The sequence below is a fragment of the Pholcus phalangioides genome, unplaced genomic scaffold, assembly GCF_987345545.1.
Source record: "Pholcus phalangioides strain wild (caught in Gottingen) unplaced genomic scaffold, Ppha-v1.0 ptg000008l_1, whole genome shotgun sequence".
In the NCBI taxonomy this organism is placed as follows: Eukaryota; Metazoa; Arthropoda; class Arachnida; order Araneae; family Pholcidae; genus Pholcus; species Pholcus phalangioides.
Genome location: NW_028301601.1, coordinates 17,496,073 through 17,784,430, shown reverse-complemented (window position 1 = coordinate 17,784,430; position 288,358 = coordinate 17,496,073). Strand labels below are relative to the sequence as shown.

The 288,358-nt window shown below is 36.8% G+C and overlaps 1 protein-coding gene across 1 annotated transcript; it reads left to right on the top strand.

The window, feature by feature from the left end:
* Positions 1 to 161,681: 161,681 nt before the first annotated feature.
* Positions 161,682 to 271,733, top strand: LOC149083923 (uncharacterized). Its single transcript, XM_089234302.1, has 2 exons — positions 161,682 to 163,249; positions 270,113 to 271,733. The coding sequence occupies exons 1-2, from the start codon at positions 162,574 to 162,576 to the stop codon at positions 270,475 to 270,477; spliced, it is 1,041 nt and encodes a 346-aa protein (XP_089090428.1). The 5' UTR covers positions 161,682 to 162,573; the 3' UTR covers positions 270,478 to 271,733.
* Positions 271,734 to 288,358: the final 16,625 nt, after the last annotated feature.

The window sequence follows — 288,358 nt, the reverse complement described above, 5'->3', positions numbered from 1 at the left end:
TATATGTATACGGCCCATCTGAGGAGAGTTTTTGCCGGGAGTTGTAAATGACAGGCGATGTATCCACACAGCCTCCGCATGTCGACTCCCTCGAGCCCGGAACGTTAATCTATTAAGAGACTGACTCTCGGAAGCCCGGGCTATTCTTCCCTGGCCCCCCACACCGAGCCTCTCTACCACTAACTCTTCCGCTCGCTTTAACCTACACTGGATTCAGTGCCGCTGACATCGCGTCGCTTTAATGCATTTGCGGTGAGGCTTTAAATCGTTTTCTCGTTGACGTAACATCCAACCATTTTACCGCCGTCTCTTTTCACACAAGAGGCCCAACAGCATCATCATCGTTTTCGAAACGGTCGAAGGCTTCGCTAATCCCTCGTAATTTGTCCCGAAAATCGCTAGGATTTTCTCCAACACCTCTCTGTCCCGTATTTTCCCCCCATCCCTTCAACTGAAATACTGAATTGAGGCAGAGAAGTAATTGTTATGTAATGTCCACATATACGTGTAATTGCACTTAATACGCGAAAAAACTTCGAAATTCCGTCGTGAATAAATAGAGTTTTGTAAAAATAATTTATATATCAACAAAAAATTATTCATATGTTAAATTTTCTTGATGTATCAGATTAATGCAAGTTTTGGATGTTTTTCATTTGAATTTTGGGATTAATTTCTGCATGCCATGTGTCCGAATTCTTAATATTTTTCTGTAATGGGAAGTTAAGTTGCCTACAGGCAACTTAATTTAACTGGTGAGCTACTTTGTTCTCTTTGCAATGTTCGACTTTAATGTATGGCAGAGCCCTTGAAATTTCGCATTTCTTAACACCTCTCATCTCTGTCCCGTATTTTCCATCCCTTCGAATGAATACTGAATTGAGACAGGGAAGTGATTGTTATGTAATATCCACATATACGGGTAACTTACTTCATATAATGCAGTACTTTTTTCAAGAAAAATTCGAAATTTCCATCGTGCACATTAATAAAATTCACTAAAATATTTTTCCTAGATTTATAAAAAAATTACTCACGGATTAAATTTCTGGAATATATCACATGATAAATGCTTTTCTTTTTAAATTTGGGATTGATTTCTGCAGACCATGTGTCCGAATTCTTTAATTTTTTGCAATGGAAAATAAATTTCAGTGCCTATAGACCAGTTTCCCAACATTTTTTGTCCCATCACTCCCTTCTTCAGAAATTCTTTATCCCATCGCCCCCAACGCAATCTAACCAATAGGATCCTATGTTATACCCGTAGTTTCTACCTCCCCCCTGGAAAATTCCATCGCCGCCCGGGGGCGTTAACGCACACGTTGGGAATCAATGCTATAGACCAGCGGTTCTCAAAATTTTTTGACTCGCGGAGCCCTTTTCAGTACATAATTTTTATATCGAAGCCCTGTTTGACTCGAGGAGCCCTTTTTGTATAAAATTTTTATGGTGGAACTTCATTGGCAGGCCTTTTTTTTTCATTTATCTATCAAATTTACCTATTTATTTTATTTTCCTTAAGTCACCGCGGAGCCTCAGGGAAGTGCACACGGAGCACCGGTTGAGAACCGATGCTATAGACCTTTAGTGCTATGCTGGGGAACGACATTCATCTGGAACCAGTACCGAAATTCTAGACCCCCCCCCCCCCTCCTTCCATCTAGTTTAACAGAAATGCATAAGCATTGCTCGTGAGGTTCTGCAGGGAGAAATGTCCTTTCTCCAGTTTTCCTCGGCTACGTAACAGACCTTGCTGAAATGTTGGGGGAATCTGATATCAATTCTATAATTGTCTCATATAATGACAATGGTTCTTAGCTAGGTGTCCACATTTGGGGGTTCTCGGGGAGACTTTAGTGAGGGGGGAATACGCTTTGATGAGAAAACAATTAAATTATTGTCTTTGCATCATCATTATATTATATTATATTTATATCCAGTATATAAGTGCATTGCAAGCCTACTGGATTGTTGTATTTAAATAAGATAAATATGCTGAGTATTATTCAATAAAGGGGTTCATTTTATTGGCACAAAGATCCGTAGAACACAAAGGGGCAAGAGCTTCAGACCGAAAGGTTTTCGTTCATTGTCAATTTAACGATTTTGTCATCCTAGAAATAATTCGAGTCCGCGCATATGCACAAATGGCAATGTTCAGATGTCAAAACGATATTTAGAATTTTAATTGCTCGCAGCTTTTTTTCTCCCCCTTATACCAATGTATCACCTCGATTTTAGGTGTCAAAATGACCCCAATCAAATATGGCAACTGTGAACCCCCTTTACCCCAATGAGATTTTACTCATCAAAAAACAGCAGCCGCCGCTTATAAGAATCACTGGTTATATGAATCAACCGCTGGTAAGAATCACGTCGGCAAAACAAAACTTTGTTTTAACGGTGAAAGATCATCAGTGATAAGAATCAACCGCTTATAAGGATCGAATGGGCGAACAAAACGTGATTCTTATAAGCGGTGGCCACTGTATCTGACTTCATTGCGGAGCTTTGATTAGATACGCGCGAAGTCATCGATTAATTTCTGAATCTGTCTCCGTCAATGGGAAAACATCATTGAAGCTCTATAGGTAAGAACGGTATCATTGGATATATATATATATATGTATCCTGTCTCTTTCTGTGTAGCAGACCAAACCTGTAATCAGACATCAACTCCGTCGGCGCGATTTAAACACTACCTCGTTGCGAGGGAGTACCTAAGAGAAAATTATATGTTGTGAGAAAGAGTCAGACTAACTTCGAGAACATTCAGAAAAGAGCATTGTCAAGATGGGAACAAGTGCAAAAGTTACACGGCTAGTAATTTCTTCTTCTAACCTGCTCATTTTGATTTTCTTCCTAAATGTTAGTTTTACGATAGTAATTTGAACGAGCAAAAATCGTAAAGATAGGTGATTTTGAAGGTTCAAGCCTTACGCCTTCTGGTTATCAACCAAATAACTCGAATATTGACTCCTTGTACAAATTTGGGTTACAGTGGCTCCTGAGACGGATCGCGGGACTCGGTTTTTTATACACTTGGCGCACCATGGTTCCCATATCTCAGATCTGGGGGATCATATCCCCCTCTATAATGAATTTATAGAGTAGAAAAAAAAATTGTCCCGGGCTTTGGAGAGCTGTCGGCCCTGCTCTTGTGAGGGGCCCATGTATTGCATCACTAGTTTCAGAGGCGTCTCAAAGATTTCGGCGGCCTGGGCTCGGGCCCACTCGAGCCATTGTTTTATGTACAGTAGTTTTTGGCAGTTTCTGCATCGAACATGGCATGATATTATTACAGAATACACAGGGATTCTGAAAATTACCTATGAAAAATTATGGCGTTAAACAGACCGTAACTAGAGGGAGGCGGGGGTGGCAGTTTTAGGTGGGAACGAAAAACAGCATTACAAAATTATCGAGTTTTAAAGTTGTGGGGGCGGCAAATATTCTAGTTACGGCAATGCGTTAAACACAACTGCTGTTTGAAATTCAGGTGTGATGAGAATTCGAAACGTTAGAATAGCGTAATTCCGGAAATAATGAAAAATTATTTTAGAATTTTAATGAAAAATAATTCTAAAATGAATGAAAAATAATTCTAAAATGAATGAAAAATAATTCTAAAATGAATGAAAAACAATTCTAAAATGAATGAAAAATAATTCTAAAATGAATGAAAAATAATTCTAAAATGAATGAAAAATAATTCTAAAATGAATGAAAAACAATTCTAAAATGAATGAAAAATAATTCTAAAATGAATGAAAAATAATTCTAAAATGAATGAAAAATAATTCTAAAATGAATGAAAAATAATCGGAAATTATAGCGAGAGAAAAAAATTCTAGAATCCTATATAAAAGAAATAACCGGAATTCATAACAACTTTCAACAATTTGGGGCACCCCTCGCTTGATTCAGGTCCTGCTGGCCCACTTAGTTAAAACACAACGAATTGGCTTCACTTACTACTTCATCCAATACAAACTCAAGCCATATCGCTATTTTCTGCCATTTATGAGTTGGGTTGGAAATGGAGATGCCATCTATCTGTAGTCGCCTCAAGCGACCTAGTTGATTTTTTTATTACAATTATTTTTGAAAAATTATAGCGCAAAATATGAGAAAAGTTTTGGTGATTTTTGAAAAATTTGCATGTTGTTGAAGTTCGAGAAAAAAATAACGAAAAATTAAAATCCTATTAATGCTCATGTTAAATTGTATAAAAGTGAGTATGAGGGGGAAAAATTGAGTGACTAAAGTGAATAGAAAATTTTTATATCATCCTTAAAGGAAGAAAATATTTTTCCCATAGGAATTCAAGATGCTCATTTGAAGCACAAGCTTATTTTGTCCGCAACAATCTCAATAATGCACTTTATGCATGTATATGTTAGCGCCAAAGCCCAAAGTGCGGCCAATTCGTGACGGGGCCAGCCACGTCGCGAATTATCCAAGAGTTTTGGCCAAAGTCCGAATTGCACAAATGATTTGGATTTTGGCCGGCCATTTCGTGAAGTGCACGGAGATCCTTAGACAAAGCTCGATGTGCTGATGTAAGATGACCCGGTAGGAGAGCAAACTACATTTTTTTCTAATCGCCAATGTATGCTACATGTCTATATATAGCAGCTGTATTGGATTGGATCCGTGTGACGAGAGAAGAAAATTTGAATTTTAAAGAAAAAAACGATAAAAATGATTATATAAAATCATATAGTTTTTTTGCCAAATTTTGGAGAAAACAATTATTACCACATCGTAACAGCGGTAGCCATAACTAACGTGGATATAATTATCACGATAAAATACACCAACTTGACGATGATCCCTAATCATGCCTTTTATTTCGGACTTTGACCACGAATCACTGGCCACTTCGCGAACTGACCGGCCAATGTTTATCGAAATCGGTCAATTCATGAAGTGGCCGGCCCAGTTGCAAATTGGCCAATTTTGGGCTTTGACAGTAGCATATACAACTTTGACCTTTGAAAACCAAACACACCCCGCTTCCCATCTCATTGAGATATCGAAGCGTTCCCGGAGGATGGGTGTGTCTGGATATTTTATTAAATATCTTCAGAATAATAAATAAAAATATTACATATAGATTGCAAATATAAATTCACATATAATCAATGTTCGTCAATGGACGATCATAATATACGGAGGAAGAAATTAAAAAATCAACTGTAAAATCTAAATCATAATCTTCCGAAAGTTCTTGATTCCATCCGAAGATGAACATTCTAGCGTCTACGGATGGTAAATAAAATTGTGGAATCGCGACTTTGACGTGATGAATTATCGCTAATATATATGATCTCAATTTGTCGGTGGTTTATACGTCCTTGCGTACTGATCTTTGATTCGGATCTGAAAGGTATAATTGTTAGATCACTCTCATCCTATAGTAAAGAGTTGATTTGAATAGTAACATATACAACTGCTATATAAGCTAATTTCAAGACCTCGCTTATAACATACGCTTCTGGAATCACCAAGGGAGGTATAACCGAACTCGACTGTACATGCAAAGTATGGGAAATCACTGCTTTACATAGGCGTACGCAAAATTTTCTCAAGAGGGGTTACGTTTTTTCCTGCAAAATAACACTGTAATCTCGGCTTTTGTGGGGGGGGGGGGGCGTTAGAACCTTAAAACCAACTCTTTACTTACGCCAATGTTGCTTTATATGATACTAATGCTTCATCTCAAATGATGATGTAGCCAAAAACAAAGCGGATACAGTCTATCTTTTCGAAACCGTGGCTGATGTAAGAAGGTTTCGGTGGCGCCTTCAAGACCGAATTGCAAAGACAAGGCGTAAATTTACTTATCAGTGACAAGTTGGAGTGATAGGAACACATACAATCACAACTGACACTAACTGCTCTTTTAAAGCCGCTCCCCTCCTTTAAAAACTCAATGGAGGTTGGCAAAAAGAAAAGAAGAGAAGCCTTTCATTAGCGTTTTACCGTTCGCCGAGAGAACCGCCAAGGGCAAAAAACAAACCTTAAAAGAAAAAGGTCCAATTCTCACCGAACTGTTTCTTTTCTTTCGTTTACCTTCATAAAAAGAAAGAAACAGGTAGGTGGTCATCACACAGCCACAGACTACTAGAGAGAGAGCGACCAGTTGTTTGAAGACAGGTAGGTACATGTGGTTGTAACGCCCAAAAACACTTCTTTTTTTTCTCGCAATAGTCATTACATCCCTTCGAAGACATCACAAATTGCTTGTTATTGTCCAATTTCCGCGTGGATATTCGCAAAATGTATACAGGGTGTCCCGGTAATTCCTAACTCGTTCTAATACATAATAAAGGAAAAACGTTTCTGAAAAAATTACGGAATTTAATTTCACTCTGTGCGCTGTCTCTGAGTTATTTGAAATATATTATAAATACAGTATACAGCAAGCATCTTCAATCCGTTGCACGCGAGCACCATGGTGCTCCCTGAAGCACTCATAGTGCTCGTGTCTCCGATTTCGTGCTCTTGAGCGCTTCATTAACGTCCCAATTAAACAGCTCGTACAAATTGCACTGAAAGATTAAAATGATATCGATTTCAGGCATACGCGTACGTCTAACATGCCGACAAGTGGATACTGGCAGTGCTCGAGACTAGAAAAAAGTTGAAGACCTCTGGTATGCAGGGTATCTTGTAACTCCTAATGCGGCTTTTATCTCATCAAGCGTTTGTTTTAGGGGGTATTGTTCCAATTCAAAGAAATGTTCAAAATGTGTGTTCAGGAATCACTCTGTACTAGTTTCGAGAGTGGCAATGCAGTGAGTGTGCCATGAAATAAGGAATATAAATTTTTATACGGACCCGTTGTCCTCTAACTTCCAATCAAAAGTTGTTGACCTGTTACTCCTGAAGCCAAAAAGAAAAAAAAAATCCATGTTTCTAAGTGCAATATTAGCTGAGATATTTGAACTGATACAACGGAGAGAAGTCTAAATGCTGGAAAGAAGCGCTATCCGTCAGTTTGGATTGTTTCCCGTCCCCCTTTTCTCAGATTTTCGAGCTCAAATATATCAGCGAATATTGACATTAAAAACATGGGATTTTTTTGTTGGTTGACAGGGCAACAACTTTCAAATTGGAAGTTAGAGGACCGTGGGACCGCATAAAAATTTAGATTTTTTTTATTTTATGACACACTGTATTTTTACTCTTGAAACTGGTAGAAAATGATTCCTAAACCTGTTTTGAGCATTTTTTTTTAATTGGAACCACACCTCTACAACGAACGGTTCATGAGATAAAGGCCGCATTAGGACTTACAGGACACCCCGTATATGGAAGTGTTTTTTATTGTCCTCAGCTTTTCCGAACCCAAGGGCTGGTAAAATATCTGAAATAACTCGAGTAGCATTATGATGGGCCTAATGCAGTGGCTCTCAAACTTCGGCCACCCTAGGCTCCCTTGCCCTTGTAAACGTCAGCCGCATCTCCCTAGAACTGTCGGAAAAGAACCACTTCAAAGCATAAAAAAAAGCACATACAAAAAACACCGATTGCTCGTGGGACACCCCTGACAAGCGTAAGGGACGCCCCCTCACCCCACTAAAAGTCCCGACGCATACTTTAAGAACTCCTGATGTAATCTTTTATTCGAACGTACGTGAATATTACCAGTATTTTTTGTATGAAAGTCAATTTCTATTTGTTTACAATAAACTCTTCTCTCGTGGACCACCTGCCCCATCTTCGCGGACCATAAGTCGAGAAACACTATTTTTTTATATATATTACGGTACATAAAACATAAAAATAACATTTATACATGAAACTTACGTTGGGCTCTAAAAAATATTCTAATCGAAAATACTAACATGTGACGAAGAACAAAACAACAACATTGTTTTACGACCAAAACAGACCGAGCTATAGCTGGCTAATTAAACTTTAAGCACCTTTACGCCTAGAAATGGGAGTTATCCACAAAATTATTACAGAAACAAATAGTTTTTTCACCAATTCAACAGGAGCACTCTAACAGCTCAACAGTTCCGGGTCGTGAGCGGTCATTAATCAATCCTAATAACAGCTAACAAGGAAAGGGCTCTAAGGTGTCGCAAAAAAATTATTTAAAAAGATCAAGTACGTTCATCTCTCACCCAGGAACAGATAAAAACTTAAACAAAAAATTTGCGGCGTAATTCAATTTTTAAATCCGCAAAAAATTAATTACTAAAATTTACAACGTTTGGCTACTCATCGCGTCTTGCCGATTATCTATGAAAACTTATTTTCACTTTCTTTCCTTTAGCTTCCTGTCTCTAGAAAAACTAGTAATGTTTTTCTTTCTTTCTTTGTCTGTAATGTACACGTTCGTGTGTCGTTTCAATGACGACACTCTAGGCAGGGCCGTCTTACGAGCATCATGGGCCCCCGGGCCAAGTGATTTTTCTGAGGCCCTTCTAGGAAAATTCTCAGAAATCTCAACCAGATCTCATTTTTGTGAGGCGCCTTTTCTCTTGAGGTCCCCGGGGCAAGTGATTTTTCTGAGGCCCTTCTATGAAAATTCTCAGAAATCTCAACCAGATCTCATTTTTGTGAGGCCCCTTTTCTCTTGAGGCCCCCGGGGCCAAGTGATTTTTCTGAGGCCCTTCTAGGAAAATTCTCAGAAATCTCAACCAGATCTCATTTTTGTGAGGCCCCTTTTCTCTTGAGGCCCCCGGGGCCAAGTGATTTTTCTGAGGCCCTTCTAGGAAAATTCTCAGAAATCTCAACCAGATCTCATTTTTGTGAGGCCCCTTTTCTCTTGAGGCCCCCGGGGCCAAGTGATTTTTCTGAGGCCCTTCTAGGAAAATTCTCAGAAATCTCAACCAGATCTCATTTTTGTGAGGCTCCCGGGGCCAAGTGATTTTTCTGAGGCCCTTCTAGGAAAATTCTCAGAAATCTCAACCAGATCTCATTTTTGTGAGGCCCCTTTTCTCTTGAGGCCCCCGGGGCCAAGTGATTTTTCTGAGGCCCTTCTAGGAAAATTCTCAGAAATCTCAACCAGATCTCATTTTTGTGAGGCCCCTTTTCTCTTGAGGCCCCCGGGGCCAAGTGATTTTTCTGAGGCCCTTCTAGGAAAATTCTCAGAAATCTCAACCAGATCTCATTTTTGTGAGGCTCCCGGGGCCAAGTGATTTTTCTGAGGCCCTTCTAGGAAAATTCTCAGAAATCTCAACCAGATCTCATTTTTGTGAGGCCTCTTTTCTCTTGAGGCCCCCGGGCCAAGTGATTTTTCTGAGGCCCTTCTAGGAAAATTCTCAGAAATCTCAACCAGACAGATCTCATTTTTGTGCAACCAGATCTCCCCTTTTCTCTTGAGGCCCCCGGGCCCATGCCGTCTTAAGGCATGGGCCTGGGATTTAATTTGGGATTCCGTGGCAGCTTTTTTTTTTTTTTTTTTGGTTACACTTGATCAGACGCCACGGCACGAAACCCTTAAAAATCCCGAATGCCTTTCTTGTTGCTGATATTCGCAAAGCTGTTCCCTGTTTTGGATTTTAACGAGACAGTGTCGAGTTTAAAAGAAATTCCAGACCACTTGGATGGCTATCCTAGAGAATGTGGAAGCATGTGAGTGAGAAAAAAAATGACTTGGTGAGTAGATAAGTAGTAGTAAGGGACGAAAACAGTGACCTAGAGGGTGTGAAACCATGTGAATGACTGAAAGATAGAGTCACAGAAACATATTTTCGGTATGGGGGGGGGGGCAAACAGGATATATTCCGGGGTGGCTAATTTTGATAAATGAGTAATCAAGAAAACTAGACTAGAATTGGTGAATGAATGAAGGCAAAATAATTTGTATAGTCCACAGGCCACAAATCTGCATCCGGAGGAGGAGCGGGATGGGGCAAAGCCCGCATTGCTTAAATTTCATGGAATGAAATGAAGCTGAAATGAGAAAAAAAAATCTTGCTGAGTTGAATGAAATTTTATTTCATTCCGGTGGTACCAAGGACCCTTTTCACTTTCCAGACAATGCGCGCACTCTCTTCAATTTCGCCAGCACAGATCTGTTGTTTCTCTGGTCACAGAATTTCGATGTCTGCGTGTGTGTGCAATGAAACAATATCATTCTGCCTCGTATGCAATATAGAGAATTTTTTTTCACCATGCACACGGAAGTACTCTCATTCTTAGTCATTCTGAGACTCTAAACGTTCATTCATATTTTGTAAACTTATTTACCACGAAAAAAAAGGTGTCTGTCTTAGTTATTTTTGTCTGTGACCAACAAATGGGTAAAAAGAAAATTTTATATCAGCCAAAAAAAATATCCCTTTAAGAAAATAAACTATACAGTACAGGATGTATATTATATTGTATTGAGAAACATTGTTCAACTAGAACTCTTTTCTGCCATCTATCAACTAATAAATACAACTTTTAATGATCCTTCAAATTAGAATTAATAAAATTGATATACTGCATAAAAAAAGATATAATGTGACTTCAATTTCTTCGGTCTATTTCTGCGATTAGTAAGAAATGCGTATAAACTTGAAAAAAAGCAGTTTAATTCCAGTATTATACGCTTTCCGATTATAAACAGAAGTTGGTAAATGTTGCAAATAAATATTTTAATGTATACGAATTTCAATGTAAAAATTTAATTATTATTGCTTACAAATTTTTGCCAACATCATCACATTCTATCGTTTTATTTCATGTTAGAATAAATTTTTTCCTTTTTCTGCTAGCATTTCTGTGCTCATCATGACTCCTATCCAGAAGCCAGACTCTCCCCCCCCCCCTTATTAGTGGGACCTCATTGATAGTGAATTTATAGTGTAAAAAAAACTCAAATAAACACCCTATAGAACGAAACGATTAACCTCTCCGCTAATTGTACGCGAAGTACAGATGACTGGGTACCAAGCAAAGATAATTGGAAAGAATCGGACCACGCACCACGAAAGTGCGAGGTCGGCGGTTCGATTCCTCACAGTGGAATGTGACTTTTCTTTCCAATTATCTTCGCTTGACAACTAGTCATCAGTACTTCGTAAAATACCCTATAGCCCCGTTTACATGGGAAATAGAAATAGCGGGTTTAAAACGGTCCAAGAATTTTCACCAATGACTGCTCGACATTTCTTTCCTTGCGAAGGAAAAAGTCGTCAAGAGGGTGCTAGACATCCCAACGCTACCGCAATATTTGCACATATTAACGGGGCTTATGATTCAATGATTACCATCATGATTATTTCAAGCATTTTCATGATTATTTAAAGCACATACCAGAGTTCTTGTACGGGAGCTCTGGTGATGGTTATAATCAAAACTGTTGATTCGTGAATATGTCTCCCAATAGTTGACGGGGCTCCACCCTCTTGAGTCCCAACTATCAGTTCAATCAGGCACGGCACGGAGATCCATGCTTCCTCCCCCCCATCCTGCAGTAGGACCCCTAAGCTGAAATCTTTAGTGGAATCCCAGGTAAGACTCTTAAGGCCTTCCCCCCGCCCACATTATGAGCTTATAGTGTGAAAAACAGAGATGACGAGAATAATCTCTGGTCCCGTGGTGGAACACTACCTGCCCCGCCACCTTATAGGGGACATGCGGGAACCTCAGCTGAATAAGGGTTCCACGATAAGATCTGGCACAATGATTTATGACAATAAATATGTATATTAGGAGCAGAGACCTCTACGCATGAGATGATTAGTTGGCTGCCCCCCTCCCAAGCCGACCAAAAATTTAAAAAAAGTCAATATTTCGGTTAAAAAAATTAAAATGATTTTTAAATTGGAATCATAAATCTACGACAGATAGTTGATGATTCAGCAGCCCTTACAGGACACCCTGTATAGTCATAATTATCATAGTTATCTTCATTTACCATTTCATAAGTAAAGATTACAAATCCGAATCCACTTCGTGTTGTAAAAAAACGGAAGAATTTATAAAATTTCTGAACAGACAAAAGTGCATGGGTCTCCCGTAAAATACGGGACACACGGTCACTCATGCTGCAAGTTAGAGGTCCGTGGAATCATCTCGGATATTTCACTGGTCATTTGGTTCAGAAAGGTTGAGAAACGCCGCTATAGGAGAAAAAACCTCTCAAGTTTCTCGTATTTTATGAGAATTTAGTGAAAATTTCGAGCAAATTGTACAAGATTTTTTCTTCAAGAAGAGGGAGAAAAAAGCATAGTGACATCTTGCAGTTACTTTTTTGGTTCCATTCGGTTTTTATCTTTGGTTCGTGATAAGGACTCAACGTGCTCAGCGTGGTTACGGTCCTATTTTCGCTTCAGACGCACCAATTCGACGTGATTTTAGGAGGCAGTGATTTAAACTGTTTGATAAGTCCGATGATTGTGAATGTGACTTTTACTAAGCTCCTTTTTCATTGAAATTGGTCATCTCCCTCCGTTTACTTAGATAATGATAAAAAATAACACCACGGTTGATTTAATGGTCGATGGCGCCTTTAACACATCTCTTTCTCTAGAGTCTCTTTCCTTAAGTTCTCGTTGTTGACGTTAATCGTTGGAAAGGAAAGCTCTATTCACAGCTTAAACCGAGAGAACTTTATGGACTTCTCACCATTGAGTTTTTATGGACGTCACGATTCAACGACACTATTCAACGGTCCAAAAATTTTTGTCAAATTTTGTCAAGTTCGACAAATTTTGCATCAATCCAATAAAGCATGTACAGTTTCGTAATCACGGAAAAACCTCAAAAAAAAAATTATCAATAAATAATTTCAGAATTTTATCACATGCTTATGTGGTCGAAATATACGGTATACTTTGCGGTAAGTGTGATAAATTGGTTATTTGCATACCTACCAATCGTCTTGTCAAGTTTGATAAATTTATCACTTTCACCGGCGAATACTCATAAAACCCAAGCGTCGTTGGTAAATATGATAAATACATAAAAAACGATCACTTTCACCGAATATTATGCATAATCACCACAATTTGATAATTACTTCAAATTTGTCGCCTTTATCTGCGATTATGCATAATACCCTAGTGCAGCGGTTCTCAACCGGGGCTCCGCGGCAGCTCGAGAAAAATACAAAAAAACAGTAAATTCGGAAAAAAATAATTATAAGTATTTTTGAATAATGCTATTAAATCAGTAACTTTGATGAATGCATGAAAAATAGGCCTACGGGGCTCCTCTACAGAAATTATATACCAGAAAGGGCTCCGCGAGTCAAAAAAACGTTGAGAACCCCTGAATTGGTGAATTGTATAAATATGAAATGAAAATTCCGAATGAGTGTAATATCAGTGATGAATATAGTCGGACAGTTATAATGATAACAAATTTTACGATCGGATCCCGATTGAATGATACAATACATAAATTAATTAGATACAATACATCAATTAATTACCATGTAGTATACATCATATACAGTCGAATCCCGTTATAACGAACTCCAAGAGACCGGAGAAATCACTTCGTTATAACGAAATTTCGTTATAAATTCAAGTTTTTTTTTTTCATTGTTCCCATGCAAACTTATCTGGAGGATTAGAAACGTGTTCGTTAAAACGAGATTTTCGCTATATCGGTATTCGTCAAAACGGGATTCAACTGTAGTACGATTCGTCATGTTTACCGACGGCGCGCGTTTGAGTATTAGGCATAATACTCAAAAAACGCTTCGGCACTATGCATAAGCTCCGGTAAAAGTGGTATAATGGTAAAGTGGTTTTGATAAATTTCGGAAAATTTATCAAATTTACCATCGACGCTTGGGTTCTTTTCATAATCGCCGGTAAAAGTGATATATTTATCAAACTTACCAAAATGCTCTGTGATTATTCACAATAGCCGGCAGCCGGCTACTATGAATAATAACCGCATTTATCACATTCTCATCTACATTATTTCTTTGAGGTGAAATAATCCTTCCATTACACCTTGTTTATATTCTTAAAAATCTCATCAGTTTAAGATACCCCGAGCACAACGACACTATTCAACGCTCTAAACTTCACATCAAACTTACAAACCCTGTACAATTTCCAATACCCATTAATCACAGAAAACTCCTCGAAAAAAATTACCATTAAATAATTTCAGAAATTTTTATCACGCTCTCATGTAGTCAGAATATATACACACACATACATTTATTCAGTATTAACTCGAAAGAGCAATGAAATGAAAAATCCCTCGCTTATTTTTCCAGGGGCTACTCCGGGTAAGACGACCGTTTATTACTTGACGGGAAATCGGAAATAAGGCTTTGGAAATTTAATTCCAAATAGGAGGGAACTATAATAAAGAAAGGCAACAGAAAAATGCCGGTACTCTTTTAATTGGAAAGCATTAGCGCGCGCGTTTTCGCTGGCCCCTGTATTTTCCGTCAATTTAGATTAAATCGAATTTTGTTCACTTCATTTGCGCGGGGGATTAACCCTTAATCCCCCAGGAAGTCCGCGAATGAAAACCGTCCTCCTCATATTTTCACGCTAAAATTCCAATAAAGCCCTCCCCCTCTCGCCTTTTTGGGGGCAGGGAGGACGAGGTGGATTTTTCTAACGTTATACAAAAGTTACCGAAGCAATAAGTCCTTTTTTTATCCTATTCCTGTTACTCTCTTCTAGATACCTGAAGAAAGTAATAAGAAGAAAATGAAGAAAGAGCAAAATAAAAAGTAAAGTAAGGTGAAAGGAGAGAGAAAATTGTATACTTCATTGTAATAATTTGTGGAAGCGGCTTTTGGGTTGAGGCGAAGATTGGAACAATTTATTTTGTAGAACTTTTCAGGTTCTTTTTTGGCTTTAGCTTTTAATGGAAGTTCTCTCTCTCCTCTACTTCTGCTCTATCACTTCGCTTTCATCTTTTCGATGCTCTGCCGCACGTTTTGTTAAAGGATGGAGCGATGCCGATGCGAGGAAAAATGCTCGTTGGGGAGGGATTGATCACAAATTTTATCGCGATTATTCGGACGGTCGATCGGTACGTGGGTGTGAGGAGAGTTCGACGTCAATGTGCACCGGAAGGGAAATTCGCCGCTGGGGAAATTTACCTCCACATACATGCGCGCGATACACCGACAGGCTATTTACTCATTGACAAACTGACATAGTGAGTTGAGCGAGCAAGTGAGTGATTGATCGAGCGAGTCAGGGCGTGCGAGCAGGTGCTGGGAAAATGAGCGAGTAAATGAGCAGGTGAGCAAATGAGCGAGTAAATGAGCAGGTGAGAAAATGAGCGAGTAAATGAGCAGGTGAGCAAATGAGCGAGTAAATGAGCAGGTGAGCAAATGAGCGAGTAAATGAGCAGGTGAGAAAATGATCGATCGCTCTCTCAGTCAGCAATTTACCCACTCAATCGCTAATTCACCCACTTAATCGGTACCTCTTCCACTCACTTGAGCACTCATATGGTCACTCACTCAATCACTAATTCGCTATGTCATTCTTATGGTCATACATACGGTTATACGGTTATTCGCTCGGTCATACATACGGTTATTCGTTCGGTCATACATACGGTTATTCGCTCGGTCATACATACGGTTATTCGCTCGGTAATTCATACGGTCATACATACGGTTGCTCACTCGGTCATTCATACGGTTACTCACACGCTCACTCAGTCGGTAACCCATCCACTTGGCCGTTCAATCACTGAATCGCTAATTCACTCGGTCATTCATACGATTTTTATACATACAGTTACTCACTCACTCATTCACTCACTGGTGACGAACTAATGTCAGTAAATTTTCCCAGCGAGGATATTTCCGTCGTTGAATTGTTTGTCAGGGAATTTTCCTATCGGTGAACTGCTCGACAGTTAATCGCTGTCGGTGAATTTTCCGTGGCGATGATGAAACCTGCCCGATGGAGTTTATTTGCTCCGTATTTTTGTGCGTATAATTCGGCGATTATAGTCCACGTTAAAAAAATATCGAAATTTTTTACTGCGTATGCGTACTTTTATCTACAAATTTGTTTTCTGAGTTGTTTGGAGTATACAAATCAGGATTGTTGATTTTTTACATTTTGTTATAGATTTTTTTTGATTTAAATCAGATTTTTTTGTTTGTTTTATACTGATTTTTTAACAAAATATATATTTAAATTCATATATTACTAACACACTAGTTATTAATCTATATTTTCTTAGAATATACAATTAAAAAAATTAATTTATAAAAGTAACGACTATTTAAAAAATATTTACACACTAAAGAATCATATAGCCTACGTGTGAGATATATCAACATTTTAAGAAAAAGAGAAAAAAACAGCTAACATTTCTTCTATAGATATCTCGTATATCGTATATTGAATAATTTTACCCTCAATAATTGTTCATTTGCTTCGTTAGAAACACTAGTTTTGATGCTTTGCCTGCTCCTAATCTGTTTCGCTAACTGGAATGAACTGCACCAAATGTTGAAAAAATCTCTTCAGCACAAGCAGTCGGTTCTTTGGCTGTGGTTAGCAGGTTCAAAAATTGCATATATCACTCTCTCTCTCTCTCTCTCTATAATTACATCTCTACCCAAAACATTATAAAAACTATTCGACCACTCAAAATCAAACATTGTATCAACAGAACAGCAAAACATTTTTAGCATGAAATGGTTCCAAATTCCCCAAAAATTTAAATTTAATTTCCTTGGACCTAGAGCCACAGTTTCGTTTGATAAATTCAAGACCTTTATTCCTCTCTTCTTTACTGACATTAATTCCCATATTCGAAATTAACACTGATTAGCTTAGAATAAATGCAGCAAAGTGTGCATCCGTTAATATGATTGTTCATATCTATTTTTTATATGTTGAAGACTAGATCTTTTTATTGTTTGATGTTGACGCTTCTTTTATCCTCAATTGCAGCTTTTTCCATGCTAGTTGGGAGTACCAATTAAGCTAGGGAGCAGTTGCTCCATTGTACAAAATCAATAGTTTTGGCTATCGATTTCAGAATCGCAATCATGTCCTAGACATTTCTTTTTTAAACCAATATTTACGATTTCCCTGGAGATATCACTATCTATTTGAAATCTGTGGTCTTCACAAACTTTTGTAACAACTGACCAATTTTAACATAAGATTCCAAGATAATGACAATAAGTGTCACTTTACTTCCACCTTCAGTATGATATGCTCCAATCATCATGTATCAATAAATAATTTTGGTTTTACCGGAGATGCCCTGTTTCCCCTCCGGGGGGGGGGGCGAAGTGCTTACGTTGCTTCTTGCGACAGAGCCTGGGCGTCTCGCGGTTTCTCCAGTTCTCCAGTATGATATGCTCCATGCTTTCAAGAGATGATGACTTTGAAAATATTTAAATATACTGTATTTATAGCATGCTTTGTTACATCAGCTTTAACCAGATCTTTGGCTAGCATGTTTAAAATATGGGCACTGCATAAGTTAGTCCCGAAAAGCCAAGCTCTTCACCCACAGTCTTTCTGGAAGAAATCATAATTGCAGTTATTGTCTATAAAAAAAACTTGATATTTTACATTTGAAGTTTTCTTCTGTTGATTTCACTGAATTAAAAACGAAATTAGCTAAATAATTTCCAGCATGTGATGAGCCAGATGTGTCAAAAGTATCAACACGGATGACTTTACCATACTGTTTGATAACACACACACACGATTGGTTCATCTTGGATATTCATCCATCCATCGATTGCCATGCAAACTGTGTGATTTTGTAAGTCAGCTTTACACATCCCATAACTTTATCACTGTAAATCTTGAGCAACCATTTGTCAGCTAAATCAGTACGACTATGGCATCTCTGATATTTAATATACATGTTAATATATATTATAATACTATAAATAAAATATTTAAAAATATTATAATAATAATGAAAATAATTTAATGAAAAACATTAAATCACTTTTTAAAGCTGCACGAATAATTTTATTTGTGATTAAAACAGAGATATTTTCTCATATCTGATATAAGTCGATTTAAATCAGTGATTTAAAAAAAAATCAGTTGATTTAAATCACTACGACCCTGAGACAAATATTTCCAAAATTATGAAGAGATGGTATTTTTTCGGCCTGAAAAATATACTGAGAAATCGAATTTTCTGGATGTTGATGCCGAAACTGATGTTTGGAAAGAAAAGTGATTTGTCTCCTCCGGGAATCGAACCCGGGTCGCCTTGCATACCGGCAACTGCGCTAACCGAAATTAATTTGTGAAAACAATTTTTTAAAGATTTATTGATGACATATGGATGCGAGTAGAAAAATTGACTTCCCCCGCCCCCACAAAATCGTAACAAAATACCACCTCAGTTCCGTAAGCTTTCATTACTACTACCACTACTAAACCACACATGCACCTCGTCCATATTCCTCTGCGGAACTTCTAACGAATTGGTACATGTTGGAATGCGCGTGTACATGCAGCGAACCTGACGTGAAGCTTGTTATCTGTGTAGTGCTGCCATCTGTCATCAACTTTTCTCACTATGACTGAAGTGTAATGATTGAATAATTTTATCGTTGTATAGGGCTTTCTTTTCTATCTTTCTTTCAAACCGAGCACTATTCAGGTCTATCACCTGATGATATGTGGGTGATTTACTACATAATGAGTTGTGCCGGAAGTGTAACTGTGTGTGTACCTAACAGTCTGAGTGCGTATGTAGTGTTGTGTTTGATTTTTCAGTGCTGTCATCTATATTCATATCTTTCATTACTGATGAATATAATTTTCGCGTGCGGAACATACGACTTTGCTTACTATACGATGATATTATTTTCCAAAAAGCAAAATTTGCATCTGCAAATTATCTTTTAGATGTTTGGGCACTCTCTGAACTCTCAGATGGTCAGTCATTTGAATCAAAAAGGGAAATTAGGATCTGATTTCAAACCGATCATTTCGAAACTTATTGGTCCATTTTCAAAAATTAAGCAAATTACAATTGATTTTGTAATTAATTGATAGAGCCTAGAAGTTCAAACCCAATGTGCTACAAATGTCTTTTTTGCCTATTTTCAAATTTCTTTTCGTTTGGAATGTCTTTTTCGTTAATTTTGAATTTCGTTGTTGTTTATACCAATTTCGACACCTTTTCAGAAGTTTATCCGTGGGGCCATAGTCTGTTAGATTGGAATATTTGACACTTACCGTGAATCTTAGACAGGGCCAGAGGCGTCGGTGAACAGATTTTATGTATTGCGAGAGAGGGGGGAGTCAACATCTAAAAATTTATGCATTGACAATTAGGAAATTAATTGACGAAGATAATTCCATCACCCCCTAAAAATTCAGAATTCCAGAACGGACTAAAATTTATAAATTTATGAAAGCAATAATTGCAGAACTATTTCTTTGTAGATAAAAATGCAGAATTTAAAAGTTATTTCTTTCTAGATAAAAATGCATTCCTGTGTCATAAAAATTTTCTGGGTCTCCCAAGTTGGGGGGGGGGGCTTAGCGGGTTCCTTGCGGAGATGGGGGGGGGTGGGGGGAGTTACCTCGTTTTGGTTAGGTATTGTGAAAGTTGCACTAATTCTTGAGTTGGATCTTAAGTTTAAATCCATCTTATCCAGCTGGGCCGGATTGCGTTCCGGCGTCTGATCTACAGATATATGGCGCATGTCCCTAGGGTCACGTAGATTGTTGAGCTTACCATATTTTACGTAGATTGTTGAGCTTACCATTCAGTTAGCTTTTAGTATTGAAATTATTTTGGTTTCCAGTTACTTTCCGGTTTGCAAATCATCCCGTATTTCAGTCATTTTTGGTGTATTGGAATAATTTTTTACTTCACTAATATGTTTTTCGTATTGAAATGATTTACATTTTCTTTTTTCGCACTAAAATGATTTTCGATTCAATATATATATTTTTTGATAGTGCTGAAGTGGGTTCGAGCGTTTGAGTAATTTTCGTATCAGAATTAACTTTCACAGATTCAATTCCGCATTTTGTTGATAAACCCCTAGAAAAATATCGAACGGACAACGTTGAATTTCGCATCCACGTTCTCGGGAGAAAATAATAGTTGTGATCTCTTAGTTCCGTTATTTTTTTACGTTTTTGCATATCTTATTTACATGTTCTATCTCTCCGACTCGAGAATATTTCATTACGGAAGAGCCGCGATTTTCGAGGAGATCAAATTTGTCTGAACATGGATTAACATTTGATGACTCCGTCTTTCCCGTTTTATTTTTATTTCCTGGGGTTTTAGCCGCTGAAGCTTTAACTCTTATCGCGCTCGAGATGTCACTTCAAATTAAGACGAAATTTTTCATGAGGCTAAAGCAACTCGGGGGGCTGGGTCTGGGGGCGAAGGAACGTATGATGAGGTTCATGCTTTGAGTCATACAACATTAAACACGTGCCCCTTGAAGGGGGAGCAAAAAATCGAACATTCAGGATAAATGCAAAAGTTTTCCTCCTCAATGTAAAAAAGCTTACGCAAAAAAAATGCAGAAAATGTATTTATAATAAACTGGTTCAAAATGATGATTAAATTTCAGTGAAAATAAATGAAATAGGTACTTTACTCGGAGGAATTCCTAAGAATTTAAACTCCGTATTTTAAAATTGGGGAAATACATGATTTATTAATAATGCCAAAAAAAAAAGTGTAATTAAAATTTTTGCTCGTTATAAATTATACTAAAATTTCCATGACGAATAAAATCAGAATATGAATAAGTTAATAGTAATATTACAATAAAGGTTTCTTATGATTCATAGTAGACATGAAGGAATTTTAAAGGATGACTGTGTCATAAATTAGTTTTTAGTTTGTTTTTGAGATTTTGATTTGATCAGTTTCTATCTCATTGAATAAATTAATTGAATTATTTTTGTACCTTAATCTCTTTTAGTTCTGATATCTTTGGCTTAGGAAATTCTGTATTGCTTTTTTTTGTGTGTGTTTAATGGATTTGTTTTTCAATATTCTGGAAATTTATCTTTCGATCTTCTTTTGCATCCGTATAGATTTTGTTTAGTTAAATATTTTTGTGTCCCATCAATTTCTTTTTATCCAGGTAAGTATTAGATACTACTTCGCCAAACACCAACTCTGACCATATCGCTATTTACTGCCATTAGTGAGATGGTTTAGAAGTGAAGTCGCTGTCTATCGGTGGTCGCCTCGAGTTCGTCAGGGAAAAAAACTTATCTATATCCTCCCTTGGGTTCGAACCCGGGACCCTGACAACAACCTTCACGATGGCAGACGAGCATCCTACCACCATGCCACTCGGGCACAGAGATCTAGATACTGGTAATTTTAGGTTTGATTAAATTTTGTTTTGTATCCTGCTGAATTGCTGTTCCGTTAGTTCTTTTTGTATTCTAGCCTACCACTACTATACCTCCACTACTTTTTTTTGTATCCAAGTAATTTGGTGTTTCATCAATTGTTTTTTGCATCCTACAGAATTACTAGGATACAAAACTGATTTTTATTCTATTTACTTCTTCTTTGGTATGTGATAACAATGTTTTTCGTTTTTTTTCGTATCCTGATAACCATATTAATTTTTTCCCTATTCTCATAATTAATTTCCAATTGAATTTTTTTTGACCCCATATAATTATGTTTCCTTGATATTTTTGAGCTCCAAAAATCTAGTTTCAACAAATTGTTTTATGTTAAGAAAACAATGTTTTCACACATAATTTAGAATTTCATTAAATTTTCATAAAATACTCATTAACGGTGAGAATCCCTTTTTTTTTTTTCACATACCGACAGTGTTAATGTGTCAATACATTTATTTATTCCAATAATATTGCATTTAATTAAATATTCATGCATCAAAAATTTTCACCGACTTAATCATTCCGATGATTTCTAAGCAACAAAATTCTTTCTTCTCCAATTTCGATTATTCCTATTCCGGTTTTGTGTATATAAATAAAAATTCAAATGAATTTTAAAGAAATTACGATAAAATTTCATCGAAGAATGGATTTAATTCAGATTTTTATTAGCCTTTTAACTAATATGTATTCCCATATTTATTTTTCTCAATTTTATTTCCATATAAATTCTGCCAAAACAAAAAACAATTTTATAATTAGACTATTTTTTTTAATTGAGGTTTGTTGAGGTGTAATAAGGATTTCACCTAGTTATTTTCGATCTGAAACGAATGAAACAGTATAGGTAACTCTTTTTACTCAGGTGATTGTAAAAATTACCTTTTCCTCTTTTATGGAATGTCTCTCTGTGGTACCCAGAGATGACGTTGTGGGCCGGGGGGGGGGGCGGCGACAGATGACTGAAGGGCGCACAGAGACGTCTCATTTCATAACAACCTCCTCAAAAATTTAATTCCCCCAGAACATCGTACAGTTCGAATTGCGGTGATGTTCGGCTTCTATCTTATACAGAAATATAAAACTCAGATAACCGACTCGTTTTAGATGGACTGGGCCCCGGGGAAAAATGGCGAATGTGTTCCCCTCAGCTTTATGATCTTCGTTTTTAATTACGGCCTTTTATGTTCGCTCTTGATTGCCGCTGTTGGGATGGGAGACCCATGGGAAATATACTGGATGGGCCTAGCATGACGTAGGCATGGTAACTGAAAAGGTCGCAAAACACAATGAGCCTACCCACCATACACCTCCGTTCGCCCTCTACTTACCTTCGGCTATTATATCTAATTTTTTTTTCCGCCCTCCCTTCCATCCTTTACTAAAAATCAGTGGAGTCTACAACAACTCGGTAGCCATAGATTGATGCGCTGCGGAATTCAGCGTAACATGGTTACCAGAGACCCATTAGAGATAAAGACGCCATTATATAGACAACATTGGCTATTCCGGCTCCTTAATGAATAATTTTTTTCATGGTTTTTTATTTTGGTCATTTTGTTTAATGATGACTGGTAATTGGTTATTATGGCCGTTAAGAAATATTGCTGTAAGAGATATTTTCTGACTAGAGATCATGAACCTTGGCGCTATCTTGAAGATTTCCGAATGAAATTTTTCCAATTTAGCTCTACATCAGAAAATGCGTGATGGAAATTCATCCAAAACATTATCTTCTATAATAATTTTCGGATAAATTTGTTTGTATATTTCTTACTTAACCTTTTAAAAGCCGAATTAAGATTTGAATTGATTTTCTTAATTTTCTTCAATTATTTTCCCTTCTGAATTTTTAGTTTAGAGATGGCAATCATAAAATTCATGGGGAAAAAAGAATTCATGTATGATTTCTGAACATGCCCGTGTCTACAGAAACAACATTAAAATTAGAAACGAAACAATTAAATTTTATTCTTCCTTTAAAATAGGTAATAGGTAATTTAAAAAATATTAAATTTATGGCATAAGTGCTGAAATGAATGATTTTTTTGTAAATTATGTTCGAAATTTCACAAGTTCAGGAAAACAAAATGTTCTTTTATGTAAGGAAAATATTTTCCACCAATTAACAAAACCGATGTTTGGAAGAATAAAAAACTTTTCCTAATAATATTGTTAGGAAAATTATGTAAATAGTCATTATTTATCAACTATTATGTCATTTTTTACCAGTAAATAACAATTAATGAATTTCTCTGCAAATCTCGCCAAATTGACGACAAACTTGGCAAGTCTGGCGACAGTTCCGATGATTTGGCGATGTCATAGTGCCAAGACAAGTGTGAAGATCCCACGAGAATCGTTGAGATTGTTCTGGAAGGTTTCTTTTGCCCATATAGTGGCGCCACTAGAGGAGAAGAACTATGAGTAGTTTGGTTGGCATGTTTCGTTAAAATCTCTGCTCGTAAATACGTGTAAATAGATGTTTTGTGAAATAAATCTGTGTTGTCCTTGGAATTGTTTCGTGCTTTGCTATCTCGAGTGCTTGTGAGAGACATTATCCAGAACAATGCTAACACAAATTACCGACGGATAAGGCGATTTTTTGAGTAAACCCAGTGTTTTTTCAATTGGGAACATTTGCCGTTAAATGGTTAAGTTATCCGACTACGTTTAAAATATCATTTTGGAAGAAAATATTGATGTTTTTTCATTTTTTTAAGAAAGTGCCATTTCTAATTATTCCAAAACAAGCCTTGTTTTGTTCAAATGACGCTTAGAACAGAAGTTACGACCACTTTAGAGTGTTGCGTCTTTTGCGTCGAGTAATCTGTTAATAAAAATTTTTATATTGTTTTGCGCAGAATGCTGTTTTTCACATTTAACTTGAGTCTGAAACATGATTTCGAGAAATATATTGATTGTATCATTTCAAAATTTCAATATGATATTCTGTCATATGTTGCTATAAGGGTTATAAATCAATATCTAAGGTCCATCACACATATATAGGCGTACGCAGAATTTTTTCGGGGGGGGGGGGTTCAATTTTTTTTTTCTTCTCAAGGGGGGGGTTTACGTTTTTTCCTGCAAAATAATTTGCAGGAAAAAACGTAAACCTTCCCTATAATCTCGGCTTGGGGGGCTTATAACCCCAAAACCGCCCTTTTGCGTACGCCAATGTACCACACAATCTTTTAAATTTTAGTTCATAGCCTGCACCATATATCACTAGCTGAATGTACTGTGAAAATAACAAAGTATATTCTAGATCTTTTTGCAATCATGTTTCGAATATTACATGAATTTTGCCATAAAAATGACTTTCTGATAGACAATGGCATTAAATTTATTATTGCTTTAACTATTTTTTGAGACACTTCCTTTCAAAAAAATTAATTAAAGTTCACTCTAGTACCATTTCATAGGAAAGTGACAAGAAAGGTATTCTCTCGGATACCTTAAATCTGCATCTTCAAAAATTTTTCATAAAATGCCATAATTTGACTTTTATGCCACTTTTTGCCCTGAAAGGACCTCAAATGACTTGAAAATAGTTCATATTTGCTCTGCAAGATTGCTCATGTATGTGTCGTTATGTAAATGCATGTGCTTATAACAAAGAAATTAAGATAATCACTGAAATGCAAATTAATTTCATTTCGAAAAAAAAATATTAAAACACTAAATTTTTTTTACACATAAAAATCACTAAAATACGAAATAATTTCAATATAAAAAATTACTGAGACACGGAATTATTTCAATAGAAAAAATACCTGAATATTAAATCATTCAGGGAATATTCCTCTGGGGAATTTCAAACGAATTTGTACATGCCGGAACGTGTGTTGTTAGTGTGTATGTGAAATTACTGGAATACCGAAAAAATAAAGAATTATCAAAAAATTATTGAAATACGAAATAATTTCAATGCGAAAAATCCCTGAAATGCGAAATAACTTTGATTTACGAAAATTAGGAATACTATGTATAGATTATTTGTAAATGGTGTTTATTGAATAAAGATAATCTATAATTTAATTAAACTTTTTTCTATTACAGAAAAGTGAAGAAAAGAACAAAAAATTGTGTGTTGATAAGTAAATAAATTAAATTATTTATTTGCGCAATGTAATTGATAATAAAAAAAATTATTTCTAATTAATTGAAATTTATTTTTGCTCTTCTGAATATGCATTAAGACAGGGACCCGATGGTCAGAATTTATGATACATCTCCCATCCAAAGCCGCCCTTAGGGGGTGTGCAACAGGTGTGGCAGCACCGGGCTCCTAGGGTTTGGTGGGGGGAGGGAAATGAAAAAAAAATACATATATGAAATATATTTTCAATACTGAGATTTTTTCTTCCAACAAATTCTGAAATTTCATTGATTTTGGGATATTTTCTCTCATTAATTCTGAACTTTCATCAATTACGGGAATTTTTCCGTTCATTCATTACAAATTTCCATCAATTCTGGGCATTTTTTCGTTCATTCATTCCAAATTTCCATCAATTCTGGGAAATTTTTCGTTCATTCATTACAAATTTCCATCAATTCTGGGCATTTTTTCGTTCATTCATTCCAAATTTCCTCAATTCTAGGAATTTTTTCGTTCATTCATTCCAAATTTCTATCAATTCTGGGAATTTTTTCGTTCATTCATTCCTAATTTCCATCAATTCTGGACATTTTTTCGTTCATTCATTCCAAATTTCCATCAATTCTGGACATTTTTTCGTTCATTCATTCCAAATTTCCATCAATGCTGGGATTTTTACCCTCATTAATTCCGAATTTCCATGAATTCTTGGATTTCTTCTGTCGTTAATACTGAATTTTTTTCAGGAAATTTTTTTTTTCCTCCCCTCAAACAAGACTTCAAGTTCTAGGAAATATATGGCTCAAAATATCAAAGATGAAAAGCATTAACTACCGGCGTTTTAGGCCAAAGCCCTGTCAGAATGTTATACATATAGATATTAAGCGGGCCGCAAAATTCTAGAGCCCCTGCCCTGATTGTGAGTTTCGGACAGTTCTAGATATTTGAAATAGTTTTTATTTTGCTTTTAATTATGAGAGATTCCACTTGTTTAATTTGACCCCTGGAACCTTCATCCATTGATCGTAATAGACCAGCCATCTCCAACCTGTTGCTCGCGAGCACCCTGGTGCTCAATGAGTGTTCAATGTACATGTCCGATTTCATGCCCCCTTAACACTTGATCAATACTGTACTTCAAATAAACACCCAGTGAAAATTGTATTCATCAATTAAGATTGTGCAGATTTCAGGCATATGTACGTCGACGTTAACGTAAAGGTGCTCTTTATTTGATGATAAGCGTAAGCAGGGCTCGCAACTCGAGAAAGGTTACCCCTGTTATAGACGGACAGTCAAATTCAACAGTTTGCTCGCGAGCACCCCACGATGTTCACTGAATCACCCAAAGGTGCTCAATACTACTGATTTCAAGCTCCACAGTAATTGCCATACGGGTGCTCTTCCTCAAAAGCTGGATGTAAGCGGTGCTCATTACCATGCACCCCCCCCCCAAGTGGGGTAGGGCTGACTGGTCCTTGGGAGGATTTTCGTAAATTTTTTCTTCCATACTTACGTTCACTACAGAAGGGGAGGGGGGGCATGAAAAGTCTGGCCTGGGAACCGCCAAAGATCCTAGACTAGGGGTTCCTATGCATCATAACTCAAGAAAACGAAGGGACCCACGTCCCCGCAATAATGTGCAAAATACTGTAATTAGTGCGCGTTATTGTTGGTTAAAAAAAATCTCTCAAAGCATTATTGATTACATTTGTGTTTGTAACTTTCCACAGTAGATGGCAGCACTACCGATAAAAGTCAATATTATTTCCACATTACTGAACTGACCATATTTCTTCGAGAAAAATACGGTATTGCAATCCCAAGTACTTGATCACCAGCAGTAAGTACAGATAATCACCAGTTTTTGTCCAAAACTGTGCCGAGGTAGCCAAAATGCCAATTGTAGCTAAAGATTGAGATACCAATTGTAGCTAAAATCGCTGAAAATTTTCCAGTTTTCAAGAAACAAAGCATTATTTAGCACAAATCACAGGAAAAATGAATCCTATAAAATATTGTTTTTCTATATGACAAATATGTGTCATGATTATTCATATTTGTCATGATTATCATAATTATTATAATTTATAATTGCGATAAATAATTTCAATCCTTTATTTCACAAAAGAAAAAAACAGGCGTCGCTGAAAATTAAGGGAAAAACGGGACATTTTTATTTTTTCTTAAAGTCCGGAAACACCTGAATTACTGCAAAATGCGATTCATATGGTCATCCGATCTGCATTCAGTTTCCTCATAGTGTATCCGAGAGTGTTCAACCTTTAGGAGATTGTGGGCAACTTGACTGGTTTGAAAACGAGTCGCGGGCCACTTAAATGATCTATAAATGTGCCGCGGATCACTTAAATGATTTTCAGTGATGCGGAACTATCCCAAGCCCTTAACTGCTCTGGAACTGTCCCACGTGTCACTCGGTTCTTTGTTCCAAAACTGTGTCATGGGTCACTCAATGATCTATAAATGTGCCATTAGCCGCTTAAGTGTTCTGAACCTTCACCGCGGATCACTCAAAATATCTGTAATTATGCCACGGATCACTCAAAATATCTGTAATTATGCCACGGATCACTCAAAATATCTGTAATTATGCCACGGATCACTCAAAATATCTGTAATTATGCCACGGATCACTTAATTGACCTAGAAATTCACCGTGTGTGACTTGAGTGGTGCTTAACTGAACTACAGACCATTCATTTACTTGTTCTGAACTATGTCGAGGATACTCAATGATCTGCAAATGTGTCACGGGTCACTTAAGTGATGTGGAATTGTACCGCGGGTCACTCAATGATCTGCAAATATGTCACGGGCCGTTAAGTGCTCTCGAATTGTGCCGCAACTCCCTCAAGTGCCCTGTAAATATTCCACTAAATTCATTTCCACAAAATTGTGTTAGAATTCGAGGCCACATCAGATGTCTCCGCAGGGCCACATTTGGCCCACGGGCCATGAGTTGAGCCCCTGTGGTGTATACTGCATTTCGAAAATTAAAATGTGGGACGAATATTGTTATTTTCAACCCGTTTTTTTTTCGTCTTCACCGACATCTAGCCCTGGATCTGCATATGCTGAAATGGAAGCCCTGAGTTTAGCAGTGGCGGCGGAGCCGGTGTGGGGGTTCTCAAGCACCACAGTATTTGGGACTACAGGTCTCAACCCTGCCATCCCCCCCCCCCCACAATGGGTGGTGTTGGCAGGGCTCCAGCCCTGGACGATTTTCATTTTTTTTGTTTTTTCACGCTATAAATCCATCATAAAGGGGCCCGCAAAAGATTTCAGTCTAGGGGCCCTACTCAAGGTGCCTCTGGCGTAAGCCTTTTGTACAGGCGGTCAGCCCTGATTGTTCCAACCGCCTAGCCAGTTTCAGTTATTCATAGGAGCAACATAAGCAATAAAAATACTTTTTTTGGTTGTTTAAGTACCATATTACAATTTTTAAATAACTATTAATTATTAAATTTCTTAATAATTCATTTGCGATTATTTGTTAATGATTAGATATTCGTTGGAAACTTTGAAATGAAGGCACATGCTCAGGTTTTCTTGGAAACCCACTCACTCACCTCTGTTTACAAAAGATGGCGTCACTATACTAAGAAGTATGAATAGTTCTCCTAACTAAAAGAAATCTGCTAATTTAATTTTGATTCCGTCTTTGATCATTAGACCTACCCAGTGCCGTCTTAACTCATGCCCCCCCCCCCCAGGCACGGCCTGGAGCCTCAAGCCGAGAAGGGGCCTCACAAAATGAGATATGATTGAATTATTCGAGAATTTACCAGGTAGGGCCTCGTAAAAATCACTTGGCCCCGGGGGGGCCCCATGATGGTCTTGAGATGGCCCGGGACCAACCAGCCACACCGTTTTCAATACTTTTGATGTACCTGTTACGGTGAATGCGATAAATCCGACTATTATGCATAACAAACCAGTAATTATGCATAATCGCAGAGAATTTTCAGAAAGTTTGTTAAATTTCCCTAAATTCATCACTTTTACCGGCTACTATGCATAGCACCCACTATTGTTGGTAAATTTAATATGTACTAAAAAAAAATTATCACTTTTACCGGTGATTATGCACCCAAGCGTCGCGTCGTAGATAAGCATAATAACCTCATTGGTACACCCCTGACCCACCTGAAGGTATACAACAGAGATCTTCAAACTTTTTGCAGTCGCGAGCACTGCCTCTACCTATCATCAAAAGAGCACCGTCACGGCAAGTTTGACATACGAATGCATGAAATCTGGATGATTTGAGTCCTTGAATTACAATTTGTGCAAGGTGTTTAATTGGAACGTTAACCAAGTGCTCGCGAACACGAAATCGGATACCATCTTCGAGAACTATGTGTACTTCAAGGAGCACCATGGTGCTCGCGAACAACGGGTTGAAGATGCCTGGTACACAGGATTCTTACGTAAATCAGACGCTGCAGTCCTGCCCAGTGTGGTACTTGGCAGGACGGAAAGGGAATAGTTCCCGAAGCGACTGCCAATGCGGTCAGATTTGAGGGGGCGAGGGAAGGAGGGGGGTTGCCACCCCTCTTAATGTCCGTCATGTGGTTTTAGCTATAGATAAAGATCTATAACCTTCAACAGCAGGGCTTAGCGCTACAAAACGGCAGTGCCAAGCCCCACTCTACACGCAAGGGCAAAAAACCCAATAGTAGGGTAAAACTAACCTATCTCACGACGGTCTGATAAACACGATAAATCCTACTATACTATATACAGCCGATGATCTCGTTCTAACGAATACCGTTACAGCGAAAAGCTCGTTATAACGAAAACTTTTCTGATCTTCCCCCCCCCCCCCAGATAATTGTAGTTAGGAACAATCCAAAAATCTGGAATTCCTTTATCACAAAATTTCGTTATTGCGAAGTGATTCCTCCAATGGAGTTCGTTATAGCGGGATTCGACTGTAATATACATGATAATTCATACATGTATTGTTTTATTATATCGATGAACGATCTTAAAATTTGTTGTCGTTATATCGGGGTCCAACTTTATTCATCTGGACTCGTGTGGAATTTTTTTTTTTGCTATTTATCAAATTCACCGATTCTTTCCGAAAACGAGGACCAGTGAAATGTCCTAAACAATTTGATGGATCACTGTCTGTCCCGTATTACGGGACATTTCTGTAATTTTCTTGTTGTTTCGATTTTTTTCATGCATTTGTCCCGTTTCTTCAACGATACTTATTTGAATTTGCAATAATTAATAAAGTCGTAATACACAACGTTTTCGTAATATATGATAATTATGGTTATGATAATTAATCATGTTATGATAATTATGACAAAATTTGCAAATATCCGTCTCACATATTCATCAGGTTTAACGTTTAGTCCTCAATTTTTTTTGGAATTTCAAATTACGATTAGGGTGCTTGTGTTTACTTCTGACTATGTTTCTAATGGAAATTGCCGGTGTCCCGTATTTTACGGATTATTATCATTCAGGATCGCAGTTTGCCGTATTTTTCTTCAACGAAATATGGTCATTAGATAATTCGAAGTTCTTTTTTTCGTTAAATACATTTTTGTTCACAGTGATCTTTATTTTTCCCACACCCTTCAGCAATTTTAGCAGTAATTAGCGAATTGCATTTAAAGCTGTAAAATGCAATTTTTGGCAAATATTTTGTGATATCCCATATTTTGTTTGGACAGCCGCATTCTTCTCGTTGATGTATGCGTATCCCAAGTATATGAAGGCATAATCTCAGTTGAACCCATAGGGATATTATTAATATCAATTACAACGGGTGAATAATTTTATCAAGTCTGCCTGTGACATCGTCGCTGACCACTTCCAGTTCGCGGACCGTAGTTTGAGAAACGCTGCACTTGGGTATTATGCATAATCACTGATAGAGGCGATAAATTTCAAGCATTTATCACATTTACCAACCACACTTGGTTGTTACCCATAATCACCGGCAAAATTGATAGATTCATCTAACTCAACATGACGATTGCTAAGTATACATAATAACCGGTTATTATGTATAACGTTGAAACGTCTCGCCACAGGCCTCACAACGATACAATTATATTCAATCATTACACACACTTTATTATTACATTTCACTTAATGACGGCATGACGAAAACATTGACGGCAGATGGCAGCACTGCACATAACAAGCGTCACGGACACAGCAACAGATTAAACTTTAGGTTCAGAACACGCTCATGCACAGCCTCCAGCATGATCCAGGCCATTTTTCGACCACCTGCTAAAATCTCTTCGTTAAGGCAGAGCAGCGAACCATGATCTGGTTAGGAGGAGGAGGAGTAGGCTGACCATATTCACTCAGGGAAAGAATACGGGAAATTGGGCTTCAAAATACGGGAAATTGGGCTTCAAAATACGGGAAATTAGGCTTCGAAATACGGGAAAATACGGGACATTGCTAATTATTGCCAAAACTTAACAAAGTCACCAACTCATGCTAAAACACCGAAAAGTCACCAATCGCGAGAAACGAAGAACCACTTCAAATCAGGAGCGGCTTGAGCGAGGGTGCAAGCAGTGCCGTCTTAAGGCATGGGCCCACCCGGGCACGGCTCGGGGGCCTTAAGAGAAAAGGGGCCCTCACAAAAATGAGATTTGGTTGAGATTCTCAAAAATTTCCCTGGTAGCGCCTCAGAAAAATCATTTGACCCGGAAGCCCATGATGCTCTCTTAAGACGGCTCTGGGTGCAAGGGATGCGGTGCACCCGGGCGGCCGGTTGTAAGGGGCGGAAGCACAGTCTAAGCTTTTGTTTAGATACAAAAATATTTAAAAATTTGGATTAATGAAAATTAAAAGACACCACGTGCTGTCACTCTTTTGAGCTATACCTTGATAACGGAAATGTTGAGGAAAAACTTGGGGGAACAGATAGGGCCTGGGGGCCGTAATACCAAAAACAAGAATATGGACTCCATAACATGGGGCGGGAAATTGTACACCAAAAAAAGGACTGTTTTTCAAAAGCGGGACGTATGGTCAAGTACATTTTAGCTGAACATTGGTGTACGGCTTGGGAGGGGGTAAAAAATCAGGTTTATCCCAGAGTCCCCTTTGCTAAAGCCCTTTCACCCACGAGTATCTTTGGGGGCGGCACATGAGGTTTTGCACCCGGGCGGCAGGTCAACTAGAGAAGCGCCCCCTGCTTCAAATCACAGGGAATTAAAATAAAAAACAGGAAAGTATGCGAGATGAATATTCTTATATGTAGTCCTAATTGTCGCAATATAATTTCTGAGCATGGGCGGAGATACGGGGGGCGTGGGGGGCATTGTCCCCCCCCCCCCCACAACGTCAAAGGTGGAATCGACTGTTCTAATGTATATATGAAATGACATCATCATCATCGTGCCCCCCAGACTTCCAAGTCTATTTCCGCCTATGTTTCTGAGTTGGGAACAGGGTCGCAATTGGGGGGGGGGGGGAGCAGGTGGGTCTCGTGCCCCGGGCGCTGGACCAGAGAAGGCGCAAATTTTATTCTCGAACCAACATTACAAGGGGGCGCCAAAATACGCAGTTGCCCCGGGTGACCAAGAATCTAGTTGCGTCCCTGGTTGGGAAGATAACTTTATTCTTCGGTTTGGCTTAGCCGTTGGCAAAGCCATTTGCGGTCCCGTTCAACGCACACGGGCCACCTTTTCAATGATTATTATCAACAGGGGCGGCTTCGGACAAAAACCTATTATTTTGCGCGTTGATTACTAACTTATTTCTAAAAAATACACAGACGCCCTAATACATACGGACGTCTGGTAACCTTATGCTGCCACGACTTTTGACCTTTTATTGCCCCTTCGTTTGATTGTGTACCATGTAAAAAATTAGTTTGTGAAAGTACAAAGCTGTAAAAATATGGTTTCATTATTCAGGTATGAGAAGGAAATAGCGATATATAATGAGATTACACTCATTAAAGAGATTTATTGGTGATGTGCTGCCATCTCTTATTATATTTTGTAAATTTAGAAATTCTTGGTTTACATCTTGGCTACTAGAGAGCAGCACAATGAGAGAAGGAATAATAAATCCACTCTAAATGTAATAATAGTAAATAATTAATAATAACAAATTTGAGTTTTATATTTAGAGGCGTGCGCAGGAGAGGGTGGGGGGCGGCGGAGATAGACTTGGAAGTCTGTCATTATTGCTGGGGGGCACGATGATGATGATGTCAATTCATATATACATTAGGGCAGTCGACTCCACCTTCGACGCTCGGGGGCAATGCCCACCACGGCCGCCGTATTTCCGCCAATGGTCTAGGGGGGGGGGGGGGCTTTCTCCCTCCCTCTTCCCGACTATTCAAAATAATTATGTTTTGGTGGGAAAAAAAATAAGAATATATATCGAAAGACTGAAGAACCCTTGCATGTTGTTACGTTATTTAATTTCTGTTAATTCAAAATACAGTTGGATCCCGTCATACCGAACTCCAAGAGATACCGGACAAATCACTTCGTTATAAATGAATTCCAGGTTTTCGCATTGTCCCTATGTAAACTTATATCTGGGGGGGGGGGGAATTAGAAAAATTCATCGTTAAAACGAGATTTCCGGTGTAACGATATCCGTCAAAACGGGATTCGACTGTACTATATGGATGCTATCAACTCAAAATTTATCTGGAAGACATCTGCAGTGCCTCTCCCCCCCCACCTCCAAAGCCGGTGAGCTCTCCTCAAAAGGGAATTCATATTGAACGTACATACATTACATAGTGGAACATCGGTTAACGAGCGGTTCGTTTAGCGAGCAAAGCTCCTTCCCTACAGTGTGCGGTCAGCGTTCCTCACTGGAAAAATTGAGTGTGACTGATATACGAAACTAGATTGTTGTAATCGCGCGTATGTGCGCTTCTTTTTTATATAAGTTCTGCTTGGCCAGGAGTTGACCGTAGACGAACTGATGGACCTCCATTGCATGCAACAGCGAGAGCTTATATAGAAGGTATCTTTTTCTGAGGAAGAGAGAAGTCCCCCACTTTTCAAATGTGATTAGAGCGATGTGTAAAATGTGGGAATCCGTGCAAAATTCTGTAGAAAAGTACCAATGAAGGAGAAGCACAGTAAAGCAAACAATAAATTGTCCAACGACAATGCAATTTCCCATCTCTGAGAAATCTGAAAAAGGAGGGAAAAAAAAGCAAGTGCCAACGTTCTTTTTAAAATCACACAAAAATAATAAGAATGCAAAACAACAGTTAGTACGTAAATCGCCCTCTTCTCTATCGTTGTTTAGAGCAGTAGTTCTCAACCTTTGAAAGCCCGCGGCCCGGTTGATTTCATTTTCGTGAGTGAAAGGCCCGGCCATATATACGATTAATGAGAAATAAATGCGTAAAAATGGAACAATGAACCACTCACGGCCCAGTTTGACTGATGTCAGGGCCCGGCGGTTGAGAGACAGAGTAAGTTGATTTGTATACATTATCGTATCGCATGTTTGTTTATGGCGTTATTACATTATATGTACTGCACATATTTCATTTGAAAGCTATTATTCACCTCTCTTTCTGTGTGTGTGGCCCTCTTTTAAAGTATCCCAGGGCCACAAATGGCATCAGATTGTGAACTACTGCAGTATTATAATATAATATTATAATACTGCAGAGTTCGCAACCTTTATATTATAACATGCAAAGAAAAATCATTTCACTGGAACTTTTCCTGTGACCTATAATTTTCCGATTGAAGTTGCTGACAGGCTGTTGAATATTGTAATAGAGTGATAAAACTATCGTATCATATAAATGATGATTTAAAAAGCAATAATATATATAAAATTATTAAATTCACTGAAAATTTTTACTAGTTGACGTTTGTAAACAGTAATATTATATTTGTTAATTTCGTCGAGTTGGCCGTCTATGAATTTAATGAATGATTGCCATGAAAGAGGACATGAATTAAAACCAAACAGTGTCCTCACAAAGCCAAGGCTTTACTTTGCAAAATTTATTCATATTATTTTACTTCACAAAATAATCAACCATTAAAATTTTTCTCAAATTTCATAGTTTAATAAATATTATTGTTTATAAAAATATTTTATCATACCATATTATATTATTTTTTTAATATGATACACCAATTGGAAAACTTTTTATCAATGTTAATTGAAAAATCATAATTTTATTCGGTAGATGGCAGCAGATATTTAATCTCAATTATTTATGCTATTAACATTTTTAGATTGCAGTGGTTCTTAACATGGCGCCATATGGCCCCTCTAGCGTCTCTAGGATATTCTGGGGGAGCACAGGTTAAAATCAGATGAAAGGGGGAACCACGTCAAGTGCTGAAGAGGTGCCCTCAGAGAGAGATGATAGATTTCAAGTGAATTATGTTGAGAGAAAATGTTAATACTTTCTGAATCTAGCATAGCAAGGAACCAGAAGCATCTAAATCCGCGGGCCCATATGGGTAGAGCCCGGGCCCTCATATCCATGGGGAGCACATGATGAGATCTGGTACTACAATTTCTGGATGTAATTAATATGTAAGCTATTACATCAAGTACGGGTGACCCCAGAACGCTTTGTCAGTGGCGTCTTGATACGTGGGCCCACCCTGGAACGGCCTGGGGGCCTCAAGTTTGAAAAGGATGCTCATGATAACGATATTTGGTCAAAATTTTCGGAAGCTTCAATATGTGAATAACATACTAGACAGGCATTTCTATCCAAGTACGGGACCTTAGAAAACTTACTGTATCCAAGAGGGGGGAGGGAAGCCAGTGGGGCTTTTAAGACGACCCTGCACTCTTTCTAGGCCCCAGAATGTTGAGGCGCCCACCCCGCAGAGGGAAGTTCACTGATTTCTAACCCAGGATAGGCTCGACCCAAGGTCAATATCTCTGAAAACTCATTGGCTCGTCCAATGTATGTATTTTATTGTATTATACATAATTATTATTACATTGTATTATTGATTAAATGTCGTTCTTATTGTCATTTTCATGTGAATGAATAAGTGGAACGAATTATCCGTGTTTCCATTATATCCTTAGGGACAGTTTGATTCGGATAACGAGCACGTTCGCGGAACGAATTAAGCTCGTTAACCGAAGTTCCACTGTATTTCCAAAAGTCTGTGTTCTTTTTGGAGTTTAGACGTTTTCTCCAATTTAGAGAAAAGTGTTGAGCAAAGAGTTCTGAAATTTCAACCACATGAACCCCTGTGCGTGCTTTTATTGAGAATTTGACAATTTTCAGTGTAAATTTAATCACGAGTGCATTTAGGGGACCGACAAGAAAACTTAAATAAGGAAAAAAAAAGATTTTTGATCAACCCTAGTATGATAATAAACTGCAAATGATTTGTAACTTTTACAAAATAATTTATTAACTTTGTGCAATGCTTGTGTGCATTTTCGTGATAATAGAACTTATATTCACGAAGATACAAATGTTTTCTGTAAAAATTCCAAATTTCTTCTTAATATCTTACTTAATATCTCATTAATCACTTAATATTGATCCGTGGTAATATCGGTAATCCTCCGGATTCCGTGGCGTTTGAGCAAGGGGGGCAGCAAGGAGGTTGCCATGGAACCACAGGGTTCAGCGGGACACCAGAAACCCATGGTATAGATGCAGGCATCTTCAGGCTGCGAGTGAAGCCGGGGCAGGATATCTTTAGTTGACAATGTAGTGAAGGTAGACTTCTTCAGCTCCGAACAGAGCGGATGCAGTCATCTTCACCTGTGAATGGACTGGAGGCAAACATCTTCAGCTGCGAAAAAAGCCGAGGCTGGCATATTCAGCTGCTGAGAAATCCGATGCTGGCATATTCAGCTGCTGAGAAATCCGATGCTGGCATATTCAGCTGCTGAGAAATCCGATGCTGGCATATTCAGCTGCGAAGAAGGCCGAGGCTGACATTCTCAGCAGTGGATGGAGCGAAGGTAGACTTCTTCAGCTCCAAATAGAGCGAATGCAGTCATCTTCACCTGTGAATGGACTGGAGGCAAACATCTTCAGCTGTGAAAGAAGCCGAGGCTGGCACATTCAGGTGTGAAGGAAGCCGAGGCTGGCACATTCAGCTGTGAAAGAAGCCGAGGATGACATATTCAGCTGCTGAGAAATCCGGAGCTGACATATTCAGCTGCTGAGAAATCCGGAGCTGACATATTCAGCTGCTGAGAAGACCGAGCCAGACATTCTCAGCAGTGGATGAAGCGAGGGCAGACGAGGATCTAGGGCAGAGGTCTTCAACCTTTCTCTAGCAGCGAGCACTGCCTTTACCCATCACCACAAGAAGAGTACCCTTAAGACAAGTTTGACCATACGAATGCATGGAATCAAGGTGATTTCGATCCTTTAATGCAATTTGTACAAGGTATTTAATTGGGACGTGGATCTAGAGTGCTCGCGAGCACGAAATCGGGCACGAGCGTCGAGCACTCTGGGTGCTTCAGGGAGCACCCCGGTGCTCGCGAGCAACGGATTGAAGATGCCTGATGTAGGGTGAGATGATGTGTCGCGAGGAGCGACTTTGTGTAGCTTCGTTCGTTCATCCGTCCCGTTTTTACAGGACTAACAACACTATTAACACAATGCATTTTTGCTCATACTGTTCTGATCTTGGGCCGACCCCTCCCCCCCCCCCGGATCCACACCCGCCAGGGACATCTTTTTACCGTTTTCCTTTCAGTTTCTTTCAGATTTCCCTATTCAATTTAATTCTTTGAGTCGTATTGTAGTTGCCTGCGAGAATTCCTGGCCGGACTGATGCTGAAAAAAAATTCTCCCAGCACGGTCTATCCAGCAGCTTAAGTCCCCTTGGGGGGGAAATAGCGGGGCGATGTTCTGGTCTGGTGGTATCAAGGGCAGCGCCCGGGAAAACACATTCGTGAGACGGTCCTGCTAATCATACATTATGTCATGATTACAAGAATCTTTTTAAGTATAAAATATTGTTTACCGAGGCTGTAGGTGCGTACGGGAACGCACATGAAGAGGGTGCAGGCAATAGTTTCGAGAATTTTCTAGACAAATTTGGAGTTATTAACCTTCAAGAATAACTTTAATCTAACACAAATTGATTAATATAGCGTATAAAGGCTTTTATGTATCATTTTTTTGATTTTTTTCACAAAAAATTCAGAAATACTTTTCGAGAGATTCAGAAATATTTTTAGAAAGATTCACAAAACAAAACGAAAAATACAATTTTGAAACTTTCAAAAATTGTCGTTAATTTTTTTTAAATTATTAATTAATACAATTTTTTTTTTTTAATTTCACAAATACAAACATGTAATACACAAAAAACAAAACAAAAAAACGAATGCATACATATTACAAACAAATACTTTGTAGCCTCAATTGACTGAAAAGTCCTTTTTTTGATAATTAAGTTTTAAATACAATTTTTTCTAAATTAATTGGAAAAAAAATTATATTTTGAAAAGAAATTTTCGAGCGCCTGATACCATGGAATTTTCTGTCAGTAGTAATTAAATGTGTTCCTATTTCGCGTGAGATCGCCGATATTTACGTGAAAATAGCGGATTTATAAGCCTAGTTTGATTTTCGCGTCATGTATAATTTCATTATTACAATAAATTAAATTATAACAAATTCATTGTGTAAGAATCTTATATATAAATGTGAAAGTATGTATGTATGCTCTTTATACAAATCTACAGTTTTAGACCGATCGTCGCCAGATTTTGCATATATACCAAACAGGTCCGGGAGTGAAAGGTAGGCTACTTTAAAAGTTCGTCAGAGCTGGGCAAATGCCCCAAATGGGCGAAAAACTGTCGGGCAACAATGGTTTCAAACAATGCGTTTCAGACGTGTATATATGCCTTCACAATGGTTTGTCACACCTTTAATTCTGCCATTATAACAGTTTATGCCTTTATAACGGTTTGTAACTTTTCCAATCCTCCCAGTAATTGAAGAAAACTTGGGAAGAGCGCCGGGTATTTCTGCTAGCCTATATACAGGGCACAGAATAAGAATAATATAGAGAGCGCGCGAGGGGTTACAATGTGAAGCAAAGATCCGGAGTCACGTGACTCCGGTCAAAAGGCCGGTCAGGGAATCTCGCTTTCAATGCTTCCCTTATGGCTATTCGTATGACGATCTACACGCGCTGTCTTATTTTTGATTAGAATGGACAACACTTCCGCAGCTTTCGGATGTTCTGAACGGTTTAGGAAAGGGGGAACTGAGTATCCTTTCACAAGGGAATACTTTTTTGCTAATTCCCCTTCTTATAAATTAAAAATTGGAATATTAAATTGACGATTCAATGAATTTCTGACGTAGTCTCAGGTTTTAATGATTCCATTTTGGATTTAATTCAATTAAAGTTCCAAGTTTTGGTAAAATTCAAATGTCATGAGCCATTATTAAATGTTTTAATAGAATTTTTGGCAATAAATGATTGAAGTAATGAGTTTTATTAACTTTTAACTGAAATATACGTCTCCGCAAGATTTGGCGAGATTTGGCGAGCTAGTGAGTTTATTCGAGTTTCGCTCAACTTGAAGAAAATATGCTTTTCAGAATGAGGAATTTATGGCAAATATTTTATTTAAATAGAATGTAATGAAAACGCGCCCTCTAGACAATGGCAGTTTTGCAATGGCATGTATAACTACCTCTAAAAATAGTATTTTTACCTCTCTTCACGCCTGAGACAAAACTATTACAGAAAAGAAATTTTTTTATTGATTAATTTGTTTTTGTTGTATGTGAAATTGCCCTCAAATAACAAAAATCAATTAATTTATTTATTAACTTATTTTCAGTCAATATCTTCATTAGGACCATCTGAGTTAAGATCTGAAGTCACTGTGTAACTCAGATGTTAACTGAATGAAAGAACCATTCTAAAAACTACTTAATGCCTAAAAAAAATGAAGATTCACATATGTGTACTTCTAGAACGAAGAGGTTACACATATGTCACATGTAACATACATTTACGTACTCTAAATTATTACATATACACGCTACACGAAATTTCATTTCTTATAATTTAGAAAAGTACTGACGATGAGGTATTGCAATTTTCTTGAAAAATTCATTTTATTCCTGAAATATTATGTAAGTGTTTACATTTTTGTGTGATAAGGTTATAAAAGGTTTTTCAAGAAAATGTTGGAAATGAAACTTTTACTTATTATTTAAATATTTCATGACTGAATATGGTACGAGTGCGAATGTGTTACATTACATAACATAATATAATGCATTATAATTATATACTCAAAATAAATGCATGATTAAAGTAATTTCAATGTTCTTGGAAGATAATTTTTATGTTTAAATAAACCCTAGTTAAAATAAATTTTCGAAATTAAACGTGACAAAGTGAATGAGAAGAGAATATTTAAAAATATAAATGAAATAGGCTGTATATATAAGAGATAGCTAATATATATAATAAGATTTAAAAACTCAAAAGTCTTAAATTATTAGGAATTATCCCTTTTGGAAAATAAAACAATTTCGTTTTTCAATATTTGTTTATATTATATAGAATTGATTTATTTTTTTCGAATCCCTCATTCCCTAAATATTTTACAAAAGAATGAATGAAATTCATTGAAGAAATGAAGGAAAGTTTTCATCAACTCGATCGAGTCAAATTTCGTTACAACAACATCCTAGCATTAACACGAAATCACCATGTCCTGCGAAAACGAGCCAAATGTAATAGCGCAGAACCTATTCTTTCCCCGACAATACTGCTCATCTTTTTTTCACGTTCGACAAGTTTTATGAATAGCGTGCGCGGTCTATTATATCTTTAGTCGATGATACAGGGTATCCTGTAAGTGCTAATGCGGCCTTTATCTCATTAACCGCCCATCGTAGAGGTATAGTTTCAAACTAAAAAATGCTTAAAAGGCGTTTGAATAATGTTCGTTGCACAAGCTGGACATATGGCGTCACTAACAACAGAGAACAATAACTAGGACAACAAAACTGGGAATAAAAATGTTCAACGCCAGCTGATGAACTCAATGCTTACCTCAAATCATCAACACTCTGGCACGAAGTTAAAAAATTATCATTACCCACCAACATACGAGTACAACTGCAAAATGACTCAGCACTGCGATCATTTTCACGTCAGTTGATCAAACTTGGCAATGGAAGAATTCCCGTAGAGACCCAAGCACTGGACTCATTACGTTCCCAAATGGATTTTGCCAGTTGTTAAACCTCAGTTCAAGAACTTGCAGACAAAGTCTTCCCAAACATTCAACACAAATCACCGAAACCATGAGTGCCTTTGTGAGAGAGCGATTCTTGCACTGAAAAATGACAGCGTGAACAAGATCAACGAAAAAATCCTACAAATTATTCCAGGAGACTCCACATCTTACAAATCGGTTGACACTGTCACAGACACAGAGCAGACAGTTCTGTATCCTGCAGAATTTCTGAACTCTTTGGATATTCCGAGTGTGCCACCACACAACTTGACCCTCAAAGTCGGAGCAACTATAATGCTTTTAAGAAATTTGGAGACAGTGAGACTCTGCAATGGCACCAGACTCTAGTGAAAAAATTTCACAATTACATCATCGAAGCAACGATTCTAATTGGATGTGCCAAAGGAGAAGACGTCTTCATTCCACGCATCCCAATTATCACTGAAGAAATGTCATTCACTTTCAAGCGATTACAGTTCCCGATTCGTTTAGCTTTTGCCATGACAATCAACAAAGCGCAAGGCCAGCCGTTAGCAGTGGCAGGTATCAGCCTACTTGAGCCCTGTTTTTCACACGGACAGCTTTACGTCGCGTGTTCGCGTGTTGCTAATCCTAAAAATTTGTACATATGCACACCAGATGGAAAAACAAAAAATATTGTGCATTCACAAGCGATTGCCTCAAGTTTTTAATTAAAATATTTAAAAATAAAAGTAATTTTTTCTTACTTGATGCGGATTTTTTTTTGATTAAGAAATAATTAATAAGCTATACGTGTATATAAATTTTTTACGGGGCGGGCAACGTCGCCGGGTATCAGTTGTAAATAAATAAACACCGGCAGTAATTTACTTGAAAGAGGCCGTGGAAAAATTCTGGTCTGAGAGCCGCTAGGTTTCTCGCGGTTTCTCTAGTTCTCCAGCCGCTAGGAAATATCGTATCTTGCAGCTCGGAATTACAGTCGGGTCCCACTTAAACGGGTGTAAAAGGCTGCCGCGCAGAACATCAGATTCAACGTTGTATTCGTTTATGCGGGGTGGGGAACAATTCAATTGCTGTTTCACTCCGTTTGTATAATTTGTATATTGAAAACTCTGACGTTAAAAAGGTCAATATATTAATGAAATCTCTAAAATAAATCAAACTGTAGGCTGTGTCATATATACATGTACAACAAGGCCGTAAGTTCTGGCGGTAATACGTTCTTTGGGTCCACCTTAGCGGTGTAGGTACTGGTATAAATGAAATTGGTATCATCGGATTTGTACTTGAAATGCCTAGCTGACGATACCAATGTTGTCTATTTGAGTTGCGAACTTCTTGAAATATAGCGTAAAACATTTTCATTACGAATTGGACTATTCGCTTGGTTAACGTTACTGTCAAGTGTAATCAAGGTATAAGGTGACACTATTCAGACGTATGTAGCGTAGTATAGTTAAAGTGGCACTTCTCAGCTTGATTACATTGACACTACTCCGACCTATGCAGCGCCTGTTTTGATGGACGTATTTCGGTGAGACTAGGGTATATACGTTATTTGGACCATGGGTAACGCTGGTAAAACAGGCCACTTTTTTACCTGGTGGTCAAAAGTTTTGGATTTTTTATTGAATTTTCCTTTTTCACATGGTCTATATATATTCTTTCTATATGCCAGTAGCTCTCAAACTTTTTTCACCCGCGGCCTTCCTAATCAAAGCTTTTATCCGCGGCTCCCCAGAGCAGTGTAAAAAAATCACTTCGAAGAACCTTTGTTAGCGTGACCACTCCGCGGTACCCTTGATACAGGTTGGTGGTGCACCAGTAGTACACTCCCTATACGTTAGCGCCCCACGCCATCCCGCTCGATGGGCCAGGGCTGGAGCCATGGATGGGCCAAACTTAAAGGCAGCGAATGAAGTCGTGGCGTTTATGTGCAGATTTTTCAAAATTTTTTTTTTTACTTCCATCAAAAATTCTAGCGTCCTCTATCAGCTCAACAAGGAACGAAAATTAATTAAAATAATTGATTGTACTGAAAATAACTTTTACATTACGAAGACCCAAGTCTTAACTAGCAACATATTTACCATAATTTCGAAATGTTTCATTTAATAAAAATATCATGTACATAGTGGTCATTATGTAGGGTGTCCTGTAAGCCCTAATTCGGCCTTTATCTCATCAACCGTTCGTCGTAGACGTGTGGTTCTATTCAAAAGATGCTCAGAATGTGTTTAGGAATCACTCTGTACCAGCTCCGAGAGAGAAAATACAATGTATCATAACATACAAAATCTAAATTTTTAAACGGTCCCCGTTTTACAACTTCAAATTAGAAAGTTGTCGTCTTACATCTACTGAGGTCAACAGAAAAAATTCTGTCTCTAAGTGCAATACTCGCTGAGACATTTCGAAAAGTTGAGAAATAACAGCATAAATGAGGGAAAGAAGTGTTGTGTCCGTAAGTTTAAGCTGTTTCCTCGCAACCTTTATCCGATTTTTTAATTCAAATATCTCAGCGAATATTGCACTGAGAAACATAGTTTTTTTTTTTTTTTTTTTTTGTTGGCCTCAGAAGGAATAGGGCAACTACTTTCTAATTGGAAGTTAGAGAACGGGGGGGAGGAGAGTATAAAAATTTAGATCTTTTTATTTTATGCTACAATTTCTTCTTTTCTTTCAAAAGGAGCACAACTCAGGTTTATCGACCTGGGTAAATTATTACATAGCAGGCCAGTAGCCAGAAATTTCATTCTGGGGGTGGGGGGGACACTTTCATTTCGGGAGAGGGGGACCAAAGTAGTAGACCAATAGATTTGGCCATCTTTTTCCGGTTATTTTGTCACATCTCGAGGGGGGGGGGACCAAACCTCCAAGTGAACCCCCCCCCCCCCCTCCAGCTACGGCCTTGCTACCCAGTGAGTTGTGCCAGAAGTTTAAGTGTGTATACCTAACAGTATGAGTGCGTATCTAGTGTCATGTGTCTGATTTTTCAGTGCTGCCATCACAAGTGAAGTGAACAAAGTGTAATGATTCAATATTTGTACCTTTTCAGGCCTGTTGCTCTCGGTGGCAAGACTTTTTAACGAGGACATCGGCTCGCATTGGCGCCTCGTAGTTCGGAGCCATAGAAAATCAATTTCTGTGGCACCGGTGGAGTTCGAACCCGCGACCTGCGATGCGTGAGTCCGTCACTATGACCACTCGACCACCACAGCGGCTTTATGGCACACTATTATTTTCACTCTCGAAGCTAATACGGTGTGATTCTTGAAGACATTTTGCGCATTTTTTTTAAAATTAGAACCATACTTCTATACGGCAAACGGATAATGAGATGAAGAACTTACAGGACACCCTGTATATATACAGTTGTCGTGTGACAATAATCGACTAACAATAATTCAATTTGGCGGAAAAAAGTTTAATTTATCCTATATTCAGCGGGGAATTTTAACATTGTCTCAATTGGGAGAAATTTCGGTTCCAAAGGATTTTATCCGTTCAGCCGGGTATCCATTTATCCGTTACCCGATTAAGCGGGGCCGACTGTTTGTTTCGGAAGCAGTCTTTTTTGAATAATATTTCAAGCAGACGTCGCGCGATGTCAAAACAAATGAATTCTTCTCATCATATTAATCAACAAAAACCCTCAACCGATCGGTAGAGCAAAAATATCATTCGAATCAATTAATTAATCTATATCAATGCAACCGACAACATTGCCGTATTAGCTTCAGTTACAGCAGCGTGTCAATATCATCACACATCTCTGCCGCCGCGTATTATCAACTGAATATTAAATTACAATGCACATGCACGACGGTACTCGGAATCGATTGGTGACAAAAACACACACTGGCGACCTCGTAAACAACCGGAACCCTATTATTTACCTAAAAGATAGGAAAAAAAAAAAGTAAGGAGAGGAAAATTATGCATCTCTCGGTTGTGTGTGGTACCGGGCCACTCCCACGCCATTAAAGTTATTATTTTTTCCACGTTTAAACCCCCGTCTTCGGGACTCGAAGCCATTCATTAACACAGGAAATTGGACCTGAATGACAAAACTCTGGACCGTATCATTGCCACGCGGCTGTTAATAATTAAATTTATTGCGGAGATCCCCCCAGAAGCCCCTCCAATATATATTTTTTTCTTTCATGGCAGATTACATATTTCTCACGGATTCCTCAACAGCCCAGGTGTTGATTTAAAAATAGGGGTTACCTTCGCGTAGGCGTTTTGAAAACATGTTGTATGTTGAAAAAGGCGTCAGGGTTCTGTTATCTTTCATGTTTGGTGGTGCCGCGGTGGCTTGATGGAAACATTAACGTCTCCTTGGTAACGAATAATTTGAATAATTTCATTATTAATGAACTGGAAAGGGGCGGGTGTGAAATACGTGTATCGAGAAAATGCACCGATAATTTATTTTGGAATTTCTTGCGCTGGTGCTATCTACAGTATCTATCCTTTGAATTGAAAAATTGATTTTTTGCCTTTTTTCCATCGTGGTGAAAAAAAAAAAATTGTATTGTCATTTTTCTTGAATATTTAATTTCGATTTCTATGGTTCTTCACATTTTTTTTTCATTTTATCTGTTTTTAAATTTCATAACATTTTCCCATTTCATAACATTTTTCCATTTCGCAATATTTTTCCATTTCATAACATTTTTCCATTTCATAACATTTTTCCATTTCATAATATTTTTCGATTTCATAACATTTTTCCATTTCATAACATTTCATAATATTTTTCCATTTCATAACATTTCATAATATTTTTCCATTTCATAATATTTTTCCATTTCATAATATTTTTCCATTTCATAATATTTTTCCATTTCATAATATTTTTCCATTTCATAATATTTCATAATATTTTTCCATTTCATAATATTTTTCCATTTCATAATATTTCATAATATTTTTCCATTTCATAATATTTCATAATATTTTTCCATTTCATAATATTTCATAATATTTTTCCATTTCATAATATTTCATAATATTTTTCCATTTCATAATATTTCATAATATTTTTCCATTTCATAATATTTCATAATATTTTTCCATTTCATAATATTTTTCCATTTCATAACATTTCATAATGTTTTTCCATTTCATAACATTTCATAACATTTTTCGATTTCATAACATTTCATAATATTTTTCGATTTCATAACATTTCATAATATTTTTCCATTTCATAACATTTCATAATATTTTTCCATTTCATAACATTTCATAATATTTTTCCATTTCATAACATTTTTCCATTTCATTACATTTTTCCATTTCATTTTCACAGATTTTTTAACTTTCATTTTACTTTTCATCATCACTGCATTATTTTTTGCAGCAGATTTTTTATTTCGATTTCGCATTTTTTGCTTTTACCTCTATATTTTATTCTTATTTTCTTTACATTTTTCGTTTCGTTCATTTTCATCTATGCTTGTACCTCTCCAATTTCATTTTAATCGCATTTTTCTTTTGTATTTTCAAAAATTACCACAAAATTTTAATTGTTATTTCATTGCACTCACACACAATTGATATTTTAATTTCAATTGAATTTCTTCATTTTTGTTCTCATAACATTCGTTCTTTTATTTTATTCATTACATTTCTCCTTTTTATATTTCATTGGCATTTTTCGTGTTTTTTTTTTTACTTTTACCCTTTATTTTTAATTTTAACAATTTTCATTTTTATTTTCATCACTTTTTATACAGCAGCCCAGGTGTTGATTTAAAAATAGGGGTTACCTTCGCGTAGGCGTTTTGAAAACATGTTGTATGTTGAAAAAGGCGTCAGGGTTCTGTTATCTTTCATGTTTGGTGGTGCCGCGGTGGCTTGATGGAAACATTAACGTCTCCTTGGTAACGAATAATTTGAATAATTTCATTATTAATGAACTGGAAAGGGGCGGGTGTGAAATACGTGTATCGAGAAAATGCACCGATAATTTATTTTGGAATTTCTTGCGCTGGTGCTATCTACAGTATCTATCCTTTGAATTGAAAAATTGATTTTTTGCCTTTTTTCCATCGTGGTGAAAAAAAAAAAATTGTATTGTCATTTTTCTTGAATATTTAATTTCGATTTCTATGGTTCTTCACATTTTTTTTTCATTTTATCTGTTTTTAAATTTCATAACATTTTCCCATTTCATAACATTTTTCCATTTCGCAATATTTTTCCATTTCATAACATTTTTCCATTTCATAACATTTTTCCATTTCATAATATTTTTCGATTTCATAACATTTTTCCATTTCATAACATTTCATAATATTTTTCCATTTCATAACATTTCATAATATTTTTCCATTTCATAATATTTTTCCATTTCATAATATTTTTCCATTTCATAATATTTTTCCATTTCATAATATTTTTCCATTTCATAATATTTTTCCATTTCATAATATTTCATAATATTTTTCCATTTCATAATATTTTTCCATTTCATAATATTTCATAATATTTTTCCATTTCATAATATTTCATAATATTTTTCCATTTCATAATATTTCATAATATTTTTCCATTTCATAATATTTCATAATATTTTTCCATTTCATAATATTTCATAATATTTTTCCATTTCATAATATTTCATAATATTTTTCCATTTCATAATATTTCATAATATTTTTCCATTTCATAATATTTCATAATATTTTTCCATTTCATAATATTTTTCCATTTCATAACATTTCATAATGTTTTTCCATTTCATAACATTTCATAACATTTTTCGATTTCATAACATTTCATAATATTTTTCGATTTCATAACATTTCATAATATTTTTCCATTTCATAACATTTCATAATATTTTTCCATTTCATAACATTTCATAATATTTTTCCATTTCATAACATTTTTCCATTTCATTACATTTTTCCATTTCATTTTCACAGATTTTTTAACTTTCATTTTACTTTTCATCATCACTGCATTATTTTTTGCAGCAGATTTTTTATTTCGATTTCGCATTTTTTGCTTTTACCTCTATATTTTATTCTTATTTTCTTTACATTTTTCGTTTCGTTCATTTTCATCTATGCTTGTACCTCTCCAATTTCATTTTAATCGCATTTTTCTTTTGTATTTTCAAAAATTACCACAAAATTTTAATTGTTATTTCATTGCACTCACACACAATTGATATTTTAATTTCAATTGAATTTCTTCATTTTTGTTCTCATAACATTCGTTCTTTTATTTTATTCATTACATTTCTCCTTTTTATATTTCATTGGCATTTTTCGTGTTTTTTTTTTTACTTTTACCCTTTATTTTTAATTTTAACAATTTTCATTTTTATTTTCATCACTTTTTATATTTTCAATTTCATCACTTTTTACATTTTCAATTTCATCACTTTTTACATTTTCAATTTCATTGCATTTTACATTTACATTGCATTTTACATTTACATTGCATTTTACATTCTTATTCTGTGTGCGTGTGTGATTACACTTCTTCTTTTCAATTTTAATCACATTTATTCCTTTTTATTTTGATTATCTTAATTTTTATTTACTTCTAATCTTCATTTTTATTTACTTCTAATCTTCATTTTTATTGCCACACCATTTTTTAACTTTCATTTTTTAGTTCCAATGTCATGAAATTTTCAATTTTTTAATCTTTTTCTTATCTAATTTTTCATTTTTATTCATATTTCACTTTTCATTTTTTTTCTTTTAATATTCCTTATTATTTGATTTTTAATTCTTATTTTACTTTTCATTATTCCAATTCTTATTTTACTTTTCATTCCAATTCTTATTTTACTTTTCATTCCAATTCTTATTTTACTTTTCATTCCTATTCTTATTTTACTTTTCATTCTAATTCTTATTTTACTTTTCATTCCTATTCTTATTTTACTTTTCATTCTAATTCTTATTTTACTTTTCATTCCAATTCTTATTTTACTTTTCATCCTAATTCTTATTTTACTTTTCATTCCAATTCTTATTTTACTTTTCATTCCAATTCTTATTTTACTTTTCAGTCCTATTCTTAGTTTACTTTTCATTCCAATTCTTATTTTACTTTTCATTCCTATTCTTATTTTACTTTTCATTCTAATTCTTATTTTACTTTTCATTCCAATTCTTATTTTACTTTTCATCCTAATTCTTATTTTACTTTTCATTCCAATTCTTATTTTACTTTTCATTCCAATTCTTATTTTACTTTTCATTCCTATTCTTATTTTACTTTTCATTCTAATTCTTATTTTACTTTTCATTCCAATTCTTATTTTACTTTTCATCCTAATTCTTATTTTACTTTTCATTCCAATTCTTATTTTACTTTTCATTCCAATTCTTATTTTACTTTTCATTCCTATTCTTAGTTTACTTTTCATTCTAATTCTTATTTTACTTTTCATTCCAATTCTTATTTTACTTTTCATCCTAATTCTTATTTTACTTTTCATTCCAATTCTTATTCCATTTTTCATTCCAATTCTTATTTTACTTTTCATTCTAATTCTTATTTCATTTTTCATTTTATTTCTTAATTCATTTTAATTTTCATTTTCCACTACTTATTCCATTTTCTTGCATTTTATATTTTTTAGAACATTTTCTCATTCTCCATTATATTTTCCAATTCCTTATTTCCAATTCTTATTCTCGGTCTCATGCCACTAAATATTCCATCACTTACATCTTTTTTTACTTACACCAAATATTCATTTGCATAATATTCTTCAGTACTATTTTCATCGTACTTCTCATTTTCATTTTACTTATGCATATTCATTGCGCATTTCATACGTTAAATGACGATTACTCATATTTTTAAATGCGTAAATAAGCTCAAAATTTAGACAATTCCAATTCAGTTTCCAATCGAAATATGGACACTTTTTGATGAATTATGTCTAAATACTGAAAAACACATCAACATTTCTACGAAAAAATGTAATAATAATTTACCCTATACTGTATTGTCCCATTAATACACGATATAACTTTACGGTGATATAATTTTCGATATTTCATAATTAATTTAGTAATTTTTATATAAATATTCATTTTAAGGAAAATGTTATCAAACAAGCAATTTTCAATAGAGTTTGATAATATATATAGCAATATTAAATGTATTAATTATTTAATTGCGTTCGACATCAAATAAATTGTTTTCAACATTACTGGTGCCAAACTTTGCTAACAATCGGCAATTTCTCAGTGTATTCTCTCCCCTCTTTCGTTGTGACACAACAATGCAGTTTTATGCAGGTTTCGTTTTCTGCTCCCTATTATTTCATTCCCATTTTATTTTATTTTATTTTTTTATTTTTTTTGCCCCACCCCCACGTCTTGCCACCACGCGTTGCCATCGGTTACGGTTTACGAACCAATCGCATCGCTAGGAAATGAAGTTATTTATTTTTAATTAGACCTCACAGGTGGAGCTATTCTTACGATTTGCTGTCGGCGCAGATGAAAAGGTGACGGCGGTCCTATAATTTACGGGTATCAAATCCAAGGGGCTGGTATTCACGGGAAAAATTATTCTCCGACCCGGATATACAGTACCACAGGGGTAAAAAAAAAATATATATCATTCTTATAGGGCGGAAAAATAGATCTTTCTCGAACTTTCTTTTTATGTGTGTATAACAACCACATTGGTCATATTATTTTCATTTCCTTTCTAGTAAAAAACCTCTTTCTTATAATTTTTCTTCCTTTTTTTTCATTTCCTTTCCGACATTTGCTTGTATTCGGCTCAGCATGACCATTTATTGTGTTTGAGATGGGTTAATAACCTTCCATTTCCAGTGATTATGTGGTTGGGAATTATCACTGAAGATTAATTTACCCCTTTTTTTTGTATTTGTGTTTTTATTAGGGCTGGGATTCGATTGTATTTTTCAACTGGTTAAGGGTTGTTCACGATTTTTTAAAAATGACTTTAATTGCAAATCAAATGCCTAAAATTTCTTATCAATTTATTTGCGTTTTCAAAGTAAAAGAAAATGTAATGGATTGCAGCGTAAAGGTACTGTTACAGTGAATGTGATAAATTCGGTTATTGTACGTAATTACCATTACAAACATTTTGACTTGATAAATTTATCTGAATTTATCACTTTTACCGGCTATTAAGCATAGTACCCAAGCGTGGGTGGTAAATTTGATAAATTTTTCTGAATTAATAACTTTTACCGGTGATTATGCATAGTTACCCAAGCGTCGCGTCGTTAGTAAACATACCTTTATGTCGATCCCTATACACCCCTATATATGGGTCACTAAGATATCGATATTCAGATTCCTCTGATCATTATTGTTGCCACAGTTAACCATAATAATTATGGTTATGGCTGATTGATTATAAGTGGCAATAATTATCACAGAAAAATACGCGAATGTATCGACGAATCTTACTATAAGATATACTATAGCCTACATGATAATTCATATATGTATTGTGTGTCATTATATCAGGGCAAGATCGTAAAATTTGTTATCATTATACTATCAGGGTCTGTCTATACAGTCGAATTCCGTTATAACGAACTCCAAGAGACCGGAGAAATCACTTCGTTATAACAAAATTTCGTTATAAAGGAATTCCAGATTTTTTTTATTTTCTATGTGAACTTATCTGGTGGATTAGAAAAGTGTTCGTTATAACTAGATTTTCTCTATAACGGTATTCAACTGTATCCATCACACATACTAGACTTATTAGGGTTTTTTTTTCACTAAGATATTATGCATAATCACAGATAAAGGTGATGAATTTCAAGTACAGTAAAAGTGATATACAGCCGAATCCCGTTATAACGAATGCCATTAAAGCGAAAATCTCGTTGTATATCGAATATCGAAATATTTTCCAATCCTTCAAATCAATTTACATAGCAAGAATGTATTGCGCAATTCCGGTATAACGAAATGAAAAATCCGTTGTAACGAACTCTAAAACAAGTGTACGAAAAACACAAGAGCCAATCTCCATCTACTCTTTCAACGTTTTTGTAAAAAAATCGGTCGAAATTGAAATTGTAAATTCAAACATTAGTTATAGGATCTCCTACGAAAAAGATCTAACTTTTGAATTTACAAGATATGTGGATGCAACTGTCTTACCGGTTTGGTTACCGGCCAGTACCGGTCCACTCATAAAAGAAAAGGTTTTGGAATTCACACGTGCTGTTGGATGCGAAAACTTTCAAGCAAGTGTCGGCTGGTTGAATCGTTTCAAAGGACAAATGAACGATATTCATCAGATCAAGAGAACCTTCCAGACCATTTGTTTGAGCATGCGTATACTTCACAGCAGCGGTTCTCAACCTTTTTTGGACTCCCATTTTCAGTATATAATTTCTATGGCGGAGGCATGTTTGACTAAACGAGCCCTTCTTGTATATCATTTTTACAGCGGACCCCTGTAGGTCTCCTTTTTTTATTTATCTATCAAATTTACTGATTTATTTTATTTTCCTCGAGTCGCCGCGGAGACCCTGGGAAGTGTACACGGAGCCCCGGTTGAGAACCGCTGCTTTAGAGGAATTTGTTGTTTCCTTGGCTTCCACAATACTTATGCAAATAATAATGATAATATAATTACGGATTATTTGCCTCTAAAATGTTAATTAAGTAAACCAATGCTTAATTGATTGGAGTTGCTCTGTGTTATTTTTTCAAATTCAACTTCATTCGATCTTTTTATTAGCTAAAACTGACAACTCATTAGAATTTTATGGAATTTTCAAAGTTTGAAAAGATTTGTAAATTTCAAAAACACCGGAAAATTCAAAATTTTTTAAAAAATACTTCTCATTAGGAGGCTGAAGTTGGCCACTTCGCGAATTGGCCGGCCCAGTTGATCCAGCCAAAGTGTGAAATTCGGGCTTTCGCTGGCCCTTACATATCGATCCCTATATATGGATCACTTAGATATCAATATTCAGATTCCTCTGATCGTTATTGTTACCACAGTTAACCATAATAATTATGATTAGTTATGGCTAATTATAAGAGGCCGTAATTATCACAGAGAAACATACCAATGCTTCGATGACCCCGAATCATAGGGATCGATATACAGGGTGTTTTGTAAATGCTAGTACGTCGTTTATCTCATCAACCGTCCCACGTACAGGTATGAATCCAGTGTAAAAAATACTCAATGGAAGTTCAAAAATTACCTAGTTTTGAGATTAAAAATACAGTGTGTAACAAAATAAAAAAATCCCAATTTTTATATTCCCCTGTGCTCTAACTTTGAATGAGAAAGTTATTGCCCTGCCTCTCCTGATGCCCCAAAAAAAATCAAGGTTTTCAAATGCAATATTCCCAGAGATATTCGAATTCGAAAAATGGAATGAATTAGGGAAAGAACAGCTTTAAAATTAGAGTAAAACGGTTTTTCCGCATTTAACGCTGTTCTCTCCAAAATTTCCTCCGTTTTTCGAATTTGAATATCTCTGTGAATATTGCACTTAGAAAAGTGGATTTTTTTATTATGCAATCACGAGAGATACGGCAACAACTTTGTAATTGGGTGGTTGAGCACACGAGAGTACAATATAAAAATTTAGATTTTTTTTTTGTTTTATGACACACACACTGCAGGGTAATTTTTGAACGCCTTTTGAGCATTTTATATTAAGTGGAATCATACCTCTACGACGGACGGTTAATGAGATAAAGGCCGTGCTAGCACTTACAGGACACCCTGTATAGTTACCACAAGGGTGGGGGCTGAAAGGGCTCTAGCCCTGGGACTTTGTATCATCACTATAAATTCCTGAATATTTTGTAATAATGCTCGAATTTTTTGGACACGACATCTGGCTGATGCAAAGCTAGATCCAGGAGAGAAAATTCAACTTCCCTTGCCGGGTGAGACCACTACACTACAAAGGCAACGAATCCTCTCTCGTTTGAGCTGAACGGGGCCGTACATGGACAGCCAGTCCCAACTCCGGAGAATGCTCACTTTACTGACACTGCCACCAGATGGCGACTTATCCGAAGATGATGTCACGCTTCACTGTTACCACGAGGGTTTTAAAAAGTGAGAGGACGAGGGTTCGATTCCCCGGAAGGGCATTTGAATTTGATTTCTTGAATCTGTATTCGCATCAGCCCTCGTAGAAATAACGAAGAGTGACATCATCATCTTCGAACGATTCCCCTTCTCTAAAAATGTATAATATCTAAAATCCCAAACGTTTCTGGGTCCCCGAAAGTATCAAGACGTTCCTGGCCCTATTTTTTTTTTTTTTTTTGGCATCGAGCCCCACGTCTAGTAAGAACCGCCCTGATGATGATTACCAAACACATTCCAACGTATTCACATTTTTCTAATAACATATCTATATTCGACTTTTCAGATAATTAACATACGTGACTCGAAACACGTTCGAAACCTGTCCAACTGAACACGCACGTCCACTCTTTATCTTCCGTAGACGACGAATTTGACAATCATTTTCTCATCTGTCTGACATTGAAATTATATAATTATCAAACATTTTCCATCAACAAAAATTCAATCAATAACACACACACACACACACACACACACACACACACATATTTCTCTCCCATTGCGCTGTGTTTTTGAATAACAAGATATCCGATAGGTGCCAATAGTACCAAAAATGATAATAATACAACTCATCTTTGTTTTGTTTTTTTTACTTTCCTCTGGTCGAGACATGGTAGCCGCCAATACTACTACTACTACTACTACATACTTGGCCATCCGATCAAAATTATAGATTTCGTAAGACTGGATGATTCAATTTGGCGACGGGTTTTCGCTGGCAAAATAGACAAACAGCAAGACCAGACGGGACAGTGGTATATAAGAGTAAAGGAAAAGTAGAGAAAACAATTATCCACACGACGAGATGGCATCGAAACCTGCTATAAGAGAATTACTTAACACCAACCAACACATTTCATCATTTTTTTTTTTTCTATTTTCCTTTCTTAAAAGAAGCGTCAATTTTTTTCTCTTATTTTTAATGCTTTACACTTCTTATATTAGAGACGAGCTCGTGCCGCCGCTCACGCCTACAGCAAAGCAATTCGCGCCCCGTATTATAGTGGCCAGGTTTCGAAGCCTCTAATTTCGGAGCCGGCACCGGTTCTTATTCGCAGGCATCGCCCGTGCGATGGCTGTTGTAACGTGTATAGCAAAGAAAATATATATACTAGTATAATACGACTTTTTTTTCTCTCAGAGAGAGACAGAATGAACCATTATTAATACTAAAATTGGAAAAGAAATATCACAAGATCATGTCTCAACATTTCAGATGGATCGTCAGCTATGTCTGCTAACACACGTTACTATGTATTTTTTTTTATTGTTGTGTAATATATTGATTGCTATAACATATCAAAAATCCCAAAAGCTACAAAATTTTTTGAAAAAAAAATCAATGGTCCAGTTTTGAAACTTTAAAATTTGACACCTTCTCATCCTTAGAAGAAGATATTACTGTAGTACACCAGGCATCTTCAACCCGTTGCTCGCAAGCACCGGGAGTGCTCGATGCTCGCAACCGATTTGCGTGATCGCAAGCACTTGATCAATGTTCCAATTAAATTCCTTGTATAAATTGCGTTCTTGGATGGAGACCATCTCGACTTCATGTATCCGTATGTCGAACTTGCCGGAAACGGGTGCTTCTTCTATTGATGATGGATACAGTCGGTGCTCGCGACTAGAAAAAAAAAAGGTTGAAGACCTCTGCTTTATACCATAGTTCTCCAAACTTTTTGTTCCATCGCCTCCCTTCTTCAGAAATGTTTTTCTCTCTCATCGCCCCCTGACTCAAGCGAACTCATTGGATCCAATGTTATACTCGTAGATTCTATCGCCCTCTTGAACCATTCCATCGCCTACCTGGGGACGGTATTGCCCACTTTAGGAAACACTGCTGCATACTAACGAATACTCCGCGTTTGATTTACAAGTATACAAATACAAATACCACGCCACAACAGGCAAATTGCCCAACGAGGTGGCTGACTTAAGAACATCATGGATCCCCGAACCATTTTTTTTGGAGGCCCTACCTACTACTGCTAGCCCCCTCCCCCCGCCCGCCGAACCCCCAGACCTGATCGGAAGCAAACTTTCAAATCCAATTGCTAATGGTTATGCTTCTTTGCCTCTCACGAAGATGGAACGTAGACCTGTAAAACTGAACACTTTTGCACTCTAGATTCCAACACAATCCCAACATCCAAAAAAATCCCAGCAGCCTGAGATGCCGACTTAACGGAACCTATAGAAGCCGAAATCCCTATAGCCACGATTCCCTTAGTTCCGAATCTTTATAGCCGTAATCGGAAGAGCGGAAATTCCAATAAGTTCGAATTCCGACAATCCGAAATCACAACCAGTCAAAATACCGACAATATATCGAAATCCTTACTGGCAAAATCTCTCTACAGCCGACATTCAGACACCCCTAAAAAATAGATCCTGACAAGCCAGTACCGAAAACTCAAACAAGCATCACTACAGCTGAAATCTTAGCGCCCCTGGGTGGCGATAGAATGTTCCAGGAAGGCGGTAGAAGCTACGGGTATAACATAGGTTCCTATGGGTTAGATTGCGTTGGGGGGAGGGGGCGATGGAAGAAAAAAATTCTGAAGAAGGGGCTGTGGGACAAAAAAAGTTAGGAAACTATGTACGCTGTAGGCCAGTGTTTCCCAAAGTGGGCAATATCGCCCCATGGTGGGCGATGAAATGGTTCGGGGGGGGGGGGAAGGGCGATTGAAGCTACGGATTTAACATAAGATCCTATGGATCCACTTGACTTGGGGGGGGGGGGGAATGATGAGAAAAAAAAAGATTCTGAAGCAGGAGGTGATGGAATAAAAAGTATGAGAAACTATACACTAGGTCAGTGATTCCCAACGTGAGCGTTTACGCCCCCTTGGGGGCGATGGAATGCTCCAAGGTGGGGAGTGCGGTAGAAGCTACGGGTATAACATAGAATACTATGGGTTAGATTGCGTTGGGGGGCGATGGGAGAAAAAAGGTTGGGAAACTATGCTCCAGGCCAGCAGTTCTCAACCGGTGATTCGTGGAGCCCTTGGGGCTCCTAGAGCACTTTCCAGGGGCTCCGCGGCCACTTGAAGAAAATTAAAAAAAAAGTAAAATTTAACACAATAATTGTAAAAATATTTTTAAATAGTAAAAATAAATCAGTGACTTTGATGAATAATTAAAAAATTGACCTACGGGGCTCCGCCGTAGCATTTTTTAACTTAAATGGGCTCCGCGAGTCAAAAAAGGTTCAGAACCGCTGCTCTAGGCCAATGGACGTGCTGAGCGTGGGCCGGTTAACGGATTGAAGTGATTTTCAGGACGTAATCCATGCACAGTATTGAGTGTATAAATATAATTAATTAGAGAAAAAACATCCCCTTATCTCGCTTATTCATGTACTATATTATATTGTTTCTACCTTTCAATTGTATTTACTCCCTTATTTTGAAATGTCATCAATATATGTAGTTGTATTTTTTGTTCTTTATCATTTTTATCAACAAGCAAGTAATGTATCAAATTCATGTAATATGGCAATTTGTGTAATTACAATACAGTGTATTTTATGTCTTCATTATAACTTTTTTTTCTTACACTCTTGAATATAGTGATATGACTGATGCTAGTCCCACAGTATGCCAACGGCCATACCATGCTGAAAACACCGGTTCTCGTCTGCCGGAGTCCCACAGTATCTGTAGTACCGACTGAACTTAATCACAACAAATTTCGGCATGAACTCATATCATGAATATATCGATTAAATACCTCTGATTGGTGTTACATTTTATAATGTTTGGGATTTCGGGGTAGCCTAACATCAGCTACTTCTTTTCCCCCTTTTATCACTTATAATTTTTTCGACTGTGTTGTTTTGTGTTTTATCTCGATGAGCGCTTCCTTTTGCAAAGATATGTAAACAATCCTCTCCTGCCTCTTCATTCTCTACACATATACTACACAACACACGCACATGCACAAACTTGCCATTCCTCTTCACATACCACCCTTGGGGATATGTAAGGACTGGGCTGCGACAGAAACGTTTTTATGTAAGACACAAAAGAGTGCAATGTGGTAAACTAAATTGAAGAGCCAAAAAAACTGGTACAGGCATGCGTATGCAAATAAAGAGATATGGAACCAATCAGAGTACGGCGCTGCGGTCGGCAACGCCTATATGACACAACAAGTGTCTGGCATAGTTGTTAGATCGGTTATTGCTGCTACAATGGCAGGTTATCGAGATTTAAGTGAGTTTGAACGTGGTGTTATAGTCGGCGCACGAGAGATGGGACATAGCATATCCGAGGTAGCGATGAAATCACGTACGACCATTGCACGAGTGTACCGTGAATATCGGGAATCCAGTAAAAAATTAAATCTACGACATCGCTGCGGCGGAAAAAGATCATGCAAGAACGGGACTGACGAGAATCGTTAAACGTGACAGACGTGCAACCCTTCCGAAAATTGCTGCAGATTTCAATGCTGGGCCATCAACAAGTGCCAGCGTGCGAACCATTCAACGAAACATCATCGATATGGGCTTTCGGAGCCGAAGGCCCACTCGTGTACCGTTGATGACTGCACGACACAAAGCTTTACGCCTCGCCTGGGCCCGACAACACCGACATTGGACTGTTGAGGACTGGAAACACGATGCCTGGTCTGACGAGTCTCGGTTCCAATTGCTTCGAGCTGATGGACGGGTATGGAGACAACCTCATGAATCCATGGACCCTACATGTCAACAGGGGACTGTTCAAGCTGGTGGAGACTCCTTGATGGTATGGGGCGTGCGTAGTTGGCGTGATATGGGACCCCCTGATACGTCTAGATACGACTCTGACAGGTGACAGGTACGTAAGCATCCTGTCTGATCACCTGCACCCATTCCTGTCCATTGCACATTCCGACGGACTTGGACAATTTCAGCAGGACAATGCGACACCCCACACGTCCAGAATTGCTACAAAGTGGCTCCAGGAACACTCTTCTGACTTTAGACACTTCCGCTGGCCACCTAAATCCCCAGACATGAACATTATTGAACATATCTGGGATGCCTTGCAACGTGCTGTTCAGAAGAGATCGCCACCCCCCCCTCTTACTCCTACGGATTTATGGACAGCCCTGCATGGTGTCAATTAGCTCCAGCCTTCAGACATTAGTCGAGTCCATGCCACGTTGTGTTGCGGCACTTCTGCGGGTTCGCGGGGGCCCTACACGATATTAGGCAGGTGTACCAGTTTTTTTTGGCTCTTCAGTGTACTTTAATGGGGCAATGCACCTAAGTGAATTTTATTAATAAAATAATCCCTTAAAAGTTTTTGCGGCGAATAAATGCATAAAAGTGCTATTTCTGGTGGCAGGGACACCGGAACATATGTGCTCATGTTGCGAAAGCAACACCAATTATTTGAATGGTATTGCTCAGCAACACCAATAATCATTGAAATATAGCTCATTCCCCCCCCCCCCCACCAGTTCGGTCGATGGGATAGTTAACAAAAACGGGACATTTTTGTTGAATGTGTGACGTATGGTCTTCATACATATACAAGTGAACATTATGTTCATTATTCGAGCAATACCAAACATTTTTGACTTCCGGCGTCCCTGTCTGGTGGTATTAACAATGCCGATGTAGAAAAAAAATGGTACCTACAGCATAAATTTGATCACGGGTAAGGATAATGATGCCTCTCGATATAACGATAGACCCTCCACAACGATATTTTTTTTTCCTCTTGGTCCACCGAATGTCGTTATACTGAGGTTTCTCTGTATTACACGCAGCCGGATTCAATTTATAATGCAAAAAGGGGACTTGAGAAAACCTCACATGTACGTCACGTGCATTTGATCTCATCTCATATTTCTTTTCTGTCCGTATGTTTCCTTCTGTCCCAACCAAATCGAAAGAGACTTGTAGTACAAGCATTAGTCACATTTGACTCGCTTCTTTAGTACCGACACATCGGGGGACAAATCTTAAAAATTGCTAATCATATTTGACGTTGACAGAGTACTTCCTTTTGGCTAGTGAATGGGATCTTACATGGGGAAGCAGCCAACATAAAGAAAAAAGAGAGCGAGGCAAAGTATCAGATCTCGAGACTTTGTTTTTTTTTTGCTTCTGTTCACCAACTGAAAGTCTTGTAAACGTAATGAGAGATAATTACGAACTTGTGTGTTGGCTACAAATGGCTTGGGAATGGCTCCAAATAATCACCGACGTTATTTTTTTTTCTTCTATGATATCTGTGATGCCAGTTAAGATTAGTATCACATGTTGCATGTCCAAGTGTGACAAATATATTTGAATCGTGTTCAAGAAACTCAGAGATTCCAGTTGTAAAAAATGCGGTAGAATATTATTTATACGAGAAGAGAGAGGATATCATACATTTGCATGTACGTATCAATTACCACTCAGTGTACCTGCGGAGAAAATAAAGAATATAATATTAATGAACGGACATTATGCAGATTGAGAATAAGTTGTAGAATACCATATATAATAAACTCGTCATTTGCCAATTGCGAATGAAATTAAAGCAAATATATTTCTTAATTAGTACGTGTTAGAGCAGTGGTTCTCAACCGGTGCTCCGTGTGCACTTTCCAGGGGCTCCACGGCGACTAGAGGAAAATAAAATAAATCAGTAAATTTGATAGATAAATGCAAAAAGAGGCCTACAGGGCTCAGCCATAAAAATTATATATAAAAAGGGCTCCTCCAGTCAAACAGGGCTCCGCCATAAAAAGTATATACTGAAAAGGACTCTGCAAGTCAAAAAGGTTGAGAACCGCTGTGTTAGAGGATCAGCTGGAGCAGGAGTCTTGAATATTCTACTCTGGATATTTAAGCCTCGATGACTATTTGCACAATAAAGGAACACTAAGTGAGAAAACGTTTCCCGTCGATGTAGGGTCGAATAGGAGGCCCATCTGAACACCATAGGCCCTCGGGCAAAATTATGTTGTGGGGCTCCGTGTATAGCTAGACGTAACCGCCTATATGTACCTATTCACTTTCGAAAAACATGGCACCATATCTCAGCATATAGGCACCAGGCCATATCTTGATGGGGGCCATGGATGACCTGCATAGAACCAAGGCTATGTTAAACACCTGGGAAGCCCTACCTAGCAGGAAGAACTAGGGAAAAAAAAATATCGAATCTCATCATCATCAGCTCCTCCCCCCCCCCCTCCGAATTATAGGTCTCGGAACCAGGGCCCGCAACTAGAAATAAAAATTTACTCCGTTGCCCAGGGATAATATTCATTTTGCCACCATTCCCCGTAATTCTGAACGAGCAGAACTAAACGTGCACTTTTCCTCGTCCAGTGCTCAGTTCACCAGACTCTCCTGCTTTTCCCTTGAGTTATTACCCCTGATGAGCCCATGCGTCAAGACTGCCCTTGTTCTACGGGCAGCTCTGCTGGATTCTAGAAAGAGTCACACTTTTCCACCATATTTAACTTGAAAGTTTTATTTCTTCACATCTGATTTTTTTTAGCTGCCTCTCAGGGCCACATATGGCCCCTTAGATTTTCTCAGGACCACAAGGTTGTTATGTGGCCCCAGGCTGAGAAACGCTCATGTAGCCTACACGTTCTGCATAATTCTGTATAACCTGCGAACATTATGTTTCTGGTGTAACTCTTTGGCACAAAGAAAGCCCGAAGAAGCTTCTATTTCAGAAGGAGATGATATTTTAGCAAAACAACATCTGGTCTCTTAATCAAGGAGGCTTCTACTCTTCATGTTCTTCTTAAGCTCCTCTATGATCTCTCAAGAACACCCCCCCCCCTCTCGTTTACTTAGTGATTATCCTCATAACATTCCTACCTCCCTTCTTCCGCATATTATCACTAATGACTTGCGGTCGCTTGATGGAACACATCTCTGGAGAGAGATCACACTTCTTGATTGTAGTTACGTAGGGGGTTTTTCGCGAAAAACGAGATGTTTTGTTGGCTTTTGGAGAAGGTGGGAAAAGAGGAAGCGGTTCTGCTTGGCTGAGGGCCCCAAGGAAGGATTTGGATCCTTAAGGAATGTCACCATCTCCTCTCCTTCCTACCTTCATCATCATCCTCTTTTTTTCTAAGAGAGTAAGGCTGTTTTCCGAAAAATTTTTCCTACCGCATGGAAAATATATCCGTAATTACAAGAAACAAAACGCCATCGTGACACTATTTGGGTGGAAAACACCACAGTTTAAAATAAGTTTTCCTTTGATAAATGAACACGGTCGAAACATTACACTGGTATTTACATAAGAGATATCATTATACACATGCTTCAAAAGTGCTTGGAAGTATTAGAGAATAGCAAAAGCGTAAAAAAATACTAGAAGCAAGGGGATTCTATTTCAAAATGTAGCTTCAATGGATCTTGATTTGAAATTGTGAGATTGAATCAATGTCTTTAACATTGAAAAATGAAGATATTGTGAAAACGCTTTGGAGTAGTAGGTAGGGCCTCCAAAAAATGGCTCGGGGATCCATGATGTTAAAGTCAGCCACCTCGTTGGGCAATTTGCCTGTTGTGGCGTTGTATTTGTATTTGTATTAAAGGGATCCAACAACATTGGAAACGTCCGGCCTTCCTTGGTTTGTTTACATGACACTCAGAACCGAAGTTACGTTGACTTTAGTGTTCCGTTTTTGCATACAAGTAATCCGTGAATAAAAACTTTAAGCGCGCGTTTAACAAAAAATGATATCTTCGACATTTCGATTGAGTTTGAAGTATGATTTCTAAAAATCTATTCATTGTACCATTACGAAATTCTAATATCGTATTCAGCTATATATTTCCGAGGTTATATGAACTAAAATCTATGGTATATCACACACATTTGTCTAATTACAGTGTTCTATAGATGAAATGCGGAATGAAATTTCCAAAAATTCACACGTACAACAGATTTGATTGTAACTTATGAGCATGTCATACAATCCTTTAAATTTTAGTTCATAACCTGCATTATTACTAGCCGAATGTGCTGCGAAAATAACAAGACATTCATGTATAGAATTTTTTACAATCGGTGTTTGGAATATCACATGAGTTTTGCTTAAAATTTGACTTTATCATATAAAATGGCATAGGTAGTCCAAAATGAATAATTGTCTCCATTATATCGGGACACTTTCTATCAGATTATTAATGTTAGCATAAAGTTCATACTAAATAAAAATGACAAGAAAGGTAGTCACTTCTACCATCAGTATCCATAACGAAATTTGTGACTAATATTCGAATTACTTCAGAAATTTAAAAACATAATTCTTTTTTAAGGAAAACTATTTTGATTAGCATTTAGTTATTATGTAACTCCCACACGCACGAAATGAATAAAATTCTTTTCAGCTCCAAAAAAAGGCTAAAGAGAATTTAGTCTGGTGATTCGAGACAAGGTCTCTATGCCTAATCTGAAAAAATAACTTGATAACATCGAAATTGTTTCATTATGAATTCATTAATAGGCGAAAAATCTCCGAAAAATCACAAAATAATCGATTCAATCATATGCTTTTAAGCATATTGAATTATCGGCATAAAATATTTCTTATAACCATAATGAAGGGAAAAAATTGGGTGATTTAATTTATGAATTATTGATTAAAAATGTTAAATATATATAATTATATAAACTTTATGAACTGACAATCGTATTCATGAGAACAATCGATTAGTCGATCTCGTTAAAGTTTCGATTCATAATCATTTCACCTCTAGATTTTTCTACTTCTTTTCCCAATCACTATTATAGTTTTTTGTTCACTATAAATTTTTATTATTTTAAATTCTTTTTAACTTTCTTCAGCTCTTACTTATCACAAATGTATTTATATTTATTCATTTTATTCTCATTTATTTCTTTGCTTATTTATTTTATTCATTTTATTTTCATTTATCTTTTTGCTTGTTTATTTTATTCATTTTATTCTCATTTATTTATTTGCTTATATATTTTATTCATTTTTTTTAATTTGGTTTGTTCATTTTTAATTCAGTTTAATTATTTCTCATTCGCTTTAACAATTTTTGTTTTTCATTAACTTCACTAATTTTTGTTTTTCATTAACTTCACTAATTTTTATTACATTTTTGGTTCATTTTATATTCCTTTTATTAATTTTATCTATCTTCCCCTTCCTTTTTATCTATAATACATTAATTTTATTCGTTTTCAGTTGTGTGTTCATTTTTTGATCGTTTCATTCATTTTCCTCCATTTTTTGAATTTTTCATTAACTTTATCCTTTTTATTTATTTCATCCCTTTTTCGCTAATTTTTATCTGAGTTACCCATTTCATTTATTTCATTCGTTTCCAGTTGTTTTATTCGTTTCATTGATTAACATTTAATCTTAGTCTGATTTCATTCATTTTTCAACCGTTTTATTCATTCAATCATTTTCAAACCGTTTTATTCATTCAATCATTTTCAAACCATTTTATTCATTTTAAGAATTTTTCAAACCATTTTATTCATTTCAAGCATTTTTCAAACCCTTTTACTCATTTTTCAAGCAATTTTCAAACCCTTTTATTCATTTTTCAAACCATTTTATTCATTTCACTAATTTTTCAGCTACCGTTACACTTATTCATTTCATTTATTGAATTGAAAAGCAATGAAAATTGATATAGATAAATTTTCATTTCTTCTCAATTTATACATTTCGTTTATTTAATCAATTTTCATTCATATTTATCTAGTTCATTCACTTTAGGCATTTCTCTATCAAATAGTAATAGTTAATTTTATCACTCATTTATTTGATAATAATTTATTTTTTCATATTTTTGGTTCTTTTTTTCGTTGATAATTTAGTTTTTCGTTCGTTTTCACGTCTGTGCATCTTTTATTAATTTTCCCATTATTGCATAGCAGATCAAACACAGTAGAACGCCGATGTAACGCCACCATTTGTCTCGCAGATTTGCGGCGCTATAACGAGTTTGGCGTTATATCGAATTACAAATTAACGTGTGTAATCCCTATATATGGAAGATCTGTTCACTGAAAAATTGTGGCGCTAAATCGGGGGGGGGGGTGCTACAACCGCTTTTTACTGTACTAGTATTATACTAGTGTACTAGTATTACTAGATTTTATATATCTCTCTAAAGATGCTCTTTTTCCAATCGTAACTTTTTTAATTTATTTTATACGTTTTCATGAAACTATAAAATTCAATTTTTTACAGAATTTTGAATTTTAAGCCTCGTTGGCAGTGGTGTTCGGCAGAGAAAGAATGAAAATAATTATTTATAATTATAACTTTACATGGCGTTTAATAAAAATACTCATACATACATTTTATGCCAAAAAAGTGAAATACAGCCGACGCTCGTTATAACGGTCCCCCTTCCTCCCACGGAAAATGAATATTATATCGGGAGGTCTTTATATATCGGAAGGGAAAACATATAGCACAGTCGTTATATGGAAACCATTTGGGACTTTTCGTTGTAATGGAATGGTCGCTATAACGGGGAATTCTTATAACGAGCATCGATTGCGTTAATTTTTGTGTTTGGTAGAAGATGACTTCGTATACACGTGTATATTTATACAAATCCCTGGATTTTTGAGTTGGCTCTTCACCCAACAAGATTGAGATCCTCACTGATTTGCTTCACACATTTAGTGTTAAGAAAGTTAAAAAATATATATATAAATAAAATAAATTCGCTTCCTGCGTTTTTTCTCGTTGAGTGCATTCCGACTGATTACAGTAGTTCTCATTGACAAAGTTTCGGGGTCGGGGCTACTATTTTTTGCTGGTTGCGTCACATTTGCCAACTAGTGCTAAAAGTGTTTCCCAGCCGTGAGTGCTGCGTCAGCTAGCTCTTTCTCTCTCTCTCTCCCTCTCTCTCGCAGAGATAGTGACAACAGTACAACGTTGTTCTACGGCAGTGGCGGAGGATATGCTGGCGATGAAAATCATAACGCGACAAAATAAACCGACCTCCTACGTGCGGACTAGGTGAATTCGAGTGAAATTGGATTATGCTGTTACGCGTTGATGACCATGAGTGATTCTTGGTGAACGCCAACAAACAAAAACTGACTGCAAAATGAAAAAAAGAATTGCAAAAACATGTTTTTATTAATATTTCAACGTTTTTCGGATATGCAAGTTACTTTCAAAAATATATATAAATTATAGGATTTTCGATATGAAGTTTAGAATTTCCATTCTAGAAAAATCCAAATTTCTCAGTACTTCTATAATTTGCATTTCTGTCTTTTCAAGGATGCTTTTATTCGGCATATCCTAGTGGGCCCACATAGGCCTACAGTGATCGGATTCCCAAAAATGTCATAAAGATCTCATATTACGTCTCTAATAAAATTTTCGTGCATATGTTAATTGATATCTAGTTAATTCATTCTTCTTGGCAGCAGTAGTTCAATAAGCAGGACCGGATCTTGAATCGTGCAAACTACGCTGCCGTGGAAGGCATCAACATAAGGGGTTCTGATTTTTTAGGGGACCAACTGAAGGGGTGGGGGGATTTTTTTATCACGAAAATGTAAATATTTTTATCACGCTTACACTTGAAAAATATCCAGAACCAGCCTTGTTAATAAGTAACAGTAGTTCAATTAGTTCATAAAGTTCAATTAGCACAGCATAGTATGTACCTGTAGAGGCCTATTCTATGCATATTATTCGGATTTGCTGAATGAGATTTTCCTGACATAGGCTACAGTAAGACCCCTCTGCAACGGATAACTCTCAGATGATGTCACCCCTCTTTTACGGCCAAATAATAATTTATCCTTGTATAATAAAAGTATGCATTTCAAATCCCTGATTAACGTCACCTCTTTTAACGGACAAATTTTTTTGTCCCACCGGTGTCCGCAAAAAAGAGGTTTTACCGGGCTTATTGATTGCACATTCCTCAGTAAATATTTTCTTTAAAAGACTCAAAGGAGGGAACTCGCAATTCTCTTTTAGTTTAAATTTCTATATAAACATAAAGTTCTAATTGTTCACCCAAAGTACTGTATTAAGAATTACGAGACGCATCTATGTGCAATCTTCACAGAAAATCAATATTTCCCAATATCTAGAGGAACTTTGGCTTGAAGTAGCAGAGCATATTGTATCGTAAAACGGTGTAACGTAAACAAATTCATGATCGTGAAAAGATGAATATAATATGGTAATCAAAATTTATTGCTTACTATATTATATTCAAACAAGAATTATCTACATCAAAAAATATAAACCAAGTGAGAGGTAACTGAGTTTTCTTATGATTACTCGTATTCATCATCTCCACAGACTGGAATAGCGCTAAAAATTTCTGTGAGCTACCAAAAAGCGGAAAATATGAGTGACTAACCTTCTTTAACACTCTGCTTGTAATAGTTCGGAATCGGTCTTAAAAGGTAAATTTGATAAAAGTAGTGCATTAAAGTGCATAAAATGTATGGCCACTGATTTGCTTTCACCGTAAAGAATAGCATCCACCTTTGAAATAACTTCAGACTGCTAAGTTTTTACAACTCCATACGAAACCCATGCGTTATTCTGAATAGCGTTTAAACTACACACATTCTACTGATCCATTGAACCATTGGGTTGAACCATTCTTTATACCGCGGACTCGTCTTCTCAACCCATACACGTGAACTTCATTTATTCAATAGTTTCAAGTCGTTACCTTTATAGTTTTGTTGAAAAACTCTCACCATATCGGTCATGAATTCGTTTTCTGACTAGCAACTCTATGCAAATTTTCACTTATTTTTGAAAGATCGTTCAGAACTAATTACCGGTTCTTATGGACACGAAATGTGATGATTTGATGCCATTTTGGCTGCAAAAAAATGATGCAGACGAAGAAATTCTGGATGTCAATGTCAAAGTAAGTGACGAAGTGGTTTTCAACGACAATGACACTGTGCCACAGTTTACAATGTGACAGAGCTGAAGGAAGAAGAATCTGATTTTTGAGAGGACGAGTCCATCTTTAAGGAATAGGGGTTTGTTGGGTAGTGCACTGAAGGTTAAATTTATAGAAGAGCGTTATGTCACTACTTTCGCTTCTAACATTGTGAAAGATCTACTTCAGATCTGACTGATTGTATTTTAGCAAGATTTCATTAATTTACTGCTGTTAATGCTACTTAGTTGGTTTTATTTTGTTTTTGCTTCTCCATCCTACTTCGACTAGATGCCAATTTCAACGCGTTCCGGTAGTGAAGAAAGATGGAGAAGGAGTTAAGGAGAGAGAAGAGAAACAACACGTTGAGAAACGTCTGCATTTACTGCATTGGATGGAGAAGTGACAGGAAAAAGAAAAACTTCTCGTCGTGGTTTCTAAATTTAAAACATGCTAACCAACGATTTCTTTTTACGAAACAACACCCTTGAGTGTTAAGCGAATAACTCGAGTCGTTGCGCACCGACACTTTTGCTGTTCCTGTGAATCGCTGGAAACAGCCAGAAATCTGTCTCTATGTGTCTGTGTCTTTTATACACATAAATATGTGTCTCTCTTCTAACTTTTTTTTTTTTTTTGTTCATTATAGAAAGAGCGTATTCTTTTCTACACGAGTGTATATACGCGTACACATGTGTGTGCAAATTGCGAACAAGAATCTCTTTGTCCTGTCTCGGTTGCTAATCTCGTTATGCGCGCTGCTAAATGTGATGAAAGCATTTTCTGGGAAATGAGGTAAAAATAAAGAAGAAGAGAGAGAGCTTTTCAACGTCAAATTGATGTTTCTGGTGTACGCCTTCTAGTGGGTAGATCCCTTTGTTTCTTTATTCGAGATTCGCATCCGGAAACGACATTTTTCTCTTTCATTTTGGCTTGACACTATGGTGCTTCGAGCTCATGATCTTTTACTGACGGATCGCAATGAAGTCTTCTCCGTTCAGTTAAAGCTTTGGTTTTCTCAGTTATTACGTTCCGATGGTTGGGTAAATTTTAAAAATTATTACAGGTTATGAATTTCTAGTTTATACCTAAAATGTTGATGCAAGTAAAAAGCAGACAAGCTAACGCTAAGGGACAATAGTAGCTGAAAGCCTCCCACTGCATGTCGGCAGTAGTGAAATACAAAAGCGAAAAAAAGAAAAATCACAAAAAATAAGAACAATATTATAATTTATATCAATTAAAAGACTGAAATGTTACGATTTCTTGAACTTTCACAAAACATATATTCATTCTCAACTTTGTTTTTCCCCGAGCATCTTATAGTGATGAACGAAATCAAAAGAAAACTAAAATAATATAAATTAATCATAAAATTGGGTTAACTTGAACCAAATTCAAAATGTAGCCGTATCACAGCTATTTGTTCAATGTTTTTCTATGTCAAATGCTTTGGATAGATTCATCAATACCTCAAAAAACAAATGACTACAAATCATAGGCGGAGATAGACTTGAAAGTTTAAGGGGTTGCGGTTATTATTGCTGGGGGGGGGGGCATGATTATGATGATGTCAATTCACATATACGCATATACATTAGATCAGCCGACTCCACCTTTGACGCTGGTCGCCCCCCCCCCCCGTATCTCATGCTACAAATAGTTTTTTCGAACATTCTTCTAAAAGCAAATGAATTGCAGTTTCAGTAGGCACGATACTTATATCAACATAATAATAATTTTACTTAGAAAAAAAAAAAGAGTAAATTTTGAAATACAATATATATATATATATACATGCAATATTCTACTCAAGGGATCGCTTGATCCGTCCAGAGTATACAAGCAAATATTTCTGTGGTGGCAAACACTTTCATATAATAGCAAGTAGAAACAAGATATACAAACAGACACGAATATTACAGAGGCCTTGGTGTGACAACACTGTATACCGGGGGTGGGGCTAAGAAGTACCTTCGTATTGTAATAAAAGATTAATATAATTAATAATTAGTTTTTTGAAAGCTCTTAATTCTTTTTCATATTTTATTTCATTTGGCAGATTATTAAAATATAATGGTGCCAAATATATGAATTGCTTTTGGGTTAATGTTTGTTCTCAGCCACTTCGTTGGGCATTTTGCCTGTTGTGGCGTTGTATTTGTATTTGTAATTTAGGTTGTATAATATTACATTGAAAACCTTAACGAAGACATGTGTTTGTTGGGCATTGCCTGATTTTTCAAACCAAGTAGGACTTTTATAAATAAACAGTAGACATCGGTATATGTATAGTTTTTCAAATCTATAGTCTGATTTATAATTATAGGCAGATAGTGTAGGGCAGTGTTTCTTAACCTTTTTTTGACCGTGGCCCCCTCTTTAGACCATATTTTTTTTCTTGTGGCACCCCTGTTTTACTCAAGGTCTTCGACCCTCAAAGAAGCGATATCCTTCTTACGTATTGAAATGATTTTTTTCAGTAAATTTATACTGAACAAAAATTGTGTAAATAAGATTGGTCTCTAGACCTCTGGGTTAGAATTTATTGAACTCCCCTCTAGTCCGAGTTCTATTCAGGGCTGTCTCAACATCATGGGCCCTAGACAAAATGATGTGCTGGTAGTCCCATAATTAGCTGGAAGTAACACAGCCCACATATTTACCACTTATCTTCAAAAGTCATGTACAAAACCTCATGAGGAGAGGTCACTTAATGGACATGAGACCCCTGGGCGTGGCCCCTCACAAGAGTTGGATTGATAGAGCAGCAGCGTGGGGGGACCGAATATGATTCTCATCATTTTTTTTTTCACACTATAAATTTAATATGGAGGGACCCATGAAAAATCTAGCGAAAGACCCCCTTCCTAGGAGCCCTGCTGCAAAATATGAGGGGGGGTCAGTCCGGGGGGACTTAAGATGGCCCGGTTTTTATGCGTGCTGGATTTTGTAAGTAGTCACCCCCCCCCCCAGCATAGTTTATTTGAGACATATATGCGGGCCAAATGTGGCCCGTGACCTCAAACTTAATTTTGCAACAATGAGTGAAGCAGCGCATAACCAGGTTCCTTACGTGGCCCAGGCACATTCTCAGACCACTTAAGTGATCCGTGGCACATTTGAATGATTCACAGATCATTTAAGTGGCCTGCGGCATATTTTCAGATTACTTGATTGTCCCATGTCACATTTTCAAACCAATGAAGTAGTCCGTGCACTTAAAAAGGTTGAGCATCCTTGACTAAAAAGCTTCACTTCTTCACACCTAAATTTTTTTTCTCAGCTCTCTGTGGCCCCAAATCACCTCTGATGCCCCCCCCCTTTTCTCATTTTCTCCCGTGGCCCCCCTTAAAATATCTCAGTACCACAAGGGAGCCATATGGCAAAATGATGTGCTGGTAGTCCCATAATTAGCTGGAAGTAACACAGCCCACATATTTACCACTTATCTTCAAAAGTCATTGTAATGTACAAAACCTCATGACGAGAGGTCACTTAATGGACATGAGACCCCTGGGCATGACCCCTAGGACATGAGACCTGTTTGGCCCGGTTGAGAACCACTGGTGTAGGGTTGCGAGAGAAAATAATATTTAGATTTTTTTTTTCAGAGAACTTATTAAAACTTTCAAGTTGGACTCATAATCAACTCCCCAAACGCATATAGCATACTGAATAAGTGAGTAAAACCAAGTAAAATAAAGTGCATGAATAAAAAAATTGAGGAGATATAATATTTTTCAAGCAATATAAACGAACATTCGTGTATTTTATTTGTTACCAAGTGCAGTTGTATGAGAATAATCATTTTCTTTATCATGATCTTCTGAAGGGATTTCGTTAAAAAAAAAACTTTATAAAGTCTTTCTTTAGTATCGACCATACATTTCAATTCATATGTAATCCATTCACTTTTCAAATTAGTTGCTGTTTCGCCTTTAGACTGTTTTGTCCAGAAATTACGATGCCCGAATACAATATCAAGAAATTCGTCATTTGCATCGGTCTCATTAAAAATGTTTTCATCAAATTCATAATTTCTTACACATATTTCAAACTTGTCATAATCTATATTTTCACAAAAACGATTACTTTTATTATTTAAAAGTTGTGTATTAATTCCAAAGTTATACATTTATTAGCCAGTGGTGAATGGTCCGTTTTCTCTAACTTTGATACTGCTGTTTCATATCTAGAATTCAGCTTCGCGTTTTCGAATGAAAACGTGATCTAAACACGTGACTTTCTTGTTGGTGTATTTATGTATGATAAAAAAACCAAATTCAGACATGAGACTCATTTACTCATCATTGTCCGTATTCGACTTCAATATATCTATATCTGAATATCACGGTTTGTCGGAGGCACTCCATTACTACGCTTAGGAAGAGCCAGTAAACGGCTGTCGAGGGTAATGTATCTACATTAATATCTCCAGCATAGATAATATTTTTATACCTTAAATTACTAATAATTAATCTGAATTCATTTGTATAATTCATTCGAGGAAAAATCATGAGCTCTGTAAATTAAAATTATGCATAGATCTAGCATTTTACTGCACAAATGTAAGGCTTCAGCTGTATTCATATTCAAGACAGTACTTAAAAATGAATATTTGTTATTTACGTATGCAATAACGCCTCTCTTGATATATTTCTATTTCGACATTAAAAAAACTGTTATAACCAGAAATATTGTACAGATCAGTTTCGGGATCTTTGATCCAAATCTCCGACAGTCATGCAACGTCAAATGAATGGAGCTACTAATTTTTCTAAATGTAATAATAAATTGTTAAAATTTTTAAGGGCGCTTCTAATATTTACATGCAACATATTGAAAGTTTCAGGACTGTTTGTGAAAAACTCACTAAGTCATCGAATGTTTCAAGGCAAGGGGAATCGATGCTTACATTATTTATTTTTGGGAGAGATTCCTGGGAAAATTCTGCTGTTGAATAATTTTACCCAAGTCACTTATATCACGAGTATGATAAAGTTTTTCACCCTGCCTTTTCCTCAGCAAGACCTTGCCGTCTCTCACCCATGCAAAGTGAAAATCGTTATCCTTCTCGAACTTCCGAACATGATAAAATAGGTTTTTGAGAGTCTTATGGCCTTATTCACCGGCAGAGTTTAAACTATATTCGCAGGTTAAAGTATTAGCTATCGACACGGATTGGTTAAAATCCTAAATTTAACCAATCCGTTTCGATCTTCAATCCTTTCACCTGTGATTGCAGTTTAAACTGTGTTGGTGAATACGGCCCGTTAGTAAGATGTTCATTTATGAATAACTTTGAATCACCATAACGTTCGTTGATTTCACTTGCATTTAGTCCTTTTTTTGCTTCGAATAGCTTCGATCCATTCATCTTGCACCCCGGAGTCTCTAAATTGGACAACAATTGGCCTACTCTTATTTTTGTTTATCATGTTTACCCTATGTAGCTCCATTATATCTCATTCGGTTTAGGACACGTTTAAGGTTTTACCAATTTTAGTCACTATTACCATCACATCCTCCCTCTTTTCTTCCGGCATTATCTGTATCTCGATGTTGCTTGACTTCGAGATACAGGGAATGCCAAAAAAATAATAATTTTCACTTCGCAACTTTTCATTGCCTGTAATTCTTCTTTCTTTACCTCCGATAGTTCAGCTTTCATGTCCCGAGTGTTTTTTCATCATTGAACTCGATTGATTTTGTCAATTCCGTCATTTCGGATTTCAACACACTGTATTCTTCAGAGAATTTTTTTTCTATCTGTTTAGTCATAATTTGGCATTCTTCACGAGTAATATCATGTACTTTCTGAAGCTCCAATTTTTCCCGTTTTCGCACACTCCCTCTGTTTATATTACAATTGCAGACGACAACCATAGTGCGTCGGAGTGCATTAAGAATTTCGTATTTTCTCGCGTATTTGACTTTTTCGTTGTTTTACATTTGTGGCTGTGTGTAACAGGCAGAAATTCTTCCATTCCCTCTCAATTTTGGCACATTCGAGAGCAGCATCCGAAAGTTTGAGAAGTCTATCTGAACGTTAAGTATACAGAGAGAGAGCCCTTTATGGGAAATTTAAAAAAAGGAACTATATCATCCTTCTTGCATATCATTTCTCAGTAAATACTTATGAGAACGAGGTTGCGTCGCATTTCAAACAACCTGAGATGACGAACAAGGCTCGATTGTTCCGTTCAGAAAAACTGTGTTAGTGTTGTTTTCTTTCACTTCTCGATTCTTCGAAGGAAAGGTATAGATATTCTTCTTGAAAAACAATCTTAACGCTTCAAAAACAAGGGTAGGACAAATGAGTTCTTCAGAGTAAAAGACACTGAACACCACCAGACATGGGAAGAGAGAGACACATAATAGACGCCACGGGTCTTACGCCATTGTTTTGTGTTATTGTTTTTTTTTTTTTTTTTTGCCTCGGGTTGTTCTGTCTTTCAAAAGTCATTAGTGAGCTTGTCAAGTTTAAAATTAGGTATTTGCCAGCAATTCCTCTCTTTCTCTCGTCGCCATCTCTCTCCTTTTTTTTACAACCGCTGAAGAAAACAATTGCTCTCGTCACGGGTAACTCTATACAGTTGGAATGAGGCATGATGAGTTCGACTTTTGGCTTGCCTTGGCTCCATGTTTCTTTTTTGGACGTGGTCGATATCAAGTTGATAACCAGGTGAAGACGCTCTCCTAATGACGCTAAGAAGATGGTCCTTAACGCCTGTGTGACAATACGCAGACTTCAAAGAATGTGCTTAGCATCTCGATTCGTTTGCAGACACCATTACCTCTTTCTTTAGGTGGTACTTAATGAGTTCTTGGCTTTTCGACATTTCTGTTCTTGCTAATGACACAAAATTGGATTAGTTGTGAAAATTCAATCTATATATATAAAATTGATTTTCTGTGTGTGTGTGTGTGTGTGTGTGTGTGTGTGTGTGTGTATGTTCTCTATACAAATCTACAATTTTAGATCGATCGTCACCAAATTTTGCATATATACCAAATGGGACCCGACTTGAACGATAGGCTACTTTAAAATTTCGTCAGACCAGGGCAAATGCCCCAAATGGGCAAAAAACTGTCCGGCAACAATGGTTTTTGGGCCTCAACAATCACTTTCCGAACGTTTACTTTGGTTACCGTGGTTCCCTAGCAATGCGTTTCAGACGTGTATATGCCTTTACAACGGTTTGTCACTTCTTTAATCCTGTTAGTATAAGTATAATAGTTTATGCCTTTATAATGGTTTGCCACATTTTCAATATGCTCTCAGTAATGAGGCTTTTTGAATAGACGTCATCATCAGAATCGCTTTGAGAGTCAGGAAAAGGGTGATCCTGATAGAAATCAGTGCTAAAATTGTCGATTTTACTGTAGAAATGCGGAAATTAGTGGGATTTTCCGCCCCATCAATAATTTTAAAAATCGTATTGAATTCTCGATTTCTGAAATATTCAGTTCGCTTAGAGATATACGAAGCCCAGGAGATTAAATATGGAGTAATTAGCCAAACCTATACTTTTGAGTTGGATATTCGAGCAATATCATTGATTTCATTTATATCTTCTCAAGTATGAAAATGAATGTCTCCATATTGTCTCTTTTGATATTTATTTGCATAAATTCATGTGGGTTAGGATATTTTAAAATTAGTTATGAGCCCGTGAAAAGTGCATCGAAAAAATTCCACAGTTTTAACTAAGGATTTTTGGAAGCTGGAACAGACACATGGATAACTTGAAGTTCAGGGGGGGGGGGGAGATTGAAATACCTAGCGCCCCTTAAAAAAAAGAAAAATATATATTCATTTCTACGTTTCTGTGTAAATCTAGATTTGTTTATTTCGCGCAGGTCGCCATATTGGTTAACTTGGACACGGTTTGTATGTCCTTCAAGAAAAAGAGAGGGAGATATCACGTGATCCAAAAAAGCCTCATTGAAGAAAACCCGGGCAGCGCCGGGTATTATGGCTAGTGATGAATAAAGGGGATTTTATACATATGTCTCCCGGTCAAGCATTTTCGTGTTATTGGGATACATCAAGACCTCGCAAAATTTCAAACTCTATTTCGTGTTACGAGATGGCGCTGTTGTTTCGTCCTCTATTAGAAATATTTAATGATTCATTTCATTCGTGGTCCCTCGCAAAATTATGAGAACTGAAAAAAGACCACATAATTGAAGTCTAATTAATTTGATTTAAAATGAGTAAATGAAAGATCCCCACACGAAGCCAATAGAATTTTTAGATTCTGAAACAGGGTCCCTAGGGCAGGATTTGATCACTCGGTGTTTGTGTGTGTGTGAATTTACTTGAAGTAAAATTCTATTTTATATCAATTACTATGTTCAAAATTTATTTAGAATTAAATTTATTCTCTCTTTCAGTAAATATGGTATTTATAATTAAAGTTCCACTTTAAAATGGCCATGAAAGGAAAATTACTGGACAAAATGTTATCAACTTGGTAATAGTTTACAGGAGGTCATGGGATTCAATTTTCCGCCAAAAAAAAAAAGTTCAGAAAGTCTCCACCAGTGGAGAATGGCGCTGTACGCAATACTGTTAAACGAAATGAGACATGAAGACATTCGTTTAAAATGTTTTTAATCGTTTCAAAAACGAAACTCTTTGAGGGGATTATGCAAAATCGCAATGGCTACATGGCTTACGGTAGGGGGAATGCGATACACCGACATGTCACATGGCTATGTGACATTCCTCCTGATATGCTAAGAGCTACTGTTGAGAACGCAGTAATGCGATTTAAATTGCTTTCAGAAAATTGTGGAAGCCACATTGAACATGCTTTGTAAAACGTTTTAGAAACGATTTTTAAAAAACATTTTAAACCAATGCCTTCACGTCGTATTTCGTTTAACAATATTGCATACAGCGCCATTCCCCGCTGGTGGTGAGTTTTTGAACTATTTTTATTACTTATGCGGAAAATTGCATGTGATGCAATTCATTATAATAGAATTAAAATGCTTCATGCAAGTAACTGGATTCATTTGAGATTGGGTAATTCAGTTTTTAACAAGTGCAGAAGAGCAATTGATTGCCATTAGCACAGGGGCGTATCCAGAAATTTCGTTCGCGGGGGGGGGGGGTCGCCTATTGAGGTTCATTTCTGGGGGGGGGGCGACCAAAGTGACAGAACAATACATTTGGCCATTTTTTCCCCTTTTTCGGTCATTTTCTCGCATTCGGGGGGGGGGGGCACATCCTAAAGTTTCCCCCCCCCTCCCTCGCTACGCCCTTGCATTAGCAAGTATTTTACAGTTGTAAGTCAAACGATCAAAGTAATATTAGCAATGATCTTTTTAGCAGGCTTCAATAGAATCTTGATTTTTACTATGAATTATATACGGTATCTCTCTCTCTCTCGATCTCTAAATCTGTCTATCTCTATTATCTGCATGGCCTCATCTATTATCGCCTTATCCCATGACCTCCTGTAAATTATTATCAAGTTTGATAACTCAGTAGTTTTCTTTTTACGGCCATTTCAAAGTGGAACTTTAATTATAAAGACCCTGTATATCATTAGCTTAGAACTCTAAATCGACTCTCTGAGATTGATCACTGGATTATATCCAATCAATTTATTTAAAATTAGTCATTTTACATTCGGTTAATTTGTTTATAATTATAGGTCACAGTTCATTATATTAGGATAATTTTTAATAATTACATTTATTTAATAATTTTGTTTTGTTCATCTAGAAATGAATTCATTGAATATCAATTATCATATTCATTGAATCTCTGGTTTTGGGGATCGCTCATTCTCTGAATTTCTAATACAATGGATTCCGCTTATAACGTTCCCACTTGGAACGTTTATCCGCCCAGTACGACTTATTTTTGTGGTCCCAACTTTCGAAATTCCTTTCGAAATTTCCCGTTTAAAGGGTTTCCCGCTTACAACATTTTTTCACGACGGTTTTTTCGATAAACGTTATAATCGGGATCCTCGGTAATCTCAACTTTGAATTTCAATAATCTGATACGTATTCAGGTCATTAACAAAATATTTTCGAAGCTTCTATACATACATATATATATATATAAAAAAATTAGCAAAAATCATTAGGTAATCAAAATGATTATCTTCTCTCCAAGAGCAATCAGACTTACAAATCATTTGAAAATCGGCATTTCTGTCGGAAAACTTTCTAAAATTCCTAAAGGAAGATTCAAATAGGCTAGAACTGTTGAAGGCTAGGCCGAAATGTGACTTTTTTTTCTTCTACTAGTTTATCATTCGGTAGAGGTAATTTGCGATTTTTGAATAGATAATGTCAAAGCCACTAGAAACACAGGCTGTCTTATCACCTGACATTATTAGTGGGCAAAATGTGAGCTCCGTATCATCGCTTTGCGCCGCGTTCGCTGTTGTTACACATTCTAAGCTATTCTGAAGCATTATTTATTTATCCATTTCAGTGGCAATCCCGAGATATCTCGTCAAATTTGATCTGCTTTATTTCTGTCACCCCGAGATATTTCGTCTTCTAAAAATGCAATGAAGCTGTTTTTACATTAAGACATGTTTTCCATTTCTCTCTCCCTCAACCAATCAACTGCAGTGGGCGGAGTCAGCTCTTGTTCAACGTTAGATAAGAAGAAGGAGCGAGAAAAATAGAAAAAGTCTATTTCTCTTTTCCTAGAAAGCCGCAGCACATGATGGCAGGTGTTTTTGTATTAGTCAGGGAGATAAAAGCGATGGGCGGAGTAAATTTTATTGTTGGAGGGGGGGGGGCGAAAGCAATTATCTGCTCATAATCGGAAAACAATTCTCCTTAAAATACGTGGCAACATGGTGGATGTTTCGCAATTTCAAATGTGAACGTTATAATGCGAATCACGAAATTTTTAAAAACCGCTTAAAGAGTTAAAAAAAGTTTTTGAGATTAATCATTTTATGATATTTTTTCTAGAGTAGTTTTCATTCGATTTATTATTATTATTATTATTTGGGGCGGCAATCCTGATTGCACATTAATGGAAGCCGATGAGTCAACACCATCTATAGCGGAAGGCATCCGCACGAAGCTCGTGACATCACTGAAGAAGGTCATCTCACCTATAACCATTGGATATAGTTGGCCGAAGCATGCGCCATCTTTACCCTTTTTTGTTGTATATCCAATGGCTATTGGTGAGATGACCTTCTTCATTGACGTCACGAGCTTTGCGCGGAGGCCTTCTGCTATAGATCAGTGTTTCTCAACCGCCGGGCCGCGGCCCAATACCAGGCCCTAACACTAGTCACACCGGGCCGTGAGTGATTCCCCGTTTCATTTTTCTCATTAATTTCACGTTAGTTGTGTGTATGACCGGGTCTTTTACTTACGCAAAAGAGATTTACTGGGCCGTGAGTTTCCAAAGGTTGAGAATCACTGATCTAAGACAATTTTTCTCCCACCTTTGGTCCGCAGACCCTTGAGGTCCGTGAGTACTTTGTAAGGGGTGCGCGGTATCATTTTCATTTCGGATTTTATAGGGGTCCGTGGAGAACTGACTTTCACTATAATGGGGTATCCGTGGATAATTGCCGTTTTACGATGGGGTGTCCGCGATACATTGAATTTTACTAAGGGGGGGGGGGGGGTGTTGTCCGCATCGTCGAAAGAGTAAGAAAATACTGCTTAAAAGCAACTTTGAATTAAGGGCCACAATTCCCAAGCCGGACTCATCCAACACCATCAATAGCAGTGGTTCTCAACCTTTTCGAGCCCACGGCCCGGTTTCATTCATTTTTGTGAATCGAAGGCCCGGTCAAATACATGACCAACGGAAAATGATCATCACTCCTTGAGGTTAGGGCCCAGCGGTTGAGAAACACTGCACTAGATATCATAGTTAGTTATAATAACTGATGCTCTGTGAAATCCCTGGGTTCCACGAGAGCGTTTCTTTGGGGTTCAGTTTCACATAAATGCTGCAAATTTTTTTATTGGAGAAGAATGAAAATATCTATATTAGAGAAATATTCGTGTTTTTTCTACACGTTACATGGACCAGTTTTGATACCATCAATGGCTCCACCTGAACCAAAATAACGTTGGATATGTTTGCTCCAGGTTCCGACCGAGTCCGAGGTACTTACTGTCTCCAGAATTTCACACCAAGGTAAATTGTGTAGACTTTCTGACCCGTGTTATTATTGCATTAATGTTTCATTATATATGTGCTCATATAACAGCCATGGTGTCATTTCACATAACCTAGTCTCAAGAGAAAATACCTGAGGTAAGATATAAGAGAGAGAGAGAGAGAGAGGCTGTAATTACACTCTAATGGCCTGTAAGACGATGGACATTAGTGGGTGGAGGAGTCCATTAAAAGGAGAGAGAGAGAGATTGTGAAAGAAGATCTCTCTCTCTCTCTCTCTCTCTCTCGCGGTCACTTATTCAATGCCCCGTTATGTTTAAAACGGAGATTCAGGCAAAAATGGGCCAGAGGTTAACTTAATTTACTATGCTCCCGACGCATTCCGTCTCCATTATTAAAAACGATTAATGGTAGCTGTAATTATCTGTGTTAATTATTTGCACAGTACCCCTAAGTAATTAATAGTAAGCGTAATTAGAGGCTCTCGCTACGCTTAAATGAGCGAATGGTCTCTCCTTCTCTCTCTCCAGCCGTGTATAGTCGTTGTTGAGATTGCTGTCGCTCTCTTCGCTCGCTCTTAGTCTTCCCACTCATTGTCTCTGGCTCAGTTGAAATAGTTTCTGACTCAATGGCAGGGAATGTAGACCATCCAGTATATTTGGGGGATCCGAGTAGAAATTGAAATTAAAATTTCCAATTAATTTTTATTCTTAATAAGCGATTTCGCAACACTAGAGGATGATGATAAGAAATGACTACAGTAGAACCCCTCTTTTGCGGACACTCGCGGGACAACAAAATACATCCATCCGTAAAAGAAGTGTGAAAACTCTTGCTTATGTTCCTTTCGCTCCAAAATGGAGCATATCTGAGTCCCGGCATTCATTTGCTAGAGTTTGCTAAAATTTTCATTTTGCGTTTACCACTGTATTCGATGACATCAATATTTTTATCTATGGAATCGATTCTCTTATTGATATAGTGATGATTACTGGAGATGACAATTTCAAATCATGTAAAATGTACATGAAAAGAAAACTAACATCACAGTTGACAAACATTAACAAACTTCAAGCCAAAATTTCATCGAAAAGTAGCCAGAAAGCGAATCAATATTACAATTTGTGGTGCCATCCAGTGAGCATAATTTGAACCAAAATTGCAAATATTGGTGTCCGTACAGGGGTTCCAATCCAATGGAACGAGTGACCGAAAATGTTACCCGTGACCGTAACTGAGAGTGCCTATCATGCAGGGGTTTGAAATAGATTATTTGCACAGCCTTTTTCCCGGGATATTTTTATTTGACCGTTAAACAGAGCTGACCGTTAACGTTAAGAGGGGGGGATTTTACTGTACTGATAAACTCGTTTTCAACAACTACGAAGATTCGGCGCAATTTTGTCGTTATAACCGAGTTTGATGTTTTTAAGACCTTTCAAATATGAAAAATATAATCACATGCAACCAAATACTGCATCATGCATTTGAAATTTCATTACGATTAGAATGACCATAATTTACCAAAAGAAATGTGGGAAACTTGATCACGAACACGGGAAATCGCTAATTCTCGGCAATTGTCAGTGAAATTATTCATTATTGCTTTTACCGGCCGAATTAATATTTGAATTGATTTTGAAATTTTTCATCTGTTATTTCCTGTCCTGATCCTTTAGTTTAGAGACATCAACCATAAAATTCATGTAAGAAAAATTATATATTTTTGTTTAAATCAATGAAACCGATGTTCCGAATTGGGAACATTGGCCGTTAAAATTATAAACAGAATTGACACTGATAAATTCTGCAGTTAATGAAAATTTATTTATGACAAAAGAATATTTGGCACGCGGAACATTTGTTTGAGGAATATTTGTATCTGTGTACAGTCAAATGAATTATAATATAATTTCTAAATTATGGTAATTATCTTCATTCCCTGATTTTAGTAAAAATTTTAATTTTAAAATAGAAACAGAAAAATTGGGAATTTTTATGGAAAGGAAAAAAAAATGGGAAAGTGCAAAATCACGGGAAAATGTCCCGTTTACGAGCGCGCGAGTCATATTACTGACCAAGTCAAAGCGTCGGATATAACGTATAGTAATATCCGACCATAACGTATAGTAAACCTTTTTTTTCATAAAGAATCAATAGAATAACAAACAAACATTCCGTGAATGCAATCAACTCTAATTTTTGGAATTTTTCTGCAAAAGTGTCACCGAGACGGAAGCAAAAAAACACGAAAAATGTGTTCGTTATATCCGAGTTGGCTGCATTTTCATCGACGTCACAAGCAAGATTCGCTAAGATTATTTTGTACGGGAATCATCCCTGATTGCCAATTATAGGCGTTATAACCGAGGTGTCGTTAAAAAAGCTTATGACTAGCCCTGATGTTTATGATCCTGATGATTAATGAGCAACACTGCAGTTCATATGATTCTGAAGTTTATGACTAATAATGAAATTTATGACTTCTCCTGAAGTTCGTCAACAGTCCTGGAGATCATTAGTTATCCCGCAATGCATAAATGATCTTATGAAGTTTCTGAGTTTTTCCTGAACTTTATCAACAGTCCTGAAGATTATGAATTGTTGGAAGTTTACGAATAGTCCCGAAGTTTATGAATAGTCCCGAAGTTTATGAATAGTCCCGAAGTTTATGAATAGTCCCGAAGTTTATGAATAGTCCCGAAGTTTATGAATAGTCCCGAAGTTTATGAATAATCCTGATGTCCACGCTTAGTCCTAAAGTCCAAGCATAGCCCTGAAGTCCATGCATAGCCCTGAAGTTCATGCATAGCCCTGAAGTTCATGCATAGTTCTGAAATTCATGAATAGTCTTGAAGATTATGAGTAATCCAGTCCTAAAGTTTATGAACAGTCCTGAAGCTCATACATTGTCCTGAAGCTCATACATTGTCCTGAAGCTCATACATTGTCCTGAAGCTCATACATTGTCCTTAAATTTATGAATAGTCCTGAAGATCATGAGTAATCTAGCCGTTTATGAATAATCCTGAAGTTTATGAATAATCCTGAAGTTTATGAATAATCCTGAAGTTTATGAATAATCCTGAAGTTTATGAATATTCCTGAAGTTTATGAATATTACAAATACAAATACAAATACAAATACAACGCCACAACAGGCAAAATGCCCAACGAGGTTCCTGAAATTCACGAATTATAGTGAAGTTACGGATTGTACTGGAGTTCTCAATAACCTAAGAGTTCTCTCTCTCTCCTAAACTTCGTCAATTAGAATTCGATTTACATTGAATCCCGCTTATAACCTTAAAAAAAACACTTCCATAAGAAACGTTGTCGGCGGGAAACCACTATATAGTGAGTTATGAGACCACGAAAAAATAAATCGCACTAAGCGAGAAAATCTTCTAAGACCAAACGTCCTAAGTGGGATTATTGTTTTCAATATTAGTCGCTATATTAAGTGAATTCATTTAGAATGTTTCATTTTATATCAGTCACTATGTTCAAAAATTAATTTAAAATTAGACTTATTTCAATATATAACATTAAACGAATTAAATGAGATTATAATAAAGTTATCTAAGATTGATCGATAGGCTGTATTCGATCAATTTAATTATAATTAGATTTATTCAAAAAACCGATCATTCTATATTCAATAAATTTGTTCAGAATGAGATCTTTTGTGTCCATTACATTAGGAGAATTTATAATAATTAGATTTATTATTTTTGTTGTTATATGTAAACAGTATTACAGTAAATGTGATAAATGTGGTTGCTATTCATATACTTACCAAGCATTTTGGTAAGTTTGGTAAATTACTCCACATTTATCACTTTTACCGGCGATTATGCATAGTACCCAAGCGTTGCGTCGTTGGTAAAAATAATAAATTTCCCTAAATTTATCACTTTTATCGGCTATTATGCATAGTGGGTACCCAAACGTCATTGGTAAATTTGATATATTTCCTTAAATTAATCACTTTCACCTTCGATTATGCATAATAACGTAAATGTATAATAAGCGTCACGTCGTTGGTAAACATGATAAATTACACTTATATGATACAGTATACATGATAATTCATACATGCATTGTATCATTACAATGAGTATACAATCATAAAATTTATTATCATTATGTCCGATATTCAGCACACATACTGGACTCATTTGGATTTTTTTTTCATATTCATTAAATTCACCAATTAATCTTGGGTATTATGCATAATCACAAATAAAGATCAAGTACAGTCGAATCCCGTTTTAACGAACTCCAAGAGACCGTAGAAATCTCTTCGTTACAAAGAAATTTCGTTATAAAGGAATTCCAGGTTATTTAAAAATGGTCCTATTGGTCCTATGTGAACTTATTCGGGGGATTAGAAAAGGGTTCGTTAAAACGAGAATTTCGCTATAACGGTATTCGTTGGAACGGGATTCGACAGTATTTATCAAATTTAGCAATGACTCTTGGGTAATTATGCATAACCGCCGTTGAACATGATAAATTTATAAAACTTACCAAGACGGTTAAAAAGTATGTACAACAACCTATTTATCATAATTACCGTAACATATGTAATTGAATTTTGAATCAAATTTATTGAATATCAATCATTATGTTCGGTGAATCTCAGGTTTTAGTCTCACCATCAACTCCCTGAATATTTTTTCCAGGGCAAATAATTTTGAATTAGAAAAAATATATAATAATTGATATAATTGAATACAGTCGATCCTACTTATAATGTTTTCCAGCTTAGTATAGCTTATTTCCGTGGTCTCAACGCTAAGAAATTCTCATTAGGATTTCCCGTTTAATGCGATTTCCCACTTACAATGCTTTTTCAAGTTATAAGCGGGATGCATTGTAATTATTGATAGTCTCAACTTTGAATTTTATCAAAGAATTTTACAGAATCATGACTATAATCTGGCATGTATTCAGGAGGTGAAAAATAACTTTTCTAAAATGATAAAAAATCATTAGCAAAAGTCATTAGTAAAAATCATTAGGCAAAATCAAAAAAAATAATATTTTCTTCTTTGAGACTTACAAATTATATGCAAATTGGAATTTCTCGAGAAACAAAAATTTCTAAAAAACCCATACGAATAAGCTAGAACTGTTAAAGGCCAGGCCAAAAAATGCTTCTTCTTCTATCAGTTTAAGTATTCAGTTGAGATAATTTGTGATTTTTGAATGGATGATGTGATTTTCTACGTCATCGTTATTGTGAATTCCCATTCACAAAAGAGATAGGAGTTGCCTTATATTGTGCCTGGAACTTGTGTGATTTGCATCGGAACAAACTTCGTTGATGACTTAATCGGGTTCGTGAAAGAGATCATTGAACAAATCATTTTTAAGAATGAGAAAATGCCATTTTTCCCCCCAATTAACTGTCACGTGATTGCTTATAGTTTAAACAAGAATGTGTGCTTATTTTGACACGCCCTGAATATATTTATTTTTCCACGGAATGGTGATAACTAGAGCCCGGATTATATGCAAATGCATAAGTGCACACGCAATTGCATATATTTTAGCACTTTTTTATAGTACATAAATGCATAAAATTACCAAAATTTTGCAAAAAGTGAATATATATATTTTTAGCTTCTTTTTTTTTTATTAATCGCTTGGTATTGGTAGTTTCAAGATTATTTTTAACTTTTTGTTCTTTGAATTTCATATTTCATCAAATTTCTTCAATTTTTTTCATGAAAACATTTCGTATTAGTTTAGTATTGTTCATTTTAGGGCTTATTTTTGCACTTCTAAATGCATATTTTTGCACTTCTAAATGCATATTTTTGCACTTCTAAATGCATATTTTTGCACTTCTAAATGCATATTTTTTCTCTTCTAAATGCATATTTTTGCACTTCTAAATGCATGTGTTCCTCATTTTTTCGCTGTTTAGTATTGTCCATTTTAGGGCTTATTTTTGCACTTCTAAATGCATGTGTTCCTCATTTCTTGCGCATGTTTTTTTTTTTAGTTTTACTGAATTCCCCCCCCCCCTAGGTTAGGTCATACTTCGGTATTTTTAGCATGGATATTTTCCCCCTTTTTGTGAACATTTGTGATTTTAGTGAAACTTCAGCATTTTTAAATGCATATTTTGTTTGTCATTTCACGCATATTTTTCAGAAATCTTATACATGGTCTTTAGGTTATATTGAAGAATTTTTAGTCATTTTTCTATTTTATGCATATTTCGGTATTATTAAATGCATATTTTCATAGTTTCCATGAATTTTAATTTTAATTTTTCCACGCTTATAAACGCATACGCATACGCCTGCATTTTTGGTGCATATTTACGCATTTTTATAATGCACATTTTTTCACTTTTTAAGTGCATATAATCCGAGCTCTCGTGATAACTGATGAACTTGAGCGCTCGAAACGCCATGAATTCATGACCTCATTTATTTATACAGGGTGTCCCATAAATGCATAAATAGTTTAAAAATTAATAAAGAGGAATTGGTACAGCCTACTATTCGAATGCAGTTAGCGAAAAAGTTATTCTCACGAAAGATATTTTTTTTTGTACAAAAAAATCAGTTCAAGTTTTTGTCGAAAAAGGGAGCTGCACGGTAACAAATAACTGCAAATATGCAAATCAGCGTCTTGTAAAATATAGGATGTACGATTAGCGGCTCATTTTGGAATTTTCCCATTACAGACGCTTGGTTGGTGCTGATTAGGGCTCGGATTTTTGTGACGTCATATTTTGGAAATTTTTGAGCGACGGTCATATATTTCAGGTATTTTCAAACAACTGCTCATATTTTTTGGTCATTTATCACCAAAAAGTTTGATCTGTAAACCATAGGTGCCAATTCCCATACTTGAAAAATCTGTTGTTTATCACGTGATGAAATATTCCGCTCCGAAGCAAACATGTGTGATACAAATAAAAGGGGTAAACTGGAGCAATCTGTCTTTGAGGGATTTCATGGTGTGACCATATGGCCCGTTTTCTCGAGACGATCCCATATTTTTCGCGTCCCAATTTTTTTTCTCGTATAAATGTCCCGTTTTTTCCGTATTTTCAATGGAGCCCGCTGGAATTTTTTTATCCTGCACTGAAATCAAGGATTAATAAAGGGTTTGTGTGGTTTTCATTTGAATTTTGTGTGCCAGATAGTTTTAATAAAAAATAATTTAAGTTTTAATAAATAATAAATTAATTTAATTTTTTTAATTTGATAAATTGATGCACATATTTACGGTTTAGTTCTTTTTTTTAAATTTTATCAGATAAGAACCATTAAATGAAAAAGATGATATAAAATAATGCTGAAAATTATGAGGTCATATTTTCACGTTTTTTAGGTCGTAAATGCTTGCATATCATAAATCCGAGCAGTAGTGATAACTGGTGAGATTTTCCATTGGGATATTGACCGTTGATGGGTAAGGCACTATTGGTGAAGTTGTTTCATCTGTCACGATCGCCGGCTGAAGCTTTACAAAAAACGTTTAGGAAACGTTAGGAATAGATATCCGTTACCCGATTGAGCGGAACGGACTGTATTTTCCCTGATCAAATATGATCGCCCTAATCATAATAAAGTAACAACTTTTTATGCACAATATTTGATTGCAACTGCACAATATTTGATTGCAACTGCACAATATTTGATTGCAACTGCACAATATTTGATTACATTTTTCGTCGTAAAAGTTGCAGATAACGTCATTCTCGGTTGTAACGACACCTCGGTTTTAATGGAAAAAATTCGCGGAAACTTCGATGTCATTGTAACTGAGTTTGACTATTGAAAAATTGTTAGATAGTAACCCCCCACCCCCCTCTTAAGGGTCAACCCCTGCTTTTCGGCCAAATAAAAATATCCCGGAACTAAGCCCATTTACATAATGTATTTTGAACCCCTTGTTTAACGGTCACCCTCAGATACGGTCACGGACATCCTTTTCATCATTCGTTATAACTGGTCTAAAACCCCTGTACTGACACCACAATTTGTAATTTTGTTTCGCATTATGCTCACTAGATGACAGCAAAATTTAAATATTTGATCTTTTTTTTATATTTGGCTACTTTTGAATGAAATTTTGACTTGAAATTTGTTAACGTTTGGTACCTCTGATGTCCGATTAGAATATAAAATCATGCGTTACCAATTGTGCTCTTATATTTTACATTATTCTTCAGTACTTAGTATGGCTCTAGTATAATCGTCGCTCTCCATCAGTAAGAGAAAAAATTGATTTCTCATCCAAGTGATAAACGTAAAATTGGAGTTCGTACTCTTGCATATTAATTCACTATATTGATTAAATACATTTTCCTGTAAACTCAATGACGGATAAGTCATTGGATTAAGTCTTTCAGCTTAAAATACATTTTGAAGGAGGTGAAATACTCAGCAAAACCCATCGCAATGCGACACTGACCAGGTTTTTCCCAAAAGTTGTTAATCAGTATGTAAGCTTTGTAAAATATTCCTTTTGTAATTTTAATTTCGCATCTATGCAATGATTACCTATTTTCATGACTTTAAACTCATCTCATATTGTCAGAATTTCATTCACATTCAAATAAAGAACCGTTTCAGTTGCTGTTAATATCATAAATACAGGAACCCCCCCCCCCCTGATACTGTCACTCTTCTTTTACGGACAATTTTTTTTTTGTCCCGCGAGTGTCCACAAGAGAGAGTATACTGTATACCAATCAAAAGTGAACTATTCTGAAAATATCTGCGAATAAACTTGGAATTTTCCATTCTAAAACGGAATCGGAACTTTGATTTTTAAATCTTAACTTTGTGACTTTTCCCTCGGTTCGGGAGCAGATCTGCGTTTATTACGGACATTGTGAAGCTCATTTGTGCTCAACTTGGTTTTAATTACGGGGTAGCCGAAGCATCTCTCTCCTTCTCTCTCTCTCTTGTTCCACTTCAGAAGCGCGTGTAAAATTCGCAAAATACCATCGCATAGCGTCTTCTTGGCAATCGGGTGCGAATCGTTGGTGATTAGAGGGAGCCCTCGGGATGCTGAGGAGACCCATTAAAGGCTTCTTCAGCGATACATCAGCGAAATCCTTCTCCCCCTCTTTCTCCTCTAGCTCCTTTTACACAGGCTATTCTCTCTCTCTCTCTCTCTCTCTCTCTCTCTCTCTCTCTCTCTCTCATTTCAATGTTTTACCACGCGAGAAGATTATCAAAATCATTTGCTCGAATTTCCCTATTTTTATTTGGTTTTCCTCAGCGCACTGTCTGATTTCCTCTTAATTACGTGTTGTGTTCGGGAGACGTGATTGATTGCTGAAGGCAAAAAAAATAACAAATATAATTTTCAGATGTAATCTACTCTTCGTTTTACGGATGTGGGGCTATTAATTAGATCACTAATGTCGCATGTATGTTTCTACTTGTGGAACTGAAGGAATGATTCAGTCCCACAAACGCGGTGGAATCGCCGAGGTTGCTCAATAACGACGCAAATCATAACAGCGATATATTTCAACATTCTTACAATTCGAATGCCAAACATTAAATGCAGTACAAGCGTAGATATTTGTACTGTATGGGCGTGGTTGGTGCCTACTCAATAGGACTGATTTCGGGCACACAACGCCGAATGAAGTGTTTCCAAATAAGTCTAAGGCCGGGATTACAATATAATTTTTTTAGGAATGATCTGTTATGAAACTTGAAAAAAATGCAACCAATAAGCGGATCGTTTACATTCACTCGAATGTAATTAATACTCTCATTAGTCACATTTTTCAAGTTTTGTAAAAGATATTTTATCAAACTTTTATAGTGTAATTCCGTCCTAACTTATATTCAGACACATTTCTGTCCCAACATTCGAATGACAGGCCTTAATTTTAATATCAATTTATGAATAGTTACGATGCAGTCCTTTCAAGTTGCCAATCATTTTTCCCATTAAAACCGTAAGTTGAGATGCGGTTCTTATATTAAAGCCGTAAGTTTCAATGCAGTTCTTACATCAATGCAGTAAATTGCGATGCAGTTTTCGCTCGAAAACAATAAACGGTGATGCAGTTCTCACACGAAGACATTAAACGGCGATGCAATTATCATACGAAGCCAGTAAGTTATGATGCGCCAAAGTAACGCAGTGTTAAGATGCTCGTCTTTCACTATGAAGGTTACCGTCAAGGTCCTTCGGGGTTGAATCCAGGTAGGAACACCAGAGACAAGTTCTTTACCTACCGTGTCTGGGCAAGAACCGATAAATTGCACCTTCATTTCCCACTCAACTCCACTGGTTGGAAATTTATGTATAACGATATATGACCGGAGTTTTTTGGTGTGCGGTAAAGTAGTAAGTTATGATGTAGTTCTCAAAAAGACAGTAAATGGTGACTCAGTTCTCACATTAAGGCAATAAATGGCGATGCAGTTCTCACATGAAGACCGTAAATTGTGATTCAGTTCTAATATTGAGACAGTAGCTCTTGCATTAAAACAGTAAGGTGCGGTTTTAATTAAATTTTTAAACTTTTGTGCGCATAATTAATAATTAGAACAAAATTATCGATAAATTATGTAAAGAAAAATGCGATGCAAATTTTTGTAATGATAAAATAAATTGCAATACGAATTTTTGTATTAGCATGTAAGTTGCTATGCATTTCTTAACATGAATACAGTGAGTAGCGATGCAGTTTTCACATTGAGGCAGTGAGTGATAACGCAGTTCTTAGATAGAGACAAGGAAAGGCGGAATCTTCATGAGAGAACTGCATCGCAACTTTGTCTTAATATGAGAACTGCATTGTCATTTACTGTCTTAATGTGAGAACTGCATTGTCATTTACTGTCTTAATGTGAGAACTGCATTGTCATTTACTGTCTTAATGTGAGAACTGCATTGTCATTTACTGTCTTAATGTGAGAACTGCATTGTCATTTACTGTCTTAATGTGAGAACTGCATTGTCATTTACTGTCTTAATGTGAGAACTGCATTGTCATTTACTGTCTTAATGTGAGAACTGCATCGCAACTTTATATCTTAATATGAGAATTGCATCCCAACTTTGTCTTTGCGTGAGAATTTCATCGCCATTTAATGTCTTCGTGCGAGAACTGCATTGCAACTGACTGTCTTAATCATGTGCATAAGCTGCGATGCAATTATACTATTATTGTTATTCCTTTTTGTATGTAACCACAAGTTGCGATACAACTTCCAGATCAGAAAAGTCGAAAAAGTCTTAATACTATAATAAAATAAAGTGTAATACGGTTTATACTTGTATAATAAGCTAAAGTATACTGTGTATACATTAATTTTTCTTATATATAGTACAGTAAATGCAGTTTTTTTTTGCGGCGAGTTCTAACGTTATTTAGGCGACATCCTTCGATTTACAGTTGCAACGCAGTTTTTTCTACATGAAGTTATACAAGACTTACTTCAACATCAAGTTGTGATACAATTTATTACATAAAACACTGAGACGACTTTCCCCTCAAACTCCGTTGTAACGACACTTCGTTATAATGTCAATATTTGGCGGTGAGGGCTGATTCCCCATGAAGATTAATGCTAATGTATTTTCCTTATAATGTTGATAAAAATACCCTGAACTCGGATATAACAACACGTTTCTAATCACTTTATGGCGTTTTCGATAGCTAACGATAGCAAAGAAAATAATTTATAAGCAGTTTGGCCATCCGACGTGCTCCTAATTAACATGGCCCGTATATGGGGCACATTGCTGTATTTTCTCGTAATTTCGCTTTTGCCGACTTTTTCCATTTGTAAAAAAATTGCGTTTCGCCGGGTTTTCTCGACGAAATTTAGAAGAGATGAAGAGAAATTTTTCATAATTTATAAATTGCATGAATTCAATAAATTGGAAATATTCATATTATTTATTTACCTTGATAATTTATTTCCCCGTGAAATGTATTTTAAACGGCTGCATATACAGCATTGCACTGCATATTATAGGCCTACTGTATTTTTCGTCAAGGGTTATTCGTGAGCCATATTTGGCAATTTCTCAATTAGTAATACTTATGACGAGAATCGATGGTATCTCATGTTTACGACACCGATTTAATTACTGTTTTCTCTCGATCAAATATAGTCACTCCCAATCATAATGAAATAATTTCTTGCACAGAATTTTATTCTATCGGATGTTGTTCTCGAGAACGGCAACCTCAGTTGCAATGACAACGACAAAAATTAACTGCATCTTCGATGTCGTTGCAACCGAGTTTGAAAAAAACGAATGGAATCACAAAATACGATCGTTTCTATAACAAATTCAATAAATTTTTTTATTGTTATTATAGTTATTAAAATCAAAGGAGTCTGGGTGATATTTGCCACGAATACAAAACACACGAAGAAATTAATTATTATTTTTTCTATAATAAGCGAATTCTGGATTTTTTTCAATTATGACAATTTTTCGATTCGGAACTTCGATCATGTTTCGTGTTCATCGGCTTTTCCCCAAAGGACTCATTAGTGATCCTCATCTTCGAAGCCATCAGCCATTAGTGAGAAGTAATGGTCTTGTCGGAGACGGTTAGTTTTGTCAGAGCAGAGCATATCCGGACCAAGTCCCGCTGGCCGTCCGTCGTCACAGTCAGCTAGTTTGGCTATCCGATCCTGCTTCGGCTTGAAATGAAAACCCCTGCTGTATCCTTGAATATTATACAAAGATACCCGCCGTAGATTAGAAGAGGAATTATTAAGACGCGCTCTCAACTTGATACCCAATACTGCACCGAGTGTTCGTTGTTCAAAAAATGAGTGATCTGATAATAATTATATGATGGTGACTGCTTCTCCACCGTTTCGGCTGGCCTTAGAGAGATGGGCACCCTTCGGATATGTGGAGGACCATCTTAGTTTATCCCTACTCATTTGCTTATTAATTTCACAATTTTTTTTTTTTAATTTTTAATGCATTCGATTCCGTTAGCTCATCAAAATAAACACATGCAGAGGTGCAGTCAAACTCGTTTATCAATACACCGCATCAAAACCTACAGTTTCAGGTTATTCCCATTTGAATTCCGCTTTTAACATTTACGAAATGCAAAAATTACGAATACAACAAGGATTTTTTTAACACTTTCGCTTTCGATGGCGTCTTTTCAACATTTTTTTTACAATTCGGGAGAGCTTAATATACATTTAAGAAATAAAGCTTTGCAAGATTTGCGGAAGACTGGTTATATGTTGAGATGATGATGATTTAATAAAGAAAATTCATCCCTATCTTCACGCTGATAAGAATGCTGGACGAGTGCTCTACCTCTGAGCAATTGAAACAGACAGAATATTTCCTCCTTGGAGCGTGTATATGTTGAATGGCTCCGTGGAATGGACGGCAGCAGCATTTAAATAATAGCTCGTAAATGACATCAAGGCTACGAGATGGCGACATATATGTTGAGAAAGATATCCTCTCCTTGTTAATGTAAGATTTTCTCTAGAATGAAAATCATGTTTTAAAAAGTGGAGAGGGCATCTTTCTCTACAAATAGACCTTTGTCCTCCTTTCTTATTGATAAATAGCAATAAAAAACAAAAAAAATATATTCTTGCATGTATTCCTATAGGCCTACTACTGCACAATTTGTCGACGAGGCTAAATTTTGGAAGAAAACGTTTCTAAAAGCCACGGATTGTTATTTCATCTGTAAAAAGCTTATGAACCATATTAAAGGATGTATATAAAATTTCCTTCATTTCTCCTCTAATGGTTTCATTGATCATATTATTTATTTAAGCTTTCATAATTTGTGCATTACTTCACAAATTAAGGCAAAATAATCGCTCCATGCACATTAAAAGTATCTGCTAGTATATTAAAGTATCTGCTTAAACCAGTATCTTGAGAATATCAACATGTATTTTAATAATATAATTTTGCGATATTTTCCATTTCGTTGTAACAGAATCTGACGGTATTTTTTGTTTCATTTATTAGTCCGTAATGTGATTTTAAGAATTTCAGTGTGTTTCACACACACGGGGCTAGCCCAGCAAATGCATAGATTACAGCCTAGTTATAATTAGCAACACCGATACCACAGCGAGGAATTTTTTTGGGGGAGGTGGCACGCTTAATTACGTGGCACCACCTGCGGTAGTTATTTTCCCTTGAAGATTTCGCACAATTCGTTAGGACAGATTCCGAAGATTCCTTTGGTTATGGCCTTTACAGTCACTGAACTTGAAGGATGTAGTCGGACCTCGTTAAGGCGAAGTCAGCGAAACACTAGAAATATTTCGTTCAACAGTATTTCGTATCAACAGCGATTTTATCATGTCCAACGAGAAAATCTTAAATTAATTTGTACTGAGGGAATTCTCAACGAGAGATTCGTTGAGTTTAATTTGAGTTCAGCCAATGGACAGACAAGCTGAAATTATGCTCTTAGTTAAAATTAGGAATGGTAATCGATTAATAGATAATTTTTAATCGATTAATAGATAATTTTTAATCGATTAATAGATAATTTTTAATCGATTAATAGATAATTTTTAATCGATTAATAGATAATTTTTAATCGATTAATAGATAATTTTTAATCGATTAATAGATAATTTTTAATCGATTAATACATAATTTTAAATCGCTTAATAGATGATTTATTTTTAAACCGGTTAATAGATAATTTTAATCGATTAATCGAATTTTAATCGAATATTTTTGGGTCATATAATGTTGATACAAATGCTATAAAAAATATAATTTATTCATTTCATCTCACCTATTCGGAAGATGTTTACAAATATAGAAATAGGTTAAGAAATTAAGGCTGCCCGTTTCAAGCAATTTAATATATATATATATATGCTGAACATGATAAATTGTCAAAACTTTTAATTTCTTCACTTGGAGAGAGATCTTATAGTTCTTTTTTTATAACGGTTATTTTTGGTTATTATTCACAGATTTTGAAACTACTTTCGATTATGCCGTTGCTTGTTTTCTTTGAAATTCCTCTCTAATGGCACCTGTGGGGACATGAGTTGATGCTTCCAAGAATATGGAAAGTAACTGTTCATAGTGAAGACAATATATATATAATATTTTGATCGCAATTAATCGATTAATCGATTAAACTGACCCAGCCATAGTTAAAATGTATTTTTTTTAATTTCGAAGACTAACGTATACAACAAAAAACATTGCACAGAAAAATTACATTTTTTCACCAATAAATAATGAAGCAGAATTCATGGATAATTAATTCATGGGTGACCCGATCTTCATTGGTCGTCGGCAAGAATATCACAGAATGAAATTACTGTTGACAGAACATTGTGAAATGCTTGACGGGATGTTAATCAATGCATTTGTCAATCCAATCAAAGGAAAGCTCCAACGAAAAGAATTTACCCCATTCCGTATTTATCATCATAATACAGTTTTCCCAGCAAAAGAGGCAAAAGCTCTGACAGGCATAGTTGATGGCCTAACTGCAGTTTTGTGTGTGTGTGTGTGTCTGCCAACCCTTACCTTCTAACTATTATCATATTCTCCTACACAAAACTGGAAAATGGAACGTGAGTTCTTTGTTGAGGTCTATTTACAAAATCTTTCCAACATACGGTGATACGAGAGGTTCATGACTCCTCTCTCTCTCGGCGGTGGTTTTCCTTCCACGTCCTTGAATAATGATGGACATAAATTTGCCACCGTGTGGCGCTGGTTCGCATTTTTACGGCTGTCTTCTCGCACACAGGAACAAACCGTTAAAGACTTTAAACGTGTAGGCGGAAGGGGTGTGTGAAAAGAATCTTTTGTTAAGAGAATGAAATAAGTGGCGCAAAACTGGCGCCCCAGCAAAAATTTTCCTTTTGGGAGAGCAGAGAGTGGGGTATTCGGTTCTCCTCTCGTGCGGCCATTTGTCAGAACTCTGGAGCTCGTTTTTACAAGGAGCCTGGCGTTCTCATAAGAGAAAAGTGACAGTTAAATGAGGTGCTTATGCGCGCAAGAGGGAACAAGAAATATTTTTGCTTTGCCCTTGATGCATAATATGATCCGCCTGGAATGGGGGAGTTCGTTAAAGAATTAATGAATACCTTGTAAGGAAGGAGCACCCGCTCCACAAGACGTTTCCCATTATCATTCCTCGGGGTTACTGTATGGAGCTTTAAAATGGGATATTTAGCAGCCAGGTGACTTTGCACCAGATACAATAACACACATTATGGTGTTTTCTCTCTGCAATAGTGAAGCACTAACGAGTCCGTTATGCTAAAACTCTAGCAAACATTTTATACAACGACATCCATGTATAACGTAATAGAATATTCTAATACGAAGTCTAAGTACCAATCAGGCTGGTTCACAAGTGAAGCCGTAACCGAGTAATACATTTTTTTGTATGTTCTTAGTCTGTTATGAGACACCTCACGCATGCGTACATTCCTATTAAACAGGGGTGCGCAACATACGGCCCTCGGGTCAAATGCGGCCCGACAAGGGGTTCCATCCGGCCTGTTAAAGGTGTTCCGGTAGTAAAGTACCAATGCACACACAACACTATGAATTATGCACATGTTTCCTTAATAAAAATACAAGAAATCGGTTTCCATTAGAAATATCACCCGTTATCGCAAAAACTGTCAAGTAAAGTTGCAAAACAATAGCAGCCAAAAAAATTGTCAACGGCAAGTAAAGTTGCCAATTACAACCAAAAATGTCAAAGGCACATAAATTTATCAATTACTACTAACACAATTGTAAAAAGCAAGTGAAGTTACAGCCGAAAAATGTCAAAGGGAAGTGAAGTTATCAATTACAGACAGAACAAATTGTCAAAGGTAAGTCAAGTTGTCATTGACAGCTAAAAAAAATATGATATTTACAAATATCAAGAAATAAAATTCTTGATATTTTGTATTAAATTAAAATAATTACAAATATCTAATAATTTGTAGAGAAAAGAAGTCGGGTCAGCCAAAAAAATACAGGGATGTCCCGTTAAATACGGGTAATACGATTATTCCATTCAGATTGTAAGTCAGCGAATCGTCGCATTGTTTCAGACATTTCACTGGTCCTTGGGTTGAAAAAGGTTGAAATGCTCCTTCAGAGGAATGTTCAAGAAGATTCCTACAAGAGATAATAAATGATAAAAAAATACGTGACAAAATAATTTCTTGGAGCAATAGGCATAGCATTTTTGTTTAGAAAATAATTTCTAGGAACCCACTCACATAATATACACTGCTGGCCACCCAAATTGCAACACCAAGAAAGACAAGAGATATCGCAACAATATTTATTTTGTAGATAACATGTTGACCAAGCATCAAATGATTAAATTTATACACTTCTGTGAAGTGTGGTTCCTGCCAAAATCAGTAGCCAGAGTAGCCGCCATTGTTGGAGATCACCGCTGCCACACGCCTCGGCATTGATTCAAAGAGACTTTGGATGTGTTCTTGGGGTACAGCAGACCAAGCAGCTTCCACGCGTTGCCAAAGTTGATCTGGTGTGGCAGCTGGGGATGTAATCTGGGTCAATCGTTGAGCAACCATGGACCACATGTTTTCTATCGGCGAAAGATCCGGAGAGCGAGCTGGCCAGGAAAGCAATTCAATCTGGCGATTGACGAAGAACCTTTGGACAATGCGTGCCACGTGTGGTCACGCATTATCCTGTTGAAATATGGCTGTGGGCAAGCCCTGAAGGTAAGGAAGGACAACTGGCTCCAACACCTCGGAGATGTAGCGCTGGCTTTTTAAAGTACCGGCAATGCGTACTAGAGGAGTGCGAGAGTGATATCCAATACCGCCCCATACCATAATACCCGGTGCAGGACCAGTGTGGCGGTGCATAACGCAGCTGTTCAGCATCCTCTCTCCACGGTGTCTCCAGACTCGAATCCGACCATCGTGGTGTTGCAGACAGAAGCGTGACTCGTCAGTAAAGACAATTTCATTCCATTGTGCCGTCCACATTCTTCTTTCATCGCACCATTGGCGGCGGAGACGTCTGTGGTTCTGCGTCAAGGGTAGACGAAGCAATGGACGTCTTGCGGACAGACCACTCTGCTGTAAACGGCGTCGAATGGTACGCGCAGACACTGGATGATGCGGTACAGACTGAATGTGCTGTGCTATTGAGTTCGTGATGTGACTGAGCGATCCGTCACTGCCATACGCCTGTCATCACGTGAAGTGGTGCACTGAGGTGGATGCGATCGAACACGTCGGTCCGTCGTACCCTCCTGCATCCAACGATCACATATCCGCATTACAGTTGTTTGGTTTCGTCCAACACGACTACCGATTTCCCTGAAAGATAATCCACAATCTCGGTAGGCCACTATCCTTCCTCTGTCGAACTCGGATACTTGATCAAAAGATGATCGTTTTTTTTGAAAAAACCACAAGAAAAACACAATTGCCGTACTTCAAATCGTCGAAATCGCCAAGCCTTAAATAGCGCTTTGAAGTGGCGCCACAGGCGCGCGTGATGTGCGTCTGCGCTGAAATTCTAATCATTTGCATATCTCACATCCGCTAATGCATGTTGTAAATTTCATATTATTTGCATGCTTCCTTCAGGGTGTTGCATTTACGGTGGCCAGCAGTGTAATTTCTAGGAATATAGACATCATTTTTTTAAAAGAAATTCATCCTTTTCAATTTTCAAAGAAACACGTACATTTTAGTTTCTACAGGCTCATAATAATTTCTACGATTAAAATATCTATATCCTACGGTTCCTAGTAATAGTTCCTATTTTGTTCATAGACACAACATTTTTTTCAATGAAACATATACATTTTAGTTTCTAGAAACACGCTCCTATAAATTTCTACGAAAATATAGACGTAACAATTTCTACTAACAAAGAAATACATACATTTTAATTTCTACAGACTCATAATAATTTCTAGGAACATAAACATAACAGTTTTTAAACATATCGGTGGTTAACACAATGATTTATAAGTATAAACAAATATTTTTTTCTTTCCAAGAACACACAATAATTTCTAGGAATTCAAGCATTATATTTTAAAACATTGAGACATATTTAAACGATGTCAAAACCATTTTCAAAACAATGTTTAAACGATTAAATTAAAAAAAATTCTTAGATTAAATTAAAATTCGGTCTAAAAATTAAAATAGCCTAAATTTTAATCAATAAGTATGTGTGAAAGCCGTTTCGTAAAGCTATTTCGTATTCCACAAATAGCATCGAAAATAATCTCTCCTCAAACAACGATAATAACATTTCTCATTATATATAGAGTCGCATGATGACATCTTTCATTATTTTGGCGAATATCATTCAATTTAAAATCCCGAAAAATAATTTGTGATAGATAATCTGAAGAACACGGGGGGGGGGGGGAAGAAAATAAAAATTATGAAAATTATTTTTCACGACGTAAACAACATCCAATTTATGCATCGAATGCAATGCAATTCCAGTTCTCTGATATAGGCCTCAAGCGCAATTTCATTCAAAAAATAGTTTTTCTTCCAAAACAATATTGAAGCGACGGGAAAACGGAAAAACTAATTAAGATATATATGTTGAATTTTTTTCTATCGAAATGAAGAAATTTTCTGATTATTATTTTCAATTTTTAAATTGCTGAGAACTTCATATTCTTCAGATTTTATTAGTTGGGAATAAAAGTCAATCTTCGAAATATTAAGTAAAATATAACCTATTTTTAGGTGAAAAAACACGCACATGTTAAAACGAAATGTGAAATAAATGGAAGTAAAGCTAAAGAAAATTGATTTATTAAATAATTGCAAAATATTGATATAAATACCTGAAAATTGTTTCGGATAATTTTCATTCGTTAATTCCAGATCGCCGAATTTTCTTTTGCGTTTCGTCATAATGATGAAATTAAAAATTTGAGCATGATTTTTAGTATTTTCAAGTTTTTAAATTTTTAATCAAAGTAGAGCTGCGTTTCTCAACCAGTGGTCCGCGGACCACAGGTTACCCGCGACGATGATCCGCAGTCAGAATTGATAAAGTTATTCACCCGTTGTGTAGTTGATGGGTTGAAATTTCACCGTACTCATCGAGGAGAATGCATGAAATTGAGATCCTAAAAACGAGATAAATCTAAATTTTGCCAAAGAGTGTAATTTATTGGTTTAAATGAAATTTGCTAATTACTGCTAAAATTGCTGAAAGCTGTGGAAATGAAGGGCAAGTCGCTGAAAATAAAAATGTATTTCACAAAAGAATTATTCAAATGATCTGTGATGACCGCATCTCATTGAGAAAAATAAAATCCGGTAAACTGGGATCATGAATAACAATCCGTAAAATACGGGATTGTCATGCGGATACGCCAATTGTCACCAAAAACATTGTCACTGTGGGTACAATCACCAGTCGTTATTAAAATTCCAAAAATATTGAGGACAAAATATTAAAACTGACAAATAAAACGACACAAACATATGTGATCTCATTAATGTAAATGTATATTTATAATTTCGCTCATAATTAGCATAATACACGGCTTTATATTATGAAAACGCTGTGTGGGTTGTGCATGTGTGTATTCATGACATTGGTAATTGCAGTCGAATCCCGTTTTAACGAATACCGTTACAGCGAAAATCTCGTTTTAACGAACACGTTTCTAATCCTCCAGATAAGTTTATATTGGAATAGTGCAAAAACGTGGAATTCCTTTATAACGAAATTCCGTTATAACGAAGTGATTTCTCCGGTCTCTTGGAGTTCGTAACAACGGGATTCGACTGTATTACAAATTCAAATAAGTATCGTTAAAAAAACGTGACAAATGTATAAAAAATATCGGAACCACGAAAATTATAGAAATGTCCCGTAATACGAGACACAAGTGGTCCATCAAATTGTTCCAGATATTTTATTGGTCCTTGTTTTCAAAATGGTTGAGAAACACGGAAGTATAGTATGTGACACAAAATATTTCTACAGTTAATGCACTTTATTTTTTTTATTTCAAGATGTCCTGGTTTTTTTTATCACTGAATTTGCGTCGTGTCCCGTTTTTTTTTTATCCAGTATCCAATTTCAAACCACACCGTCACCACGATACTCGGTTTTCTGTGGTTCCTAACTTCGAGGCGCGAATGCGAGCCCATCTCCCAATTGAAAAGTCTCGGCACACAGCTATCAACAGGCCTACAACGACGCAATTACACAATCATTACGCTTCACTCATACTTTGAAAAACTGATGGCAGATGGCAGCACTATTAACACGCATTACACAGAAACAAGCTTCAAGGTAGTTTCACAACACATACACGCACATTTCGCAGTATGGCCCTGCTCTTCTCGACTATCTACCAAAAGCTCTTCATTGAGAGAGAGCGACGGGCCATGGTCTCGTTATAGGACGTGTTTTTTTTTTTTTTTTTTTAGGATTTGTCCCGGTTTCTCAGTCGCACAGGGGCGTAGCCAGAAATTTCGTTCGGGGGAGGGACCACTTTCATTTCGGGGGGGGGAACCAAAGTGACAGAACAATGGATTTGGCCATCTTTTTCCCTTTTTCGGTCATTTTCTCACATTTCGGGGGGGGGGGCCCAGACCCCCAAGTCCCCCCCCCCCCGCTACGCCCTTGCAGTCGCATGATCTAATCACCCATATCCTGCACCTGCCCATGTCCAGTCCCGTACTGTAAATCGGTTATAATTTCATTAGCAAGATGAAATTGTAAACTGGTGACGTCTTTTCCGACCCCAACAGCTCGGAAAATTATAATTAGCAGTTTGACTAATTTTACTTTTCTAATTGGTGATCACGTTCCTTTTGAATTTTCCTTTCAAAATTGCGATTAAAAAAAAATTACATCGATTTCAATATTTTTAATGAAAATAAATCAATTTTTTTTTAAATTTTGCTCTATGATCAACGTAATTTGCGACCAAAGCAGTTACTATGCACCCTGTATATTTTACATAAAACACGAAACTCAAAATTATATCACGTTAAACATACTTTACTTACTTTTCAATTTTTTATAATTCACTCCGTCATTTACAAAAATAAGGAAAATGGTAGAAAATCCAAATTTTTTGTTTAATACTTTCACAGCCATTTTTACTACACAAAAATATTATCATATACACAGTACATTGTTGTTATCACGTCGGTAACGTCTCGGTATCGGAAATAACAGGCGAAACCAGTTGCCGGCAATTTAGCAGTTGAAATAACAATTCGCTTTCATAATCCACTATTATTACAAATGTTTATTTTTTTTTTCTGCTTTAAAGTTTTACGTAAAACCAACTTTTCTTTTCCCCCTCCCTAGAGAACTCAAATAAACGGATTCTTAGATTCTTACAACAGACAAACGAGTTCTTTTAATTTTGCAACTAGACATGGCAGTTTGAGGATACGAAGAAGCTCAAAAGAACTGATTATTTGAAGACAAGAAGTAAAAAAAAACAAACGCTGTTCTCTGTTTCAGCTTGTCAAAAATCCTGTCAAGAAGAACAGCCTATCGAAAACTGATCTTGTTCTTCAACTGCTTTCTCAGACAGAAGCCTTATTTTATTTTGTTTTGGTATTTTTGAATCCTAAAAATGGCAGCTGATGTCATTTGTAGAGTTCAAGCAAACATCAGTTGCCATTCGTGTTTTGTTTCCTTTTCAAAATGTAAAAGAAAAAATGGAAACCAAATATAAATTGCTACTTGCTGTTTTTACGTGTTGCCTTTTATCATCAACGCAACTGCTCCCGTTTTTTTTACTTATCTCTTGTAATTCTTTCTTGTATCTTTAGACATGTTTCATGCTCATAACGCCTTTTTTTTTTTCCTACGGTTGTCAAATGTATTTAATTTTTTTTTTTTTTCAATCACATGCATGATTATCGACACCACGCGGAAACTATGCAAATGTGGAAGACATCTCCAGTGGACGGCACTGAATCATGAATTTAATGGGAATGAGAGAGTCAGGCGGCTTTTTTTCTCAACACAAGATATCAAGGAAACATTTTCTGGATTTTTCTGATAAACTCGGAAAGATAAGTCACCTTGTCTCCGCCGGAACTCGAATCCAGGCCAGGCCCTCTTGCTTACCGGGCAAGCATGCTACCATCCACACCACTGGAGACCTGACCTCCCTGCCTTCCTTATTTTACGCACTACGGTGCTCACCTTTTCAAGTTCACCTTGGCATAATATCCAGAATATATCTGTTTCCTTGATATCTCGGGCTGAGAAAAAAGCCGTCTAACCGTCCGCTCTCTACCGTCTCTCTACCGTCCCACCTGGGGGCAATTTTCTGAAGTTAGGGGTCATTCAAGTATTACGTCAGCATCGAGGGTGGGGGGGTTCTCATTTGCTGACTTTTAGTAACGGGGGGGGGGGGCTTTTTTGACGACGGTTGCTTACGTCATCAACCACTTTTTTTTGAACGTTGACGAAATTTTTCTGACGGAGGGGGGGGTAAAAATGGCTAAAAATTTGGTGACGTAATACTTGAATGGCCCTCTTGAGAGAGGCTACTAATGCCTCTGCACTTCAGCGCCTCACGCCGCAGTGCGTAATACAAGGAAGGCGGGGTCGTGTCTCCAGTGGTGTAGATGTCTAGATGTCAGCATGTTTGCCCGTTATGCAAGAGGGCGGAGACAAGATGACTTTCCTTTCCGAGTTCACCTCATCACAATATCCTGGAAATATGTTTCCTTATAATTGGAATGTTTTTTTAATTATTTTTCTTTTCTTATTTCATGTAATGAAATGGCTATTTATCCGCAAAAATGGCCACACTACATACGGGGTATCCCATAAATTCACAAAAATTGAAGGAATTAGTTCATATTTGAATTTGGTCTGCGAAAAAGTAGAAAATTAGTTCAAATTTTTTTTTGTCGATAGAGAACGTTGCACGAAAGCAAATCAGGAGTGATTGGATCTTAAACTTTGTTCAATTTCTTCTGTGTCAAAAACGTTCCTAAATCTTCAGCCGGAGATTCGTGTTACTGAGGTAAAACAATTCCACCAATAGTGTTTCTTCATCCACCATTGCCAACGTCACAACGATGACCTTATGCAAGCGCCAGTAACAAGAAAATTAGGAAATGTGTTGTTAATCGTACACCATGCATTCTATAGGACTCTGATTTGTATATTTCCAGTGATTTGCTTTCGTCTAATACCCTCTGTCGGCAAAAATTCAAATCAATTTTTTTTTCTGTACCAAAAATTATCTTTGTTTTCGTAAAAATAACTTTTCTCAAACAATCTTCAAATATACCAATCTCCTCAGTTTCTTTAATTTCTAAAGTATTTTTCGAATTTATGGGACACCCTGTAATTAATGCTACGTACAAACACAAATACAAGACCGAAACAGAGGAAACGTCAATAACAAATATGAACGTCATTTACAGTATTTTCTAAAATACGGCAACCCTATTAGAAGTGCAATTATAAAAACTAAAAACTATGCAGGGTGCATAGCAAACAGGAGGGGGTATGGCATTTTACTGGCAAACCAATTGATCATAGACGTATTTCCACAGGGCCGCAACTAGATGCTTGGTCATCCGGGGCAAGCACGCATTTTGGCGCCCCCTCATAATGTCGAAGGAGAGGTCAGAGTGACATTTTCGCCCCCTTCCGGTCCGGCACCCGGGGCACCAGACCCGCCTGCACCCCCCCCTCCAGTTGCGGCCCTGTACTTCCAGTTAAAAAAAGGATCCAAATGACGTGTAGTACAGATATGTCCTTCATGTTGCAAGGGGTTGTATAGTTATTAAAATAAAAAAATAACTTCTTATACAGTCCCCCGTGTGCTCAAACCCCAATTAGGAAGTTGTTGCCCTGTCTCTCCTGATGCCAACAACAAAAATTCCACGTTTCTAAGCTCAATATTCACTGAGATATTCGAAAAACGGAAGAAATTTGGCGAAATTTTATATATATATATAACACTAGAACAGACGGATTTTGGACTAACCTGAAACCGCCGTTAGGGGTCACACACACCAGGGGCGTAGCCAGAAATTTCGTTCGGGGGGGGGGCGGGGACCAAAGTGACAGAACAATGGATTTGGCCATCTTTTTCCCTTTTTTGGGTAATTTTCTCACATTTCGGGGGGCCCCCAAGTCCCCCCCCCGCTACGCCCTTGACACACACACACACAATTTGCCGTTCCTAAGAAATTAAAGTCCTATTAAAAGTAATTGTTGTTTAATTGATGAATGATGGGGAAATGATCATATACAGTGAGACCTCGTTACAACGTTGACCTATTTAACATCACCCCCATCTGCAACGTCACTTTTTTGAAAGTTCCGAAACCATTTAACACGCATTAACGCTGCTTCCCCCCTCCCCCAACTTTCCTCCGTTTCTCGAATTCGAATATCTAAGCGAATATTGCACCACATGGATATATATTTTTTTGTTGTTGTTGTTGGCCTCAGGAGAGACAGGGCAACAGCTTCCTAATTGGGTTTTAAGGCACACGCGGACTGTATAAAAAGTTAGTTTTTATTTTATTTTAATTACAATACACCCCCGTGAAAACATGAATGACATATCAGAGTACTCTACACCAGTGGTTCTCAACCTGGGGCCATATGGTCCCCTTGCGGTCCTGGGATATTCTAGGGGGGGGGGCACAGGAGAAAATCAGAAGAAAGGTGATCCACGACAGGTGGTGAAGGGAGTCATAGAGAGCTGTGAAGAGAAAAGCTTTAAAAGTGAAACATGGTTGAAAAATGTTACTACTTTCAGAATTCATCAGATCCGTCCATAGAACCAGGGGCATCTTAACCCTCGGGTCTATGTGGACATGACCAGGGTCTTTATGTCTATAATGGAGGGAGAGGGACTGCACTATATGGGATCTGGTACTATACGATTTTCATATGTAAGAACAGCTTACATGTGAAAATCATAGTACCAAATCTAGCTCCAGCTTAGTATGAAGGTATGAAGTGCCGCCAGAGCAACGGTTGATGTGTTGGGAGGGTCGATTTAATGTGCATGTTCGTTGGATCGTCCCGTATTTTACACAGACCCATTTTTATCATATAATTTGACTCATGGGAGAGATGATAATCCATCATTTGAATCCGTGCCTAGCCAGGATTCTAGAGATTGGCCCGATTTATTAAAATTTCATTCATAATAAAAAAATAGAAAGTATCTCACTCTTGGATGAGGGTAGGGGGGGGCCCTGGATAGAACGGGGGGGGCACGAGAAAAAAATGTGATCCGTGTTGTGTGTGGAGGGCCATGAGCTGAAAAAGGTTAAGAAACACTGCTCTACACCATGTTTGGATACTTTTTTCTAGTTGGAAGTATACCCCTAAGATCAACGGTTCACCAGTAAAATGTCATACCCTGTACGCTATGCGCTCTGTATATTCATGATAAATATAATACATTGCCTATAAAGAATACTTATGGTTGTCTTATTCTAACTATATTATAGATAGCTTTTCGATTTACCCCAACATGTTATCGTACTTATTTTTAAACGTGTCAATTCACGACCCCCCGGACGTAACCACTTATTAACAACTCTTATTACGGAAAAACTCCTTGCGTCACCACAGCCTTGAATTGCCGTCCCTTACCAATCGTTACTGGTGTCCCCTTGTCAAAGAAGTCGATTGACAGCGTATCAATAATTCATGGTCCATATTAATACATCCCCGTTTGAAATTTTGAGCACTTCGACCGTATCCCCCCGACACCGGTTCTCTTCCAATCAATGTAAGCATATTCAAAAAATGAAGTCTGTCTTCATAGCTTACGCCCTCTTGCGCACGCGTGGCTCTTCCCCTGCATCCACCCACTCGAACAAGCCAATGTTCCTCTTTAAGTATGGCCTCCACAACCTGACGGCATACTCCAATCCAGGACGAGCAAAGCCCCTGAAAAGTGGAAGGATAACTTCAGGAGAACGTGAAGAGACCTGTTTGAGAATGAAACCGAGCAATCTATTCGATTTTTTTGCAACCGCTGAACACTGTTCAGAAAATTTAAGCTGCTCGTCAATAACAATTCTCGGATCGATGATCGTATAGTTGTTACCCAGAATAACATCCCCACTCAAATAGTAAGTGAAACGTGTGTTGTTCGGACAAAAATGAGAGCGACCATATGAGTGTGATTTAATAATGTAAAATAAGTATGGGACACTGTGGCGGTGCTGGGGGCCCACGGATACAAATTGAATAGTTGTGGGTGTCATAACAGGTCACTAAGGGGACCACAGAGAGATGTGAAAAGAAAAATTCAGATATGAAGTAATGAACCCTTTAAGAGAATGAAATATGATGGAAAATGTGTGACTATTTTCAGAACCCAGCAGGACTGAGCATAGAACTTCATCGGAAAAATGGTCTGAAAATATACCCACTTCTGTCTTAACGACATCTCGGTTATAAAGGGGAAAAAAAATTTGCGGACTTTTCGATGTCGTTATAACCGAGTTTGGAGAAATGTCTAACATATCAACCTAATAAATGAACTGAAAGAAACGCAAATTTCGAGACCGAATGACTAACCGTTAGGACATTGATGTAACAGAGATACCGAGTATTAAAAAAACTCAGCTAAATGACCCACCTCTGCCGCTGCAAAGCTTTTTGGCGCAACTGCAACCGACTAATGGGAATCAATCAAAAAAAGCACAGGCAACAACTTTTTTTTTATTGCGTGTAGCGTGTAAAATATCCACAAGCCGCATACCTGCCGTCAAAGCTCGGATACCTATCCATTCCAACTCATTCATCTATTAAACACGGGGCTCCTCCTAAAACCCGGGGCGATGACGGGCCACTCAGTGATTCGCGAATGCCTTTCATTGCTTTCCTCCACGTAAGAGAAGAGAGTATCTCTCCATCTCTCTCTCACCGGGACTAATCCAACTCACCTCTTGTATAAGTCAAACCATGCACAAGGAGAGAGAGAGCGAGAGTGCTCTCGAGTGCGGTGCTCCTGAAAACCGTTTCCCACCATCCATATATTATCTCTCTTTCCCCGACGCAATTAACTTTTGTATATGTGGTGGTGGGGAGATAATGTTGGTGGTCCCTCATTGCCATTTCGTTCCACACAAAACCCTCTCGTCGATTTTTCTTTTATCCTTTAGATTTCGAGCCCATTAATTCAGCTCGCAAATAACCCGAACTCAGCCAGCCGTTCTTAAATGTTATGTTGTTACACGCGTAACCAAAAAGATATCGATTCCCCGGCGTTTTTCCATCCTCACGGGCTGAGTTCATATAGGGCGCCAAAATAAAAAAGGAAAAACCGTTGCTTATGCGCGTGTGATACTCGGATGGTTGGCCACGAAATATTTCTAAAATTCGTGTAAAGTTTTCATCGTTTTTTTCGCCCCCCCCCTTTTCGCATATAATTAGCTGATGTATCATTTTCGAAGAATCTCCCGATTTTTTTTTACATATTTCTGTGTATTATGTGGCACGTCTTGTACGTATCTGTCGCTTACGCATAATCCGCTTCCCTCCCCCCCCCCTCCTCCAGATATCCGCAGCTGCGGTTATCCAACCAAATGTAATGAGATGATGGAAGACCGCTGGATTCCTGGAGTGAAATCGGCCCGGAAAAACGGATACGATTTTTTTTTTCTTCCATCTCTCTCCTGCGGTTCTTCGTTGTAATATACGGCAATAGACCGTTATGTTAAGGGGGCTGTTTTGGTCCTGTTGTCCCGTGTGAGTGTGGATGATGAGATTTGCAGATGCAGGGTCTATAGATGTCACCAAGTGAGAATTGAATGCTTTGAAGTATAAAGTAATACAGTATAACCCTCTTAATGGTCACCCCTCAGATGCGGACACCCCTGTTTTAAGGTCAAATAAAAATATCCTGGCAAAAAGATTATTTAAACAATCATTATTAAACAAGGTATTTCGTGCTCCTCTTCTAATGATGGGCATGTACCGGAGTTTTTGACTCAAAAGAATACCGTTACACTTGGTACCAGAATTTTTAAGATCTTAACATGCGAACGGAAGGAGAAATGGGGTGGATAAAACTCAACTGGTATTTATGACCTGAGTATGAAACGTCACTATCTCAGCAAAAGGATAAATGGGAAGGGATGAATCGGAATATCACAACTGGCGGGTCAGTATCACGATAGGCCACTATGAAGATGGGGCATCCAACAGTGCGACGGGAGTCATAATGATTGGCAAAAAGAACAACACGTCATTTCCCCATGATTAAACATTTCTTCTCTTTACTGGTTGGCCAAATAAAAAGGCTGGAGGGCCAAAAACTCCACTAGTAAAAATGTTAAAAAAAGGCTTGATACTCATAGGTCTTATGTAGGGTATCTTTACCTAGTTGTTTTGTCTATGAGCATCATAGTGCTCACTGAAGCACCCGAGAGTTCACGAGGCAAATGTCCCATTTCGTATATCAGTAATGATCATTTAATTAAAGAATCATGAACTGCTGGGCGCGGTAGCCCAGGTCGATAAGACACTCGCCTGAAGTACCAAAGGATGTTTAGATGTGTCGTTAGTTCGATACCCGGTTCGTTCTTCGTCAGAAACTCTCTTGGCACATGGGTACAACAGAAACGGCAACGTGACCACATAAACGATTGTTACCGCAGGGAGTCCCACACCGAGGGGTTAGCGCGTCAATCTCTCGATGAGTATAAACACTGCCGAACGGAATTGGCACTAAATTATAGGTTCCGGTCTAATTAGCCCTCGTGTACAGAATATGACCGTGGTGCGACAAAAATTATCAGTGATCAAGAACTGCTTATTTGAATTTTAGTATATGCCAGAGTTGCTATTGGATGTTGTTCTGATGATGGGCACAGACATGATGTTGTTCTGATGATCGGCACAGACATGATGTTGTTCGTGACTTAGGAAATGGTGGTATGATTGCAATAGGCATAGATAACTGTTGCTCGCTACTCAAGAAAATGTATTCCGCGATTGTGGGCTTAGACCATAATTTCCTAAACATTTTGTTCCATTTCCGTCCTCTTCTTCAGACATTCAGACATTATTTCTCTCGTCGTCCTCCGACTCAAGCTAACCCATAGGATCCTATATTATACTCGTAGATTCTATTGCCCCCCTGGACTACTCTATCGCCCACCGGGTGGGGGGGATATTGCCCATTTTTGGGGGGGGGGAAGCACTGGCTTAACGTTGCTCGCGACATCGAAAAATGTTCTGGTGATGGGCATAGATGGTGTTTGCAACTCAGAAAAGGTCTTCTGATGATGATGTCATAGACTTTGTTTACGACTCTGAAAAGGTGTTCTTTCGATGATGATGAGCATAGACGTTGCTCGCTGTTCAAAGAAAGTGTTTTGGAGATGTGCCTATACGTTTCTCATGACTCGAAAAATGGTTCTGATGATGGTGATGGGCGTAATGTTGCTCCCGACTCAAAAAAAGTTGTTCTGATGAAGGAGGATATAGACATTTTTTTTACTTAAAAAAGAAGGTGTTTCGATAATGGCCATAGATGTTACTCGCGACTCACAAAGGCATTCTGATGTTTTTAGACATTGCTCGCTACTCAGAAATGCCGTTCTGAATGTAATAGTTATAGACGTTGCTCGCGACCCAAGCAACTCGAAAGAAGTGTTCTTAATGATAGGCATAGATGGTTTTTGCTATTTAAAAACGATGTTCTTCTAAAAATGGGCATAGATTGTATATACTCGTGACTCATTAAAAAAAATCTCCGAACACAATAAAATAAACATGTACACACAAATAAAATTCAATATATAAAACGAATAAATTTAAAACATATAAATACATACAAAATTTATATAAAAATATATACAAAATTTATATGCATAAATTAAAAAAAAATTAAATTGAAAGTACTAAAAAATCATTGCATGTCATTCCAAATTAAAATAATCAATTCAGTTGATGAGAAAAAGTAGCGAAACCAGTAAAAACAATAAAAAAGATTTCATACAAGAAAGTCTAACAAACGGGAAAAAACACATAAAAGATGACATCTATTAATAGGTTAAAAAAAAAACCACGAACGCTATTTCATGCTATATATATACAAATAAGCATATTTACACCAATAAAACTCAACATGATGAACTAAAATGCATTGCACGTTAAAAATGATGAGACATCAGAAGCGCTGAGAGAATGACAAAATCTGTGATATGTGCATGAACATACGAGTTCTGTTGGCAATCTGTTCCTTACTCTTCAAAGTCGGCACCGGAAGTTATAAAACTTAACATTATTCCTAACAGTTGAAATTTTGATTTCTAACGGATGTCTTCTCGGTGATGGTCTGGCAATGATTTCAAAAAATGTAGTTCACTGACCCGTATAACCTATGTTGTGTACAAGTTAGCACAGCTTTAAGTCGGCTTATAATGGGCATGGATGCTTCTCGCGATTCGATAACGACAGTGGTTCATAGGCGGAGATTGACTTGGAAGTCTGGGGGGGGGGGGCACGGTCATTATTGAGGGGGCACAATGATGATGATGATGATGTCAATTCTCTCATATATACATATGTACATTAGATCAGTCGACTCCACCTTTGACGCTGGGAGGGCAATGCCCCCCACGCCCCACCCCCGTATCTCCGCCCATGCAGTGGTTCTCAAACTTTTGCCATCCGCTGCTCACATGTCCAATTCATCTGCGGCTGCCCAGAATATTTTAGTATATACTTTCACTTGTGAGCGCACCATTTCGAAGCATAAGTAGGCACGCAAATCAATATCTCCAGCTCGCCGTGACGCACACTTTGAGAAACACTGGATGAAGGTGTTCCCCGTTCTTAGACATAGCTCGAAATGTGGAAAAAATGTTCGGTTGTTGTGGGCATAGACATAGCTCGCGACTTGGAAATGGCGTTCTTATTCTAATGGGCATAGAGACGTTGCTTACGATTTAATAAAGGTGTTTTTCTGATGATGAAACGTAGACATTGCTCGTGACGTTTTTTGATGAAGGGCACGTTGCTAATGCTCGTGTCTCTTTAAAGGTGTTCCGATAATGAGCATAGATGTTGCACGTTACTTAAAATAGGTTGAAGAGCCCCCCCCCCCCCATCTGTTTTCGAAACGCTGTCCGCGGGAAGTGCTCCAAAACGTAAAAGCCAGAATAACAATGAAGGCTAGTGAGTATGACAAATGGAAGAATACAGTCATTTTACTAGGCGGTGTTTGTCATATCATGATGACAAAAGCCTGATGGATGGGGTGCGATCATGAAAATGACACACCAGTGTGCTCAAAGGAATGAGTTAGAACAGGACCCATATGTACATGGACCGATTTGACACATTACTTCAGAAATCTAAGGCCAAACTCAGAAATTATTAAAACTTTTCATAAGTTTTTACAGATGGAAATCAATGTAATCTTTACGCCACAATTATAGGTAAATTTCCGAGAAATATAAATATTTCGTGGGTTCTCCTCTCTGATTCCAAGTCTGTCATAAGCTGAAAATTTGAAACCTGTGTGGTCGCTTTGATTTTTTTCTTTTCATCCTCAGAAGAAGAAAAATTAGTAAAGCAAGAGACGTACGAGAAATTCCCACTCGATCAGTAAATCATGCCACGTTTAAGAAGTGACCGGCGCTATAGGACCATATAAATTAGGACTTTATCACCGGTCGGGTTCCTTGAGAAAAAAAGGTCATGAGTGAAGAGCTACCATCCCCGTATTATCGGGAATCTTTTTTTTCCTATTTTATGGTCATTTCTTTCTCTTTCCTTACTCATTTAAGTTCACTTAGGGAGAAGAGGCTGTAAAATGGTTTATGAGATCGTAATTTCCACACCTACCTTTTTACATGTCCACTCGCTGATTAGTCCACGGTTGATTGATGGCCTGAGAAGACCATAAAATCCAGGTTAACTATTAACCTTTTGCACAGGACTGTTCTTTTTTCGTACTTATATATGTCAGCATTTTTTTTATTTTTAGTCGGACTGATATCAGTAAAAACTCGAAATTTTCTAAAAGACGTAGATAGTGAATTAAACTCATATGGAAAATCAACGAATCATTCTGTTTTTTGGGGTATCCCTATATTGAATTATTTTTAGAAATTTTATGACTTGATAAATTTGTTTGTTTCGTTCTCCATAAATGATGGGAGATGTTTCCGATTCTTGAGGACCAGTTAATGAGACATTCTTCTATTTCAAAGTAATTTATCCCCCTTTTTTTTTCATAAAAATTTCCCGGTTTTCTCCGTTCCCCCCCCCCCCCCCCGATTGCATTACAGTTATTAGTGCAGTTGAACCTAGTTTACTTCGACGTTTACTCGTTAAAGTCTTGTCAAAGTCAAGGACACAGAGTCGTAAGTTTTACACGCCTTGATTCACGAATTTTCGAAAATTTGTAATTATTACAAATATGCCAATATAATACAAATTGAGTCAAATAAAGTTTAAAAATGTATTAAAAAATAGATTGCACGCATGATAAAATAGCCCGACAACAACAGCCATATAGGAGCTGGAACTGTGACGTCACAAAACACGCGTTCGCGTGCGAAATATACTCTCGTGTGCGCGGAGGGGTGAGACGTCATAGGGAGTAGGGAAAAATATTAAACCTATCTTTGTCGGACAAGAAATCGTCAAAACCAACCCACCCAACTTTATTCTCCTACATGTCCGAACCTCTATTGACATCCCCGACCACCAACACCGCCACAACCCATCTGCATCTCGAACCTTCATCACGCAATCAGTTAGGGGAAAAAGAAAGGTTTTTTGAGGAAAAAGAAAGCATTTCACTTTTTTGTGATGAATTTCCTCTTACTCACAGAAATTCACTCTTATGTTGCTTTCACTGTTATGTCGCTATAGAAGTTTCGCTTCAAAAAAAAATTTCCAGTTATAATTGAGGGGGGGGGGGAATTAAATCGCTCTCATTTTCAAATCATTTGAAGTAAAATTTACCAGAACATTACTTTCGGGAAACGACATTGAGTAAAATCTTCTCGACTTGGGACAACTTCCCATCTGGGACTCTCATTTCTTTTGGGAGTATATGATTTGCAACCAGCAGCTTGGATTCTTTCTTTGCTTTATAATCGTTTTCAAAGTTGCCACAGGGATATTCAGTTGTTTTGCAAGATCAACTTCCGTCATCAGTTACAAAATTTCCAGTTTTGTTTTTTTAGGGAAAGCGCTTTCCGTTTTCTCGACATTACGAACGGCGGATTTGACACAGACAGCAGCAAAACACCGCAACGAAAGAAAATTCTACTGGAAATGATCGAAAGAACCTATTGTGTCTCTTATCGGCAGAGCTGTACCCACCAAATACTTACAATGTGAACTTTCTTACCCTCGGGGAAAAAAGTTCCTATAAGGAATGAACTCTGTCAGTAAGAGACCAAAATAGTGACCTAAAGAGCATGTGCAAGTATGTGAGTGACCAAAACAGTGTGCATGTATGTGAGTGACCAAAACAGTGTGCAATCATGAGTGACAAAAACAGTGAGCAATCACGAGTGACCAAAACACTGTGCAAGTGTGCTGGGAATAACTAAAAGAGTGACTAAAGAGTGTATGAGTAAGGGACTAACTCAAAGAGTGACACTACACTTAGAGATACAGGTGTGCTTGCAGGAGGGGGCGAGGCGAAGCGCATTATAGTACAGAGTGGCGAATTCGAGGTAAGAGTTTTCAAGAAAATTAGACTGGAAGGGTAGCAAAATTCACGTATCTTTCTCAGACAACAAAACTATATATGCGCCTCTGGGAATCATACTTCCACGACGGACGGTTGATGTTGATAAAGGCCGCGCATTAGCACTTACAGGACACCCTGCATCAATGACGATAATTGCGATATTTTTACGATCAACGAATCAGAATCGTTTCGAAGAAATCTCAACAAATTATAAGAATGAAAACTCCGACTGCCAACAGTAAATATCGCGACCTTGAATAGGATACATCCTTCGTCCATTTACCAAAAAAAAAAAAACAGAATCTTTCGATGATTCTCCATCCAGCATGAATCCGTTCCCATATCATCTGTCAAATAAAACCGCTCGCCGAATTCGCCTTGAGCTTATCGTACAGAAAAAGTTGAAAGAGCTGATAAATTTCTCATAAAACAGAGGAGTTCAGAGCAATTAAACAGAGGCGAACACTTCGCATAACAAGCAAAGATGTCTGTTCCCCCCCACTTTTTAAGTATCAACTTTTGCTTTGAATCGTAATCAGATCACGTAAAGGTTCCTCTCGGACATCTCCGTACACCAAAAAAAGGTTTTATTATTTGTTACTGTTTTGATTACTGCGGCAATAAAACTAAGTGCTCGTTAGTTTACGTAGAGGATACTAAATAAATTGAGCTGTTGTCTCTTATAAATGTACGAGAAGGTGCAGTAAAAATAATTTGAATAATAATAATAATAATAAAAGCCCCGAGATAAACAGCTTTTGCGATATGAATACAGAATGAACACGTATCTTTATCCTTTGAAATATTTCACGTATAAATATTATAAAATTTATTTATGGACAAACTAGTTTTAGAAATGCAACTTGTGCTTCAATTTCAAACAAACAATAATGTAATACAGAAATAAAGTTATTTTTTGTTCTGGATTATGCTATTACCCCGTTGATGCTGAACTGACCTCACACTATAAAATTACACTATATTACACTATAAAAGATTGATAAAAGTATTTTTATAAAACTAAGTATTTTTAAAAATAAGCGTCACCAATAAGATTATTGGTTGCATTCTAGAAAATTCAACCGGTGATCTTACTAGTAGAATTTTTCAAGTTTTACAAAAGGACTTTTATCAAACTGTTATAGCGTAATTGGAAAGTAATTTGAGATTGATGAAAATGTTTGGTTCGTTGGAAAAAAAGTTCCTAACGAAAATGTTTTAATGGAATATGACATTTCTCCATCTATGGTCCGCGGCCCAGAAGTGGGTCCGCGAGATGGCATAGGTGGTCCACAGGCAGACTTGACGAAATTATTTACCCGTTGTAATTGATATTAGTAATGTGGGTTTTCAACTAAAATTACTACTTCATATTTAGGTTCCCTGCACATCATAGAGGTGAATGAAGGAAACAGCTATCCTAAATACGGGATATCCCTGAATTTTGCCAAAAAAATCGCAACTTATAGCTTCAGAATCCAACTTGCTAATTACTGTTAAAAATGCTGAAGGGTGTGGGAAACAAAGGGCTGCTACAAATTGCACTAAAAAAAGATATTTCTCACGAAAGAGTATTCAAATGATCTGATGAACATATTTCATACAGGAAAAGTACGGCAAACTGTGATCTTGAATGATAATCATTTAAAAATACGGGACATCGCTAATTTTGTCATCAAAAGCATTGTCAGAAAAAGGCACAATCACCCCAATCGTTATTCAACTCCAAAAAAATTGCTGACAAAACCTGACAAACATGCGACTTTCTAGAGATTTCTTCTTTCACTAGGTACTGTCCATATTTCTCAAGCTAATGTTTCTTTGCATCTCAAGGCCGGTATTACACTATAAAAGTTTGATAAAAATTATTTTATAAAACTTGAGAAATGTAACCAATAAGCACATCTGTTACATTCGAGTGAACATAACTGATCCGCCTATTGGTTGCACTTTTCAAGTTTTATAGTTCTTTTACAAAACTTCAACCAGTAAGAGTTACAGTTACATTGAAGCGAATATAACTGACAGGCTTGTTTTGGTTTTTTTTTTTTTAATGTTTTGTAAAAAATCGTTTATCAAACTTTCATAGTGTAATAGATTACACGATAAAAGTTTTATAAAACAACTTTTATAAAACTTAAAATGCAATCAATCAAGGATATTGTTTACATTCGTTCAAATGCAAACCGATCCGCTTATTCGTCACATTTTTCAAATTTTACTAAAGAAACTTGATATTTTTCTAAAATTTTTGTAGTGTAATGCTGGCCTAAAGCCGGGATTACACTAGAAAAGTGTTATGAAGGTTCTTTCGTAAAACTTGAAAAATGCAGCCAATAATCGTATGGTTGGATTTGTTGCATTTTCAAGTTTTATAAAAGAATTTTTATCAAACTTTTACAGTGTATAATCCCGGCCTAAAAGTGGTACTTCTGGCATCATGTTTTTTTTTTATCTTGTTTCATCTGTTCCTTGTATTAATTTCCGTCTGTTTTGTATATTGTATTTTTGTTCATTCCATCTATTTTTCGGGGTTTTTTCTTCAGGGTACACGTGGCTTTATCTTACTTTTATTGAATTATCAATCTATATACAGAATTCATAGCAAACATGGGGTACGACATTCTACTAGCGAATCGTTTATCTTAGAGGCATACTTCTAGTTAGAAAAAGTTGCCAAATCGCGTGTAGTACTCAGATATGTCATTCTTGTTTCAAGTGATTGTATAGTTATCAAAATATCAAAAATAACTCTTTACACAGTTCCCGTGGGGCCCAAAACCCACCAACACAGTTGTTGCCCTGTATCTTCTGCTGCCAACAAAAAAAATTCCATGCAATACTCACTGAGATAGTGAAATTCGAAAAACGGAGAAAAATTGGGGGGGGGGGGGAAGGGAAAGCATCTGTAGAAGCGGAAATACCGTTTAACCCGCATTTAACGCTGTTTTTTTTTGGAATCAGAAGAGACGGGGCAATAACTTTCCAATCTGGTTTATGAGCACACGTGGATGGTATAAAAAGGTAATTTCTTTTATTTTAATAACTATACAACCCCTGTGGCAACATGAATGGCATATCTAAATACAGTAAAAAAATCTCTTACCGGTCACCCCTCTTTTGCGGTAAAATAATAATTTCCCATTGTATAACAAAAGTATGCATTTCAAATCGCTGATTTATAGTCACCCCCCCCCCCCCTGTTTCACGGACGAATTTCATTTTTTTTTTCCGTTGGTGTCCGTTAAAGGGAGGGTTTACTGTACTACACGTTATTTGGATGCTTTTTCTAATTGGAAGTACACATCTAGGATCAGTGGTACGCCAGTAAAATACCATACGCCCTGTTAGCTAAGCATTCTGTACAATGTGTAATTGTACAGAGACACAACTCTGTATGTGTTTATTCGACGGTTCAATTTTAACGTGTAAATTTGATAAATTATTATTGTTATTATTTTCACTTTTTTTTATATTTTCATTAATTTATTGTTTTTGGTATTTTCCTGTCCGTATTTGGTTTCCCAACTCTGTAATTTGGCTCACCCTGTTCAGATACGCCAATATATAATATATATATATATATATATAAATGAATATAAAGCACATACATAAAAACAAATTTCCCTTCTGATTTTGAAGGGAAATTTCTATTATTCAAGAATCTGAGATCATTTCAAATGCACTATCAACACAAAGACCCAAATACAAAAATACAAAATCATACGAAAAAACAAAATCAGGTTCTATTTGTAATTATCTCATCGTTTCATCGTTTTTTTGTTTTTAAATCAATAAGTGATATTGATTTAATGTCTATAACGTTTTGCTACTTAAGTCTGTTATATATACATTTTGGTATTTGAATTCTGAATTATGAAACATGTACACTCGTTATAACGGCCTCCATCGACCCGTCAAAAATAGACGTTATGTTGGAGGGTCGTTATATCGGAAGGAAAAACATTAGAGGTTAGGTTATTCGTTATATGATAACATTTGGGACTTATCCTATCGGCCGTTGTATATATATATATACATATATACACACAGTCGAATCCCGTTTTAACGAATACCGTTATGGTGAAAATCTCGTTTTAACGAACACTTTTCTAATCCCTCAAATAAGTTTACATAGGAACAATGCAAACAACCTGAAATTCCTTTATAACGAAATTTCGTTATAACGAAGTGATAATCCGATCTCCTGGAGTTATAACGGGATTCGACTGTATTCTGCTTTTCATAAAAACTTAAAAATTTTAATATAGAATCTTTTTTGAATTAATTCCGTGATGGTAATCCTGACAATCAATACCAGAACTAAATAATGATAAAATTATTTCATTTAAATGAAAGTAAAAAATATTAGAATAGAAGAAATTAATTTTAAGTTCACTGAATTAATGACTGCCATCCACCTGAATAAAATTTAAGAATTTACTTTCATGTCCTACATTCGAAAGTGTATCGCAGACTATAAATTTTAACACAGGGCTTCTTTCGTCCAATGATATTCACGACACAACCATTAAAATCAGTGGTTTTTTTTTACTCATTTCTTCCCCCATTTTTAAAAATCGTAGACGGTGGTCCATGAAAGTCCTTATATTTTCTGAAATAAACTCTTTTTATCCACTGACAAAGGACGTGATGACCGTCGATGGGCGTCCGAAGAACGCGAAATAGAAAATTGGCCATAGCGGACCAATTGCTGTGAAGAAGACGTCTGTATTCAAAAGAATAATAACAACAACGGAAGGAAGTAGGACGCTCTGCCCGGCCAAATTACCATTTACGATGATGATAACCACCAGAGGTCAAACTCGTGAGTGAAAGCAGTGATGGAGACAAGACGCTTTATTATGTATTATTATTATCATAGAGTTATAGAATGCGATCATTTCTGGGGAATTTTTATGGGAGCATTATAACGATAACAGAGAGAACGCGTCATAAAAAGAACAAGAACGCCTTTCAGTATCTCGCGCCATCCTTATTTCCTATTACAAATTTTCATTTTTACCTTTTTTAGATAAAATGTGTTTTTCTTCAAAAAAATTATAATAACCACATTAGAATTTTATGTGCTCTTATTTTAGAAAATAATGGGAATATTTTTTTTAGTTATTATATCTGGGCATTCTCTGATAGTGTTTGCTTGTTTTATAGCAGCGTTTCTCAAGCTGTGGTGCGCGGACCAGAGATGGTCCGCAGCGATGCCATACTTGGTCCGCAGGAGGACTTGATAAAATTATAAACCCGTTTTATAATTTATATTAGAAATATCCATGTGGGTTACAATAAAATTATACTTTCATACTTAGGTTCAACGTGCATCATCGAGGATAATGCAAGAAGTTGTTATCTTAAATACGGGATATAACTAAATTTTCGTCAAAAAAATTACAATTTATTCCTTTAGAAGCAATTTGTTTTTAAATGCTATTTATAACTGTTTTTAAATGCAATTTATAAAAAAATGCAATTTATAACTGTTTTTAAATGCAATTTATAATTGTTTTTAAATGCAATTTATAATTGTTTTTAAATGCAATTTATAGTTGTTTTAAATGCAATTTATAATTGTTTTTAAATGCAATTTATAATTGTTTTTAAATGCAATTTATAATTGTTTTTAAATGCAATTTATAATTGTTTTTAAATGCAATTTATAATTGTTTTTAAATGCAATTTATAATTGTTTTTAAATGCAATTTATAATTGTTTTTAAATGCAATTTATAATTGTTTTTAAATGCAATTTATAATTGTTTTTAAATGCAATTTATAATTGTTTTTTAAATGCAATTTATTGCTAGTTACTGCTAAAATTGCTGAAGGGTCTGGAAACAGAGGGCTGCTACAAATCGCAGTAAACAAAAATGCACTTGACGGAAAAAATATTCAAATGATATGATGACCATATTTCACCGAGAAAAATGCGGTAAACTGGGACCTTAAACAATAATCCGTAAAATACGTGACATTGCCAATTGTCGTCAAAAACATTGCCAGAAGTAGGTGCAATCATCACTCGCTATTAAAGTTTGAAAAAAAATTGTGGACAAAGCGTTAAACTAGACAAATCGGTGAGGTGAATATAATTTTCACCATAATTATCAATAATATAATTTATATCATAGTTTCTCAACCTTTTTCGTCCCATAGCCCCCTTCTTCAGAAATATTTTTGTCCCGTCGCCCCCAACGCAATCTAACCCACAGGATCCTATGTTATACCCGTAGCTTCTACTGCCCCCTCCGGAACCTTCCATCGCTCCCAAGGGGGCGTTAACGCCCACGTTGGGAATCACTGCTTTATATTATGGAACCGCTGTGTGTGTTTATTACGACTGCAGTAGGCCTACAGTAATTACAAATTCAAATAAGTATTGTTGAAAAAAACGGGACAAATGTATAAAACGAATCGGAACAACGAAAATTACAGGAATGTCCCGTAATACCGGTCACAAGTGGTCAAGTTTCATATATTTTTCTGGTCCTTGTTTTCAGAAAGGCTGAGAAACACTGTTTTACACATAGCGGTATTCCGGTGGATCTAATGCTCCGAGCGCTGGACTGGAGGGGGCACTAAATTCTTATTTTAAATTTCTTTAAAATTACATGAGGAAGGCATAATGCATGCTTGCCTGGCTCAAACAGTAGGCCAATCTAGATGTGACTCTGGGTGGATAACCCTATGTAGAACTCTATTTTACCCGTAGAAATGCTCACAATAGAAAATTAGGAGGTCCACATTCAGTGTGTGAAAATTAGGAGGTCCGCATACGGTGTGAGGAAATTAGGAGGTCCACATACGGTGTGTGAAAATTAGGAGGTCAGATACGGTGTGTGAAAATTAAGAGGTCCACATACAGTTTGTGAAAATTAGGAGGTCCACATACACAACCCTGCCTTTTTTTGAGGTAACGGAGATAAGTTGATTTGCGTCAGACCGGGGTTGTGGGCGGTTCTATCTATCTACAGTGTGTTCGAAAAAAAGGTTGTGCTGCCACGACAACCCATACGAGGACACACAGTGATTAGATTGTAATTCGTTAAAGGTGCTTAATTTTAAGTGGAATGAACGGTAAAATTTAGACTTTTCAGATTATAACCTATATAAAGACTACATAACATTTTTAACGTTTATCTCCTAACATTAAGTGTTTTTTTTTATTGAACTGCAATCTCATCACTGTGCGTGCTCTTATGGGGTCTCTCTCTCTCTCTCTGTATACTGAAACATTTCATTCATCAGTTTCATGTCCTTCGTTTCATAGAGAGATTTAACATTTTCTACACTTAGGCCTTGAACCAATAAAAATGTATTTTATTCATCATGTAAGAATTAATGGCTGTCTATAAGCAGGACACGATCACACCCAACATTTTGATGTAATAAAGTATTAAAATTCCAAAATCATGCCAATATTATAGAATGATGCGGAAAAAAAGTACACTCAATTCTTTTCCTATATCATTTTATTTCGAAGAGAAAATCAACATCTCATATAGCCTGCAATCCTACATCCAAAGCTGCAGGCGTGGCATATTTTCATATACTTAATATTTTACACAATATCCTTACAAATCACAATAACAATTATAAAATACGAAAAATTACCCAAAAAAAAAACCTGAATTTTATCGAAATGTACCAAGAAAAATGGAATTATATTCCCCCTACCGAATAATTATGGCCATGATCCTATTTCTCAATTCCACGTCTCATTTGCAAGCGTTTTACATCCAGAGCATCTGAGGGTCACGTGAGAGGTCACGTGTCCAAGGGAAATAACTGAAATCAGAATTATTTATTCGTGTTGAACACAATAGGAGAACGTGGTACGAAATACGATACCCGATTTTACATAAAGCAGTTGCTCGCAATAACGGAAATGTTTCTTCTCATGTAAAAGAGGTTTTTATTCATAAATGCAACGTCTAAATTAAAACTCGATGTTGAAAAATGAATGGCAAAACACAAAATTAAATATATTAAATGAAAACGAGCAACTCCCTCGCCCTATATGTATTTTTTTTTTTCTTTCAAAAGAGAGAAAAGGGAAAACCCTATTCCTTTCATGTAGCGCATGCTGAAACCTGCTTTGAAAGATGATGAAACGATTCTTTCGTATATACTACTTATTCATGAAATTAATTTGCTTTCTGGAAATTTCGAAAAAAGAAATATTAAAATTAATTTTTATACAACAAATATGTACATATATATAAATTTTGGATTTTTTTAGATGATTAAGTGTCTAGGTGTGAAGCAATTTATACATTATTATCGAGCATAAAACTGTTAAAAGATTCCAGCGAATGAGAAGCCCGAGTGGCGTGGTGGTAAGATACTCGTCTACCACCGTTAAGGTTACGGTCTCGGGTTTGAACCCGAGGGAGAATATAGATAAGATGTTTTCCCTAACGGACTCGAGGCGAGACCACTAGTAGACAGCACCTTCATTTCCAGCCCGTTTCATTAATAGCGTACGGCCGGAGTTGGTGAAGTAGGGAAACTGTACGTGGACACACACACACAAAAAAAGATTTTTCAATACGGTAAACGTGATAAATCCGGTTATTACGCACAATCGCTAATCATTTTGGTAAGTTTTTGATAAATTTCATTAAATTTATTACTTTTACCGGCAATTATGCACAGTACCCAAGCGTCATGAAGTCAGTCACTTTTACTGATGATTATGCATAATACCCGTGTCGTTGGTAAATTTGATAAGTACTAAAAAAATTATCGCTTTTACCTTCGATTATGCATAACTGAAACCCAAGCGTCGCGTCATTGGTAAACATGATATAAATCGTATTACATGATATACTAAAAAAATTGTGTAGGGAAAAAAAGTTGAACCTGACAAATATTTGAGATGAATATTTATATATATATTTTTTTTCATGTTATGCGAGTATCATGTTGAAGTAACAGCATGATACTTGCATAAAATAAGCAAAAGAAGCGTTAAATTTAACGTAAAACGATTTCGTTACGAATGCAGGCCCTGGTGCCTAGACCGGAAGAAGCATTAAAAACCAGAGTAGCATCATTAGATGCGTCTCAGAAATGCCTATCAGACATTTCAGTCATTGGCTTCTATTTGCGTTGCGAACCTCTCTCCGTAATTATCATAATATGATCGCATCACGATGGAAACACTTTGTATCCACGACTTTTAGTAAATATTAAAAATCCAAGTAAACTTGAAAAACGGGACAAATATATAAAAAAATATCGAAACAACCAAAAATTTCTGGAATGTTCCGTAATATGGGACACAAGCAGTCCGTCAATTTGTTTCAGACATTTTAATGGTCCTCGGACTCAGAAAGGTTGAGAAACGCTGCTCTATGGAATTTCTATCGAATCGAACATGCTGGAACGTATGAATACGCGTATCCATAACGTGTTAATGTTGTCAAAGTTGGGCTTGTTTCCGAAGTGGGCAATGGCAAATGCTTGAATTTTCATGCTACGTGATAAGTATTATGTTGAGGGAATCCTAAAACAAGCTTGAATTTTCATGTTATGCAAGTATCATGTTTAAGTAACAGCATGATACTTGAATAAAATAAGCAAAGGCTGAGTTAAATTTAGCGTGAAATGATTTCGTTACGAATGCGAAATTGTTTTTCGCTATATCTCGAGAGATTCGCGACGCAAATAGAAGCCAATGGTGTCGTTTGACAGTCATTTCTGAGACACATCTAATGATGCTACTCTGGTTTCTTCCGTATTAAAACAAGAGTATCATCATCAGATGCGTCTTAGAAATGATTACTACTACTGAACCATATACATGTACCTCATCCATATTCCTCTGCGGAACCTCTAACGAATTGATGCATGTTGGAATGTGCGCGTACTTGTAGTAAAACCTGACGTGAAATTTGTTTCTGTGTGATGCTTTTTATGCGTAGTGCCACCAGTGTTTCTAACTATCAAGTGTAATGATTGAATAATTGCATCGTTGTAGGCCTGTTGCTCTCTGTGGCAATGCCGAACAGAACTATATTCATTGTTTTGATGATTATCCGGCACTTGTTTCCGATTCGAGTTCGTAATACCGGAATCGCGCAATATATTGCTCCTATGTAAACTGATTTGAAGGATCGGAAAAGTTTTCGTTGTAACGAGATTTTCGTTATAACGGGATTCGATGTATATATATACAGTCGAATCACGTTTTAACCTGGCGTGAAGTATGTTCCTGTGTAATGCTTGTTATGTGCAGTGCCACCAGTGTTTCTAACTATCAAGTGTAATGATTGAATAATTGTATGGTTGTAGGCCTGTTGCTCCATGTGGCAATGCCCAACAGAACTATATTCACTCTTTTGATGATTTTCCGACACTTGTTTTCGATTCGAGTTCGTTATAACGGATTTTTCATTCCGTAATACAGGAATCGCGCAATATATTGCTCCTATGTAAACTGATTTGAAGGATCAGAAAAGTTTTCCTTGTAACGAGATTTTCGCTATAACGGCATTCTTTATAACGGGATCCGATATATATATATATATATATATATATGTGTGTGTGTGTGTGTGTGTGTGTGTGTGTACAGTCGAATCCCATTTTAACCTGGCGTGAAGTTTGTTCGTGTGTAATGTTTGTTATGTGTAGTGCCGCCATCTGCTACCAGTTTTTTTCCTAACTATGAGTAAAGTGTAATGATTGAATAATTGTACCGTTGTAGGCCCGTTGCTCTCTGCGGCGAGACTTCCCAGTGTCTCAGAAATGACTATCAGACGGCACCATTGGCTTCTATTTGCGTTGCGAACCTCTCGAGATATAGCGTAAAACAAACGTATCGTTACGGAAGCGGGCCGCGAGCCTTGTGCCCAGATCCGAAAAGGTTTTAGAACCAGAGTGGTATATCATTGGATATGTCTTAACGAGATATACCCAAGGACATCAAATACACTGATATATTCCCCTGACACTTTCTGAGGTATAAGCGTTTAAATTATTTCGCTACGTAACATTTTACGAATGCACTCGGTATCGTCAGATAATTTGAAAGACAAATGCACGTCAAAAAGAAAAAAAAACTTAATGGTCAATTTAGGCTCAGAGGTTTGAATAGTATATTCGCAAAACACCCTCGAAGGAAAAAAAAATTTAGGCAATATATAGGAAGTAATTTCAATTTATGCGGTCAGTGCAAAATTATGAATAAAAAAAAATTATCCATCGTATTTAAGTAGACGATGAGAGGTAAAAAAAAGGGCTGTACGAAGAAATAAAATGAAAGGCAATAGGGAGGGAGGTTTGAAAGATTGGGGCAAAAAAAAAATACAGGATATCATTTCTGCCAATTACAGCTTCATCAATATCAAGACATTCGATGCTATAAGAGAAGACGGGGAGGACTAGAAATAATAATAGTACCGAAACGCAGAGATGACTTAAATCCCTACAGACAGAGGGGGGGGAAACGAAACTAGTTTCTCGAACGTAATTCGATTGAAGGGGAGGGGTTCAAGTCTCCGTTCTAATGGGCGCGTTGGCCACCTGTAGAAACCTGACATGAAAGAAACAACCAAAGTAGACCCAAGAAGAAAAAAAAAATACAGGTAAAAGAAACATGTCGGTTCCTTTGAAGACACCTCTTGCACCTACACCACACAAGTTCCGCTTATACACGTTATTCTTTCATTCTTTCAATTTTTTTTTCAGAGCCCTAGCAATGAGAACCTGCATTCGTTGCCGGTTTGCTGCAGTACAACACTCAAAATATGAAATGTATATTTCTTATTTTTTTTTTTTTACAATCATGATAGATAGCGTATTTTTTTTTTCCTTTAGCTCTTTGTTAAAGTCATATCACGATTCAGGGACTACTACCGGGTCCTTTTTTTCTCTTTTTCTTGATGCATTTCTTTAATTTTTCTATTTTTCTCTCTCTCTCTCTCTCCTTACTTCTAGCATATTAAGTTCACTTACATTTTTATATTGTGGCAACGCAGGAAATTTTTTACTGTAAGAGAAAGGAATAATAATAATAATAATACTAAATGTTTTATTAGGTGTTTAGAGGCCAGATTATCGCAATCTGGGAAGGCTATCGTGGCGAACAGTAGCAGTGGGAATCATTATTTGGGCCTCTCGTGTGGGCTTCACTTACGTTTCTATTTTCTCCTTTTAAATCAGTGTTTCGCAAACTTTTTCAATCCGTGGCCCCCTTTAGAAAATATTTTCTTCACGCGCCCCCCCCCCCCCGTTTTCAAAGGTCCACTATTCTCATCCCAGAATGAGACCCTTTCTACTCATTGAATTGAGTTTCCGGGAATTACTAATCACAGAACTAAATTTACAATGAACAAAAATTTTATAAATGAGATCGATCTCTGGAACCCTGGGCCAGGAAGAGAGCGAGCATATCACCTAAGAGCCGATTTAAATGTGAAAAATAGGTCTTTGTAAACTATGGGACGATACAACGCGAACCTGCAATCGATCCATCACCCTGGGTGCACGCCTAACCTGGGCTTGAGTTCAGCGAGCTTCCTCGTTGTAGGGATTTTATGCATGGACATCTACAAATACAAATACAAATACAAATACAACGCCACAACAGGCAAAATGCCCAACGAGGTGGCTGATAAAAAGATGCCCATAAAAATATGGATGTCATATGTTTCAAAAATACAGCAACCCCATTAAAAATGCAATTAACACAAATTATAAACAATATATACACATGATAAAATATTATACAATGCCCATAAAGAATACTTATGGTTGTCTTATTCTAAGAATGGATAGCTTCTCGATTTACCCCAACATGTTTATCGTATTTCTTTTTAAACGTGTCAATTGTGTTACAATTTACTACCTCCGGGGGTAAGCTATTCCATTTATTAACAACCCTATTAGAGAAAAATTCCCTGTGACACCATAACCTTGCATTGTCCCTCACCAATCGATACTGGTGTCCCCTTGTAAAAGCAGTTGATTGGCGGTGTACTAAAAGTTCATGGTCCATCCTATCCATCCCATTGAAAATTTTGAACACTTCGATCATATCTCCTCGACACCTGCGTTCATCCAATGTAAACATATTCAAAAAATGAAGTCTCTCTTCATAACTCAAGCCCTGTGTGCCAATAAGGACACGCGTAGCTCTTCTCTGCACCCCTTCAATCAAGTCTATGTCCCTCTGTAGGTATGGTCTCCAAAACCTTACAGCATACTCCAGTCCAGGACGAACTAAGCCTCGAAAAAGCGGAAGAATGACTTTAGGAGAACGCGAAGAGACCTTTTTGAAAATGAGACCAAGCATTCTATTCGATTTTTTGACAACCGCTGAACAATGTTCAGAAAACTTAAGTCGCTCGTCAATGAGAATTCCCAAATCGGTGACTCTAGTTGCATCCGGGATAGTGACACCATTCAACTCGTAAGAGAACCGTGGGTTGTTCGAACCAAAATGAGTGACCATGCACTTATCTACGCTAAACGTCATGCTCCATTCATTTGCCCATGCTGCAATCTTGTTTAAGTTGGTCTGGAGCAACTCCCTATCGCTTTCATTCCCGATTACCCCCATTAGCTTCACATCATCTGCGAATTTGCTAGTAATTCCATCGATACCCTGATCGAGTTTGTCGATAAAAAGTGAAAAAAGTATGGGGCCAAGGACACTTCCCTGAGGAACTCCACTTGTGACGTCTGTCCAACCAGAGAATTCCCCGTTCACCATAACTCGTTGCGACCTATCTCTTAACCACGATTAATCTAATCTAATTAATCTAATTAATCTAATTAATCTAAATATCATAGAGTTTCCGGGGAAAGATAAAATGTTCTGCGGGGGGTGGGGGGGGGGGGACCTCATACCAAGTTGTAACATCTTACACATTTACATACTTACATTTAAAAAAAATCATAGTACCAGATATCATTGTGTAAGCCTCCAATAGATATGAGACCCCAACCTTGCCCACATGGGCCCATGAGTTAATATGGCCCTGGTTTTATGGACAACTCTGCTGGAATCTGAAAGTAGTAACATTTTTTTCCACCATATTTCACTTGAAAGCTGTAATTTTTCACAGCTTCCCGTGGCTTCCTTCACCACTTGTCGTGGCTCACCTTTCATCTGATTGTCAACTGTGAATTCCCTCCTCCTTAGAATATGCCAGTACCGCAAGAGGGGGGGGGGGGGGGCTACATGGCTCCATGTTGAGAACCATGGTTTTAAATAATACACAGTAGATCCAGCTTATAACGTTCCCTCTTAGAACATTTTCTCCTGCAGTGCGACCTAATTTTTTTAATACTCATTAAGATTTCCCGTTTAAAGCGTTTCCCCGCTTACAACGTTTTTCATAATTTTTTTTCAAAACGTTATATGAGGAATCAACTGCAACTATTTTATTAGTTTATTTTATCAAAATTAATGTCTGAGTTAGAATTAACTGATCTTAAGAGAATCTATTACAAGCGTGATGACCGAAAGCGATAGTCTAGGACAGTGTTTCTTAACCTTCCTGAACCCAAGGACCAGTGAAATGTCTCAAACAATTCTACGGACCACTTGCGTCCCATATTAAGGGACATTTCTGAACTTTTAGTGGTTCTAAATTTCTTTTCATACATTTGTCCCGTTTTTTGAATAATGTTGACTCAAATTTATAGTGTTCACTAAAATAGTTAATAAACAGCGTTTTTATAACTAATGATAATTTTGGGCACAAATAGGCTGCAAATATTCATCCCACATTGTCAAGTTAAACAGGTTATCCTCAATTTTTCAGCAATTTTAACTTCAATTAGGGATTTTGCTGACTTACGGCAACGTTTTTAAAGATAATTGGCGATGTTTCTTAACAGTAATTGGGTCATTTGAATGTTTTTTCCATCAAATTTTTGTTTACTGCGATTTGTAGCAACCTTTTATTTCCCTCACCCTTAACCCTTTTTTGCAGTAATTAGCAAATTTGTCGTAAATTGCATTTGTGGGCTGCAAATTAGTAATGTCCCGTTTTTAGGATCGCAATTTACCGCATTTTCCTCGATGAGGTATAATGCACCTAAGTATGGAGGTACAATTTTTATTTGTAAATCCAAATGGGTATTACTATAATGTCCTTTACAACAATTGAATAATTTTCCATCCAGTTAGAATTAAATTATCAAGTCTGTCTGCGGACCCCCTGCGCCATCGTCGAGGATTACCTCTGGTTCGCGGACTATAGGTTGAGAAACGCTGGTCTATGAGATGAAAAAATCCCCCCCAAAAATACTCTATGTATGTGGCGCAAAAAATTTTACTTCAAAGTTCAAACTTTTAAGCAAACTTTAAATTTTTCAAACACAAAGTTCTTCTCTCAATACGTTTATTCTACATAAGTTTGAATTAATGTAATTTTCTCTCTTTGAGGAAAAAAAAAGTCATCCCATTATCCGTATTGACGTATTATCCACTCATGCGAATTGCGAGTAGTATGTCCACTAATGAAATATTAAAGAAATGAAGGATTTGCTTGGCCACGGTGTTTTTTTAGAAAAAAATATTGATCACACTCTCATCCATACGCCATCTGTTATCCCTTAAAAAAAATAATTTTTGTAGGCAATTCTTTTAACATTTATTTATTTATTCTAATTTATCAAGAAATAAAACTGCAGATCATTAATTCGCTGCGGTCAGTTATCCGCAATTAGAGATTCACAATTTTTTTACGTGGTATAATCCGTGGATTGTGTTGAGATATATTGCTCACTGGGATACTAATTCATTCAACTCGTAAGTGAAACGGGGGTTGTTCGAACCAAAATGAGCCATGCACTTGTCACTACTAAAAGTCATGCTCCACTCATTAGCCCATGCTACAATCACATTCAAGTTTGTCCGGAGCATCTCCCCTATTCCTTAGATTCACGACTACCCCTCCCCCATCCCATTAGCTTCACGTCATCTGCGAAATTGCTAACAATCCCATTCATACCCTGATCGAGTTTATAGATGAAAAATTAAAAAAGTATATGTCCAAGAACACTTCCTTGATGGATTCCACTTTTCATACCTGTTCAGTCAGAAAATTCCCCGTTCACCATAACCCGATGTCACCTCTCTCTCTCAACCACAGTTCAATTCAGCAAACCTCATGTAGGCCCTTCAAGAGTTTACCATGTTGTACCCGATTGAATGCCTTGTGGAAATCAAGATAAACAACGTCAATGTTTTTACCCTTGCCTATATCCTTAATCACATGATAATATAAGCAAAGGGGGATTGGCTACACATGACTATTTCTACGTGAACCCCTTAACTTCACCGATTTTGTTTTTCGATAATAATTTCATCGAAAACGGAACTCAATCGAAAAACTCATTAGACGATAATTGGACATGGTTTCACTACTATCCTGTCCTAAATATCGGAACCACATTAGGCAAGCTTCCAATCCCATGTGACGATACCCTCAGCAGCACTACTCCTGTAAATCTGTACAACTGTTGCAGCAATTTCATTACCACATTCCCTAAGGACCCTAGGAAAAATATCATCTGTTTCTGGTGTTTTGCTTTCACATACAATTTTTTACAAATTTTAAGACTTCCTCATCTTCAGTTACTTGAATATCGTTGAGGGCTTTATCACCCCATGACACACACATACTTTGGATATCACCTTTTCTATTAAAACTGAATCGAAAAAGTCATTCCAAGCACTACACATGTCTACATTGCTCCCTACCCTAGACCCTTCTATCGAAAGGGGGCCAATTGTTCTCTTACAGCCATTGTTGACATACTTGAAAAATTATTTTAGGTCAGCGCCATTGTTATCTGCCAATCTAGATTCACCTTTCTTTTTTGCTATCCCTAATCACTTTCTTCAATGCCCTTTTTTGTCACTAAATGATGACAAGCCACTTTTGTGTGTGTGTGTGTCCTTTTCATTCCAAGATTTAAAAATTGCATCATCAATAACCTCTATCACTAATAATTGTTTGATCACTTTCATTATTAACCAATCACAGCTAATTGCCGTAAAACTTCTGATAAAGAATCCGAAGAATGTAAATTATAAATCAAGTGAGTAATACGGTACCGAAATTATATTTTGTATATCAAACTATTTTTTCATTACAATCATTTTCATTACTATCATTAAATTAAAAAACTAATGGGAATAAATTTCAATTATATTAATGCAGGTTGAAAAATAATTGTATAATCTTTTGTTCAATGATGCTGTAACTTTCTTTGAAATTAGGGACTCTTTAGCGGAAAACACATCACATCCATCTTCATGTTCGTTATTATTTTCCTCCCATGTAATGATGTGCTTTATGAAGACGTCAAAGTTCTTGGTCCATCTAAATTGCTTGGTAATAATGAAAGAAAAGCGTTTTTTAACTGGTTTTCCCTGTATATAAAGTCATATATCATCTCAACAATTTCACGCTCTGTCCCCGAACTAATTTAAAATCAAGTTTTCAAGAATGGCTCCAAAATATAAATGTTGGGAATTACATTATAATACATTGTGCTATTCTGGTTACTACGTTGACCGTTAGTTGGGTCAACGTATTCCAAGGGTGGAAAAATTACACAAAATACTCGTATTTTCTCGCAGACACAAAATCATACAAAGAGAAAAATCCGATTGAAGTGTTAATAATTACAATTGGATAATTTTAATTATTTTATTCAGGTTTTTTTGGTAAAATAATTTAGGTTTTTAACTACATTAATATATATATATTGATAATCATAATCCAAGAATATTTCTGAAATTTAAAGAACTCCAGAGAGAATATTTTTGCCTCTTGAATAATGGTAGGCAATAAGACAGGGGAGTCATCCAGGAGAAGTTAATATGGTCTAAAGAGAGGCCATGGACTGAAAAAGGTTGAGAAACACTGGTTTAGATAACCATGTTGGTCCTTTCATGAAAAAATGGTTCTTTCTGACGCTTATTCATGAAATCCTAGTTCGTTTTTGAGCCGCTGTGGTCATAGCGACGGAACCGCATCGCGAATGTCGGGATTGGAAACCCGTCGGCGGCATAGTGACGGTCAGCGGAAGCTGGTTCTCTATGATTCCCAAATTCGAGCCTATCTATCCGTTGAAGAGTCTCAATACACAGAGCAACAGACCCTACAACGCGTCGTTGTAGGGTCTATCAATCATTACATTTTACTCATAGTTTGAAAATAGATGGCAGCAGTAAAAGGAATTCAAACACTAGATACGCGCAGACTGTTAGGTAGACATGCATACATCCGGCACAACTCATACAGTAGCAAATTGCCCGTGGCGATAGAATGGACTTGGGCTCGGTTTGAAAGAAAAAGAACGTTTTTGCGTTCTTGCATGGAATTTAAATTCGTTTTTATGCTCTCTATTGGTCCGTTTTGACGACTTAAAATAAAACTTTGGTTCTCTTTTACATTCCTTCATGAAATTATGATTCGTTTAAAAGGTTTTCGTAATATTTTGGTTCTTTTGACGCTCCATCACGTGATTTTGGTTCTTATCGTCGCTTCTCTTTTCGATGTTTCTTCATGAGGTTCTCAACGATGGCTCTTTCTACTTTTCTACATTATTTCATTAAATTTTACTTCTTTATAATTGCAATGTGTAGGTTTAATTTTAGACTCACAGAATATGTAGGCATATACACGAATAAATGTATTCATTAGGCGAGAAAAACTTAACGAGAAATCGATCGAATGCCTTATTTTTTTGCCAGTTTTCACGACTATATTCATATTCCTTTCATAGACTAGGACAATTTAGCCCACGTGAGAAAAAATTTCTGATCCAAAATTTCAAAATTAAAATGTTTTGTGTAATATTTATTAACTTCAGTGTTAAAATATTTTTTTTATTTTTAAATATGAAACATTTCTTAAAATATATGTTTTATTATTAATTTAACTAACCATTTGTTTGAAAAATTTGTGTCAAAGATGGACATTTTGAAATTTACTTGTCCAATCCGTAATATTTGCCCCTAGAGGGCGCTAACAAAATGTAAATATGTAACTAAATCCGCACCAACGATATGGCTTCATAACAGTAATATAATTATATATCTAGATACATAATCTTTTAGTCTAATTACGTAGATACATGATCTGGTTCAGTTACATGATCTATCTAAAAACTATTTTCATCTCACGCAAGAAAATTCAAGTAAGAACTTTTGAAAAAAAAAAAATTAATAATTAAAAAAAAAAGATATTCGTCAATTTAGAGATTTTTAAATTTAAAAATTAGGTAGTATATGATTTTTTCTGTAATTGTCTATTATTCCTAATCACAGACATATGAATACAATGAAAAAATAATTTAAAGAAACTGACATTTTTTCTGCGCAGAAAGAAATTAAAAACCCCATCAGAGGCCAAGTGGTTAAGCCACGTAAAATTCTTAAAATCACCCCAATATCTCGAGTAAAAGATGATTCCGGAATGTCAGCAAGAAAATGTCAACGAGGCAAAATTAGAGAGGATACTATCAATGTCATCAGGAACAGTACACAGTATATGCCCATTTATTTTCATCGTTCAAAGTATATGAAACCTGAGCATCGAGTTACAGGGTATTCCACTTCATCATCCCGTTCCACCTAACCTGTACAGCAGGTGGCTAGCCCATAACATACTGTACCTGGAACAACTATCGAGGGAACGCTCATTTTATCCATTCGCCCCATCCCCTCCCCCGCGTTTCATCCATTTTCGATGCCTGAAGTAAGAGGGATTCGTTTGAGGATTTCAACAAAAAAAAAAGGTAGAAACGGGGCTCGGTTTATTAATGGCAGGGTTTCCTGAGAGATGTGTGTGTGTGTGTGTGTGTACTCCGACTAAAAAAGTCTCGCATTACACGGTAGTCCTCAATTTTGTTTAACGAACCTTCCAACGTTTCAAAACTGCTGTCATTAACAAAACCTGAACTGGATCAGGGGGGGGGGGGGGGGGGATGAGGAAGAGGAATACGAATGAGAAATTTCGATATTATTCTTTGGGAGAAGAAATGAGATAATCATGGTAATCGTGAGTCAGAATTGTTTTTTTTTAAAGATTGTTTTTTTTCCAATACAGTATTGTTAAATCTTAAAAATCGTCGTGCTGTGGAACCTCGTTTATACGACGTTCAAGAGGCCGAGTTAAAACGTCGTATAAACGAATGTAAGTCGAATAACTGACACTTTTATTTTATAAATGAATTTTCTTCCCCCCCCCCCCTCTACAGGCCCTACAAAATATTATACAAATACAACGCCACAACAGGCAAATTGCCCAACGAGGTGGCTGACTTAAGAACATCATGGATCCCCGAGCCATTTTTTGGAAGCCCTACCTACTACTACTACACCATACATGCACCCAGCCCACACTCCCCCCCCCCGCGGAACCCCCCAACGAATCGGTACATGCGGGAATGTGCGTGTACGTGTAGTGAAACCTGACGTGAAGTTTTGTTGTTTCTCTGTAATGTTTGTTATGTGTAATGCTGCCATCTGCCACTAGTTTTTCTGACTATGAGTGAAGTGTTATGATTGAATGATTTATCGTTGTAGGACTGTTGCTCTCTGTGGCGAGACTTTTTAACGGGGAGATCGGCTCGCATTCGCGCCTTGAAGTTGGGAACCACAGAAAACCAACTTCAGCCGACCACCACTGTGGGTCCGTCACTATAACCACTCGACCACCACAGCGGCCAGATAAATATAATGTTCATAATATATAATATAATAGATATAATATAATGTAAATATAAAATTCAATGTGTTCAATATTTCCAAAATTCTGTTGCAAAAAAATATCACTTCAATCATAAATGATGGATGGAAACTAAATTGAATTTAAAATCACTTTAAGAAATATAATTTATCACAGCATTACCTTTTTGGGACGCAACATTTTCAAAACATTGCAGCAAAATCTTCTCGACTTTCCCATATTGGACTCTCATATATTTAGCAGTTGATGATTTACAACATAGTTTCCCAACCTTTTTTGTCCGATCGCCCCCTTCTTCAAAAAATTGTTTCTCCCATCGCCCCCCCCCCCCAACGCAATCTAACCCATAGGATCCTATGTTATACCCGTAGTTTCTACCGCCCCCAGGGGACGTTAACGCCCACGTTGGGAATCACTGATTCACAACCACCAGCTTGGTCTGATTTTGTTTCTCAGCTTTATAATAGTTTTCGAAGTTGACACAGGAATATTCAACTCCTTTTCAAGATCAACTTTCATCATTAGTTTTGCATTTAATTCTTGCATTCTTCCGAAATTTTCAGTATTTTAGGGGTCATTGAAGTATTACGTCAGCAACGAGGGGGGGGGGGGTTCGGATTTGATGACAAGGGGGAGGGGGGTTTGAATGTTGCTTACGTCATCAACCACCCCTTTTTGAAGATATGAAATATTCTAAGCTGCTGACGAAATTTTGCTGACAAGGGGGGGGGGGGATCAGTGTTTTGCTGACTTTTGCTGACAAGGTGGGAGGGGGGTCAAAAATAGCTGAAAATCTGCTTACGTAATACTTGAATGGTCCCTTAAGAGAAAATGCTTTACGTTTTCTTGACATCACGAACGGCCGATTTGACACAGCCATCAAGCAAAGCACCACAACGAAAGCAAATTCTACAGGAAATGATCGAAAGTACTTACTGCGCATGCGTCTCTGCAGAGCTGAACCTTCCAAATGCTTACAATGCGTATGTGTATGTGTTTGGAATTCCTTATCCTTTACTAATAGGCCTGCTAAGCCATCCATATTCCTCTGCGGAAGTTCTTACAAGTTGGTAAATGTTGGAATGTGTATGTACGTGTTTTGAACCTAACGTAAAGTTTGTTTCTGTGTAATGTCTATTAAGTGTAGTGCTGTCATCAATTTTTCGAACTATGAGTGAAGCGTAATGATTGAATAATTTCACCGTTGTGTACACCTGTTGCTCTCTGTATCTGGACTTTTTACCGGGGAAACTTTTCTTACCCTCTAGAGGATAACGCTGAAAGCATTGGGAGAAAAAAATTCTGAGGGGACATAAGACAGTCAAAATTATCAAAGCCGGTTTCTTCGGGGCTCGCTACGTCTGCATATTCTCAGAAACAAGCAATAAACAAATCACTTAAGTGTCCACTCTAATTGGCCATCAGCTCGCTCACTGACTATTTTCGTATACGTCAATAATCACCTAAAAATGTATGGCTTTTGCAGTGGCAATATGCAAGAAGTACTGTTGTAGCAAAACACGTTTTCACTGCATACAAAAATTGTGCGGATTTGATTTATATAAATGACGTTTTTTTCAAAAGATTTGAAGTTCGGATCGAAGTGGAAGCGCCGAATAATTGAGGTTATGCGTCGAATAAATAAATTATTTTAGCATTAAAATGCATAGGAAGCAATTGCGACAACAAACGTCGTATAAACGTGAAATAAGTCGTATAACTGAACAACGTATGTGAATGAGGTTCCACTTTATATCGATAAACACAATTTGAATTTCACACTTGTTGTAAAATATTGGTTCATCATATTATTATAGGTGCGTATTCGTCCGTGCGTGCTCGCGCTAGCTTAGGATTCGACGAAGTTATGTTGTGATTATTGAATAATAATAGAGTAGCTAATTTCAAATGTGAATGAATATCATTCATTTAGAATCGGAATTCATACAGCAATACAACATATTAATAAAAATAATATGTACTCTAGATATAGTTATACAGGGTGATCAGAAAAGATGGGAAAAACTTTAAGAGGTGAGAGTACACAACAATACAAACAATTTTCATCAAAGAATGCATGGTCTAACATGAAACGGAAACGCGCTAGCGCGTTTCGAAACTGCCGCTCCGCAAACGTTAAAACGCCATTAATGTTGAAATTTATAGGGAGAAAAAGAACACCACACACATGCATGCAAATGTAACCTGGGGAAGAAGAAGAAAGAACCGAATGCACAAATCTGCGTCACAGTGAATAAAAGGCGTGGACGTCATTCAGTACGTTACAACTGTTAATAACTTCACTGGGCTGGCGTCCGCGCCTTTCATTCACTGGGAACCAGATTTGCGTACGGTTTCTTCTTCTTCCCCAGGTTGCATTTGCATGCGTGGTGTTGTTTTTCTCCCTATAAATTTCAACAGGAACGCCGTTTTAAGGTTTGCCGAGCGGCCGTGTGCGTTTCATTTTTGTTTCATGATTCACACACGCAACGCACGCACCTATAATTATATAATGAAACAACATTTTGGCAACAAGTGTGAATTTCAAATTGTATTTATCGATTCGTTCAATTTGTGTTTCATGTTAGACTATGCATTGTTTGATGAAAATTGTTTGTATTGGTGTGTACTATCACTTAAAGTTTTTCTCATCTTTTCTGAATCACCCTGTATAATTCAAGAAGTTGCCTTGAACAGTTTTTAGAATATCCTTATGAAACATCACGTAATTCAAATGCATTTACGCGCACACGAACAAAGCGTTAAAAATGAAATTATACATATATATTTCATGAGAACGCGTCATTAATGAACACATTGGTTTCAAATAAAGCTTACTCTCAAAATACATTATATGGGTTGAAAAATCAAACCTACATATTCCATAAAAATCATTGACGTGAGATTGTAGGTACATTTCATGGAAGTCGTCATAACGACGAGAGTAAGAAAACAGCATAAAAACTAACCTTTACTTCACGAAAGACGGTCAAAAAGAACCAAAATTTCATGAATGTGAACAGGGGTGCGGTAGCACAGGTCAATAAGATGCTCGCCTATAGTACCAAAGGATGTTTAGAGATGTCGCGAGTTCGATACCAGGTTCGTCCTTGTCAGAAAACTTTCTGACACAGGGGTACAACAGAAATGGCGACATGACCGCAGCAAAAAATTGCTACCGCAGGGAGTCCCCCATCGAGGGGTTAGCGCACCAACCTCTCGATGAGTAGAATAAACAAGCCTGCCGTTCGGAGACGGCAATAAATTGTAGGTCCCGGTCTAATTAGCCCTCGTGTGCAGAGAATGACCGTGGTGCGACAAAAATGATGAAATGAATGTGAACATCAAAACGAACTGAAATTTCACGAAGGAGCAGCATCAAAAAAAGCCAAAGTTTTACGAAGAAGCCTCGAAACAAATCAGCATTCCATAGAAGAAGGTTAAAACGAACAAGCATTTTATGAAAATCATCAGAACGAACCAACGGGGGCGTAAGTAAAGAACATAAAAACGAACTAAAATTTCATGAGAAGAAGCATCTGAAACGGACAAAATTTCTTTAAAGTGCGCCAAAAAATAAGTTCATGAAGCGCCAAAAAAAATTAGGTAATAAAAATTCATGAAGAAGCATTAAAAAAACTCATGGAAGTTATCAAAGGAACCAATTTGGGCAAAAGAAAAAAGTATAGAAACGAACTAAAATTTCTCAACATTTCATGAAAGTTGTAAAAACGAACCAACGGAGATCGCAAGATGTGACGTTAATTAAAGGAGGTCAAAATGAGCCAACATTTCATGAAAGTTGTCAAGGAAACCAACATTTCATGAAAGTTGTCAAAGAAACTAACATTTCATGAAAGTTGTCAAAGAAACTAACATTTCATGAAAGTTGTCAAAGAAACTAACATTTCATGAAAGTTGTCAGAACGAACAAATTGAGAGCGCGAGAAAGGACCATAAAAGCGAACCACAATTTCATGAACGAGCATCAACACAACTAATATTTTAGGATGAAGCGTCGAAATGACCGAAATTCCTGAAAAAAGGGTCACAAAACAAATCACAGCTTCACGAAAAGCTTCAAAACGCGAACGGTATCTATTTCAGAAAAATTCATTTTCGAATATTTTAATAATTTCATGGTGGATTTTACAATGAAAAAAATTATGTGAATAATCCATATCATTATCATCATGACATTAATTGCATGCTATGAAAAAGGAAAGTGAAAAAAAAAATCAATAGAAGCTATCTATGGTTACGATGCATTCGAACTTTTACGTGAAATATTTTTATTCATAAATTTCCAAAAAAGAAGAACTCACACGAATCTTACAATTATACAAAAATAATACTTTTTTTTGTTAATTATTCACAAGAAGAATGCCAAAGCGTTGTTTTCAAGGTTGAAGCAGCTCCTCTCATTCGAGCAGCTTCCACAGCAGTCGTCATTCCACTGTCTCATTAGCATTCATTTCAATTAGCGCCGTTAATTAAACAACATTAATGAAACCGAAAACGTTGAGAACACGCGCTCTCCTCTCTCGCTCTCTCTCTCTCTTTCTTTCTCTTCTGTCTCAGAGAGAAGGCTCGCCTCGTTTACGCTCTTCACGTCTTAACTATGCATTTTTGAAGTAATTAAGAGCCATGTTAATGTCCCTGACACTCGGCCTGTCGGCATCTCCTTTGAGAACATCAAAGGAAAAAACCGCCGGCCCTACCAGAGGTAGAAAAAGAGAGGCCCAAAAAAAAAAAAATAAATAAAAGGACCGCCTACCAAAAACCTATGATTGACAGCTCCCAAATTGAAAGGCGTAGGTGGTCCCACACGCCGTAAGAAAAGAAAGCCTAGGCTTTTTCCCTTTAGCAATATATAGCTTTTTTTTTTCCACCTATAAGGAGCGTGCCTTTCTCTCATGTATAGCGTACCTCCATTCCCACGACAATATTAATGTTAAAAAGTTCAGAAAGATCACATACGGGGCTTCGAAACCAACAACCTGTTCAACTTAAGAGATGACTTACTTTTGTTAAGACATAATTGCGATTAATAATAGTCCGATTTTTCTTTTTGTTCTGTATTCGCACAATTTCTTATATATTTGTGTTCTTTTTCTTTGTGTAAAGGTTCGTGCCTAAAGTGCCGTGTTTAGGTAATCTATGTGATAACTTTGATTTATGAGGGAACGTGGTTTCCTGCGCCATTTTATTTATTTATTTATTTTTTTTCTCTCCTGCCATCTACTTCCAAGGTTTTTCATAAAGTTACAGCTCTGTTAGCAATAGGTCATTCACAATCACGTTGAATGTCAGCCATTTAACGATGTCTGTACTTCAAAAATAGTGTTCCGCTGTGATTTTCTTTTTTATATTCAGGCACTTAAAGTGGAACGACGCATTCAGCCATTTTTTCACGAAATGGTTTTTGGTGCAATCAAATTATTGTAGCAAAATTATTAGCAAAAATGACGTATCCATTTGATAATGATGAGATCTACACAATGGATACTTGCCCCGGGCGACAGTGTCAGTTTTTGTCATTGCTTGTAGGATCTGTATCGAGACTTTTTAACGGGGGAGATCGACACAACGTTTGCGCCTGAAGCTGAGAAACGACAGAAGACCAAATTTAGCCAAACATTACTGGGGTTCCAACTTGGGTCTACTTGATGCGAATCCCCTCACAAAAGGGGTCAAACTTGAGGGAGTGGCAATTGAGGGATTAAAAAAAATTGAAAACTTATTTTTACTTCTTCAAAACATAATGCATATGTGTTACGTACGGTAAATGTGATAAATTGGTTATTATGCTTACTTACTAATTACCTTGATTAGTTTGATAAATTCATTATTTTTACCGGCTAATATGCATAATACCCAAGTGTCGTTGGTAAACTTGATAAATACTCGATAATACCCTAGTGTAATTTGTGAATTTGAGAAATAGGAAAAAAAATTCCAAATGAGTCTAGTACATCTGATGAATATAGTGGGACCCCGATACAACGATAAAAAATTTTACGATCGTGCCCCATATAGTGATACAATACATGTATGAATTATCATGTATAGCATATAGTCTCCCAAACTTTTTGTTCCACCGCCCCCTTCATCAGAAATTTGTTCCTCTCATCGGCCCCTAACTCAAGTAAACCCATAGGATCCTATGTTAAATAAGTAGGTTCTATCGCCCCCTTGGACCATTCCATCGCCCACCAGGGGGCGATATTGCCCACTTTGGGAAACTCTGATGTATAGTATATCATATAGTACGATTTATCATATTTAACAACGACACGACGCTTGTATATTATGCAAAATCACCGGTAAACGTGATAATTTTTAGTGCTAATTAAATTTACCAACGACGCTTGGGTACTATGCATAATCACCGGTAAAAGTGATAGATTTAGGGAAAATTATCAAACTCACCAAAATGCTCGGCGGTTAAGCATAATAACCGGATTTACCACATTTACCGTAACGTATGCATCAAAACATAATGCATAATAAAAGCATTGTTACTGAGAGCATTGGCAGTGGCCAAAGCAAATCTGCCCTTCCTGACAAAAATTCTTGTGTTTAGGGATGATAAAAGTGAACGCGAACATTAGTTAAGTATCCGAATGAATAAGATCTTTTGCATATACTGTTGATGTGCCATTCAGAGTTTCCTTTTAAAAACATAGAAAGAGGATCCACTGAGAAGCAAGAAGTGGCTGCTGGGAATGCAAAAGTTGTTTGATTTATTTTCCAAAACCAAAAAGAAAAGAATGACAAGAATTTATTGTAAATGAAGAAAATCTGTATCTCTGAAGAAAATGCCTAAAGATTAAAATTTCCGGTGATAAAGAAAAACAAAAATTGATCTACTGCTTGAAAATTCAAAAGAATATTACCGATCGCTCAAAAAGATGCGTAAAATAGAACCAAAAATGCGAATGATATGTCTCCATAATACCCTGGAAAAGACCAAAAGTTCGAATATGCCCAAAATATGACTTGTCATAAAAAAAATATAATATGTCTCCATAATACCCTGGAAATTGTAACCAAAATTTTGTTCATGCAATAAAACGTCACTGCCGATGAGGCAGTAGAAGCAACGGGTACGTATAATATAAGACCCCATGAGATTTTTGGTTTTTCCTTAATTAATAACGTGATCCTGAAGATATTCGTATGATTTGTCTAGGGAATTTCTTGGTGTGTAGGGAATGATGTTATCCCCCCCCCCCCACTTGTTAATACAAGATACGAAGCAAACTGGTTGCTATGTAGAGACGATGGCGATTTTTAGAAAGAAAAACTCATTTCGGCTTCTAGTGGACTTAACCCACGCCCTCTCGCATTTTGGACGAGTGCACTGCCACTGCCCTACAGAAGCAGACATAAAACATCTTCCTTGGACTGCATATTTGCTGAACGTGGTAGGCGATGGCGGTGACATCAATCAGATAATGCATAGTTTCCCAAGTTACTGGTTCCACCGTCCCCTTCTTCAGAATTTTTTTCTTCTCATCGCCCCCCAATTCAAGTCAACCCATAAGATCCTATACTAAATCCAAAGTTTCTCCTGCCCCCGTGGACCCTCTCATTGCCCACTTTGGGAAACATTGAGCTGATTGCTCGTGAATTAGCTCTAAGCCACCAGGTGATGACATTCATGTAGAGAGAGATTTCCTCTCCAATTATTAATGCAACATCTGCAGGAAACTGGTCGTTATGTAGAAATGATTATTTTTGGAAAGATAAATTCACTTCTGCCGCTACGGGGACTCGAACCCACGGACTCTCGCATTCTTTTCAGGTGATTTTCGCTTTCCAATAATCATAATATCTATAAACAACCAGTTTTCAAAACCCCAGACGCATGCCTGGTGCCAAAATAATAGCGGGGCCAGGTGCATCTCAGCAATTTCGGGAGCACCAAAAATATTTAAGACTCCCCTTCCCGCCCCCTTTCATATATTTTGTGGGGAAATCAGCATTTATATTTTCAGAATATACAGAAATGTTCAGAAATATCCCTACAAACGACTTTAAACACGCATATAAATCAACACAAAATGAAAATTCAGCACTGTAGGCAATTTTAGAAAAAAAATATTCTTCAGAAACTTATATATATGAATAGTTTGTAATTTTTGAATTAAAATAATTGCAGCACCATTAAAATTTTCGGAAATAATGAAAGAAATAATTCAAGAATTCATGAAAATTCAGAAATAATGAAAGAGCAATATGTAATTTAAGAACTGATAGAAAATTCAGAATTAATGCAAGAAATAGTTTAAGAATTGGTGAGAGACTTCAACAATTTACTGCCAGGGCATCAATTTTTAAATAAATCAATATTTACTGCTGAAGCTATGAATTATTTAATGGTTAAAAAGGCCAAAAAAGTTGTTTTGTTTGGCATTATTATTTTTTAGTGTTTTTTTTCCTTAACATACCGTTCGACACATCCTAAAATGCATGTTTATAAATGTTTGTGTGTGCCTTTGGAAGCACGCTAAAGAAAATTTGAATGAATTTCATCAAAATAGGAAACGACAAGGGACAAAATATAGCTCATTTCTGTTTTACAGTTGTTTTTCAACGAATTTATTCACTAAACCATAAAAATTTTCCAAATAATTTGATTAGATTGACCAAAATGCATTCATTGTGTTTGCTTACGCTGTTTTAGCAGAAAACATTAAAGAAATGTAATCCCCATTTTGAACGTCTCTTGTCCCCTCATCAAACTTTCTCTCCGTACGATCAAATAATTATTCAATTTTCTAGGTAGAAAGCAAAATAAAATTACGCAGCGATCGATGGACTCCTAAAGAACCGCGAATCACATCACGGGAAAATTGTTTTTTCTTCGGAACGAAATTTCGAAGTTTCTAACAAGCACGGCATTCGCTCACTTATCGTACGTTTTGGAAAAACATTTTTCCTGTTACTCTTGTTTGACTAATTAATGAACACTTATCATGTCAGCATGTTCATAATTACCGGTAATTTGATCGCTATCGGCAAGGAACGGTGAGAAACCGATGAGACAAGCGGGAAATATTATCCCTAGTGGGAGAATGCTCGTTTGGAATAATTTTGTTTCCTGTCGGATAATAATCAACGAAATTGTATGACACCGGGAGGATAAACCTGTACATATTGTAATTATCTTGAATGAGTGTCACTTTTAAATTATCAAAAGCTCTTTCAAGACGCTCTAGGATCGATTTTTGAACACGTAAGCTGATAATTATTGTCGAGAACATAATATCAACTATAGCGTTATTAGAATTCGACCCAATCGTTCGGATATCATGAACAGACTTCATTTATAGGTGAATGAACTTCAACGGGACCAAAACTTTGGTTTCTTATATCCGCGTCCAGAAAATTCACTGACGACAATTCAACGAATGGAAAATTTATCGCTGGGAAAATTCACCGAAAACATGAGTGAATGAACGAGTGATTAAATGACGAGTGAAGAAGAGTGAACGAGTCAGTGAACAAATGAGTAAATGAATGAATCACTAACTAGGTCACTCACTCTGTTACTCCCTGATTAATTTGCCTCCGCTGTTACTCGCTGAGTATGCATCTGATTCCATCACTAACTCACCATGTCGCTCATTCTATCGCTAACTCACCATGTCGCTCAATCTATCGCTAACTCACCATGTCGCTCAATCTATCGCTAACTCACCATGTCGCTCATTCTATCACCAACTTCACAGGTTGCTCATTCTATCACCAACTTCACAGGTTGCTCATTCTATCACCAACTCACCAGGTCGCTTACTCTGCCACTTGCTAACCAGGTTGCTCACTCTGTTACTCCCTGACTAGGTCGTTGACTGACATACACTCAATCATCGCAGTACGAAAGGAGGGGGGGGGGGGGGTATTCTATCCCCCCAAACCGAGATTATAGTGTTATTTTGCAGAAAAAAATTTAAACCACCCCCACCCCCCACCCCTGAGAAAAAAAAATTGAAACTTCCCCCCCCTTGAGAAAATTCTGCGTACGCCTATGCACTCAAATCACAGTCAAGCACGTACTCATTTTGTCATTCTGTCAGTCGCTCACTCGATCACTCAGTCTGCCACTGGGTCACTGATTATGCCACTCACTCACTTAGGGCACTTACTCTATCTCTAGGTCACTCGCTTACTGCACATTCACCAACTCTAACCATTATGTTACGCCTACCGTATCCTTTACAGACTCACTCACTCAGTCATTCCTCGCTCACTTACTGGTTCACTAACTCATGTCGAACTGTTGTCGGTGAATTTTCCGTAAACCTGTTGTATCCGAGTTATTGAAAGAATGTCTCATAAGACGACACCAAAAAAATGTTGTTTGATACAGTGGGACTCGACGGTATCTGTATTCCAGTGCCACTTTACTAGGGTTCAGTCTCAGAAAAATTGCCAAAATTTGAAAAAAAAACCATAAAAACGCAATTGTGCTGAAATAACCAAGTGTAAGAAAATTTCAGGATTTTGAAAAGACGCAATTGCAAAAAACAACAGAGTTTCTCAAGGTTTCAGGAATTTGAGAAACCACAATTGCTGAAAAATTCAAGTCTCAGAAAATTTGAAAAAATAAATAAATAAAACGGAATTGCTAAAATAACCAAGTATCAGAAAACGTAAAAAAAAACCAAAAAAATGCTAAAATATACAAGCATGACTGAAAATTTCATGACTGTGAAAACGTAAGTGGTAAAATACTCTTTCTACCAGTGGTAAATTCTAGATAAACGACTTTATCTATAGTCTAGAATCTAGACCAGAGGTCTTTAACCTTTTTCTAGTCGCGAGCACTGCCTGTACCCATCATCAAAACAAGAGCGCCCTGAATGAGATATACGAATGCATGAAATAAGGATGATTTCATTCCTTGTTTAATTGAAACGTTAATCAAGTGCTCGCGAGCACGAAATTGCACACAAGCATCGAGTACTCTGGGGACTTCAGGAAGCACCACGGTGCTCGCGAGCAATGGGTCGAAGATGGCGCTGATCTGTAGACTCTAGATAAAGTCGCTTATGAGTAACATCAGTAATTGAAAACAAAAAACAAATTTCCTTTCATTTCTACTAAAAACCTCCATGATTGTTTTTTTTTTTTTGCTCTTTATTGCTTTATTTGTAGTTTTTACCATAACCTCTTGTGTGCGGATAAGTCAGGGCCTATAGTGTGCCCATAGGCGGAGATAGGCTCGAAAGTCTGGGGGGGGGCATGATGATAATGACGTCAATTCACATATACATTACATCAGTGGTTCTCAACCTTTTCTGACTCGCGGAGCCCTTTTCAGTGAATAATTTCTCTGGCGGAGCCCTGTTTAACTCGAGGAGCCCTTTTTTGTATATTATTTATATGGCGGTACCCTTTAGGCATCTTTTTTTTTGTTTGTTTACCAAATTTTTTGATTTATTTTATTATTCTCGAGTGGCTGCGGAGCCTCTGGGAAGTGCACACGGAGCCCCAAGGACTCCGCTGCATTAGATCAATCGACTCTTATCTTTGACGCTGAGGGGGAGGGGTTTCCTGAGCGTGTCTTCTCATGGCCCGGGGAAGTCTTTCTCTCGGGGCCCTTTTAAAAGGTTATTATTATGCAAAATAAGTGTATATTTTTGTGAGCTCCAGTTGCCCCAGCCCAGTTACGGTCCTAGGTATAAGTTATATCTCTAATGGAAAGAAGCTCACTTTACTACATACAGAGCTGTAATCCTTAAGGCATGCTACTAATGCCTCTACTTCAGCTCCACAAGCCACGGTGCGTGAAATAAGGAAGGCAGAGTCGTGTCTTCAGTGGTGTAGCTGCCAGCATGCTTGCCCGGAATGCAATTGGGCCTTGGTTCGAGTCCCGGCGGGGACCAGATGACTTCACGTCCGCATAAAATTCAGAAAATATCTGTTTGCTTGTAATCCTTACTGTTTGTGGGGGCGAGTGGAGAAAGAAAGAGAGTCGCAGTCAATATGTGGGATGGTGTTTATATTTCAAAGGTGAAAGTGGCAATAAGTAGTCCTCCAAATAACCTTGACCAAATATATTCTGCAAGTTCCTTCTAGTGAGATGAACGGTGGCTAGGGCCGTCTTAAGAGCATTACGGGCCCCCGGGCCAAATGATTTTTGAGGCCCTACCTGGCAAATTCTCGAAAAATTCAACTACTTCTCATTTTTCTGAGGTTCCTATTCTCTTGAGGCTCCCGGGCCGTGCCCGGGTGGGCCCCATGCTTTAAGACGGCACTGACGGTGGCAGTTTTTGAGGAAAAACAATTTTTTTGATTCCTATATAAGCGGAAATCTGATTCCTTCACCGATGAGTTTCCTATGTTGAAAAAGCGTTTGGTTTTCGTTTTGGCGATGTGGTTCTTAAAAACCATAGTATCCCAACCTTTTTTGTCCCATCGCCCCCTTCTCCAGAATTTTTTTTTTTCTCCTATCGCCCACAACACGCAATCTAACCCATAGAATCCTATGGGTATGAACCCGTAGCCTTCTTCCACCACCCTGAAACATTTCGTCACCCTCAGTGGGGGGGCGTTAACGCCCACGTTGGGAATCACTGTTGTAAACGGTTGATTCTCGCAACCGGTGATTCTTATAACCAGTTCATTTTTGTAATCGGTGATTCTTATAAGCGGTGGCTATTATATTTTAAAAATTGGTTCACTTCCCGTTTTTTTTTTTTTTTTTTCACAAGAGAGCTATTCGCCAAATACAGGGCATCCGCAAAAATTAGGTTTGCCAGGAAATTTCCGAAGGGAAAAGAGATGAGGCACATTTTGTGTTGCTCTCTCTCTCCGCTCTCACTCTCCCCATTATTGATGAGCGTCATTAGCGTCTGGTAGAGGAACCGCAGAGCAGTTCATTTTCGTGAACACGCGTTCGCTGCCAACGCGACATAATATGCTTGAAGAGGTTTGACACGTACATATAAACACCATGCATACACATATAGAGCTCCAGCTCTGCTGTTCTTTCCCTTCTCTCATTCAGCCCTTTCCCTACGGCTGAAGAGACAAATATCTTATGCAGAGGGTATTGTGAGAATATTCCGTTACACAACGCTTGTTATTTTTTTTTTTTTTTTCAATCAATAAGTCAGTAATCACAAAGTCAGTAAGTAATACGTCAGTTACAGAGCCGCCTTTAATGTAGGGTAATGTAAGGGTGTGCGACTGGTGCACCAGGCCCCGCGCTTTGTGAGGGCCCCCTTCACTCACGGTAAATTATTGGAGGCTTTTTCTCACCAAAAATTATTGAATTATTCCGTGCGTAAATTCTGAATTTTCATCAATTTTGAAATTTTTTTATACCATTAAATCTGGATTTTTTTCATTAATTCTGGAATAATTTCCCTCATCAGTTCTAGTGTCATTTTTTCATGAATTCTGATATCATTTTTTCATGAATTCTGGTATCATTTTCTCATGAATTCTGGTATCATTTTCTCATGAATTCTGGTATCATTTTCTCATGAATTCTGGTATCATTTTCTCATGAATTCTGGTATCATTTTCTCATGAATTCTGGTATCATTTTCTCATGAATTCTGGTATTTTTTCATGAATTCTGGTATTTTTTCATGAATTCTGGAATCATCTCTTTCCTCCGTTCTGGAATCACTTCTTTCATCAATTTTGGTATCATTTTTTCATCAATTCCGGAATTATTTCCTTCATCAATTCGAGCACCATTTTTTTCATGAATTGTGCAATTATTTCCTTCATCAATTCTGTTACCATTTCTTTCATGAATTCTGGTATCATTTCTTTCATTAATTCTGGTATCCTTTTTTTTTATCAATTCTGGTATTATTTTTCATGAATTCTGATTTTCGTTGATTCTGGAATCATTTCTTTCATCAATTCTGGAATCATTTTTTTCATCAATTCTGGATTTATTCATTTCCTAAATTCTGGATTTATTCATTTCCTAAATTCTGGATTTATTCATTTCCTAAATTCTGGAACAATTTATTTCATACTTTCTGAATTTTCATTATTTCCGGAATCATTTCTTTCAATTAATTTTAGTCCATTGATTCTAAAACTCTCATTAGTTTAACATTACTTTCAGTGCTGAATTTTACTGTTCATTTACATTTAATTGTGCGTTTTAAATTTTTTTGTATAAAATTTTCTCAGCATTCCTGTATATTCTGAAGTAATAAGTGCCGATTATGCTCCCACTAAACATATAAAATCGGGGTCTTTAAAATTTTTGGTGCCCCAGAATTGTGAAGACACATCTGAGCCCACTATTACTTTCGCACCAGCTCCCGCGTGTGGTAAGGGCATCCCTGGTAAGTTATTTGACCTAAAAATGTCTATAATATCAATTTTCCTCAGCTATAATTCCCTTAAAAATGTTATTTCTTCACAATCATTTTTTCCCCCTCAGCTCTCGGTGGCCTCCCTTAACCACTTTTCGAGGCTGCCCTTCCACTTGATTTTCACCCGTGGCCCCACTTAGAATACTTCAGGATGACGGCCATGTGGTCCAGGTGGAGAACCACTGGCGGTATGCCATCGTATACCTACTGCGATGGTTCCCGATTTTCATGCTTAGAAGACACGTATGTAAGGGGCCATTCAAGTATTACGTCAGCATCGGGGGGGGGGGATCCCGATTTACTGACTTTTGATGACAAGGGGGGAAAGGGGGGTTTGGATTGGATAATGTCATCGACCACCCTTTATGAAAATATGAAATATTCTTAATGACATCTTACTCGGTGCTAAAAACGAGAAAAAACCTTTAGATAGGTTGTGGGCACTTGAAGTAACATTTTTCCCCTATTGATAAGTGCCCTATCAAGCCACTTTGGTGATTTCTAAATTTTTCACGGATAGAAGTGATCTGGAAATGTGTCCGGGCCGCTTAAGTGCTCTGGAACTGTGCCACGCATCACTCAAATGATCCGTAATTATATGCCGCGAATCACTTAAATAATCTGAGAATGCGCCGCGGGTACAACCGCACTGGGGGCCACTTAAGTGCTCTAAAACTACGTAACATGTCACTCAAGGGATCACTAAATGCGTCACGGGCCGCTGAAATGCTCTGGAATTGTACCACGGGACACTTAAGCGATCTGTAAATGTACCCCTTAGTTCATTTTTACAAAATTAGGTTAAATCAGAAAACCCCCAGGGGCATATTTGGTCCGCGGGCCAAGGGCTTTTATGCGATTTATCATTCTATGGCTCTGATCCCACCAATATGCGTTAGGATTCAGAAGGGCAGAGCTGATGACGAAATTTTGCTGACAAGGCGGGGAAGGGGGGTCAGAGTTTTGCTGAAAAGGGTGGGGGGTCACAAATGGCAAAAAATTTACTTACGTAATATTTGAACGGCCCCCTAATGTACAAATTCGCTGCCGAAAACCGCTATGTGTAGGGCTACTTTACAAACTGATACTTACCAAGGCATAAGTCATTCACGGCCTTTATCCTAAAGCACCGACATGAAGAAATCATTGGGGGCAAGTCGTACCGCCAGTCGTACCGCTTACACAGGAGGGAGAGGGGTGCGTTGTACGTATTATACGTATGTTACTGCCAAAGTTCGGAATTGGCCGATTTCATTGTGAATTGACATAGCAAATGTCCGAATTTCGAGCTTTGTCCAGCCAGTTTGTGAAGTGGCCGGGGATTCCCGGCCAAAAGTCTGATAGCAAATGACATGATTCGGGGCCATCGTCAAGTTTGTTTATTTTTTCGTGATACTTTATGGCCACGTTAGCTATGGTAACCCCATCATGCCGCGGTCATAACTCGGGAATCTTTTTTTTCCTCCAAAATTTGACAGAAAATACAGAAAAAATGCGTTTATATTAATAATTTTGAAGTTTTTTCTCTCAAAACTTCTCTTCCCCCCCCCCCGCCCCCTCTCGTCACACGGAGCTAATTCAATACAGTTATTATATAAAACCATGTATTACACATTGGCGATGAAAAAAAATGGATTTGGAGCCTACCGGACCGTCTTACATCAGCACATCGAACTTTAGCCAGGAATCTCCGGCCACTTCGTGAATTGACCAGCTGAAGCTCGAATCATTTGTGAAAACTGAACTTTGTCGCGCATCGGGCTTTGCTGGCAGTAACATATATATAATTATCGTGGGGGGAGGGGAGAGAGAAGGGGCACAACAGTTGTTATGGCAATCAAATACCCTCAGCACCCAGATTCCGGTGCCCTACGATTGTGGGTGCCCACTGGGGTTGGCACCAACCGGCAAACTATATCTTCTTGTTTGTCAGATTACGAATAACCAGCTACTGTCAGATACAGCATTTCTCAAGTATTGTACACACACAACAGACCTTCTCTTCAGGCTATGCCTAATTACGACTAATGTCTAATTCTGTTCGCGCGCGTGTGTATATATATATATACATATATCCATTTCTCAGAAGGGAAAAAAAAATGCTTTCTCCTCGAACAATCTCGTTATGGTCTTTTCCAAGTCGTTAAGGATCTTTTTCGGATGTATATACTACGTGTATAACATGCGATATGGAGATTTCAAGCATAACTCGTAAAGGAGAGTATGAGGAAAGAAGAAGAAGAAGAAGAAACGTCTATAAATATGGTCTTGAGACTGCTGTCGCCGGTCTCGTGGGGGTCTCCTTGGGTCACTTACTTCGGAGACAACATGGACTGAGGGAGGGAGAAGCATTAGTTTCGGCGAGCGATCCAACAAGTCACTTTTTTTTTTGTGAGTGGTTGTGTACCAGTGTGTTGTCGGCTTTCAGTTATATTAACCTCATACTCCTCTGAGGTCAAGAGGAGGAAAAAAGAAATGGCAAATTAGACAAGGACCGCCGACCACATCCGGTCGCCATATGATCAAAATTATGTATCACTTGCCCTCGACTACGACAAAAAATTGCCAGACCGAGGAGGGAAGCATAACTTTTTGCTTGTATGAATGACTATTCGGTGTACAGAAGTACCCCGAAAGGATTATAAATCCCAGGATTCAATTAGAAATTCAAGTAAAGTACGGAAAGTGATCGGCAGAGAGAGGGCGCGACGGTTGTTCTTTGATGATTCATCATGTGAGAAATAACTTTGGGAGAATTTTATAAAAATCCAATTTTTTTTTTACATGCGTCTCCAATCGAAAAATTGCCAAAAATTAAAATTTATGTATTTCACCAAAAATATGGATAAAAATTCGATGAGATATCGGTGGTTAATATTCTTGATTTTTTTTTTTTTGGCTTCATTTACGTAGCTACGGGGGGGGGGGGGCAAAAAGTCCATAGAAACTTTAAAAATTCCTTTAAAAACGGAAAAATAACGGAAATAAAAAAACGGTTTTCAGGGTTAGCATCGCTAGGTCACGGGAATTTTTTTAAGATGTGGGGGGGGGGGGGGATAACTCGAAAAACAGGCGATAGGTGGCGCTAGTACGAGAGACTTAGGTGGAAATACGCAAATGAGAGACGGTTATAAGAACGTGCACTCCTAATCCACAATCAGTTGACCGTTGTAAACCGTGTATGTGGACCTGCTGCACTCTGCCGTTGCTGGATTTGTGACTGGCCTGCTATGTATTATCCCATGTGGTGGGGGGTCATGTGGAACACATACTGCTGTAATCAGGGGGGGGGGGGCTTGGGGGTCTGGTCCCCTTCGAAATGTGAGAAAATGACCAAAAAAAAGGGAAAAATATGTCCAAATCTATTGTTTGGTTTCCCCCCCCCCCCACCGAAATGAAAGTGGGCCCCCCGAACGAAATTTCTGGATACGCCCCTGGCTGTAATAAACGATTTGGGGGCATTCTGTTCGTTACTTGCGTATATTTTCTTTGACTTGTGTACGTCAGCGCCACCTATCGGCAGTTTTTGAGTTTTTTTTCCTGTCAAAAAAATTCCCGCAACGAAGCGATACTAACCCTGCAAACCGTTTTTTATTTCTATTATTTTTCCGATTTTTATGGGTTTTTAAAGTTTCTACGGACTTTTGCCCACACCCTGTATAATAGGCCCGTAGCCAAGAATCAGAAAATTCCGGGACTTTAAAAAAGGACCTGAGAACCAAGTCTCCGAAAATTTGATTAGTTTGAAAAAAAACGCAATCGTTCAGATATTTTGAAAAGACATAATTACCAAAAGAACCAAGTCTCATAGAATTCCAGGGCTCTAAAATTAGGCTCAAATCGTAAAATCACCCAAGCTCAGAAAATTTCAGAACTCTGACAAGACCCAAAAAATAAAAGAAATAATTCGGTATAATAGAAAGAGGGTAGAAATGTGACTACTTAGTCTCAGAAAATTTCAGGACTAAAAAAGCCGCATTAGCGCTCTCTTACAGCATAGTTCCCCAACCTTTTTTCTCCCATCGCCTCCTTCTTCCGAAATTTTTTTCTCCTACCGTCCCCCCCCAAAGCAAATTTAACCCATAGAATCCTATGTTATACCCGTAGCTTCTACCGCCCCCCCCCCGGAACATTCCATCTCCCCCCCCCCCCAGGGAGCGTTAACGCCCACGTTGGGAATCACTGGCTTACAGGAACCCTCCTGTATAATGTATAATGTATTTATCGTGCTTTAAACTATTCACATTATTTAACTAATGCACGATTTTCGTATGATCCTTACGTTAAAAACCTTATATATATATATATACAGAGATAAATATTTTGTTTTCCTACAAAAACCTGCTTTTTTGATATGGTGAATTCGAGGATGAGAAAAAATGCAGTTGTTTGTTGAAATAATGATGGCATTGTACTTGGAACATCCTTTCAGATGATGGAAGAAAAATTAATTACCAAAGAAAATTCAATATTACAGTCCGTTTCGTGTTTGGGAGGAGTTCTGGAATTCTTATAATGGAAGTTTTGATGATAGATTGTGGAATTTAACTTTGGACGTCTGGAATAATAATAATAATAATAATGATAATTATAAAGAAAGATCATTTTTATAAAGTTCATCGAACCAAATGTTTTTTGATCTCGCATTGTAAACAATACGAATAAATATCGCATGATTCATTTCATATTAACAAAACAAAAGTAAATGCAAGTTTATTTGTTCCATAAGGTCCAGTTATCTACAGACGACAGTGCCGTCTTAACGATTGAGCCCACCCGGCCGCGGCCCGGGGGAGGGGGTGGCCTCAAGAGAAGAAATCCCCTGAGAAAAACGAGAAGCAGTTGAAGTTTTTCGAGAATTTACCACGCAAGGCCTCAGGAAAAGCACTTGGCCCGGGGGGGGGGGGGGGGCACATGATTCTCTTAAGACGGCCCTTGATAGTCAAACTCAGTAATAATGGCATCGAAGATTTCACGAAATTTTGTCGTTATAACCGACCGAGGTTGACGCTTTCTTCCTTTTATAAGTAAAAAATACAACTTGATGCAATAAAAATGCCATCAGTTGTTATTTCATTATGATTACGGTCTAATATCTACAATTCATTAACAGCGATGTTCTTTGATTGCAACTGCTAACTATGTATGTGGTTTATTGGACAGTTAAGTGTCCAATGATCTCTCTCCAGTCTCATGCATGTCTTCCTTACTTTAATACTTGATTTTTTGTTAATTACCGCCATATTTTTTATCATACAGGGTGTCCACTTCTGCGGGACTCCGATATACAAATTATATACTAAAAAGGGCTCCGCTAGACAAAAGAGGTTGAGAACCGCTGATGTAACGGGTCTTTTACTCACAGTTAGTTGCATAGGCAAGAAATACCACAGATACGGGAAACTGGCTGAGTGGGAAGATATCGATGTTTCAAGATAGGAAAATTCATCGCTGCCGTCACAGGGACACGAACCCCGGTCTCTCGTTTGCCGGACGAGTGCTCTATCAACTAAGGGGTCATTCAAGTATTACGTAAGCAGATTTTCAGCCATTTTTGACCCCCCCCCCTTCCCCGTCAGCAAAATTTCGTCAGCAGCTTAGAATATTTCATATCTTTAAAAAAGGGATGGTTGATGACGTAAGCAACCTTCAAACCCCCCCCCCCCCCCGTCATCAAAAGTCAGCAAAGGGGCCGTTCAAGTATTACGTCATCATCGATGGGGGAAGGGGGTTTCCGATTTGTTGACTTTTGATGACGGGGGGGGGGGAGGGGAGTTTGGATAATTCTTACGTCATCAACCACCCTTTATGAAAATATGAGTTAGGATTCAGAGGGGCAGAGCTGATGACGAAATTTTGCTGACAAGTGGGGGGGGGGGGTCAAAAATGGCTAAAAATTTGCTTACGTAATACTTGAACGGCCCCAAATCCGAAACTACCCCCCCCCCCTCGATGCTGACGTAATACTTGAATGACCCCTAAGCTATGAAGACAGAAAAAACCTCCTCTTCGAATCTCTTCTCCACTGCTCATTGCTGTTGATTGTTTTTATGAGAAAACTTTAACAAATAAATCCACCTGAAAATTAATTGAAGGAATTTCCTCAGCATTAAACCACTTCATCATCCACATAGACCCAAAAATTGGGAAATTAATGGACCAAATTAATGGGAAATTGTGTGCATATCAAAGGTGCTCAACCTTCATTAGGGTGCGGGCGGCCACTTTCTTGGTTTGAAAACGTGTCGCGGGCTGCTTGAGTTATTTTTAACTGTGCCGCAGGTTACACGAGTGATCTGTAAATATTCCGCAAGTTAATTAAGTGATCTGAGAATATTCTGAGGACTACTTAAATCTCGTGGAAATGTGCCGTGAGCCACTTGAGTGATCTAGAACTTTCCCGCGGGAAACTTCATCAGGGATTCTATGGAGCGTAGGCCTACTACTAAACCACACATGCACCTCATCCACATTCCTGTGCGGAACTTCTAACGAATTGGCACGTGTTGGAATGCCCGTGAATTGAACCTGACATGAAGTTTGTTTCTGTGTAATGCTTGATATATGTACTACCCCCATCAGTTTTTCTAACAACGAGTGAAGTGTATTGATTGAATAATTATATCGTATAGAAGACCTATTGCTCTCTATGGAGAGACTTTTTTAACGGGGATATCGGCTCACATCTGCGCCTTGAAGTTGGGAAGTAGCCTACTATGAAGACGTAGGCCTACTGTAGGCTACATTAAGAAAAATCCTAATTCGTCAATCAATGCAACCTCATAATGGCTGAATAATAGTAATAAACGCAGGATTTTAGCTTAAAACCAAAATATCCTGTTTTAGAACATTATAGCCCCGTTAACATGTGCAAGATTGGGGGTCGCTTTGGTGATAATTACCGGCATGATAACTTTTTCCCCTCGTAGGGAAGAGAAAGGTGGGAGTAAAGCTCATCTCAAAACAAGCCCATCTTTCTTTGGGGTGGATTGGAGGTCGACACCGACCTTCTCTCCCATAATCCTTTGCGCCGCGGAAACTGCTATAAGCTCCTTCGTCAACCATCTTGAATCAATCACTTCCGTTCAACCTACGTAACCAGTGATGACTTCCAGAAAGAAGACGAGGGATTACCGGCATAAACTTAACGTCATGCGAACGGTTTGTAGCAAAAATCCCCGTTACCGGGAACTTCCCGTGGTGTTTTATTGTACATGTGAACGGGGTTTATGAGGAAAATAAAAGCAGATTGAAAATTTTGCAACCAGTTGTGTGTGTGTTTGGGGGGGGGGGGGGTTTGTTCCGAGTTGTCCCGTTTTCATACGTCCTGTTCGATTAAACTGGATCATCTTATTTGCTCTTGGATTTCTTTCTCGGATGTAGTTATCAATTGGTTATTGTTATCAGGAACCTCGAGTCCCGATGTGATCGAGTTGAGCTGCCTGAAATACAAGGCCACAGCAGGCAAAATGCCCGACGAGGTGGATGAACAAAAAAAGTTGTCCATAACAGCAGTAACATGTTTTCTCTCTTCCATGCGACTTGAAGAAATAACGCCGGATAACTGGACGGGCCGGATTATCGAGTCTACTGTACTTTTTTTCAAACTTTAAAAATTCATAAAACTCCAACGAATTGTCAAGATACCAAAGTTGGGGGTACATTTTAATAACACGTGCAGAATAAACATTTCTACAAAATTTTTAGGATTTTCGGTACAGAAGTTTCTTTTAAATCTTACGAGCTATTTATGAGCTCATTAATGAGCTCAAAAACATCATATAGGCCCTATACATTTACACTACGATTCATCACTACTTCCTTCCATTTCGAAAGAACTAGACCAACCGATTGGCACGGAAGTTTTTGCATTTGATTTGCAATTGAATGAAATATATTTTTTTTAGGGCCGGTAATTACTCCATAAAAGTTTGATAAAAATTATTTTATAAAACTTGAAAAAATGTAACCAATAAGCACATCTGTTACATTCGAGCAAACTTAACTAATCCACCTACTGGTTGCATTTTTCAAGCTTTATAAACGAACTTTTATCAAACTTTTATATAGTGTAATGCCGGTCTTAGTAATTTTTTTTTTTTTCAAAAATCGATTTCAGGGGTCGTAACACCTTTTAATATACTGGCTTTTTTCCCCCTCATCCATATCATATATCAAGTTACAACATCATATCATGTACATACAGGGTGTCCTGCAAGTGCTAATGCGGCCTTTATCTCATCAACCGTCCGTCGAAGGGCTTTAAAAAAATTACCCTGTACCAGTTTTGAGAGTGAAAATACACAGTGCGTCACAAAAAAAAATTTCTATACGATCTCTTTGTCCTTTAAATTCCAATTAGAAAGTTGTTGAACTGTCTTTTCCAAGCAAATTAAAACTAACGGACGGCGATTCTTTCCCTCGTTTTTGCTGTTCTTTCCACAACTTTGCTCCGATTTGTGAATTGAAACACATCTCAGCGAATATTTCTTTAGTAAAATTGGAATGTTTTTCGTTGGCAACGGGAGGGATAGGGCAAAAACTTTCTAATTGGAAGATGAGGGGCGGGGAAGGGGGGGGGAACGTACAAAAATTTAGATTTTTTTTTTTTTACTTTGTGACAGAACACTGAATGAACCGAGCATCTATCGCTATTGCAATTTAAAGCACAGTGATCATAAGACCGCGAACGTGCCGGTCACTTTGGGACACACTGTATTTTTCACTCTTAAAACTGGAGTGCGGGGTAATTTTTGAGTGCCTGTACGCAGAATATTCTAGGAAGGGGGGTTCAGATTTTTTTCCTTATGGGGGGGGGGTTTACATTTTTTCCTGCAAAACAACACTATAATCTTTGTTCAAGGGGGGAGTTAGAGACCCCCCCCCCCCTTTGCGTACGCCAATGCCTATACGACGGACAGTTGATGAGATAAAGGCCACATCAGCACTTACAGAACAAACACGCTGTATACAAGTAGAGCCGTATCTAGGATATTTTTCGCCCCCAAATCTTCAGAATTCGATAATTTTATGTTTGTTTTTTTTCCATTCAAATTTAAAATTACCTTCCAGGTGTTCCTCCCCCTCCCGCTCTCCTCTGGTTACGGCCCTCGTGTAAAGTATATCATAGTCTGCATGGTCTCTGTGGGGAGATTTTTCCCCAAATGAAACACCGTCTTGCCTTCGCACCGCGAAGTTGGAAAACCGAACAAAACCAACTTCAGCCGACCACGGTGCTCCCTCTGAAGTACCCAGAGTGTTCGATGCTCTTGTCCGATTTCGTGCTCGCGAGCATTTGTCAATCAACGTTCCAATTATATACCTCGTACGAATTGCATTCGCGAAGATTGAAATCATCTTGATTCCATGCATTCGTATGTCAAACTTGCCGCAAGGGTGCTCTTTTTCGGACGATGGGCTGTGCTCGCGACTGCAAAAAAGGTTGAAGACCTCTGTTTCAGAGTAAAAGTCATCGTTGAATTCTGAAAAAATGAAATTTGAATAGCATATAAAGTGCATTATTTAATTTATTTAGTTTTTACTTCTCATGTTGTAGGGCTACCTAATAAAATATTATAGGTATTGCCCCCTCCCCCTCCGCAAGAGTGGGGCTGATAGGGCTCCGGCCCTGGGACCCGAGACAATTGTCATCATTTTTTGTTCCTTCACGCTATAAATTGACTATAGAGGGGTCCGTAAAATAAGATGACATAAGGGCCCTCCGGAGGTTCCAGCCTAGGGGCACCTGGAACCCCAGTCACCTGGGAACACCGCGTGCAGTTGGCATCACTTTTTTAATTGCCCTATGGCGATATATGACCGGAGTGGGTGTACGGTAAAGAAGCCTAGGGACAGGGCCGTCTTAAGAGCGTCATGGGCTCCCGGTCCAAGTTATTTTTCTGATCCGGGCATAGAACGTTAGAAGAAAGTTCTTTACCTACCGAGCCTAGGGCGACCACCGATGCATGGGGCCTGCATTTCCCACCCAACTCCTCTGGTTGGAAATTGCCCTATGGCGATATATGACCGGGGCTGGCATGCGGTAAAAGGGAATAGAAAATAGTGGTTTTTCTGAAATTTCAATCACATTTAATATTTGTGAGGCCCTTTCCTCTCTTGAGGCTCCCAGGCCGTGCCCGGGTGGGCTTATGTGTTAAGACGGCACTGCCTAAGGGCCCTCCTGCTCCAGGATGTGGGGGGCATGATTATAGGCTCCTTTAGTGCCCATTACAGATCAAATTATGGTGAACTGAGACACAGATAAGGAAGAACAAATAAGGAGCAAACATATATATGGGGTCATTCAAGTATTACGTCAGCAATCGGGGGGGGGGGGGTTTCGGATTTGCTGACTTTTGATGACAAGGGGAGGAGGGGGGTTTGAGGGTTGCTTACGTCATCAACCATCCCTTTTTGAAGATATGAAATATAGTAAGCTGCTAACGAAATTTTGCTGACGGGGGGAAGGGGGGGGGGGGGGGTCAGTGTTTTTCTGACTTTTGCTGATAGAGGGGGGAAGGGGGGTCAAAAATGGCTGAAAATCTGCATGTAATACTTGAATGGCCCCTATAATAACATTACCCCCCTCTAAAAATTTACAGTGCGGATAAGCTGCGACCACTGCACTTATTCTCCCCCCACTAGTTTCGGCCCTGTAGATATTTAGTACAAGTTATTATACAATTGTACTAAATTGCATCAAATATCAAAATATGTTTTACCGCCAATTCCTAAAAACACCCGGAAAAAAAAAGAAAAAAAAAATCCAGCCAGATCTCTCTCTGTGCCGGCTCGTTTCATTTATTTTTCACCAAATTCAAGGATGCGCATCAGCGAGCTCCCTCAGCCCGTCAATCACCCAGCAACGAAATTTCATTGGCAGCAGCCCCGGCAGAGAAGGTGTCAACAAAGGGCGGGGCTCAGATCCAGTAGGAGGAGCTTATCCGACGACCGTGAATGGCAAGTGGGAAGTGGGAGGAGTCTCCGCGCTGGAACCTCCACAGAGAGAGGTAAGTTTCTCTTCCCTTCTTTTTTTTTTTTCTTCTTTCAAAGCCCGAATGATTACGGGCGTCTTTTCAAAGCTCGGCAAACGGTTTCAACACGAAGGCTCGTCTGACTCGTCACATTTTAGCGTCTGTGCCTGGCTGTTTGGCAAGAAAATTGGAGAAGGGGGGAAAGAAGAGTCCTGTGTGTGTGTGTGAAGAGTGATTTCTTTCCTTGGAAGAGAAGCCCTCCTCCCTCCCTGCCCCTTTTTAAGTTGGGTCATATTTCATCCAGAAAACTTGCTCCGACGGTGCTGACTGCTTTGCTTTAGGACGTTGAAGTGGTGGCTTTTTTGGAAGACCGCGCCCCGAGCATACGTGGGGTTGGTGCGCGCGTGTATGTGTGTGTGTGTGTGTGCGTGCATATGCATGGTGTGCTTGTGGAGAAGTATTTACTACAGGGATTTAAAGGAACCAGAGAGAGAGGGGGTGGCGAGGCGTTGTGTGATTCTCGTTACCTCATCAGATGTTAACCTGCAGGACAGAAGCTAGTTCCACTGCCGGATGTGGTTGGCAGATAGACGTGGTGGCATCGCGTCAACGGGACGGGTGGAAAAAGACACGCGCCGTCAGCGATTTTTCGTGCGACGAAATAAGCAGCAGCAGCAGCGACGACGTCATCATCAAACTGATTCCGGCAGGTAATTAATGCGACGGCGACGACTTCTCCCGTCGTGTCCAGGTCGGAGAAATACGCTGGTTGTGTTTGTTTTGATCCACGTGATGTTGGCTGGTTGTGTTTGTTCAGGAATCTCCATCAAAAATATGATAATTATCCATTAGAGGACTTTGCTGTGTTTGGAGATCATGAGGCTGAAAAAACACTCTTGAACCAAGATCGTGCTCGCTGTTTCCGGGAACGCTGCAGCTCATAAGGTTCTGGAACGACTCCCTTCCCCCGACTAGTAATCATTTACAGTATTATCGACGGAGGACGATGTCAGCGAATACCGATTCGGAGTCTCAGAGTTCCGACAAGCCGTCTTCGCCGACCCGCGAAGACCCGGAAGACCCTTCGAGGGATAATAATATTATCAGGGACGATGATGAAGGGGACACTAAGGATATCGACGTGACTAGTGTTACCAGTGCTCCATCTGAGCCGGCCTCGGACGAAGAGGAGGACGAGGAGGAATACTTCAAACCCATCAAGAGACTATGCATGGCGCCGGTCAGGAACCAGTCGCACGGACATCACCACCACCACCACCAACAGCAGCATCCTCCTGCTCCTCAGGTGTCCCTGCGGCCCCTCTCGCCGAAACCAACGTCCAGTAGGCCCCTGAGCTCGTTTTTCATCAAAGACATTCTAAGTCATAAACCCGTAATAAGTTCGAGGTGGCCTCTGCCCATCACGTCGTCCTCGTCCGCGTCGTCCGGAGGGTCATCGACGGAAGGTCGGGGCATCGTCAGGCCGTGGGATCTGGAAACGTCGTCGGCACCCCCGCGGCGGAGACCTCGTTCGGCGGACGATGATTCCAGGTCCGAGAGGTCCGAGAGCGATTCTCCCGAAAGTCCCGCCGCCTCCAACCAGAACACGTCGCCACTGGACGCTCTGTTCGAGATGACCAGCAAAGCATTCGAGGGTCTCGACGCCGGTGAGAAATCATCTGGTAAGTCGACAACCATTTTCATTGTAATTTTTTCTCTGCTGATAATTTCAATAATTTCAGATATATAATTTCTTCTACTTCAGCATAACGTTACAGTATATATGTGACCACTCTTAAAAACAGTGACCACAATGGTCCCACTCTTCTAAATATCACTCCTGAAATTCAGAAAAAAATCTCAAACAAAATCCAATTTTATTCGCAATTGAAAAATTTTACTGCAAAAAAGTTATTGAATTATTTGCAAGACCAGCGGTTCTCAACCTATGGATCGCTACCCAAACTTGGGTCGCAGGGGCTCCTGAGATGGGTCGTACGAATGCACTTTAATTACATTCTGTTATAGATCCATTTGTTGCGCCACTAGTTCCTGGGGTGTCTCGGCGATTTCGTCGGCCTAGGCTGGGAAACAGACATTTCTGTAGGCCCATTTTGAGCCATGGTGTATTATATAGGGCTACATGCAATAGTTTTGGGTAGAATTCGGCACCCAAAAAAGAAGCCGCTAGCATTGTTTACTATAATTAACAATACTTTGTTAATAATACTTTTTATTGGCAATACTTTTCATGATATAGGCTAGTTATAGAATGCACACATTTATACAAAAATATGCAACCATTAAACCATAGTTTCCCGACCATTTTTGTCCCATCGTCCCCTTCTTCAGAAATTGTTTTCTCCTCCTTGCCCCCAACACAATCTAACCCGTAGCTTCTATCGTCCCCTGGAACATTCCATCGCCCCCAAGGGGCCTTTAACACCCACGTTGGGAGTCACTGCACTAAGCAAAGATTGATGAGATTAATGGAAGAAATAATTCAGTAATGAGAGAAATATTTTCTTGAATCAATGAAAATTCAGAATTTATGAAACAAATAATTTCAGAATTATTATGAAATTATTATGAATTATTTATGAAAATGCATAATTTATGAGAGAAATATGTAGGCTTACTTTCAGAAATAATCAAAATGCAGAATTTATGGAAGAAATAATTTCAGAATTAATGAGAGAAACAATTTCAGAATTAGTAAAAGCTTGGGCCCCTGGGTCCAACTTGGGACCCCTGTTATGCTGTGTTTGAGGATCCTTTGGCTAATTCGCTGTGTGGCCCACCTGCTTCATTAATTTCGAGAACTAAAAATTTTATTAATCAGGAATCTCTAATTAGAGTTTTCAAATTAAAAATTGAAAAATGTTCGTAAAGTTGACAGCGTTGTTGATTTTGGGTCACCGCTGAAAAAGGTTAAGAACTCCTGAAAATATAGACAATATAGACAATACATGCATAGTCTTGTATGTGTTCTCAAAGAGGAGAAATAGAATACACAAGTTTAGCTACGCGAATCCGTTTTAAACATCACTCCCGTTATAGCGGGCCATACTTGATACGCTTTCAAGGCAGAACAAAGGAACGATTCATTAATTACTCGAAGCGATGTTTCCAAGAAAAGCTGAGCCTCAAGTGCCAAAGCAAACTCATTGACTTAACTCATATGTAGGCTCAAGTGGACTGAGCCTCCCAAACAATCGAGCTAAGAGGAACGAAAACAATAATTATGATTCTGACTTTTACGGTGAGATCTCTGTACAGGATTATCCTACGAAGTATTCTGTCGAACTATCAAATTTTAGGTTTTAAAAGTTTAAAATGTTGAATATGAAGTTGCCCTCTATGATCCTGTGTAGGGATATATAGAGGGATATATATCCAACATATATAGAGGGATATATATCCAACATATATAGAGGGATATATCCCTATTTCTCTTCTCTATATTTGGATATACATACTTTGTAAAAAAAAAAATTTACCAATTTCTTTTCTAAATTTTTTGCTGTAGAAAGTAGTCTGCATCTTTTAGTGTTATTCAGTACAAAACACGGCTATATAAATACAATATTTTCTTTTACCTACAAAGTGTCGAATACTTGTTGGTGCCATTTTTTGAAAGCTTTTGAAACGTCGCACCAAAAACTGCTTAACTCATATGTAGACTTATGTTCAGATGTACTGAGCCTCCCAAACAATCGATCTAAAAGGAACAAAAACAATAATTGTGATTCTGACTTTTAATATTAAATTTTTATACATGATTATCCAAAGTTTAAGATGAAATCTTTATACATGATTATACACAACGAAGTTCAAATTTGAGGGTTTCTAAGACTTTAAAATATTTTATATGAATTTCAATGAATTAATCCTCTAGGTCCCGTACGTATTTGAATGCATACAGTACATGGTCAAAAAACCTGGTTTTTTTTTCTCAATTTTTTTGCTGTTTTAGAAAGAATAGTCTAGATCTTTTAGTGTCATTTCAGTACAAGAAAAAACAGTTGTACTATGCTTTTTAATCTACAAAGTGTTGATTTCTTGTCGATGTCACCTTTTGAGAGCGGCTGAAATTTTACGTGTTAAGAGATTTATAGAATCGCACCAAATTGAGGGGGGATTAAAATAAAATTCAAGATCGAAAACTATACAACTTTGTTAAGATTTTATCTGTGATAACAGATCTGAGATAACATTAAAAGAGAGAGAGATCTGAGATAAACCAACTGCTGCTTTTGCTCTTAATTAGCTGACTAAAAATTCACCTTAATTAATTAAATTATTGTGATGATGATTAAAAATACGCTAACAGCACCAATTGTGTGTGACTCCCGTTATTGCAAAAAAAAAATCAATACATTTTCTTCGTGGGTGAACTATTAGTGGGTTAAGGAATATATTTTTGGGTATTATAGCCATTAAAAACGGCTATGAGATGATAAACGTAATTTCTTAAATGACTTTCTTTGACTCATACATTATCGTGATATTGATCACGTGAAAAATGGTTAGTAGAATTCACACAATTACTCTTTTTGTTCTTTTTTGAAAGTGTGATTTGTCAAATTATTCATTGTCGATCTGTCTGGTTATTCATTGTTTGATGATTGCGTTTTGAGTGAATTTTTCTAGCAGTAATTGCCAGTTGCGTCATATATTTTTCATCTCTTCGAATAAATTTCGTATTTTTACGCAACTCGGTCTTTTTATCATCCTAATTACCTAGTATAATTGTTTGTTTTTGCGGAAGATTAGTTGGCATGTTTCAGCTTTTTCAAGCCTTTTCAAAATAACTTACAGAGTTGCTTTTGAATCATTGGTAAAAAATAACTGTATGAAAGCCTTAGCTTAGTCGTGGTTTGAAATGGTTAGACGTGGAAACTTTTAACAATTGTTAAATATTTGGTATTGATTGAAGTTATTTTTTTTTTAATCTAGAGCTTTGTTAGATGATCATTCTTTAACCAAAAGCAGTTTCCCGAACTTTGGTTCATTCGCCCCACAAACCAAACCATGTGATATTTTTTTATACAGATGGCTTCTACCGCCCCCCTGTCATTGTACTGTAGAATTATGAGTGTTGTTAGATGAACATTCGTTTATCAAATGACAATTGTTGAATCTAGAGCTTTGTTGGATGACAATTATTGAATCTAGAGCTTTGTTGGATATGACAATTATTGAATCTAGAGCTTTGTTGGATATGACAATTCTTGAATCTAGAACTTTGTTGGACATGGCAATTATTGAATCTAGAGCTTTGTTGGATATGACAATTATTGAATCTAGAGCTTTGTTGGATATGACAATTATTGAATCTAGAGCTTTGTTGGATATGACAATTATTGAATCTAGAGTTTTTCTAGACGTTATTGAATCTGGAGTTTTTCTAGATGACAGATATCGAATCATAAGCTTTGGTAGATGGAAATTATTTTATCACAATCTTTTTATATGATCATTCTTTTATCCCAAGCGTTGCTAGATCGTCATTCTTGAATTTCAAGTTTTATGAGATGGACATTCTTACATAAATTTAGTACTTTGTTTAAAGTTATCCTTCTTTGATTTCAATATTAAGCGTTGTTGAAAATCGTTCTGAAACATCGTTCTCGATTGGAAATTATTATAAAATATCTTGATTATTTAGAAATTACTATATTTAGGCTAAACCTCCGGAATTGTATCAAATAATTGTTAAGTACCGAGTTTTGTTAAAAATCGAAGCAAATTATGAACAACCGTAAATATCGGCTACTGTATCATAAATATATACGGCTACATATCAACAACAACAGTAGCCAATATGCAACTCATTATACCAGGCATCTTCAACCCGTTGCTCGCGAGCACTCGATCACTGTCCAATTATACACCTTGTACAAGTTGCATTCAAGGATTGAAATGACCCTGATTCCATGCATTCGTATGTCAAACTTGCCGTAAGGATACTCTTCTTTTGATGATAGGTACAAGCAGTGCTCGCGACTAGAAAAAGGTTGAATACCTGTGCATTATACAATAGTAGCTTAATGTTTGTTTACTAACTAAAAATCGGCAGAAAATATTGCTAGTTTCCTGTTTTTAACATCCACTAATTGCAGGAAAGTGTGCAGCAAATTTAGTACACAACAAAATTCGTAAAAGCATCATCCAATAATAATTCGTCTTCATCAATTTATACGTAGGCACCTCATGCGAAAAAACAAAAAAGCAGTGAGTTCTTAAGTTTTAAGTAAGTGCAGTATTTTTAAATAAATTTCATTCATTAACTAGTTATTAAAGTACATATATTAATCACAATAGCAAATTTTCGAATTTCAATCAATATACACGATTCAAATACAGTTATAGTTCATTTAAAAAAAAAATGCTAACAGAGAAGAAATGTGGGATTTCAACAATCAAAAAACTATGCAAATATCCTGAAAATTAAAAATGTTTTGGGAGCAAATTTAAACGAAGGGGGGAAAAAATCTATAAATTTAAATAGCAATGGGAAGTCGAAATATTAATCAGATATTTCCATTATTTCTTCAATAAAATTTGATTATTTTTTAAGGAAAAATAAGCAACTTTATCTATGCGGAAAAAAAAATTCAGTAAAAATTACAAATACACAGTATTTAAATTTTGAAATACCTGATATTAAAAGAAGATATTATTGTAATTATTTTGAAAGGGTTTTATTTGTAAACTTGAATTTAAAGAATTTCATCTTACTTAATATTCTAATTTAAATATATCATTATTATTTAGGAAAATAAATATTGAAAATTTTTATTTGGAATATATCAGTTTCTTTTATTAGTATAGCCTACTCACTAAAGAAAATTGGGATCGATCCTAATTGATCAAATTGATTAGAACTTGATAAAGAGGAAAATTTGAAATGAACTGCATGGTTATAGCCTTATTTTTAATATTAATCTCGGAATTGTTTTTTAGGAATGATAACAGATAATTATCGTTCACATTTGTGAAATAACAACAATTTTCATTTAAGTTTTACAGATCGAAATCCATTTTTTAAGAAATATTTTCAAAATTTGTATATTTTATTGATGAATACGAAAAAAAAAACTATTATAAAATCATATTTTTTTATAATTCATAATAGAGAAATTAATGCTACACTGATAAACTAATGTCTGAAAGTTTGTTTGAAAATTTCACTCATTCCCAAACGGTATACCGCGGAAAATTATCATTTTCATGAGGGTGCCACAGGTCACAATTCAAGGGAGATTTCTGACACGGTTGTCAAAAATTCTAAAAACACTTCCCTATACTCGAATATACAAAAATTTATAATCATTTTACAAAATGAATGAATTTTTACTTTTCGAATGTTTCAAAATTAATGTGTAAGCATCATGTATGTATATTGTTTTTAGTTTTTATAATTATATATTTAATTTGATTGCTAAATTTTGGAAACATATGACATCCATATTTGTTATGGGCATCTTTTTCTCAGCCACTTCGTTGGGCATTTTGCCTGTTGTGAGCTTGTATTTGTATTTCTTAAAAAAAATTAAATATAAGCTATTTGATCAATAAATTTTTAAATTTACTTTTTGTTATTAATATTTGCAGAATTTTATTAGTTGAATTACCAGAAATAGAAGATATAATTCTAGAAGTATCGGATATACAGTAGGGGAAACCAGGGATAGTTGTCACACTTTTTAAATTTCAGTTAATTTCGGCTATGTAACTCAAACCAGGGCAAGTTGTCACTGACCATAGGGGTACGTTGTCACACAACCTTAATTAGGTATTCACTTATTTTAAAACATTGGTAGAACTAAATAAGCTTTATAAAATTTATCACGAATTCTCTCATCTTCAACTCTATTTTATTGCCAACCTGCCCATCAAAATGGGGAAAAAAGCTGAAATAATTGATTACTTTGGTTTACATAGGCATTTTTTATGTATCCCACTTCTCTTGCGAGTTACATTCAGAAATTATGAATGTCGACACGTAATTACATTGCAATTTGTTTGAATTTTGCTTCTGGATGCTTTTTGAACATTGATTTTGGCTATTGTGCTAAGCGTTGCCACTTGTGTACAGTGGCATCTTAACAGAAGGGGGGGGGGGATACAACGGGTCCCATAACACACAGAGTGAAAAAAAGCATCCAAATTATTGAGAATTTTATCAATATACATTCGCAGCATTTTAAATAAATAATTTCAAGGGGAATCCAAGAAAAAAGGAGCTGGAGGCCCCTTGCCCCCAGGTCTCACTCCTGGAATCAACGCTGAGGGCATATATCAGAATATTCTGTGAAATTGTAATTTGTCAGCCTACATTGAAATAAAGTTGATGAATTCACTATAATATAGTATTATACTTTCATTTTTCATACATACTGAAATAAATCAACAAAGTGAAGCCAAACTAACGCACTGTGATTCCCTTAGGGGTAAGTTGTCACAAGAGACAACAAACCCCATTTCGTCTGGGGCATCGAGCCCCAGATCAGCATATCTAAAAAATTTAATCCATGAACGATTTTTTTTTTTGTTAACAAGGAAGTTTGCAACTATGCAAAATAATCGCTTATACACATTACTTCATTAATCGATAAAATCGATTAATAAAGGCCCGCTATTGAAACAAAACATAAACCGAGACAACGAAGAATTACTAATGCCGTCAAAATTCACAAAAATCTTTCTAAAAATTAACGAAAGTGTCCGAAGCAAATGAATATTAGGAAGAAGAATCCCCTTAACAAGATGTACAAACTGTACCATTATGGACACTCAGCGGGCATCATCTATACTCAGAGAAATTACGCGTGTGACAACCTACCTGTGTGACGAAAAGCCCCGGTCTTCCCTATATAGGCCTATTGCATATGACGACACATTTTTCGTCGCTTTTGCTTCCATTTTCTGAGCGTTTTCCCAAGAAATCACTAGAATTAGAACTCATCGTATTAAGGCAGTGTTTCTCAAAGTGTGCCTCACGGTGAGCTGGAGATATTGATTAGTGTGCCTATTTGTGCTTTGGTTCCCATATATATTGTTTATAATTTTTATTAATTGCATTTTTAATTGGGTTGCTGTATTTTTGAAATATATGACATCCATATTTTTATGGGCATCTTTTTCTCAGCCACCTCGTTGGGCATTTTGCCTGTTGTGGCGTTGTATTTGTATTTGTAAAAGTGGTTCTTTTTATATGGGAATATGTCTATGAAACTAGGTATTCTGGGGAGCCGAAGATAAATCATTGAATTAGGCGAGGGAGCCGCGGGTGACAAAAGTTTAAGAACCACTGGGTAAAGGGAATGTTTGCCTTCGCTCTATCAGTGAAAAGTGTTAGAAAAAAAACAGATTTATCACATGTTCCGACTTGCACCATGTCCCGTATTTATGATCCCAATTTCCCGTTTTTTTTCTCGATCAAATGTGGTCAAACTAATCCTAAACTTTTTTCATTGACAAAAACTCTTCGATTGCAGGTGTTAATAATTTAGTATTCACTTAAATAACCCTCGAATTAAACTCGAGGATAAATAAACATTTATTTCTGGCATGATAATACCAATTTACCTTGTATCATACAGCTATCATCATTAGTTAGTCATATCAATTAGTTATCATGTCGAAAACTCAACTGTCACTGGGCTAAACATCAACGAAACCTACGAACCTGTGGGCTATGCCATAGCAGAAATTGGAATGAAACTATAGTCAGTGGCTGTGTTCTGAAATACACTCTATCTCTGCGGAATTTCGGGGGCCCACGGGCTACCCTTTTGAAAAACACTGTTATAAGATAATTTATAACAGGTTTTTTATTGAAAAAAATAAGTTATTTATATAATACATTTTCAGTATTCATAGAACTAATCTTCTTAGTGTCTCTTTTGAACATTTTTGTGCTTATTCAAAGCATTTTAGGCCAAATTTAAACATTTTTAGCTCGTTTTTGTTCAGCATGATCCTCCAATGTCGTTGTACGATGATTTTGTTAGCTTTTTGGTTACTGAAAGCATTTGTCCCGTTACAAATATGCTTATGGACAGATATAGTTTTGAATAAAGTAAAACCGAGACAAGAATAAATCTGACATGGTGGCTAATGTTCAAAAAACTCATATGATCAGTAGCTGTAGCGTTTTTTATTAGAACCAAAATTTTTCTCAAGACGAATATAATTCTACAACAAAAACTGGGCGTTATATCCACAGCAACTGGCCCTTGGATTTCATTGACAGGTTGTGGGGGGTAGGCTGCAACACTGACCTTCGCCCATTCAACCAGCAATGTCTTGTCAACCAAACATAGCTTATAACAACTCAAAGCTTAAAATAGAATGAAAAAAAAGAAATCGAAGTTTTATTGATAAACAGCATTTCTAAGAGGATTCCATTTACATATCTGGCCTTCCGGGGCCCGTTGTATGTCTACGGAGAGGTTTTGTGATAGACGCAAAAAAGCATTTCATTTTGATTCGAAATCTAGCCCTATCATGGGGAAATGATTCCTCTTCAGCGAACTTTCAGACTGTTTTTTGAGATTGAATCCGAATTGATTATTAGGACTGCTTAAACGACTTAAGGTGTCCTTGGGCACAAACATTTTTGAGGCCCATTGAGCCACTATTTCTTACTTTGAGAGAAAAAAATATTAATGAAAATTCATATTTACTGAATGATTGAAAGAATTACAGACAAGACGAAAATTCAGAATTAATAAAATAACTCATTTCAGAATTTCAGAAAATTCAAAACCAACGAAGGAAATAACTTCAAAAATACGGTATTAATAGTTTTTATATTATGAAATCAGAATTGCGAAAATTCAGATGAAGGACAGGAATTTCAGAATCGGTGAATATAATTCAGATTACGACGGAAATAATTCCAGAAGGATGGAAAATTGCTCTTTAATGAAGGAAATAGTTTCAGAATTATTGGAAATTCACATAAAAAATGAAATAGTTTCAGAAGGGATGGAAACTGTTTCTGATGATAGAAGAAAAACAATCAGATGGGGGATGAAAATTCTTATGAAAGAAATGTTTCACGTCTATATATAGGAGATGAAACTTTATTTTTAGAGAAATAAATCTTTCCAGAAGAGAAATAAAAATTTATCTTTAATGAAGAGAAATAATTTCACAATTGAGGGAAATCAAGATTTGATAAATATTCAGAATTAATGAAGGAATAATTTCAGAACTTTTGAAAATTCGGGAAAGAAATAATTTCAAAATTATTTTAAATTCAAAAAATAATAATTTCTCTCTCCCTCTCTCTCTCAGAACGAGTGGGAATAGGCCTATGTATAAAAAATATTTTCAGAAGTAGTGAAATTTTTTTTTTTTTGTTAGTTAAAGGAAGCAGGCTACAGAAGCGACAAAAATTTAAAATAGATGAAAGAAATAATTTAGAATCGATTTAAGAAATAATTTTAGAATCCACTTAAGAAATATTAAACAATAATTTTAGAATTGATTTAAGAATAATTTTCGAATTGATTTAAGAATAATTTTCGAATTGATTTAAGAATAATTTTCGAATTGATTTAAGAATAATTTTAGAATATATCTAAGAATAATTTTAGAATATATCTAAGAATAATTTTTGAATTGATTTAAGAATAATTTTAGAATTGATTTAAGAATAATTTTAGAATTAATTTAAGAAATACTAAGAAATAATTTTAGAATTAATTTTAGAATTAATTTAAGAAATACTAAGAAATAATTTTAGAATTAATTTAAGAAATACTAAGAAATAATTTTAGAATTAATTTAAGAAATACTAAGAAATAATTTTAGAATTAATTTAAGAAATACTAAGAAATAATTTTAAAAAATAGTTTAGAATTCGTTGAAGAAATGGTTTTAAAATCGATGAAAGTTCAAGAATCAACGATATAAATAATTTAAAAATGTTTGTGTGTGTGTGTGCATTGGCTCTGGATCAATATTATCCGAAAACATAACTTTGAGGAGTAATTTCACTCCTCTCCAAAATTTTATGGGTAAAAAAAGTGGTATTTTTTTTTTCACCAGTGAGAAATAACTAGTGAAAAATTACCTAAAATTTAAAGGGGGGGGGGCGCACTTTCACTCCTCAACTAAATTTGGGGCAGTAAAATTAAATTTTGATGAATCAATCACGCGTGTAGATGCGTGTTGACGAACACTGCTTACGACATCAAATTTTGGTATAAACCAGAGTTCCTCAACATTTCTGAACCCAAGGAACAAAAGAATGTCTGAAATAATTCGACGGACCAATTGTGGCCGTATTACGGGGCATTAATTTAGTTTTGGTTGTTCCAATTTTTCCGATTTTTTTATACAATAAATATTGAATTTATAATACTTTATTTACTAAGGTTACGAATACACAGCGTTTTTATAATACAGGATGCGATGTAAAGCTACCATTTGTCGCGCAGATTTCTGCGATATAAAGAGTTTGGCGTTATATCGAATAATAAATTAACATACGTAATCCCTGTATATGAAAGATTTGCTCACTGAAAAATTTTGACGTTAAGCGGGATTGGTTCTAAATCGAGGGACTCTACAACGGAGTTTAACCGTATATTAAATCTCATATATTTTTCCAGGTTACTTGTTTTTTCGAAATTTTTCAGCAATTTTAATAACAGTTTGTGATTGCGGCTTACTTCTGGCAACATTTTTGATCACAAATGGTGATGTCCCGTATTTTACCTTATTTAAGATTCCAGTTTAACGTATTTTTCTGAATGAAATATGGTCATCTGATCATTTTAATTTTTTTTCCCGCATGAAATACGTTTTTTTTCTGCGATTTGCAGCATTGCTTCCACTCTTCGGTGATTTCAGCAGTGATTAGCAAATTTAATTTAAAGCAATAAACTGCATATTTTGACTAAATTTAGTGATACCCCCGTATTTATCGCATCCCGTGGGAACGCAATTCATACCATGATGATGTGCATTGAACCAAAGTATGAAGATATAATGTTTATTTTATCCTTTATGGATACATTACTAAAATCAATCGCAAAGGTTGAATAATTTTTCACATTCAGTTAGAATTAAGTTTTATTCGAATTAATTTTACCGGATCCACTTGCGGACCACTTATACCATCGTCACGGACCATTAAGAAACACTGGTGTAATCTGCGACAATCTTTCGATTTTTAAGAATTTCTGAAAAGTATAGTGACACTTTGTGGTCATACTCTACACACCAGTAAGCAGTGTCGTCTTAACGCATGGGCCCACCTGGGCTCGGCCCGTGGGCCTCAAGAGAAGAATGAGCCACACAAGAATGAGAACTAATTGAAATTTTCAAGAATTTGCCATGTAGGACTTCGGAAAAAGCACTTGGCCCGGGGACCCATGATGCTCATAAGACGGCCCTTCCTGTAAAATGGGGGTCTTCAACCCGTGGCCCACCAAGACATAGATTAGTGAAAAATGAAATCAGCATTGCCCTATTTGCCCTATCTAAAACCAAGATCGTAATTCTCATTCATTTTGGACATTCTTTGTAATCGTGAGAACAGTTGGTTTTTCTACAGAAATACAACTACAGAGTTCATGGAAGCTCAGAATTCCAGAGCTGATGAAAATTCAGAACTTATTGAAGAAACAATTCCAGAATTGGCGGAAATTCCGAACTCATTGAAGAAACAATTCCAGAATGGATGAAAATCCACAAGTTGCGAAAGAAATTATTATTACCGTAAGTGCTGGGGGCCCGGTGCGACCGCACACTCCTAAGGGCGGCTCTACACTAAACGTGGCCCGCGTAACTTATTGATAGAGCCCTCGGATGTGGAAACGTTGAAGACCCCCCCCCCCCTACTGTAGAACATTTCCATGTCTCCCGAAAATCAAAATCATTCAAATAACGTATGTGGGGAGTCCGGATCGTCAAAATTCACGTCCTCCTGCCCTGTCTCCAATCGGAACGCAATTCGATGGAGTGGCTATAAAATGCTCAATGAAAAAAAACCCTCAAGTATTAAAACGAAATAAAAAATAAACAAAAATAGGGTAAAAAGATGAGAAAAAATCACAGAAGAAAATAACAGTGTTGCCACGCGAGAAATGCTGAGAGACGAGGAAAAATGACTCTTAGACGATTAGTGTAGTGTACATACGAGAGAGGCGCTGCTGCTGCTGCTCTGATTTACTGTCAGTGACTACGGCTAAAAGCTTAGTCGAGTTGAAAATGACTTTTTCCTCTTATAATATTTTTTAGTATTATTATTATTATATGTTTTAACTCTCACCTCCCTTATTTTTATGATTTTTTTTTTCTTTTCGGAGTGAAAACGATTCGCCCATCTGCGATATCTATTTCACAGCGTGGCCAAAAAGGCCCTTCACATTTGCTTGTGGGGGTGGTTGCCGGCTCTCTCTCTCTTTCTCTCCGTGCTAGAGTTTTATTATAAAAGTACTTATACATACAACATGGAGAATGGTTGTGGAAAAGGGTACGAGAGAGAGAGAGAGTCAATGAGCAAATCGCCGCCTTTTAATGCCATTTTCCAGAGAGAGAGAGAGAGAGAGAGAGACCGGCTCATTTCCAGCGAATTGCTACTAGCAGAATATCAAATTAATGGGGTGTTCTTGTAAGTGGGGGACCATCTAAAAATTGTGATGTGAATATCAAAAAGGATTTCAATGTCTTCAATGGAACGTGGAGGAGGATACAGTTAAACTCCGTTATAACGTAGATCATTTGAACGGCCTCGGCTGATTCCTATGGATAACGCCCCCCTGAGCAGAATCACGGTGGTGTTAGAAGTCACGGGTAGGCTACGGTATCCTACATAGCAGTGTTCCTCAACCTTGGGTTCATATGGAGCATAATTTTTCTCGTGGGCCCTGTCATCATATCGGAACGTCTCCCCCCCCCCCACCCACTCCCCTACACGATCATCCAAAAGCGAGATCCTTTCTACTAATCGATTTGAGTTTAATCAAAACTAGATATATAATCAACAAAAATTTAGTAAATGTGATCGATCTCTGAGATCCTGGGGATTCCAGAACGGATCCAGAAGGTGGGTGAGGGGATCAAAAGCTGAATTATATGGGGAAAATAGGTCTGTGCAAATACGAGACAGCCAAACTAAACCTGTGCAAAAAAAATCCCCTCTCCTGACGTATCACCCGGGGTCTGTGCCCTGGGTTAAGTCCAGTGAGTTTTTTCCGTCTTGTGGGGGGTGGTGGTGGTGGTTATGCATGGTCGTCTCAGCATCATGGGTGCTCGGTAAGCACTCCAAAATAGTACCATCGTACCAGATCTCTTATGTGAACCCAGGCCCGGAACTGAGGAGGGCAGGGGGCAACTGCCCTGGGCGGTAAAATTTAGGGAGGGGTATCAGTTTTAGGTGGGAACAAAGAACACCTTTACAAATTCAGCGAATTTTAACGTTGGGGGGGATGGCAAAATGATGTTAGCCCCGGGTGGGAAATATCCTAGCTACGGCACTTTGTAGATCCCTATGGATGTAAAGGCCCCTGGCATCCCAAATGTGCCCATGGGTTGAGATGATTCTGGTTCTATGAACAGGTCTGCTGGATTCTAAAGACGGTTAAATTTTTTCCTACTTAAAAGCTTTTTTTTCATCCCAGCTCTTTGTGGCCACCTTCACCACTTGTCATGGCTCTCGGTTCCACCCGTGGCCCCCTAGAATATCCCAGGACCACGCCTCCCACATCCTGGAGAAGGGCCCCTAGGCTGAAATCTTTGGTATGCCCTCAAGCCAGACTTCTCACGGGCCGTTTCATAGTGAATTTATAGCATGAAAAAACAAAACGTGATGGTAATTGTCCCGGGGACCAGGGCTGGAGCTGTCAGACCCACCCTCGTTTGGGTCCATGGCCAGGACCACAAGGAGGAGCCATATGGTCCCGGGTTGAGAACCACTATTGGTTCAAAAATATTCTGAAGCGATTTAGATTTTTTCTTTAATGTAGTCAAACTTCGTTTAACGACACCGAAAATTCATTGAAATTTTGTTGTTATAACCGGGTGGACGTTTTGAGACGCATTACATTTTTCAAAGGACGTTTTAAACGTTAAAAATACAAATAGATTACTCGGATGCAACCAAACGCAAAAACAAATTAAGTCATTTCCCCAAAATTGTGTGACATTATTGACCAAGTTGTTGTCAAACACTTGGTTATAACGTGCATAATTTGCGGTCTCTGTTGATTCCTATGGAGAATAGTTGTTGATGAACCTTGCTTATAATGCCGATAAAAATCCAACGACCTCGGATATAATGACATATTTTCCCATTACCGTCTTTTCCAAAAAAATACCCCCTTTTTTCAACGGAGATTACTTTAATTCAAATGCTAAAATCTAGGATGAAGCTGATTTTTATAGTTTGCAGTTTCTGGAGAATGCTGCGCAATGATTTTTTAATGAGGATAGTATGTAAGGATTTCTAAATAATTCTATGTTATGATTTCTAGACGCAGCTACGCATGTTCATTTGCGACATGAGAACATTTTTTCTGGTGAGGATGCCTCAAAGACATTTCCTTTGTGTTTTTTATCTCATTCACAGTGGCGGATTAAAGGCGGTCAAGGCCCCGGGAGCAAAAGAAAGTATTGGGCCCCTTTAAATTAGAAAAAAGTGTGAAGCCCTGGTTTTTCTGGGCCCTTTAGAAGTTGGGGCCCGGTGCGTGCACCGTTTAATTCGCCTCTGCTCATTCTACACAAATACAAAACGGAATCTTTGAGATTTGAAGCTCCTCCCTTTCCACACGCTGTAGAAGGATAAAAGGTTCCAAAGTCAGGTCTTTTACAGCAGGGGTTCACAAACTTTTCAGTCCGTGGGCCAGTTATGCGTTACTTCTGAAACTTGTATTTATATATATTATGACTTGAATTTTACAGGACATATATTCCCGTAATCTTGTTTTAATTTACATAAAATGTGTCCCGTTTTTTTCTGGTTTACAACAAGGCTTGATTGATTTTTTTTAAATCAAGGATAGAGATTATTTTTATGACACAAATTAACGCCTTTGACAATTTCTTGGCTGTAATTAACAAATTTACTTTCTTTGACAATGTTTATGGCTGCAATTGGCAACCTTAATTGCCTTAGAGTAGACAATTTTTTTTGCTATAATTGACAACTTTTTGCCTTTTTCATTTTTTTTGGCTGTAATTTTTCAACTTTACTTGGCTTTCGCAATTTTTTTTTTTTTTTTTTTGGCTGTAATTTGAACTTTACTTGCCTTTGACATTTTATTGGTGATATATAATTGGTGATATTCCATATAAATTCTGATTTCCCATTTCCTGTATATTTACGACAGAAATATGGTCAGCCTAGATATTTATTGCGGTGTCTGTATTGATACTTTTTTTTCCCGGATTACCTTTCGCGGGCCGGATAAAACCCCTTAGCGGGCTCGCGGGCTGGAAATCGTGCATCCGCTGTTTTACAGAGTTCAGGTTTATGTTGAGCGGCTGTAAGAGACGCAACACCGTTTTTTTGCCCATTGACCTGTTGACGACGATGGTTGGATTAGTGAGCCATTTCTGCTTCGTTCCAAAATCCATTGCCGATGGGTTGGTAGTATCCGACAGCTTTGTGTTTCCAGCTTGTGCGTGGCGATATTTCTCTCATCTTCCATTCAGCTGATGAACTAAGAGGATGACGACAGACTCTGGAAGACAAACAGCAGCAGCAGCAACAGAAACAAGAGTAGGAGAAAAGAGCCATCCTCGTTTCAGAGGGTTTTTAACAAATTACTGTTCCTTCTTCTTCAACGGGGCGAGTGATCGACAGCCAATAAAACTGTCGTCAGGGCCTCCTTCAGATGTAACCAGAGAACCACAGTTTACGGAAGCTACTAAATTATGTTGCGCTTGCCCTCTCCTTCATAAATAAAATAAGAACTTTCCGCACAGCACATTTTGCCGTCCATTGAGCTCATCAACAGAAATAGCAAGAAAAAAAGAAGAAAAAAAAAACCAATGAATTTTTTTTTTGCGCCCGTTTCCTCGGAAGTACCAGAGTTATTGGGACCTCCCGTGGATGTCTCACGTGGGTCTTATTCCCACATAAAATTTATATGTATATGCAACGCGTTCTTAATCAGACAGTTGACAAGTATAAATGGGACATGGAAGGAACGGAGAACAAAATACAGCTGGCTATGCCATTTAGGACAGGCATCTTGAACCCGTTGCTCGCGGGCACCATGGTGCTATCTGAAGCACCCAGAGTGCTCGATGCTCGTGTCCGATTTCGCCCTCGCGATCACTTGATCAACGTTTCAATTAAACCACCTTGTACAAATTGTATTCAAGGATCGAAATCGTCCTGATTTCCTGTATTCGTATGTCAAACTCGCCGAGTGGGTGCTCTTCTTTTGATGATGGGTACAGTCAGTGCTCGTGACTAGAAAAAAGTTGAAAAGCCTATGTATTATTAGTATCATAGACTAGGCCTACAAGTTTATAATGTGTAAAAATATCGATGGGTTTTAATAATCACTCTCTTCAAAGCAATGTTTCTCAATGTGTACGGTCAGTGGCTTCCTCCTTTCCAAAGACGTCGTGGTACTCGACGGTTGAAAATCGTTTTTTTTTCTGTTTTCTACAAATATTATTGCCATGAGGACGATGCTGATACACAGGCCAAGGGAACCGAGGATGCCGTGACGCCTTCATTGAGAACAGCTGTATTACACGTGTAGGTGGATACTCGGGGGGGGGGGGCGATAGGCACGATTTCCTCCCTTCTCGTTTAGTTAAAAATTTATATTTGTATAGCAAACTTTTCTCGAGGGGTCCCACTTTTTTACTGCAAAAATACACCATAATCTCGGCTCAAAGAGGGTGGGAGATTTAACTCCCAAACCCTCCCTTTGCGTATGCCAATGCTAACAAATGACATTGTTTAACCATTTTGCTCGCAAGCGATTGGTAAGAAACTCGGAGGATCTCTGTTTGGCGAATTGGTGATAAATATGGTAACCTTTTCCTAACCTAATCGCATATTGGAAAAAAAAGGAGGAAAGAAAAAATAGAAAAGTAAGAAAAAACAAACAACACACAAATGAAAGGGAAAACAGTATAATACATAAATATAAGATATACATACATACTTATATATATACATATACCCCCCCCCCCCATCTGTAATACTCACAGATAATAGAGTAGTATATATTTTTCTTTTAACCCTCAACTGCCTGTTTTTTTTCCGCTCTTAGATGTATAGTAGAAGGATACATCACGTAGGTAAAAAGAACTACCTTTTTTCCGTAAGGTTGCAACAAAGCTTCGCGTTGATGAGGAGAGACGAAAGAAAACAGGGAGAACTTTCATTAAATTTATTCCTCTTACGTTTGGACGCAATATTACGTGCTTAATCATAAAGTGGTTAATAAATGTTGCCACAATGTTCTAAAAACATAAATTACGAAGACATTATCCAAAAATTATTGATCACAAAAACATTATTTAGAAACCACCACATGCAAGAGCGTTAATTATTTAGAACTAATAATTGCATGAGCATTACTAATCTATTGCAGCGCTTATTTATATTATTCATATATTATTAAGAATCATCAATTACAAGAGCATTGCTTACAAAGCATCATTTGCAAGAACATTGTTTATAAAGCATTATTTGCAAGAACATTGTTTGTAAAGCAATAATCACTGTCCTTATTGTTTAAGATCCTCAATTGCGCAAGAGGATTGTTTGAAATGCAAAGATCACAACAGGCATGTTGGATGGCAATCATCAATTGAAAGAGCACTGTTTAAAATGCAAATATAATAGTCACAACAGGCAAAATGCCAACGAGGCTTGCAATCATAAATTGCAAGAACATTGTTCAGAAATCATCAATTGCAAGAGCATTGTTAAAAATCATTAATATTAATAATAGTCTATACTGTTAAAAATTCATCATAGTTTATATTGTTAAAAATCATCAATAACAGTCCTTTCTATTTAAATATCATCAATTGTGTAAGAGCATTATTTTAAACTCATCATTTGCAACAGCATTGTTTATGAAAAAGACTTCAATTGCGGTATTTATTGTTTAAAATTATTAATAGCTGTCCTTATATTGTTTAAAAATCATCAGTTTATTATTTTATAAACAGTTTATTACTTATGAACAGCAACTAACATTGCTCGTAAAGCGCGCGTCGAAATTGTTTAAAAATCACCAATCGGGAGAGCATTTCACAAAACATATCAACCGCAGTCCATATACAGTAAAACCTCTCTTTTACGGACACCAACGGGACAAAAAAAATTCGTCCGAAAAAGAGGGCTGACCGTTAATCAGACATTTCGAAAGCATACTTTTATTATGCTTGGGGAAATTATTACTTGGCCGTAAAAGAGAAGTGTCCGTTATGAGAGGTTCTACTGTGTTTTGGTGCTTCGTTCCTTGTACATGTGCCGAGGGGGCGTGGTACAGCAAGAAAAATAAATGCGAAGAAGAGAGATAGGGTAGGGAGCAGGCCTACAGAGTATATGGATATTTATTGTCTGAACAGAGTTGGAGAGAGATAAGTACAGTTCTCTGGTTCGAGTTCAGGGCGGAAATAGTCAGTGTTTCATTTCAGTCCCAAAATACGCTTGGGTGGTGCGAAGAAGACAGCAGGAAAGAACGGTACTGATTGTGTGAATGGGTATCGTGTAAAAAAATTATAGGGAGAATGGGAGGCTTACCTACATTTCACGCGTACGTATATATGGATGTGTATCCTGCCTGTCTTGGACCGTACGGGGGGTCCTCTGTCAGTTAAGAGTGCGAAAATATACGATTCTGTGTTTGTGATGGAAGGGCGATGGCCATCGTGGTTTCCGCTTCTGGGAGAGCGAGTGTATGTGAGCACACTTAGGCGCATGTACTGTACCAACACCTTCTGCAACGGAAAGCCTGCGCGCGAAGCTCGTGACGTCACTGAAGTCGTCCATTTCACCTATAGTCATTGAATATACTGCAAAAAAGGGTAAAGATTTCGCATACGTCGAACTGCTATATTCAATGACTACAGGTGAAATGGACGGCTTCAGTGGACGTCAATGCTTCGCGCGGAGACTTTCTGCTATAGAAGGTGTTGACTGTACAGGGCATAAGTTACACCAGGAGATGTGATAAAATGTTAATACTTCGATCTATAAAGGGTATCGGTGACTTAACACACAGTAAACTAATTCCAAAGACAGTAAAAGCCTCTCTTTTGCGGACACCGGTGGGATAAAAAAAATTTCCCATAAAAAAGGGGTGACCGTTAATCAGGGGTTTGAAAAAGCACACTTTTATTATACAAGGGGAAATTATTATTTGGCCGTAAAAGAAGGGTGACCGCATCTGAGGGTGTGTCCGTTAAGACTGGTTTTACTGTACGCGTGATCAATGAATATTGATCAGATCAGAATATTACTCGAATCATTCAAGTGACTAGTAACATATTTACATGTCACCACGATACAGTTCCACGGCATTTAAGTTACCCATGACACATTTAAAGATCATTTAAGTGACCCGTGGTCCATCTCCAGGTAACTGACCGGGCCCGCTCTGTTCATTCTCAGAACAATTAAGTGACCTGTTGTGCATTCCTAGATCAATGAATATCCTGTCCATATGACTTGAGAGGCACAGTTGGAGAGAGTGCACAGTGGACAGAGGCGCAGTTCTAGATCATTTAAGTGACTTGCAGCATATTTGCAGATCACCGCGGACCCGCGGCTCATTTATAGAGCATTTAAGTGGCGCGCGGCATAGTTCCAGATCCCCTAAGTGACCTGCGGTGATGTTCCAGATCACTTAATTGGTTGCCCGCGGCGAGCTTTCAAACCAATGAAGTGGCCCGCACTGTCCTTGAGGTTGGCCAACCCTGCTCTGCAACGATATTTTTCCTTGGTCCGCAGAGTATCGTTACATCGAGGTTCCATTGTAAGCTACCTGCGAATATTGAGAAATGAAATGTTAATACCGTACTGTGATAGGTATTCGCGGACTTATACAAAGCAAAATAATTGCAAATACCTGTGACGATGAAAATATAGATCGCTTTTACAATTTATTCAATTAGACCAATTTTTAAAGTGAAGGAAAACTTTGATGACTTATCTGAAATATAATTCAGCAACAATTTCTTAATACGATTGTTTTAAGATCTATTCTTTCGGCGGCAAATTTTATCTTGAAGGAGGATAATAGAGCGTTTGTTGATAAGAAACTATCTATAAAACAATGCTTACCAATTAGGGCTTTATAAACAATTCTTCTGGAGATGTTGTCTTTTAAAATTCTCTTAGAAGTGCTCAACCTTATGAATTCTTTTGGAAGTGATTGTTTCAAAGCATGTCCTCTTGCGATTGGTATTTTCCAGATAAATGCTAATCACAATTAATTTTTTGTAAACAATTCTTTTAAAATTTATGATTTATAAACAATTCTTTTAAAATTTATGATTTATAAACAATTCTTTTAAAATTTATGATTTATAAACAATTCTTTTAAAATTTATGATTTATAAACAATTCTTTTAAAATTTATGATTTATAAACAATTCTTTTAAAATTTATGATTTATAAAATGTTAACAATTCTTTTAAAAGTTATTTTTTAAAAACAATTGTTTTAGAATTTATTTTTATAAACAATTTTCTAGAATTTATTTTTTATAATTAATTCCTTAAGAACTTATGCTTTGTAAACAATCCTCTTAGAATTTATGCTATATAACCAAATCTTTTAGAATTGATGCTTTATAAACAATTCTTTTAGAATTGATGCTTTATAAACAATTCTTTTAGAATTGATGCTTTATAAACAATTCTTTTATCATTTACGCTGTGCAACCTCTTCTTTTCGAATTTACGATATGCAACTAGTTCTTTTCGAACGATGTTTTATAAACGAGTTTTTTTTTAACTTGTACATTATAAACAATTCTTTTGGAATTGGTACATTACAAGAAAATTCTTTTGGAATTGGTACATTACAAGAAAATTCTTTTGGAATTGGTACATTGCAAGAAAATTCTTTTGTAGTGTAAAGCAATGTACCATTGCACTGATGCTTTACAAACAATTATTTCCTGATTGAGAAAGATTGTTGTAAAAAAAATTTAAAAAATTTAATTTCTGATAAGAAAAAAAGTCAAAATAAAATATACTCTTGTTGCTTTATAAACATTTATTTTTTTGAACCGGTTGTTCCAATATATATATTTATGTTTTTATTGTTACGTATTATAAACAATTCTTTTGAAACTGTTACTTATTAAACAACTTGATGTTTTATATACTCTACAATTATTTTGATATTTCTGCTCTATAAACAAAGTTTAAGAAACTTTGGAAACAAACTTTTAGAATTGAAGCATTGCAATTCTTTTGCAACTGATGCTTTATGAATAATTCTTTTGTAAATGGTTGTTTCTAAGCAATGTTCTTCGAATAAATGTCATTCAAACTATTATTTTGGAATTATTGATTTCTAAACAATGGAATATTTGTTGGAAATATTCCATTATGCATAGATGTTTAACAAACGATGTTAGAAGAATGTTCCCAATGGCAATGCTGCAAGCAACGTCTTAGTATTGGTATTCGTACGACACAGTAATAATAATTCTCAGTAAATTTTACCGAAACGCTAATGATAATGATTTTTTAACAACGCTATGTCATCAATTCCAAGCAATGCCATGCAATGACGATTCCTGAGCAATATCCTCGATGACAATAGTCTTTAAATTATGTCCTCAATCGCAACAATTTTTGAAAAATTTCTCCGGATAGCAATCATTTCTGGGGGGAAAAAAACTCAGTAAAAACGATTCCTGAACATCTTTTGATGTCAGTGATTTATTGATAATGATCTGCACTGTAATGTATTCTAACAATAAATATCATGCTTTCATGGAATACCATACGGGTGAACAGAAGCCAAATAGTCCCGTGTACTTGTAATTTGTGTACCCGAGCGTTTCCATCGATGTAAATACTATCCCAATTCTCCCTAAGATTCTTTCTTTCATATCAAATATTTGATTTCGAACCATCAATTGTTCGTAAACGCATCAATTGATTCGCAATCCATTCAACGAAGCAATGTACTTAAGTTGATTGGAGATTAATCTCCGGTTTGAATCAAGAAGTTAGAATGATTGAAGTCCTTCCTAATCCTTTTCCAAAGACGAATCATGTCATTGATCCATAACTCTTCGTATGTTTTCCTCATAAGATTGACGTATGACAAAAATGCCTATGGATACTTAAAACTACCAAAAAAAAAAAAAGACGCCGAACAATAACGCCATCTTGAGAAATACATATTTACGTACACGAGCATGTACATTCGTAGATAGCTTCTTGCTCCAGTGATTGATTGGCTGGAAAAGCATACCACGTGACCAACTTGGAAAATAGGTTCTCCACCAATGATTTCGCCACTTTTGTTTTGGAAAGCCACGAATGTTTATGAGCGATGTTTTATCGGCCGTAAGCGATATAAAAAGAACAATGCATTCTTCTCCTTTTAAGGCTGCATTATTATTATATATAACCGAACCTCTCGATGGCAACAACACATACACACACACACAAAAAAGGAACCCATAAATTTCGAGTCGTATCTTGTCTCGTAAACGGGCCAATGATGTCCATGGGATTCTGTGCCGGTCTTTCATTCCTGTGCACGAAGGGTTGGTAGCGACGCCAAACAGTGATAATAACTCATGGCGTTATGGCAATAACAACGCTTTGTTGTTCCAGCAATAACACAACAACACAATCCTCGTTCTTGGTCGGGGAAATAAATATAAAACAAAAAATGAAGCCCATTTCTTCCTCGTATTTTCTTTGACATCCTCATAATTTTGGGAAATCCTATAGGTACGCGCAATCGTAAAAATAGAACATATACCATGAGTTATAACGTCCTTAGCTTTGAGAATCGGATCAATTTCGGGTGTGTTTTCGGTCGAGAACCTTCATTTAGTATGATGACCACTGGAATCTCATGGTTTTCAGTTCAACAGAACGTTTGAAAATCATGTGCAATTTCTACAACACTGATTTCTGTGAATGCAGAATGCAAGCCAGCATAAAAGATGGATTCAATATCTCTGAATCATTTCGTGGCAGTCAAGTTTGGGATACAGTGTCAGCCGTTTCAGAACATTCATCCAGCGCAATGAGAGCGAGGTATATGAAAATGATATTTGCACCTCTCTTTTCCATCAACATGGTGTCTTTCTCATCTTTTGAAGGACATAGCTCCGTCTATTTTCAGCTAAATGAGTTAAAATGCTAATTAAATATCTTCTTAGGTCTGAATGAGACTGTATTCAAGCGCGTGAAACTTCGATCTACCCCTCGCGCTTGCTATTGGACAATCAGATCAATGATTTATACTTCTGTGAACTTACAGGGTGTCCAAGCAGTTAAAAAAAAACCCCAACAAATCAAGGAAATATTTAAGAATTGAAGAAGGAATTCAGGTAGCAGGATTGTGAGCGTGGCACAATTTATATAGGAAACTGTTCCTATGTGTTTGTTGATATGAAATCTTATTAATAGACTGTTGAGAGCGATAGTTGTCCATAATGTCTTGAATGAATCGCACGAGACAGCCAAGTCTCAATGCAAAGCCTCCATCTGAGTATAAAGTTCTCGTTTTCCCCGACAAACATTTCGATGATCACATCATTGCTCTGAACTAGAGTGTTTTGGCCGGAACTCAAGTCAACATTAATTTTTCTCCAACATGGACATTGAGAAAATTTATTTCTTTTGATCCCGAGGAATTCAAGGGAGAAAGCTCTATCTTGAAAAGTTGGAGACCTATGTTCTAATTGAGAACTAGCCCCTCTCCGTTCTCAATGAAAGAGGGAATGGAATGGGGCATATCATATTGATTGGAGTTGAATCTATACGAATTTATTCTCCGGGGCCACTTGGAAGATTCTATATAGCTTAGTCTAAAAAAAATCGCCACAAACACCAGAACCCTGCTCTGGTGGTCCTAGGAAAAATTTCAGGGGTTTCGTGAGCATTTATGAGAAAACAAATTAAGTAATTGCTTGTGCATTGCTACGTACTGGATGTTATTTTGTAAAGGGGACCGTGGTCTTCATCTTATCGACGCATTATGGTCCATGGAACACCAGAGGTTAATAAACAACCTCTACATCAAAGAAACCTCAAATATCTCAGAGTTTAGAACCACTCCACAGAGTATGGGCTATAGCTTTTCATTCTACGATTGCTACTCATAATTGCGGAAAGCGATGCCCATTTCGATATCGCGATACACTGTCGTCGGAGCCAGGGGTGCCGTGGGAGCTCGAGCACCCCGAGAATTAATTTGGGAAACAAAATTTTCCACATAAAACAGCTCTAGCACTCACAGGTCTAAAAAATTTCCAACGCCCTTGTCGTTATACCATTTTCGTTTATTTCCCAAATGGTATCACAGTGCTATCTGCCGTGAACATATCTTGCTAACAATGAGACGGCTTCTTAAATGAATTACGTGGCCTGTCCCACAAATCTGCTACCCAAACTATTTTCGTTAACACTAAGCATTTTTTTTGGCATAGTCTTTCAAAATCCATCAATTTTATTTCAAGATACATTGTTTATTAAAATATATATTTTCTAAATAGTTGAGTGTCAATACCGTCTATACGTTTATCAAAAACCGTCACCAAGAAGATGGTGCAAGCGGGAAAACGTTTATAGCGGGATCCACTATACTGCTTTTATCATCCCGTGTATATATGATCAAGCTTTATAATCCCACATGAATAATCACTTATCATACTAAAGATCCCTCCACGATTTTCAAAAATAATCAGTAATGTCCACCGACCGCAGGCTTCTGGCAATGAATGACGGCATCTTGGCAGCGAGTGTTTTGTCAGCTTCTATAAACCCTGAAAGCATATTGCATGTGTGCGTGTTTGTGTGTACACGTCTGAGCAAAATGACAGATCTCCCCCCCGCCCAGTAAATTTCGTCTGGAGTCATTCGATATACGCGAGACTCCCCGAATATATATATATATTTTTCTGAAAAAAATCCCCTCCTCGTCTACTTACTTCTTCAATACATGTTTCAACTTCCTTTTCCAAGTCACTTAATTCATTGGTAGTTGACAACACTTGAGAAACCGGATCCCATGGAAGGTGGGCTGCTGTTGTTGTTGCTGCTGCTGCTGTTGAATAAGCTATATATTTCCTCAACCCCCTCGTTCAACCATCAACAACCATCTTGTAATGGCAACCAATTCGTTTTTCCTTTGCCCCTCGTCGATATAATATATCTCTTCTTGACTGTCCAAGTGAGGGGAAAAGAAAGCCCCAAAAATCACATGTTCTTAAGAAAAAAAATACGAGTATAGATCGATCATGCATGTCTTTCTGGAGGTTTGATGACTTTCAGGCACTTTCTTTAACCTCCCTTCCTTAAGTACGTGATGATGTTTTCAGATGGTCTTAGCTTTTTCTTAAGTCTCCTCCAATGATGCTTTCAACGAGACTATGTTAACATATACGAAAATGTCAGGAAGGAACGTGAATTTTACAGCGAATTTTGAAAGTTCTAGTAAAATATTGATAATGGCAGTAAAGAAATAAACAAATGTGATAGTTAGACTTCCAGAAAGTGATTATTGAAGAAAGTACGATAATTAAAATTTTTATTCTGTCCCGAGACTAAAAAATTGCCTATTTTAATAAATTTTTCGTTTATCTAAAAAGTGATAAAAATTGGTTGAAAATTTACTGAGATATTGACGTTTATGATCTTTGTTATCTTTTACGTGCAAGACGTTCAGACATACACATGTCTCAAAAACCTATTAGAACTTTGAAATGTTCATGTTACGGTAAATGTGAAAAAATCCGGTTATCATGCATAAACATCGGGCATTTTGGGGTAAGTTTGATAAATTTCTCTAAAATGATCACTTATACCGGCGATTATGCATAGTACCCAAGCATCGTTGGTAAACATGATAAACCGTACTATATGATACAATAATATCGATACAATCGATATACGATGTAATCGTACACGATAATTCATACATGTATTGTAACATTATATCGGGCTACGGTCGTACAATATATCATTATATCGGGGTCCGACTACATTCATTGCACATACTAGACTCACTCGGAATTTTTTCATATTTATGAAATTCACCAATTACACTAGGGCAGTGTTTCTCAACCTATGGTCCGCAGACAGACTTGATAACTTTAATTCTAACCAAATGAAAAATATTCTTATTGATTTCAGCAATATTCTATCAATAAATTTTATTGATTTTAGTAATATTCTAATGAGTTCGAATATAAATTAGACTTTTACACTAAGAGTAACCATATCTAATTGAGGGAAATACTGTTCATAGCAATACTAAATGTGTGGTAAATTGTAGCCAAAAAATGCAGTTGACTACAAATTTCGTGACTATTGTTAAAATTGCGGAAAAGTGGGAAAATGAAGGACTGCAGCAAATCTCAGTTAAATGAAATCTATTTCATGAAAAAGCATTTATCACGTGGACCATTTCCATTGAGAAAATTACGGGAACTGTTATGTGAAGTGCTGCAAAATTCATATGATATTGCCAATTTTTTTTTAAACATTGCCACAAACAAGTTGGCAAAATCACCAATTGTTGCTGAAATGGCGGAAAAGTATGAAGGAGTGGAAAATGAAGTACTACTGAAACTCACGGTAACTTGAACTCAAGTTTACAGAAAAAAACGTTGATCATACGACAAATTTGCGAGATGCGTATTCAATTATATTGACATAATTATCACAGTGTCATTTACACGTTACGAAAGTTATCTTCATTCACCATTTTAGTAAAAATTACAAATTCGAATGAACTTCATAAAAAAACGGGACGGAAAAACGGGAACAAAAATACGGGACGCATGGTCACACAACTCATGTTTTAAGTTGGAGGTACGACGAATCATCTCAGATATTTTACTGGTCCTTGGATTCAGAAAGGTTGAGAAACACTGCACTAAGGTATTATGCATAAGCACCGATAAAATCGATAATTCTAGTAAGCTATTTGTCAAATTTACCAACGACGCTCGGGTATTATGCATTTTCTCCGGTAAAAGTGACAGATTTTCAAACTTACTAAGATGATTGGTAAGTATGCATAATTACTCGTTATTATGTATTTTAACCAATTTTATCACATTTAGTGTAACACCTACAAGTGGATTTCACGCCTCCCTCTATTATACAGAAAAAATTAACCACAAAAGTTATCTGAATTTCACTGAGAATTCAATTCAGATCATTGAAATTTTCGATTTTTGGCAAATTTTTAATTTTGTCAATACGTGGAATTTTGTGGCTATTTTTATTATAGCAAAAAAATTTACCGTTGAAAATTGAATGAAAATTCGCTCAGATATCAGTGATTATAATTTTCAACTTTTGTCGTTTTTTATACGTTGAAATGCTCATATTTCAAAAATTTTTAGGGCTTCGAAATTTCAAAACTAAAATTTGCGTCTTTGTTCCACCGAAAAAAACTTACCGTATAAATTGATAGAAAATTCGCTGAGATATCGGTGTTTGTAATTTTTGATTTTTGTCATTTTTTAGGCACTAAGGCCGGAATTACACTATAAAAGTTTGATCAAAGATCTTTTACAAAACTTGAAAAATTCAACCAATAAGCGTATTGATTACATTCGCTCAAATGTAACCAATATTGGTTTTTCTGTTTTTTTTTTAAGTTTTGTAAAATATCTTTTATAGTGTAATCCCGGCTTAAAATTGAAATGTCTCAGAAAATTTTAGAACTTGGAACTAAAACTTTTAAGAAATGTCAATATAAATTACATTTTTTCATTACTCTCTGTTTTACCAGAAATAAATTACCAAAAAATCGATTGACGGTACTGAGACATCAATAATGGAAATTTTTGACAGTTTTTAATGTGATAAAATACAGTAGTGACGCTTCGAAAACTTTTAGAACTCTGAAATATCGATAAGTGTAAAATTCACGCATTTTTTTTAATATAACACTGACAAAATTTATTTTAAACTTTCACTTTTGCCATTTTTTTAGTGCTGAAATTACCTTGTCTCTCAAGAACTTTGGTAATATCAATGTCTTTTAAAATGTCAATATGGCCCGGATTACACTATAAAAGTTATAAAAAAGTTATTTTATAATACTTTTAAAAATGTGACCAATAAGCGTATCGGTTACATTTGAGTTATTTCAAACAACGGGCTTATTGGTTGTGTTTTTAAAGATTTGTAAAAGATCTTTTATCAAAATTTTATTGTGTAGTCCCGGCCTTAGAGAGAATTGTGATTCTCATTGATTAATAATAAACCAAGATATCGATAATTTAAATTTTTTTGACATTTCCATTTTAAGTAAACATGTAAATGTTAAAATTGTATTAAGAACTAGGACGTAAAAATAACAATTTGCTGAAAATTCACTGAGATTTGATTTTCGTCATTTCTTTACGTGGTGAATGAACTGTCTCAAACTTTTTCAGGAATCAAGAACTTACTATCACCGATATCTTCATGAATTTCTATTCAACTGTTAAAAAATAAATTTTTTTTCGGTGTAATGGAAAAGATAAATGATAAAAAAAAAGATAAAGATGAATTAAAAGGAAGTGAAAAATTTTTGGCTGTGGAGGGGGAGTATAAAAGATTTTATTTTTATATAATAATAATAATAATTCAATAATAATTTTTTTGGAAATTTGATCATCTTGCCAAAATTCTGGTTTTCCTGCAGACAACTTTTTGATGTTTCACTGGAGTTTTATTTCATATTTTACTCGGAAACAAGTTTGTCATGTTTCGAAAACTTTTAGAAACTTTGGTGAAACATCCTGATATTGAAACCCTTCTTTAACAATTGATAGTTAGACATTGTTTGTGTAAAAATAAAAAATAAAAAAATAATTTTACCCAATGCTTTATTGATGCTTGAAATTTTTTTAAATGAAATTGAAAGAGACACGAGAATGTTTAGGAATCGCCTTTCCATACTCGTTAGGACGGGTCATTGAAAAGTGTCGTTACAGTTAGTGACAGCAGAGGCGCTTACATGAAGAAAACATTGGGGACGGGGCTGAAAGTTGCTATTATTGGTTCAGCCCCCCCACAAAATTTTTCTTTTGGTGGAGGTGTCCCAAAGGTCCTTAGTCACTAGGTTTAGGTGTCTATGAGTGACAGTCTCACAGCTTTCCTGGAAAAAAAAAATCAATGGCGACATGATTTAGATACACAGTGCTCTTCAACCGCAGGGTCCGCCAAACATTTTGCCCCCATCAATATATAGTTACTACATAATGTTAGATTTAATAAATATAATACCTACTGTATATTAAATTTAGTTTCTGTCAATCCATTAGCGAATTATTTCACCTATTCATTTACATTTTTTCCGGCTCACAAATTATCCGTTCTTTTTATTTATTTATTTTTTTACCGGCCCGCAAATCCTATTTTGTGTGGTATTTTTTCCTGGTCCTGAAATTATTTCTTCTACGCAGACCGAGGTCATCTACATCAGTGGTACTCAACCTTTGAAAGCCCGCGGCCTGGCTGATTCCTTTTTTTGTGAGTGAAAGGCACGGTCCATGGCCCCCACATCCAGGAGTAGGGCCCCTAGGCTGGGATCTGGGATTTCGCTGCCCCCCCCAAGTTCAGACGTCTTACGGGCCCTTCTATATTTCATGTATAGCGTGAAAAATCAAAAATTATGAGAATTGTCCCGGGCCCCAGGGCTAGAGCCCTGTCAGCCCCGGCCTTTTGGAGGGACATGGTCCGGTCATACACGCGACTAATGGAAAATAAATAAGGAAAAATGAAACTTTTTGAGTCAATCGCGGCCCACTTTGACTGACGGCAAGGCCGAGAGGTTAAGGAACACAGGTCTACATAGTTAAGGTGGGTCCACAATGCTCAGGTTTGCTCGTGTGACCACCCAAACTCGTGAGAAATGTGGACGGAATGACAAGCCACCATTTGCAAGCAACGCTCCATTCAATACTGGTATCGATCCAAGTCCTCGTTAGAAACTCATTGAAAGGTATTTCCAGAGAGGGAGACACAGAAATAAGAAGAATTAAGTACTTTTCGCTCTACGTGTGACCACTGGTCATTAATAGGAATAATAATAAGTGATCACGGAAAGCATTCTTTGGAATAGCGAACGGCACGGAATTCGTCCTGATCCGCATTACTAATGGCCACCATAGTACATGGAAGAAACGAAAATGGCACGAGTTTTTTTGTTTTTTTTGAATTTCAGTCATCAGCGTACAAGTGTGCAGTAATGTTTCTCTCGGAACTGGGGACTAACAATGCACGACACACCGTCGACGTTCGGTCCAAATTGCTATACATACTTGGCGAGGAAAGCACATGCAGGAGTCACGCAAAGGTCAAAATCTTATTATAAGACGGGGGGGAAAAATGGAGGATAATTACAGATGTTAAAAGATGTATGAGTAGAAATTTGATGTGCGTGCAAAATGGCCACTAATAATACAATACTTCCCAAACGATGTGGCAACGTTTCTAATTGGATCACTTTTGGTCCAATTATTTTCCATAGTCCATTAACAATAACCAACCACACAACTTGACGAAAGAATATGATCATCAATTGTCCTAACTCACTGGTTCTCAAAATGAGGTCCGTGGTCTACCAGAAGTTGATAAAGGGTCCATGGGATGTGTTCAAAAATTGTAAGGAAAATACAGCGAGTAATGTTGTTACTTTTTTTGGGTCTAGTAAGGGGTGGCCTTGCTACATATCTATGCCCGATGGCCCATGATGGAACATGTAGGAACGACCCTGATAGATTCCCGACAAAGTCGTAACAAATCGGTACTTCCAAAATGGGTGATATGAAACCCCCGAACCGAGCTGCGTTAGAATGGTTTAATACAGCGTTTCTTAACCTTTTTTTTTGCCCGTGGCCCCCTTTGAAGCACATGTTTTTTCTCGTGGCTCCCCTGTCTTACCCAGAGTCTTCGATCCTCATCTAGAAGCAAGATCCTTTATACGTATTGAATTGATTTTTTCAGCGAATTCATACTAAATGAAAATTTTGCAAATAAGATTGGCCTCCAGACCACTGGCCTAGAATTTATTGAGCTCCCCGCTAATCGGAGTTCTATAAGGACCGTCTGAACATCATGGGCCCCCCTAAGCAAAGTGATGATATGGTAGTCCCATACTTAGCCGGAAATAAACAGCCTACATATTTCCTACTTATTTTCAAAATTTATTGTACTATGAAAAATATCATGAGGGGTGGGGTCACTTATGGACATGACACCCCACGGGCATGACCTCTCACAAGAGTGGGACTGATAGAACTGCAGCCCGGGGCCTGATGTTGTTTTCATCATTTTTTGTTTTTTCACTCTAAATATGGGGAGCGGGGGGGGGGGGAATTCTGTGAAAAATCTGGTCGGGGGCATGCGAAAAACGCCATCCTAGGGAACCTGCTGTAAAATGTAGGCGGCGAGGCCAGGGTGAGTCCATGCCCTAAGACGGCCCTAGTTTTATTGGTGGTATTGTTGGATTCTGTTCTCAGCTCTCTGCAGCCCTCCAAACCACCTGTCATGACCCCTTTCTCCATTTTCTTCCGTGGCCCTCTTGAAGGATCCCAGCCCGGTTGAGAACCTCTGGTTTAATATATAGGTTAGTAGAAATTGCAGGTACAGCATAGGGTCCTCCTACGAATTTACTTAAGATGGGTAGGACAGTGTTTCGCAACCTGGAGACACGTGACTCTCTTGAGATATTCCAAGTGGGCTCAATCGATTGCTCTCAAAAGGAAAAAGAGCAACCAAAAATGTGTCAATTTGCGTGGCAAAAAATTTTTGTACTAGCGCTTCTCTGCTGTTGACTTAATACGCTAATTTTTGAGTAAATGCATATTATAGGAATATGTTATATATCTGAGGTTGAATAAATTTAATGCTATAAATTATTTTTGAATAAAATTTCCGTTTCGAAAAAAGAATTTGTTGTGAATAGAAGAATTTAATAGAAGAATTTGGTGGAGTAAAATATAGTTTGATATATTTGTTTAATATTTTATTGCTGTGGACAAATTTTTTTCCGGCTTTTCACGTAAGTTTCAGTTTCGATATTTTACGCGTTCCAAAATAATTTTAGTTTTAGTTTTTAGCGTCATCTATCTTTGACTTTGAATACTAATTTCGAATTTTTACGCATAATTTTGGTCAATTTTTTTTGTACTTTCTATATATCGTTTCTATTCCATCCAATTTTTTAATAATTTTGCAGAATAATTTATTATTTTGAAAAATTAACCATGCAAAAAAAAAAAAAAAAAAAAATCAGACAATGTAAATGTAAATTAACACCAAACTAATAAAAATTCGAGATTGAAAAAATTGATAGCAGATGGCAGCACTACACATAAAATAAGCATCACAAAACAAACTTCAAGTTAGGGTCACAACACGCACATTTCAACATCTACCAATTCGTTCGAAGTTCCGCAGAGGAATATGGACGAGGTAGGTGCATGTGTGGTTTCGTAGTAGTACTGCATTCCGTGTTTCCCAACAATGCTGTCCACAATGGCCCATCGCAAATCACTGCGATTCACGAAGAATTTCACGGCTACGACTTCATCATCATGGTCATGGATTTTGTAGGTCTGGTATAAGCGTCCGACCCACTTAGCGGGTGGGCTCCTTACAGCTCTCTCTATTTTTCTCCCAAGATATATCCTTAATATATATGAAAAAAAGGAGAAAAGATCTCTTTCTTCTCTCTCTCTCTCTCACACACACGACGCGAAACCGAGTCCATTTTTTAATAGAGTCTTTTCCTTTTCACAAACTGCGTTGAACTCTCCATTGATTAGAACGGACACCTTTGAATCGTGCCGACGACGTCGACGTGCGAAAAAGAAAAATAATAATAATAATAAAGATTTTCGGGGGGAGGGGATGGGCCCCCCCCCCCCAAAAAAAAACTACTGCTACTATTACCTGGTGGGAGAAGAAAAGAAAACCGTAGAGAAAAAGGAGGGAATTCGATGAAGGTTCTCTTCTACCCTCAGGTGAAGCTAAAATATGGGGCGAAACCTTGAACAAGATAGACGATTCCTTCGGTAAGGAGTTTAGTTGTAGAAGTCGCACGTGCTTCTTATTATTTTCTTTCCTGTGCCACAGTTCGATTTCTCAGTTAGACCGAGGAAAGGAAAAAAAAAAACCACTCCTTCATTGAGACTGTCATTTTTTTCTGCCATTTTTATATCCTTTACTGATTATTAAAGACCTGAGGGGGGATCGTACACGACTTACGTTCGAAGTTATTTCCAGTGGAAAATCATCGTTCCCTCATTAGAAGATCAGTAGTTTTCACAATTTTGAACTTCAAGTGGCCCTTGGAGAAGCGTAGGAAGCTTGTGTGCCCCCCCCTCCCCCGCCACCCTAGAAATGCGTTTAGGGGAAAGCGTATGCCCCCCTTCCCCCTTCAGTGCATATTCTTAGGAAATCGTGAAGTCGTAGGTTTGTGTGGCGATTGAAATATGTTGGAAGCTTCAAGTGGCCCTCGGATAAGCGTCGAAGGCTTGCGTAACCCCCTAGAAATGCTATTCAAGGAGTTCGTGTCCCGCCTCCTGAAATGCGTAGGAGGTTTGCTCGCTCCTAGAAATTCGTTGGTGCGTGTGTAACGATTGAAATATTGTATGAAGTGGGGGGGGGGGGCTTATACTTATTCGAAGAAATTTGTGTGTGCCTTGAAATGCACAGGAGAATTGCTTACCTTTTTTTTTTAATATTTAAATAATCGTATGAGGCATGCATACGACTTGAAATGCATAGGAAGTAAGCGTACAACATGGAGTGTGTAGGACGCTTTCATATCCCTACAGATGCATAGGGTACTTACGTACTATAGGAGTATATCAGAAATACATTAGAGACTCGTGACACTTGGACCAGACATCTTCAACCCGTTGCTCGCGAGCTCCACGGTGCTTCCTGGAGCCCCCAGAGTGCATAATGTTCACGAGCATTAGTTCAACGTTCCAATTAAATAACCTGTACAAATAGTGCACTCAGGACATATGCATTCGTATGTCAAACTTACCGTAAGCGTGTTCTTGATGATGGGGGTACAGGCAGTGCTCGTGACAAGGAAAAGCCAGACCTCTGGCTTAGACGCACTCATGAGTCTTAGCAATGTTCCCCCATTTAATTGAGCCAAAATTCAATGCTTCCTACGAATACATAGGAAGCATGCGGAATCCCAGAAACGCGCAGCAAAATTGCGTACCCAAATGATTGACCATTCCCTGATAGGCCCAGAGCATGCATATATTATTTCAAGGGTTCCTCAGAAATGCATATTTCCCCCGCAGAGCATGCATAATATTTTAAGAGTTCCCTATAGAGCATGTATAATATTTCAAGGGTTTCCTAGAACAAACATAGTATTTCAAGGTTCCCCCCCCCCAGAACATTCACGATATTTCAAGGCTTCCCTCAGAACATCTGTAACACTTGGAATAAACCACCAAAAAATTGAAAAGAAAAACAAAACAAAAAGAAACCATATCCGCATGTAAAAATGAAACATGACACAAAGAAAATCAATTTCTCTCACACGCCGGTCTGTAGACTCGCAAATCAATGAGGATCCATCTTTGAAATAAATCGCTTAATTTGTGGTCGTTCCCTACTATCGAAATATTCTTGACCATGGTGCAGTCATGTCGCGAGTTAAATCTACCCCCCCCCCCCCCGTCCTGCTCCAACATGTGCAATAGGAGCGTGTTGCGGGAGTGGGGGGAGGGGGCGATAAATACCACCAACATCACATACGCGCATCCCTCTCTCTTTCTTTCATCTTTACATGTATGTAAGAAACATGCGTACGCATACCTACGGAGTTTTCTTCCAGAGGCGACCAAATTCGCGCCTTTCTTTTTTTTAATTACAGACCGGCTGGGCCTTATTTTCTTCTTCTTCTTCTTCTTCTTCTTAAAAGGCCCGGTCACGCTGCGCGGGGCTGGCCCATCGTGCGGCTCCTTTTGATGTTGGTCGCTCCTGAGAAAGAGGGGGGGGGGGTTCTTTTCTGAAAGGCAAGATTCTTCTCACTCTCTCTCTCTCTCTAACCTCCTCTTCTTCTGCGATACCTACTTTTTCTCATAGGTATCATCTGTTGCGGAGAGATCCAAGCGAGCAAAAAAAAAAGAGATCTGTCTACCAGAAAAACCCCAGGGATCAACACAATTCGTCTTGTTCACACACGCATGGTGTGCAAGGGGCGAAAAAAAAAAAAACACCTGAGAAGTGTGGAAAAGTTGGCGGTTGTGCACAAGTCCCTCCGATCGGGGCCGATGATGATGATAATAACATCATCCGCGTCATAACCTTGACGCGTGATAACGTTGATTGTGTCAACTCTTGGTGTAATTAACGAAAATGAATGGACAATGGACACTTTATCTCTCGGGCGGGGGGGAAGGGGGGCTCCTTTTGATGTCGAAGCTCGAGCCTCATTACGCCAAGACCTCACAAGGAACTGCAAATTTAATAAGAGGCTTTTATTGATTAATTATGAATCAATTAGCTTATAACTGGAATCACAGGAAGGTGCCAATTTCCGAAGGGGCCGGGGTCTGGGTTCCGACGATGGTGGCACAGGGTAGGTATTAAAGCAGCCCTTGCGATTAGAATAAAAAAAGTTCTTGGGCAATGATATGCGTTTGTGGTGTGAATAATTTCAATTTACGGTTTTTAGGTCTGTGAATGACGTCTTTGGGACGTCTTGGTGAATTCCATACTCGCCCATGTGGGCTGTACTTCCATGCTTATTACTACGGGATTTGAACTGTAGATTGGTTCTCTAATACTGCAACATAAGTTTCTGTCTTGGACATAAGCCGATTCCCGAGAACCCTGTGAAGAAGGTCCATGACTGTATTCGTCCAGTCCAGTGGTTTCTAAACATTCCATATTCCCAGTACCCTTAGCAATGCATAAAGAGGGTTACGTTCCCCGTATAAATGTGTGAGAGGTTTGTGCCCCCTCTTTTTGGAAGTCTTGCGTAGGCTACACTCCCAGACATGCATGTATACATATCCAGGATGTATTTCCTCGCAAATTTTCGGGGCCCAGATGGATGCCAAACTTGACACCCTCTTTCGATATGTTAATTTTTTACAAGTACACTGCCGGCCACCCAAATTGCAACACCAAGAAAGACAAGAGATATCGCAACAATATTTATTTTGTAGATAACATGTTGACCAAGCATCAAATGATTAAATTTATAGACTTCTGTGAAGTGTGGTTCCTGCCAAAATCAGTAGCCAGAGTAGCCGCCATTGTTGGAGATCACCGCTGCCACACGCCTCGACAATTCAAAGAGACTTTGGATGTGTTCTTGGGGTACAGCAGACCAAGCAGCTTCCACGCGTTGCCAAAGTTGATCTGGTGTGGCAGCTGGGGATGTAATCTGGGTCAATCGTTGAGCAACCATGGACCACATGTTTTCTATCGGCGAAAGATCCTGAGAGCGAGCTGGCCAGGGAAGCAATTCAATCTGGCGATTGACGAAGAACCTTTGGACAATGCGTGCCACGTGTGGTTGCGCATTATCCTGTTGAAATATGGCTGTGGGCAATCCCTGAAGGTAAGGAAGGACAACTGGGTCCAACACCTCGGAGATGTAGCGCTGGCTTTTTAAAGTACCGGCAATGCGTACTAGAGGAGTGCGAGAGTGATATCCAATACCGCCCCATACCATAATACCCGGTGCAAGACCAGTGTGGCGGTGCATAACGCAGCTGTTCAGCATCCTTTCTCCACGGTGTCTCCAGACTCGAATTCGACCATCGTGGTGTTGTAGACAGAAGCGTGACTCGTCATTAAAGACAATTTCATTCCATTGTGCCGTCCACATCCTTCTTTCATCGCACCATTGGCGGCGGAGACGTCTGTGGTTCTGTGTCAAGGGTAGACGAAGCAATGGACGTCTTGCGGACAGACCACTCTGCTGTAAACGGCGTCGAATGGTACGCGCAGACACTGGATGATGCGGTACAGACTGAATGTGCTGTGCTATGGTTCTTGATGTGGCTGGGCGATCCGTCACTGCCATACGCACAATACGCCTGTCATCACGTGAAGTGGTGCACTGAGGTGGATGCGATCGAACACGTCGGTCCGTCGTACCCTCCTGCATCCAACGATCACATATCCGCATTACAGTTGTTTGGTTTCGTCCAACACGACTACCGATTTCCCTGAAAGATAATCCACAATCTCGGTAGGCCACTATCCTTCCTCTGTCGAACACGGATACTTGATCAAAAGGTGATCGCTGTTTTCTTCGAGGCATAATTGATCGTTTTTTTGAAAAAAACCACAAGAAAAATACAATTGCCGTACTTCAAATCGTCGAAATCTCCAAGCCTTAAATAGCGCTTTGAAGTGGCGCCACAGGCGCGCGTGATGTGCGTCTGCGCTGAAATTCTAATCATTTACATATCTCACCTCCGCTAATGCATGTTGTACATTTCATATTATTTGCATGCTTCCTTCAGGGTGTTGCATTTACGGTGGCCAGCAGTGTATATTAACAAATATTTTTAATTTTTGATCGTCTTGGGGGGGGGGCATCTCCACGCTCCCCTCTAACCCTGCATACTCCTCTGCCTCCCTAGAATGCTATACATAAACGCCCCCGAAATTACGAGGCCCTGCGCGTACGAGGCCTGTATACACCTGAAAAATCGTGGGAGGCTTGTGTATAATAAACTCGTTGAAGGCTTATTTTCCCCGATAATTGTGTAATCCTTGCGTTTCCCCAATAAATATTTAAGAGGCGCTTACGTACCCTTGTACATGCATGCGCGCGAGGCTCGTGTACAGCTGGAAATGCGCAGGAGGTTTGTATGTCATAAATAGACAGAATACACATATGAACGTACCTGTTCCCTTCTTATTTGTACCATAACTAATATTTCGCAATTTTTTGCTACTTTACACATATTTTCTACCATCTCTCATTGCTTTTCGTGTGCCGCCCCCCCCCCCCCCCCGCCGAATGAACTGTCACTTACCATCCATTGTGCAGCAATTGGCATCATTCGTATCAGAATATTCAGGGTCATCGAGAAGAAAATATGAATCGCTATGCCTAAGGACAGGCTCATGGTGCAGTTCAGAAGGGTCCCCAACTACCAGAGGTGCACGTACTACATGTTGGGAACCACTGATATAGATCTATTCAATTTGTTATTGATGACTCAAGAAGCAAAGCAATACTCGTAGGGACGTGAATGCAAATGGACTAATGGACGAATGTTCAGACGAATTCAAAGCACGATGTCAATTCCGAACATTAGTTCTCAATGATTATACATTCGACACTGCTATTCATTTCTTTTCATGATACAAATGACCGGATAAATGAATAGCAAAACAAAAAAAAAAACTATTAGTTATTCAACAACTAAGAGACCGAAATAAATGACCGGTTTGTTTGAAAATAATGGACTCGTCACAAGGGCTATTTCTAGAGGTCCATAACCGGTGGAAAAAGGAAAATAATAAGGGTCATTTATTCATTTGATTTTTGATGTCTTAAGAAGGAGATAGAAATCTAGAATGGCTTGAAGATTTTGATTTGGTCATTGTCAATCATTGAAAGAGTAGAGTTTCTCTACCGAGGTTCCGAGGAATCATCGGGAACCCCGTGACATCGCTGGGTATTCCGCGAGCAATAATGAATAATGATGAATGGCAGTGGCAATAGCTATAAGTAGAGAATAACAGGTATAATTTCCAGGATTTGCTAGAACATTGTTTCTCAACCTCGTTAGTTTTTGGTTGTTCTTTCCCGGTTTTAAATTCACATATCTCAGTGAACACTGTACTTAGAAGAGTAGCATGGAAATTTTTTATTGTTGGCATCCGGAAAGACAGGGCAACCACTTTCTGATTGGGTTTTTGGACGCAGTGTGTCCATATAATTTTTTTAAATTTTATTTTAATAACTATACAACCCCTTGCAGCATGAACGACAATCTGATATTCCTGACTTCGAACATTTATATTCCTCAAGAATGACTTTAACTACTGTCACTATTTTCTTGCTAGTCCATTTTGAAAACCCATCAGTTGATTGTGGGACGCTCTGTATCAACCATGGCTTCAATGCACTACTGCAGTTAGTTAATTAGCAGAGCAATGATGGAGAGGAGTATGAGCTGTTATAGTGTCTTCTACGGCAGTGGTTCTCACCCTTTGGAAGCCCGCGGCCCGGTAGAATTGTTTTTTAGGGGGAAAGGCCCAGTCATAAACACGACTAATGGGGGGGGGGGGGATATAATAATGAATCATTCACGGCCCGATTTGACTGATACCAGTGCCAAGTACTGGGCCGCGGCCCGGTGGTTGAGAAACACTGATCTACAGTACCTCGATCTAAGGTTCACGGTTCCTGAATACTTTGAGAACCCATTGCCCACAAAAATTATTTACATGGGCAAAACGGGCGAGAGAAACGCTGCGATAGAACATGCGCCTTCCCAGTTATTGGAGAATGAAAATGGAAGGTATAACTTCTCTGGAATGTATTTTTTTTTTCTCTTTTATTTTATTCGTCGAATAAAAGGATTGTGATTCATTCCGTAGAAGTTTTCTTTGAGTGGGGGCGACAGCAGTTGTCTCGGAATTTGACAAGATCCTCTTTTTCAAACGTGACTTTCCTAAAAGATATTTTTCGAGGCATTCGATCCGAGAACGTGATGGAATTTCGCACTTGGATGTGATCGAAGAAGAGTTCCTTTTCCTTCTTTTTTCCGAAGGAACAGATTCAATGAATTTTCGAGGATTTTCTTTTATGATGCCAGCGATGTGTTTTCTCACCCTGGTGTTGATGATAGTGATGTGCGAAATACTTCTATAATAATAATAGTATTAGTTCTCTGGACCTCGGCGAGAACTTATGAACTGTCTAAAGACACTTAAGGGGTCATTCAAGTATTATGTCAGCATCGTGGGGGGGGGGGGGGTTCCGGATTTGCTGACTTTCGGTGACAAGGGGGGAGGGGGGGTTTGAGGTTGCTTACGTCATCAACGACTCCCTTTTTGAAGATATGAAATATTCTAAGCTGCTAACGAAATTTTTCTGAAGGGGGAGGGGCTGGGGTCAGTGTTTTGCTGACAGGGGGGGAGGTCAAAAATGGCTGAAAATCTGCTTACGCAATACTTGAATGGCCCCTAAGCAAAGTGATATTTCAAGGCCAGGGCTGCAAATATAAAAACCTACCGATTTTCGTATTTTATCCCGAAACATCAGATATTGTTATCACGGTCCTCCTAATAGGCCTCCGACACGCGGGAGGTCCATACGATGGTTAAGATAACTTGAGGAATTACTCAGTGATATCGAGGTTTTATCATGTTTTGATCAATAACGCTATGATTGAAGCATGAGTACGTACCGGAATGTTTCAGATCTGATCCATAAATCAGCAGTGGTCTTCAACCAGGTGCGCATCACTCGTGGACCCTGGAAAGGACTATATTACAATTTGATAAGGTACAGACAATGAATTGATAGTTTTTAATAAAAGATTTGGAAAGTTTCTGCCCTCGCGAAAAGTGACTCAATTGCCTCGATGCCCATGAAGGTTGGAAACTACACTGAGTTAGTGACCATACAGTTTGCCTACCGTACATCAACTACATATTATAGGAGCAAATTCTATAGACCAGCGGTGCCGTTTAAAAAACAAATCTGAATACGTACACTTCTCATTCACTTCTTGATTATCGGGGGTGATGCACAGTTTTGTTATCGAAGGCAACGTAGAATTTCGTTATTGGTGTCGGTGTAAAGTCACGTTATTGGGAACAACATAGCCTTGTTATCGGGGGCGTATCTGAATAAATTTTTACCCAAATGGTGGATAAGTCGAAGAATAGTTATTGAGTTTTGTCCAGGGTCTTCATCTCATCCGAGGATGATGTCACTCTCCGCTATCATACAAAGGTGTTTTTTTTTCAACTTTAGTAAGTCGTTATCTGGTGGCATTGTCAGGACGTTGGTTCGATTCCCCGAAGGAACAGTTGAATTTTCTCTCTTTCCAAAGTATATCTTCGCATCAGCCAGCTGTTAAAAAAAAAAACACCTTTGTCTTCATCTCATGCCTACATTAAAGGTCTGTTATACGCCCCTGTGGCGTAAAACGCATTATTAACACTCAATCTCATAAATATTTTGGAAAAATTGTCACACATCCTTCTAGGGTCCTGTTTTGACACGAAGGGTCCCTGGGCCAAGAAGGAATAAGGAATCCCCTTCAACTAAGGTCAAAGATGCTTCGGCCACTCTGTGAATATTCGTTTGAGTTTTGTGGGCCCAGTGCTACGAGAAAGGGGAAAATTTCATCTTACACGCGGAAATAAGGTTCACCCCGAAAGATAATATTTGGAGAAAGCCAGCAGAGAGAGAGTTAAGAACATCATAGGTCCCCCGTGCAAAGTGATTTTTCTGAGGTCCCTACCCAACTAGGAATTACCGCTTAAAAACTTGCAAGCTTAATCTTAACCATATCTCATTATCATGAGATTTTCTCTGCTCTTAGGCCACTAGGCAGTGACCGTGTGGGCCATGGTTTGGAGACGAAACCTGCCTGACACATTAGGAAATATAGTCGTTGATGGTGGCCACTTCCAACAACTTACAGTAATTTTAGCGTCACCTGAAAAAAATTTCCGGACAAATAAGGTTAAAAAAATATTTTAACTTCTAAAAATGCATTTACGATTCTTTGGACCACTCTGTATTAGACCCGTTCCGAATGTGACTGCAGAGCCATACTAATAAGAAACAAATGTGTCACCCAAATGGCTCTTATCTATACGGATCATTTGATGCCGCTTGAATAAACACTTTCAACTTTTTTCTTATATATTTGTCGCACGTAATAATAATCATCATGACACACGGAATCATCATCCAACACCAGAAGTAAAATGCTGTCTCTTTCCAGCAGTAAATACTCTTCTGGAAAACGTTTTCAACGAAAAATGACACAGCGGATGAGAGTTTGGTTTTGGATGAGGATGAGCAGGAAAGAAGGGGATGGGTGGGACATGGTTTTGGTGTATCCCATCATTCTTAAAAACGCCGTCTGTCACACGGAGCTTTTGGCACACACCAACGTGCATTGCGCATCGCACTTTTGGGAGAAGATGAAGGCCTTTCATCAATCACTAGGCCGCCGAAAAGGGCTCCGGCTAACCCCCCCCCCCTTTTTCTCCTTCACATGCACACCTTTGGCACTCTTTGCTTCGACAAATGGCTTTCGACATTCCTTGTCGTCGTCGTCGTCGTCGTCGAACTTCACACACACACACACACTCGTCGTCAAAAATTCAAAATTCTAGTCGACGATCTCGAGTTATCGGTTTTCGGTAACACCAAGAGAGTTTTATCGATGGCCCTTCTTCAAGGATTTTGGCTTTTCCTTTGCTTTTTATTGGTTCGGGGGGGTGCCTCTCTCTGCAATGGAAAACTAATGTCCTCTCGATGACACTTGAAAGCGAAATCGCAGATGAAATAAATGGCCGATTTCTCACTTTCTCTCACGCACACACTCTCTATCTCCGCAGCCATTTCTCATTTTTCCACGAGAAAATATTGAGAGTTATTGGGAGACTTGTACGTATGCTCTCCTTTTGCCCTCTCTCTCTCTCTCTCTCTCATGGGAAAGGAGACGGGATACCCATGGAAGGAAATATATTCCAGTTATTGCCCTAACGACCGAAAAGCTTTTTATAAAAATTGGAATCGATTAACTATTTGGGGAAGGATTATTATTCTTATTATCTCTCACTTTTTGACGTTACTGTCATCACTCTCTTAGGATAGTGTGCCTAATGATAACTGAATAAGAGCCAATGGTCAGAGCTCATGAGCTGTTATGGTCTCATCTACGGCAGCCCGATACATGATTAAAGGTTCAAGGTCACAGAGCTCAAGTCCTTGGATGGTTGTGTCTGAATATTTCACTAGAATTACAGTCGCCCCCCCCCCCCTAAAATGGATGTCAATGGTTCCAGTGCATAATATCCGATTATGCGGGGAACAATTTAATTGCAGTTTCATACTGTTAGTATAGTTTGTAAAAATGTCTTAAATAATTTGCAAATATATATATAATCAAATGTATTCTTTATTACCATCCTTTTGGAGCAGAAAAATTTTCACGGTTTTTGAAAGGTTTGGCGATTTCCTCTGCTTTTTTGCTTAATTACTGTACCGTTGATTAATGCATTTTTGGCTCCTTCAGCATGAAACCCTCTGCAATACAAATCAATTAACACTGATTACATTTTCCCCCTTCCGTTTTCTGATCAAGCTCCCATTCTTTCACCAATATATTCATTGATTTCATTCGAAATTTTCTCGATAATTCGAACTTACACCTGAGCTTAATAAATTCTATATTCTTTAGGAATTTCAGTTTGACAGTTGTTTTATTGCATTCAATTCTTTTTTAAATTTGTTGCACTAAATCAAATATTTTTTTTAGCGTCCATTTTTTTTCAATTTCAAGACCCGGCATAAAGTTATATAGCGTTTGCGCAGATTTTTTGAAATTTTTACTTTCATTGAGAATTTTTTAGCGTCCTCTATGGTCTTAACAGAGAACAAAAATAAAATGAAATAATAATATTAAATGCACTGAAGACAACTTTGACACTACGAGGCCGGTCTACGTTTTTTAAAAGTCTCAATTAGCAACATATTTGCCATAAATTTCAAGTGTTTTATCTAATAAAGTATTATGAGGCTATACATACAGTAGTTAATGCGTATTTAATTGATGCTCCCTTATATAAAGTATTATTAAAATGTTATTACCTTGATTCTGAGTGGGTCTCAACGTTAAAGTGACGATCGGTCGCATGTAGCTTTCTCTCCGTCAGTAGTATAACGGAAGTCTTCGGCAACGACCAATCGTAGGCCTAATGGATGTCTGCAATGCGGCATAACGGTCATCTTGAGTCTTCGCTTGCTAATTGTGTTTTCGCTCCAGTGTTACGCCTGCCCTCTTTTTAATTATTATTTTATTTTTTTTGGAGTCCCATGTGCAATCTCTGCGGCTATTCACCTGCTAAGTTGCTGGATTTCAAGGAGTAGAGTCCATATGTACAAACATCCAGTTTAGGATTGTGATTGGTAATCGTCAGAGTGGAGGTGTCACCAACGGATATTCCAACGGTCGTTTTTCATGCAGTTTTATGGTGATTTCAGTGCTGTGTGTGTGTGCTCAACAGTGTTTTCCCCCCTCCCCAGTGATACGTCTGCCCCATTTTTGCCCCTTTTTCTTAGGTTTTTTGTTATTTCAAACCAAGGTAAGTTCTGTTTCATAATTACTCAGTGCTATGGGTAAAATCTGTCCTTTCTCAAACATTGATGACATTTCTGTAGTCAAACGATTGAGTGCGTTAGCTGCAGATTATGCTGACTCAGGTGAGAGTAGAGAGATATTTGATAACGTTGTATTTGATTGGATTAGGGAAAAGTACAAGGAAGGTAACGATGTTAACAAAAATGATGAATGTGATATTGCTGATAATTTTGTTGAACTGTTCTCAGTGTATGTTATGCTTTTGGATACTGATAATAACGAGGAAAATTCGGTACATGATCTTTTGTTGTCCACAGCTCAAACCCTTTTTGATGGGTTAAATACCTCTTCTTGCAAGCATAGTATGAATCAAAAATTTCGAAGTGTGAAAAAGCCAATTGATACCCCCTCCGCAGACCCTTCACCTGAAAAATCTCAAAGCAAAAGGGTCAAGAAACTGAAAAAAAAGAAAAAGAATCAGATACATGATTCAAGTGTTAGCAGCTCTGCTTCCTTGTTGGATAGTATTACCCCTTCAAAAGGTATTAAGCAGGTAAAGGGCGAACTTTATATGGCTGAAACACCATGTAAAAAGGCCAATAAAAGGACTAAAAAGAACAAGGTCCTTAACAAACAACTTGATAAGTTCCAAAATTCGGGATCAGCTGGGAAACATCAGCTAGATTGTGATAATAACAGCAGTTTTCATCTTGTACCCAATGAAGTGGAGGCTACCCCTCCCGTAGGAAAAAGTGATGGTGATCAAAGTAAGAATGACTGTAACGACACATCTTCTACTGACTCATCTTCTGATTGTGACACACATTCTTCACAAACATCAACTTTTTCAGTCGAAGGAAACGAATCTTCACATATAAATGCGACACAGCAAATTGAAAATAACACTAAACAGGAACAAACAGTAGAGCAACAATTGCCTAATAGTGTTAACTCTGATTTGGCTAATCAGCCTAATGACAACAATGGCTTTACTGTTGTAAGTAGGAAAAAGAAAAAGACTAACATTCCACCGATTATTTTGACTTCATGGGGAAACAACTGGATTGTTGATTTCAGCGAAATTAAAGCTGTATGTGAGTTTCCCCCCCAACAAAAGCCAACGGACAACAAAATAACCTTCCAAGTTTTTTCAGAACTTGATCATAGGAAGGTAACAAAAATTTTTGATGACAAAAAATTCAGATATTATACTTATCAAACAAATAGCAACAGAACCTTAAAGTTTGTCATCAGAGGGTTACCTGCAAATGTTAACCCCCTTGACATTAAAGCAGACATTGAAAGGCAGGGTATACCAGTGGTCAAGGTTTGTAATATGAAAAATTATTCAAATGGGAGACCTTTCCCACTTTTTTTGGTAGAAGTTTTGATTGAACATAAGCATTTTGCTAATCTAACATGCATAGGTGACATCAACATTAGTATCGAAAGATACAGAGGAATACAGTCTCCCTTGCAGTGTAGGAACTGTCAAAAGTACGGGCACAGCAGTTATTTTTGTAGGGACCTCCCTGCGTGTGCATTTTGTTCAGGGTCTCATGAGACTCGGAATTGTACTCATAAAGGTGATAAATCTAAATTGAAGTGCCTTTTATGTGGTGGCCCTCACACGGCTACATATTCTGGATGTAGTGCTAGACCTGAAGTGCCAGGGAAAAAAGGCAGGATATTTGAATCTAAACTGCCTGTATCACTTAGGGGCCCTTCGATGGAAGAATTTCCAACTCTCCCTTGTCAAGATGAAGACAACTTTAACATAGGACACAGCTCATTATTCATAAGATCTACTAATAACACAAACATTACACCTAATTCTGATAAAACACATGACAGAAACATGGAATCTGAAATTTCAGAATTAAGGAAAAAACAAGAATTTTTGCATTTTACTGTTAGGAAAGGGCAACATCCCTTAGGACGAGGTAAAGTGATTAAATCAATTGATGATATTTACCGAGAATTGCATCAAAAATTGTATAAAAATGTGATGAACCAGCTTATTATATACACAGAAGAGCTGGACATGAGTGACATCGACATGGTCAATGATGATAGCTATCATACCTCAAATGAGGAAGTGGACTTTTCTAATCAAAATGCTATCTCACTGGCTAAAAAAACACACGGTGATCATTCCAACTCTGATAACCTGTCTAAAAATTGCACGGACACTGAAAATTTAATCAACAATTTTGGAAAATTGTTGGAAGGGGCTAACATTGACAAAAACAAGATTCAACAAATACTCTCAGTTTTGATTACTATTCTAATATCGCCTAACAATAGCTCAAACAATTGATGCTCCTCCCAGGCCACTCATTGTAATGGCCTGGAATGCTAATAGCCTTAGAGGCTCTAAACACTTATTTACTCAAATGCTTTTTGATTATCAAGTAGATATTGCACTTATCAATGAAACTTGGTTCCTTCCCAGCACGGTTTTCAACATAGGTGGTTATCAATGCGTCCGACGGGATCGACTACATAACCGGGGGGGAGGAGTCTGTATATTTATTAAAAATTGTATTCCCTATCAGCAAATTATTCTTTCTGATTCTACTGATATTGAAGCTGTGGCGGTCTCTATTCATATAAATAGAGTATCAATGGACTTTTGTGCAATTTATAAACCGCCTAATAACAGCTTGGACTTAAATTTGTTAAAAGAAATATTCAACACCAGCTCACCTGTTCTAGTAGCAGGTGACTGGAACTGCAAGTCATCTCTGTTTTTCTCGAAGTCAACAAATAGAAATGGTAAAATTCTTAGGAAATTCTGTATTGACAATTTTCTTCAAGTAATCTCTTCCCCTCAGCCAACTCATTTCCCTGGCCAAAACAGAGGAACGCCTGATGTCATTGATTTTGGTATAGCAAAAAATTTTTTGTACGATATACAAATGTATACTAAGGCAATTTTGTATTCTCCTCACAATCCCCTGTTCTTCAACATAGACTTTTTAATACCCAGAAAAAGGCTTTTGGTAAATCACATTGACTGGAATGCTTATAATGACAGACTTTCTTCAACCGCACTAAACACTGTTGATAACCCAAACAGTGATGACATTGACCAAGCTGTTGATAATTTGACCCATCTTATTAATGACTCAATTAAAGCCTCTTCTACTCAAAAAATCAAATCTGAGAATCAATTTGGCTTGCCTAAAGAAATTTTGGATAAAATTAGGCATAAAAACAAAGTTAGGAAAAAGTGGCAGAGGTACAGAGGTGCCTTAGACAGAATAATTTTAAACAGACTCCAAAAGGAGATCAAAAAAGAAGTTGCATCTCACATCAATGACCGTTTTTCTGACTTTGTGGGTAATGCTACAGCAGAAAACGGCAATTTATGGAAAGCTGGGCGGATATGTAAGCCCAAAACTACACGAATTAACAAAATTAAAAAGACAGACAACACAATTGTTTACACAGATCAGGAAATTGCTGAAGCATTCGCAACTACTTATGAAGGGCAATTTTCACCCAATAGGAATCAGCCTAACAATACTAAACTGCGGCTTCGTAGAAAAGTCGCACAATTTATTCACTTTCACACAAATAATTCTACATGTCACATGGATCTAACAACTAATGATGGAATCAGCTCAATCATCAACTCGTTGGATGTCAAAAAAGCACCAGGTGCTGATGAAATTAGCAATAAGGCCTTGAAGTGCCTGCCAGAAAATATCATTACTCACATAACAGAAATTTTCAACAGTGCTTTAACATTAAATTATTTTCCAAAACCTTGGAAACATTCTGTTATAAAAACAATTCACAAAGCTGGGACTGACCCACTTATGGCACAAAACTTCAGACCAATAAGTTTACTGAGCAACTGGAGTAAAATCTTTGAAAAGATTGTCGCAAATAGACTTACACAATTCATCAATGAAAATCATTTAATTAGACCCGAACAACACGGGTTTCGGCCTGATCACTCTTGTGTGACACAGCTGGTTAGAGTCTCAGAGTTCATAAATGAAGCTTTTAACAATTTTGATTTTGTGGCTGCATCATTCTTAGACATAGCAAAAGCATTTGACCGTTGTGATTATGCTACATTGCTTTCCAAACTCATTGACTTAAATATGCCTCCGTATATGATCATATTCTTCTATCACTATCTTTTAGGTCGAACTTTTCAAGTAAAAATTCAAAACACACTTTCTTCAATAAAACAAATTCATGCCTCTGTGCCTCAGGGCAGTGTGTTGGGGCCACAACTGTTCCTACTATACATTAATGACATACCTTGTCCCCAAAATGGCATAATATCTTTATTTGCAGACGACTGTGCAGTTTTGTGCAGTAGCAGGGATGCAAATCAGGCCTTCAACAATTTACAAGAAACCATGGATGAAATAGAATATTGGTGTGATGAATCTGCCATCCAACTGAATAGCGACAAATGCAAATTTTTATGGTTCACTAGACGTCGTAAAATACCGGACAGACGACTTCAAATTGGTACACAATCTTTAAGCCCTGTTAGACAAATAAAATACTTGGGCTGTATCCTCAACAAAAATCTATCTTTCTCTTCACACATTGATCATGTAATAAACAAATCTAATAGAATTATGGGTATGCTCAATCGCATCACATTTCCACAGGCAAAACTTTCATTAAAGAACAAAATTATTCTTTTTAAATCCATAATAAGGCCTACTCTACTCTATGCTTCGCCAGCTTGGGCGCATGCTTGTAAAACGAATATCAAAAAACTACAGACTATGCAGAACAAAATACTCAGAAGATTTGTTGGAGCCCCTTGGTTTGTTCGCGGAATAAACATCAGACAAGACTTGGACATACCTCACATATTCACATACATCAAGAAATTAAACAATGATCAATTCGAGCGAATGTTTAGTTCCCAATTCGAACATCTGAGGGAAATTGTTGACTATGATGCTGACTGCTTAAGGAAATATAGGAGGCCCAAACAAATTGGGCGCCTTACATGGGAGAATTTGTAAAGATGCTTTCTTCTACAAATCTCATTGTATACATACTATTTTAATACATAAATTCTCTCATTCAATTGTATATACTCACATTACTTGCATACTATGTATCTATCCACTTTTGACATTTTTTCGCATCTATTCGATTTGTACCTTCTCATTATTGAATTTTGTATATACATATATATTTCCCAATTGAACTTGCATATTGAACTTTGACCTATATATGATGTACATATGAAAAAGGTGTAAAAAAAAAAAAAAAGAGCGAGAAGACTCTTTTTGAATTTTGGATTGTTTTGCTACATAAAATTTGTCAATAGTAAATCCCCATTAATTTCTGATGCACTGAGTTGAAACAGAACTTTGTTACCTGTATTGCATTTTTGATGTTACAGCTGGGGTTTTTGCGTCACGACTCCCATGTGATGTTTTTTCCCCCATTCCACTTCGAATATATGTTGCAAGCTGCAGATTGTGTGACCTGCTTCTGTGAACTGTGATGACATTTGCCTGCTTCTGTGAACTGTAATGACATTTGCCTGCTTCTGTGAACTGTGATGTTTTTTGCCTGCTTCTGGGAACTGTGATGACATTTGCCTGCTTATAGCCAGATCATGACTTTTCACCAATTTGACCAGTTCTTTTTACATACACTACACATTCATGCAAACACATATCTATCTACAAACATGTACACATTTTCTTCTTCACAGGCCTTCTTGGCCAGTTTTTATGCCGGCAGTTGGCCCTCGCGGGCTGGGAATCGGCTTAAAGTTCAATTCTGGTCTGGTCTGGTTATTACCTTGTATAAATTATGTTCCGTATATAAATGTTCTCGGGAACCCCGTATGGCGAACTATGTTTGCCGGGCCGGGGGTTTGGTATATCTTAATGCGTATTTACAGCTGTCATGTGTCAAACTCAACATTTGATTAAGCGGAGAAAAGTCATTGAAATCATTTTATTAATCGGGGAATGTTGGCATTGTCTCCATGGGAGAAATTTTGGTCCCAGAAGATTTTATTTGCTTTAGCTGAATATCCGTTTATTCAGTTACCCGATCAAGCTGGGCCGACTGTATTTCGAGACGAAAAAAATGCAAATCCAAACCACACTACGTCTCAAAATTTATTCCACAGTTGCCACTAGGCAATTATTAGCAGCTGTTAGAATCAGATAGGTATCTTCAGCCTGAAAGGTATACCACCTTCTCGTCCTTAACGGGAATAACCGAAGGATAAGAATGTACAGAACGTATGAAATTTAGTGGATAGCGAGATCTAGGTACTCGAATTACCGTTTAACATTGTGTGATTTTTACACCAAATTTGCATTAATGTTTCACGAAGATCCTTGGTGGATCTAAGAAGAGTCAAATGACTACTCAGACACCTCTGCAAATTTCACAGGCTTTCGATTGGATTTAGGAGAGAACTTGGCAATGGCTATCTATGCATCCAAAAACTCTTTCAACAACTTTTTCAAAGTTTCCGACAAATATTTTATGGAATCGTCGTCTTGGAGAATGCCATCGTCTACAAAGAAAATTTCCATTGATTGGTGAATACGGTCACTAAATATATGCCATAACACTCCGCAGATTCCATTTTATTGCTGATCTTAGCCCGAAATAACAGAAACAACCCCAAATCACAACACTTCCTCCTAAAGCTTGTACAATAGGGGCAGTAACTCGTTCGTGCAATGCAACAGGGCCATATGTTATAATCGAGGTGCTCTGAATATATTGTATTATACTCCACATAACTGGCTTTGTGCAATTCAATTTAGATGCAAAGTCAAGATGCATTAATCGCAAATATGATGTAGTATGGCCACACAGCTCGGGTTTTTATCAATACTGAGTTATGTAGAAGCTAATGATACGGATAACCGGAACATATGAGATTTTGAGACGACGCCCTGTGGCATTACATGGGTCGTAAATATGGCACGGCACTTTTTTTTTTGCAAAGCAGTGCATATATTCTTCAAAGTCTGTAATTCTGTCTCTTTCAGTTGTATATATTACTTAGTGCGAGAGTGGGAAAATAATTAAAATTCCACGATAGTCCATAAAAATGACTACCAAATGTCAAAGGAGTGCCACACAATGACGATAACGACATCCTGATGAATATATAACCAAGTACAAGTACTTGGATTGTGTATTCAGAGTGTATGTATTCACCGAACTCTGCATAGCTTTTTCCTCACTGCTGTATAGGTTACTTTGCCTTATCCATCCGAAACTCTCGAGCTCAGTGCTTACCGAGAATGTGAAATAATTAAAATGCCGGTGCACAGTCCATAGAAATGACCACCTAATGTCAAAGGAGTGCCACACAATGACGACAGCGGCATAACCAAGTACAGGAACAAAAGAAATTAATTCCAACTGATTTTCGCTCATCATTCTGCTCGAATCTGGAAAATATTACTTGACAGTCTATAAGTGTTTCTCTCTTGCGTCCCATAGCAATTTCCAATTCAGCTTCTACGAGGACCCATCCATGCATCAGTGTAATCAGTTGGTACCTCGCCACCACCACCGCCACCAATTCGGCAATGACGTGACGAATCTCATTCCAAATTGTCATTGAGGAGGTGGGAAACATCAGGTTGGAACATGCTGACTGAAAATTTAAGTTTCGTTTCTTCTCTCTCTCTCCTTGCTCTTTCTCGCGTTTCTTCTTTCACTTCACTCCACTTCCTTTAAGTTTTTTTTAGTTTCCGCCGATAGAAGACCAAGTGATTAATCATCTCGATACGTGTGACCACGCCCCCATGATTATACACACACACACACTCTCTCTCTCTCTTCACCCATACTAACCACTACCAACCTTAACGTTGCCTTTACCCATGACTGAGTTGCTTCTTGGGCAATCCAATGAATCCACCATTGGGCATCTAGAGTCTCAACGGAAGTTGGTCGTCGCGTAATTGGGCATTTTTTTTTTCCATTCTCTTGGTCTGGTTCTCTTAATAAGAGGTGCCGCTATATATGTCCGACGTGACTGGTAAGAATAGGAAAAAAAATGAAACAGTTCTCTCATTACTATTGGACACACAAACAGCAGGGGAATCGCTGCACTTCATTAGCATATGCATAAATCAACTGAAACCGTGCATTAAAGATAAATGAAATTATAATGACTGAGTGGAATATCGCGTTGAGACCGTTCCTGGAATTTAAATTAATCCTTTTTCTTGTTTTTCTCTGTGATTGTTGTTGTTTTTCCCCCAATGTTCTGTTAGAAAATGGTAATTACGTCGATATTAATAGCCCTTCGTATATAAAGGTATTACTCGTTTGTTAATCGCTGTGTGAGTGTGTGTTTGGCTTTTGAAATTCGTGGGTATTCTCCGATGAAGATCGTATCTCGGATATGCTTGTGATTGATTCGAAAATGGTGGTCGAAAATTATTTTGAATTTAATTAGGAATATGATTTGATGAGTTAAAATTAATATTTTTTAGGGTTTTATTTCTTTTTTTTCAATTGTGATGATTACCACTATTTGTTTGAAGTTCAAAATTTCAATACAGTCGAATCCCGTTCTTACGAACATCATTATAGCGAAAATCTCGTTTTAACGAACACTTTTCTAATCTCCCAGAAAAATTTACATAGGAACAATGCATAAATCCAGAATTCTTTTATAACGAAATTTCGTTACAACGGAGCTGCAGCATAGGTCAAGATAGACTTGGAAGTCTGGTGGGGGGACGATGATCATGATGTCAATTCATATATGCATATATACATTAGATCAGTCGACTCCACCTTTGGCGCTGGGGGAGGGGGCAATGTCCCCTCCGTATCTCCGCCCATGAGTAACGGTCGAATTCCGTTATAACAAACTCTAGCAGACCAGAGAAATCACTCCGTTGTAACGAAATTTCGTTATATAGGAATTCCAGGTTTATGCATTGTTCCCATGTAAACTTTTCTGTGTGATTAGAAAAGTGTCCGTTAAAACGTTAAAACGAGATTTTCTCTATAAAGCCAGGTTTTCCGAGAAGCAGGTTATTCCAAAAAATGTTTCTATTCCTCCAAAAATACACAATAATCCCTAAAAATATTTGATATTAGATTTAGTTTATTCGCCAAAAAAATATTTTATTCGTGAAATATCTCAGAGAAGGTATTGCTATATCGGACAAGATATTAGCGATTTTATTCTCGAAAATTATAAATTTCATTCTCGGAAATATAATATTCTTTATATTCATGGGAAATTCTATATTTCATTCTTGAAAAATTCCATATTTTATTATCCATTATCCAAAAAATGGTTTTGAACACTCTAAATCAGCATTTTTTATCAACGATAGCTTTCTATGATTTGAATCAGCAGTGCCACAACAGTGGCTTCATTAATTATTATTAGCGTCGTTATTAATAATCACTTTAAATAAGGATCATTATCAACAATCACTTTGTATAAGGATCATTATCAACAATCACTTTGGATAAGGATCATTATCAACAATCACTTTGGATAAGGATCATTATCAACAATCACTTTGGATAAGGATCATTATCAACAATCACTTTGGATAAGGATCATTATCAACAATCACTTTGGATAAGCATCACTATCAACTATGACTCTGAATCATCATTGTTACAATAATGACATTGTCACACCAATGGCTTTTAATCAATATTCCCACAACAGTGATGCTCAATCAACATTCCCACAACAATGGCTTTCTATCATCATTCCCAAAACAATGGCTTTCTATCATCATTCCCAAAACAATGGATTTTATTAAGAATATTTTATTACCAATTACTTTGAATCACCATTGTTGTCAACAATGGCTTTGAATAAGCATTGTCAAATCAATGACTAATCCGCATTCTTACAACAAGGAATCTGAATCAGCTACCACAACAATAACTATAACAAACTTTCCCACAACAAGGGATTTATTGAACATTGCTATCAACAATGGCTCCGAATAAGCATCATTATTAACAATGACTTCAAGAGAATAAGCATATTCTCACAAAAATTACACTAAATCATTGTTTTAACAATGTTTGTTTAAAAATCGACATCTTTACCATCTTGCTTCTTACAATAAAGCCAATAAAGTTTGTTTAATCGACAATTTTTTGAGTCAAAAATGTTCGATTTCTAGACAAACGCTTCAAGTTACAATATAAAATATATTTTCATCAAAAACAATTTTCAACAACGAAATAATCGACATACCATTGTTTCTTGGGGAAAAAAAAACCGAATAAAACACAGCAACAAAACAGAAGATAAATGTCATATCACTGTCAATCAGTATCAATTTCTTTTAAATCTCTTTCTCTCAGTTTCTGCCAAATCTTCTCAACCAACCAGATCAGAGCTTTGTTACATCAAGTCTCCAATGGAAACGAGGCTTCTCACTCAACAATCGATGACATCCAAACAATACAAAAAGGGGGGAACCGAGCAAAAAGAAAAAAAAAAATGCCTCTTCATTATTGTTAAGGCTCGTTTTTTTGGCATGATCTATCAACGTACCTGTGTTGAAAAATCAGTTTCTCTCCCATTATTACTATTATTATTATTATTAGGCTGAGTGAAGTGTCAGAATAGAATAGAAAAGAAGCCCGATTCAGCCACCGAAACTGACTCGGAACGATCCATCTTCATAAAAATTGAAGCGGAAGGATAGGAAATTGGAGAATGGGCGGAAATAAGCTAGGCTAGGTGTGTGTGCGGGCTTTCAAAACCAAGATGGCATCCATGACAGGAGGGTGCCGTGTTGGTGCCTATTTTCTATTCTGTCTCATTTCCTCAAATTAGTCAAAAAATAAGAGATGGGCACGAAGGGTAGGGAGCAAAAACAATAAAAGGAGGAAATACAACAATGCATTTGAGATTGGAAATCGATACACAGTAAGACTCGATTACAAAATGAAGTCGGGCGGAGAGTCATCGAAATTTTGTCCTTATAAGCGAGGTGTCGTTACAGTGGAGTTTGACGTTTCCAAGACCGTTTATGGAAAATACAGGGTGGACGTGTAAAAGCCCTGAACACATTTTACAAATTAATGAAAAATCAAAACAATTCCACATGAAAAGGTGTGGTTGCACTACAATGCAATTCATCACCATAAATTTACAAATAGCTTATAAATTCATAATAATTGTAGGTAAACGTGCACTTGAAAGCGATTTTCGAAAAATTTATCGAAAAAAATAGGATATTTTATTTTTGTACAGAAAACAATTTTGGTTCAAATTTTTGTCAACAGACGGCTCTGCGTAAAAGCAGATCAGTTGCGATTGGACCTTAAATTTTCTTCTATCTCCTCTGCGTCCGAAACGTTCGTAAATCTCCAGGCGGTGATTCGTGGCTGAGATGAAACAGCTTCACCAACAGTGGCTTATCCACCACCGTCAACGTCAAAATGAAAACAACTTTTGGTTACAAGTAACAAGAAAATTCAGAAATGAGGTAGTTAATATTACGCTCTGAATTTTATAGGACTATGAATTGCACATTTTCAATGATTCGCATTCGTGAAGTGTCATCTATCGACGAAATTTCAAAATAATTTTTTACTCTATTACAAACTTTATTTTTAACTAATTTTGTGCCAAAATGAAAATAAAAATCCCTTTCGTGAGAATAACTTTTTTCACAAACCTCGTTCAAACGTACCAATTCCTTCAATTTCAATGAATTTTTAAACTTCTTACGAATTTATGGACACCCTGTACTTACGAAAGTCTAAAGTAGTTTTTTTTATAAATAAAAAAAAATTAAATTTTATTCACAGATAGCACTGTCTCACGAAATATTCGACATAACGCATACAATAATAGCACAGTGTATATACAGGGTGGGCAAAAAGTCTGTGGAAATTTTAAAAATGAATAAAAAACCGGAAAAATAACCGACATAAAAAACGGTTTGCAGGGTTAGCATCGCTAGGTCACAATTTTTTTGACAGGAAAAGAAATTACTCAAAGACAGCCGATAGGTGGCACAGACGTACACAAGTTAAAAAAAAGATACGCAAATAACGAATAGAATGCCTCCAAATCGTTAATTGCAGCCGTATATGTTCCCCATACTACCACCACAGGCGATAACGCATTGCAGGCGAGTCACAAATCCTGCAACGGCAGAGTGCAGCAGGTCCACATACACGGCTTACAACGGTGGAAGCGCAAGTTCTTATAAACGCCTCATTCGCATATTTCGACCTAAGTAGCACGTACTAGCGCCACCTATCGGCTGTTTTGAGTTATTTTCTTTTTCAGTCAAAAAAATTCCCGCGATGCTAACCCTGCAAACCGTTTTTTATGTCGGTTATTTTTCCGGTTTTTATTCATTTTTAAAATTTTTACGGACTTTTTGCCCACCCTGTATAATTAATACATATGACGATTTGAGTTTCAACACCAAACTATGTACCATGTTTCGACATTAGAACTGTTTCACACCCGTTTAAGTGAAACTCGAGCTACAAAGCATTTTATGCGTTGATCGATTTTTTTTGTGACAACGCGTCATCTGTGGATAAAATTTTAAACTTTTTTTTACATTTATCAAAGGAAACACTAGCTAGGTTATGATGAATATTTGTATAAGGCCACGCAAAGTTGGTGAATCTATAGCGTAATTGATGTTATAATTAATTATTAATCAAATAATTACTTCATTATCAATTATTGAATTAACTTAATATAAATAATCATATTTTTTTAAAAGTGCGCCTGTTCTTGTGCAACCAGTAAAAATTTTGGGTCGCGCCTATGCTCATACACTCTGTATGCTACGCTTTCAGTGGATCATTGAAAAGGTCCTTCACTTTCTTGGTTACTCTTTTGATCATTCACACGCTATGCGTGTATATATACAGTGAAACCTCGTTAAGTCGTCACTCCGGTCAAGTCGTCATTTTTCTTCAGGTCTGTCCAGCGTTTATAGACAGCAATGCTATTAAACCCTCATTCGATAATTTCGGTTAACTCGTCACGATGGCTTCCTTTTTCAAAAGCTTGTTACAAGCATTGCAATATGATTAAAAGTCACCATAAAAGCCTTATGTACCGAAACGCAACAGTTTCAAGTAACGAAAGTTACGCTGTGGAAGTTATTTTCCAACTAAAGTTTTTCAAACATTAGGGACTGTTCAAGCTAGACCTGATTTCTGCATACTCTCCTCTCCCCCCCCCCCCAACTAATTATTTAGGCTTCCAATTTAAACAAATCACCTTTGTTGAAAACCAGACATTTTTTTGCAAAGTTAAGGTCTTCTAATTTCTAATGTGTGCTTTTCCTTACCCCAGACCCTCCACAAGTCCCTCAAAGTGGACCCTGTGTTCGAGATTACCTTGTTTACCTTGTAGTTAGTATGTGAAAGATTAAATTGATAAATTTTACCAAGATTACCTTGTAGTTGTTTCATGAACTGCTGATAAAGAATTAAAACACTAAAATTAAATTCCATGTACATGCGAAATTAATGTGCAATAGAGAGAGTTCTGTTGTGAAGAAAAGCTAACTATTCTAACAGTTGCTCTGATTAGTCTAAATTAAAAATTACTAGTATAAATCAAAGTGTAACAGTGTATTTTAAGATGATAAGTCAAGTAATAAGAGCTCTAAAACAGGTAGAAATTTCAATTTTTGCTTTTGAAATCTATAAATTTTCTTAATATTGCAATTTTAATTCATATTTTAATAAATGTTATATTACTTCAAATTTATAAGATCTTCACAATATTGCACCATGAAACTAACGGCACTCCGCTTAAGCCGTCATAATTTTCCGATAACATCAGGTGATGACTTATCGAGGTTTTACTGTATATATACAGTCAAACCTCGTTAGTGCGTCACCCGGTTAACACGTCACTCCGCTTACCAGATCACTTTTTTAAAGTCCCTATCATCTTCAGGCAAGAAATGGCACAGCTATGGCTTTTTCCGTTTAATGAGTCACTCCGCATATCAAGTCATATTTTTGCTCTCCCAAGAGTGACTCATTAACGAGGTTTGACTGTATATAGGTCACTCTTTTCCTTACTACCGTGCTTGCACACTCTTTTGTTCAGTCACATGCTTGCAAAAATTCTCTCGTTCGCTCGTTTGGCCACCTACTGACTTAGCCCTTCGCACTCTGGGCAGGGGCAGAGGTGGATATTGTGGTGAGCTATATAAATTTTGTCACGCTCCGTCCATCCTACTTCTTGAACAATCATTCCTCTAATTCGCCGCCACCTACGAACCTCTCGCTCAGGTCCCGATAAGCCACCCCCCCCCGTACATACGCCACTGCCTTGCTCTAATGGGAATCAACCGCGACCGTTAATTATTGACGTTACAGCCGAGGTCTCGTGTTGTAACCGAGTTTCACTTCAAATTGGTGGCATATGCAGAGATTGATCCCGTAAGGAAAAATTATGAAAATGCTTCGAAGGCGGAGTAAATATAAGGGCTTTCAGCCGACGTGAAAGATAGAGAGTAAAAGGAATTTTCAGCCATCCTTTCTCCTTTAAAGGTGGGAGGAGCAAAACGGATGGAAAAGAGAAAACCAAAAAAGTAGAAAGAAAATAAAAATAAACTTACTCTTTACCACGTCACGTGGGTAGTTGGCCATTGTTCCGCCGAGCCGCAACAAATTTGCCGCTGTTGAATGAAGAACAAGCGCCATAGCCGGCATTTGATTTATAGCCACTAAAGAGTTGCTCTTTTGCCGCAAGCCCAGGGATGGAATGCTGTGCATGCTCCTTGGCATCAACATCCACTAGCCATAAAATACATCACAGAATTTTTATTTAAAAAAAAAACACATACAAATACATGAAAAAGGGGGACGTATGGTCATAAAAAAACTGCGGCCTACGTCATATAAAACACTTTTTTTTTTGTAAGATATGGCATTCATCATGGGGAAAAGTCCACGTTTATCTTTCTCGGACACCCTCGCATATTTTTGTGTGTAGCCCATACTTTCCCAAACTTTTTGTTCCATCGCCCCCTTCTTCAAAAATTTTTTCTTCTCCTCGCCCCCCTCAATTCATGTCAACCGATTGGATTCTATACTAAACCCTAAGCTTCTGCAGCCCCCTGGACCCTTCCACCTCCTCCACGGGGCCCATGTTGCCCACTTTGGGATACACGTCCAGCTAATAGTTTTCCAAACTTTTTGTTTCACCGCTCGCTGCTTCAGAATTTTTTTCCGCTTATCGCCCCCCACAAAGCAACCAAATCCATACAAATGTTATACAGTCGAATCCCGCTATAACGAACTCCAAGAGACCGGAGAAATCCTTTCGTTAAAACGAAATTTCGTTATAAAGGAATTCTAGGTTTTGACATTGTTTGTATGTATCTGGAGGATTCAGAAAACGAAAATTTTCGTTCGTAAAAAACGAGATTTTCGCTATAACAGTATTCGTTAAAACGGGATTCGATTTTACCAGCAGCTTTTATCAACCCCCCCCCCCCGGGCTTTTCCATCTCCCCCGGAGGGGGCGGTATTGCCCTATTTGGAGAAACACTGGTCTAGCGTATCTTGTTGATCAAAATCCTGACTATTTTAACCATTTGCGGTCCAGAGGCAGGGCCACAACTAGATGCTTTATCACCCGGGGCAAGTGCGGATTTTGGCGTACCCTTGTAATGTTAAAGGAGAACTTTCAGAATAAAATTTGCGCTCCCTCTGGTACAGCGCCCGGGGCACGAGTTCCGCCTGCTCCCGCCTAGTTGCGGCCATGTCCAGAGGTACATAATAGTATACCCCCCCCCCCCCCGCAATCAAGAAGGCCCCTGGTTGCTAGCTTTTACATTCACAGGTGCCTTCCTGTAATCGTAAAGGGCCATTATAGCACTGAAGTACCGTTTCATCCTGATTTCGAGTCGGACCTATAAGAGTTAATCAAACAGTGTTTCGCAATTAGTGTTCGCGTTTTTTGATGATGAATACAGGCAGTGCTCACGACTAGAAAATGGTTGAAAATTCATATTTTCAAATATTTTCCCATACTTGTATGACCTCGGAGGTATAGGCATCACTGACTTTCGCTTGGGGACCAAATTTCGTACACCAAAATCATGGCTAAAGCCGAAGGAGAGCACAGAACTATGATTTTTGAGAGGAAAATACATATTACTTCCAGTAAGGATGGAAGGGGGTCATGATGTTGACAATTTAAAAGGTATTGACGAGATATCTCGTCTCTTTAAAAGACTCCTGTTTTAGCACTGACTAGCCCAGATGTTTTGTAAACTTGATTTCTCACTGAAGCACTTTTCACTATATCCCCCTTAGTTTTCAATTAAGTTGGAAGTTAGCCTACTTCATTAATAAAGATATGGTATTTCGAAGGGAGTTTAGTGGTTTCTGCTGTGCCGCTTAAGATGGCTCTGCATAATAGGCCCCCATACCACGAGAGGAACGTCGTCCAACGCAGCCGTGGGTGAAAAACGTGTAAGAAACCCTGGTTTAGATGTATTCTTCACTGAACAAACTCAGTCATGGTTGTCCACAGTGTTTTGGTTACTGACTCGAAATCAGTGCCGCATTTAAAGATCGCGCCTTAATAGTAAAGTGACCACTGATTTTTCAGCTTGTAATGCATAGCTTCCCAAACTTTTTCTCGCATCGCCCCCTTCTTTGGAAATTTTTTTCTCCCAACGCAATATAATCCATAGGATCCTATGTTATACTTGTAGCTTTTACCGTCTTTCCCCCCCCCCCGGAACATTCCATCGTCCCCAAGGGGGAATCACTGTTCTAATGCTATAAAATACGATTTGATTTCCTGGATGTTATCCCATAGACATTGAAATATGAAAAATACAGAGAAAATACATTTAAATTCGAGAACAGAATATCAAGACAGATAAGAGCGATTAGGAAAAAGTGGAAAGTCCCGAGAGAAATAAAAAGTCACACTGAATGCAGTGCAAATCGTAAGTGGTAAGTGATTACTGCCGCCCTCACACGAACGCATTACACACACACACGCACATGTATATATCCTCAAACACACGTAAGTTCTGAAATTTATGCTCTCCTATAAAATGTTTCGCCTCGTAGAAGCCAGTGAAAATCAGTAAAAAGGAGAGTCGAAATCACAAAAAAAAAAAAAAAAAAAAAAAGAAAGTGCGAGATAGAAGGTACACACACACAATACCAAGAGATGGAGAGTACACACAGTATGGGGAGCTCCTCGGAGAGACGCATCCCAGAAACTCAATTTACAGTGGAATTCCTGGAATGTGTGAATGCTCTCCACCCCAATGTAAGCTCTGCTTCCGTCAGGTGGTGGATGTTGGAGATTTCTCCTATCCTCTCTGACTACCAGGAGCAAAAAAAAAAAAAAAAAACAGCAAGAGAGTCAGTGTTATCCTCACATAATACCAGGAGTACTCAGGGATTTCCGGGAGCGCAATAATGACGCTCAATCTTTTTAGTAGCGTCGCTCGTAGATGTGAATGAAAGTAATACGAAGAAGAAGAAGAAAAAAGTACAGTATACACACATATTATACTGGGAGTTTCTGTGGGTATTTGTGAAGTGTGGGGCTGCGGTGGTTTCTGATACGGCTCCCTTTTTAGCCAGATACACAAGATCACAGAGCTTCACCGTGACATTTAATACTCCGAAAAGTCCCGGATTTTTCATTGTTATTTTATTTACTTCACTTATCCTGCAGTATTGCTGCGTAATTCTCTTTGATGTCTGGAATCCAGAACTATTTTCTGCAGTTTTATTTATTTTTTTACAGCTGCCTTGAATCCCGTTATGCTTATTTTCTTAATATTTTCGTTACGATGGAATATTATGTTATTACTTTTTCTGATTTTTTTATACGCCTTTTGATTTTTGCTGTTTTGGCTCCGTTTAATCGGATAACGGATACGCTGCTTAAACGGATAAAATCCTTCGGCACCGAAATTTGTCCCAAAGAGATAAAGTTCCCAGCTTAATATTCGACGCTTTTTGTCTTCTTGAAATCTTGAATAGGTGAAACGAGGGTCCTCGCCGACTGTGGGATCAGCTGATAGCCCCTTTATCATATATCTATGCCGATTCGAAAACATTAGTGCGCTAAGAAAATTACTTTATTAGGGTATAATAGAAAATACTCTAAATATTCTGGTGCCATTTTTGGGATAGAAAAATACAATGGATACAGCAAAATCAAGTTTGATGGTATGTCAAATCAAGCCCCTACCAGGTATAATATTATCATAGGTTATGCAAAATAAGAAGTTTGCGATATTTGATGGTGAAGGTGAATAATATTGAAAATATTGTGAAAATGAGGTACCAGATCAGAATTGAACGCTTCCGTAGCCGTATAGCCTTCGCAAGCTATCTGGCGATTTATAGATCACCAGGGGTGGTATGTAAAGAGGAAAGACAAGTTCGTTCATGTGCGTGAGTTGCATAGTGTATGTATGTGTAGAGAACGAAAAGATCCAGGAGTGGATTGTTTACAAATCTTTGCAAAATGTGTGCTCATCGAGACAAAACACAAAACAACACATTCGAAAGAATAAAGGGGGAAAAAGTCATGGAGGGGGAGCAGCTGATATTATGTTACACAAAAACCCTAAACATTATAATGTTTTGCACAATAGAGAGACACCAATCAGTGATATTTAATCAATACAAGATGAGTTCATGCCAAAATTCGGAGCAAGCAAGCCCAGTCGGCAGCACAGACACTGTAGGACTGGCATCAATCATATAACTATATTCAAGAACGTTAAAGAAAAAGTTATAATGAAGACATAATACACACCATTTCTGTATTGTAATTACGTCAATTGCAATATCACATGAATTCGATGTAGTATTTGTTCATCCAAAAAATAATATTAAAATAATAATAATCAAGAATACGAAAAATAACCATATTGCTGTCATTGCAAAAATAAAGAGAAAATACAATTGTAAGCTATTAACAAATAAGACAATGCAAGAGCAAATAATCAGAGTAACACGAATAGATAGTAATTAGTAGACGTAAAATATTTGGTAATTATAATATTAATTATTTAACTTCTTTGAAACTTGAACTTTTCTCGAAAGAGAAGTATTGTTTTTTTTCATCATAGTATATATGGCATATACAGCAATGATCCTTAAACTTTCTACGGCTTCTCCGCGAGTCCGAAATCTGATATAATAACAAATTCCCCAAAATGTAAAGCAATAGCTGCTTTTCTGATTACCCGAAATTTGAGGTAATAGCAACTTCCCTGCGAGATAAAAATCTGAAATTATAATGGCTTCTCTTTTCTAGCCCAAAACTTGAAGTCATAGTGGCTTCTTCAAGAGCTGGAAATCTGAAATAATTTCAACTTTTTGAGAACGCAAAATCTGAAATAATAGTGGCTTGCCTCATTATCCCAAAATTTGAAATAATTGTGGTTTCCCATCGAAATCAAAATCTGAAAACAATAGTGGCTACTGTGTGAGGCCGACGTTTGTTGTGATAGTGATTTGGCTCTCGATTTGGCTCATCGATCAAATTTTAACGTCTTTTATGGCTCCCTACTTTGGTTGTTTTTATTTCAGTTTTTTTTTATAATTCTCTAACTATATTCGATAAAAATCATAAAATTTAACGGAGTACTACGTATATGTATTGAATACATTCATGATCTTCCCATATTCGTTAAAAAGCAAGATTTAAAGTCAGGAGAAAATTTTATAGATAAATTTACTTCCATCTTATTAGTGAACAACGTAAATTTTGTAACGATTAAACAGCTTAAGGTATCCGACTACTTTTCTTGTCACTTTTCTTTAAAATGGTTCTGGAGTGAACTTTAAATACATTTTTTGATAGAAATGTCTCGAAATGGTGAAAACAGTGACAAATTTTGGTCTATCTCTTATATTTTGTATGAAAAAGTCGTTTTTATGTCAAATTTTAGGCAAAATTCCTGTTATATTCGAAACACGATTGCAAACTATTTTATTAATGAAATGCTTTGTGATTTTCACAGTGGATTTAGCTAGTAATGTTGCGGGTTATGAACCAAAATTTGAAGGATTGCATGATATGTTCATAAGTTAACACCAAAATACGTTTAAGTACGTGCGAATTTTTTGAAATTTCATCCTACATTTTGCCTATGAAACACCGTAATTCATAAAATATATGTGATAGACCTTAGATTTTGGTTCATAATCTCAACAATATATAGCAAAATATCACATTAAAATTTCGTAAGGATGCAATGCATCAATTTTTACAAATCATGTCACAAAGTCAAGTAAAATGTTAAAAAAAATAGCATTGTTCGTAAAACACGTTTAAAATCTTTATTCGCGTATTACTTGTATGTAAAAACACAACACTTTAGTGAACGTAACTTTGATTCTAAGCATCATATAAACAAAACAAGGCCTTTTTAGAATCACAACAAACAGGGCTTTTATAAAAACTATCCATATTTTCTTCCAAAATGACGTTTTCAACGTAGTCGGATACCTTAAAATCAAGAAATCATTCAAATTTTCCGATTAATTCTGATTAAATGAATTTTGATACATCCGCGCTGGTTTATTGTCTTTGTAATTGGTATTTCATGCAATTTTTTTCATGTTTTCTTTATATATTGGAGGTGAAAGATGGAGGTAAATTTATAGAAACACATCACCTGCTATTTCCTTTTTAAAACGCATCATGTCGAATGAAAATAATTCATGTTTAACTCCTCCGCTTCGTAGATTTATCGTTGCGAATAGAAAAAATAAGAGTATATTGCTACGTTACGTGTGAAAGGAACTCATCTCTCACAGAAACACTGACAATAAAATTGCGTCCAAACTCGTATATAACATCCTTACGTCTGAAGTATCCACCGTATTTTTCATTTTGTTCTCCAGGATTTAGGGTATTCACTAAAAGTGATCGTAATTTAACCCATTCTGCCTTCATTTTATTGTTGTTTTTCCTAATGTGAGGCAGGAAGTGAACAGTTTTGTGAGCTAATAAAATACAGTCACTGTCCGTGGAGCTCATTAGCAGCTGTGGATACCTGAAAAACAACACTGGGACTAGAAGTACACCGGAGCACAATTTTTTACGAGTATTTTCGTGTGCCATTTTATGCTGTCAGTTTTTTGATGGTTGGAAAAAATGTTCCGGTTTTACCAATTGTTCTGCATTTCCTTTTAAAAGTAATGCTTTTGATATCGAATTTTGGGATGTATATGTTACGGTTAATGTGATAAATCGGTTATATATATATTATACATATTAACCGGTTATTATGCATAATAACCGAGCGGGGTTGGTAAATTTGATAGATACGTGAAATTTATCTCCTTTATCTGCGATTAGGCAATACACCCTGGTGTAATTGGTGAATTTGATGAATATGAAAAATATCCAGATGAGTTTCGTATATGTCAGGAGTATAGTCGGACCCCGATATAGTGATAACAAATTTTACGATCGTACCCCAGTACAGTGATACATACATGAACTACCATGTATAGCAATGATTTCTAACGTGGGCGTTAGCGGTCCCTTGGGGGCGATGGAAAGTTCCGGGGGGGGGCGGTAGAATCTACGGGTATAACATAGGATCCTATGGGTTAGATTGCGTTGGGGGCGATGGGACAAAAAAATTTCTGAAGAAGGGGGCGATGGGACAGAAAAGGTTCGGAAACTATGATGTATAGTATATATCATATAATACGATTTATCATTTTTATCGATGACGCGATGCTTGGGTATTATGCGTAATCACCGGTAAAAGGTATAATTTTTTAGTAGGTATACTTATTAAATTTACCAACGACACTTGTGTGTGTGGGTACTATACATAATAACCGGTAAAAGCGATAAACTAAGGGAAATTTATCAAACTTATCGAAATGCTTGGTAAGTATGCATAGTAACCGGTTATTATGTATTATAACAGCATTTATCACATTTACCACAACGTATACACTACTTCCAATATTTTAGTTTTTACATTTCCTTTAATCAATTTTTAGGATTTTTGCTTCTTCGCCAACGATAAAAAGGTATAATAGGAGGTATACACATATAATAGATATAAAATACGAATGATATCACGAGGGACAAAAAAAATCACGATAAGCCATATTAAAGCTTTGCAAAAGTGTTATAATACCTATTAGGCGTATGTTACAGCATTTCGAGAGATGGAAATAGGCATTTCCTTTGTCTAACACAGACTAAATCTATCCTATTTTTATGCCCCGGGACATTAAGTGGAATCGAATGACCCTTTCTGTTGGCCCCAAGATCGCATGATCCGTTATAATTAAGCCTTTACTCCACAATAACGACTCCCAAACCAATCGCGATACTTCCATACCAACCTCGTGGCAGCCAACCACAATTTACCATTTCCTATTTCGAGATTTATAATGCCGGACGGCTTAACATCCCTACCGACTCGTATAATACCACTTTTAGGGTTTTATTATTATTTTTTGGTTTTGTTTTACCAGGAATCCAACGCCGGATAGCGAAGCGAGTCCGTGGGTATATAAAACACGGACATTCAAAAGTACTAATTACGGTTTTTCTCTTGGGGGCCCCCATAATAAATAAGAACGAAAATAAAAGGGCAGGTGAACACATTTTTTTTTTCGATTCATTGGTCACTCTTTCCCTCCTCAAGTGTAATTGTTATACATGGAGTTGAGGTCAATTGTTCCGTTTCCCGCTGAAATGTCTTCCATTTTCGCAATAAAATATCTGTGTAATAAAACTGATTTTTTGATCGTATCAAGAATAAATTAAGGTGAAGGAATTTATGCGAAAATTTAATATTTTTATTAGAATTCTCATATTATAAGAACTGTAAGAGCCTGGATTATATGCACTAAAGTAGTAGAAATACGCACTTAAAAATGCCAAAATATGCAATTAAAATGATCAAGATATGCATTAAAAACCCAAAATTTGTATAAAAAAATCACAAAATATGTACATAAAAATCTTGGAAAAGTTTAAAAATCCATAAATATATGTACCAAAATGGGAAAATATGCATTAAAAAATTACCATGCGAAAAGAAAGCAGGTATGTTTTTAGTTTTTGAATGCATATTTTCTATTTCTTAATTCATATTTTCTATTTCTTAATTAATGTTCATTTGCAAAAACAATTTTCCCCACGTATGGATATTGGCCTACTGCACATGCAAGCAACTTCTACATATATTTTTATTTATGCATTTTCAATTTCTAGTTTGCTGTAGCCGCTCAGTAACGAAATACCAATACCAAATAAATGACACTATTTTATATAAAAAAGATTGATCACTTTTAACATAAGTCTAGAAATAGCGTTACAATAAAAAGATTGATATTTAGAAAATACAGAAGGTATTAACCATAAAAAAAACCTCTATCACATCAGTGAAGCCCATCTGCGGGAAAAAAAACCGATGTTATGAAAATATTATGAGCAATATTTATTTGAAAAATTATTTAAAAAAGTGACTGAGCTTAAATAAACCCTCAAAAATATGCACTTATTTTGAAAATGCTTTGATTTTATGCATTTATACGCCTTATTGCTAAAAAATTCAAAATTTTCAAAATTGCATATAATCCGGGCTATCAATCACTACCAATCAATATAAAATTTCTTTAGATATACGTATTCTTTTTTCTTCAGTAATTTTAATTTATAAATGGATTTTTAATTGCACATCTCAGAGATATTTTTTAAATTAAAATATCAGTGTCATTATGCTCTATCGATATTGGTACAAAATAATTATTGACAAAAACGCACTCAATATTCTTTTGTACGTATTTAATATTTTATCGAAAATTTTCATGAAAATAATGGTAATAACTACTTGCAAATTATAATCAGAAAGGATATCGTAATGAAAATGCAAGGTGGGGGGGTCTTTAGTTTTCCAGACTTGCGGGTCAAAAAAAAAATTCCATGAAGCCCGAGGGCCAAGAAATCATACTGAGGTATCTAAATTCACACAATGGAGTCTTAAAGGGTGGGCCTGACGGAACCCAAAGCTCCAAGCCAAACAGGGCTGCCTATATCACTGGGGGGGGGGGGGAATTTAATTTATACACTGTATTCTGAAATAATTTTTCCATCGAATATAAATTTCCATCAATTCTGGATTTTTTTGTCTTTAATTATGAATTTCCATCAGTTCTGAAATTATTTTTTCATTAAATATGAATTTGCATTAATTCTGAAACTATAATTCAAATAGTTCTTTCGATAATTGTGAAATCATTTCTCTCATTAATTCTAAAATTGTTTCTTTCAATAATAACTAAATTAATTATTAAATTATAGTGTTTCTTATTGATAAGGAAATCACAGTATTTCTCATTTAATATGAAATTATTTCTCGTTTATTCTAAAATTGTTTCTTCTCGTTTATTGTTTCTCGAGGGAGAGAGAGAGGGAGAGAACCTCTCTTTATATAAGCACTACTTTCAACATTTCTATAAGTTCCACAACTGTGTAAGCCTATCCGTCAGTTGGCCACTGCAAATAGCTTGGACGGGCACATGGCCTGCGGGATAGGCGTTGAAGACCCCCCTGCCGTGGGGCCTAGTGAAAGCTACAAAAAGTCATAGGAAAATTATTTATACCAATTTTCTATCGCATTCAAGTACTTACTGGAATTGATTTACTCATTGATTTAATTTCCAAGTATGATTTTTGGTGATTATCACCATTCCCGATCGAAAAGGAGATAAGAAATTATTAATCCGACATAATTATTATGTTGTATTCCATCATCGTTTAATTTCCCTCCACTGTAACTAATAACTTTTTAATTGAGGTAAAACAGAAAATAAAATAAAAAAAATCTTTAAATAATAATGAAAGAAAAAAAATATTTTTATTATCAAGGAAGTCATAAAAATTATCCCATGGTTGAAATCATCACCAATTTACGCTGTATTCTGGAAACTCTCAAGGATGATAACCTGGGACTTGGTTTTTCCCACGATCAGTATTATTCCATTGACGTTTTCATTTTGCTATAACACACCTAGAATTTTTTTTTATTTTTATGACGTTTAAACGGGGGGAAAAAATTTAAGTCTAACGTCGTTAAACAAGGACCAAAAAAAATAAGTCACAATTATGTATTTTCACAATAGAACAAGAAAAAGTCAAGGATTCATGTTGCACAACCAATAGCTATAGTGTGAGAATAAGAGAGAGAGAGAGAGAGAGCGTATATATGTCTCATCCCATACTTTTTACGACGTGCGCTGCAATTAATATGTTCCACTTCAGAACTAAAGTATGCAGTTACGTAAACGAAAAATAATAATAATCATGATAATAATCGAAAAAAAAAAGGACGTATGGGTGTAAGTGACTTTCTTTTGGAATCGTTTGAGCGAAAAAAGAAATCTTTTTTCAAATGGCGTTCCTAAACAGGCGTTGACCTTATAATACTTTTAAAAGACGACGGACGGGAATGTCGCTGCCGACACCTTTTAGTTAGGGTTTTACATGTCGCAGGCGAAAATTAGTGGGTCATTAATGAATGAGTGCTTCATTTTTTTTTCTTCTTCTCATCCTGTTCAACCTAATAATGTGCGTGAGTCATTCGAGTGTCATCAGTACATGATAATAGCTAATTCGCCGAATGATGTTCTCGTTTTTTTTCCCCTTGTAACATGTATTCATTATGTTATTATACGAATGGGTTTTTTTTTTTGCTTCCCAGATGTAAAGCTATTTAGCATTGGTTTTTTTCCCCGTAAATGATCGATCTGTGCTCAATACGATATTTGAGGATAAATAATACGTAATAATAATTTGCGAGTGATTGATAAACGGGGAATTAAGTTGGGGGGGGGGGAGGGAGGGAACATATATACAGCAAAAACCCGTTATAACGACAGTTCACAAACACGAGTGAAATTTCTGTTATAAAGAAATGTCGTTATGAGCGAAAATTTCCACTTTTTTGTTCTGTCGGGGGTATGAAATTGATGAAAATTGCTGCTTTATCTTCATTAATCACTTCATTCGGATTATCTCTATTTGAGGAATCGGCGATAAATCTGGTAACCCATTAATAGCCTAACCGCTAGTCTAAAGGAAGGGGAAAAGGGGAAAAAATATAAAAGAGAGAAATATTTAATAGATAAGGTAGTAAGAGAGTTTCTCTCTGTTCAGTCTCTTTTCACCCTCACCCTACTACATGCGTTTTATTTCGCTCTTACATGTACAGTTGGCTATAGGCCTGCAGTAGAAAGATACATTATATGTGTGGGAAAAAAATTAACATGACTAAAGAAAGAAACTTCAGTTGATAGGGTTACTATATATAAAGTTTCGCGATGGTGAAGAGAAATTAAAAAATACACAGAGAACGTATTTGAATTTACTCCACTGGCGTTTGGACGCAATATTACGTCAGTGATAGTAAAGGGGTTAAAGCACAAAGCAATAAAAATCATTTCGTTCCAATATTAACAAATGAACAGAACTCTAGTTATGAAATTGATTTTTGGTCCCCAGCAGTTGATTCTTCAATGGATGTTTTTCATAGGATTTCTTTTATGATCAAAGCGCTTAAACTGACTAACTGAACAATTCTCAATTATTACATGCACCCTTCTGTATCATCGCTCACTTCACTTTTTTTTTCATTTTTATGAATTTTTAAGATCATTCGAATTTTTCTTGAATCCAAAAGTTATTCAAAAATTAATCAAAAGTTACAAATATCAAAAAGTTACATAAATTTTCTGGAATTTTTCAAAACATTCATGAAAAAGTTATGAAAATTTATCAAAAAAATTGCGGAAATTATACAAATTCATCAAAAATTATACAAATTCATCAAAAATTATACAAATTCATCAAAAATTATACAAATTCATAAAAAAAATGAACAAACATTTCTCAACAGATTTAGAACATTTCTCAACAGATTTTAAACATTTATCAACAGATTTTGAACATTTATCAACAGATTTTAAACATTTATCAACAGATTTTAAACATTTATCAACGAATATATCCACAGAAATCATTCAACAAATTCTCAAAGCAGAAAACAATCTGTTATTTTTGCACTTAAATCAAAAAAAATTGATTACTTCTTTTGAAGGAAGAAAAAAATACCAAAACGCTACTATAATCACATTTCATCACTGTCCATTTAATTCCAATTCAAACAAAAGCAAAATGACCGCTTGCGCTGCTTAAAACAATCAACTCCGTAAAATGCGCGTAAAAAGCAATTAATCATCACTATTACGATTTTTTCCTCCAGTTACGCATAAGTAATTCATTTCTGCCACGAGTTTCAAATCCCCAAGAAAAAAAAAAAATTACATATAAACTCCACAACTTCGGGAAAAAGATGGATAAGGTCCACGATTTCCATCAAAAAACCATTTATAAAACCACTAAAACCATAATTGGTTTGCGCCACATCCAAAGAAAGAAAAAAAAGAGACTCGGATAGAAAAAAAATTGAAATGCTATAAAACAGATCGAAACGTTATAAGTGGATAAGAGAGAGAAAAAAAAATCCTAAAGTAATAATTCGTCGGAGAGGTCATACAGATTAATGCAAGGGAATATGTTCTGTTCTGACAATTTACGGCCACCGGACTAGAACGGTATGAAATTATATACGGTCCTAATAGTTATTGTACGGAAGTAGAAGTGGGAAAAATAGTACAAACGTCGCGTATTAAATGAGAAATGCGTATCGAATATTAAAAACCATTTTTTTGCAGCTCTCTCTTCAATCTTACGGCTGTTAATAGACGCCAGGATGTGATTGGATGAACGACTATAGATCAATTTTACACTTTCCCGACCTTATTCTTCATTCCACGGATGTAGTTGTCCTTTTTTTTTTTTACCCTTCGAAGGATAGGACCATTATTATTATTGAAATACTCATAATGCCATGAAGCATGCCCTGGTCAGTTATTACGGATATCTATGGACAAACGGTGATTTTTCTCTCTCTCTCTCTCTCAGATGCTTTCTACGGATATTGCTAGTGGTCAGCGATTATAACAACGATCTATCGCCATTGTTGTTTCCCCCTTTCTCATGAGAGAAGCCCGTGTAATTCATATGTAAAAATTAACTAGAAATGGGAGTTGAGTTGTGTGTTTGAAATGCCCGTGGCGCCATTTAGAACGGTTGGAAAACAATTACTGGGTACCGTTTTCTTCGTGTTTATTACGAAGGATTTATGCATTCATTGACAGTACGTGATTGGAATTGCTTTTCTGTACATGTCTGTTTTATGCGAATGTATGTTTATGATGGTATAATAAGACTATTCTCTCTCTCTAGTTTTGTTTTATTATTCTTAATATTGAAAATACACTGGATACCGCTTACAACGTTTCTCAAAAAAACCCGTCATAAGAAAAGAGTAAGCGAGGAAACGCTTTAAACGGGAAATCTCGATGAGTATTAGTGAGAGTTGCGACCAAGAAAATAAGTCGCACCAAGCAGGAAAACGTTCTTATTAGGGACATTATGAGCGGGATCCACTGTATACCAATTTTTAAGCAATAGAAATTAATTTTTCTCAACAAAGGGTTCAATAGTAATGGTTTTTATATACACGCACTCTTTGGAGTAGTCATTAAAAATCTTCGGTGAAGGGGGAATGAAGAACGAGCTCCAAATGTCAATATACATTATATTACCTATGAAGTGTTATTAGGTGCATTGCAATACAATATTTTGGCGAATATTGGCGGAAGGGCAGCGGACCCAATCAGACCATCCTAGACTGCATCATATACATGAGGCTTTACCCCAATACAGGTATTTACTTATGCGAACATATTTAACAATATGTTCCAAAAAATCGCTTACATTTCACGGAAAATAAGAGATTAACACCATTAACAACAATGTTTAAAAAAATGACATTTTTTTTTAAATATTATGATAAATATATTTTCTCTAATTTGAATTTTTTTTCCAATTTTAACTGCCATTTTTTTTTTTAATTTTTAATCTTTCTTTCAATTTTATTTTTTTAGAATTTTTTTTCAAATTTTGATTAAAAATTTTTAAAACTTTTTATTTGTATTTTTTTTAACCTGTGAGTCGAAGATCTATGCTATAAGGGTATAGGATTAAATAATGATGAAGTGTAAAAATATGCAGTTATAAAATTGTAACTTAGACAAAGGCGAAAATATTTCTTATATCCCGTAGCCTACTTCTATCAGGGTACTCTCAACTTTTGGTGTTCCACGGACCATTTGTGCCAACGAGACGAAGATCAGGGATCCCATGTGCCAATAAGGTCACGAAACGAACCCTTTTGCAGAATAATATTCAACATATAATAATGTAAAGACAATAAGTTTTCTCCTCCAAGCTCACGGAAACCCCTGCAACCTCAACGTGCAACCACTGCCTTAACACATGGGATTCACCTTAGCAAGGCCTGGGCCTTTTTTTTTTGTTTTTTTTCCTCAAGCGGCTGGAGAGTGCACAAGGAGCCCCGGTTGAGAACCGCTGATCTAGATCATAGTTCCCAACCCTTTTTCTCCCAACGCAATCTAACCCATAGAATCCTAGGGTATATCTGTAGCTTCCACCCCCCCCCCCCTCCCGGAGCATTCCATCGCCAATGTTGGGAATCACTTATCTAGATAGAGGGGGCCACAAAAAATCACTTTGCCCGGAGTCTCTATGATGGCGTCAAGACAGCCGTGACTTCCACTCATGACTAACGTCCACGCAAATTACTTGGACATTGGCCCAAACACTCAACAACGCCGCCACCGCCAACAAATCGCCGAGAATCGAAATCACACAACCTCGGCAGTAACCAAACTGTAAAAAAACAAAACGAAACGCACACACACACACCAGCATGCAGATCACGCACCAATTTACATAATTCCCATTCGATTTTTCTTCTCCCTTTTCATTTCCCGTATATATATTCATACTCTCTCTTCTCTCGTATAGCAGTTGTGCGTTAAAACTGAAATCGTTACGCTATAAACGCCATTGAACGAGGCGTGGGGACGGTTTAAAGTTAAACGAAATTTAAGAAATAAGAAAAAAAAAAGACAAAGAGAGGGCGTTTTATTTGATATTTCTCTTTTTCGGTTTGTTTCAACACTCTGTTAAAATATGATGAATTGCCCAGAAACGGGTGTCAACTTTTTTTTATTATTATTCATTTTTTTCCCACTATGAAGTAATGCCAAGCGTTTACAGCAAATAATCAACCAACACATAATGCCCGTACGCATACACCTGCAAATAAACTGACACCTACGTGTTCATGAGAGGAATATGAATTATACTAGTTATAACTAGAGAAAAGGGGGAGTCTTAAACCTTCCTTTTTTGCAAAATCCTATTTCTCTGATCTGTGTTTTTAATTTTATGTTGTGCATGTTTTGCCGATTTCTAGTAAATATGCCGTGTTGTCGACACGTCATAGTGCCAATTGTGGCACCATTAGTCGATTGACTCAGAACTGATATTCGCGATCACCAGCGATTTTCTTAAGGTCATTAGAAAAGTAAAAATATATTCATATTTGAACGTCCTATTGACAATATGGTCGCCAACAGTTGCGTATTTACAGGGGGGGGGGGGGCTTAGCGGGCTATAGTCCAGGACGGCAAATTTGAGGAATGACTGACCAAGAAAATTATTAGAATGGGAAAAGGGTTGCAAAATTTGTATAACAATCAATAAATCCACCTCTGCCAGGACAGCAAGGGGCTAGGTCAGTGAATGACTAAGAAAGTGACCTAAAGAGTTAGCAAGCACGTGCGTGAGCAAAAGAGTGACTTAGAGCGTGCGCAAGATTGTGAATGACCAGACCAGTGACTTAGAGTACTTGCAAACATGTGAATGACCAAAAGAGTGACCTGGAGTGCGTAAAAACATGTGAAAGACCAAAAGAGTGACCTAGAAAGTGTGAAGGCATGTCAATGACCAAAAAGAGTGATCTAGAACGTGTGTAAGCTGGTGAGTGGCCGAACAGTAAACTAGAGCACGTGCAAGCATGTGAATGATCAAAAACATTACCTAGAGCATGTGTGAAGGTGTGAATGATCAAAAACATTACCTAGAGCATGTGTGAAGGTGTGAATGATCAAAAACATTACCTAGAGCATGTGTGAAGGTGTGAATGATCAAAAACATTACCTAGAGCATGTGTGAAGGTGTGAATGATCAAAAACATTACCTAGAGCATGTGTGAAGGTGTGAATGATCAAAAACATTACCTAGAGCATGTGTGAAGGTGTAAATCATAGGTTCCCAACCTTTTTTGTCCCATCGCCCCCTTCTTCAGAAATTTTTTTCTCCCATCGCCCCCCAACGCAATCTAACCCATAGGATCCTATGTTATACCCGTAGCTTCTACCGACCCCCAGGAACATTCCATCGCCCCCCAGGGGACGTTAACGCCCACGTTGGGAATCACTGGTGTAAATGATCAAATGGGTGACCAAGCAAGGAACCATGTCAGTAAGTAATCAAAAGAGTGATCTACAGCGCGTGCAAGCACGTGAGGGACCAAAACAATGTGCATGCATGTGAATGACTAAAACAGGCTTTTGGGAACCGCTGTGCGATCGTGCGATCACGGTGACGGACTCGCACCGCGAGGACAAAGATTCGAACCCTACCGGCGACACAGTGTCCGGCTGAAGTTGGTTTTTGCCAACTTCGAGACGTGAATGCGAGCCGATCTCTCCGTTAAAAAATTCTCGCCGCAGATTGCAGCAGACCTACATCTCGGCAATACACTATATTAAATATTGAATATTATTCAATCATTACCCTTTACTCATGCTTGATAAATATAACATGGTAGTAGTAAAAATTCATGCATAACACTAGATAAGCACTCGAACTGTTGGGTGCACATGCGCAATTGTGGCAAAACACATTTCGATAGTAAATTGTTCTTGGCGATAGACCGAAGCTGTGCTAGGTTTGATTTAAAAAAAAAACCTGTTGTAGGGGTCTACGTGACGGGCAATTCCTAGGAAGCACGTTTAAGGTACTCAGAGAAGCCGCTACAGCAAACCCTTGTAGCTAACTTGATCGAAAACGTTCAGTAGCCTATGTATTGTTACAGATTCTTTTTTTTTCTCACATCTCGTGGTTTAATAATATATTGTATATCTCAAATAACTTAGTACAGAAAATGGAAAGTTATTTGTGTCGGTAAAATCACGTATATAACCATCAAACTTCATACTGTTAATAGTTTTTTTTTACCCGTATGCAGTGGAGTGCCATCTAAACGCATGGGCCCACCTGGGCTCGGCCCAGGGGTCTCAAGAGTAGAGGGGCCTCAGAAAAACCAGAAGTAGTTGAAGTTTTCGAGAATTTTTCAGGTAGGGTCTCGGAAAAATCACCAAGTCCTGGGGCCCACGATCTTCTTAAAACGGCCCTGATACAGTTTTATTCCAGCAAAGACGAGTGTTGTGGTTCTCGAGCGGATGCGTCAATTGCGTTTACCATTTCACGGCAACCATTCCCAAAAAAAACAATATTTCTCTCACACGGTAAAGGAAATTTTAGAAAATTCTACAAAACTAGAATCTTTATCATTTCTCAAAAATAACAAAATTATGACCTTTTTTTTTCCTACCTCCGCCGACGTACTACGTATAAACTTGATGCAATGCCATTAGTACATAACATTTATAGATGTAAAAAAACTCGTTGACCCGACACTGGAATTCTAAAAGCCTTCTTATTACGTATTTTGCACTGCACTTGTACTTTTTCCTCCCCGAAAGTCGTAAAAATAAGTGGTAATTTCAGATAAAAACTAAGACCTCGAAAAATAAAAAAAAGTGGTAGAATCCAGCTCGTAATGCAGAAAGTATCAAAATAAGATAAGATTAAGTAAATCGTAAATATACGTGATGGAGAAGAGGAATAAAAGTATCATTGTATTATGTATATCTCACTGTTATTTTATATCACTATGCTATCAAATAGGATTTCAGTGAATATTTTCATAGAAATTAATTTCTAAAGGAAATCTTCTAAAGAAAAAAAAAACAAAAGAAGAAAATTTTATTTAAATTTTATTCCACAACAAAGTCAAATTGTTTTATATACTTCTATTATATGCCATTGTTATGGGTATCTTTTTCTCAGCCACCTCGTTGAGCATTTGTCCTGTTGTGGCCTTGATATCTTGAAAGTAAAGTATTCAGATTTTAATGAAAACAAATTTCGATATTTTAGTGAAAACCGAAGTTCAAGATTTCATTAAAAAATTCAAGTAAATAATTTTGCTGTTTTATTGAACGTAATTCTTGCAAACTTTGCAGTGTATAACCCTTTCAGCGGCAATCCCGAGATATCTCGTCAATCTTGGTCCACTTTATTTCTCTCACCCCGAGATATTTCGTTTTCTAAAAACTCAATGAAGCTGTTTTTACAATAAAACACGTTTTCCCATCCTCCCCTCCAACCAATCAACTGCTAATGGGCGGATTCAGCTCTTATTTAAGGTTAGATAGAGAGGAACGAGAAAAAAACAGTCATCTGCTCTTTCCCCCCCCCCCCCCCCCCAACATTCCCCCCAAAAAAATTCTTCTCAAAATACATGACAATTAGGGAAGGTTTCGCATTTTCAAATTCGGTGGATCGGGAAAATTTTGAAAATCACTTAAAGGATTAAGCAAACAATATTCAAGACGATTTTGCAAACATTCAAGTTTCTTCCAGGATTTTGGGAAAACATTTGCATATCGAACGGTTAGAAACTAAAAATTATGCAAATTAAGAGTAGCCTACTATTTAATCCTAATTTCAAAATCAAGTTGTTCGTTTGCGTTGTGTTTCACTTTTCTGCTATGTGATATTTTGACCATATTCGTGTATGGTTTTTATTCATTTAATACAAGACTATATTTTCATTGAATTTGCCCGTTCGTACGCTCAAAACTGTTTTCATAATGTCGATTTTGGGTATCTCTTGGTAAATAAATATACATACACATGATAATAATTTGATTGAAATGCGTTATTTGTGCATAATACAAGGTTCATCTCAACTCATTCAAATTTCTCGGAATATTTGAATATTTTCTAGGACTTTTCTCTTATATTACGTTGGCACTCACAAAATTCCCTCATTAATCAGAGATTTTATTTTTCTGCTTCTAATATATGTAACTATACATTTTTACTCCACATATTCAATTTACTTCACCTTCACATACTTTCTGTTTCTAAGTCCTTTTCATGGCCATTTCCCTATCGACACCTCCAGTTTTTTAACTCCAGCTTCATACTTTTCCATTCTCATAAATTGAAACCCATCTTTGCATCCACAGATTTTTTTCAAATTTAGTTTCTTTCCTCGAGCAATAACCGATTGAAACAACATCCCACCAAATTTTGATTCAACTTTCTGAACAACTTTTGATTCCACAACAGTTTCCGATTTCCTTTGTAACGTCAACCGTTTCTTCTGTCAAACGTTATCATCGTATAGGCTTGTATAGGCTTCGGCCAAGCAATATCGAATATATTTTTTTTCTCTTTTATTTCAATCTTTGAAACTAAGTAGGCTATTTTACATCGTGTATCGATTTACATATATGTAAGCCTACTGTGTTTTGTGCCTTATCAGGTGTTCCTAAATCAGTCAACAGAAAATTTTACCTCCAAGAATACCCTTTTTTTGAGTGCCACATTATAATTTCAATTTACAATCATCGAAAATTTAACATGCATATCAAATAAGACCCGACATGTATGATAGGCTACTTTAAAACTTTGTCAAAGCTCGACAACTGTGCTGAACATTAAAAAAAAACACTATCCATCAAAACAATATATTATTGCATTCAACAATCACCTTCCCCAAAAATGCAGATACAGTCAGGTCAGAATCGCTTAAACGGATATCAACAGTTTCAGCACACAATTTAGCGGGGTATTCGATGATGCGGGGGGGGCAACTAAATTGTCATTTAACACCGTTAGTATAGTTTGTATATTGAGAAAGCTGTGTGTGTAGAATAAATCAGCCGTCTCAGTATGAATATAAAAATTACATATATTGATTTACGATTTTAATATCTAAAACTTTTACTCTCGTTGCGGAAGTTAGCGTTCTCTATGGGCTCAATAGAGAACCAAAATAAAATAATTAATGCGCATGCTGATGACAACATGAATATTTCAAGGCCATTATGAAGTTTGAGTGTTTCTTTTAGTTTTTACGGGTATTCTCAAATATTTTATCAATGAAAATATTATGTGTATGGTGATTGATGTGCATTAACAGTTTTCATATTAGTCTAGCCGAAATGCTTAATTACAATAAGTGCCAATGCAAATAAGCAAAATTAACTGTATGTTGCATGGACTATTGGATGGAGCTATTGGTTATATTATTTTCATGATATGTTGCTTCGTAAATGCTTCAAAAATGTAGTGAAACCCGGACAGCAGCGGGCATTCCTGCTTGAACTCTATGAACGAATATGAAGGAATTAATTTAAAAAATTTCTTTTGCAAACAATTAAGTTTTTCCAACTTTTATACTGAGTTTCCGGGAAGGAAAAATTGAACCACAACAAAACTATTACATCTACAAAAAATTACAAATAATTGAAAAGTTTTGGATCTAATAAAGCGATGCACACGTGCCGTGCACAATTTTTTCACTGCGATAAAGCTATCAGGAAATGAGATGATAAGTTCATCAAAATATCAATTTATATTCATTTTCATTATATGTTATAATATACGGCATGGGCGTTATTAAATATATATATATAAAATTAATTAACAATTTATCCAACTCAGTCAGCCATAAATTGGTTTTTTTTTTTTGTTATTATTATTTTGGAAAGCTGGCAAAGGATTAATTGAAGTGTGGAGCTCTCTCATATATATTACGGATCGGAGGTGAAGTTGAATTCGGATCATGACCTTAGGCTGGGAAAAAAAAAAAAAAACGTTATTATAAGTGTTGAATGATGAAAAAAAAAAGAAGAAAAGAATGAAAATAATAGTGAAAAAAAAATAGAGATGAAAGAAAATTGCTAGAGCTCATTTTCTCCGCGACAAATTAATTTGCGGCAGGAATTAATGAGTAGAAAACGGCTCCAGTCGTATTTTCCCCTCAACCCATGTGTGTTAAAAGGTGATCTCTCCCAACTCATATACTCGTATATACCGTAACAGTGGGAAACCATTAAAGCTCTTGATAGGTGGGAGTGGCCTAGAGATGGGCGAAGCCGAACGCTGACTGGTTGACAGCGGTTTCCGAAGACACGCCTACTACATTCTGCTTCATTGAGTTCCTCTCTTGCATCACATACCCTTAGTCAAGGGCGCTTCGAGTATGTGCTTGAGTTTAGCTCCTGTTATCCAACTGGGCTTCTGCATAAAATAATACAGTAGGTCACGTTTAAACGAATATCAATGACCTCGCCATCCCATATTCGATTAACCGGAGGGGGGACACACGAATCGCTATGTTACACACTGTTGTGTGTGTTTTGTGATTAATGAAAAGAATATTAGAAATTGAAAAGAAAATTACTTGTACAAAACAGATACGCTTGTGGAATGTAAAATTACTGTAAAAAAATTGGGGGGAGGGAAGGGTGTGTGTGTGTCATAGACACGGCTGCAAGTTTTGACGTTAATACGTTTTTTGTGTCTTGAATCGTGTGGCCATCGGCTTTTGTCTTTGGAATAGCTAACGAACTATAACAACGTCGTCTATTTCCGTTGCGAACTGCTCGACATATAGCGTAGAACAATTTGTTACGAATCAGGGCAGCGGGTCTGGTGCCCAAATGGGAAGAAATATTGAAACCGTAGTTGATGTCGTTGAATGCACCTTTGCAATGTGCATCTGACGATGTCATTGCTTTTGACTTGCGTTGTGTACTTCCTGAGATATGAGCGTTTAAAGAATTTCGTCACACAATTTTTCGTGAATCCTGTCAGTACGATCGCGTTCACATCAAAATACAGGGTTTCCGGATCAAATGTCGCTGATTTTAATCAATTTCTACACTTTACAAGAAGTTGTAAAGGATGAGAAAAATGTATAAATGAAAAAGCAACACTAAAAGTTTTTGCAACAAAAAATCAATGCAGTAGGTCACGTTTGAACGAATATCTCATATTCGATTAACCGGGAAGCGCATGAATCGCCATGTTACACTGCTATGTGTTATAAATATTGTCTGAGGCTTTCATGGCCGGCAATCATTTCCTGGCCATGGTCTAAGGTCTAAGAGATTTACTTCCTGACGTTTCGCCCACGTCTGTGGCAGACATCATCTGAGGTTATTCGGACGTAAGTCTCCACGGCAAGCGGGAAAGGCTTCGTACATCTACTGTCACCGACGTGTTCTCTATATTCACTTTTGAGACTTGATCGGCCGCAGGAGAACCGCATCACTACACATCCACACAAGTCAACCAATGCGGTTCTTCTGCGGCCGATCAAGTCTCAGAAGTACATATAGAGAACAAATCGATGACATTAGATGCACCAAGCCTTTCTCGCTTGCCGTGGAGACTTACGTCCGAATAACCTTAGATGATGCCTGCCACAGATGTAGGCGAAACGTCAGGAGGGAAATCTCTTAGAAGCCATGGCCTAATAGAAAACGTTTGCAAGTCACTGCTATGTGCGTTTTGTGATTAATGACAGAATATTAGAAATTGCAAAAAAATTACTTATACAAATGTATGCTTGTTGCATAATGTGCTTCCTTTTGTTGACAGGATGAAAAATGGCGGCCATATCACGTTAAAGCGCGTTCGCCGCATCCATTGAGATTGTTTCTCTGCAATTCAAAAATTAAATGGGGATTTTATGTCTCCGAATTCGTCACGATTGTGCTTATTAATTAACCCTATTGGATTGTGTTGTCTCGTATGAAGAAGTGATCCTGGAGTAGAAATAATGTTCACTATCGATGACAGCTAACATCTTCGCAGAACCATTTGTGCCTTCTCTAATTTTTTGTGGAGTTGGGCAGCAAAAATTTTCAATTATCGTCACCTTACGCCACAATTTTTAAGCTCTGAAATTAGGGACATTTGGTCTGGGCACCTTTTATAACAGAAGAAAAATAATAACATTCACACAGCAATTATTTATAAAATCAAAAAGAATATTAATAAAAATTCAACGGAAGATATTTTCGGTGCCTTCTGGATATAGGCCTACTCAATGGTTATTTTATGGAATTTTTGTCTGGGTAGGAGATTATTATAATAACATGTAAAAGTTTGATAGTAGGCCTATGTGTGTGACAAAATAAGAAAGAATCAGAATTACAGTCGAATAGAATATTAATATTATGTAATTAAATATATAATGTTAGGCCCGTTTAGGTCCTAGGAATGTTTTTGAATAGATCCCCGCATCATTATTTTGCATGCCGGAAAAATATCACTTGATGTAGGCTACTTTCTTGAAATAACATTGATTTATTTGCCTGAAAAATATCGCAGGGTAAAATCAAAAGGGTACAATACTTTCATTTTGTAATTGAAATTTTCAAAGAAATAAGAAAATTCAAATAGGATGTGGCCGTCAATTAAAAATCTAAAATTATTGAAACCTCTGATAATTTTCCCGCCGTTTGGTATCGGAAAAGACGTCAACAAGTTACGATTCACCTCGCTTAGAGAACTGCCTCATCATAGCCGATTTACGGTACCTACGGGACCGGACTTGGCTCTAATCCTCATAAAACACTGGACATAACGCAAATTAACTGATAACAACCGGAACATCTTGTGTGAGTGTGTGTGTGTGTGCGCGCGCGCGCGTGTGTGTGTTTTTTCAGAGGGCACGCATTACAGTGTCGAACTGTAAGGCCAGAACTGGATTTAGAACGGGGGGGGGGGCGGAAACTGCCCCGGGTGGCAATTTTAGGTGGGAACAAAGAACACAGTTATAAAATTATTGAATTTTAAAGTTGTGGGAATTGCAAAAATCCTAGTTACACGGCCCTGTGTAGGGTAATGGATAGATTTACTTATGTCACTGTGATGTCACCTATTGAATGGTAAGACAACTATTTGTTATATCCTTAAAATAATTGGAGTGTTGGTGTTGAATCAAAATAAATAGGTATCAAGTGCGATGCGAATATTACTTTGACTGTAATCAATATAAATAAGAATCTTAGTTTTATAATGTCTTTTTTTTTGTCTAATGAAGTTTACTGTAATTTCATACATGTTTTTGGGGCAAACCGGAGATGCGCATATGAAGAAAACATTGGGGGGGGGGGGGCTGAAACTTGCTGGTCGTCCCGTATATACGGGACTCGAGCACGTACGCAGGAGAGGGAAGGTGAAGGGAAGGCATTGCTTTTCCAGAAATTCTTACGGGTGGGGCTCAAATGGCCTCAGGCCCTAGGTTCCGGCACCTATGCAGCAAACCCTTTTTTATACTACCATGTAGCAGAAAAACATATTGACTGAAAAAATCGATAATTTGTCACTTTTTTTTTTTAATTTTTTATATCGATTTTAAACGTCACTTCCAGGCGCGATGGTAAGACAATTTTTGTTTTTAAAAGGGCTGGAGAGCCGAACAAATTTTAGAAACACTACTTAGCGGGAGCACGGGATAAATCCAAGTTTGAGGCTTAGATGAAGATGATATCACTCTTCACAGCCGTCCCTAGGAGTGCGTATGCGACAGGTGCGGTTGCATCTGCCCAGTGCTTTGCGAGACCCCTCACTCATTGTGAACAATTGGAGGCTTTCACCAATTATTTCTTGCATTAATCCTGAATTTTATTAATTCTGCAATGTTTTAATACTGTTACTGCTGAATTTCTATCAATTGCGGAATTATTAATTTCATTAATTCTTAATTTTCATCAATTCTAGAATTTTTTTTCCCGTTAGGTCTGAATTTATATCAATCTGAAACTATTTCTTTCATTAATTCTAAATTTTCATCGATTTCGAATTATTTCTTTCATTAATGCTGAATTTTCATCGATTTAGAGAATCATTTCTTTCATTTATTATGAACTTTCGTAGATTTTGGAATTGTTTCTCTCATGAATTCTAAAATTTCATTAGAGTTCTGGAATTAGTTCTTTTATCAATTCTGAAAGAAAATATATATATATATATTTATTTCTTTAATCAATCCTTGTGTTATTTCTTAGTTAGCATTAGTTCTGAATATTCACTGGAGCTAGAATTATTTCAGTTACTTTCAACTCATTAATTCTAAAATTTTCATTTAGTTTAGGGAATTGTCGTATCTCATTGGCTTAAAATTACGTTCTGCGCTGGATTATTCATCAATTTTTGTGTCAAAATCGACATTTAATTGTGTGGTTAACATTTTTGTGTGTATAGATATTTCTCAGCATTTCTGTATATTATGAAATAATTGATGCAGATTTCCCCACCCCGAAATATATAAAACAGGGATAAAGGGGGGTTTTAGTGCCCCGAAATGGTTAAGACGCACCTGATCCCGGTATTATCTCAGCACCATACCCCGCGTCTGGTAAGAGCGGCCCTGCTTTCAGGGGGGTTTTAAGATGGCTTCCAGGAGGAAAGTGCCTCCGGAAAAAGTGTGATTTGTTTGGTCAGAAAACATGATAACTCCAAAATCACATTTTTGAGATATATGCGATTTCATTATCATTTAAAAATCAAAAATAAAGCAAATACGCAAATACAAATGAAAATATCATACAACAGAATGTTGTTTAGCCGTACGCATGTATTTGTGCATTTATCTCACTTCTAATTAGTCACAATTAGCAAGACTTACTTTTGGATCAAAATTACATTTTTTGGAGGTATGTTCTGACCAAACACCACAGAATTTAGCAATAAAATTCTGGAAAAAAATTGAATATACACTGCATCATGGCTGAAAAAATTTGAATGAAGCGAATTATTTTGCCACAAAATAAATAAATAAATAATAATAATAATAAAGAAATAAAAATAAAATTGAAAATTTGAAAAAAATGAAGATTTGCTGATATTTGTCTTTAATGCATTTTTTGAGTATCAACAATGAAAACAAAATTTTTTTTTTTAAATTCCAAAAAATGAATGCTCGGGTCTGAAAGGGCTACGGGAAATTTCCAAGCCACAAATAGTATTCGACAGGTATTCTGCTGAAAAAAAAAAAAAAAAATTCAGGCCACCAAAGTCGAACGAGGATCACTTTTAGACTGCGATGAATGATTTCAATGGGAAACTTCTCAAGTTTTTTCTTGTTTTTTTTTCTTCGCATCCGCACATACTGTCGATGCCGTCCAAGAAAATAGCATGGACAAGACGAGAAAAGAATGTTTCGTGATCAGACCACCACAGTCGGATCCTTCACGTCAAAAGCTGAGGAAACGGAAAAAAGGGCTTTATCGCTTTTGTAACTTGCCACTCAAGATCTTTGATGACTTGACGTGCTCTTGTGTATTGCGTTCATCAGATACATCCCGAACAATAATAACACTAATAATAAAAAAAAGAGGTTATTTGAGGAGTTTTGTAACGAACTTTCAAACCTTCCATCTCTCTCTTGTATCCTTCCCCCTTTTTACTTCATCGTCATATTTTTCTTGGAATCATTAGCGCACTCATCACGTGCATCATCATCTCTCTCTCACACATACACAGTCAAGTGAGATTGAACCGAGATTTTTCTTTTGAATAGAGGAAAACAAAAAAAAAAAGATATTTTTATAATAATCACTGACTATTAGGTTGAGCACTATTTAGGCTGTCATCGGATTTAACAGCTTGGATTGACGTCATTCTTATTTTTCTTTTTATTACTGTATTATTGTTATTTTTGTTTCATTGAATGTCAGCCAATCAGGATTCTGGACTTTTTTGCCAACGAGTAATTTTCTGATGAGAGACTATAGACGTGCAAATAAGACCATGAGAGAGTAAAAAAAAAAAAACGTCTTTTTTTTTTCACTTGTAATGACGACGCGTGGATTTAACGAGAAACAAATTACACTTTTCAGCTGAAATATGTTATTTGAGATGACATTAGTTTTCTATAACACATTTTTTTCCCTTCTAAACACTCATTAAGCGATATTTTGAATCTCATCAAAAAAGCTTAATTCATTGGAAGTGATTCATCCGCTTGCTTTTATGGTTGTTTCCCCCTCCCCCAAAATCTCTTCATTTCGTCAGTTTTTTGAAGTATTTTACTCTTTGAAGGTTTCGTTTATCCTTCGAAGAAATAGTGTGTTTCGTTTGTAGAATTCTTAATGAAAACTTTTACAAATGTTCTGTCGAGAACCTCTAGGTGTTAAGTTCAGAGAATCGTATTGAATTAAGAGTTTAATAAGAAATAAAAATTTAATTAGGAATATAAATGAATTAGAAATAATTAGCATAATTACAAACATACCTAATACAGTAGACGCCCCTATACCTATAATTAGGTTACTTCCATCCAGCCATCTCTTGGTACAAGAGAAATAAGGGATAAGGGATAATATTCTTATAGTTGAATTTTTTTTTTAATTCGTTTTTATAACCCATAAGTTCGCTTGTGTAAAATATATATTAATAGGCCTACTTAATAAGTAAACAATTAGTTTTCCAATCATTATTCAAATCTTGTTTTAGGGGGGGGATATAATGTGATTAAATGGTGAATGTTTTTCTTAAATAAGAATTAGGTTTATTCAAGTTTTATTGAGTTATGTTAGAAATTTAACTGAAAATAACTGGATAAAAAGTATTTCACTAAAAACTTGTTTTACTTCTGAATCAACTAATCTCGTTATAAACAATGAAGTGTTTCGATATCAAGAGTGAAGAATTGGAATATTTAAGACGATCAGTGGCATCTCTCTCTCTCTATTTATTAACGATTGAGCCAACAGAGCCTGGGCATGGGGTCTCAACCCTATCAGGGGGAACCCCGAATTACTGAAGACTTTTTTTATTCGGAAATTATATCTTTCATCAGTTCCGAAATTATTTTTCATTAATTCTGAAATGAATTATTGAATTATTTTTCATTAATTCTGAAATGAATTATTGAATTATTTTTCAAATGCCTTCTGAAATTCTTGAATTATTTTTGAAATGCCTTCTTGATTTTTTTTACTTACACAAATAGAAAGATATTTACATATACAAACATCTATACAATGTAAAAGAGTATATGCATGTACAAACATTTATATAATGCACAAGCATGTATACATATACAATCATATAATACACAAACTACTGACTTGAAGGAACAGAAATTACTTCTTCAGAGCTCTAAATAAAATAAAAACATTTTTGACATTTACTTCGTTAATTTTGAAATGTTTGCATTTTTTACATTAATTCTGAATTTTCGTTAATTTCCAAAATTTTGGTATTTCCTTCATTAATAATTAATGAACTATTCAGAATAATAACTGAATTCAGTATAGTGAATGAATTCAGAATTATTCTCAATTTTAGTTAGTTTCTGGAATTTTGGCATCTCTCCCATTAATTCTGAATTGTTCATTTCTGAAATTTTGGCATCTCCTTCATAACTTCTGAATTTCGTTAATTCCTGTAACTACGTTGTTTCCCCCCCCCCCCACCCCCGGATGTTAGCACCCCGTCCTCTCAATTCGTTGCTAATTTCGCATAAAATGGTCCCCTGAAATTATTTGGACAACCCCCGAGAATATAAGAGCTTTGGTATCAAGTAGGCTTGCAACACAACGAACTCTCCCACCCTATCAACATGCCTTAACGGCAAAAAAGACAAAAGTTGTAGGCATGCAGGAAATATTTAAATTCAAGAATTTCCAAATAAAACAAAATAAGCAGAATCAATGTAATGAAAAATTCCATTTTGTTATTCATTTAGGGAACAAAATACAAAATAAACGAATTCACAATCATCTTGGAAAGTAAAGTGATAGCAGATATTGCGCATATTTCCCACTCCTAGACAGTTAATTCAAAAGACCACCGATTCTATCCTTTTGGGATTTTCAGTATTCCGCCGGTAGGTAGCTACAGACTTTCGCTTTCAGTGAATGAGAAAAAAAAAAAGATTCAGTCATAGATGAATGACGTGGAGACTCTCAATCATCCACTCACTCACTCGAATCATGCATATAAATCGATGATTTAAGCTCTTTTTACGCATCGATTCATAGCGAGATGATCGATTGTATCAAAAGAAAATAAGATAATAAACGAGTGCGGTTATTCAAGAAAGAAATCATTTCTTTTTATAAGCAAAATAAATAGCATTTTACTTTTATTTGAGATGAACGTGCCTTGGAAGCATAATAATAATATTTACTGAAAGAAGAAGAATGTTAATTTCATGCTAAATCATAAAATGTTACAATATCTTCGAAATTACGAGAAAAAAATTTCTTTTCCGGCAAATGATAATATTATTTGTAATTTAATAAACATATGTTACCTTATGATAGTGCACAATTGCAACTTTGTTAAATTTTTTTTCCCCTTAAAAATTTGGTGTTTATTTTTTTCTGTTTTTGAATTTATGGTAAAAAAAAACAACTAAAAACAAGGCTAAATTTTCATTAGTAAATTAATCTAATCCTTCATTCGAGATTCCGTTCTTTTGAGTTCATTGTCCAAACGTCGAACTTGAGGTTTAGTTATTGCATATATTTTTGGTTCTAGTAGGCTATCTTTTACATTTGTGACACAAAAAATTCTCAAACTTGAGCATAAAATTCTTTCCTAGTTTTCAAGAATTTACTCTTTTCAATTTATTACCTGAATTCTTTGATGTGAGAATATATATTTTTCAAATTTATGATTCTCACATCTCTAATTAGAGGATCGATTATTTCCGATTTGTGGTTCAAATCTCTCATTTGAGGACCAATTCGAGGATTTTAGGATCAATTCTTTCCGATTTTTCTTTTGTTTTTCCATAAAATAATGTGAAAATATTTTTTAATTCCCAATATTTGATACAAAGTTATTTTTTGCCGTCATAAAATAGCTTGGAATTTTTGATATTTTTACTTTGCTTTTCACTGAAATTTTAAAATGTCTAATAAATATGTTTCGCACTGTAAGTTCTTATGAACACAAGTTTGAGTATAATTACATCCATGTTTCAAATCTCAAATTTGAAATCGAACTCTTCTAAATTTGTCATTGAAATCGAATATTTGAAATTTAGCTCTGAGAAATGATAGCTCGAATAAGAAATTTGAGGCTCAATTCCTTTTAATTCTTTTTGAAACACAGTGTACAATTATCGCAGTTAAATAACCTGCTGCAATCGAAAGATAATAAAAATTAGTGTAAACGCCACGGTGGATATTCAAATACACTTATTCCTATTCATAACGAAATAATTGAAAAATATCTACTACAGTGGAAACCTTAATACAACGATACTGTACGGACCAAGAAAAAAATATCGTCAGTAAAAAGGTTATCGTTACATCAAGAGGTAGTATTATCATCAGATGATGGTGATCAAATTTGACGGTGACCATCAAATTTATACTGCTTTTTGGCATTTCCACTTAATTAGTGTTGTTAGCACCACCATAACATGCATTTTATGAGTGTTTATTTCCAGCAAAAAATTGCAATTCGTTAATTGGTAAATAAAATTCTTTAAGTTAATGGTTTCACCCTGCAAAGTAGTAGGCTTACTACACAGAAAATAGCTACGCGACAACTTCATTAACACTTTTAAAATAGTACAAAATACCGATGTTATCACTCACCCCCCAAAATAATAAAAACTGGCGAGGGATTTAAAAATATATTGAAGGTGATTTTGAGCGAGATCTCTCAAAAACTATCGTTGTAGAAGTTTCGATATCTCAGAAAATATCGTTATAGAGGAGTTTATCGTAGTAAAGGATGTCGTTGTATCGAGAGAAGTTTACCATAAGCCTACAGGCAATTCCGAATACGATTTGAAAAAATATCGTTGTAGTGGGATTTATCGTTGTAGCGAGATTTCACTGTAAAGAAAAGAAAAACCTGTGAAAAAGCCACCTCAATAGTTTTCATTCCAACATTTCCCTGACATTCTAAGTTACAGAAAACACGTAATATCCTAGATTACCTCACCGCACGTTTTTTTTTTTTTCCTTTCAGTTATTTGAAAGCTAATACTTATCTCGAAGGCGTAACACATAACGCTTTCCGTAGCAAACAACTCCACTCACATCTTTAAGCCGTAGAATAGTGTTAATATGTATGTATATATATATATAAAAAAATAATAAGAAGAAAAGAAATGACCGCCGCCATTTTCCTCCCAGGCATCAGTCGGAATGAATAAGCGGCAAAATGACACAAAACGTGTTGTTAAGTAAGCGTTTTTGGCCCCCCCCCCCTTCCCTAGCTCACGGGTCTTTGAATGACGCTTATTGCTTCTTAAATGATGGGGAGGGGACCCCGGTTATTAAGGGGGGAATGGAAGGGCCCCCCTGCTATGATTTCTTACCGTTGCCTGTCGTTACCCACCTCGTGCACGTCCCTATCGGATCACGCGATCCAAGTGATGGTGGTGGTGGTGGGGATCGGTTCCACAAGTCAACTAATATAATTCTGTGAGCATCGTCTTCAGGTGCCTGGAATCTTGTATTTTGTTGTTGATTCGAAAACCGTAGAAACTGCGTAATATTGCGATTATCTGATTTTGAACACGGACATTAGCTTAGCGCCTATATATTTAGTTGGCGCTTAAGAAAAGACAGCTGTTACACATTGTTCCGATTTGTTTCTATAATTTCGATAAGAAAAAACTTCGGGGGAACCTGACACTGTAGCTCATGAGTTACCCCAAGTTTCCTTAATTATTCCAATATACCCCAATTCCTTTTTGTTGTACCTACAGCACGTACATTGGCGTACGCAAAGGGGGTTGGGGTCTAACCCCCTCAAGCCGAGATTATAATGTTATTTTGCAGGAAAAACGTAATCCCCCCCACCCAGAAGAAAAAACATTTTGAAACCCGCCCCCTCCCCCGAGAAAATTCTGCTTACGCCTATACACGTAAATACACGTCTTTATATAAAAGAACTTTTAAGTTTACTTCAATAAGTATAATTGTATAAATTATGGTAAATTGCATACGGAAATATGGGAATGTTCTTACCCCTCTAATTTACACGCATTGAAATTTCCAGAGGAGAACAATTTTGAGGGGTCATACAGTAGACTCTAGCTCAGAGATCTTCAACTTTTTTCCAGTCACGAGCACTGCCTGTACCCATCATCAAGAAAAGAGCACCCTTACGGCAAGTTCGACATACGAATGTATGAAGTCAGGGTGGTTTCAGTCCTTCAGTGCAATTACTACAAAGTGTTCAATTGGAACGTTGATCAAGGGCTCGCGAGCACGAAATCGGACACGAGCACTCTGGGTGCTTCGGGGAGCACCGTGGTACTCGCGAGAAACTGATTGAAGATGCCTGCTCTAGCTAATCCAGCACAGACCACCTTACTTCTGTTACCTCAAAAGAGGCAGAGTTGTGTCGGAAAAAGTTAGCAAAGATTTATACTGGTGTCTCCCCCCTTGCTCTATACTCGCAAGTATCGAATCACTCGCGCCGTTCTCCCCATGAAAACAGAAAACTCATGCAACATCAACTCGATGCAACGTATTGGAAGTCAATTGGAAAAAAAAAACCCCATTTAAATAACAAACTTCTGCGCAAATGACATGTTTTTCTCTCAAATGCCCGAAGAAAACCCGCTAAACAAAGCCGGATTACTGTGAGTCTACTGTATCAAGCAAATGAAAAAGCCTGACTGCCATGACAAAAAAGTTTTTTCATGGTCAATATTTAAAAAAAAAAATGGGTATTTCAGGAGCACACTGTATTTGTATGATTTACATAGATTTGAACAGTAGAAAAATGGCATTTATTGTTTTCCAACTTACTTTTCTATCATTGTTGAAGAATGCAAAGCAGTATATACGTCTCCTAGGCCGGGATTACACTATAAAAGTTTGATGAATGATTTTTTTATAAAACTTGGAGAAATAACCAACAAGTAAGTAAAAGGTTCAAAACACGTTCTTGCTTGGTTTGCAAAGAAATAAGAGGCGTGTACCTTCGAACCATTCTGCTGGAAATTATAGAAACTTTATGAACAGCTCAAAAATGAAAATCTAAAGTTTAGGAGTTGCTCCAAAGCCGAAACGAACTCAAGGTATAAAATGTCTTCATTTGGAAAATATAAGGAGCTCAAGTTGTGCTTTTTCAGAGCAACACTGCCAAATAAAGGGCTAATGATTTGCAGCTAGTTTGCATTGGTGAGACTTTTCCAAATTTGCGGCTATCGCAGCTTCCTGAGATTTAGGAAATTTGCATGCGTATAAAAAAAAAAGTGTTCGTTACATTGAAGGTTTTTTGCTATATCGGTATTCGTTTAAACGGAATTCGACTGTATTTGAAAAAACGTTGGTTTGCAAAAAAAAAAAAAAAAAAATTATTCTCACGCAGAGGGATATTTTTTGGTAAAAAATAAAAAATGAGTTCAAACTTTCCTCGATAGAGGGCGATGCACTGTAAACATGCGAATGATAGTCATAAATTAATTACAGGGTGTACGATTAACAGCTCATTTCCGAATTTTCCTGATACTGGCGCTTACATAAGGTCTTTACTATGATGCTGATATTGGGGTGGACAATGCACTATTGATGAATTACCAATAGTGCAAATTTTACGACGCACGTTTGGGACACATAAGAGAAAAATAGATATACACCAAAAAAGCTTTCCCTTCGTGAGAATAACTTTTTCCCAATCCCCATCTACCCACATTCAAATTTTTACAATTCCTTCAATTTTATGGATTTTTCAATTATTTGCGAATTTATGACATTTTCAACCAGAAATTTCCCATGTGATTTATTTTCACAAAACATTTTCCGCCCATGCAGTGGCTGCTCTGTACCTCAATTTACGAGTAGACCTATATACTGCTTTATAAAAGAAATAATCAGTTTCTCAATAATTATTTTTCGAAGCGTTTACGGTATATAACCTATTCTACTGAATTACAGCGCGTTTCTGGCATTACTGTAATTTGTAAATATCTTTATTTTAATTTTCACACTAACGATTTCCAATTTTTACGCTACACAAATTTACGAAGAAAAATTAATTTTCTAATGTTTTTTATATTTTTTTCACGAACTTATATACTATATGCAAGAACTTATGTCCAAGATCCCTGGGAGAATTGACTGATATGCAGGGTGTTTCAAAAATGACTCCTTAACTTTGTAACGGTGATAGGTAAAAAGATGAAACAAAGTAATAAAGTTTAATGGGCAGAAATGTAATTTTAAATACACCGTGGTTGGCAAAATTAGCTACAAGTTAGTGCTTTTAAAAAGTTGATGAAATACTTATTCATGCAAACATGGGTCGAATTGATGAATTACAATGAATTCGAAATTTTCGCCTTACCTAGGAATGACATGACATATGCAAAGAGTAGAGCTTAGCCACCTTGTGCAAATTTTCCTACTTTAATGAATGCGTATGTCTCACAGACGAACTGTTTCAAACAGTGTTTGAGGACTTTAAAAAATGCCCACCAAAGATAGAAGTTTACTGTGACACCACCTATTAGTTAAAACTGTAACTAAATTTTTAAACCCGTGTATTTAACATTCCAGCCGTGTCCATCAACCCTACCACTTGTTTCATCCATCTATCACTGTTCCTTTTGTAGTCCTTTCTGCAACATCCCATACAAATACAAATTAGCAGTCCCCAATAGGTTTACACTGAAAATCACCAGTACAAAAATCCACACAACACACACACTATTATCTGTAAATAATTCATCTATCAACGCAACTAATGATACAAATACTCATTGATGAATCAAAAAATTCCCCTCGTAGATTGATTATTCCTATATGGTAAACCAAAACATATTTCATACGTTAACCATTTAGTAGTGACAAAAATACGTTTTGAACATTCATTACATTCCGATCGATTCATTAGGATTTAACCAATCAGCGCATCGTGTGATGGTGGTAAACAAGTACTACTGGTATTAAATGGGATGCAACTTCGGTGATCATTGAAGTTTTTGTGCGTAAGCCTATGCATGCATATATGTTTGACGACAACAATCTTTATTATTTTATTGTCACTTGTGTGATCACAGGGTGTAGAATAACAATAATAACAGTAATAAAAACTAGAATGTGAGAACGAGATGGTTCGTTAATTCTCGGAACGTGTAAACTGGTTCCGAGTAAATCTCATTTAGATTTGAAGCCGTTCGATGAACTCAAAGAAAAAAGAAATCAAACAACTAATAATCAAATCAAACACTATGTTTATCCGTCACCAAAACAAATGGTGAGAGTTTACTTCTTCTTCTTTCTTGTTTTCGGCGTCTCTTGATCTATGATTTTGCGTTTTATCTTCAGATTTCTTCATCCTTTTGATCATGTTCTTTTCCCCGATCAGTAATAGTAATTATTGTTGTCTGTGTCTGACCCCTTGAAATTCATCTATCGGAGGAAAAATAATGATTTTATGTTTGCATGGATAATTTTGAAAACTTTTTTTTGAAAAATATATACGTGTAATAAGAGGAAAATCCAGGATGAAAGAAGTATTTTGCTTATTTTTGGCCTTTTGAAAGAATCTCCACTATGAAAAGTAGAATTTTTACCCCCAAAAAATTGTCGCTACGAAATACAGTCAAACCTCGATAATGAGTCACTCTTGGGAGAGCAAAAATATGACTTGATAAGCGGAGTGACTCGTTAAACAGAGCAGGTCATAGTTGTGCCAGTTCCTGCCTGAGGATAATTGGGACTTCCAAAGAGTGATCCGGTAAGTGGAGTGACGTGTTAACCGGGTGACGCACTAACGAGGTTTGACTGCACTTCATAAATAGGCCTATTGTATTGAGAAAAAAAATTTAACAAATTTTCAAGAATTTTGATGAAGTAAATTTATAGTGCTCATGAAAAAAATGATAGCTATGCATTTATCAATAAATATTTTATAAATTTTCAAAAGTAAGTAGGATACTTTTTACATAGTTCCAAATTTCTAAACTAATGCTTTTTGAATAAGAGTTTGTGAATTTTCAAAGAAAAATTTTGGGAATTTTCAAGAAAATTTTGTGATTTTTCAAGAAAATTTTGTGATTTTTCAAGAAAATTTTGTGATTTTTCAAGAAAATTTTGTGATTTTTCAAAAACATTTTGAGATTTTTGCAAGAAAATATGATTTTTTAAAAACATTTAGCAATTTTTCAAGAAACGTTTTATTATTTTTGAAAGGAAATTTCGACTTATTGAAAATAGTTTTATGTAATTTTTAAGAAAAGTTTGTTAATTATGAAATAAAAAAAAATTTGGAACTATGGAGAAGTTTTAGAGGACGAAAGTCTTTACTTTTCCAAGTATTTGAACATAATTTTCGAAAACAATTTTATTTAATAGTAATTTCGTATTTTTTCCCCTGTAAGTTTTGATATAATCCGATTATTTTCATATCTTCTTAATTTTTGCATTCTCAATAAATGTAGGAATTTTCTTCCAAAAAATATTCAGGCCTTCTTTGCCCTTTTTTATATTGATTTCCTAATTTCTAGAGTCCGTTATTTTCTAACAACTTTGATAATTTGTTTCAAAAATTTAAAGATCTAAAATGTAAAAAATATTTTTCTTTAAAGATATTTGGAACATGATTTTTGCCTTGTACTTTATAGTTCCAGCCATTTTTCCACCAGCAATTTTTGTCAATTTCGTACAGAATTTTTTTAAATGGTTCGTGAACCCCATTTTCTGCTATAAATTTTTGAGATTTTTGGCAATTGGCCTATGCAAATACTATTTCATTCTATTTCTTGCATCTTCTGTCTTCCTTTTGATGGCTACAGGCTGTCCGGAAGATTTTAAATGCTCAATTTCGCTACCTTCTATACTTATTCCGCATTTTATTTCTAGCATATCATGGCAGATTACCAGAATTCTGGTATTTTTTACGGTCTTTATTCTCATCGCTCAGTTTTGTTGTATTTTTCGTATTTTTAAAAATATTTCTGGAAGAATACCTATATTTTTCAAATTACAAACGAAATAAGCATATTTCACCACTTTTTTTTTTCTCTTTCTGTGTATATTATCATGAATTATATTAGGATATGCTTTACCCATTGAATAATTGGTAACTTTCCTTGAAAAGTTAGGAGTTGAATAGCGCAGATAGCCATGAACTGAACGCAAAACATGCTTTTTTAGATTATATCCTTGCCCAAAAAGAGTGACTTGCAGTAATTTCGGTTACAAAAACGTTTGGTATTAAAATAAGAAAGAAAAAAAAGAGAAAAAAAACACTCGAAACCGAAAAAAAAAAACAACTCCTCCTCTCGGATTTTCTCAGAAGTATATAATCCCGAAAAGTAATTATATTAGCCTCGGAGAAGTGTGAGCGGAACATCATTATGTAATCCAGGGTCATTTTAGAGCATTCAGTGGCTAAATGGGGTGGCTGTATTATATATTTGCATCTGCCATCACACTCTTCGGGGTGGAAGAAAGCATTTCTTTCCGTTGATTGCTGTCACGTGATGACCATTTCCTGGCATTTGCCCATCGAAAATTATCCACCAACGAATGGAGAAATATTTCCCTTTGTTATTTTCGAGGTGGTTTCTCTTGGACACGTTCTACCACACATGGATATGCAGCATCTTGCAGCTGACCTCACCCGAATGTCCTCTAAAACCTGCCTCTGTCATATCCGATGCAAATGGTTACTTACTATCCAATTTCCCACTGAGTCCTATTTCTCTTCGAAACTCCTTGGTGTTGCATAGCAGCGTTTCTCAACCTATGGTCCGTCGACTGGAGGTGGTCCGCAAGCAGACTTGATAAAAATATAAACCTTTTGCAATTGATATTGGTAATATTTTCATATGGGTTCAAATAAAATTTTACCTTTCTACATTATCGAGGAGAATGCAACAAATTGCGATATTGAATACGATGTGTCACTGAATTTTGCCAAAAATTGCAATTTATTACGTTAAATTAAATACAATTCGATTGTTATTGCTGAAATTTCTGAAGGGTATGGAATTCAAGAGTTGCTACAAATCTGTTTTCGAAAATATACCTTTTATTTCACGAAAAAATATTCAAATCATATGATGACCATATTTGATTGAGGAAAATACTGTAAACTGGGACCTAAATAATCACAAGGTAATAATTATTGTTATAATAATCCGTAAAATACACGGCATCGCCAATTAACATTACAAAAATTGATAAAATTAGGCACAATCATTGATCGTAATTAAAGTTGCTTAAAATTGCAGAAATAACGTTAAACCTGACAAATATGTGAGATGAATTTTTATAATTTTTACCATAGTTATCATAATATAATTTATATATATTACGAAAACGCATTGTGTGTTTATTACGAACTTAAGTAATTGTTACAAATACAAATAGGTATCATTGAAAAAACGATAAAAATGAGAAAAAAAAATCGTAACAATGAAAATTACAGGAATGTCCCGTATTACGGGACGCGAGTGGTCCGTCAAATTGTTTCAGACGTTTTACTGGTCCTTCTTTCCAAAAAGGTTGAGAAACGACGTTGTATAGAAGCGGAATTATTTAAAAATCTATACACAGAATGCAGAGGGAATCTCCTAGAACAGGGGGTCTTTAGCCTTTCAAGCACACACATTGCGGGCCAAATTAAAACTTTCCGTGAAGCCCGCGGGTCACCAAGTCATACCCGCTGGTGACCAAGGCACATCCGATAACCTTCAGGGCCACCTTTGGTCCGCGGGACAAGGGTTTACCATATATGGCTTAAAGGGTGGGTCGCAATGAATTTCTTAAAGAGAAATTTTGAGCTCTTCCCCGTCAAATAGCATTGAAATTAACAGAAATCGATTATAATAACACATATAAAAGTATTTTCTTTCGAAATTTTAATTTTTTTTTCATCTTGGGGGAGGGAGGTGCACGTGCCCGCTCTGCCCCACTCCCGCGTGCGTTTCTGATTCCAACAATATGCGTTAGTAGGTAGGGGGCAGTGCTGGAGAAATTTTGCTGACAGGAGGGGGTTCAAAAATGGCTAAAACTTTGCTGATGTAATACTTGAAAGGCTTCTTATTTTGGAATAATTTTTTTTCATCTATTCCGACATTTTTTTATAATTATTTCTTTTATTAATTCTGAAACTGATTTTAATAATTCTGAAATTATTTTTTCATTATTCTAAAATTTTGGCCAATAATTCAGAAATTATCCTTTAATTTCATATATTTCGAAAGGCGAAATTCAACATCCAAAGGTATACATAACTATAGAATTTACAGAAATGCTGAAAAAGAATTTAATGAAACGAATAATTTCACAATTACTGACAAAAATAATTGGAAGAATAGGTGATAGAAATAAATTTCGGAATTATTGATAGTAATTTCAGAATTTTTAAAAGTGATAGTCCCAGGAAAAAAATCAAATTTGTGAAAGAAATAATTTCATAATTAATGAAAATTAAAAATTAATTAAATTTATTTCAAAATTAATGAAAATTTATATGATTATAATTTTTTTTTTCAAAATGTTGATTGATTTTGAAATAAATTATCAGTTCTCATTAATTTTGAAAATAATTCTGAATTTCCATTGATTTTGAAATTAAATTTGAATTCTCATCCATCCTGAAATTGATTTTGAATTCTCCCATTCTGAAATTATTCACTTGAATATAATTCTAAATTATCATCATTTCTGAAATTATTTTTCCCGATACTTTTCAATTACCATCAATTCCGAATTATCGTCAATTACGCGAAATTGATTCTGAATTCCCATCAATTCCGAAACTATTTCTTTCGTTAGTTCTGAAATGAATTCTCAGTTATTCAGAATTCATTTCAGAAGAATTCATTTCATTTCATTTGAGAATAATTCCCGAATTTTTGAGAATTATTCTCATAAATTCGGGAATTATTCTTTCCGATAAATCGGAATTCAAATTAATCCTTAATTTTCAGCTATTATAAAATTATTTCTCAATTTTCTCGGCCGTTATAAAATTATTTTTGAATTTTCAGTCATTGTAAAGTTATTTGTAAATTTGTAATTAATTTTGAAATGATTTCCTATTGATTCTAAAATTGCATCCTCTTTTGTGTGCCATTGTTTTTAAACTGGTGTTTTTCAGTACTTTTTACATACTGTAACTATAAATGCTTTTGTATATGGACCCCCCAAAATATATCAAATATAGGCTCAAGAGGACCTGAAACTCTTTGGCACTCGAGCCTCCGAACATTTTAGCATCGACAGCCCAGATATTTTATAAAATTGAACTTCTCAATGTGAAAAAATACTTTCCCCTATATCCCCTTAGTTTGCACCAGCTGAAGATCGAGATAGACCGTACTTCGGGGGGGGGGGGGGGGGGGGGCTCAGTGATTTATGCTGTGCATAGGCGTACGCAGAATTTTCTCAAGGGGAGGGGGTTACGTTTCTTCCTGCAAAATAACACTGCAATCTCGGCTTGAGGCCCCCCCCCCCCTTTGCGTACACTAATGATGCTGTGTCGCTTAAAGGGATAAGGAAAATAAGAAAAATGCCTGACAGACCAAAAAAGTATTGACGTGGTGGATATCGGTCACCCAACGTAATGCAACAATAACAACCAAAGCTATCATGAGGTGTCAAATTATTGAAAATTTTGTAAATTAATGCCTTTTTGTTTTCTAGTGACGGACAAAACAAAACTAGATAAACTGAGATAATGCTGACTGAGATCTGAACATGTTTAGCTTAAATTGATATAAGCTGAGTGTAATAAAACATTCTCGGGAAAAGTATTCGGTCACACACACACACAGTCATTAACCATATACAGTAGATGCTGTTTGAAAACCGGTCGGTCATGATATCGTGCTCGGAGATATCATGGGAATATCCCGACAAATGAGGTAATCGAATCTTCGTGCCAAAATACATGTCAAAACATCTGTCCCGACAACTAGCTTTGACGACAAAAATATCTTGTCTCATTAGGTTCGGTTGATAAACACATCACGTCTAATTGCGTCGACACAATCAGCTGCCTTGTCAGTGGTGTGTTCCGACGATGTCATCGAGAGTTATTACCTCGTGCACGAGAGATGGACAATAATTGGTGACTGATTTCATCCAGGGACGTCTAATTGTTTACTACCAGGCCTCTTCTTTAGATTTTTTTTTCAATTCAATATCTTCCCTCTGTTGCTAATCTTGGAAAACGTTCAGTGATACCTCGGCTAACGAACATGATTTGTTCCGAAATCACATTCGTTAGTCGAAATCTTCGCTGGCCGAAACGCGATTTCCCATGGGTTTCTATATGAAATCATTTAATTCGTTAGAGATATGGCCTAAAATCCAAAGATGAGTTTTTTTGAAACACTGAGGCTGGCATTGAGTCGCTATAAAAAAAAAGGAGCTTCAAGAGGTACCGACATGAAGAAAACATTAAAAAGACTGAAACCCGCCATTCGTATTTACGGGACTCAAGCCTCAAGCCCGTACGCAGGAGGCAGAATGGCGCATTCCATTGTATATTCATGAATCTTTGGTAGGCTCGGCCAACCCCCCCCCCCCCCCACCCTTACAGAATTTATTGGGGAGTGGGCTCAAATGGCCCTAGGTTCCTGTTTCAAAGAGGTGTGATAGTTAATCGGGGGGGGGGGGGTTGAGATGCATACTTTCATTTGGGGAACTAATTATTTCGCCTTAAAAGAGGGGTTACCGCATTCGAGGGGTGCCCGTTAAAAGGGGTTTCACTTTATTGAAGATAATTTTGTTTTACTCTATGTAAGACAATCAACACCAGCTTTGGGCTACAAATAACCATACCGCTTCAGTTCGTAGGTGTCGAATCTCATTTGTGTCCCCACTCATTTGTGATTTGGTCAGCTCATTTATGTGTCTGATACATGCAGATGGGAAAAAAGAGATAAGCTCTTAGAATGTCCAGACTATTCAGTTTTATGCTGAGTCTTTCATTGAAAGAACACGTGTTTTGAAAACATAAGCTCTTTTTTTCAATTAATTTCGATTGTCTGAATATTTTTTTATTTTATATGAAATGATTCAAAAACGTTCAGAAAAAGAAGTGAAGGTACATCTGGAAAAGGATTCCGAGATGGACATGAATTAATCGGGATCGAGTGACAGTAATTCTGATGCGATGCTTTCAAATAAAATTCAGTTCATGACGCGGCTGTTTTATGTTAGCCACATGCATCTATATCAAAGAAAAGGTTCGTTAGCCTAATTCGTATTCTTTAGCCAAGGCCAGAGGCGGATTTCACGGAAGGCGTGCCGGGAGCGCGCCCGGGGCCCTGAAAAACCCAAACTTTAGACCATTTTTTAATTTAAAGGGGCCCAATATTTTCTTTTGCACCGGGGGCCTCAACAGACTTTAATACGCCACTGGCCGAGGCAGAAAAATCACGAAAAATTTTTTTTCGTTAACCGAAAATTTCGTAAGTCAAGGCCTTCGTTAGCTGAGGTATCACTGTATATGCATGCATGTGACGAAGACTTAAGATCTGATAATGGTAATTTAAACTGAAAAGTGAGAAGTGAGTGAGAGAGAGAGAGAGAGAGAGAGAGAGATGTTCGTTCTCCTTAAATACAGTATACAGTGTGGTCGATGAAAACTTCTATTCTGATAACTGTGATAATATCTGTTTCAATGGACGAAAAACCATGTTTTTTTGTAACTGCTTATCCTAATTCTTGTCGACGGGCTCTTTTAAATAATGTGAACATTTTATCGCGCCATCTCCCGGAACTGATAACAATGAACATGAGCACATAAAACTCGGTTCACACTCATTACCCGCGTATGTAATCGATGTTCAGCTGTAGAAATTGTTCTCATGAGCTGTTTTTTGATAATGATGACTTAAAAAGTGCGAACTGAATACCTCAGTCTATTGCTTAATTATGCATGAAACTACATGTATATATTACATGTTTAAACATTATTGCCAATTATAGTAAACTTAAGTTCATTCGTCATATTATGTATAATTGTCGACCATTTTGATAAGTTTGACAAATTTCCCTAAATTTATCAGTTTCACTGGTGATAATGCATAATACCTCAGCGTCGTTGGTAAATTTTATTATTAATAAAAAAATTATCCTATTTACCGGTAGTTATGTGCAACACCCAAGTGTCGTTGGCAAATTTCAGTGCTGCCAGCAGTCAAAAAATTTTCCAACTTGATTCTTCATCAGAAACAACTAGAAACCGGGTTCAAAACAACCAGAATTAATTTTATTCATCATTTAGATGTCCATATCTCACGGGACATTCCCGTATTTTCACGTAATTTAATAATTATAAGCATGGGCCCCACATCCTGAAGAAAGACCCCTAGGCTGTCAGACCAGACACGACCCGGGCTCTGTCCCTTCCGGGATGTTGCGGAAGGCCCCCTAGACCGGGACCTATGGTTGGTCCCCCAGAGACCAGACTTTTCACGGGCCCCATCTGCAGTGAATTTATAGCGTTAAAAAAAAGAAGAAATGATGAGAATCGTCCCAGTCCCCAGGACTGGAGCCCCGTCAACCCACCCTTGTGGGGGGGGGGGGGCATGATATGATTATAAGACTACTAGTAGACAGAAATTTTTTTTGAAAAGACTAGAAGAAACAAGTAGCAAAACAACAAGGAAAAACCAATAGATGGGCTTTTTTCGAACTAAATGGCTGAAAAACAAATAAACCAGATCTAGATAACTAAGTTAGCAACGCTTTTCGGGGTGCAATCGTAAGATTCATTAAATGGATTCGTTATATCGATGTCCAATTGCATAATAACCGGTAAATCTGATGAACTTTGGTACGATTTATTATGTTTTTAGTAATAAAATGAATAAAATAAATTTAATTTGGTTTTTTGTAAATTTTCAAATTTACTAACGACCCTTGGGTATTATAAAAAACACCGATAAAAGTGATGAAACCATCAAACTTACCGAAATGACTGGCGATTATGCATAGTGATCGGTTATTATGTGTAATAATGAGAGCCGGATTATGTGCACTTAAAAACTGGCGAAATATGCTCTTAAAATATGCAAAAAAGCACTTAACATATGCAAATAAGCACTTAAAAATGCCAAAACGTGCACTTAAAAATGCCAAAACGTGCACTTGAAAATGCCAAAATGTGCACTTAAAAATACCAAAATGTGCACTTAAAAATGCCAAAACGTGCACTTGAAAATGCCAAAATGTGCACTTGAAAATACCAAAATGTGCACTTAAAAATGCCAAAATATGAACTTTAAAATGCCAAAATATGCACTTAAAATATACATTAAAAAACACCGAAATATGAATACAAAACTGAAAATATATACTAAAAATTCCTGAAAAGTTAAAAATTTCGAAATATGTACCAAAAATGAGAAAATATACATTAAAAAATCACCAATAAAAAAAACCAGTATCTTATTAAAATGCATATTTTTCATTTCTTATGCCTTACACTATTTTGGAAAATTTATTTTATAAAGCTCGAAAAATGCAACCAATAAGCGTATCGGTTGCATTCGAGGGAATGTAACCGATTATCTGATTGGTTGATTATTATTTTTTTTTTTTTGAGTTTTTGTAAACGATTTTTTTATCAAATTTTTATTGTGTAATCCCGCCATAAGTTTATATTCATTTACAAAAAATATCCCCACGTATGTATACACTACCATATGCAAATAACTTCTACAGATTTTTTATTTAGGCATTTTTTTAGCTTGTTGTAGCTGCTCGGTACCAAAAGAATTTTGACACTATTTCTAAAAACATTTAACACTTTTCATATATTTCTAGAAATAGCCTTACAATAAATCGGTTGATATTTTGAAAATACAGTATTACCGACATCTCTATTACTTTACTACATCCGGGGGAAAAACCGATATTATGAAAATATTATGAGTAATATTCATTTGAAACATTACAAATAAAAAGAGATTGGAGCTTAAATAACCTTCATAAATATGCACTCATTCTGAAAATTCTCTGATTTTATGCATTTATATGCATTAATGCTAAAAAACGCCAAAATATGCAAATGCATTGCACATATGCATTTGCATATAATCCGGGATCTAATGATAACCAATGGCATAATATTATACATAATAACCGATTTATCACATTCACTGTAACAGACTCATGGGAAAAGAATACGAAATCCCACGAAAAAAGAGTGAGGTTATTTTATCTTGATTTCTCTGGCAGTTACTGGCAACATTTCAAGCACAGTTGCTCTGTTTCCTTCTCAGTGTTTTGACAGCAGATGATGTCAACTATTTTTGTTTCTTTTTCCTCAATTTTACTGTTTCTAACTGTTGTTTCATTTTTTTTCCCCCCGTTCCATTATCTTATACTGCTGGTTTTTTGGTTTTTTTTTTTGAATCGATGACGTGTTTTTGAGCGATGAGCAGTAGAAATCTCCTAAACGAATGACTGGGCGGCTGTAAACACAAGTTGGCAGTTTACTACGTAAATCGTGATAAAAATTTTCGATCATCAGCTAATGAGAGCATATTGCTTGACCCCCCGACTAGTATTTTATATCTTATCTTTCTATCTCGTTCCGGCTATTGCTACCAGAACATCAAGAAGCGAAATCTGAAAAGAATGGGATACTTTCATCCATGGATTCTAATCCTGTCTCCAACACAATAATGAAAAATAATTCTGTGACTTGCCGATAAAGTTCCGGGTCCCTTGTGGAATTTCAAGGGATGTTTATCAAGCTCCAGTAGTAAGAGCCAATGTCAAATGCACAGAGGTTCCCACGTTCATGTTGAATCTGTGATGGTTACGAGACAGTTCCATGGAACACGAAGAAACCTGAATACACTGTATATATACGTACTTATAAAATCAATGTCCTTTCTCCGCATGGAGCAATAGCGCACATTCATTTGGTCCTCAAGTTATTCTCCCTAAGATTGATTTTTATTACCTATAATTCTACATCAATTCTGAAAATATTTCGATGCTTTTGAAAATATTTCTTTTCAATAATTCAGAAAATATTTCTCTCAATAGTTCTCAAAATATTTTCTATTATGAATTTTTATGAATTGTGTATTACTTAGTTTCAACTGATGCTGAAATTATTTCTTTCAATAATTTTAAAATAAATATTTCAGAATATAAATTATAAGGTATAATATTTATATAATTACTTCTTTGAATAATTATGAAATTTTTTCTTTCAATAATTATGAAATTTTTTCTTTCAATAATTATGAAATTTTTTCTTTCAATAATTATGAAATTTTTTCTTTCAATAATTATGAAATTTTTTCTTTTAATAATTATGAAATTTTTTCTTTCAATAATTCAAAAATTATTATTTTTTCACCAATACTAAAATTATTTCTTTAAATAATTATGATACCATTTCTTTCATTAGTATTTTTTGTCCAAATGGATTTAAAATTATTGCTTTCATCAATTGTAGAATTTTCTCAGTGAGGATTATTTTCCAGGAATTTGATAAATTCAGTTACTATGTAAGCCTTTCCACGACGGGCCACAAAAATCTTCGTGGACAATGCTCTCTGAGGACCCCGATTTAGAAATTCAATAATAAATTCTTCATTTATAAAATTAATAAATTTATCTACCTTAATAATTAAGATTAAGAAATGCTGAAATATATTATATAACTAAAAAAAAAAAAAAAAAACATGCTAAGAAAAATTAAATTAACTAATATTTTTCATGATCATGTTAATTTAAGCTAGAATCCTTCATCACCTTATTAATTGTGTTGTTTATCGTTAAAGTCGTATCTTTAATAGGGCTGGTTTGATTAATCGGCCGATCAATCGATTAAAATTTTTTTGATTGACCAGTTAGAAATTTTAATTGACTCCCAGCCCTAAATTCTAAGTATGAATTTTCTCATTGAACCCGTGTTTTCTTTCTTTCCAGACTCAGCTCGTGATCACTTGTCAATGTTCAGCAACAGACAGCAACCAAAGAAGAAGAGGAAGTCCCGGACGGCTTTCACAAACCACCAAATATTCGAACTGGAAAAAAGGTTCCTGTACCAGAAGTACCTATCGCCGGCGGATCGGGACGAGATCGCCCAGTCACTAGGACTGACCAACGCCCAAGTCATAACATGGTTCCAGAATCGACGAGCGAAACTCAAGAGGGACATGGAGGAGCTCAAGAAAGACGTCGAGAGCACCAAAGTGCAGGGTATGCACCGAAGCATCATCGAAAACATCCAGGACTTGAGCCTGCTGAAAAAAAACAAGGACGGTAAAGTGATATGTTCCGTTCTGCCCTGAGACAATACAGTTTCTGTGCTGTAGAAACGACCGAAGAAAAAACCCCGGTTTTTATTTTTACGGTGGTTTTTTATTACTACTGAATACTACATTTCCATGTATAGATCGATGAACTGGACGACACTTGGTCCTTCTGTGAAACGACGTCGATTCCCGTTAATAATCTCGACATCGGTGGAGAAGTCAATAGATTCATCCGTTATCGAGATTGGCACCATCTCCATCGTTTTGAATGGTGCAGATTCTTCACATAATTTACATTGCGGGTTAAAAAGTTGGTAAATTATTTTGCCGCCATATTGTGAGGGCCATTTTATTGGAATAAAAGTGCTGTAGTGATTATTTATTTAAGCGAGATACTCACGGCACTGACCATGTTCCTATGATGAGATTTCACATGAAAATTCTGGCCAACAAATTACTTATTATCCATGAGAAATAAGTAATAATTTTACAGCATCGTAATGATTATCTCTCTCCTAGAAATTCTCAGACTTCTAAAGTGACTTGGAATAAAATTGAAAATGTCTCGTGGCATTCATTCCTAATTCCTAGATGGCACCCTAAAGTGGAACTTCAAACAGGTCACCACAGTAGGCACTCATTTAGATCAATATTTTAAATATAATTTTTATTCGAAATATCTCGAAATAGCCCCCAATAGCCGATCTTCATATAAACCAGTAGTTCTCGAACCCCTTGTGCTCTTGGGATATTCCAAGGTGCCACGGTTGAGAATGAAGTGAAAGGGGGAATAAATTATGATTGATGGCACCCTGCTAGACAATAAAAATCATTTAAATGCATCTTGAACATTCAATAACAAATCCCTATATTGCAGCAAAATTGAATAAAAAAAAATCATAATTATATTAAAATTGTTCTCAACGAAAGAATCGAAGATTTACGAATCCTCGATTACTACAAAATATCATATTGATCACATGCAAGAGTGTCGACGTCTCATCAGAAGAATGAAACTGGACATTTCATATAGATTAAACGTCCATAGTCCGAACTCAACTATGTATATATATATAATGATTATATCAAGTGAAAAGAAAAAAAAAAGACTGAATATTTCTTTTCTTATTTCCGCCGGTTATATAAAATGAAAATTTATTAATTAGTATTTCTGTTCATAATCGTTATTAAATTAATGAAATTTCCGATGTAAATAATGTTGTATGTATTATGTATGTGTATGTGTGAGAGTATGTGTCCAGGGAGGATAATAAAATACATTTCATTCTGTGAAAAAAAAAAAACCAAGATGTGGTGTTTTTGTTTTTTGTGTCTATTAACACTTCTAAGCATGAGAAGCAGTGTTTGTCAAACACGGCTTTTCCAGAATTTCACCACAGGAATTGGATCTGTTACTGTGGAAGGCAGGACTTTTGTAATTCCAGTCCCCAGCCAGTACAATTGGATTGTTGGTATTGATCAGGAAGTTAAGTTCAGATCAAGTCTATTTCTATAATTTTTTATTAGGTGGCTTGTATATTGCACATAGAGATATTGGATGCCTGTTAATTAAGTTTTTCCATGGAGTCAGAGTCTAGTGTATCAATTTCTTTAAATGGTATATCATTTTTGATGAAGACTGCTACTCCACCTCCTCTTTCGTTTAGTCTATCTCTTCTGAGGCAGGTGTTATTAAATATGTTAATGGTGTGTGAAAAGTCTTCAACCATGTTTCGCATACGAGGGCTACATCAATTTCCATATTTCCCAGAAAGCCTGCCTTAACTCTTTAATAAATTAACTAGAATGCTGAAATACCCTTCTGAATAATATTTACACGCTGAAAAATATATATTTTAATTATAGAAATAACTCTTCATATACTCCTTTTATTTTCTATCCTCCCTATTAAAAAAAATAGAAAAAGTATCTAGCCGATAGCCCGCTAACACCTTCCATTTTTGATGTTAAAGAATGTGGAAAGAAAACAACAACAAATTTTCTGCACGTGCATTAAAAATGAATTGCGTTGCCACCGTCGCTGAACAAAAAAATTCAGTAAATGTATAGTAGTAGTTGTATATCCCAAGCTTAATTTTGATTGGTCATTGGTCAATCAGCCAAAGGGAAAAATCACTTTTCCCTGTGTTGAAAGCGATTTCTTTGATTTTCCCTCTTTCACGTCACGTGACGTTAAGGAGTGAGCCTAAGAATAATTCCTTGGTATCGTTTTTCGGATTATTCTTAACGTCATGCTTATGAACCGGTGCTTATAATTCGAATCGGATGAGAATAAGCATGAGCAGGTAGTATAGCCCCAGTATCTGTAGAGGGTATTTGAGGATCAGATTTGCTGATGAGCGCAGCCTTGGTAGCAAGCTGTATCCTATCTTTGCCAAGCTGATGGCTCGCAGTTTTTTGGAAGACTTCACTTGAGAGAGCTGGGTTGAGCTTGTCAGTTTATTCTTATTGTAATCTTTTTCAGAATTTATAAGCGCCATCTGTCCTTTCCTCTCTATTGCTTTTAGCTCAGCAGTTGAAAGTCCACTTAGTAACTACTGAGGTTTGAGTATGGCACACCAAAAGGTAACCATTAGTATCGCAATTTAAAGTTGAAACAAAGGAAACACTATTTTCATCCAAAACATTTTGACCTTTCTTAACACATTTTACTTTATGTGTACTTTTTTTACTAATTACTGGCAATTTACCATCTGTTTCAAAGCGAAAGCTTTTTTTTTTTTTTTTGAAACCACTAGCCAGTTTATGTATACAATCAAAACCATTCAAATTATTAAAAAATCTGGCAGCTTCAATTACTAGTTTACGGCATATTTCTCCATTCGATGGCTCTACCAGATAATCGACATACACTGAAATAGCATACATTAACTCTATAATTACTTCGCAGTCTTCAACAAAACCCATCGTTTCCCGCATCATATTGAGCTCGAATCCAGGGAAAAAAACTTCCCGATAAGGTTTCGAGATCCCTCCCTTTGTCACCCATGAGCATTTTCCGCAAGCCTGCGCAGCACCAAATTTTGGGCCCTGTCAATGGGATTGGAATAGATACAGCAGAGTGGCATACTACAGATACTATAGATACAGCAGTTGGAAAAAGTCAAGAACTTACTCCTGACGAGCCACATATACGGCCAGGGCCAGGTTTTTACCCTGGGCAAGACCGTACTACCAAAACAAACCCCGGGGAAAGCTTTCAGAAACTTGAAGACAACGCTGTCCGTTGAAGTAACAAGATCGTTGATCCTAAAAAAACACGCCATTATACTGACGATTCGAAATATCACTATTCACGGAGCAAAAAACCGTTGGAACTTTGATTTCAAAAAGTTATACTATTTCAACCTTGAGAGTCCAAAAACGAAATATTAATTTAATTCTAGTACATTAAAATTTAGAAAAAAATTCACCATTTTGAAAAGCTAAGCGCTTGAAATTAAACTCAAGAAATAAACTAATTATCTTTTCCATTAACTAAATGTTTTTTTTAGACTTTGGAGTTTTGAGAATATTTTTCTCTTAATGTAAATGATTAATTCACTTACGTCTATAATCTTCACGGTGAAAATAATAAATCGATTTAGAAAAAAAAAAAAAATCAGCAAATTGAATTTCCGGCAAATGCCATTTTTACAGGACAGATGACAGCACCATTAGATTAGGAAACATGCCTAATGCGGACAGTATTGATTGAGATTATGCATCGAGAATCTCAGTAGGAAAGAATAGCGTTGACACGAATAAGTTGGTAGTGAGATTTTTGAGAATGGATTTAAATGCAATAAAGTTCGTTTTCTCTTATCGGGAAAAGTCCTGGAATACATTCCTTTAAGCCGTGACAATCCCTGGAAGCTGACACACACACAAGACAAGTTCCGACATACTCAGATTCGTTAGAATTTCTATGAAGTTTACTAGATTCATGCATGGTTAAGTAATAGCAGTAGTTGGTATTTCAAAAGTTAACTTAATTTTTTTTTTTTTTTTTTTTTGAAATCACTGTCACAATTACGGTATCCTCGAAGTAACAAACATAAGCAAAACAATTTTTTACGTATTGTTTACTGCATTAAAAAATCACGTAGAATACATGTTAATACACTGCTGGCCACCCAAATTGCAACACCAAGAAAGACAAGAGATATCGCAACAATATTTATTTTGTAGATAACATGTTGACCAAGTATCAAATGATTAAATTTATAGACTTCTGTGAAGTGTGGTTCCTGCCAAAATCAGTAGCCAGAGTAGCCGCCATTGTTGGAGATCACCGCTGCCACACGCCTCGGCATTGATTCAAAGAGACTTTGGATGTGTTCTTGGGGTACAGCAGACCAAGCAGCTTCCACGCGTTGCCAAAGTTGATCTGGTGTGGCAGCTGGGGATGTAATCTGGGTCAATCGTTGAGCAACCATGGACCACATGTTTTCTATCGGCGAAAGATCCGGAGAGCGAGCTGGCCAGGAAAGCAATTCAATCTGGCGATTGACGAAGAACCTTTGGACAATGCGTGCCACGTGTGGTCGCGCATTATCCTGTTGAAATATGGCTGTGGGCAAGCCCTGAAGGTAAGGAAGGACAACTGGCTCCAACACCTCGGAGATGTAGCGCTGGCTTTTTAAAGTACCGGCAATGCGTAATAGAGGAGTGCGAGAGTGATATCCAATACCACCCCATACCATAATACCCGGTGCAGGACCAGTGTGGCGGTGCATAACGCAGCTGTTCAGCATCCTCTCTCCACGGTGTCTCCAGACTCGAATCCGACCATCGTGGTGTTCCAGACAGAAGCGTGACTCGTCAGTAAAGACAATTTCATTCCATTGTGCTGTCCACATCCTTCTTTCATCGCACCATTGGCGGCGGAGACGTCTGTGGTTCTGCGTCAAGGGTAGACGAAGCAATGGACGTCTTGCGGACAGACCCCTCTGCTGTAAACGGCGTCGAATGGTACGCGCAGACACTGGATGATGCGGTACAGACTGAATGTGCTGTGCTATGGTTCGTGATGTGGCTGAGCGATCCGTCACTGCCATACGCACAATAGGCCTGTCATCACGTGAAGTGGTGCACTGAGGTGGATGCGATCGAACACGTCGGTCCGTCGTACCCTCCTGCATCCAACGATCACATATCCGCATTACAGTTGTTTGGTTTCGTCCAACACGACTACCGATTTCCCTGAAAGATAATCCACAATCTCGGTAGGCCACTATCCTTCCTCTGTCGAACTCGGATACTTGATCAAAAGATGATCGCTGTTTTCTACGAGGCATAATTGATCGTTTTTTTGAAAAAACCACAAGAAAAACACAATTGTCGTACTTCAAATCGTCGAAATCTCCAAGCCTTAAATACTGCTTTCAAGTGGCGCCACAAGCGCGCGTTATGTGCGTCTGCGCTGAAATTCTAATCATTTGCATATCTCACCTCCGCTAATGCATGTTGTAAATTTCATATTATTTGCATGCTTCCTTCAGGGTGTTGCATTTACGGTGGCCAGCAGTGTACATGAATTTTCCAGAGAACGAAATTTGTATGGAATGGTGCAACTTTTCATACGGAGTGTCTACATCACAAAATATAATTTTATCCCAAAAATATCTCACTACCTTTTGAATAATCGCGGTATATGTAAAAATCGGAAAATAATATTCAAATCAGATTATCAACAAGAAAGTGTTTTTCTTAAATAAAAAAAAACTAATTCCTGTTTCATATTCGTAGGGTGTTCAACGCATTGCCTGTAGGCGACGTATACCATTCCGAGATTTTTGCCGTGATTCACCAACGAGCATGCATAATTACGAAAATGCTGAATGACATTTTTTGATGAAAGAAGCAATTTCAAAATTAATGGAAAAAATCATTTAAAAATTATTGAAAGAGACTTTAATAATTTCAGAATCAGAGAGAAGTAATTACTGAATTTATTAGAGAAATGATTTCACAGAATCACAAAAAAAAAATTGTAATTAATTTTATAAAACATTTCAGAATTAATTCTTTAAACAAGATTTAATACAGATTTAATAACAGCATAATTTCACAATTGACTAAACTTCATGTGTAATAAAAGAAATGAGACAATCATGAAAATTTACATTCAATGGAAGGAAACAGTTTCAGAATGCGTAAAATTCTTAAAGAATTTAGGGGCCCATTGGCCCGCCCGTTAAAACATAACTGCACATTGCATTAACTACTTATTAATCTGGATAGCATCTTACAATCTAAACACATCATCTGTTGTTACGCGGGATTTATGGAATATTTTAATTGGCCAACAATATCTGGAAGATGGAAAAATCGTTAACCTTCAAGGTTTGAATATCAGTGAAACCTCGCTACAAAGATACACGATGTAACGATAAATCCCTCTACAATGACAAATTTTCAAATCTTGTTTGAAATCACTCCTCTAGACGATTAACCCCGTGTAACGATGTTTTTCGAGAAGGTTTTGGAACCTCTACAATGATATTTCTTTCCATTTTGCCACATCATCATATAGTATGTCAGTTCTCAACGTCAAGGACGTCTTTATAACGATGATTTTGGTGGTACCAAATACCGATATTTGGTACCACCTGATCACCCGAAAGTGTTGAATTTTCCGGTATCACTGCTTTTTGTGTGGTACACCAAAATATATTGCTCGTTACAGGGGCATTACATATACCTGAACTTTGCTTACCAACTAAACAATTAAATTTTCTTGTGGAGAATGAACACTCAAAAGTACATTTCTTTTTTGTGGTATTAAACTCGACAATGCATAAAAGATGCCAATAACAGCATAAATTTAATGGCACGTGATGATAATGTTGCCTCTCGATATAACGATAATCCCTCAACAACGATATTTTTTCTTTGTCCGCAGAATATCGTTATATCGAAGTTTCACTGTGCATGATACATACACGATCAACCCCCCCCCCCCCCACCACCCTATTAAATTATACCGATTTCTCTTTACTGAATTTCTATGGTGTTTTAGAAAGCGCATCTTTTAGTGTAATTTCGGTACACAAAATACGGCTACATAAGTAAAATAATTTTTTTTTGCTAGAAAGAGTTGATTACTTGTCGATGTAATTTTTTGAGAACTTCTGAAATTTTAAGTGTTCAATTATTTATAAAATCACACTAAATTTACGGAATGGGAAATAAAATTCAAGATAAAAATTGCCTAACTCTATGACTCTCCTAAGCGAGATTTCATCTGTTTATAGATAACATCAAATTAAGGCAAAGTGTATAATATACTCTTAATTAAACACTTTAGATAACACTAGTCAACAGACATTTTGTATCTCACGTGCGATACATGAATTCTTACAGATTTTTGGGTGTAGAATAGGAATCTGGCCTTAAAAATGAGCTAACACGTGAAGTGTTTATGTACTATAATTTTTCTTTTTTAATTTTGCAAGGGTTTTTGTGTTATTAGCATTCATTTTAATGGCAAAATAAATTTATAAAATCAACTCTATGACTCTCCTAAACGTTTTGTAATTGCACATATAAGTCTGTAATTTAAAAGCGCTTTCCCTTACAAATCAAAAAGGGAAGTGAATCAGATGCACGACGCACGTTCAGGAAAGTAGAGACCGTATTATGACACATAACCTCACTCCAAAGATTAGAAGATTTCTAAACGCAAGATAAAATTTGTAGTTCTATGTTGAAACAATGTAACTTTCCGGAACAAAGATGTCAAGTTTCAGGTCAAGAAATTACAGTTTTTGTACAAATTTTTCATTACAAAATTCAATGTATTTGTGTGGAAATGACCTAAATGAGTTGATGATGGAAGTGTTCAGCGCAATCCGCTGGATTGTCGAGTATTTATCAACTCAAGTAAAATAAGCTTATAAGCAGTAATAGTGCGCAAAGGAAACAAACGCCCCTGAGCCTGTGACTTCCACAGTGGAAATAAGAAAAAGTTATGAAAACATGATTCTCTGCTACCAGAGGCAATCTAATATAAAGATGATGAGTAGCGGAGAAATGCTACGATAGTTCAAAAAAATATCGCTGCTTTTATATCTATGGGATAGCAAAGAGCCCAAGGACCACTATTAAGTTAAAGAGTGGACTATATGAGGAAATTATCATTGGAAGCTCATATATCATTGGAAATGAAAAATGTTTTAATAACCCACTGGTTAAGCAGTGTTAAAGTCATTTTGCCTCCACTTCATATTAAGGTGCGTCTATATAATGAAAAATTCCGTAGAATCTCTTTATAAAGAAGGGTCAAGGGCTTTTGATCATTTGAAAGAAATGTTTCTAAATTGACCGAGAGAAAGCTAAAAGAGGGCATATTTGTTGCACATCAAATCAAAAAAAACCGTTGAAGGATGCACATTTTGGATACCAAGGTGAGAAATCACAAATTAGCTGCTTGGTTCTCTTTCAAAATAGTTGCTTACGGAATTTTTGGCAACAGAAAATTCAATTACTAAATTTCCATAGAGAGTGATTCATTGGGCAACTACAATAATAACCTAGTATGTAACATACCACCCGAAGTTCCCCTTTTTAAAAAATTCTCCCCTCGATTTTTTCCCACAATATTTGATACTTTTGGCGATGAACTAGGCGAACACTTTCGCCTAGTCATCCTCACTGGAGAACTGAAGAAACCACGAGACACCTAGGCTCTGTCGCAAGAAGCAAAATAAGCTCTTCGGCCTCCCCCCCCCCCCAAACGGGGGAGGTCCAGGGCATCTCCGACAAAACCATTATTTATTGATACGTCGAAGACAACATATAGTGAAAGGAAATTAAAAATTATGCAAAAAGAAGCATCAAATTAATCAAGTTAAAGTCAAAGTGCAACGGGCACGGATAATAAATAATCATGGAAAGTTGTATAAAATCATATCGCAAAGGCGCAATCAGAAATTTGATTAAATAAAATAAATAAATAAATAAATTGAAATTAAATAAATAAATAAATAAATTGAAATTAAATAAATAAATAAATAAATTGAAATTAAATAAATAAATAAATAAATTCAAATTAAATAAATAAATAAATAAATTCAAATTAAATAAATAAATAAATAAATTCAAATTAAATAAATAAATAAATAAATTCAAATTAAATAAATAAATTTGATAATTTGATTGATCGAGGATTGTTTGACAGAAAGGCAGAGCACCCCATTGCTCTCGGGCAGTTCAGTACACTCTGTCCAATCCTCACTATGGAGCATCGCTATAAAAGACATTAGAACTCTTCAATGGTGAGGGATTACTGTTGCGGTTCTTAATCAGAGAGACCGATGATGACCTTAAAAGAAAAAGCAATATGATGCCTAGTTTGTCAAATCACATGAACGTTAAACTTCTGACGTATATTGTAAATTCAAGTGGTTTTTCTTGTACATTATCAGGAATAAAATCTTTAATATCTGCGGGTTTTTGGAATTTTATTTAGAACCTGTCAATATTAGCCAATATTGTATTTTCGCGTTGTTGTGATAGTTGCGTATCTTAGTATTGTGACGTGTTAGAATTTTTTTTTTTTTCCACTGAAATCAGTGCCTGAAAATTAGATTAATTCACCCATTTGCTATGCAGATGGGGGAAAAGTTTAAATTCGTTGACTTATTAAAACATTTACTTTAATGAATTAAATTACTGTATTGATGCATAGTTTCAACTAGAAAAATATTCTAACAGCTAATTTTCTAATTTTAAATATTCTAACTAATTTACGCCTATTTCTCTGTAAAAAAAATTTTTTTTTTTCAATATGTTTATATGGAGGTGAGGCATAGAATGTTAAGGTAGTGAAAGTCATGGAAAACGAGGAATCACTGTCATATTACTGGCAATCGAAGTTTACAGAGAAATTGAACAAGTGTTTTCTCTGTCTCTTTCGCGACATGAAATGGAAGAACACAGGCATTTTTTATATTTTCAGTAAAAAAAAAAAAAAGTGTTCCATCAATTTCGTTAGCTTTTTTTTTTTTTTTCCATGCCTTTTAGGCATTTTCTACGAAACGTAAATCCAGTTGGGTGCAACGACGCGAAAAATGCGGTCGGATGCAGATGATTATATAGAATGGAACTTTTTTTCTTTCAAGATAACTTTTCCCGCATATATATTGCCGAAATTAAACTTGTGATGTCTCTTATCATCTTTTATCCGTTTTTCCTTTGCCATGTGAATTTCCAAACCCTGTTATAAGTGTCGTTGGACGCGTTATTGCCACCGGATTTCTTTCGTAAACCGATGGAAAAAAGAAAAACAAGGAGATTTAAAAAAAAAAACGAACCAAGTTATGATTGTCTAAAGGGGTTTTAAATTGTTAGATATTTTTCCTTTCATCGCCATCACAATATCGTAAGAGAACGTGAGGGGGTGATTATCCATGATACGTCAAAGTATGAAATCCAAATTCCCAACAGTGATTGATTATTCTTTTCATGCATGATTTTCCATTGAATTCAGCTAATTTTAATTGATGACCATCGAAAATGCAGCATTAAGCGAGAAGCATCTAACAGCTTTGAAATTCCCATCAAGCGTGCAAATAGAGGAGAGATTGAAATCATAGAAGGATATAAAAATTGAAATTCAACAAATTTAAACTTTTTTTTCTGAATCTTTTTAGCAAATGAGTGAATTAATTTAATTTTAGGGTGCTGAATTCGATAAAGAAATCAGTTTTTCTACATGACATCACAGTTCTTAGATACATAGATTCATAACTATCGCAACAACGCGAAAATACAATATTGGCTAATAAACTAGCTCTGAATACGATTTGAATTGCACTCCGAATTTAAAGATTTTTTTCCTGATACTGTACATGAAAAAGCACTTAAATTAACAATATATTTCAGAAGTTTAATGTTCATATGATTTGGAAAACTAATTATCACACTCATTAACCATCACAAGAATAAGAGATGCCGCACAAGAAGTCTGACATATATATATAGCGTTAACTAAAATTATTATGATGCTAATCATTGAATCACGGGGTGCTAATCTGAGTAGTTGGTTTAATATATCTCCTGAATATGAAATGAAGTATCTATCCTTGATGGATCTCCGACAAAATAAATTTTATTTTACCCAAAAAAATGCCTTTCAGAAAATATTCAAAATAATTATACAGTACAGTATTGTATTACATGAGAGATACACATAAAAGAACCGCTTCCACCACCTATCAAAGAAAACTGTTGCAATTCTCCTTTGATTAAAATGAGCAACCGATTTATGATGAATCTGCTGCATGAAAAAAGAAATATTACATCAGTTATATATATAATATTTTACAAGCAATAATGTTAGTTCAATCATCAAGCTTGCCTCGAAATTTTAGCAGTTGCTGTTTGTTTGGTAAATTAGTATAGCCGTAATTGACTTTTATATTCGTCTCAGTTACAATCACAGAAATCTGAGGACCGCTTGCCGTTGCTAGTTGGTGTGAAGTACCGAACACTGAGCTCTTATCTGCTCCGTCTTGGTTTCTCTACATAAATAGTGTTATTAATCAGTCAAAATGGCAAAATGGTTGCTTAAAAACAACCATCGGTGATTATTTTATATTGTATAAAACCCTCTTCAGGTATGAACAAGGCTGAACCTTTGATACTTATATTATACAAAAATTAAACTATGGTGAACGGTTACAAAAAGAATTTTAAGAGCATTTATGTTATAAATGTATGTACGTCTTTCAGTACTTTACAATAACAAATTCAGTGAATTAATGATTTACATAAAATATTCTCATTACTACAATACAATATCAGTATAGTGATTTACAGTGTCACAATTTGCAGAAGTTATAATAACTTTTACCATATCAGTTTACACACATATTCAAAATATGTAAATCTCGAAGATTACAAATATTTTCATTATCTACCGCATTAAATAATCCAATTTCACTAAGTGATTTACTTTGCTACAATTTGCAAAAGCTACCAATCTTTTACAACATGAGTTTGCATCATCTTTCCTAGTACATTTCAATTCAGAGAAAGTTGATATGTGTGTATACATGAAAACTCTCACAATGTTATTAGAATTATTTGAAGTGACTTTTGATCATTTGACAAATATATTAGACAAAGATGAAGTAGAGTGGAAGGTTACAAATGTTTATTGGAATTTAAAGAGCATTAATACACTCCCTACAATGCCATCAGAATCATTTGGTGTAACTTTTGAACATCTGACAATTATATTAAATAACAAATCTAGGCCGAGAAGTTGTATAGAAAATGGTTATATAATTCCCAAAGCATTTATATTATACACATTTCAATGCGTTACAGTAATCAATTTAGTGAATAAATGTATTTAAATAACATATTCTCACTCTATCATATAAAATAATGCAATTTTTCTATAGTGATTAACTTTGCCATCATTTGCAGCATTTTACAAAATAATTTATACAATTTATTTATGGTGGTATTTGTCTATACCAGGGGTTCTCAACCTTTGGAAGAACGTGGCCCGGTAGGATTCTTTTTCTGAGTGCGAAGCCCGGTCATAACAACGACTAATGGAAAACGAACGGGGATATATATGAAATGATGAATCACTCACGGCCCGGTTTGACTCGCCAGAGCCCGGTACCGGGCCGCGTCCAGGCGGTTGAGAAACACTGGTCTATATCATTCATTAATAGAAGATCCAGATGCAGACGAAGTTCATGCATAACTTCAGCATTATCACTTGTTCTATGACAATTTAAATTTCTTTCGAAAAATTTTAATCAATATATTCTTTGGTCTTGGCTGTGCCAATTTCTGTTCTACTAGGTAGTTTGATTCTGACAAGGGCGTAGTGAGGGGGGGAGGGTACTTAGGTGTCTGGTCCCCTCGAAATGTGAGAAAATGACCGAAAAAAGGGAAAAACATGGCCAAATCTATTGTTCTATCACTTTGGTCCCCTCCCGAAATGAAAGTGGTCCCCCCTCCCGAATGAAATTTTAGGCTACGCCCCTGGATTCTGAGCTGACAGTATCAGCTTCTGAAGCATCTTGCTTCTCAAAGTACTTTTGGCCAGTTTCATTATATATTTGTAGTAGAAGGATAGAATTTGAAAATCAGCATGCAGGTCCCGGTTACTCTGAAGTATTTTGGAGAGCACCTATGAATCTCCTGAGAATATAATTTCAATGTTTCTGGATCTAGTAAATATTGCTTTTATGAGCGAAAGCCCAAGTCGGTGCACCATATGTAAGTTGTAACAGGTCTGATAATTTGTTCATACATTATTATCTTGCTCTTTAGTGAGACATGTGGGTAGCAAAAACGAAGAAGGCTTTCCATTGGAATTTGGGATTTTTTCATCATTTGCTGTATATGATACTTGGAATTCAGGCGAGTGTCTGTTTATACTCCTAAGTACAGGGTGATTATAATTAAAGTTCGTTTTTGAAAAGGCTTTAAAAAAACATTGGTCAAAAGACTTGATATTTCACCTGAATATATATATTCATGAAGCACTGGGGTTTTGTCTGGCAAAGGGAAAAAATAGTTCAAAAATTGACTGATAGATAGCGCTGTACTCATCATAAGATGCAAATTAAAAGACATGCTCACCACACATTGCAATTGTGATGAAAGGCGGGGAACATGCAGGTTCCTGTTATTCTCTGCGTCCGAGGACGTTGTTATTGAAGGATCGGGCTCTGCTTTTGAAACTTTTTTACAAGAACCGTGACTGTGTGTGTGGAATCTGCATTATAGAAATTCCGGACATTAAAGGGTATTACAAGCAACTCTGGTCCCCGATGTCTGCGAACGGTCTAAAGAAGATGATTGCTAAATTCGAAGAGACGGGTTCGTTTGACGTGGAATGTGGCAGAGGGAGGAAAGGCATTACTTCGACGTCAATGGAGCAAGTGGCTACAGCATTGCAGGAAGCGACAAGCAGTGCTTTGGGAACGTGAAGTGCTCGGGGAATTGGCCGAACTTTAGACATGCCTGTCAGCACGGTTCGTAAAATTTTGCGGAACATCCTGCAATGCTGCTATCCATACAAAATTACGCATGTTTAAGAGTTGTTTCCTGCGAACCTGCCAATACACGAGAACATATCGCCCTGCAATATCTTGCTCGGATGGAAGTGGACCATGCATGGCCATGGAACATTTTGCAGACAGACGAAGCCCATTTCCATCTCCAAGGATTTGTTTATTTGATTATTCCCGTAGCAGTGCAGGCTCTGTGGGATTTCTGTATGTGTGTATATTGCATATTTTGTAAAAGGAAAGGGGAACAAAACTGCCCAGCACTGTGGAGACTTCGTTTCTTCGTTGCCCGTCACAGTGGAGGCACTGTGTATATATATATTGTATACAATTGTGTATTTAGACCATTCTCAATTCTCTCCCACTTCAACATGCCAGCTTCTTTTTCTTCTGTCTTGCCCACTAGTCTTTTCCACACTTCTTTCGAAATCCCAGGCTGCGGTCTCCTGCCCTTATGTGCCACTGGGCGCACGTTCAATTTTTCTCCCTAGTCATTTGGTTCAACTGTCCATTTCAATCGAATGTCTTGTACGTTGCATCGAGTTGATGGCTGTCTTCATGGGGAGAACGACGCAAGTGATTCGATACTTGCGAGCACGGGGCAAGGGGTACCACCACTATAAATCTTTGCAAACTTTTCCGACACAACTCTGCCTCTGTGACTTCTGGTTGTGGGGTCATCTAAAAAATGTTGTGCACAGTGTTCCGATTGCGAACTTAGCTGATTTGAAAAACCACATTACGCAACAAATTCACAACATCACCCCCTGATACACTTCGATCTGTTGTGGAACATGCTGTTGTGCGCTTTCGGCTCGTAGGAGAAAACTGTGGACAGTATATTGAACATTTCTTGAGTAGCAACTAATTTACCACATCCTTTTTCTGATGGTTTCCATCACCGTTTGCTTTTCTACGATTTTTCTTACGGTCACGCCTTTTAAATTTGCATCTTCTGACGATTACAGCGCCATCTATCGGCCAATTTTTTGAACTATTTTTATTTTCCAGACAGAATCCCATTGTTTCATGTATATTCAGGTGAAATATCAGGTCATTCTCTGATCAATGGTTCTTTTTTTTTTTTTTTTTTTTAACAGCCTTTTCAAAAACGAACTTTAATTACAATAACCATGTACAAGATATACAGAAGACTGGATGTTGTGAAGATATTTAGTATTTGAGATGTTAATTTTTTAATCGAGGGACCCGGGTTCGACTCCCGGTAGAGGCAGAAATGAGTTTTTTCCTTCCTTAAAAAAAAAAAAAAAATTAACATCTCAAATACTAAATATCTTCACAACATCCAGTCTTCTGTATATCTTGTATTAACAAGTGGAGAGCGACATTCATGTCATAATAACCATGTACTTTGTTACTGTGTTTGGATCAATCGCATGATGTTAAAGTAAGAATTCTGTGGAATCTCCTCATGGTTAGCCACACATTTCTATCAGCTTCTAGAGGTTGCTAAGAGCCTAACTGTAATTTTTTGCCTCTTGAAGGCATTCACGAGTTGATTTGTTGATACCATGGAACTCTTTTAACACCAAATTACTCAGCTCTGGCTATGTTGTGGTCATAAGCAGAGACAGACATGGAAGTCTGGGGGGGGGGCACGATGATGATGTCAATTCATATATACATAAGATTAGTCGACTCCGCCCCCCCCCGTATCCCCCCCGCCCATGGTTGTGGTCTTATAAATTTAATCAACCTTAATGCACACAAATACCGCTTCGAACAATTTAGACAAATGTGGAACAAGAGCGATGGGTGTGCACGAACTGCAGTACTCCTTTGGTTTTCCTCGCTACGATATAACTTTTATAATTGCATTTTTCCAGTTATCTGGAAGGCAGCAAATTTGATGATTCAACTAATATTATTGCTTACATAAATATTAACTGATACCATATTGTAATATTTTTTTCATGGGGCACATTAATCAAAATCCGGTCGCTTATTTTAATCGAAGAATTATAACAGTTTTATTTGATAAGTGGGGAGTGGGGAAGGGGTTCTAGTTCATTGGATGTTCCTCACATGTAATACGGGCTGATATTTCATAACACAAACTTTAAGAGGTGAGATAAGACGTCTGAATAAACATTTTCGATCATAAAGAGTGTGCGGTCGAATCGCAATAGCAAAGGTGGTAGTGGATTCAGATTGTGCAGAGAATAGCGCTCACCACTAAAAAACAAATAGAATATATTTCCGACGGATTTGCTGCGATATGTGTTATCAACCATTCGAGGGTGCATATGCATCTTCGGATTGGATTGGAGTTTGTTTTTTTGTTTGTGCAAGTTCCATCAAGATTATGTTGCGCCAAACATTGATCAAACGATACAATAACTTGTGGTAGAATTTGCGTTACCCAAGTTGCACTATGAGAACACATCACTCACGCTACAACACAGGCACCCCTCGCCCTACGCCAGTGTTTCTCAAAGTGTGCGTCGCGGGACTCTGCCACGAAGCAGGGCTGGAAATGATCGTGTGCCTATTTGTGCTTTAAAGGGGCTCTTTGACATGGGAAAATACCCACCAAATAAATCTAGAGAACCGTGAATTGAGCAAAAGTTTGGTGACAAAAGTTTGAAAACTCTAGGCGATTAATTGGTTCCACAAAATCATCGCGTAAGACGAAATCGCGCAAAGTGAGTTGAATTTAACTTGGGTAAGATATTGGGATGAGGATTTTCTTCAGAGAAAGATGAAAAAAAAAACACGTAATAAACACGTAAATAAACACGCTCTCTCCTAGCAGTAAAATGATATTTTTAAAATGAGAGAGAAAATTGAAAATTCAAATTTTTAAATAAATCTCGCAAATTAAAGTATATGAATGAAAGTTTAATTAATACTTTTTACTTCTGTCTTCAGTAGGCCTACTTTCGATTGATTCTAACGTGAGGGTGGATTTTTTCCTTCCTGAAGAGCCTAGTATGATAGGCTGATAACTTTTTTAATGAAACAGTGGTAAGAGAATTGCCAGATAATTATCGAGTATTCCTCGCAAATACGAAAAGCCCAGTTTCATTGGGATCTTTTTCTTTGATTAAAATTCTGGTAGCATTCTCAAAAGATGTTGATTAGTGATATCTGGTGAATTGAATTTGATCCCACATCTGTCGCATCTAAATTATAAAATCCAACGGATTTTGTCATTCTAAGTACGTCTTGTGTTCAGTTTGCAAGCCCATTTTTAAGATGAACATCAAAACTCCAGGTCAAATTCCGTAGGTTACAATTTCTAAAACTAAATTTTCAAAATCGCCTCAAAGCGAAATTGTGTAAAACGGGACCGCGTGAAGCGAGGGGCATCTGTACACTGCAACCTGCTCACGAGCAATAGCGTACACAAGATCGACGGTTAGAGGGGCACATTGGGTTTGCGGGGAGCACAGGGAATCTCTCTCATAGAAATTTTGAGCAACTAACCTTCAAAAGGCAGTTTTTAAATAAACAAATGGATGAAAATTACAAACAGTACAAATGTATTTCCTTTCGATATTTTAATTGTTTATTAAAGTAGTTTTAATTTTTGATTGTCTTGGGGAAAGCCCGGGCCCCATGTTCTCACTTGCAAACTACGCCTCCGGTCACAAACGTATGAACTCTCAGGGATGCTATTTCGCTAGAATATTTCTCTGCAACGTATAAATAAAAAGGTAGGAAAAACTTTTAACATTATATGCTAGTGTAGGCAAGGGAATGCGGAGAATCGCGAGTTTGAAAACTAGGAAATGAGGAGGGCGATTTATTCAAACTAGGAAATGAGGAGGGCGACTCCTGAATAAACCAGGACGTTTCATTCAGGAGAAATTCCTCTTGTGTCATCTTAAATCATCGTTACTCCC

Excerpts from the sequence above, each read along its gene's own strand:
- LOC149083923 (XM_089234302.1), top strand. The coding sequence starts at position 162,574 with ATGTCAGCGAATACCGATTCGGAGTCTCAGAGTTCCGACAAGCCGTCT. Across the intron at positions 163,250-270,112 it reads CGCCGGTGAGAAATCATCTG|ACTCAGCTCGTGATCACTTG; the intron begins GTAAGTCGACAA and ends CTTTCTTTCCAG.